The sequence below is a fragment of the Annulohypoxylon truncatum genome, assembly GCF_022578515.1.
Source record: "Annulohypoxylon truncatum strain CBS 140777 unplaced genomic scaffold F4807scaffold_48, whole genome shotgun sequence".
NCBI lineage: Eukaryota > Fungi > Ascomycota > Sordariomycetes > Xylariales > Hypoxylaceae > Annulohypoxylon > Annulohypoxylon truncatum.
The window spans coordinates 1-238,651 of NW_025953834.1; the positions used below are offsets into that span (position 1 = coordinate 1).

The following is a 238,651-nucleotide window of genomic DNA, read 5'->3' on the forward strand; positions in this document are numbered from 1 at the left end:
TTTAAATTAATAAATATTTTTTAATTATATTTATATTTTTTAATAAATTTAATTATTTATATTATTATAATTAATATTATTTTATTTTTAAATTACATTTATATAAATTATAAAATTAATTAAAACTTTTTTTAATATTATATTATTTTATTTAATTATTTTAATAATATTTATATTAAATATTATTATAATAATAATAAAAATAAATATTTATATTAATTTAATATATATTAATTTATTTAATAATAAAATAATTATTTTAATAATAATAAATTTAAATAAATATATTTAAATAACCGGCGTATTTAAAATTATTTTTATTTTATTTTTATTTTAATTAATATTTAAAAATAATATAAAAAATATTTAATAATAATATAAAAAATATTTAATAATAATAATATATTTTAAATGTTATTTTTAAAATAATTATTAATTTAAAAATTTAATTATTTATTATAATAAATAAAATCGAAAATTTTAATTATTAAAAGAGCAATGTTAGCCGCGCAGTATGATGTTGCTTATCTCCGCCGCGCAGTAGCGCTAAAAAAGTGCGTCCGAAAGAGGTATAGGTCGGGTACCTTTGCTCCCATACAAACCGTTATACAAACACTTGTACCCTTGTAACTCCTACACACAACTATTTTTCAATCAGCTTCAATCAATTATTCTTCGCTCATTTCAAGCCTAAATCTCTTATAATTACTATAGTTAAAAAGCTCTTAATTTACTTTATATACGGCCCTATTTGCAGGACCTAACACAAAGGTCTAAAGGAGATATTGCAAGGTCAAAATGGAGCAGTGGTTGAATCGCGGTCGCAAGACTTGGAATTGCTTCAATCCGACGAATCTTTTGAACCTTAGATATCTCAGCCATTTCGAAGTTGCAACCTTCAAAATTTAGAGTGTAGGTTCTCCAAATTGAGGGCTTTTAAGCTATTATAATTATAGGAAATTTGAACTTGGATTGAGTGTAGAACAATTGATTAAACGTAGGTGTAGCGTTAGAGGGCGTTCTACACACCGTTCGAACGCGCTAGCGCCGTTTTAGCGGTACTGCGCGGCGGAGATAAGTAACATCATATTGCGCGGCTAGCATTGCTTTATTAAAAATTAATTATAATTTTATAAATAATAATATTTAATATATATTAATATTTTATTTATAATTTTAATTTATAAAATATAAATAATTTATTAAATAAATAAAATAATTAATTTTTATATTTAAAACTTTTTATTAAAATATAATTTTATAATAATAATATTAAAATAATTATTAATTAATTTTAAAAATTATTTTAAAATAATTTAAATATAAAATATTTAAATTTAAATAAAATAATTTTAAATTTAATATATTATAAATAATATAAATTAAAAAACGTTATAATTTTTTATAATTTATAACGTTTTTTAATGTTATAACTTTTATAAATAATAAAATATAATATTAATAATTAAAGCTTATTATGCATTTATATAATATATATCGCAATACATAAAATAAATTAACAAGTTAACGGATTCGGTACTATCGTCCGCTGTCCCAGCTCCCCCCACCACTTATCGCTATCGCGGCAGAAAAAAAGTCTAGACACCGCTTTCACTTTTATGAGAATTCGTACCGTAGATCCTACAATTCTGCCACTTGCAAGCTGCAAATCGACTTCAGATAATAAAGGCCTAATATTGCCATTGAAGGTCCGAGAAAAGATACGTTAGTACTTGGATACATTACATTGCACGAAAGCGCAGCGAAAGAAGCGTAATCCAACCATGCCCGGCCGGCAAGCCCACGGACGGCCCGTCGGCGGCGGCGCACAGAGCGCGGGCGGCAAGGGCAAGAAGAGATCGAAGGCCAAGTCCTCGAAGAAGGCGCTGAACGCCTTTGCGATTGCATCGGAAGAGTTCGCCGACCGCCCAACTCGCACCCCGCGCAATCGCGAGTTAGACGCACCACTCGAGGGTGGTAGCCGCGGCGGCAAGCGCTCTAGGAATGCGGGGGGCGAGGATGACGACGACGACGATGATGATGAGGATGAGGATGAGGACGAGAGGAGGCCTCCGAGGAAGATGCGCCGCGGCGCTGACCGCGACGAGGATGTCGAGTATGGCAGTGATAGTAGCGGGAACGAGTGGCGCATCGGTGTCGATGATGATTCTGAGATCGATAGTGATGATGCGTTTGGCGAGAGCGACGAGGAAAGGTTTGAGGATTATGCGTTTCGTGGGAGTAAGGGGAAGCAGAAGCAGAAACAAAAACGGAGAAGACAGGTAATGAGAGGCAGCTGAAGATTGCGGTTGTTGGTTGTTGGTGGCTAATATGACTTATAGGATGACGATGATGAAGACGACGACGATGATGATATTGACGACGCTGATGGCGCCTCTCTCGGATCGGATGCCATTGATCTTGCCCAGGCTCTAGATATGTCTATGTCGGAAGACGACGAACCCGGAGCGGACCCAGAATCGGGTTCTGATGAGAGTTCTGACGACGATGCTGAAGCATCTGACGATGAGTCCCCTGACACCGAGGATGATGAAGACGACGATGTATCAGAATCCGGAATTAATGCCTGGGTATCAAAATTTTCAGGGGTAAAAGACGCGGACGAACAAGAGACTTCGCCAACCAAGAAACCTAAGCTCGGATTGAAAGATCTAGGCTTATTAGGAGTCAAGGATCCTCAATTGAAGAGGTCCCTCAAGCTTATGACGAAAGAGGAGAAATCTAGCAAGCCGCAAAAACTCGAAGTACCCCTCGCAAGACGCCAGCAAGCAAAGCTGGATCGCACTGTTGCGTACGAGAAGACGAATGAGTCCCTGGACCGGTGGACGGAGACCGTAAAGCATAACAGAAGAGCGGAGCATATAGTATTTCCCTTGCCACAAAACGAAACTGGTCTCGCTAGACACGACAATAGCGAGATTCAGGCTCTAAATCGCAAAGCGCCTGGGACTGAACTGGAACAAACTATATTTGCCATCATGGAGGAAAGCGGCCTAGGACCAAGCACCAAGAAAGAGACAAAATTGGATGATCTAGAGGATGTAGATGCTGACGGTGTCTCGCGAAATAATCTCAAGGAATTGTGGCAGCAAAAGCGCCGCGAGAGAGAACTCAAGTCCCGAGAAGACGCAAGAGCAAAGCGCATCAAGAAGATCAAGAGTAAGGCTTACCACCGTGTACACCGAAAGCAAAGGGAAAGAGAGGAGTTGAAGGAGCACGAACGCATGGCCGCAAATGGGGAAATCGACTCGGAAGAGGAGCGCGAAGCCCAGGATCGCCAGCGAGCTATGGAGAGAATGGGAGATCGGCATCGGAAGAGCAAGTGGGCTAAAATGTCTAACAAGGATGGTCGCGCTGCTTGGGACGACGACGTTCGAGTGGGAATAGCCGAAATGGCCCGCCGAGACGAAGAGTTACGCCGTCGCATCGATGGTAAACCGTCTAGAGGAAACGATAACTCGGACGACGATTCTGATTACTCGGGTGGTTCGGATGATGTTGATGAACGAAAGAGACTCCTAAAGCAACTTGACGAGGTTTCCGACGCCGAAGACGGGCAACCAAAGTCGAAGTTGATGAGCATGCAGTTCATGAAGAAGGCGGAGGCGGCGAAAAAGAAAGCCAATGATGACCTAGTAGCCCAGATCCGACAAGAACTAGCTTCCGACGACGAAGACGGCGATCGATCTGACGACGGACCTGAGGATGTTGGTCGACGAATATTTGGCCAACCATCAGGGAAGAAGTCCACTGAGAAGCTTACCAAGGCTAGCAAGACAGACAAGACAGAGAAGGAGGAACTTCAAGCTGCTAGGGATAACATTGCGGCCACCTCAGGTAGTCGATCGAAGGGCCTTTCAGCCCCTGTCTCACAGGACGCAAACGCAAACTCGACAGCGAGCGCTTGGACCCAACCGTCAACAACAGGGCCGTCTAGGAAAAAGAGAGGCAAGACGGAACCCGGAGCAGATGTCCTACAGCTTGGTGCGGACTCCGCGGCTATTGCAGCGCCAGCAGTTCCAGCCTCAGCGAAGAAACCCAAGCCTAACAACAAGCAAGCGGTCGTGAGCTTCGAGGACTCGTCTGACGACGAGGAGAGCCATCTTCCCATCAAATTCCGCGACCACGAGCTAATTGAAAAGGCCTTCGGCGCTGTGGACGTCGTGGCCGAGTTCGAGGAGGATAAAGCGGCGGCTGAAGAGGAGGACGACGATAAGATCATCGACAACACGCTTCCTGGCTGGGGTAGCTGGGTCGGTGACGGTGTTAGCAAGCGCGAGCAGAGTCGGCATCACGGCCGGTTCCTGGCTAAGCAGGAGGGGATCAAGAAGAAGGATCGCAAGGACGCGGGGCTGAAGGGCGTCATTATCAACGAGAAGAGAAATAAGAAGGTATGTCACGTCACTTGTCTATCTATATCCCAGCACTAGACTGCTATTGTCGGTGCTACGAACGTTTACGGCTAACCTGTTGCAATTTACAGAACGACAAGTTCATGGCCTCCCAGCTCCCGCACCCGTACGAGTCGAGGCTCCAGTACGAGCGCGCGCTGCGGCTCCCCGTCGGCCCCGAGTGGATGACCAAGGAGACGTTCCAGGAGGCGACGAAGCCGAGGGTCTTGGTCAAGCAGGGTATTATTGCGCCTATCACGAAGCCTACGCATTAGGGGATGTTTTGGTGTATTTGCGGTTGGTGTGTGTGGGGAAAAGGGTTGGTTTTATAAGTGTACCCGATACCCTAGGCTAGATAATCTAAGGCATATGGTAGAATACATGGCATCCTATGGCATTATCATAATGGGATCGGAAGATGGGTGACGTAGGAAAAGTTCCAAATGGAATTGCGAAATGTCCAAGGCTCTTGACTTTTCACCGGTTTCTAGACTAAGACATTAGAAGGTTGTAAGCCGTACATATAAAGGAGTCGGTCAGTTGCTTCCCACATACTACCTATGAGTATGACTTGCTATAGCGTTAAATATTGGTATTCAATAAGGGTATAACAATTGCGAGCATCCAACGATCTTTAAATATACATGCTTTATACTCCAATACTTTTATAGTCCTCGCACCTAGTCCTCGTCATCACTGCTATCACCAAATATAGCTTTTAGGACATCGTCCTCCGCTCGCTTCCCTTCCAACACCTCGTTAACTTCCGCGTTCACCACGACCGCCGTCGCTTGCGGTTGAGGCGGTACTTCCGGCGCTTTAGACGTCGTCGATGCTGATACTTCTCCGCCATCACCCGCCGCCGAACCCCCGGCTCCTTGTGCCTGCGTTTGCGTCTGCGCCGACCTCACAAGCTCATCCAGCGTCATCGCGCTCTCCGAATACACGCCCCCGGAACTAAACGTCCTAAACGGATCCGCAGCCTTGCTTTTCGCCGTATTCCCACTTACACCCGCACCCGCGCCCTCCTGCTCCTGATCCGGCTGCACGTGCGCGGGCGGCTTGACGTTGAACCTCTTGCACAGCAACCTCGTCGGGTAGAAGTCCGCCGTGCTCCGCGTCATCGAGCCGTACATGCCCAAGCGCGCGGCCTGCTCCGCGGGATCCGCCGGCTTAGGCGGCGGCCTCGAGACCAGATCCGTATTCCCATCAGCCCCGCTCCCGTTCCCGTTTCCATTCCCCTTCAAGCCAGACGCGGATGTCGACGTCGTGAACCGCGACGCCATAGCGCCGGTCATAGGCTTAAAAATCAGCGCGCACTTCCGAAACTCGTGGAGTTCGCGGAGGTAATCCTCCTCCGAGACGTCGGGCGCCTTAGCAGGAGGCTCTGCCGCGAAACCCGCCGCCCACTCGAGGTACCTCCTGTACCGTCCCCTCTTCGCTTCATCATCCGCGTACGGCGCGGACCCGCCGCCCGAAGCGCCTCGCGCGATCGCCGCCGCCGCCGTCGCCTTGTCGAGCTCCGGGACCCGGCGCAGGAGCTGCTGCCTTCTCTCCGCGTCGCTCAGCGCGAAGCCGGCTGGGATCTCGCCGAGAGCCGGGGGTAAGTTTGGCTTCCCTGTCGCGGAGGCGAGCCGCTCGCGCGCTGATGCTGAGAGGAAGTCGAAGACGGATTTCCCTTGGAGCTGGGCCTCGCCTAGCAGCGCGGCGCGGGAGCGCGGGTCTAGATTCGAGGCGCGGGCCGCGTCGGCGGTGGAGACGTAGTTCGGGTTTGATGCGGAGGAGGCGTCGTCGGGCTGGCGTTGCTTGCTAGGCTTCCAGTCCGGCGGGATCGTGGGCGGCGGGTACTTGTTGACTTCCGAGTTGATGGAGGATGCTAGGTCGTCTGTCCGCGTGCCGAAGACGAAGCCGTCGAGGGGGAGGCGGCCGTCGTGGCATTTTCGCAGGTTCTTGCCCGCTTGGGCGAGGGCGTGCTTGCGGGATATGAAGACTGGTGCGGAGCGGAGCGCCGGGTTGGCCGATGTCGTAGTGCTTGCTGCTTTCTTTTTCTTTTTGTCGCCCCCTATGACCCGGTTATACGATATGCGCGGCCCGATTTCGTACGGATCCTCGTCGTCGGATCCCGTATCGTTGAGGACGCCAATGCCTATCCCGCCTTTACCGAATTTGCTCGGTTTCTTCTTTTTCAGCGCGTTGGGGCGTATTAAAGGTCCGTTTCGCGAGTCCTCATCAGAGCTTGAACCGGCTTCCGTTCGTGTGTTGCTTCTCATTGGTGCCAATCGCGATTCTCCCCTGTGGCCTAGTCCCTTTCGATCTAATTTCTTGTTGAACGAGATCATGGATACGTTATCCGGCGCGAAGAGATACGTCTCGCCCCCGTCCTGAACCGTGCCGCCTGATTTGCCGCCGCCAACCTCAAGCCGAGCTTTCCGACGGACTTTCGGTCCAATTCCTTGGCCATCCTTCCAACCCATCTTCCTTAAAAGTTTCTTTCCCATCGTATCCCCCTTCACCCGGAACAGATCCGTAAGCCCTCCCCGCTGAGCAAGCCCATCTTCATCCGTAGACCCTAGCCCGGCGAACCCCTGCGCAGTCTGAAGTTTCCTCGCCTCTTCCGCGTCGGCGAGGTCCTCCTCGTCCATAAAGTCCTCCGGCCTCTGCTGCTTAGCCGCCGCATCGTCCTTCCGGCGGTTCACGCGCGACGAGACGAAGGTAGACGGCGTCCAGCCCTCCTTAGACCCGACGGTGTTGAAGTAGCCCGCGCTCCAGCCGCCGGTAAAGGCGCCGTGGAGGCGCTTGCGGCCGCGCTCATCCCGCACTTCCTGCTTCCATACCGGGACGTAGGAGCCGTCGTCGCGGACGTCGGGGTCGAGGGGCGGTAGGGGGGTGCCGTAGACGACGTACGACTCTTGGTCTTGGAACTCGTCTTCGAAGGATTTGCGGGATCGCTTTTGTGACATGGGCGGTTTTTCCACAATCCGCAAGTTGGAGGCAGTATCACTGGCGCGACTTCGCAGTTTTGTCCGGATTTTGGGTATTAGAATGTGTATAAACCGTTTGTCTGAAGTAGTTCGAAAGCTCTTGGATCATGAAGCTGGGAATGAATGTTCCTTATCGATAAGAATTGAATACGTTCACCTAAGCTATTAAGAACCTGGTCCAGTACCCACATAGGTACCTAGGTACCTTTTGGCTGGGTTACATAATTGCATAGGTGTATTATATTAGTGGAAGCTGCATAGCTTCAATTCTTTCTTCGATGATGCATTGCAACATTGTTGTTTTGTAATGGTTAATACCTAATTCGATGGATAGATACAAATTCCTAAATTGCTGGCAAGGTTCTGTATATCTCATTATGTTCAAAATCGGGAAACGATTATCCTGGGTAAAATGGCTCAAGCAGGTTTCGCGAACAGTGCTATGTAATGATGTCAAAGATCTATGATTCAAACCCTTAAAAGCACCGGAGTACAGATTCGTACCATACCGGCAATATGTGGATGTCACAAACGGTTATTTGATGGTCAAAAACCGTTGTTGCAAGCTGATTACCGTTCTTCCCAGCCAAAAACCATTTGCAGGGCAACAATCATTTGTATTGGTAGAAAATCGTTTTTGAAATGCTTATAAAGTGGGTACTCTGCTTAAAAAAACTGACTGATTGGATGAAATTCTTTAGCTTTATAATTAAGTTTAGAGCTAAACCTTCAGTAGTATGGCTAGACCACTTAGCTCAACCGTAAAGCTCGTAAACTTCAATATGTTAATGTTCTCGAAAAGTGACTGAGGTGTAGATGTGATATATACTAAAACAGTAAAGACTTACCTTGTAAACAAATTAAATTCTCTTAATAAAGTATCGTCTTAAAAGCTCTTACAAGAGAATGTGGGTTCGATTCCCACCGTTTTCGAATTTTTGGATTGGTCCACTTATTCTAACCAATCAGAGTGAGGCAAGTTTGCGTTGACAAATCAAAAACCGTTCTTGGGTCAAAAACCATTTGCCTCCAACTGAATCATACATATGGCGATCATCGTTTTTACGTCCGATAACCGTTTGTGAAACCCCCCCTTTGCCGGTGTGGTAGGCTGTGAGGTAATCTCATACAAATGGGGTTGTCCTGCAGGTCCGGAACCACAGTGCTGTCCTACAAGCGGCTCACCGGGGAGCAACTACCAGAAGGGAGTTTTCATATAGGGAAACCTCGGCTTATGAAGGAATAGGTAACTCACTTTTTTTCTCCTCAATTAGGGGGTGATACGGTTGCGTGTAAATCAACCCCGACCATCTAGTTATTCTAGGTCAAAACTCGTTACTAGCAGATTAGATAGAGGATATTTAGGAGTTTAGCTCCGAGTCACATTGAACGTGCTTTTTAAAGCGTACACCGGCACTATGAACAAGCTTTTCGTTAGAAGCAATATAAAACCTAAAAGGGGCAACACCATCCAGTTTTAAGGTACGTGGAGTTCAAGCAAGTTCCATATGAGGAAGCGGGCAAACTTCCATATATGCGAAGACAAGTGCACAAATTGATTGGATTTGTCGAGGCAAGTTGTAATATGCCGAAAAAGAGAAGTCTAATGTGGATATTTCAGTAACGAGAGCATGGTAAGACGCACCTGTACCGATATGGTTCAACAGATTGGTGTTTTCCATGATTGCTCCTTTAGGATCTAACTCGCTTCACGGTCCAATCAACCCGGCGAGCCGTCTCCTTATTCAATGAATGGTCAGGAACGGGAAACTCGAAAATGGTCAACCTATCATGGCCCCTGGCTGACCGAAGAAGAGTAGGAGCAATATTCGAGGATGCCCATTATTTTCCTGATCTGTTCAAGCTTTCATTCTACAATATAACCTTGTTGGTAGTGGGTGGGAGAGTGGGAGTATCCGGTTGCTGTCGTCATACCCCTCCATATTATCACATCCATCCCTTATGCACAAATCAACTGGATCATGATCAGAAAGATAGGAGGATATAACGCTTGAGACGCAGCACGTGTAGTTAAGTGACTTGTCCGTAATTAGTTCCGTGTTCTGCTGTAAGTTTGATAAGCTACCAATTCTGACAGTGTGAGCGGTTTTTGATTCCTATTTCATGTAAACTTCTAAGCTTTAATTCATTGGTGTGCTGTGCTATGCTGTGCTGTCGCTTGGTTATCGGCCACATCTCACAAAAGTTGTTGTTAAAGGTTAGGACAGTTACTGTAGGTGCATTTTTTATTTTCATATGGATGGATGCTTATCGTTTGAATCGCAAGTTTAGACTACAGAATTCATTAGTCTCGATTAGTTCCAGGGGCCGCTCTTTCAATTTCGTCATTGTGTATGAGCTGGAAACCACATCACCCACCAACCAGGCTACGTAAAGTGCAACTCTGCTGCTTGCATGACAGCGACATGCGGCTAACATAGCTCAATTCACTGGTAGGTAGCTTCTTGAACGGAAAAGCATTTATGGTAAGAGTGATCCAGTTAGCTTTGTCCAAGTTATCTCGCGGACCACAAACGTGACTAGGTTAAAGTGAATATACGGATGACATTTCTTTTCTTTTTCCATTTCCTTTTTTTTATCAAGTGCTCTTTCTGTCTTGTCTTGAAATATGCCCAGGTGCCTTGGTAGTTTCGCCTTACGAGACCTTGTGTATAGCTGCGGGGCTGGGGGAATTCGATTGTGATCTTCCCTGTATTATCAGACGTCGGCTCTCGTGTTCTGGAATCTGGTTTCTGGGCACACCAAGTGCACACACACGGTCAACCGTCTTGCGTGGGACTAAAAGCATTACTAGATAGTTGTCGGTGCTGAATTCCCCGGTGCGCAGGTGATGGTGGTGGAATGGTGGAGGTAGTCTCCTTTATTAGACCGTCCTTATTACTACACGTAGGTGGTTGCAATTCTTACGTGTAACCTATTAACGCATTTACTTAAGAAAGGTACATACATGTATGGATGGAAATGGGTGTTCCAGCTCTCCGCCGTTATCACTAGCATGGTAGGTTTTCCTAGGTACATGAACACGCCCGACTACCTAATCAGCCGTGGTAAATTTACAGTGTCCAAAGTGTTCAGCAAGTGCAAGCCGGCAGCGGTTTCTCACCAATAATAAGCTCGCAGACCCGCGAAAAGACGCTAGTGTACCCCGGTCCAATTGACGCCTCCTCTTTTTAGGGGTAAAAGGTGGTACTGCGAAAGTGGTAAATGTGGTAGGTGGTAGGTGGTAAAGGAAGGCGAGAAGGGGGGAAGCAAGAAAAAGAAGTGACGAGGCTTCCACCTGTAACTCAGGACTGGACTGGACTGCACATACAGTATTTTGTAACAGTACATCGTGCAACCTATTAGTATCAATGTAGTTACATAGTACCAACATTTCCCGACCCCAGTTTCCCAGGCTGTTCAGGCTTGTTCTTTCCAGGCCGTTCCGCCTTCGCTTTACTGCCCAAGTCAGATCCCAATCAGTTCTCCAAATCTCTGGAAACCGCCCAGCAGCATTCTGTTCCGTACCAAATTCTTTAATTTTGAATTTTATGGATCAGAAGCATCGGCCTTCATTAGGCCTTGTCGCTACAGCTACCACAGCTCATCCCCGTCCCCGTCCCCGTTCCGACTGCCCCCTTGTTGTTATTCGATAATCATTCTCATACTGTACGGTACGGTTCACAGGATTGCTGTAGCAATACCTCCAGTACCAGCTGCCGAGCAATGTCAACTTCAACAACCGAACAACAACATCATCATCATAATCATCACCATCCTCACTCTCCTCACCACAATCACCAACATTCATCCTCCTCGTCTCCCCGATCTCGCCAATCCCAGCCACCTGTGCGAAGCCACTCTACTCGTTCACGCCCGACAAGTTCCACCGCCGCTTCGCCTTCCCAACAACACTCCTCCGCTCCACACCCAACTCGTTCTGCCTCCACCTCCCACCACCATCGCCATCACAGCCGACAGACCTCTTCCTCCGGTCGTCCTATTCAAGACATTCTCCCCCAACAGGACTATGAGACGTCGAATGTAGTTGCTAGTCACCATCAAACTAAGCGGAACTCTAGCAAAGACCGTCCTCCCCCAGTTTCGCGTGGTGGGACCGATTCCAAGGGGGTACATCGCCGAAGCAGTACTCGATCTACCCATAGTAAAAGCGACATGGCAGGGCCGACCGCTGTCGCGAATAACGCAGGCCCAGCTGCAATCCCGCCCGTCATGCAGGCTGCAGCCGATGCTCGCGCCACCGGTGCTAAGCAACGAACTTCGAGAACTTCCATTCCGACCCAATCGGGGAAATGGATTCTAGGCAAGACTATCGGTGCCGGTAGCATGGGCAAGGTAAAACTCGCTCGCAAAGAAGACGGCACAGAACAGGTCAGTAGCTTCATTTATATTAAACATTCTAGATACAAGTCAATCATCCCAAGGGGCCTTGCTAACCCTGATTGTTAGGTCGCTTGCAAGATTATTCCGCGAGGCTCTACCGAAGATGGGCATCACAGTCGAGCCGACAAAGAGAGGGCCGATCAATCGAAGGAAATTCGAACGGCACGAGAAGCAGCAATCGTTACCCTCTTACAGCATCCCCACATCTGCGGTATGCGAGATGTAGTCCGTACCAACTATCATTGGTACATGCTCTTCGAATACGTAAATGGTGGTCAGATGCTTGATTACATTATCTCCCACGGGAAGTTGAAGGAGAAGCAAGCAAGGAAGTTCAGCCGACAGATCGCAAGTGCTCTCGACTATTGCCATCGCAACAGCATAGTGCACCGCGACCTGAAGATCGAAAACATCCTGATCAGTAAGACTGGAGACATCAAGATTATCGACTTTGGTCTCAGCAATCTTTTTGCTCCGCGAGGTCACCTGAAGACGTTCTGCGGTTCTCTCTATTTCGCAGCACCTGAACTCCTCCAGGCACGAGCTTATACTGGTCCTGAGGTAGACGTATGGAGCTTTGGTATCGTTCTCTACGTCCTGGTTTGCGGCAAGGTCCCCTTCGACGACCAGAGCATGCCTGCTCTGCATGCTAAGATTAAGAAAGGACTTGTGGATTATCCTAGTTGGTTATCTAACGGTAAGTGATCTCTCCCCCGGGGAGCTTGTTTAACATTGCTAACATACATTCAGAGTGCCGACACCTTCTATCCCGCATGCTTGTCACCGATCCAAGACAACGTGCTACGATGCACGAAGTCATGAATCATCCGTGGATGATTAAGGGGTATGGCGGGCCGCCCGAGAACTACCTACCCGCTCGCGAACCGTTGTCACTACCTCTAGAAACAGAGGTCATCAATGCCATGACTGGCTTCAACTTCGGTCCCCCTGAAGTAATAAGGGTCCAGCTTACCAAAGTCATTGAATCGGACGACTACAAGCGTGCTGTAGCGCTGCTGCAGAAAGAGAAAGAAATCCCACCTGTCCCCAAAGATGTGGAGAAGAAGCGAGGATTCGGGTTCGACTTCTACAAGCGACGCAATTCCGGAAGTAGTCGTGACAACCTGTCGACCCCAAGCACAGATGCTCTACAGATTGGCGTCGATCCGCTCAACGCCTTTAGCCCGCTTATCTCTATCTATTACCTTGTGAAGGAGAAGCAAGATCGAGACAAGGTTGACGCGGTGCCCAAGTCGCATACGCCAAAGAACGTTGCCGACTCCCCGATGCCAGAAATAGCACCACCTCCTGAGGCGCACACGAATACTGCAACTTATGAGATGACTGGGGAGAAGGCGACTGGAGGACGGTCACGGCCTCGTGCCAGAACCCATGGAGAAGACGATGCCCCGGAGGACGTCAAAAAGGCCCATGCAACGCCCAACATCCCCCCTCCTCCGGAGACACCCATGGATCTACCGCTTAAGAAGGAAAGCACAGCTGCAGGTATCCTTAGGCGATTCAGCACTAGACGTCGAAGAGAACCAGAGAGGCTCGATAAGGATCGTTCTCATCCTCCTGTTGTCCACGTTCACTCACCTGCCGAAAACCCGACGGCACCACGTAAGAGCTTTAGCATACGGAGGTCGAGACGTGAGCGAGATGATGATAACGTACCGACAAGATTGCGCTCAGGAAGCAGTCAACCGCAGCATCGGGACCTACTCAGTCCACCCCTATCTGCCGGTGGTAACTTGTCTGGAAGCAACAAGGGCTTAGGGCGCTCGACCAGCGTAAGTTCAGCGGAATTTCGTAGGCGGCCTTTTGGGTCTGCCAACCGAATCGCTAAAGAGCCGCCGCCAACCAGCGGCTCAGATCAGTCTGCAGCTACCGATAAAATCCCACCGGAGCCTAAGAGTGCGCTGAACCCTCGTGCTACTTCCATGAGAGCAAGGCCGCTTGGGCACGCTCGTAGAGAGAGCATCCAAGCGCGAAGATTGCGCAGAGAGGGTGCTCGTGCTGCTGATGTTCCCGAAGAGACAGACCAGGAACTTGGTGAAGGGAGTGGAAACTCGGCAGAGCGCTTGGATGATTCCGAGCTGGCCAAGCCGGTCTTCCTAAAGGGCCTGTTTAGCGTTTCCACCACCTCGACAAAGTCGGTACCTGCTATTCGTGCAGACGTTAGGAGGGTGCTGAAGGACCTTGGTGTTGACTACACGGAGATCCGTGGGGGCTTCTCCTGCCGCCATATGCCTAGCATTGATCTCAAAAAGGCTGCAGATGCGCCAGGCAGCCCCGTCCCAACTCCCGGTCATCGACGTAGGTTTAGTTTTGGCATTCGAACGGAACGCGATCGTGAGGAGATCCGAGAGATGGATCGAGCACCCCCCACACCACGGACGCCCGGAAGACACGCTGATCGAAGCGACTCGGCATCAGAACTCTCTGACCCCGAGAGCATTCAGCGAGACGCAACCAGTTCGTCCAGACGAGTACCGGGTGAGACGACCACTCATGTCCAGAGCGATTTGGGTGGCAACATGGTCCTGGAATTTGAGATATTTATCGTCAAAGTTCCTCTTCTCTCGTTGCATGGGATTCAGTTCAAGCGCATGGAGGGCAACACGTGGCAATACAAGAATATGGCGGATCACATTCTGAAAGAATTGCGACTGTGATCCAAAGCGGCATCATGGATGATTTGAGTAATTGAACAGGCAATCGAAAATAATAGAAGCAAACGGAGTTAGTTAAAGATGCCGAAGAGCGGCCGCTATCTTACATTGCGGTCTTAAGGCCTTTCACATCTGAGTTTCGGTAGTCTAAAGATGGAGCTTAGAGGTATCATTGTTGAATACTTCATTGTCGGAAACACGCTTTCTTGAAGGGCACGCTTGGTTTGTTGTCGATATGGATTGTATGGATTCTTCGAGGCCAAGGCCGCGCCTAGTGCCCTATTGTAAGGATATGGTGGAATTGGCAGGTTTGGCGAACCGGACTTGACGACCAACAATGCTTTTCCTAATAGCAGATGCAAATAGTAATGTACAAACAAGGTACATCCGGCGATGGAATAATACGTATTGTCCTAATTTACCTGGATTCTCATCTAGGTACCTAGTCTTCGCTGGCTTATGTAGATAGGGGTCAACATACGGTAGTTTATCCTACCAGTAATTCAGTTGTACCTAAACGCATTTACTCGATTTTCTCCCGAGTCACTACCTATTCTACCTACTTCACCTTTTCGTAGCTTAATGGGCGAACGAGTGCATTTGTAAGATTACTTGCTTCTCTTTGAATATCCAATTACTAGGATTCATTCCTCTTATTAGAAGCTCTACCCCCTAGCACGAATACGGTAAGCCGTGAATGATGTCGAGATAGTGGGATGTGAGACCAATAGGGGGCAATCCATAGGAGGACATGAAGCTTCATTCCACGTTGGTGGTTGATAACGATGTACCTAGGTATAGATAGCACTGATAACCAATTTTTGTGGCTCTTGCTTCACCCCGCTGCGGCGCAAGATGAACGGTGTGAATAAATCGGTGGAACCTGGTTTTACCTTGATGTTGGTGCCGACCTGAGGCACGCCGCTTTTAGCCTACCCTAAGCTGAGTCCCGCTTTTACATAAGTTCATTTGCATTATATTTTTGAACTGTTCCTGATAAGTAATATTTGAAGCTATTCACAGCTTTGCTGCCTTCAAGTCAATGTTCCGAATAACCTCACATATCAAATTCAATCAATATCTGGCCTAGACAGCAGTTTAATCAATACATAGTTCAATAAACAGTTCAACTAACTTAATACTTAACTAAAAACGGTATGTACTGTAACTACAAGAGACTTTGATTGATACGCTATATTATAACACCTGTAAGTTCTAGGTATCCTTGGATGATATATCTGTAGCGTCCTTGGCCAAGTGTATAGTCCGCCACTTGCGACCTGGCTTTGAAACGAACTTGACATTCAGACGACTTTTTGGAATAGGCAACGCTTTGCCCACTACCAAGTCCTTCTTTGGCTCTGACCATTTTCCGGAGACTGGAAGCACGTCAACCCGTAAAAGCATTCAAGCCATGAGCGATAGGATCTCAGTACTGGCAAAATGACGGCCGGGACATAGAACATGGCCACCGCCAAAGCCACGGAACGCGGTGGCAGGGTGCTTCGCAGATTCATTCCTGGCCGCTTTCAAGAACCTCCTATGGTTGAAATCGCCAACCGTCGGGCCCCAGACACTCGTCGCAGTAGACAACAGCGTTGGGCATCAGTGCAGCGCCGCCTTTTTGCAAGAGATATTGGTTATCGATGAGAGTATCCTCCTGGACAAGTCGGAAAGCTATGCTAGTTCCGTGGAACCGGAAAACTTCCTATACTATTAAAATCAAGATAGGACATTCCGCTCTGATGCGGGCGAGGTCGATGGTACTTGTGCCATCGGCATCATTTCGCACCAGTTGAGTCACCTCTTGTCTACAGTCCTCGAATACGACGGGGTCTGCCAGAGCCTGCCACACGGCCCAAAAGGCACCCGGTGCGGTATTAAAGATGGCTGCAGCTACCTGCCCGACTTCGACACGAGCTCGATCCGCGAGGGTGAAACCGAAACTCTCATTATATTTCTGGCCAAGTTGAATGAACATAGAGCCTTCGAGGTGCCGGCCCTTCTGGAAGTACTTCATTAGCGCAGACACCATAGTCTCTCTCCCCTCTACACCACGGCGAGCGAGGATATTCGGGAAAATACCCATAAAGATCGTAAGGAGGCCACTTGCGTAGTCGAACCATTCCTTTTCAACTTCGGGGTCGCGAAACGGGTTGTGAGGTCCATACAAAGCATTCGTCGAGGCGCAGAGTGTCTCGCGATTGACCCAATCGAATAAGTCAACAGCGATTCCCCCTTGGGACTCCATTCGGTCAAAGGTGTCCGTAAAGGTCTTCACCACCACTTTTCCTAACGCGTTCAGACCGGGACCAGGCATGGCGCCCGGGGCGGCGGTTCGTGGAAAGCTGCGTAAGCAGCTGTTCTCCGACGCGGAAATCCGATCCATGCCATCTTTGGTCACACAATGGCTTTCTTGCACATTTGTGCTTGGAGAGGAGCGAAGTCAACGGTGGTGATGTGGCGGTCGATACGCTGTATCAAGTGGAGTGAGTTGATAACGTAGAGCGACAATCCGGGGAGCTTCAAGGTGTAAATAGGGAGTTGCGTTTCGTTCCTACACGAGTCCGCCGAGGATATGTTAGCTGACTTACATCTACATGGAGGGAGACTTGGTTTGTACGATGAATGGCATAGGTATACCCTAGCCGGATGTAGTAGTCATCTTTGTGGACGAACATGCCGTATATAGTGCTGAGAGAGGGAATGTTTCCTGTGACAGCCTTTGGCTCTCAAGCATCTTGAGTGGCCGTCAAAGCGATCTGCAAAACGGCAAACGTAATCGCGATAGCGACTATGGACAGCGCGAACGCGGATGGCATTTTCCCGAGTCATATTCTCACGATATTGTAGAGGCTATATGGAAGCGTGTGATGGGTACTAGACGCCTACTTAGTAATAACCTGCCCCCCAAGAAGCTCCAGAGCAGGGAGGCGCGTACTTCGTACGTTGGACCTGGGTCTCATGCAGTGTATCGGGCCAACAGTCAACACACTCCCATGCATATAGAGGGATGCTAAATATATCATGCAACCAACATTTCTTCGTGCTGATTAGGTATGCGGCAACACATTACATCCCTAGATTGTACCCCTCGTTTGATAAGGCTGACACACAGACGTCTTCGTACGAAATTTCTGGACCTATGTACACATTCATAGGCTCGTTAGAATCACCTGGGGTCTTACTGAACTGCGATGTTAGTGTTGAGTCATGTAGAATGAAAGCAAGGAGACGAGTAGCGTAGCCTAAATCCAGTAACGGCTGGCCTCCAAGCCAGGCACAGGTGCAAGTCAACCTCAACGCCTCCTATATATTCGCCGACCCCATGTTACTTGAGCATGCTCTGGTGTTAGGCGAATGAGCTGTCTCTTTGCTTTGACTCGGCGCCACGTTCATGTTTGCAATGTCGCCGACTCCTTTTGTGGCCCTATGGGTCTTCGCAGTAAAAGAATTATCTCCTTCGATCGCCAACCTCAACGTCCTACAAGTTTGCATTGCTTCTCTATTCTTCCTCATACTCAGATATGTCATTTTGTTGGCACTCTACCATAATGGCCATTGTCATGAGGAACGGGTTGGCGGCAGAATTCCGCCACGGTATCCCACCTTCTTTCCGTACCTGGGATCTGTATTTCAACTCTGGCTCAATCACAAGAGCCTCGTACATCAACTCGCGTAGGTTGGATATTGTTGACCGTAACGACATGTTATTTGGCATCCTAACTCTCGGCGTGTAAACAGGCTTTATGGAAATAGATTGACGGGAAACCGAGTTACGATCATGGGTACCACATATTACTATTTCCAGGATAGGGAGACTCTAGAGAAGCTTTTCAAGCACAAGGCCCTATCCAGCGCCATAGATATGTATGGCTTCAGAAACTCTAAAATTCTTGGAGCTTCCAAGGAGTCGTCGACTGTTTACTCAGCTGACAACTCGGGCCCGTTCCCGCAGCCGCACCCGAACAGTAATGTTCTCCCCCACAATCGTGTTGATCACATCACCCACAGTCTCGCCTTTCGTGGCCTTACCGGCCCGGGATTACAGCCAGCAACACGTCGGTTTGCAAAGGAAATGCCCCGTAAGTTTGCAGAACAAGGTATTACGGAAGACTGGACGGAAATGGGCGACTTCGCTCAGTTCTTCAGACACAACCTCGGCCCTTCAGGTGTCCAATGCATCTTCGGGCCCACAATGCTTCGCCTGAATCCAACGTTTGTCCAGGATATCTTCGAATTCGACAGGCTCTTTCCAAAATTCGCCCCAGGGCTTCCTTACTTCATGATGCCGAAGAATTATGATTTCAGGGAGCGACTCGCTTGTCAGTTCAAGACCTGGTATCAGTACGCGAGGAAACACTTCGACCCTTCACTCATCGATGCTGACGGCGATGGTGACCCGATTTGGGGATGCGCCATGATGCGTAGCCGTCAAGCTCTTCTCTTGAAGGCTGACAAGCATGACGACGACGTTCTCTCTCATCTCGACGTCGGATTATCTTGGGCGTAAGTGCTGCTTTTCTGCGTTTATTGACGTAAAACAACTAACACACGAGTGCGCATATCAGTACCATAGTGAATGTGGTGGTGACCACGATGTTTGCGGTCTACCATATCTTCCAAGACAAAGACCTCCTGGCTCGGGTTCGTCATGATCTCAAGGAGTATCTCACTGGGCGATCTGTGCAAGACGTCGATCCGCAGAAGCTCGCTAGAGATGTGCCACTTCTTTCGGCCATTTATGCAGAGTCAATGCGTGTTTACATCAAAGTGTACTCGGCATACAGCTCGGCACACGAGGACATCGATCTGGGGAAATGGGTTTTGCCCAAAGGTGCCTTGGCGTTGGTGAACTCGGAGCCCTCACACATGGACAAGACATTCTGGAATACCAAGAACAACATGTACCCGGTCGAGACGTTTTGGGCCGACCGATTCATGGTGAACCCATCCGACCCGACCAGCGGGCCAGTCAATCCAGATATCTGGGACCGGTCTATGCGTTTCGAGAAGGCAGATACTGGTGGGAAACCATATTTCTCCATGGAGGGCTGTCAAGGCTCTTGGATCCCTTATGGAGGTAAGCCACTCTCACCCAACGAAAAGTCGCAACGTCCAGTTTATCAAAAGTTACAAGCATTGTTAACAAGTGTTCCCATTCCGTTCAGGTGGCTTCTCCATGTGTCCCGGTCGTTTCCTCGTGAAGTCCATCATTATTCTCACATGCGGGTTTTTGGCGATGGAGTACGATATTGAGATTCTCACCGACTCTATCGAATTTACCAACTATCGGTATGGCATGGGAGTAGAAGATATGAAGCATCCTCTTCCTTTCCGCATTAGGAAGAGGGTTGTTGAGCGAACTAAAATCGTGTAAATTCTATCTTAGCCTGTATAGACAAACCCCTTGAATAAGAACCCACCGCCGGAGCGATGTACGGAACATCTCACGACGGGATGAGTAACTAAGCCTCCTGGACCTCCGGGCTCGGTCGGCCGTCAATTTTGGCGTATGGTAGTTACCCAGGCGGTTATCCGAAATGTCAGATGATTACCTCAAATTTGAAACCATGCGTGAGGCCGTAGGGACCTCATGCCGAAGGATGTGGGCCGCTAGAGGCGATTTCGGCGGGATGCCGGCGGATTCATAGGAGATATCATTGCCAACCTAGATATGCTTGATATAACCGCGGCGGACGTGGCGTCAGCGAGACTATGTGTCAAGGTAGCGCCCTCGAAGCGTTTTACTTCGAGCATGTTTGGCTGTAGCATGTAGGACGTAGATGGATAATTGAAGTTGACAAGTTAAACCGTTTACTTAAATCCATCCGTTTTAACATTTTCTATGCACAAAACTTGCACAAATGCTACTGCTTAGTCACCTAACTGAGAACAGGCTGAGCCGAGCCTGAGCAAAAGCAGCAAGTACGCTAAACCCGATTTGTCATATGTCAAAAAAAGTGGTAAAAGTTAGGTAGAACCTTGGAAGCTAGGGCTGATATGCAGCAAAAGGGTAAAAAAGGGTACGTAACCGGCGTAACGCAATCGGGTGGGATGGGCAGGATGGGGTCAAGAAGTGGTCAGTGCTCCCCTCTTAGAGACTTAAACCCCATTCCATCGGCAAATTAAGATGCGATGCTGGCGAACCCTGCATCAACTTCACTTCTTCAACTTTTGAAGTTACCTGCCTACATTTTCAGCCTTATCTTGTTTCTCTCTATTCCCGCCTACACGTTGAACTAAGGCCGTGAGACTGTTTTTCTTCCTCAAGATTTCAATTAAACTCGAGTTATTTCCGCCGCCCGAAGCTCTCCCAAAACATCGTCACGGACAGTTTACTTGGAGCGTGTCTTCCCAGCTCAGCCCAATTTCACTACGAGTCAAACGAAAACCTCCGTCGCGATCACACAGGTATATCAACTTCCGCCCACCTTGGGATTTCCCATGTTATCGGCGTCGCCAACAATCAAAAGGAATCGCCACAACTAACCGCCACAAGGAAAAGGCGTGACTTTCCCAAGGACAACTACGTCGGAGCGGAACGGAGATACCTCATTTCTCGTCGAGAGCGCATTCCTCTTGCGCATAGCCTTGTCTCGCTCTTCCCACTCACTACCCATCTACTCAAGAAAAGCGAGGGTCATTCTATTCCACTATTTACCTAGTCACGCCTCAAACATAACCAGCGCGTATTCGTGGTTACTACACCAATACACAGTTTAGGCAAAATTCCGAATCTCTTCAAGATTTCTGGTCTCTTCTACAAGCTCTTCGGCAAAGGACGTGTTCGCCTGGTCAAGTTGCATCCTCACATCCATAATCGTTTACGATTCCGTCATCTCCACACAACATCTCTCCGTGTCAAATTTTCGGAGAAATAGAATAGGGACAACCTCTGGCGCAAAAGAATAGGCCGAGGAAACATACCAGGACAAGTGTCGAGTCAAGTAGAGGAATAGGATTCGGCGAGAGGCGAAACGAAATAAGTTGGCTATAAACTCGTTCTAGACACGACGCGCTCAGAACGACGGGCGATCCAATCTGACGATCTGCAGTTCCGCCCAATTCTTGAAATAACGACATAACCAGAGCAGAAACATATTACCGACACCATGTTACCAAATCCGAGCCTTTACGGTCATCACCAATACAACCCCCACGCCGAACAGCCATGGATGCACCAGCAGCCAAGTCACCAGCACCAGGCCCAGCAGGCTGCTGCTGTTGCTGCCGCTGCTCAGCAGCAGCACTACAATAGACTGGCAGGCCAACACAACAGTGTCACGGCAAGCATGAGTGCCTCTGTTGCCAGCCATGTACAAGAGAACGGCCTAGAGAACGTATCGGAGGACAACCGAAGAACCCTTACATTCGTTGCTGATCTGCTCAACGAGAACACACGGGAGGCTGCTCTGCTCGAGCTAAGCAAAAAGCGTGAGCAAGTGCCCGAATTGGCGCTTATCCTGTGGCATTCATTCGGTTAGTAACCTTTAACATACCCAAGCTACTGAGATGAAGATGAAGTTATGACTAATCAAGATTTAGGCGTCATGACTTCTCTCATGCAAGAGATTATCTCAGTCTACAACCTTCTTAACCCCTCTCAGCTAACAGCTGCTGCTTCTAACCGAGTTTGCAACGCTCTTGCGCTCCTACAATGTGTGGCATCGCACAATGACACAAGAACTTTGTTCTTGAATGGTACGCGCTCCGTTTCCTGATTTCCGGTAGATTCTGATACTGACCATATAATCCTAGCTCACATACCTCTCTTCCTCTACCCCTTTCTGAATACAACGTCTAAATCACGACCTTTCGAGTACCTCCGCTTAACCTCGCTTGGCGTGATCGGCGCCCTAGTTAAGAACGATTCTAGCGAGGTAATCAACTTCCTCCTTACCACGGAGATCATTCCTCTTTGTCTGCGAATCATGGAGACAGGATCCGAGCTTAGCAAGACGGTTGCCATCTTCATTGTGCAGAAGATACTATTGGATGATAATGGTCTCAACTACATCTGCGCCACTTACGAGCGCTTCTATGCTGTTGGAACAGTTCTGAGCAACATGGTTGCTCAGCTAGTTGAACAGCAGACCGCACGTCTTCTCAAGCACGTGGTGCGGTGCTTCCTTCGGTTGAGCGATAATGCGCGCGCCAGGGAAGCACTTCGCCAATGCCTCCCCGAACCACTTCGCGATGCCACTTTCAGTTCAGTACTTCGCGACGATGCGGCAACTAAGCGTTGCCTAGCCCAGCTACTGATTAATCTCTCTGATAATGTAGTAGAGAGTAACAGTGCTCACGCAGGCCTATGAAGTTCCGGAGACGTACGGACCATATAGGGTGCGGCTCATCGTATCCTACCAACCGCTTTATGTACCTCTAAGAGCTATTGAGGGACCTGTCATCCTATCCCGATAATATGAGAGCCGCACTGACACGACCCTTTTCCCTATTACAAGACGCCAAAAGAGAACAAAGCGTATTCTATCTGAATACTACCGAACTCGCCGTTACTTGCTATGTTTGGACCATTTATCTATCGTTTAGTTAACTTGAAGGGCCTCACTGAAAGAGGCTCTCCCATACTTCAGATCCCACCATCGGCCGCTGGAACATCCTCCGGCTGCTCTGTTTGATAGGCTGCGTCTGGATATTCTCCAGTTACAGCCTCGATTCCGTTTTGCGATCGACTAGGCATCCTTCATGAACTTACCCTCCAACATCAACTCATCGGATGAGACCGACCATCTCATCCGCTACTCAGTCCTACTCAATCTCTAACATATCCCGATTTTATAATATGAGTAAGGGGCCACGATAATCTTTGACTATCCTAGCGATTGTGACCAGTACACGATCCGGAAGATCCCTATATTTAATTGTACCATACCCAGGATTCATCTGAGATGTACATCCTTTCCATCAACGACACGTTTCTCCAATCATCCAGCACTTTCAGTACATACGCTCCAGCCTCGTTTAACTCGCGGAAACTAAGCCGTCATTATTATTGGTGCGACCGTAGGATGCAATGGTCGCGGAACTAAGTACACTGTCGATCGACGGTGAAAACCATATCTAAACTACGACCCGAATATTTCCCAAAGTGCGGAATGGATATGAAGACCCTAGTTTTTGTAGGGGATGGCGCAATCTACACGACGAAGACAACCTACGCATCAATGGTATGAGCCTTTAGGCTTTCACACGTCTCAGCCCGTTGACACCCATAATACCTCAAATCCCTGTATTTCATTGTGTATCGCGGTAAGAATCATGATATGGATACCCCAAGTTTCTTTGCGATCATCTCCGGTACTACAACGTACCTATCTACCTACCTACCTACACCTACAAATCATTGCACATAGGCGGCGTTCAGGGCATCGACTCATCAGCGAAACAAAAACTAGAAAGAGGGGGGTCGGCGTTTTTTTCGTCAATGAATAAAATTTAAGTTCCAGGTTCTGTTCTCATGCTCTGGGTTCACGGACGGCGATGGGGTACTCGCGTTGGAAGGTTGCGGCATTTGAGCAGGCGTCGGATATCTTTTTACCTTTTTTCGGGTTCGATTCGATTCATCTCGGGAAACCCCTCCGTTTCTACCGGACGTTGGTTGGTGTGTACTTGTGAGCATGCTTTTCTCGACCTCGCGGTCCCTTGCTTGCTTGCTCGGACTTCGTTTTCTTCTTTCAACTATGTTATGGATACCATGCCCCGCAGATATCGACGTTACGAGTTCCGAAACTCCGAGATCGAGGATCATTCAGCACACGGCCGGCGTTTCCCCTCCCTTTTCGAGGAAATAAGCTTTGCGCGTTCCGTTAGGAGAAAGGGCAGGGAAAAGGGGCTGTTGCGTTGTTACGTGTAGATTACGTGTATATAAGATAGGGATAGGAGAAAAGAAAAGAGAAGAGAGGAAAAGTAATTGACTTTTGGGAATTGAGAATTGATGTTTGGTTGAGGTGTGGTGAATGTAAAAGTGAATGTGAATGTGAATGTGGGAATACTGTGGGTTTTAAAGGGATATTGCGTCGAAATAGGGGGTCCCAATAGTCTTGTGCGGACATGTACCCCTAATCCGAGAACCCTTAGCCCGACAAAGATTTCCCGTATTTATTACAACCTCCAGCGCTAAAAGTATATTCTTTACAAGCTTCAATCCTTGATATCCAACTTTTTCCCTTTATAAGTTGAACGTGGAAACATGAAACCAAGTCGAATTTACCTGTTGCATGCTCTGTGAGGAAGGTGGAACTCTTCTACCTTAACCTGTTCCTGGAACCTCCACAAGGGGACCACCACAGTTTTCAGTCCTGTTACTGAACTCAGACCGAGGCCTTCTTCAAACCGCGGAGTCGAATCGTTGGTGCTTCACATGATCGGCCTCTGGTTTTCTTTATCAGATCGAGACTCCGCTGCCAAGGGGAATAATGCGTAAGCCTTGCGAGTGAAGGTTAAGTATCCGTCCTCATTCATGCATGGTACCATATGGTCGGTCCCAAAACCAAAGCTCTGGCGAATTTGAAGGCCCCATTTATATTTACCGAAGATAACATCGTCTAGTTCTCTCGTATTACACAGTTTACTAGAGATGCGATATCTTGCAAGACCAGACTCTTCAGTGATGGCGAAGTCGGGAAATATTGATAGCTGCGGACAGCGGGGGAATCCAGCCGGTATCACCAACCAGTCAGCATTTCCTCTCTAATCCATTATGTTGGAGGCAAAGCAATGGTGGCTCCAATGCCGTCATCATCACCGATATCATTAGGATTTAACTGGACACCCATCCGTCAGATAATACTACCTGAATACCATAACTATGAAAAAATGGATCTAGGAACTTCAAGCAATCGTCTTCACTCATCTTCAATTCAGGCGAGGCTAGTTTTTTCCAGTTGAACAATCAAATCAATTAAGCCAAGGCTAAGTTCTGTACGACTCCTCTAAGCCCTGTAAGCCCTGTAAGCCTTACCCGCGCCACGCCCTATACGGGTAAGGGTCAGCTGGCTAGCGTCGACTGGGTCTCTTTATTACTTCCCAACTACGCCATCATCCATTGTCTTTTCCAGCACTATGCGTTTCTGGGATCTTTGTCTACCAAAAATGCCGGCGCTTTCTTGGAATAACTTTAATCCCGGCATTACGTCGTCGGAGCTTTCCCAGCAATGGTCCAACCCGTCTGATGTCTTCTCCGTGCTTCTCATCCTCGGCGGCGATGTGGTGGCTCGAGCCCTTGCTCAGCTGGCTGGGTCCCGCGTGACCCCGGTCGCTTTCTCGTTCGGTGAGTGTAGGATGCTTGTTTGTACTTAAATGTTAGGTAACTGATGGTATTCCCGCCCCTAGGTTGGGTTGCCTACGCTGTTGCAGCAGTTGTCAATATCTTTGGCGAGAACAGATTGATGCCCATCGCTGATTGCGCATGCAAGGTTATCAATGGCTACAACGGCTATGCTCGCGACAACTCCAGTTGGGTAATTGGCCGCATCGTACGCGATTTCGAGTCGTGGATGGATGATGGCCAACTAGACGGTCCTATTCGCAAAAAGGTTGAAGAAATAATCGAGGACAAGCGGAAAATCACTGGGCCTCCAAAACCGCCAATGGCTGGGCTCTGCGTTTCCGTATACAAGGCCAAGGAATCTCAACCAGGCCACCCCGGCTACGACTGGGTATACTACGCCGGTTTTGCTACTGTAATCGTGCAGTTAGCATTGGCAGCTGTCCCTTGTGGCTTGTATGGTAACTGGGCTATACTGCTGGTGACCGTAGCAGGCATCATATTATCGTTCGCAACGGGTGCTCTTCCGCAATGGACAGAAGAGAAGTGGGCCTGTGGACGCAACTCGAAAAAGATCACCATCTTGACCAGAGGGAATGGCACCCAACACGCTATCCTAATTATTGGCGACGGCAAAGGGTTGGACCTGGAACATCTTGCCGCATCCAGTTCGATCTCTTTCGAATCGCGCCTGACTAAGTCCACTATACTCATGCTCGCGGTGCTCTGGATCCTGCTTTTGATCAACGCAGCCGGCATTCAGGAAAACACCTGGTACCTGCTCGCAATTGGTGGTATTGGCATGTTAGACAATATTCTGGCTGCAGGGGCAACACGCACCCCAGACGACTTTGGCATTCCTCTCGAGTATGTGGAGGTTATTGGTCACCATAAGGTCATGCAGGTGCTGTTCGAAGTCGAAAAACGATATCCACGTGTTGGTAAAAGCATGCTGGCTCTTTTCTTCCCGGGTCCTCTGCGAAAAGACGAGGTGACTAAATGGGACGAATTTGATAGGCAGGCGAACGCACCGAAAAAGGGTAAAGAAGAGGGAACAGAGGGAAATGAAAAGAGAATAGGGGGGAAAGAAGAGAAGGACGAGGGAAAAGAGGCAATAATCACGAAAAAGGGGGCGGTGGCGGGGTAGGAGATAGCTACATACCTAACTGGGTAGCTGACCTTGAGTGGTGATGGAGGAACTTTCATGTCTTTACAATGAATTTAGTCTTAAATGGTGGTTATTTAGCCTAACAGTTTGAGGTACTGGCGATAATCTTTGAGAACTCAGCAACCTATGTCCGACTTTCGTAGTACTTCTTAGGTACACAACTATTGTCAGACACCATATATGGGACACTTATATTATAGTCTACCTCCTAGGGGCCACGATGACTTATGGTGTAGTACTTCAATATAATTAGGGTTTTGCGAGCGATATGTTTCGCCCCTTCGTCACTGCTCTCGCCGTTGTCCACACCACACTTCGTCAACAACGTCAAGTTTAACCAAAATTCTAATATAACTTTTACTGTACATACCTAAGCCACCCTGCTCTCAAACTTTCCAACAACCTCACTAACAGACGTATTGTAGCTTCGGGAAGGGTATTATGGGGAGGTTAGATTGTGATGGTAGCTACACAGCCACTACTGCAGGAAGATATGTGGACGAAAAGGGATATATATATCTTACGATAAGCTTCCTAAGTAGGGGCACTGGTTATGGGAGCCGCTACCTACAACTTTAAAAGGTATGAAGACTACCAATGGGCGTGCTAGCAACAACTGTGTAGGTAAGTCGGAACGGATTGTCAAGAGGCGACAGCAAAATCCACGATAAAGGAGAGAACCCTAACAGTAGCAACATAAAATGTACTTGGATTTATATAGGAGGTTGTACTCTAAAGTATGTAGCGTTGCGACTTACCCCGATTAAGTTAGGTATAGTGGAGGTTCGTTTGTTGCTGCGTAACATCTCCGTCTTCTACCGGTCATCGTCTACAGTAACCTGTCTACAAGTTGGGTCTATCTTTCCACGAAGCCTACGAGCCTCTTCATAAATACCTATAACACGCATTCATGCGCGCATTTATCTCTGAGTAAGGTGAGTTAGCTAGTCCAGACCCTGTAGTCTTTTCTTTACTTCCACGCAACATGTGTAATAACCCTCATAGAAGTCAGGCAAAGCCGAGCATTATAATCATTCGGCCCAAGCCGTTGATCATTTATGGCAGGTAATTATTATTTTACTCAACGTATATCATTTCAAGCTTTGAAGGAGTAATACCAATTAGTAACGCAAAATCTCTACCTATAATAACATCCCTTTTCTTAATAGGAAAAAGGGGGGACCGATGTATTACCTTTTCGTTGATCTCAAGTATAGCTGAAATTCATTATACTGGGTTTTATAGGTAGGCTACAGGTGATAGTGAATGCATGCTGCAGCTAATAGGACCTACATTGAACAGCACCCGACCCAGCCACCACATCATTATCACATTCAGCTACTCACAATCATATATTAAAGATGGGTAAGCCTTTGTTGATATCTAGCTTCAACACTTTTCACCCTTGTCCTGTCATCTGCGTTTACGATGAAGACTAAGAAAACTACAGAACCCCCGTCCCCGAGGCAGCTACAGCCGTATCGCGGTTTAGATCACCTAGCACCTAAATTAGCCGCACTAGTGGTGTTATCTTCGCTCACAAAGAATGTTCATGCCTTCGAATCTGTCTCCCAGGATGATTGGTCCCATGGGACCCTCCTCTTGGAGTTCTGGACGACTCTACCAGACCTCCCAAGCATAGTCACCGAGTGGGTGGCGTTAATTCCACTTACGGTCTACCTATCGAATATGCGGACAGTCTATGATCTGGCGGGCGAGGTGTCGTTACGTGCGAAGTTATCGGTGAGCTTCGTACCAAAGCTATGGGAGCTAGGTAGCATTGCAAAGCTCTTGCGTGAGCGAGAGGTGTTTCTTGACAACTCCAGCTCCATGGGCGATCCGCTCAGGGTATACGATGTGCAGTGGGGTAGCGTCTTTCCCTGCTACAACAGCGCGGCAGCGGTCAGTGTTGCCGTCAATGCCTCGCGCACTATGGTACCAGGCTCGGAGATTACGCAGGAAGATCTGAACAACTGGATTATAGCACATGAGGAGGAACTCGTGCAGAAATTCCCCAGAGACCAGACTGTGGAGAAATCTCTGCCACCAGTGCAGAGCGAGGTATACTGTGGTGACGATGTAAAAGACCTCGTGGAGAGGAAGCGAACGCTTGGGCGCACCCAATACCTAAACATCATTTATGTGCCGCTTCGCGAGAAATCTGCTCTGCTCCCCGACTACCGACAACGACCATGGGTTCATCGCTCCAAGGTAGCCGCGCAAATTCTTTTGGCCGTAGTGACAGGGTCGGTCCTGCTGAGCCTGGGCTGTATTGGGACCGGCGTCATTCTGTTAATCGGAGCCGTTTCTCACTACTGCGCGCAACATGTGCAAATTAAGCGCTCTCCACTCTACCTCCGGAACCGGGAAGTCCACCAAGGCTGCATGCTTGTTGCAGCCCACGAGAACGCAACCATCTGGACGCTGTACCTAGGCGACCGCGGCATGATCGACTCGCTGTTAAACAAGCCCATGGTCGAGATCTGCAAAACTAACCCCATTGTGTTGAACTGGTTCCAGTTCGCGGAAATCCTCCAGGTCCTTGCGATGACCTACGTCGCAGGCCAGCGAGGCTGGGATGCGTTATGCCTCTTGATGGTCATTCTCCTCTGGAGTCTGACACGCTTCAATTCCCGTCACAAGCATGCGGAGACCTGGCTACAGGAGGAAGGGTTCTCGACTAGAACACTGCGATGTGAATTTCCTGGTCGGTCGGAGCTTCTTGGTGCGGTACAACTACTCAGCACTGAGCATCGCACACTCTGGATGGACGGCATCTTGGCGCCTGTCAAGCGCCGTGATGTCTGGCTCGAGAAAATCGGTGCCGTCGACAGCGACCCCGATAGTCTTTGCGAAGGCTACTCTTCGCTAAATGCCCACGATCGATACTGGGTGAGGGCCACGGGCATGCAGACCCTCGCTGGATACAATTCGATTAAAGACAAACTGTCAGAGATCGGGTCTCCGTACATTGGATGATGATGATGATATTGTTCATGTCCAAGTCGCATCTCCATAAGGAGGGAAAGCCAGAGTTAGCGTAGAGAGATCCGCCACTACGTTCCCGCCTGCGCAGGGTTCTAGCTAGTTGGCGCCGACGCTAATTACCCGCCTGGTGAACGCTAAACGAATAGGTACCTGAGAATACACGCCCAACTGCCCCTTCCCAGCAAGGAAACACTCTCATTTATTCATGTATTGATGAACTTCTTTTGTACTTAGCCAATTTTTATTCTTACTTACCTATACGATCATTTTCATAGTTTAGTTGTTAGATACCTAAGTTTCAACGAAATGAACTTACTTTTCACTTACATAAGTCATCTCGCATATCTGTGAAGAAGGAGCATTGAAGGATAAGATGTCATGTTGATCCAAGTATTCCAAAATTAGAATAAATTGATTTACCTAGAACCCATCTGTGGGCATCCACCCATCTAGATACCTACCTAGGTAGGCAAAGGATCATTCTTCAATGAAGTCTACTGTCACCAATTACGAACTCATTGGTCTCACTTGTATTGAAGAGTAAAGGCTTCCCCTTCTTCATGTCCACGAGACCTTGCCATTGCCAAACCTCATCCCCCCTTCTCTTCGTGATGATGATTGCCCGATCACACTCCATGACAAGATTGGTTCTGAAAAAGCCGCTCACTGGCGCTGATGAATGTTTACCATCGGGCACACTTAGCGGATCCCCCATCAAAATCGGACAAATGAGCGCGAAGCCTTCGAACTCTTCACGTTCAATCCGCTTGATCCGCTCGACGTCTTTATATTTCGTCCAATCGACGGATTGCTTCCATTTTTCACCTTCCTTTGCCCACCACGTGCCTTCCAGATCTCTTCTGCCATTCTTCTCTCCAGTTATAGTGGCCTTGATGCCGCCGTATGCCGTACGGGCCCAGACATTAACAGCGGTTTTGCCAGGCCTCCAGCTCTGCGTGGCTTCGTTACGCCTAAACCGTTCCGCGTTGGAGCTGATGAATGCAACGTCAACTCCATCCTTTGCGTAGATATAAGGATCATCATATTGGAAGTCATCAGTTTTGTCGTTCCCTTCAACGGGGCGAAGCAAGCCCCAAATTGCCTGAGAGTCCTCAGTTCGACTAGCATGACGTCCGGATAACAGTAGTCCTGCTGCATCCATCGGCAATGCGGCACCACTGTACGGCAGGAGCTCAACAAATGTTGATCGAATCCACAATGGAACATTTGATTCATTATCGAAGACAGAGCGAAGCGCCGTCTCCAGATTAAAGAGCTCATATGGCGTTTCCTCTTTACCCGTCCATCTGAGAAAGTTTATTCTACTCAGTTGGCCCCTATTGCCTTCCAGGAGAGTCCACGCTCGCCGATGCCAAGCGGAAACAACGAGCGACAATAGCATCGGTGCGTATTCCGGACCCAAGGTGGCAGATTTTTTGTCCCAGCAGAGTACAAGCCCTGCATCCCTGAACGTCTTATTGATTCGCATAATCATATTTTTCCGTGTGTCTGGCTCTTCCGGGATCGTGGCGCAGTCTATCCAATAGCTGTCACAATTGTTATCCCTGGCAATTTTTGAAAGGAGGTTATGGGCGCATGTTCTGATTCCATCGTCTCTTGTTCCCCATATACCATCCCTCCAAACATGAGAAACAACCAGCGTTCTGTGGTCGGCTTTTACCCACCACATCTCCTCCGGACCACACCCACGTGAGACATTGACCGCGGGCATGCCATTCATCGCGATACTTTCAAAGTTGTCCTTACTGTCTGCTGGAGGTTTTCTTTTCTCGCACTCTTTGCAGCCCAGAACGTGGTATTCTTTTGGAGGCTTATGCTTGACATCGGTATCATATTCGCACGAGTCCTCTGTGCAGTTCCTATGATCGAGCGTAACATTTTGATCATCAATATCTGCAGAAAATCCCAACTCCTCAATGAGATGATAGGGTTGAATGAAAGGTTCGATGTCCTCCCGCGTGAGGAGTCGCAAAGCTTTCTGGCAGATTCGTCCTCTGCCATGGAGATTGTTCCTGTCTAGTGCTAACTTGGCGGCCCTTCGATAGTGAACATCATGAACAATCGGTATATCACCGACACGGAATCCACGCTGGAAACCGCAACGGGCCTTGATAGCCCCTAGCAAGCAAACGGAGATATCCCAAACGCGATCCAGTTTCCATCGTTCACCTCTCGACAATTTCACTGGGCCTGGGAGCCGGCTGGTTTTATCGAGGGGTGTTTGTAGAAGGTACGTGAGGGAATTGACGGCGCGGACACATTTTTCATAGGTCTCGCAAATGTCTGCCTGCTTGAACTTTAGGTCGGCGAGTTTATTATAGAAGTGCGCGATGGCCAGAATGCAACCAGATGAATAGATTTCATCAAAGTCCCCGACATCGTTTTGGACAGGCCGATGATCCAAAATACCATGTTTTCGAGCGAGTGTTTGAGCTTGCTTGACCTCGTCGGGAGTTAGGTCCTTTACAGACAAGACGAAGTCCGCAATCTGTTTTGCCGTATAGATTTTCTCATCGGGCAGCTTTTTGTGACCTATGCTAGTGTGAAACGGGCTTTCCGTGGCGTGTGAAAAGCTTAAAGTATGGATTTGCGAAGCCATCCTTCGATGATCCTTGGGTCTAGGGGCTAATACATGTGAAAAAGAATGTAGAACGAATTTATAACGAGTCGGGCACAATGAGCCCAGGCGCCGGGAAAGCATGGTTGCGTTGGATACGATCTAACAGCCCTCAAGTGCATAAGCCTTCAGCTTGGACATTTTAAACCTGAAGATACTACACATTTCTTTTCAATACCTAGGTAGGTATTCAGCTATGATTTCATTGTTGATTATGTACATGATGTTCTGTGGCTGATGCAAGTCATTGAATCGGTTAACTTCTACCCTGGAAATAAACTTAAGTGAAATGTTTTGGTTACATCGAAGCAGTGCTACGTAGAAGTGCATTCACAGTTGACCAATATTATCATTAAGAACCGTACTCCATTCAGCGTCGAGGCTCTTACTACGTAAGGAGGCGTTATGCAGTCATTCCAGCGCGTAATACTACGAAATCTACATAATAAGGTGCTATGGGGTAAACACGGCACGGCTAGGTAGTACGGCTCATGGTTAAATAACTTAAATAAACGGTAAATATTTACTGGTAAGAAACGCTGAAAGTTTATTTTATTATCTTTGTGAAGTTATATTGCATCTGCGTGAACACAAGGCAGTTACACGAAGAATCGTTTTATCCCGAAAAGTCAGGTACCTATTGGTACTTGATACCCACATCCAATACCATTGCAAAAGCCAGATCTGGAGATCTCTCGCGATATAACCTACTGCTCATAAATTATTGCCCACTCTTCACTTAGTTGTTGGTCCTAAGTAGATTAACCATCCACGATGGATATCTATCTGGTACGAATCCGTGAGCAGCCTGGGGGCTCGCTCTATATTGATCGCAAAGCCCACGCAACAACCAATGATAACTACATCGCGATATCCCATGTCTGGGGAACCAAAGAAACTGTTCAAAAATATACAGTAAATGGTGTCCCATGTGAGAGCTCACCTTACACCGACATACTCCATCCCAAAAGGTTTCTGATTGAGTTTGTGGATAGGGGAAGTATCATTGAGTCCCGGAAAGAAAGACATCCTGTCTATCCTCCGGCGTGATGATATCTGCGGCGACGGCTGGTTCTGGATGGACCTCTTCTGCCTTGACCAATCCGAATCACCCTCCATCAGCATCGCCGACCAGCTCATGGCAATACCCTCCATATACAAGTGCAGCCGATGCGTCAAGATTCTAATAGAAAGCCCTGTATGTATGAAGTGGCAGGAGACCGCTAGTCAAGCCTTTGAACAAGGGCCTATCAATGAGGAAGCTTTCCAGGAAGAGGAATTAGCCCACGGAAGGTCATGTCCGTATCTTCTCTTTGCGGATCCATGGTTTGATAGACTATGGACGCGACAGGAAGGCTTGTATGCGTGTGTGTTAGATCTCATTATCCTTAAACCAGTGTCATGCAGGCGCCACAGTCGAGACCCAACTAGCGCTTGGATAGCACACGGGACTCTCTTAGCACATCGTTTCAGAGCGGAGACCTTTCTCCTAGACAAGCTCGCCTATCATGGCCTACAGCCACTGAAAGCGAAAGAATCATTGTTCTCCCTCTATTTCGACGTCATCTACAAACGTCATGTCAATATCACATTGGCTTACGACTGCGAGTCAGGGCCGGATCCTAAGTACAACCCCATCGTGGAGGCATGGAGGAGCCAGCGATGTACGGCCAAAGCACGCGACTACGTTCTTGCCGTGTTTCCAGACGTAGATGGGTACAATGTCCCGGTTGGGGCAAAGAAGATGAGCTTTCCCGAACTTCTACTCGATGCCATCCACCAGCCCGCAGTCTGTAGACAATTCAAATTTGCACCGAAGGTCCCACGAGGAATGGTGTCGCCCTCCGGGAAAGGCACAGAAAGCATCTTACCGTGGCTCATCGATACGCCATCCAACATTGGTGAGGCCTACGATACATTCACCGCGAACAATACGACTTCCGGGACAGACAGCCGTCCCGGGGGCATTCATGGTAATATCGAATTAGAAGATATCACCTTCACTAAATCCGGCTTGTGCGCACTCAAAGAAGACTGGAAACGTACCACGGACATCTATCGGCACGTAGTGCTTGCATCTCCTTCCGGTCCCTGTACCGGCTCGCCGCGACAGGATGTTAGCGACGACGGAGGACTTTTGCAACAGTACTTCGCGCAAGAGTTCATGCATATCGCTGTGTCGCAGTACCTACCCCAGGAAAAGATGAATGCATTGGAGCTTCAGACCAACGGTGTCCTCCCCTTTGATAGGATAAGAGACATCCCAGAGGAAGTTTATGCGCGTGAGCTGAAACGCTTCCTCGTCTGCCTGATATGTGGTGCATCGTTATTCACCGCCGACAAAGTGCTGGAGACAGCAGATGTTGTACGTGTATCGACGCTTTACGGGCCTCTGTTGGGCGTAATGCATAGAGAAACGAAGCGGGTAGCCAAGCAAGACCAGCTAATGCTCGCGTGTAGCCCAACGTGGGACCTTCAGGGTTTCTATATCGGTCTACGGGTTGGTGATGGAATGTCAGTCAGAGGCCGGACCATCATTCCGAATAGCAGTGTCTGGGACTCCATTGAAAACCTAGCTAAAACATTGGAGTCTTGATGTCTACGCTATATTAGCCATAGTGCCTCCCCCTCGGGCACCTACTTCCCCAAAATTCTAGGCTTTGGAAGGCCCATTGTGGCTTTTAGCTAGCTAATATATTGGTCCATAGTATCCTGCTAGGGCAAGGCTTCGTGTGTGGAAGGCCTGGGACGATGCAAGTATCGCCCGTTCCTGTTTACTAGATTGAATACCTCGCTTATGGCTATAATATGTGAACCAGATTAGTAACTACTACGTATGTAATACTTTGGCAGGTATTTTTGTCATAGGTTCTACCAGGTACCTACCTAGTTAGTATCTCAACTTGAGATCACCAATTTCAGGCTATCCCAGCAGAACAGTGACACCTTCGTCATCTGCTGAAACCTGTCCTACCTACTTACCTAGTATTATGCACCTTCTGAATATTTCTCTGTAGAATTGGCGGTTTTAAACGGTTTCCGCTCCGGTTACCAGCGCAATACGCGTCCTGGTGGGTCCACTGCACCGACGAAAATGATAACTCCGGTTGGCTACATGTCGTATTACCCCTCTGGAAAACACCGAGAAACGCCCTAAGAGCCTCAACTTATACAGGTTCAGCAATTGGGGTTACTCCACTAAGTGATTATCACTACCGATTTTGTGGGGTGGTAGTTTTTTGCCAGCTGAAACATCAATAGTAAGTATGAAAACCATCTCATTGAGGTTGTTCAGTTTGCTTCTGCGGCTGAGTCTATTGGGCTGCAATTTCGCTTCGTCAACCTATATTGGGCAGTGTAATAATGACTGCTTGCAGACTTGCATTTCTAGGACAAGAAAACTATCGGAGGAAACGGCATGAAATGGCGTTGAAATCTATGCACATGCCCCAATCTCGTAATGTGAGGCTTTATGAATTACGTCAATTCTGCATAGTTGCTGTCTCCAAGGACCTAGGCATACGCAGCCTCGGACTACCCCAAAAGATAGAGAAGATCTAGCAACGTGGGTGCTTGATAGTGGTGTGGTTCGTCATGTAGGTAATCTAGCCTTTGCTGCTGATGAGTCGTGCAGCGACAAGTACGAAGATAACCGTCATATAGTTTGGGCCAATTATGACCACAAAGCTGAAATTAATAGAGTTTCCACTCTACTAACCTCATCAAGTTAATTGTATAATTTGTTGAATCCTTTTCCCTAATGTCGACTTTGCTGCCGACCCCTGGCAGCCCTCCCTACTTTCTGTCCACGGCTATGGCCCATTCCTATTGTTACAGCGGCGAAGCACTAGGATTTAACTCCTTGAGATTACAGCTTATCCATGGGGTAGGCGGCGGACAGGTAAAAGTCTCGCTTCCCTAAGGGGCGGCAGGTCTGAGGGGTACTTAGATTTCCATAGGCGAATGTACTTTGAAGTATGTAACTTTACGACTAATCTTAACTAACCTCTACCAGTAGTAGAAGATCCGTCTGATCAACGGCCCGCGATGCACCGTCGTTGACTAAGGAAGTGTATCTATAAAGCGGGAGTCAAAGAAAGGAAATGCTAACTCATCAGCTGAAGAATCGTGAACCAATCAACAACAAAACTTAAAAAATTTACCAAATATTCAAGGCAAACCATCTAAGTAGGTAGGTAGGATTCTTCGCTCAACTAGCGCTATTGAGAGGTAGGTAGGTAGTTAGAAGATTAGAAAGTAAAGAGGAAGCCCGTAAATATGCCTTACGTATAATGGTAACTTAAGTGATTCGGCACTTTTCAAAGGCTAGAAAGGTATAGAGTACTCGTTAGGCAGTAGATGGAGTGTACATCATGGGAAGGTGCGACGAGCACTGTGCAAGTACTAGGTAAGATCTTCGAACTGAAGATCCAGGCTCTAAACTTTCCAACCAAATACAACATCTTCATCCCCTTTAATCTTTTCTGCAGTCTAGTTAGTCAAACCACCTTTAGACGCTTCCTTTTGACTGGTTCTATAAGCAGGTCTCCGTGAAGTGCGAAGTTCGTTGAGAACTCCAGTAGCTCAAGCGGTGGATTTGTTGGATTATAAACACTGTGTGGCTAGGTCCTGTATTCAAGTTGACTGGATACTGTGGCGGGATGTGGCTGTGCTTATGCAAAGGGAAGGAATTAAGCAAGAAAAGTTTCAACACCTATTACACAACATGAGCGCCGACTCTTAGATGACCGCGATAGGAAATTTCTTATAAAGATTTCGCTGGAACCCTACCAACTACATACATGAAAATACTCGCAATCTACTATGTAAGCCCTGCATGTACGTCTCCGTCTTACATGATTGATACAGTGGGCAGGCGCCCATGTATGCCGTCTTCCGCATAGGTTGTAGGTTGAACCCAAATGCCGACTACCTGATAGTCGAAGCACTCTTGCTTATCTTCTGAAGGTGCATCTCGAATCAATATCTCAAACATCACTTCCCTAGGACACATAAAACGCTGCCCACCCGGAGGATCTATGCAGACAGTGAAAGTCGAGATGTTAGTTTGGTCCTGATAATGTATACTTGATAGACCAAGTCTCGGCGGCATTCCCTCGGAACCAAAGTCAACCACCAGGCGAAGACCTTTCTGCTGGCATAAATCCATATCTAGTCCACAGACCTCGCAAATGATTTGATAGAGGATATCATGATGATCCTCTGCTCGATCCCGCGTCAATTCCTGCAGGAAGAACTCCGTGTCAAGGGAGATTGAGGGTAATTCTCCCCAACCTTTAGCCACCATTCCTATCGAGTTAGTAATATCTTCCGGTATAGTTGGCAACATACTAATTAGAGAAATGATAAACTTATAAAACCCCGGTGCCGCGTTACGGATTCCAACACCCTGTGGTAGCATCAACAACAGAAGTTGAAGTGGTCCGCTGCCCCAATGCTGGCAGACTGTTGAAGTGAACTGAATGACATCGGCCGTAGAAATATCGCCAAATGTCGTCTTGAAGTCCATTGGGTGCGAGCATGAAAGGGGATTCAGATTATTGATAGACGAGTTCATTTTCAAGGACAGTTGACGGGAGCTGTCAACCTTATACGGATCCGATGAGCAAATCAAATTAGCGTAAGCTTTCTTGGTGTTGTTGATCCTTGAGTTGTTGGTAGTTGGCATGTAGTGAGTCGGTCTCCAAAGGAAACTTGATGGAGATGAACCGTCGGAAGGTTTTGCGGGATCGCTGAAAAGCCCTGCGGGTGCAGTTGTAACCAACGAGATGCCCCATTTGTTCTCGAGTTGGCAAACGGCATCTTCCATAAGTTCATATAATCCCATTTGCTTATAATTTAACGGTAATGCGTATCTGGGGCAATCAACCCAAACAGCAACCACGAGATCACGCTCATCCGTGGTATTTCTGTTGTTGGCCATTATCGTATTGAGGAGAAGGAAGAATCTTCTTAGCTTTTGTTCCTCGGTCATGTCGGAATTGCTTTTAGAAGTATCGACCAGTTCCTCTCCACACAAGAATCTGGTAAACACCCCCCATATTTGTTCTTCGCGAATCGTATGAATGTGTAACCATGTCAGTAGACATAGGCATGATTCCTTGTATGAATCTGTTGCTTCCTGGTCGAGTCGAAACTTAGTACTGATAGGGCAGCCTCCTTTCGTGTACCCCCTTTCCGCCTTATCAGCTAGTTTCAAGCTGGAGTTATATCGAAGCTTTGCGGTTATGTTAAGGTTGGGTCGCAATGCGTCGATAATGTCGTCGTCATCAGAGGCCGCCATTCTCTTGCCTGGACAGCTAAGCGGCTTAGGGGACGTCCATCTTACTTTTATATTCCGCGCATAAAGGAGTTCCTGTCGGGTCCACACTCGCTGAAACCAGTTTGCGTATCCCATATTGTTCCAACATGACATCTTCTTCCCTCCTGACCCGATTTTATCCGGATTAAAACGTGGAGACGAATTTCCATACGTGTCATCACGTTGAAGACTTTTCCATCCTTCTTCGATGCATTCGCATAATGCACCTGGCAGGAGCACCAAGACGCTGTAAGTGCGATATATGTCGGGGATTTTAGCGAGAGACTCTCGTACGTCTTCATCGTCGTCCTGTTGAATCGACAACTGATCGATCCAGCAGAATTCATTGGCTCTGAGAGATGTATCAGGTAAGGAGACACAGCATATATCCCGCAACGTAGTGATGAGGTCATGATATCCAGTTCCTGAAACCCATTCTTCTCCCAGAGTCATCACTGTATCCGATCCATCTTCAAAGTGACCAATCTTCTGACTTGTCCTGTTAAACTCGCCCCATGTGTACGAGATTGCGGTAGCATTGCCTGGCTTTAGGTCGACGAGTTTCCTTCGCACAAGGAGGTGCAGTTGATGGCCGAACCGACAATCCCGGTCGTGGCAAAATGAGAAATTCACGACTCGAGCTTGCGGTATCGAGGAAGATATACCCTCATTCAAGTTGTTGGTTCGCTTATATTCATTCGTAGGTCTAGGCGCGGGTTCCAAAGTAGCTGCCAGTTGGCCAGGAACACATGCTGGGGTAACCCTAGGAAAAGTTCAGTATCTTGATCTCATAGGGGTACTAACGATTAACAGGGAATATTTACATTGTAGGTCCGATTGTCGGTTCCCCGCCGGTCGCCTGTTGCATGAACGAACTGGCGTCATCAAGGTCGTCCTGCGAATGGGTGCAGTCATACTTCATGCACCACATTGTAAGGCAGTCGCGGATTTGAGGATCACGCTGAGGGTGGTCTAGAGAGGTGAGACTGACCATTTCCTGGGTTCGGTTAATTGCTCCCTCGATATCGTTTATCGACCTTGTATGCAGGAATCTTCTGGTCAGTAGTACAATCTGGTCGTTGAGACGAGCCATATAATAAGGGTCGTTGGCGTCGGGCATTCGTTCTTCAGCTTCGCCATATGCCTCATTAAGGTCTTCGAGGGCGTCAGTTTTCAAATATATTGAATAACTAACATGGCCGGCTGGTCTCTTGTCTTTGATAAGGCGCAACTGCTCTACATTCATGTCGTCGAGTGAATGCGATCCTGTCTTGTCTGCACGCCCATCTAGGTCCCCGTAATATTGAAAAATGCTAAAACATGCATCGCGAATAGAGCGACGCATGTCTGTTAGTCTAGAGATCTGATGGCCCCAACTAGCAAGCGCTTCTCTCAGGAGGACATGAGAATCACTGAAGGGGATGTGGTTATCGTGGCTAGGAGTGAGACTGATCGTAGTCTCTGGGATCGACGCGATGGTGTTATTGTTCGGTGTCAAGGAGGGTTGCGATTGTGTCCCTTGATCTCCAGATAACCGGGGATTCTTCGATGTCAGTTCCGTTTCTTGCTCTCGCTTCCTCTTTCTGATTTCTACCGGTCGTTCTATGTCGCTTGGCCCCTCCATTTCGAGTTTCTCCAACTCTTTACTGGTCTCGTCTAATTCTTTCTGCAGTTGGGCTCTCTTTTCCCGAGTCCTAATGACCTGAGAACGGGCGGTTAGTGATGTTAAATAATGCACCTTGAGGTATGCTCACAATATCACTGTCATCAAGAACTCGTACGTCCGCATTATCTGGCATGGTGGTGGTCGAGGGCGTACGATGTAAGGTTATTGATGTTGCGATAAAGATTTGTATACTTGGGTTGCTTCTTCGGTATCTATCTGCAGCAGCAGCAGCAACCGCTCAAAAGCCGTTATTTATGTCTAGAATTCCAAATAACAGACTTGAGAGTACGTCTTTTTGAAATCTGCCTCGCGTGACGAATATACACAGAGAAAAAGGCCATCGGCATAGCATTTCTGTGGCCTAATGGACCGGTTGCACGACAACACTTCGCCCCCTTAGGCATACTTGGGCAGAAGGATATTGGATAAGGTTGCCATTATAGCCCCATAAGAGGATAGCTATTGCCAGGAACACGTATCAAATCAAGATATGATTCTGCATAGAGCCTTTACCTCTTAAAAGATGTATATTATTCTCCTGGAGCTGATAGTCGTACACAGTCGGTGGCTTGGGGCCTGGGCAGGCTATCGTGGCGAAGGCTGGACGGTACCGTATTGGCACAGGTCATGAAAGTGTGCGCATATATTGCACGCTTCTCTGAGGTTTGGCAGAATCTCTATAACTGATGAACTGGCAAGGTCTTCCCACCCTCTGTATTGGTATCCGTTGGTAGGTATCTGGTTTATGGATATGACTCGTCACAAAATCAAGCCTTCGGCCTGGCTGTGGTAGAAAACTAGTAAATGTTGTGACACCGGTAAACAGCTTGCTAGCGCCATTTTGTGATCCGAAGTCCACGTCGGTTTCCCATCGCATCTCACCGCATCCAAGTTGGGCAGCTCGGCAGCTCGGCAGAGCCCGATAGCTTCGCCTCTGCACTGCACATCAGGGTTGGGTGTGCGCAGGATGGCGTAGATAGGGTGATCAAAATACATGTCCCTAGATAGTAGTTTGGATCGGTGACGCCGGCGACTATGATATGGCCTACACTCATTGGTAAGTTCTGTTCTATGTATGAGGCGTCTAGTATCTATGTATAGTAGTGGTTAGAGGTAAGTGTGGTACTTCTGACGTAGTTTGGTAGACGGAGAGGAGGGCTTGGGTACCTGAGAAGGACACTTTACTTGTTGGCCACCATGTGACCGCTGAGTCTTCAACTACCGAAAGCTGCATACAGCCTTACGCGCAATGAGGAGACAAAAGTCGGTGACTTGTTTTTGCCTTGTTTTTCTCTCCAGCCGCCAACCACGTCGAAGCATGATTTGGCCTGTCATGCTAGATCCGGAGATCATATGGGCTGTAGACTTAGCATGTTTCGTTGTCAATTATCCGACTCTGATGTGATATTCGCCTTTGGCAGGTACTAGTTCTTCATGCCCTTTTCTACTCGCCGCCCCCGGTCGATTAACCTACCAGGCGCCGCGATGCCATCACTCGCAGAGAAACTTGGCGGTGACGTTGTCGCTAGGGAACTTGCGCAGCTGGTTGGATTACGCCTTACGCCGGTTGTATTCTCGTTCAGTACGAGTCTCTTCCGCTGTACCTTGCCCTCTATACTCTTATAAATAAGCCTTCCAATAAGCATGTAAGAAAAAAAGACAACTCCGGACAGCAAGTTCATCGGGACCCCTACAGATACGAATTCAAATTCCGTCGCGAGCCGTGTTGAGGATATACTCAATCGGAAAAGGGGTTAATTGAAAAAAGGGGGGCATAAGAGGGAAATGCAGTGCCGGAGCTGCGACCCAAGGCCGGGCTCTGTACTTCTACCAGTACCTATCTACAAGGCATGGAAGGTAAGTAGGGTACATCTAGGGTACCATGCTTCGTATGTTACTGGCTGCCTCGCCCGCCTAGCCTAGCTGGAAGTATCTGCCATATCGTGCAACATCTTGGGCAACTGGAGCATCCTGCTGGTGACGAATGTAACTATCATCCTAGCTTTCGCAATGGAAGCCCTCGTATAGCAGGTAAGAGAGAAGTAGGGCTATTTTGACAAATCAAAAGGTCGTTCATGATGACCACAGGAAATAAGTAGCAGCCAGCATCGGTTTAGATCTCGAGGTTCTCGCCGGCTGTCAAGGCAGGTAGGTACCTACCTATGTTTGCGTTATTATCTATCAGGGCGGCCCTCATCGCTCTCGACACCCTCTAGCTTCTCCTCCCCGCCACAGCCACGGGAATCTTAGAAACACTTGATTTTCCCCTGCAGTTAGCGGATTGAGCATTGCCTAAAACATGTACGTTACTAGGAAGAGTTGTTCGCCCGGGTTCTTTACTTGGTCCTTTAGAGTTTGCGTCAACAGTGTTGACATCGCCTACAGTCGTAACGCCTCGCTAGCAATTATAATTTCTCCCCTCCGAATATCTCTATATCCTCCGTTACCTGCTTCCACACTAGCTCCTCCTTTTTTTCGTGACCAGGAGGTCATCGCGAACCATCCACGGCCTTTTCCATAGCTCACCATACTGTTTGTACCGTTTATGCTTGAGAAATGCACGATGACGAAGCCAGGGCCCCTCTAGAATACATGCCGCATGTACTCTACAGTAGGGGAGTCGTGGAGGTGTCAGTGATGGCGGGCAGCGCGGCTACGTGAGCATCATCTCGGCTCTGCTGCAGTAGCACCAGGTGTACCGTGCACAAGTCTGATGATCGGATGGGCAAGATACCTAAATTTGAACATTCAGATTGTAAAGTTGAATGAGCTTCAAATAGAATTATTGTCGGGTAGCTAGATTATTTTCCTATGAGGGGTGCGGCGTTGGAGATATTGCTTTCGAGATTTCGGAGACTTGCATCGATCCATAGCTCCTGATTGCAAAACAATCTGAAATAGTGAACCTGTCACCTCCTTTCTATTTTAAAACCATGATCTTCGCACGAACATCGTCGCCCTGCATATCAACTAAAGTTCCCGTCCGAAGACCGCTTCGACCTTCCTCTCCTCCATTCCCTTGGCAACATCTCATCATCGTCGTACACACAATTCCCATTACCAAATACAAACGCCTCCCCAACGCCACCTACCGACTCCAGACGCTTTCACTACGAGAACTTCCCCAGCGCCTTAAACACCACCTGATACTAAACAAACGTAGAAACAAATCATATGCACAAAATAGGAAACGCGACACGTGCCCAGCTTCCCTCCTTACAAACAATTACGTACACGAGAGTTGAGCCATACACGACCCCCGGCATAAGCAAATTCTGGGCGCTGTCTCAAGCTTTGCCTGCCCAGCCTGCCCTAACCCTTACCCGCGGCTCCGCGAAAAGTCGCGTTTCAGGAGATGAGGATGCCAAGATGCCAAGATTTAAAGCTCTCTGCGGATATCTCGAGTGCCGGTTTCCCGTCGTGGGACCGGCTGAAGCTTAATCTTTCGCAGCTAGAAAGCGGAAGACGGTAAGGGGGGCGATGGTGAGGCAAAGTGTGGCGGCGATTCTCGTTCCCGTTGAATAATGCATTTTATCATTACCATTCGGTATCATTATCATTTTGTGGATAGGTGTTTTGTAAATTTTTGTAGAATTTGTTCTCGCTATATTCGCACTCATTATGTCGCCGTAGCTTTGATGTACTCAGTTCTCTCTCATTCCGAACGTGTGCGCACTATGGTACAGTATAGTAGTAGATAGGTAGTCTTCGGATTCGCTCAAGTGATATAGAATTGCTTTAGAAAACCAAATCTCCTCTTCCATCTATTCCTCCCCGTCCAACGTAATAGTTCATTAAACTCCTCAACTGGCCGACCAAGCCCGCCGCCATCGTCGTATTTTGTAGTCGCTCGTCTCCGCCAGGGGCCTCTTCTCTCAGCATTCTGATTCGGCAGAACCTCCCCCTGTCTCGACTCGACTTTTCGCTCTTTTGTATACGCGCATAAGGAGATATCTCGCTCTTAAATATGATGTGATGTGTTTGTGTGTGGAGGAAATCGCGCTTATGATGACGGAAAAGGGGGGACCGAACGTAACCCGCACCTGGAATGATGCTGATGATGCTTTGATACCGATGCTTGCGGTAAGGACTGTGGTGTTGTAAAATTACACTTCACGTACGGAAAACAACTCGCGGTATTTGACAAGGGAGCCCTTCCACGCAATATGATAGTCCAGCTGACGCCCCTGGTCCCCGCCACATACCCATTAATCCGTGCCTATGTTTCGTTCACTACCCGTCTCGTCTCGAGTAGCTGTTCATTAGAAGCAACAATCCGATGCTGCTCCTTGGGGTATCGCGGTCTATTATTTTTCGTTCTCCTTGTCTTTGAATCGACTCGCGGTTCGTAAGTGGTCGTTCCTTGGGACTGCTTTAAGCGAAAGCGCCGACGATGGACATGCCAGCAGCTGTTTCACAGTTAGCTGAGTGCGAGACGAGTATGAAAGTTAGGTGATTATTTACCTCCGAGAAGAACGTAGACGAAAGCGATCTTCTTTTGCCTCATGGTCAGAACACGTTGAGATTCATCGGAAAGGAAGTCCTCGGCGAGAAGATCAACCAAAGCCGCGTAGATAAGAAGACCAGAAGAGCTGCGAGGCATTAGCAAATATTAAGTTAAGTCGGGCTTGTAGAACATACATCGAGTTGAAGACACCGACGATAATCAGACCGAAGGCGCTGTTGGGGTCGTAGCTGTTGCGTGCAATCAGGCCGATGGCCTGTCCGAGGGGTGCGGTAGTTCCGAAAGCGAAAACCAGCAGCCAAGGTCGGATGCTGCCCTTGGGGTACGGCACGGCTGCGATACGAGAGCCTAGACCGAGACCCTCGAACATCTGGTGGAACAGGATGGCAATGAGAAGGACGACGAAACCTTCGATGGTAATGGAGACGGTCATTCCGACGAAGACGGAGTGGAACAGGATACCACCTTCTAGCAGGGTAATGTTCATTGACATTCTCTTGTAGACCAAGGGGTCGATAGGCTGGCCCTCCTCGTCAAACATGCTCGTCTCGGAAATCACGACATCTTGTTTAGGAGCCTCGACTTGCATACTGCTAGGGCTGCTGGTGGTGCTGGTCGCTTTGATCATGTTGATGAGCTCGAGACGCTGGCGAACGTATTGCTCGTAGAAGACGACGAACCATGGGGGCATTTCGGATTGAGGAAGGTCGAGCTCATTAGCCGCGGGGTCGGGATACTCGTACTGCTGCTGAGCCATCCTCTTTTCGTAAGAAACGTCATCAGCCTCGAAGCTATTCCGACCTGGGAATCGCTGGGGGCGTTGAGGGGCAACTGGCGCTGATGCGTTGGTCTCGATGCCGGTGGCACCACCGTGAGAGTGACCGCCCATTTTGTTGTTCATCCACATCTCAACGACGAATAGACAAAAGAGTGAGGCCATCATGATGACACCGGGGAGCGGGGGGTAGTCTGTGGTGAAGATGTCCGGAAGACATGGGTCCGAAAGACTGAACCAGGCTGTGGGAAGAAGCTGATAGTTGTTAGATGGGACGAACCCAAAGTGGGTGATCAACAACGTACATGAACGAAAGCAGTTGCTATTAGGACACCCGTTCCGAAATGTTTGCAAGCAAAGAACACCTTCTCCGGGACCTTGAGCCAGCTGATTTTCTTCGCGGCTACGGGAAACCCAGCTCCGCAGACTGACGCAAGCAACACAAGAACTGAGAATACAATATTAGTTGATTACAATTCGAGAAATCAGAAGAGTTTTTGTCACTTACAAAGACCGACTGTGTGCAGAGCCACGTCGTACTCTCCGACTTCCTTACCACCGCCACAAACGGGCTTCATATCTCCCATATCTTCTGACGACATGTCTGTTTGATTTGTTTTCTAAAAAAGGAGGAAGAGAAGTGAATGACAGTCGGGAGTCCGGCGACTGGTAAAAATGAAAGTGGAAAATATTACAATAGAGAACGGGCAACAATACGAAGCCGTCCGGCGACTCCTGTGCGTAGAATGGGATAACAGACGAAGAGGCTTCAATCCTCACGCCAAGAGAAGGGAAGGTTAAAAGGAAAAGAAACCGAAGAGAATGTAAAATAGAAACGATACCCCTAACACTCAGTCATGGACACGGCGCATAAGAAAAGAATATCAAGCAGAATTTCTTGGAAGATCTGGCAAACCTATGCTTTAATATTGTCTTGTCGCGTCAAATCTTGCCCGACGATCCTCGGCTATTCTTGAGACGAATACCCATGATGTTCGATGTCGAGATCTGAAGTATGTATGCAGCGTTGATCCAATCTTCAACGTATGACAGAGGGCAGCTAAGGCAACTCGACGCTTGCGAGCCGGATACCTTGTTTTAGACAAGGCCATAATCTTTGGTAAACCGCAGATCAACCCAGTCAATGCCTTCGAGCTGTTTCACAGAGACTTTTTCGATGGTAACGGAGAGCCAGCAGCATGGAATCTCTACCAAACTTAGCATCACGACGTCGACGATCATGCCCGTGCTGGTGCGAGCTTGGCTTGAGGCTCACCTTGAAGGGGTCCACCATAGCGACCGAGATCCATTTTACTTGGCCGAACTGGTCGAATAGGTTACGCTCTATTATTACTTTCCTCCGTTGTTATTGCAGTATCATTTTCCAGACTGAGAAACCATATATTTGCTTTGGAGGCTCAGCGGCAGTCGAAAACACTACAAACAATGAAGGTCGTAGGGTTGAAACAAGTTCCACCTCCCCTACAATTTACTCACGATAGTAAATTTTGATGCCACTCACAGCAGTCCCTTTTCCGATACGGCTTCAAAGTATGTCGTACGTACATATTTCGCAGGAGTAAGGCGACTAAGCGCAGGGTATCCGCGGCTGTCATACCTTAACTCAGTCTTGACTCTTCAACAGGTCGGGGATTTGTGTGATTGTCGTCGTCGCCCCGTATGGAATAAGCATTTTCGAACCGCACGGGGAAACAAGAGGCTTCTTGGCAGCTTGGCAGTATCAATATTTGTGGGCTACGATAATGCGGCTTTAGATATCTAGTGTGGCAATATTAAAGGTTAGACGATGTGGACGGTGCCCAAAACAACGCAAGGCTTGGCAAACAAAGAGTCCGGGGTATATAGACCAGTTCTGACCAATGCGGTTGCGACGTTGGGGTGGAGGTGAGCTTAACTGCCAGCCTTGTCGTGACAGATAGGACATGATAGTCACGGCATTCGTGGCCTCCGCTTGAATCGAAACAATTTTTAGCCCAATTGGACATACCGTATTTGATAAAGATCGGCTCACTGCCGATGTGAGAAATCCTTCGCCAAGAGGACTGTCGTTTGAGGCCGATGGAAAGTTGCGGTCTAAGCGGTGTTGATGGGGCCTAGAATAACCCGGACCGGCATATGACCCCCTGTCTAATAATCTTTTTAGCACGGGGTTACCTTGCTGCCCTGATTGAGAGAAATAGTGATGTCGTAGAGCTACGAGATAGGCGGACAAGGGCGGGATAAGCATTCCAAATGACCTAGATGCATAGAGAGTTGTCCTGGAAAAGACGCGGTATGCCGTCATTGACTCTGTGGAGCGTAATAGGGTTGTAACGGGGCGCATTGCTACCTTAGACAGCGGTTGGCTCCCTCACAACTGGCTTCCGAGCCACGTTTGGATATAATATGAATCTTGTGCGTGCAGAGATCGGCCTCTCCCACTTTCATTCGGAAACATTTTTTGTATTGCACCCATCACGCCTTCGCAAGCATAAACTCCAAGATGGCGAATCAGGAATCGCAAAACACCTCTAAGCCATCAGGTCAGTCGTTTTTCATCCTTCTACACTCGTCTGATCCTGTTATGAGGCTCCATGGAAACATCCACATCCGGCGCGTTCAAGTGTTTTGAATTATTTTTACCCCCCATATTAGAGGTGCGGTGAAAACGTCGAGGTACGGACCGACTAACTTCAGGTGAAGACACAACCACGCAAGCAGCTGCAGGTGCAGGTACCGTAGTATCGGCGACTGCTGCAGCACCCGGGGGAACGGCCTCACCCAAGGATGTTAACAATAATAACCAGCCACCCACGGTAGCAATTGAGGAGCCAGCCGCAGCCCAGTCACCTGGAGCGACGTCCTCCGCGTCCGAGGTCAATCCAAATGACCCGATGAACTTTGGTCGTCATCGCCGCGAGAATGTCTCTAAGCGGCAGATGAAGATTGACCATCCAAATGGAAACAAGAAGGCTCTGAAGAAGTTCTACTCTAGGCAGAATGAACTTATCGATCAATTTCTAGGTGCCGATGATGAGGAACGACTGCAGGTTGAGGAGGACGTCCGAGTGGCTCCGAAGATCAAGTTTGCCGTCAATGCCTCCTTTACGGTAAACTTCTGCCTCTTCGTAATTCAGCTCTATGCTGCTATCTCGACTGGGTCGCTATCGGTAAATGACCCTGGGTGCGAATATTCCTCTTTAGTGAACATAGTTGACCGTTCTGATAGCTGTTCGCAACCGCTGCTGATGCTTTTGTTCGTAACTTCTTGAAATGCTGATGAAGTGCTGCTTGTTGACCCCAAAGACAGATGGACCTTGTCTCGTCTTTTGTAATGATGATAACCTCGCGCATGGCAGCTAGAGCCAGCGTCTATAAGTACCCGGTTGTAAGTACCCATTGATGATATGACTATCAAGGTGTCCAGCATGCTCATAGCCACGTAGGGCCGCACCAGGATTGAGACTATCGGAATTATCCTCTTCTGCGCATTGATGACTACTGTTGCCATCCAACTGCTTGTGAGTCCACTCTCCGTGGCGTTTCAGCCTCTCGGGATCGATCGCTCTGACCCTTGGCCTATAGATCGAGTCTGCGCGCACCCTCGGTGGCGGGCCGAGCGAATCTGATGAACTCCAACTCGTCCCCATAATCTTTGTGGGCGTTGCTAGTAAGATGTCTTGTACTGCTACTGACAGATCGTGGTTAACAAGGATGCAGTCTTTGCGAAGGGAAGTCTCATGCTTTACTGCCTTGCATATCGCAGGTACCCATCGGTTCACGTCTTCTTCGTAAGCTACCCCCTAATGACCCTCGGGATGCTGCTACTGACTCCGAATAGGTCGACCACCGAAATGACATTGTTGTCAACTCATTCGGTTTGATCATGTCGATAGTTGGTGACCGATTTGTTTGGTACCTGGATCCTATCGGAGCCATATGCATCGCCCTCCTGATCCTCTTCTCGTGGATCGCCAATGCATTCGAACAAGTCTGGTTACTTGTGGGGAAATCTGCCCCAAAGGAGTTCGTCTCAAAAGTCATCTACATGAGCATGACGCACGACCCCCTAGTTCGGAAGGTGGATACAGTAAGTCGACGTCGAACCACACTTTTCAGGGAGGGGTGCTGACAGAAGTCTTAGTGCCGAGCATATCATGCCGGGCAGAACTATTACGTCGAAGTTGATATAGTCATGGACCAAGACGTTCCCCTCAAGATCTCTCACGACGTGAGCCAATCTCTTCAGAGGAAGCTCGAAGGTAAACTACCCGCTCGGGCAAGATAACTGTTAGCTAGAAACGTGCTTACTAATAACACTTTAGGCTTGAGCGATGTCGAACGAGCATTCGTCCACGTCGATTATGACGACGACCACGACATCCACCAGGAGCACAAGCCCCTGTACGAAGAGAAGAAGCAGGGCAGAACTCTCAAGGACATTTTGCTCTTCCGAAAGAAACAAGGCGAGGATATACTTCGAAATGAGGATAGATCGAGATGACGAGGGAGTGCCATTCTGTTCACCCATTGCAATTTGAACTTCGACACAAGAGGTAGGACCTAGGGGTTATAGACGGTAAGGGGTTAGTAGGTATAGAGGCGAGCTACGAGGCTGCGTTCGCTCGCAGGGATCAAAATCGAAGCTACGGATTTAACTATCGAACAAAAAAAGAGGTTGGTTGGTTGGTTGATTGATTGATTGATTGAGGTTATTCAAGAGTTGGTCTACCAACGAGGAAACGAATAATATGTGCGACGTGCGATTTTTCATTCTGTACCTATAATAGCGATGAGCGATGAGCGACCAGACTTCATTTCACCAGCGGATACGATTTTTGAGCGCGACCTTTTTGACGGAAAAAATAGAACACACATTCCCTCAAATTATAGTTGAAACAGTGAAGATGATGTTTGAATTTGATTAAAAAAAAAAAACACCGAACCAAGCCATGCAGATTCAAGGGTGATCTTGCCCTTTTTCATGATGCTCATGCTGATGTAATACACTGTAATCGTCATTGTGGCACCGTCGTGGCTTGCACTGGAACTACCTAGGTACATTGTATCTTATCGTATGATTAGAAACGAAAACCTTCCCATTCGCAGCTTCACCCGGGCACCAATTTCTCCTTCTAGAGGGAATCCTCTCCTCACCAAGCCCAAAATGTCGCTCTTAATACCCGGGCTGCGCAGGGCGGCGACTAAGCTAGCTCCCAGCCCGTTCGTCTGCCGTCAATGCCTCCGCCAGCAGCCGAGGGCAGCTCCGTCGCGGATCCTCCGGCCCTCGCAGGCGCGGCATGCCAGCACCGAGTCGCAAGCACGTTTTGCGAGGTACTTCACATCTTCGGCTATTCCTACCGGAACAACGACAACGAATGCGTCCTCTCAGGCGGGGAAGAAAGCGTTCCCCGAAACGAGCTCCAAGGGCGCGGGGTACTGGCTGATCGGCAGCGCCGCGAGCGTCTTCGGCATCGTAGTGTTCGGGGGTCTCACACGGTTGACCGAGTCAGGGTAATAATGCTCTTTTTCCTCCTCCAATCGCAACACTAATCATTCCAACCCACCCCTCGCAGCCTCAGCATAACCGAATGGAAGCCCGTGACGGGGTCCCTGCCGCCCCTCACGCAAGCCGACTGGGAATCCGAATTCGAGAAGTACCGCGCGTCGCCCGAATTCCACCTGCTGAATTCGCACATGGACCTCGAGGAGTTCAAGAAGATCTACTTCATGGAGTGGACGCACCGGCTGTGGGGGCGCTTCATCGGGCTCTCCTTCGTGCTGCCCTCCGCGTACCTGATCGCGCGGCGGCGCGTGTCCGCGCGCGTGGCGGGCCACCTCGTCGGCATATCCGCGCTGATCGGCTTCCAGGGCTTTATAGGGTGGTGGATGGTCAAGTCCGGCCTGAAGGACGACCTATTCGCGCCGGGCTCGCACCCGCGGGTGTCGCAGTACCGGCTCGCGACGCACCTAGCAACAGCGTTCGTATGCTACTCGTGGATGCTCCTCGTCGGGCTGCGCATCCTGCGCACCTCGCGCCTCCTCTCCTCGCCCGCCTCCGCGCAAACCCTCATAACCGCACTCAAGAACCCAGCGCTAACGCCGTTCCGGCGCTCGGTCTCGCTTCTCACGGCCCTCGTTTCCGTGACCGTGCTCTCGGGTGCGCTAGTCGCCGGCCTCGACGCGGGGCTAATCTACAACGAGTTTCCGAAGATGGGGCTCGGCCTCACGCCGCCCGCCTCCGAGCTCTGGTCCAAGTTCTACTCGCGCAAGGAAGACGAGTCGGACCTCTGGTGGCGCAACATGCTCGAGAACCCGAGCTTGGTGCAGCTGGACCACCGCATCCTAGCCACCACGACCTTCTGCGCGGTTCTCGCCCTCTTCGCGTACTCGCGCACGGGGCGCGTGGCCGCGGCACTGCCGCCGAAGGCGAAGAAAGGGGTGTTGGGCGTCGTGCACTTAGTCTCGCTGCAGGTCGCGCTGGGTATCAGCACCTTGATATACATGGTCCCTATCTCGCTTGCGGCGGCACATCAGGCGGGGAGCTTGGCGCTGTTGACCGGAGTGCTAGTTCTCGGACACAGACTGCGGGTACCGAAGTCGACGATTGCTATCGTGCAGAAGAGGATTGCAGCGGCGGCGAAGACGCGGTAGTTTCCGCGCACAATAAAATAGAGAGTAGGAAATAGAACGTTAAAAGGGGGGAAAAGCGGGTATATAGGATGATGACTACGACGTTCACTGGACATATACCACGTATTTTATGTAAGACTTATCACTTCTCATGATGACTTCTTATTTTTATCCCGTCCCATGTACGATGCTACTCTGATAATAGTAGAGCATGTCGTAATACTATGGCTTGGTATAGCATAGCATGCTTTTGACTATCTAGGATCCCAGAGATTATTGTACAAACGCCGTAGACCATATACAACCAAAATCACCCCGACCAAAACAGGGTTTCGTCCTAACCGAGGCCAAAGGTACCTGTGCCTATTTGTGGGCTAGAGCGAATAGTTAGCACATTAATTCAGTATTAAAATGGTATGAAATACTCACGAATTCCCTCCAAATGCACTTGTGGTTCCTCTGCGCCCTCGACAGGGACCTTGTCCTTCTTCTGTTCTGGATTCATGAAGGGGAATAGCAGCACCTCCTTGATACTGTAGTTATTCGTTAAGAACATGACTAGTCGGTCGATACCTAGACCCCATCCAGCGGTCGGAGGTAAACCGTACTCAAGAGCGTTGAGGAACGTCTCGTCGATCATTTGAGCCTCGTCATCACCCTGAGCCTTCTGGCGCGCCTGCTCCTCGAAACGGAGTCGCTGCTCGAATGGTTGGTTCAACTCAGTGTAAGCATTCGCAATCTCCTTCTTGCAAACGAAGGCCTCGAATCGCTCAGTCAGACCAGGCTTGCTACGGTGGTCCTTGGCTAGCGGAGACATGATCTTGGGATGCTCAGTGATGAAGGTGGGGTTTACGGCAGTTTCTTCGATGAACTCGCCAGTCAACCGGTCGAGCATTCGTGCAGTTGTCTGGGGCTCGGGACAGACAACGTTAACCTTCTTCATGACCCCCTTGAGCCACTCTCTCGTCTCGTCGGTGTGAAGCTGGTCACCGGGAGGGAACTTCTCTCCAGTCGCTTCCTCAAGAGCAGGAATCATTTCCACTCGTCGCCACGGCGCCTCCCAGTTCACGTTGTACGTCTCGCCGTGCTGTGTGGTAAATGTGGTCGTGTAACCGCCCGTGAGCTGCTTGACAAGACCGGAGACAAGCTCTTCAGTTCGGTGCATCAGATCGTTGAAGTCAGCATAAGCTTCGTAGAACTCGCAAGTAGTGAACTCTGGGTTGTGAGTTAAATCGGCACCTTCGTTACGGAACAGGCGACCGATCTCGTACACCTTGTCATATTCTCCAACAATCAACATCTTGAGAGGCAACTCTGGAGCAATTCGCAAAAATACGTCCATGTTGTAGTCGTTAAGATGAGACTCAAAGGGCTTGGCGGTAGCACCACCAGCAATCTTGTTGAGGATAGGGGTCTCAACCTCTTCAAAGCCGGCATCGTCGAGGTAGCGGCGGATGTACTTGATGATCTTAGTACGGGTGCGATAGGTGTTGGCGGTCTTGGGGTTCATGATGAGGTCAAGGTATCGCTTGCGGTACCGCTGTTCCTGGTCCTTGAAGCCATAGTATTCGTCGGGCAATTGGTGAAGGCAAGGCGATAGTAGGACGATCTCAGTCGCAAAGATGGAGAGTTCGCCCTCCTCGCCCTTCTCAAGCTTGGTCTTAGGAGCAGTTCGTCCCGCGTAGCCGACGACTCCAATGATGTCACCACGTCGGATGTGGTCATGCTGCTTTTCGAAAGATGGTGCACCATCGCGAACTTCCTGGGCCTGACACATAATCTGGGCCTTTACGCCATTGTTACCTCGAATATCGTAGAAGAGAAGCTTGCTACCCGACGCGCGCTTGTTGTATATTCTACCAGCCACCTGCAGAGTCTTGGTCTTGTCGTGTTCACCGGACTTGAGGTGGCCATATTCCTTGGCGAGGTTGTTGAGGTCGTAATCGCGGTTGAACTTGTGGGGGTAGGGGTAGGGATCGTGGGTCTCGATGAGCTTGGTAATAGCCCGAGATCGTATCTCGAAGTATTGCTGGATTATGTTAGTTAGTGTCTATTATTATTTGATTCGACGATAATACGGGATGGAATAACTTACATTGGGAGTCAATTCCTTCTCATCGGCTTCAGCATTCGTCTTCTTCGCAGGCTTAGGGGGTGCAGCAGCAGCCTTTTCTTGCTTCTTAGCGTCACGCTCGCGTTGCTTCTGTCGCTTCTTCAACTCTGACTTAGACACCTTCTCTCCAGTGACTTCATCCAGGTGCAGGTTTGCGACCTGTTCGGTCGGCGCCTGATCTGCCATGGTGACTGCGATTAGAAAAAGTAGTAGAAGGACGGTTGAAAGTTGGTGTTTTGGGAAGAAATTAGGTTTACTTCTGTGTCGTGTTGCTGGCGCACAAATAGACTTTGAATTGACCACCCCGCGCTGTTTGGCTTGAATTTTTATTTTTTGTGACAGCGATCGCGGGGTAATTTTTCGAATTGAGTCACTGTTCCAATTTGGCAAATTGCTCATTCGCGTCCGACGCGGGGCATTTAGATCACGTGCTTATCAGGTGACGTATCATGCTAAAATGCACGATCTAGCTTATCTAATTCTACTGCTAAACAGCAATTCATCCTGAGCCAATCACAATCTTAAGACTTGATTGTTTCTACGAAATGTACATACCTATTTGAACATTTCTTTACAAGGTATACATCACCGATGTTGCACCTTAGGATTCTACGCTTAGAGTGTCTCTCCATCAGTCTGCCCACCAATATCCGTATTCATAGCCTGAAGCAGCCACATTAAACGAATATGACCGACAAGAACTGCGTGTTTTTGGTGCGTAAGAGATCTGCAGATATGGGATGAACAGCATTTTCAGCCCCTTGTAGGCTTCAATCATCACGATGCACCGCCCCACAGAGCTGAATATCCCAGCAATCTATCATGGTTAGCCCGTGGGTGATCAGAACAGTCCTGGCGATCGAGCTGATCGACAAAAACTAGGAAATCCGAAGGCTGTTCGCTTCAAAAACACGGCTTGTAGGTATCTACAAGCGTAAGCTAACGCGACAGGAATGTGTCTACATATTCCTTGTAATAAAACGCCACGGGGGTAAGCAGCCACCATATTACTAAAGAGGATACAATGTCTTCGGGTGCCTTACGCACCTTCGCGGGTTGACTAATAGCCGAGAGCTAAGATTAACCCTGGCATCGGGATGGGGAATTCATATCCAAGAGTTTAAGAATCTAAGAATCCAAGAACATAAAGTACCTATTCGAATATCCTGGCCGATGGGTGTAACGCAACCTTAGCAGACAGAAATTACTCGGATCACACAATCGCCCCGGAACACGGCCGGAAGACTTCGCTTATAAGATCTCATCTAGTGGGCCTTAGGCTTGTATGTAAGCTCATCAACCAGGAGAATCGAAGTTCTGTCAAGTACGTGCCGAATACCGAGAAGGATCGATCGTTACCACACCCGGTGTCGCTGAATTAACCGATCCAACGAATTCTAGGTACAATTGCAAAGAAAGCTCAAAAACAGACGCAACTATCATGAAGGACCTTCATGAGTAGATATTGCATTGGATGGAGTCAGTTCTCTTAGGAGTTAGCAAACGAAGATCCTATAAATTAAGCAATGCTATCTCTTCCGATTCCAACTACTCTGTTAGCATTATGAGATATTGGTATATCGAAATGAGCATGGCGAACGAATTTGAGTCGGAGATGCGAAAGTAATAAGCGGGAAAACATTGGCCTAGATCGTTAAACTTCTCGCACCGAACCCTTACGCCACTGTCAAGGAAGAAGTTGCTCATAGGCCCTTCCAGACTCATCCGGAAGCTTTCGTGAAACGTTCGATTGTACGAATTGCTAGTGATAGCGATTCTGGCAAACTCGCCGAGTTGTTTGGTATAGAGTGTGATGTGAATGCAAGGGATCGATTGAGGGTTGTGAGCCTTGCAAAGCTATTTATGATATGCTAATATTAGTCATGCAGTTAGTCGGCTCTCAGTGTCAACATATCTGAAGGCACCTTGCCATCGTCCGCTTCCTTAAACGAGGAGTCAACTTGTGCGACAAATAGGTCAGCGGTGATACCAACAAAGATAGCTTCAGCCCGCGACCACTCCGTAATGCATAGCCATTTTATGCGATGGAGTCCAAGCTGAGCGATCGCCTGGCTCGGGAGCTAGAGACCGAGCCATCAGGAGCAAAATGTGTACTTATAATATGAAGCTGCGGCGGGAGACCGTTCATCTTCATCATGATCTAATGACGAACAGGGGGATTTATTGGATATATTGTGGCAGAATGGCGTCAGAAATGCCAACATACCTACATCATATTCTATATCTATGAGACCTCACTTTTCTGGCGCCATCTTGCATCAGCCAGTTACACTGCCAGAACTGTCTCGCATTTACTACGGTTCAGCTATTGACTTTTATGGAAGGAGTTATTTTTGAATTGGTACCTGACTCGCTCTCGTTCTCCCTTTGCTGCGGTCCCCTTTCGATCTCTATGCGGCACATGGATGTTTACGCCGTAAGCTATCCCTCCCGTCCCTGGTTCGAGGGAAGTCCGAACAAGTGGTATTGTTTTATCAACCGACCCATGGTTGAGCCCACTCCCGTCTTATTCTTGACCAATTTTTGACCAATGTGAGTAAATATTTACGTCGTGTCTCCATATATTTTCACTAGGACCCGCAAACTCGGCAATTATGCCAAGCTATTGCAGCGTAACATTTGGTCTAAGAGCCTCCGGGGATGCTCAGGAATCGTAGGGCTGTTAGCAACTTTTTAGTTATCACAATAAGCTGGGTACGATTGACGTAGTTGTATGGGGCAGAGGCTGACATGCCCACACACGCTGAGCACTTCGCCTGCGCCAACGATCCTTCAACTCATGCGCAGCCACCGTAGGTCCTTCAACCTCCTTACCTTATGAAGGAAATTCCTTGTAGCTCACAAAACCGCAGCATAGCACGGGCCCTAGGGCTCTTATGAACTGGAGTCTTATGTAGCCTGTCATGGCCGCTCAAAAGCCGACGTTGCTTTACGGCATGCTTGCCAAGGATGTGCCTGATTGTCGAAGCGGTCGAATAGAGCGAATTCCGCACATCAGGTAGCGAATGTTCAAGACGCCATAATGCCCTCGCAGCTCACACAGAATGACCTTGCCATCCCGCAGGACCCCTTCCTGCCGCAAGGAAGACCTCTAGGACCAGTCTTTCTCGATACCGAAGCATGCCTCTGTGCTCTACGAGGGACGAATCATGTACACAGCGGTGAGAGTGCATGGGAATGTATCGGGAACCAGACACAGGGCGTATACGAAGTGCAGACGGGGAAGTGGTTCAATAACATAGGAGATGGCACTTTACGGGACGGCCTCGGAATGTCAGACGCGTCGAACACTCCCGATACCAGCAAAGCTTTAATGTATAATAACGGCACGAGCTCCTTGGTCGACATCGTCCCCAGCGAGCTTAGTGTATGGGATCAAGCCTGCACCGGCAGGAATCGCTCATCGTTCTCGACCTCTTACTACAGGTCTGTAGTTGCAGCTGAGAGCAATGATACACCCACCGACGCAGCTCCGTGTTGGCGACCCGGAGCATTTCCGATACAGATCCAAGAAGTAACGGATTGGCAAACAAATGGATGTAACGAGGGTTTTCTATGTGAGCTAAAAGCCCTGGAGATATACAGATATCTGAGACTTCTAGAGAACTAATCTGTCTGAGCTAGGTGCTAATAATACGGTTAACTCGTTACCACAATTCTGTCCTCCCATTACAGATTGTCAAATAGCGAGACTAGCGGGTTTTACGTGCTCGTTGGGCGGTACAAACATCGCAATGGGGCCTTTCGAACCTGTGGTATGTCAGCAAGGGTGGTACTGTCCGAAATCTTCGGGGGGAACAGAAACGCTCCGTTGCCCAACCGGCACGTACTGCCAACCTGGTGCTCCTACACCCACACCATGTAGCGTTGGAAGTTGGTGCCCGGAGGGTTCGACGTACGAGACATTCGTGATACCCATTGTCATATTGATTCTAGTCGACCTTTTACTCGCCATCATATTCCTGTGGTATTTCCTTCGCAAACGTTTCTTCAGGAGTCGTGAACAGACAATCAATGGTGTGCGCAAGGGGAAAACCACCTTTAAGAGGCCCATGGCTGGTTATAAACCTCTAGAAGCGGACCACGAGATGCTCCCGATGCAAGCTACCTACATGCCGACTCGAGACGCGTGGACCGGATTTGAGGCCGCCCTCAACTTCCCCACGCCTCGAAGTTCTACGTTGAACATCCCCGAAACCGAGTTCTCGCCCGAGCTCAGGGCTTTCGTCGAGTCTATGAGAAGGGCAACCGACGGCGCAAAATTCGGCTTATCGTTTGCGTATTCCAACTTGAGCTTCCATCCTAAAGGGAATCCTAAACCGATCCTTCAGGCCGTCACCGGGTCTATCGAGCGTGGATCTCTAACTGCGGTTATGGGCGGTTCCGGAGCCGGCAAGAGCACATTTGTTAACGTACTAATGGGCAAAGTGACTAACACTAGCGGCACTGTCATGATTAATAACGTGCCTGGTAAGATCAAGAGGTACAAAAAGCTCATCGGTTACGTTCCTCAAGATGACATTGTGCTGCCCGAATTAACGGTCTACGAGAATATCCTTCATTCGGCAAGGATACGCTTACCCCGTGCCTGGAAAGAAGTTGACATCCAAGCACACGTTAACTCCGTCATCGACTGTTTGGAATTGTCTCATGTACGCGACTCCCTAGTCGGCAGTGTGGGAAAGCCCGTGATCAGTGGTGGTCAGCGAAAACGAGTTAGTATCGGCATGGAACTCGCCGCCGCACCCATGGCCATCTTCCTCGACGAGCCCACCAGCGGCCTCGACGCCACCTCCGCCACTTCGATCATGCGGACCCTCAAAGCCATCGCGCGCCTCGGCATCTCCGTCATCGTCATCATTCACCAGCCGCGCATGGAGATCTTCGAGATGCTCGACGACCTGATCCTGCTCGCCAACGGCCAGATCATCTACGAGGGCCCGGAGACCGGCGTCCGCGACTTCTTCGAGAACGTCGGCTTCCAGTTCCCGACGCACAGCAACTTCGGCGACGTCGTCACCGACATCGTCACCGGCAACGGCCGCGCCTACAAGCGCAGCGGCGACATCTCCAAGGACTCGCTGATCGCGTACTGGGCGCAGTCCCGCGAGAACAGCTCCATCAAAGAGAAGCACGCCTCGATGCGGTACTCGCGCACCTCCATCGCCGAGAACAACAGCAAGAACCGCGAGCTGCTCCGCACCCGCGGCGCCCCGCGCCTCAAGCAGCTCTGGCTCTGCCTCGCGCGCGCCATGCTCCAGCAGTGGCGCGCCAGGACCGCCTTCTGCTTCGAGATGGGCCTGGCCTCCGTCGCCGGGCTGCTGCTCGGCCTGGCGCAGAACTCGAAGAAGGGCGTGCTGTTCACGGGCATCTACAACGCGCCGTACGACGTGCTCTCGCTGGCCACAGACGTCAAGTCCGTGCCCCAGCTCGCGCTGCTGACCGTCATCGCCATCGGCCTCGTCGCCGCCGCCCCCGGCGTCCGCGTCTTCTCCGAGGAGATGCTGCTGTACCGCCGCGAGGCGGAGGCGGGCCACTCGCGCATCGCGTATTTCATGGCGAAGAACCTGTCGGTGCTGCTGCGCATGGTGTTCGGGTGCATGCACTTCACGACGCTGCTGCTGATCCTCTCCGTCCCCATCATCGGCTGGGGCACCGCGTTCATGGCGAACCTGGTCTACTTCTACTGCATCTACGGGCTGGCGAGCTGCGTGAGCATGGTCGTGCGCCGCGAGGACGCGCCCCTCATCGCGACCATGATCAGCCTCATCGTCGGCATCTTGTGCGGCGCGGCGCCGCCGCTCGCCAGCGTCATCGGATGGCACATGGAGTGGCTGTGGCGGGCCTCCCCCGCGACCTGGCTCGCGGAGCTGTACTTCGGACGCATGATCGAGCCGTTCCGGTACTTGTATAACGTGGACTTGGCCGCGCAGCAGGTCGGCTTTCACCTAGACAGGAATTGGACCAATATAGGCATCATTGTGGCTATTGGGACGGCGTACAGAGTGCTTGCGTGGCTTGGGTTGCTGGTAGGGAGTAGATTGCGCATATAGAGCGCGTATCATATACAAATACCTAGAAGAATTGTATTTAGACTTCTGCATTGCATGGTTAGGGGCGGCATATATATACCTATACTACCATACTATTGTATGAGTACCTAGTTGTTTAAATTTTAAAAGTAGTTCAAAGGCGTCAGATCTGAATGAAGTCGGAGTTTGTATATATACGTATATAGAGCTCTTCATTCCGGGACCTTTACATTCATACATTCGAGTTTCTCGAGGGGTAATCAATGGCATTCAAGTCCAGAACGTGCTCCAGAGCTTATGAGATACGTTAGAAGAGCAGTTAATTGGACCTCTTCAATAGAACTATAGTTGAGCAGTTGACCTGCAATTGATCTATAGACAGGAAATCAGTTATATAATGCGCTACGTTAAGTAAACCCCAAGCTTCGAATATGCATATGACCCGACATAGAAAAGCGCTCATGCGAGCTAAGATATCTAAAAGGTACACTGAAAAGAAGTGAAGTTGAAGTTGAAGGGAAAAACAAAGAAAAATCTATGTACCATGGCGTCTAGCCATTCTATCTAGTATATACGCCATAAACCCGCCCATCTATACAGAATCACAGATTCATTTCGCATCCGCAAGGATATCTTCTGCCGCCTTATAGGCGAGCTGATAAATAGCAACCGCCGGAAACGTTCCACTATATTATTCACTGTTAGCAAGTGTTGATTAATCGTTGCTTCACGTGTACACACGCCTAAGGTAGACAGTAGCAAAGTGCAGAAGAAAATGAAAAAGGGGCAAACAACTCACGGAATCTTAGGAAAAGCCGACGCATCGACGACCCTCAACCCATCCACCCCACGAACCCTCAACTGCCCGTCCAGGACGGCCATGGGGTCATTATCAGCTCCGATGGGACAAGAACACGAAGCATGGTGCCCCCACGCCTCATCCCTAACCCACTGCTCAATATCCGCATCCGAGCTCACGTTCGCCGGGGGCCAGACGCGCTCGACCTCTCCCGTGCCCTCCCCATCGCCAAAAGCCTGCACCCCGTCAAAAACGCCGATAGCCCACTTCATGCCCTCGACCGCGGCCTGCAAGTCCAGCTCCGCCAGCTGCTCCAACTCCGCATTCCCCTCGCCGAAGCTGTGGAACGTGATGTTCGGCATGTCTCGCGGGTCCGAGCTCGTCAGGTTCACGGTGCCCCCGTTGTTGCGCGAGTGCGCCTTGAGCACGAGCCAGGTGAAATAGTTCTTGGAGGAGGGCGTGATCACGGTCTCCGACATGCCCGGGAAATAGCCCTGGAACAGGCCCGGCACGCCGCCGGCCCAGAGGTCGTGCGCGGGGCCCGCGACCGTGGAACGCGTCCATAGGCCCATCGCCAGCCCGTTCGTGGCGTAGGGCCCGTGGGCGAGGACCGCGGGGTCGCTGCCGTTGCCGTCGACGGGGGCGACGGCGATGCTGGTGTTCTGCGCCCACGCGGTGTAGCACGGGTCGTCTGCCGTCGTGATGAACGTGCAGTTGCCGAAGAGCGTAAAGTTCTGCGGCGCCTCGGCCGATACACCGACCTCGTACCTGTCCTGCAGGTTGCCGCCGACGCCGGGCACGTCTTTCACCACCGTGATGTTATGGGCTTTGAGCTCGGACGCGGGCCCGACGCCGGAGAGTTTCAGGAGTTGCGGGGTGTTGAAGGTTCCGCCTGATACGATGACTTCGCGCGATGCCGTCACGGAGCCCGGTGTGCCTGAGTCGGTGTCGTTGGATCGCGGGTCCGCGCGGTAAAGCGACTCACCGTACAGGTACTCGATCCCGGTAGCTTTCGGGGTGGTGCCGTTAGTGTCGAAAACTACTTTAGTGGCGAGCGTATGCAGCGCGACGTCTAGGCGGTACTTCCTAGATCCGTCCGCGTTCTTCGCCGTAGCGACCTGGTATACTAAATCCCGAGGCGAGGATCGCTTCCAGTCAGGCGAGCTGATGGATAGGGGGATGCGACTAAGCGTATCAGTGGTATCACGGTCCGGGGAGTTGTTGTTGATGTCATAGCCCAAAAGCTGTCTTCTATGTTAGTGTCGGGGAAGCCCCGCGAGCAGGTAAGGGGGACTACACATGCGTATGCGAACGCGTATGTCAAGGGTATGAAGAAAAGGGTGGACTGTAGGTAGGTAAGATACACACATTGGAAAGGTTGGTCGTGATTGATACAGTAGAATTCGATGATAAAACCTGCTCGAAGGGATTAGTTCGTTGACCCCTTTCATCACCCCCTTTTCCTTGGCTGTGCACTCACTTTTGTGGCAACGCTACCAACAGCTTGCTGGATACTTTTCAGGAGACCACTCGTCTGAAGACCCATCGAAGATGCTGCGGATAGGAAAATAGAATCCATTTTTATATCCGGCGCAAACAGCCCCATAGGCTCTATCGTCGTCGATAACCAGCCACCAAATCCATGAGCTTTGGTTACATCTTCCTGCGTGGAAAGGTATTGGTTGTTTTCTATCATCTTAAAATATCCCCTCATGTTTTCAGCGTCCCAATTCTGATCTCCAGTTAAGTTTTTTATATATTCCCAGTCGTCATTCGCCGGCAAAACGGCTAGAAGAGCTAGATGTTGTGTACAGCCTCCTAATCCGCCTACCCGAGGATAATAGTTTCCGAGCATCTTAGAACCGTCGGGAGGGTTGACGCCACTGTAATATTCGTCATCGGGGGTGAGGTAGGTCAGCTTTCTATCTCTCTTGGTCTGGGTCTCGTTGGCATAGTGCCGTACGAAATAACCCCAATTAAGTTCGTTTCTCTCAGATGCCCCTATGTATAGAGATGGGACCTCGACCTCGCGTATCGCGCCATAGTCGCCTCCGGCATCGACAAGTAAAACTTGAACCTGAATTAGTTATTTCTGATACACGGAAAACCTTGGCAACTATTCCGAAATACTAGCTCAAGGGAGGATCTAGAAAGGAGAAAAGGGGCAAGAGTAGATGATAGAGTACACGCACCACTATGACCTGCGAGGGCCAGACGGGCTGCAAGGGGAGAACCACCAGCCCCTGAGCCAACGATGATGTATTCATAAGTTTTGTTTGCTGGAGGATTAACTGGTAGTTGAGGCCCATTTGGTGGATAGTCGTTCTGCACAGGGGTACGAGGAACGGTTACGTCTATTGCGGCACTGTAAAAGTTAGAGCTTGTCTGTTATGTGGAATGTAGTTATACAGACTCAGCTGCTACGAGAGAGATCAGTGCGTCGAGAAACGCAAGAGCTGCTGCGAGTCTCATTTTGTCTGGATGTCGGAAGTTCTTGATGGAGCTTCACACATCGTTTCAGAAGGGCCAAGTCTTTGGGCCTTATATAGTAACAGCACCAGGAGGGCATGGTGAAGGGTTGAAGATGTGTACTTTCCCTGGGGAATGACCTAGACTTGCGCATAATCATAGTCCTTAACTTGAGTTCACGAGGGCTCAGCTCGAAGGAAGAAGCCATGATTCCTGTCATCTTGAAATATCGATTCAGATAATAGGCATCGGGTTCGGACATTTGTACAGATAGGGTCTTGGATTTTGTTCCTTATTGCAGGTGGTCGTCATCACGGGACGCTGCGTCAAGCAACTGAAAGGAGGGCTCTCATAGTAGGGCTTCCCTTCGCAATGAAGTTCAGATAAGGTGTGCCTGAAGTTACATGCGACCGGTGCGACGCGCTGGGATGTTAACCACCTTCCTCGCAGAATGTTGAGTACAGCAGCTGACAGCCCTGTTGGAAGCGAGACATGCTCTAGTATATTTCTCCAATCGCCAGCGCCCGCTTGATGTAACATGGGATTGTGGGATTTATTACATTTAAGCGATCTATTTAGGACTTCGCGGATACAATTTCACTTACATTTTGCTTAACCACTTACTAGTTTTCTATCATATCATCAGTCTCGATGAAGGATCGATATCCTGTGACGTCTAGCTGAACCATCTTTTTTTTCTTCCCAGGCTGCGCAGCGACGACAAGCCACCTTAGCTAGGTTCCTGCAAATATATCCTTGAGTACAGGATGCTATTTATTAACTTGTAGCCTTAACAGTTATGAGTTCCTACCAGGCTGATATTGATATCAGTGACAAAGTAGAAGTTGAAACAAATGGTTATGAGGTGCATACTTGAGGAAAATGCGTTGACGTTGGTCGGGTCTGGCGTCCGAGGACATGTGTCTTGCTATCTCCTATAATTATGAACTATGAATTTATTCATAGGTATGGATGGTGCGCGATGAGTGAATATCACTATCTTCACTCATAGGGAGTATAATTACTTAGTAGGCATCACTGAGAATGAGGCATGACCCAGTAAAACACGTTGCCTGGTGAACGATGTCTCAGCCCGACTCGAGAAGAATGTACGATGACCGAGACATTATCGGTAGTGGTCCTCTTTAAGGAAACGATGTACTTGTGTGAGTGCTCCTGACGAAATCGAGTTACAGTAATCGCATTTCGCCTCATCTAGACGAATCTGGTCAGTATAGGCAAGGGAGGTGCTCACAAGCTTTTGCCAAGGCCGTAGGGCCAGCTCCGCTACGGGAGTGAGGTATCGGGAATGGTGGTGGCTTGGTGAGGGAAGTATCCTATTTTAGAAACCGCGTGGCATCGACTGATTTTGCCTGGGTATCTAGTAAGGGTGGGCTCGATATAGAATAAGTAAACGAAGGGAAGGATGAATGCTGACTTGGAAACCCTATAATGATTACCATCAATGACTTGAGTTACTACGTAAGGTAGGTCGTTATCATGGTAAGGCAATTTGATTCGCGCTTGGCCAATATCCCTTAGTTTCCTTGGGGAAAGACAGGGAGTTGAGTGGTGGTCCCTTTGGAGCCAAACCTCGAGAAGCATAAGCAAGTCCTGAATGATTTCGTTGGACGGGGTACTCAAAGACATATGAGAATTGTGTTTGCGTTCCACGCCGACACTGATGAGACCCCGCCTGCATGGTACTAGGTAGGTACTACATGTGGCAGTGCTTATGTCAGATTCTGTCTTGGAGTCCTCGTTCAACCTCACGATTGTGGACTAATCATCGAGCTGGATTCCGTATGTCGAATCGAAAAGATCTAAGAACGACGTGGCGGTCAACCAAGCATTAACACAACCAGGCAAATGAGGACGCTTAGTTATTCGGACGAGGCAACGTAACTCGAGACTAAAATAAGTGTGTGGCGGTATAGGAGTATATACCGCTACATCATCTAGAGATTCCTTCTGTTTCTAACGTTTGTGAATAAAGGGATAAAAAACGAGAAACAGGTACTCTACATAAGGCTGATAAAAAACAAGAAGGTGGACCAAACGACGACCAGAAGTTAAATTTAGAGTTCACACATGGCTCGTCCCGTCCGTCTCTAATCCTATCGGGCAAATGCGGTTAGAATTCAGAGTAACCCTCCCCAGTTTCTTATTCGCTAGTGGAATGGTGTTCGAATAAGCGCCGGAAACAACTTAGGACAACCCGTAGAATTTAGAGAAGGAGGGAGAAAAAAAAAAAAAAAAAAAAGATGACGACGGACTTTCCGAGACCGTGTACACTAACTGGAGGCTAGCGAGTTCAACGGCCAAAACTGGTCATATGAACACGGAATACGAAGATTTTCTTCAACCATCAAACCATTCTTCGCCATCGCAAGACGTAAGCCGCATGTTAGTCTCATTCAAAGAATCGGTGGTTTGCGATGTCCAGCGCACACAGATAAAATGAATAAAAAAATAAAAATAAAAACCCCCGAAGAAGAAAAAGACCACCAATGATTTGGTAGGCAATTCAATTCCATCAATAAGAGAGCCTGTGCCTCTTTGACTTCTCCTGACTCCTGACGGCGTTTCGAAGTCGATCCGACCGACACACCGACGCCGTTCCTGAGGGAACGCCGAGAGGAATCAAGAAACCATTGGATTGATTGACACAATTGGGATTGTTTCAACTATAATACCCGGTTGTTGTACAGCATTCCATTCTAGGTAGGACGGTTGCTGGGCGTTATGCATCATCTTTGATGCACCACTGATGATCTTTCTGCGGTGGAACGATATTAGTAGGGTCCCTGAATTTGGACCGTTCGCATTCAAACGAAATATCATTCAATTGTTCGTGTTGGTGATAATGCCAATTCTTCACCTTGTCGGCGTAGATGAGATAGTCTCAACTACCGTAGCTACTACGGCATGTAATAGCCTATGCAGCCATACGAGGACACTTATTAGTATTATTACCGTAGGAAGGCTCCAGGCTGGCCAGGGCTAGAAGGTAACCGCAAGGAAGGCGAAGGCTATCGCAGTTCGCGCCAACGCTTTTGGACTTGCAGATTTTATTCATGCGCCTAGTTGATTCTGTATTAGCCCCGCCATCCCTGCTTCTTCGGTGCATTTCACCCGTACCTGACATAAATTACCTTCAAGAGGAAGCCACCACTAAAGGAAAAAGACCCTTATGCGGGCTGAGAGTTTGGCGTCAACCGGCAGCTGCCGAACTTCCGGGAAACGGTTATTCGGTTGTATTTATTTACCTATGAGCTAGGTAAGTAGAATGAAAACATTCTAACAGCAGAAAGGAAATACCAACGACACTTGAATGCGCTTGTTTACGTGCTTACTTGCATTCAATAATATGTGTACTAAGATACTTATGGAGTTCTAAGTTGCTTGGTTTCATGCTCAATGGTTAGAGTTTATTTCAATGGGCTGATGGGTTGACTTTTACTTGGCATCTAACCCCAGGCTTCAAGTTTGGTTCCATTAAATTACCCCAAGATGACTCCTTCCAAAGATACCCATCCATTCAGTTCCTGACAACAATTCTCCCATTGACTCTTAACTCAAAAAGGCTTACGGCGCAGCATTTCGCTCGTCCCATACACGGGATAGGCTATAGAAATATTGGCATGTTAGCCAGCTCCCCCAGCTCTCCTAATTCTTTCATTTGCCGGTGGCTTCAATTTTGTATTGGTTCAGGCATGTATGTGTGTTTTTTAATGGAGGTCCATCAGGTACACAACAGCCTGCAGCACTGACCTAATATCGGTGCCCAGCAGAGTGGTACCAAAGACGCGCAATACATACCGATGTGCGTCATCTGTCATTTTCTCCTTTGATCTCTTTACCATAATCATAACAATAAAGTCCACTATTGTTCACGAGCCACATGAGCTTGAAGAAGAATAAAGTCACGATCATCGGTTAATCGTAGACATTGTTGGACGTGCAACGTCACAGTTCTTTGAGATGAGCAAGATGGAGTGGATAGGGTGATACGATCTACCTTTCTACTTTTGACGATGATGGTCGCTAGGATAACGAGCAGGGGTTATCACGATGTGAGATGATGGGGCGCAGCCCGGGTTAGCCCTTGTCAGGTTTTTAGGACTCTCAGCCCTTCGTCACAATTGATTGGCTCAGGTGATTCAGCAGAGCCACAAAATCTGGAGCCTTCCCTGCTTGGCCGTCTCGGGTCTAACTTCCTACGGCTAGAAACTCAATCGAGTCTGGACTTTCCTAGACAGGGGAATCAGGGGCCCTCCAACGCAGTACATGGGACCCGTACCTACCCAAAGGAGAAGGCTCGGCCTTTACGAGTGGAAGGACCGCAAGTAAGATCGAGTAAGGATAGTCATTGGAAAGCGCCGGTTACTTGGTGGTTGTGTTCGTAAATAAAATCACAGATGTTCCCTCTTCCCTGCAAACTTCCCCTTTCTTTTCATTACTCCCACACCTTCGTTTTCCACAAAAACACGCATTCCACCTTCGACTGCTGTTGGTCTTACGTATACAGCCGTGGTCAGGCCCTCTTTCGTTTATTGCCAACAAGCTCTGTCTCTCGTTAAAACAGGCTCATTAAATAAATACTCACCTTTAATAATCCACCTCCCGCCACCTCCCGCCCACTCTACCCTAACTCCTCTACCTTGTTCATACATAAAGACAATTATACACAAGATCTGAAAAGCATCGACAACAATGTTCTCAAAGCTCTTGTCCGCCACCACGGTGGTCTTGGCAACCACCCAGCTGGTCGCTGCTCAGACTTCCACTGCCTGCGATCCCACCAAGAAGAGTGAGTTTACCTAATAATCTAATTAAGTACAATGTTGAATCAGATTCCTAATTCTGAGCCGTAGCCTGTCCCGACGACCCTGCTCTGGGTACCACCGTCACTGTTGACTTCACCAAGGGTAAGAGCGATTTGTTCACGGCCGCTGATGGAACCACCGTCACGTACGATGGTAACGGTGCCGTCTTCACCATCAACAAGGCGGCCGATGCCCCTACTATCACTAGCAACAAGTACATTTTCTTCGGCAAGGTCGAGCTAGTTGTCGAAGCCGCACCTGGTGCTGGTATCGTTACCAGTTTCGTCTTGCAATCCGACGACCTTGACGAGATCGACTGGGAGTGGATTGGTAGCGACACGACCCAAGTGCAGAGCGACTACTTCGGAAAGGGAGACACCTCCACCTACGACCGTGGTGGATACCACTCGGTTTCCAACCCCCAGAGCAACTACTACACGTACACCCTCGACTGGACGAAGGACTATGTTCGCTGGTACATCAATGGCCAGCAAGTTCGTGAGCTGTTGTACGCCGATGCTAAGGGTGGCACTCGATTCCCTCAGACTCCCATGCAGATCAAGCTCGGAACTTGGTGCGGTGGTGGCCCCGACTCTCCCGAAGGTACCGCTGAATGGGCTGGTGGCCGAACCGACTTCAGCCAGGCTCCTTTCATCGCTCACTACAAGACCCTTACCATCACTGACTACAGCAACGGCGTTAAGAACGCTGAGAAGTACCACTGGCCTTCAGGTTCCGACGGTTCTTACTCCAGCATTGACGTCATTACTGGAGATGGCAGCAGCTCCAGCGCCAGCTCGTCTGCTTCCGCTACTAGCAGCGCTAAGTCCTCTGCTACTAGCGGATCTTCGTCTGCCACCAAGACCTCGGAGACCAAGAGCACTCTGTCGACTTCTACCGTCTCTGCTACTTCAAGCGCCTCGGCCACCTCGGGAAGCGAGTCGTCTGCTTCGTCGACTGCTACTGCCAGCGGCAACAACGACTCTGCCTCTGCTAGCTCCAGTGGCAGCGCTGCGGCTGCTAACACCAGCGCACCCGCCACCACGACAAGCGGAGCTTTGAAGACTGGCTTCAGCGTTTCCGCACTGGCTGCCGGCCTCATGGTCGCTTTCATGCTGTAAATGTATCATGTTGGACTTTGTAACTGGCGTCCTTTTACGGCATTGGCGAATCGGCGATCTGTGGTTCCCACTTCAATGAACCGGCTATATTCAGTTCTTCTTTACGATCCCTTGCACATAAACCGAATTTGGCCCCTTTTTGAGAGTCAATTCGCCCCTTTATATACTTACTATTGCTTATAATAACGGTTCATACGGGTTACCCGGTTACCAAGGGGCTTGACGTCCGACAGCCTGCTAATTTATGTGGTGCTCCGGCGAACGGGTTAGGTCAGAGAAACGATGAATTGCACGTATGGGGAGCGGAAGAGACGAGAACCTGTACAAAGGTTTGTGGATGAGTGACATATATAGGAATTGGAGGGATCTTGTACGCTTTGAGACTTTGCTGCCATGCATGATACCAACAGGTAGAGAAAATTTTACAGTTTTGCAGATGTTAGCAATTATGTTTGCGTTCTTCGTGAGATGGTGATGGGTTGAAGTTGTTTAAACTTCGTTAATTAGTGCAACGCTTGTTGTAACGGTCAAATGGGTGGCTACATAAAGTTGACCTCTGCGTATGTGCGTCAAACCTAATCTGGTGAGATCGGAAATGAGCCGAACAACTACCCCTTGCTTGGGAATGCCAAGTAATTTCTTTCCTCGCCTAGCTTAGTTCAGCTCATCTCAGCTCTAGGTCTGATAGGGCTGTAATCAGCGAGCTTCTTCGTTTAACAGTTTGATTACAGCATCCCTAAGCCGCATAGAGGGAAATCCTTACCTGGATTGCCCCGTGTTACTATTGCTAATAGAAGGCAGAAGGTACCCAAGTGAGGTTTAGTGGCCTGGCCCCGGCCTCTCGGCTCGGATTGGGATTCGGTTCGTCTGATGTTGTGATTGGGGGTGAAGGGATTTAGTGCGGAACTATGGGTGGGCTTGGGGTACGCGTCGATGTGTCGACAGTGACAGAGCGGGATTGGGTAGCTAAGTGACAAATGAATATTTACGTGTAAGGATGCCTAAAAGTCGCTGGAATTGTGGTTTGGCAAGATTTTAACAACGGGTCAAGATATGTAAAAGTTTGGTGACTGGATAACGTGGCATACGTAAGACGGGTCGGATGGAAGCGAAAAGAGCTGCTCGAGTCAGCACGTTTTTCTTTACCTGCCCATCCGCGGCTGCATATTAATGGCTCGGTCTGTGGGGTTTACGCGCGTGGTCCCTTACCTAGAAGCTAGTGGCACGGAGCTATGTCCTCAAATGCACGATAGCCTCAAGCTAGCACCGCGTTGAAGCTACGCCGTTTTGAGCTAGAGCAGAGCCGAGCTAGGTTGAATAACTACCTAAGTCGGCTCGAATTGGTGAACCTCGTCTAACCCTTGTCTGAGGCGACGTAGGGTTGTATCATAGACTACGATACTATTAATGATGAAAACTCGGAAACAATCAAATATACCTATTTGACTCTGTAGAAGTGATAGACCTGATCGACTATGGTATGATCATGTAAGCTTGTATGCCTTAGATTTTGAGAAGGGGGTTTTGTTAAATTTATTTTTAGTTGTGAAGGACACACATAAAGGGTGAAGGGGAGATATAATTGTACTACTCAAGAAACTTTACGGCCTTAACAGTCTACGCTCGAATACTGCCTAACGTCCCTACCCTAGGAATATCGTCGTTATATGTGTTTGTTAAATTGTAGGAGCCCGTCTTAGTGGATACAGAACATGAGAATCTCTATGTACCTAGGTGCCTACCCAGAGAGAGTTTGCCTCACTGGCTGTACCTATATCAGTACCTGAAACCCTTTATTCTACCTTGTCTACGATTGGTGTACCTAGGCCATATACTTAGATCTACGTATGTACCATGTTCCTTATTTCATATCCAGTTCTGCGCCAGCCTCCCGGAAAGTGGTCGGTATACGGCAAACCATTGTGAACCGTTGTTGTCTGTGATGACTATAGGAGACGGATATGAAATGTCGAACTACAATTACGTGAGCAGTTAGATTATCGTTGATTAACTGCCATGTCGGACTTACTAGGTAGAATAGGAGACAATCATAAGGTAAGGCAATGTGATAAACCCCTTTATGGTGGTCTGGGTTAGAGGTTTAAGGCTGAGCCAAACATTCTAGAACTAAGCATACGCATAAAGGTATCCTGAATACGTATATGTATCCCTCGGAAGCCCGATTACTGCCGTATCTATTTTAATTACCTCGGTACCTACCTACCGAACCAGGCTTGGAAGGTTAGCCTGAACATGAGAGGTCAAATTCGACATGTCGCTGGTATCAGCTCTTCAAAAAAAGCTATGGGCACCTGGTGAGATCCTACCGATCTTACGATTAATAGTCTATCCAACATGTGTTCTAGTTATAATATTTGGACCAAGTTTCAGTATCAGACTAGGACTAGAGACGAAGTTCTTATAAATATGACCTATGCTTCATTATTTACGATATCACTCACCATTTCCCATTGTTGGGAAGCCCTGGAGGATATAGGGGACGATACTCAAGGAGAATGGAGGAATTTATTACGTACACGGGAAAAGGTGGCAGTCACGCGTCTAATGAATTGTGACGGAACGAAGAAAGGTGTTGCAATTTTCAGCGACATAATGTAATGTATCGAGAGGTATATCTAGATAGGTACTGTATGTATTTTTCGATCTCAGCCATCAGCGTATGGAATAGTCCAATTGGGTGCACCTGGGAGACACCAGAGCTGGTTATTTCCATTTGAATTTCACCTCCCCTATCTCATCTTTTCTTCAACGTCCCTGCTGCGCTAACCCCTCAACGTTCGAATGTACTCACTAAAGCTCCCAAACTCCTCATTCTAGCAGCATTTTGCCTTGGTTTTTGTGAGATATCGAGACGCCTTGCGGCACGTAGTCTACCTAGTAGAGTGGTGAAAGTGATGAGATTATCGCTAGGTACACCTAAAAAACACCCCTAGATGGTTCAAGATGACCTTCGAACTTCGTAAGATCGCAGTACCTTGATGAAGGTATGAAATTATGGCAATATTTAGCCGAATCTCTTCCAACTCGACGTAGATGGGTTTTACCGCATGATAGGGAGGAGAGATATGTAGATCGAGTATTGAGTGACAACGTATGTGGACTGCGGTAACCCCCAATGATATGTCGCGTTCATTTCAGCAGCGGGACTTAGCAAGGAAGTGAGCTGAACTTCTAAGCTAAATGCTTTCGTGCGTGACCCTATCACTGAAAAATCGATTCGTCCTCTGGGTCGAACAACATCATTTTTCTTAACTGTCTTGCTTCAAGGCATATTCTCTTTCAAGCTGACCGCCCAAACTGCACCAAAAGATGCAGTCAATAGCATCGAGCATGCCGAGAAAACCTTGATGAAGCTCTTACTATCGCCAGCAATGGCTAGCGAAACCACAACGAAGATATTCAACGGAATCCGCAAAATGCCGTAAACTTTGGCGCGAACGTCATCCTCTACGAGCCGACCCTTTAAATAGCCAGTACAAGGCCAGTACATACCGACACAGGCTTCGAAAAGACAGAAGAGCCAGAAGGCAGCGTCCTCGGTTTTGGGGCCCGCAAGCTTAACAAAGCAAAAATTGGCAGCAAGCAGGATGCCGATAAGAAGCCGGGAATATTTGAATGGCCGTTTCTGCATGACGATGTTGAATATCAACGCAGAAGCCATCGAGGACGCCATGAAGCTAGAGAATATGGTTCCGTATGGAAGTTCCCCGGTAGATTTCTGGACAGCCTTAATCGTAGGTGTCCAGAAGACGACGAAGAGATACATAGATCCTTCAAACATAGTCGAGGCAAATCCAAGAGCTAAGATTGAGGGTCGTTTCAAAGTCGACCAGACATTGGACTTCTTGGACTTGTCCGATGACTCCGATTCTTTCGAGCCGTAATTTTCAATCTTTTCATCCATTAGCATTGGCATTTAGGCTAGTAAACGGAGAATCATATACCCAATGAGCCCAGATTAGTTGGAGGGCAGACCATAGTAGGCCGGCGCTCAGTAGAAATGGCGCCTTCTTGGTACCCGTAAATTTAACGAGCCATTCACCAACGATGCCGCTCAAAATAGCCGAGACACTGCTAACAATGCTGGTGGTAGCATAAGTCCTAGACAGGTCACATCCGTCTTCGACGAGTTTGCGCTCACGAAAGTTGGTCACCATCCAACTATCGAATACACTGAAAAGGATGCTTGTGCTCACTCCACCGAGGATCCGACCTAAGAAGAGGAGGGGAACAGCTGGTAGGATGGTAAAAAAGCAAGACATGGCATAAAGCAGGCAAAAAACCATGCAAACAGCTTTCCGGCCATGCTTGTCCGCTAAAGCGCCGATGAAATAGGCACTGACGGCACCTGACAAAAAGCCTGTGGCGAAGAGGGTAGACACTAGACGCTCAGATAGGCCATGTTCATCGCGATAAAGGGAGTACAAGTATGGCCCCTGTGATGAGCTCCATTAGTCGATCTGGTATGGTATGATATCGTGATATGTTGAACGTGTGTGACGTACTTGAATCCAGTCAGCGCCCATGACGAGGGCGTAAACCTTGTACCAATTTGCTTCGGGATGTTTGTCATCTCGTGATACCTGTTTGCGAGCTTCGGCCTGTTTCTTCAACTCATTCCGCCTCGTGGGTTGAGATGCAAGAAGACCTGCGCAAAGGGCCAGTAAAGTGTAGAAACTATTCTCGTAATAACCCATGTTGATAATACTTGGAAAGTTAACTTGCCGCCTGCAAGGCTTCTACTGATAAGCTGCTTGCAATTTGACGTCAATTCGAAAGAGTGAGATCCGGGATATGTAAACAGGTGATATTAGAAGCATCATTCTATTTAACAAGACAGCATCGAGAAATAGTAATGAAGTTGACACTTGTCGTTTGATATTACCCGGGTGAGGGTCGAGCGCAACATGCTGCGACAAGACATGTTCGAGGGAGACGAGAAGACGTTCCATATTAGGGAACATGCTGGCCAAGGATTTACAGGCAATATAGTATAACCGTGATCACATTTAAACGATTATACAGGGGAGGACGATGCGTAGTGCACAGGATCGTAGATCGTGTATAAAACGAGCTCTATTCAACCGGCTGTCGTGTGTTTGGTCTAAGAAACATCTTGGAAACAAACAATTCTCTAAACGTTGTAAAGAGAAGACCTGAAATCCAGTGACCGAAAAAGGAAACACGGGGTAGTTCCAGGATTAGCCCCACAAACTCTTTAGGTAATGTATTGTACCTGCCGTGTTGAAGTTGAGGTGCCACCATCCAAAACACCCTTGAATGTTTAATTCATGGCAACATCGCCTAGAGAGATGTTGCGATCTGTTTATACTTGCTCACCTAGTTCCTCCCTCTACTTAAATCATGTAGGACGTACTACGTAATCGAAGGTATCACATAACCCCGCCACTTGCGCTCGGAGTGACCCGGACCTCCATCTCCCGTTATCACACGTGGGCATGTGAATTTAGACTCACCGCCACTTATCGAAAACCGATTTCTGGACATCCATTTGTTTGCATACTACCTAACAGACAAAATTCACCAAATTTTTGTCATTGATACTTATATATAGCGCATGTATTACGGTATCTGTATTGCGCAGTGTTTGCTTTGTTAGACTAGGTAGGTATTTAGGTCTAGGTACTTCCAGGCGTGGATAGCTACGGGCGATACTTCCGAATCCGATGATCGGGCCGGATGGAAAATATCTTAGTCTCCAGCTAGGAACAACTCGAACCTTAAACTCTGTCGTCGCTGCGAACAGTGCGTCGCCGTTGCCGTTATTCATTATTCCCCATATCTTGTAGACATCAATCTTACCTAAGGTAACTAACCAATCTTGCCAATTCAATACTTTCTTCATTTCTTTTTCGGCGATCACCAATTCCTTCAACAACACCTCGCGCATATCAACATCATCGGTTCTCCTTTCGCGCAACGTTGTCGACAGCTACCGTAGTACTGAATCTAAAGCTAGCTGCGAGCTGCCTTATATACCCTTACACTTTAACTCCCTAACAGCTGAACAGAGCTGCATGGCATGTCCTGCAGGTTGCTCGATTCTTCATTCTACATATTAATACATACAACCATTTCGTAATAGCTACTTTCATCCAAACGAGCCGGGATCATCAGCAGTCCAGTCAGAAAGAGATCTGAGACAAATTTCAAGCCACTCATCCAGTCCCCCGCCGACACATCTTTCTTGTCATACCTGACTTGCCTGACCTACTACCTACCTAGGCACGGTACAGTACAGTACGTCTCTGCGTCGTATCGTATGTACAGCACCTCCAGGATTCTACGGTCCGATACTTAGCACACTGCGATATCCTGTCCTCTTTCTCCTCATACCCATCTTTTCCCCAAAAAGTTCCAAGAATCCTGACCTCCAAGACCTTATCCCCGGGGTCCCCTCCCCCAAGCCGTCTGGCTGTACACCGACGGACACGCCCACGCCCACGCCCGCTTGGGCAGCTGAACTGTTCTGGCTGACAGACGGACTCTTTGTCTTAGGGGTGTAAATTAGCAAAATTACAGGTATTATGGCTAAGGACAGCGATAATTCCGCCGCAAATGCCGCCCAATCAAAACGACCGGCAGTAAATCGCCATAACAGCGACTCCCAAGTTAGCGACCATGCATCCCACCAACAGCACCGGGCTAAACTTTCAAAACACGTTGTAGGCGGAGGAGCCACAGCTCGTCATCACGCCCGCGTACCATCATCTAAAGGCTTACACAAAAATCACGCCTCCTCCACTTCCAAGTTGACACGAAAACCTACCTCTCCCTCACCTGAACATCCCCCTATGACAGCCCAATCACACCGTCGCGCCACTTCAGACGTTAAGCTGCAGCGCGACCCATCACCCGCCAGTCTCAAGAAGAACTCTTCCCAGTCGAGCTTAAAGCGCAATCGTTCCCATGCCGAGATAGCAAAGCGACCCAAATCTGCCACGAATCTCAAGCGATCTTCGTCCCACAAGGAAGTCAACAAATTAAAAGGCGCAAAGGGTCAAGTCCATTTCGATCTTGGTAGCGACCAGGAAGACGAGTGGGTGGACGCAAGCGCATCCGCCTCGCCCTACCTATCAAGACGCGGATCAGCCGTTAGTAGTGAACCTTCCCCAGGAAAGACGTCGCGTAGCCGGGATAACTCGCGACCTCAGACCCCCCACGAAGAACCGCCGGCCCGTAAACAAGAGTCTCCACTAGACCGCGGAACGGCCCAACATAACCAATATTTGACGTCGCGTCTACTGCAACGTACGCCATCTTCGAGCGCGCCGCCCCAAATGTCTGCCGAAACCGTGTCAGTACGCCATAACTCGGGTTCGCCCGAGTCTCAAGCGAGCCGCGGTCCGTCAAGTCTATTCGGGACACCCAAAAATGCCGCTATAGTAGGTAGCGGAGGGGAAGAGCTCACGTCGCGCTTTGTCAACGGCGGTTCGGGTCCCGGCTCGGGTCCAACGGCCGAGAGCGGTTCATTCTATGCATCGGCACGAGCATCAAGCCAGCGTGCTGAGGGTATACGCCGGCCCCAGTCGCTCGGCAACATGAACCAGAACTACCGAGGATCGGTAAGTGACGATGAGAGTGACAGTGCTCTAGCTCCTCGAACGAGGAGATCGGTTTATAAGGCCGCGCCGGCGGAAAAGTCGCGGACGCAGCAGAAACTTAACCTTCAACGGGCCAGCTCATCCATCGAACCTACTCAACCGGTTGGCGGAGTTGGCGTTGTCGGCGTCAGTCCTTTGGTTGGTGGTAGTGGTTACGACAATAGGGATCCGCGCATAGGTAAATTGCTCGAGCGTACGGGTATGGAATATCTTGTTGTTCGGCGTTATCAGAACCCCATCGCTCGTTCCATAGCAAGGCTGTCGAAACTCCCTGGCGCAAATAAGAGCCAGCATATACCTAATCAGAACGGAGCTAATGGGACGGTAAATGGGAAGAGGACGTCGGCCCTAGGCGGCACGGGTCGCCTTGATCTCAGCCAGAACTATACTACAGACAAGGCAAAATCGAGGCCTACCACGCCACGGCAAGGGACGTCAATACGGGTGAACGGGACAAATTCTAGTTTCGATGGGGAAGAGGAAAGGCTCCACGACCGGATAAGTGGATCCAGTTATGCAGATGGGGCAGACGATGGCGTTGCAGCAATTTTACGGAATCTTTGGGACAAGAGCATGGATCTGAGCGCAAGTCAGGAATGAGTGAGTTTATTGAGAGGCGTTCTTATTAGGGCATGATCGAGTTGGTTGGGAACTCGTGGGTCCGCATACGCATATTAGTGGTATAGTCATACGATACGAAAAGTGAATAATAATTGGTAATGTTTTTGCGCCATGTTGGTTGTTCTGTTCTTGGATACCTGTATTTGATCTTATTGCATGCGATATACGATATTATGCTAATTGTTGACATCCCGTCTAAAGCAGATTGTCGTAGCTAACACGCCCAATATTCATTATCGAGTACGAAGTCTTAACAGAGAGACAGGATGTCAATAATTTTCTGGTTTCGATTATCGTAGCTGTATGATACCGGACATTTAAAATGCACCGAACGAACAGGAAACTAGTCGGACTAGCTATTAACTTAATATATTGGTTACAGGTAGTCACGAACCTATCATCAAGTCAATGGGTACTTTGAGCACTGGGGATATCAAAAGGGGTAGTATAATGAAGGAGACAACTGAATCTCTTGTGATACTTAAGCCTACGACGAAGAAAGATGGGAGTTTATTCATTATCCTCAAAAGCCAGCAACAACAACTAACTATGAAGGCAGATGACTACCGCCGGGTTGGTTCAGTGGTGCTTTTGATAGCCCACTCTAAATGAAACTATCGCGAGAGCTACCGTTGGTCAACCCGGTATACCCACTCCTATGAAGGAGCTCATCAACTTGGTTTTTAGGGGTCAAGATATCCACGTAACGCCGTAACTCCTCGCGACACCTTTATCCAGCCTTATCCATCCGAAGCCGGATACACCTAACATCATATACACCCCGACGCCTGCTCCCGCCTCGTCGCCCCTCATCACCCCACCCAACAAAAGGCGCTTCGTTTCAATTCCTAATAGTCTCCAACGAATGAAACCGTTGCTATATGCACCGCAAAGCGGCAGATGAGCGTAAGCCTCCACTCGATCACAAATCCAACCCAGTACCACGCCCATCCCGAGGCGATGGTGCCGAGCCCCGGCGGGCCCCAGTGTATCGCCACAAATAGCCCCCACAAGGCCGCCGCGACACATCCGCTCAAGATTCGGCATGTACATAAAGAACCTTCGTACATAGTGAAATACGTGAGAAAGATCCCGGTGCCGAACATGGTTATACCGTCCAATCCGAACATAACCGTGTTGTCTGTTTCGGGGTCGAGGGTAGAGAGGAAGTAGAATATGCAGACAGTGATCGCGTGTACCGTTCCCACGCAAATGATTACGATTACAGTGTCAACATCCTTCTTATAGGGGAGACGGGCCGGCGGGGATTGAGATGTTTGGGGAATGGCTGTGTAAGGGAGGCAGCGCGAGTCGTCGTTGTCGCTGGTCAGCCAGTGTACGTACCCCATGAAGGCAGCGACGGCTGCCATCACGAACACAAGGAAAAGTCCGATTTGTAATATTTCCCAGGCCATAGATAGTAATTTTGGTGTGCAACTGTACGACTTTTCGCGTGGAGACGTACAAATATGGTTGTGAGGTACCCTTTATATTAAGATGGTCTCGACTGAGGTAGATGCGTTCCTAAGCCAACGACAATGATATTCGATATGCTTCGTTAATTAGCCCTGGCTGGAAAGTGCTATCGTTAGTTATGTGCATGTATGTCCTAAGCGTTCTAAGTTTCCCCTATTGTCTGCCCATGCTCTTGAGCGTCGAGTTTACTTAGCCACTCAAGTAGTAGTAGGCGTGTATACAGAAACTTGACGCCATCGACGCATTTCCACATAAGCGCTCAGGCCTTCGTGGAACTATATCAAGTAAACAGTAGGGAAGTTCAGGGGACCCTTCAGGTCAAGCTTCGTGGCGTAACTTTGGCTTTGTTCACTTATGATAGCTTGGACACTACTAATCTCGCTGACATCTCATATACAGCCCAAGTAGTCAAAAACGCGCCCAGATGAGGTGATATAGAGACCCTTCACGAAGAGGCTATCGAGTTATTATTATTACTCGTAGCTACCTCAACCTCAGCAGTGCCACCAAATGTAGATATGAAGTCTCCTAGGTAGCTATCACCTTAAAAGATCGCTATAGCTTTCTTTCCTTGTAGGCGTGTTGTAGAGAATCTTCGGTTTACTTGTATAATACCCAGGTAGCTGTTCGTGTATAATATAACTGGCTTTATTGTTCGACGTATGAAATACACGGCCGGTAAGATTGGATATACAGAGTCTAAGACACTTACATTTACCTACCCGCATTATATCCCAATACTAATTCTATACTGAGACAAGATGGTCCTTCTATATGAAATGGCACGCCCAAGCTATCCAGAGGGCATCATCTGTATCGATTATCATAGTATGAGGATATGGGTTTCCCTCGTGCTGTTTCTGTTCCATCTACTTTCCCTGTGTACAGTATTTATCGCGGCCGGATTCAACCACCGTGAGCAGGACATGGCGTTGTCATCATGTCAAAGACCATGGTCGCCATCGGTGGCATCTAAGCTATCCGCGTAACCTAGGCGCCGATGATCTTTCTCGTCTACCTGTTAAACCCCGGAATGGGGCAGGCGACTACGGGCTTCGAATTCCTGTACGGAGCTACGTAGGTAGCTTTCTGGATTGGATGGGTGCGTGAGTGGAACAACCGGCCTTCCTAGAAAGCGGTTCGAGGCGGTCCGCCCGGGCGTTACGGGCGTTACGAAATCGAGCGTGTACTCGTCTATGAAAGCTTAGATGGCTATGAACAGGCTTGATGGAACGATTTTTGGATTTCGGGCGTTGTGGTTCGGCATAACTTGACAAGACGTCTTGGGAGAATTGTCTGGTTTACTCTGGGACCTTGGGAGACTAGAGTAGATACCAGTTAGCAATAGAGATCGGGTTCAGGGTACTCGCTAGGTTTCGTCTTGTATGCCAATGTGCAAAAAATAACTATTCTTAGCGAATTTACTTGAGCGGGTTATATCATAGATGTCCTAGCTGCACCTATATCACTTCATCCTTGCGTTGATCGTGAATAGAATGTTCAGGAGACACCGGGATAAAAGCAACCAAGCTCAACAGCATTGTTTCAACCATTATGTCAGCAATGTCAAGTCCTAGGGCTGAGTGTCATAAGGTTTAAGCACGTTGTCAATGGTTCGTAGTATGATAGAAATATTGATATCAAACAAATCATGGATACATTAATCCAAGTAGTTTTATTGCAGAAGGTAGCCCGATTTGATATATGTACGATGGGCTCCCCTGAGCTTATCTTTTCACCCAGGATCATCATCGGGGATATCGCATAAACAGCTATCTTATCATGACCTTCCTTCTTCATAGCGTGGATCTTAATTAGGTACTTACATGTGGCTTCGATAAGAGGACGCCTCCATTTAATTTGAATTTCCATTACCCTGGTTGACTTGGTAAAATGTTACCGTGGTCACTGACAACATTAGAAATTGTCGTGTTGCTATTACGAATCCCTCACGAAGTTCCATATCCATGGAACGAGCACATAGGAGCATGATGATACATTTTGTTCAAGAGGACGTGGCATAATATAATTACCTATTTCTCAAGTGTTTCATAACTTTTCTGTAGGACTTGAACTTAAGATCCATACTGACAAGGCTCTAATATGAAGAAATTAGGATGGACGATTTTTTTTGTGTGTACGTACCTAGATATGCTTGATAATAATGTTTGTGCCATTTACAAGAGGTCTTGTGTTGGCAATCAAGGAGAACCCATCTCTAGGGGTGCCAATAAGACGATATCATTCAGCCCAAGCAATCACCAATTCCATCATGTTAGAAGAACGAAGAAATCAGCCTCGCCTAAAGCCCGAGACCTGAATATTGTCAAGGCGTCTCAGCTTTACGATGCCTCACTACGCTTGGCGCCGTAGTCAATAGCTATTTTAATCCGAGATCAACCGTATTGCTCTCGCCATGTTAGAGCCTGTGTAGGTAATCGTCCCTCGAATGAAGGTTACGCAATGAGCTTGATAACGATACTCATAACTGTTCTAGAAGGTAGCTGCTAAATTAAACAAAGATGTCTGTGTTGTCATCCAATTAATGAAACTTCTTACTCATATGATTGATATAGTAAGGGAGACATTATCATGATTCATTGTTATGTTTAAAAATACTAAGCATGGTTTGGGGTTGTGGAAGTTTGTTTCTCGTGTTAATATCATGATTGCCGAGTGAGATGGAGGGAAGCCAAGAAACCTAAGAGATAGCTCAGCCATCATTTGGTACATATCTGCAGAGCACGCATCGATCGAGGATATTGGTCATGGCAAAGTCATTATGTCCGAAGATTTGGAGACAGTGCTTGTAGGTATTAGAAGCTTATAGGCTGGCCTTAACCAAGGTTAATATGCAACCCCACGAAGATGACCTCCAGGAATTCAATCGTGGTTCGATAGTGGACGCATTCTCACCTTGGATGTGAGAGAGTATGTATAACGGTATCCTTGCTGACCTTACTTATACCTCCTACTGTATGTACATGGTCATCGTTGCCAATGCGGGATCTTAGTCCGGCGACGATTCCTATAGGTGTTGCCGTTAGTACTACCCTTTTTGCACCAATTCGCGGCCTGTGCCGTCGCTGCGCGTCTGTGTTGCACATGTAGCGAGCCTCTTTATTACATACTTTTCGAGAGCTGCACAGAATGATTCCTCGCCTTCGCTTGGCCTGCTTGGCTTCTGAGACTTGAGGCTTCTCCGAGTATCCACAAGGTCACAGCATTACCGCGTCGCTGCATCGGTGCCTTAGCGCCAAGAGGCTCTTATTGTTCTTGCCGGCATGGGACCATGGGTTGAGTCCGAGGCCGTGCTTCTTATTCAACAACTCGAGTCATACATAGTGACAGCGCATCACGAGACAGCGCGAAGCTGTCTGGTATTATGGGAGAAATGTAGGAAGATGGAGCGGGGATCTCTTTTGGGCATTTATGTCGCATGTCAAAATTAACCCTGTCTCTCTCACCTGTCTGTCTGTGACAACCCTGAGACTGGGGCAGGGATAGGTTAAAAGTAATTCTGCATTGGGGACCAAGGCCATCGCAAGGACCATCGCAAGCCACGGCGGGATCGCACCGGCTCTGACTGGGTTCGACGCCGGGTTGGCACGCGGGGAGTGAGATCATAGGCGGGAGATAGATGGTGGCTGATAGCGGATCGTGGGGGACCCAGAAAATTGGTCGAATAATGTGGAATGGGTGACAGGGCTACCTGACAGATAGATCAACGAATACCTCGATACCCTTGATTTTTTTTTTCTCTTTACCAACGTTGCGGTGACGTCCCAGTCTTGTCCCTAAGAAATGCCATGCCTTATTAGGACCGAGACGGTGACATAATTCACTCTGCTTGTAAGACGCTAACACTAAGATCATTGGCTCTTCCGAGAATGCAACCGAATCCTTCGGAACGATATTAGTTGAGTTGCAGCCGATGGAAACTTGGTGATGCGGTAAAGGCAAGGAAGAGGGAAAAAAAATTAAACTGGGTGGAAGAAGAAAAAATCAGATACGACATGCATCTTGTTATACCTAGGTATGTACATAATACCTACCTAGAAATACATAATATTAGGTTTTAATCTAACCCTTTTTTTGGTTATCCAAACTTGGTCGTTGAGTCGATGTTTCCTAAGTTTACTTGTACTGTATTTACTAAATGTTCAATGATATATGTAATAATGAGTCGTTAAAAATTAGGTGCTCATTCCACAATTGAATCTCTACAACCCTGCCCCAGACGACCCAGATATGTACGTAGGTACCTTGCAAATACCTGATAAGAAATGCACGTGCTCTTACATTTAAGTACCTTCCTAGGCACAAATAAATTTTATACTGAACTGACATGACGATTTGTAATAAACATAACAATTACAAAAACCGAAAGAGAAAGCGATGCGCAACTGGGTACTCAGATCCTCAAACTCCGTATGCGGACTCGAATTTGAATTGCTGTACGTTCACAATGGATACTTGGACTCTTCTCGCCATTAGGTACCCGAGATTGACGAAACTACGAGACTACGAAACTACAAAATGGCATTTCACTATTCTAGGTGCTTAATTGATCCCATTGTCCCACTTCTATTTCGCCCTTCTCTGCCCAAAGAACACTAAGGAACCCTGCGCGATTCGGGATAGTCGAACGATTACGTTAAATATATTCGCGCTACTAGCCGTATTCCACCAAAGACATACTTTCTATTTGGTAATGGAAGCAATTCTGTGCAGGCTTTGGCTTGTCCCTGAGTCCCCTAATTTATCATTTCCAACCCAAAGTCATAGATTAGATCAGACCGCATAAGTACCCGGTACGGACACGGTACTCGCTTCTCCGATCCCGTGCTCTCTTCCCCTAAGGGATCCGGCCTACCCCATTAGCCACCGCCCCCGTCTCAGTTGAGGCTGTCTCTTCCCCGCCATGTCGTCGCGATGTACCCTCGACATTGCACGAGCTAACACGGGTAAGGTGCATACCATACTCTGATCTAACTTCATGGAAATGTTTCCCGAAACTCTCGTTATTACAATTTATTTTCTGTCATTATATCAAAAGATAAGATTATCTTTAGGTTATCAATTACTCCATTATAATTCGCTCGTTTCGATTTCAATCCCTTTTCGTTCCTAAGCCAAATGACATGTCATTTGCTTCTTCCTCGACTACCGCCTGCACAGTTTACCATGTCTAGTACTCTAAATATCGATATCATTATCATTATGACTACCGGTATTCCGTACATCTTCAATTAGTATTACCAAATCCATGTTTTAGCGGTAAAGGTCGATCATAGGCGACTCTCGATCGACCCCCTTTTGCCCCCCTTTGGGACAAGGAACAAGAGAGAGAGAGAGAAAAGAGTACAACAGAGTTAGCCGCAGAGAGCAGAGAGTCCCTGGCCTCATCCCTTGAACCAACTGGCTGTCGTCTACCTACCTAGGTTGTTGGCCTGACCCGCCTTGTCCGTATCATTATCGCTCTTCGACTTCAGTCTAAATCTCTCTCTCTATGCATCTCACTTTAAACTTACATGGGCTTTATTTACCTACCCATTACCTACGTACTTCACTTCTCCTCCTCCCTGTAGATATACATATCTAGCTTCCCCCCCAATCAGCTCTCCCTTAACTGGTACATATACATTTCAATGACGACGATAAGCCAAGCTTATCTTATACTTGCTTCTATCATTACCTAGTGTATCTCAGCCGTCGGCATACGGAGCAATTACAATATACTAACCGTGGTTTGGCCTATCGCGGCGTTATAATCGCGATTCTAGGCCTGACCCCTTGACCGGAACAATCACGAGCGCATGCGCCATTTGGGTCTGCATGCGGCCTTGTATCTGACGGTGGTTATTTACCAGAAACGATAGGACAGCAGAGATACAGGACCCGGGTTCAAGGTATATTTGATTTCCCCGGCTTCAAATTCGATAAGACAGATCCCACCAGACTGGTCTGGGTTGGTGTTGAAACACGCGGCACAACTCGCGTGGTCATTTTACCTGCGTCTTCCGTTCCTTGACGCCTCCCGTGCCACTTAACAGCCTTATCATCCCAACCTTCCTTATCAAGCATTCCACGAGGTCCCATAGGGAGTTCCTCGAAGCAGTGGAGAGTGCAGAGATCTGCGGTTCTCTGCTACGATTCGACGTTGTATTGCGCCAGCGGGCCCTGTTCCTTCAAGAGGCATTTCCAGACTCCCTATTCGGTAACCCATCATACCCCCTCTGTCTGGATATAGGCCCATTACATCACCTTGTCACCTTGTAGCCCGGCCCTACCAGGCGACCCGTCATTTGGCGTCTACCTAAGCGGACCCGACAGTGATACGGCGAAGCCGACCTCAGCGAGCACACAGCTAGCGGTGCTGGGCGCAATCCGCTTAATAATTTTAGCCATGACCAGTCTTAGCACTCTTCCTCGGACGGCTCCTATTGCTATTGCTCCTAAACCCTTGCAGCTATTTCCTAGTCGCCCGCATAACCAGGACGCATCTTTGAATAGTATGAACAGTAATGATTCGACAGACTCAGACTCAGCTGTAAGTGGAGGCGGATCCCCTTGTGAATCTTGTCTGAGAAGGCGATTTAAGTGCGTCATCGGGGACGACGAGGAGAGCTGCATCTCTTGCCAAGTCCACGGAGTCCCATGCTCTCTAAATCAGAGCCCTCAGCCTCGTAAAAGAAAGTTAGCGCGTGACTCTACCGAAGAAAGTAACGGGAAGAGAGGGTGAGTGCTCACCGATTCTTTCATTCGTTGACCCCCATCCTTACGTTATCACTTGCAGCCCATGGTCGACAAACTCTTGGACAGAAAAAAATCGCTGACATACTATTGGCCAATGCAGCTCACCCGGCAGGTCTGATAACAGGAGAAGGCGGCAACGTCAGGCCAGCTTGTCAAGTACAACTGCTAGCACTTCTTTAATCGAGGAGATGGCTAATTTTGGTGGCCCGACTTTACTAAAGCGCTCTCTTGGTCTCCAAGAAGATCGCTATAGCCAATACATCGGTCCTACTACCGATTTTGAGCCCTCTTTGATCAACCTATCTCCGTTCGACCCTCAAGATGAGAGCTTACTTGCCCGGGGAACTCTCAGGAAAGTGAGCGATAATGATACGTTCTTAATGTTACCTGACAATGCCACGCCTGGCCACGAGCATCAGTATGACGACACCGACGAGATTCAACGGCTGGTGGCGCCCTACGGCCGCAAGTTAATCGACCTCTATTTCGAAGTCGTACATCCGGCTTTTCCCATTATTCAAAAATCCATCTTCTACGAAAAATACGATCGAAACTACCGGGAGTTTTCGCCGGCGTTGTTGGCCGCTGTTTACATCCTCGCTATCAATTGGTGGGACCACTCGGAGGAGCTTTCGAAAAACCAGCGACCCAATGTGCGGGAACTTGAGAGATTAATACGGTCTTCTCTGGCCGATGCCATGTGGCGCCCGAAACTTTCCACCGTCCAGGCCGGGCTCTTGCTCTCACAGCGACCCGAGGGGGACCAATGGGCCCCGACCGCCCAGATCGTGGCGATCGCCCAAGAGCTCGGCCTCCACCTAGATTGCACGCATTGGAAAATTCCGCCTTGGGAGAAGGGTCTGAGGAAGAGACTTGCATGGGCTCTGTACATGCAAGATAAGTGGGGAGCCCTTGTTCACGGACGGCCATCACATATCTTTAGCTCCAACTGGGTCGTGCAACCTCTAGCACCGAACGACTTCTCTGAAGCCGAATTAGACGACCAGGATCCAGAGAAGAAGCTTGACATTGAAAGAGGCCGGACGCTATTCGTTCAGATGATCTACCTCACGCAAATCCTGGCCGAGATACTCGAAACATTCTACACGCTCGAAGCCATGCAGAACGTTAGCAATGCCGGTCCACAAGGTACCCATCTTGTTTTGGGTATGGCAAAGCCTATCCAGCTGAAGCTTAAAGAATGGTACGCTGCGCTTCCGACCGCGATCCGCATGGACTCTTCTTTCCAGTCCGGCAGCGTCACGTCCACTCGTTTATCAAGCATCGGGTATCTCCACCTGGCTTACTTCGCAACGGAAATAACGCTGCATCGTCGAATTATCCGGTCTCTCGAGACAGAATCGCAGGCTGTCGACCCCTATGTCCAGCACATCTGCCGTAGTGCTGCGAAGGCCCGTCTGATATCCGCTATGGATTTTGTCAATCGCCTGACACCTCAACATCTCCGGTCCTTCTGGTTCTTTGCCTCAAAAACCAACTTCGCTTTGATCGGTACCTTCGGGTCGCTTTTGTGGGCAACCTCGCCAGGTCGCGAAGAGGCCGACTGGTATCGGCGCAGGCTCGGAGAGTACCGTTGGACATTAAGTGTCAGTAGCAAGCCTGGCGAATCCAAGGGCTTGACCGAATTTGCCATGGGTATGCTTGACATATCGACCGGGCTGTTGAAGAAACTCCCTGAAAAACCGGAACTGAGCCGCAGCGGAAATGCTATTGAATTTGATCCTAGAAGACGACAGAGCGTTCTATCCATGGGTATGGGTACTTCTGTCGGAGAGCTTTATGGCGGGATGGGCGGTGCAGACATCAACAATATCCAAAGCCCTGAGAGCCCGATAGATAGTAGCGACGAAGACTATGACACATTCGCCCCAATGGCTGGAATGGCCTCTATGGGCGACTGACCGAGTTGTATGAAGGGTTCTTTTCTTTCCCCTTTTTGGGGGTTTTCTTTTGGTGCATAGTTAGAATGGGGATTGGCGAATGAAGTAGGAATAGAAAAGCGATGGGATGAGGCAAGGTCACGCCATAGGCACGAAATCTGACGACTAATCGGGTGCATGAAAACATCCAATATATATCCTTGGGTATGGACAGTATTGCGAAGGGGTTGGCATTTATTTCACCGTTTCACTTATTCCTCATTCATATGTTGTCATCTCGAATACCCCATCTAGAGGTCATCTGCTTTGCGCTTGTCGGCTATCTAATGTTGTCGATACTGGGTTGCATGCATCGCGAATAGTATTTGTTGGCTGGTTGAGGATACGTTCGTCAGGAAGGGCAAAAAAAGGCTTTTTTTTTTCGAGTCGCATGGTTGAACGGATGCATAGCGCTTTAAGATGAATGTTGTGTAGCTACGAGCAATCAATTGAACACGTTGAGTTTATGTATCGTGCTTCAATGAGTGCTTCATGTGGTGAGTCCAATTATCTTAGAAACCTCTGGTCTGTTACTAACTTTTATTTTCGAGATGATCAGGTCTGGAATACAGGGCAATTCTAATGATAATATTGTGGTCATTAACATCTATCCTGCTCTTTATGGCCGTTGATTGAAGTTTCACGTACCATCAAGGTATCCTACCCGACAAGATGTCACACATAGATATCTTCGTATGAGCACGCCCTTTTGATCAACCTGGTATTTTGAACTATATACAAAAAGGTAAAAGATTTTCAAATATGCTACCCGTAGCATGACGCACGCTTACTACACTTCTATATACCATAGACCGTTCCGACATCAATAGTCATACACACATACCATATTCCATCCAGCTTTCATACCGAGATAACCACCCAAGAGATTCTTTGAGCTCAATAGTAGAGCGACAAGGAGACTAACAGGGCGAGGAGCAGATTCAAGATCCACCCCTCTACCGGGATTCAATGAGCCGAACTCAGCGCCGGGACGCCGGCCGCGGTGCCTAGGTCGAAGCTGCAGATGTTGGCGGCCGCGCACTGCTTGTAGCTCGAGGGCTCGGCCGTGTTGTTGTAGATCAGCTCGATCCACTGGATCTGCAGGTTCGCGCTCTGGCCGCTCGCCATCGTGCCGCTCCAGCTGCCGCCGTCGGACCACGCGTTGAAGAGGAGCGTGGTCGGGTCCACCGGCGCCTGGTACGTGATCTGCGCGACGTGCGCGCCGTCGACGTACCAGTCGCTCTTGCCCGGCGTCCAGTCGTACCGGTGCACGCGCCAGTTCGACCATGAGCCGGAGATCTTGACCTCCTTCGTCGCGTTCGGCCGCGACACCCCGCTCACCGTCGCCGGCTGGTTCGTGTAGTGCACCTGCGTGGTGGCGTCGGACGTCAGGAACTCGGTGTCGGCCTCCTGCACGTTCGCCTCCGAGGCCGCGTCCCGGTACGTGAACATGGCGGTCACGGCGCCGGGGGCGCCCTTCGTGCGCGCATACATGCGCATCGAGACGTACTGGTACGAGGAGCTGATGCTCTGCAGCTCGGCCGAGGACTGGAAGTTGCCGTTGCTGGCCGGGTGGCGGTAGGTGCGGAGGGAGAGCCAGGTCTTGGAGTTGGGGACGGAGTCGGTGTTGGCCTCGATGTAGACGTCGTTCTTGGAGTACTCGTTGAAGACGGCGCCGCTGTCGGTCCAGGCCTGGATCGACCAGGTGCTGGTGAAGTTGGTCGTGTTGAAGTAGGCGTGCGTCACCGGCGCCGCGAGCGCCTGCGCGCGGTTGTTGATGGCCGCCGGCACGCGCGGGTTCGCGATGTTCCGGAAGTCGAAGAACTTGTAGTGCGCGAAGTACGCCGGCGACGTCCCGTTCGTCAGGTAGCACTGGCACCGCGAGGGGTCGACCGCCGTGGCGGCCTGCGCGGTTTGGGCGCCGAGGAGAGCGGCGGCGGCGGCCAGGAGAGAAGTCGCGGAGACCATGGTTAGGAGGTACCTAGGTAGGTAAGACACTGCTGGTCTTGGCCGTGGGATTCCTCAGGAGTGGGGTGGGGAGGGTATTTGAGAGTTGAGAGTGGATGAGATGGGGGGAATGTGTGATCTGGGTTGATGATCTTCTTTTCTGGTGTAGGAATAGCTACCCTGAGACACCTTTATATAATGGTCCTGCTAAGCATGCGATCCGTCGTCTCTGGTGACGTTTGTTCGGGACTGAGCCGCTTGCTGGCCACCTCCAGGAATTAGACCGAGACCTCAGGCGAAACAGATGCCACCCTAATCCCGATTGGAACTGCCTACGCTGGTAGGCGTGCAAGACAATATTTTTCCTTCACCATAGCCTCCTCCCAGCGAAGTTCGGTGCGCTCCCATGACATATGGACTCCATATGTGGATATGGATGATGCAGTATCGCGAGTCAGTCGCCGGCAGCTGATCCAAAACCCTCATGGCTAACTTCGGTGCACTAGGCCTATTAGCTTGGAGAACGGCTGCAATTCACAGATTTGAGTTCATCGCACCCCTAGGCCGATGAGAGGGACAGGGAATCGATCTCACTAATTCTCATAGATCATAGGGATAGGATCCTGATCGTTCATCTTCTCTTTGGGTAAGTAGGTAGTCTTTGCCATTAAGGGGTTATGTTGGTAGTACGTAAAGGGCATTGAACGTCCAGAAAGGGGAGGTAAGTTGAAGTTTAATATCCATGGGCGTTGGAAAGTAAGGGCATCTCTCTCTCGACTTTGGCGACACGTTGGTGGCACGCGTAGGCGAAGTTTCAAAACGCGGTAATCAAATCCTCCTTCACTTCCCCAGCTTACATGCTAGAGACGAGCCATCCCCTACCCCTGCGCCGCTCAAGGTCCGATTACTCCGCCCCCGGTCCCAGACTTCTGGTTACTTACAACTTTATTATAATTATGACCATATGCATAAGGCTTAACAACGTTACGTCAGGCACACGGTTATCACAACGTTGAGTTGTGACCTGCCGTACCGGGCTATGCAACTGGTTGCATCTGCTTTATAAAGACTTGATCCCCAACTACTACATACGAATGACGTTATGGCCTGACTGGTCACTTAATTTGAGGTTCTCAACTTACGTTGGTAATCCTTCGTCACGGAGTTATTGTGTTGCACTAGATTTTACATTTGATTTGAACTAATGTGTTCATGTCTGGCCCAAGTTAATTAGGTCTCAAGCTTGTTCCTGACGATCGTAGGCTTCTTGCGCTATCGCGGTCCAGGGTCCTGTCGTACGCCAGTCGACCCTCGGCACAGCTAATAAGACTAAAGTTGACAATCTTGTGAGCAGGACTCAAGCGTTAAAGGGTTTTCAGATCGCCTGAAGATGCCTAGTTACTGGATACTCGGCCGAGGCCGGAAAATTCATAACGACTTGACACTAACACTGGATTGCGCGTCTAAAAAGATGGCTTTGGTGGAAGGAATATTGTAGGATTTCCTTACAACTATCCACTCTTCAGCTCTTCTTAGACTGCGGAGGCTATAAAAGCCACCGAGGTTTAATATGCTAGCTCTCTTCGTGGCCATTACCTACATGTACTACCTACTCACCTACATAGCTTCAATGTTTGAATGGAATATACAGCCTTGATTGGTAAGCTCTATCCTAACGATGTAGACTAACGTTAAGATCTATGCCTAGTCATCTACTTAGAGAGATCACGCTTATTTAGTGTTCGGGCTCTATACTATCCACGATACTAATCGGGGATAACGTGGAGAGGGAAAATTTATGCTTGGACCTCCATAACCCCGGAAAATGGTTATATATATCTATGGATATAGGATACGTAATCGCTACTATCCCAAGAGCCTCATAGAACTGTCCGTCAGTTAAAGGTGTCTATTCTCTATAAAGTCCTACTCCATGATGCATTTCCACTCAAACCTATAACGTACCCCGGCATTTCGAAAAGTCCAATTGCAAATCTGTGGATATCTTATTCTTGGCGAACCTTGTATTGACTGCCGTCCTTGGAAACTGGGATTTGGGAAACTTGACTTGAGTGATTGTGTCGTCAACAGTGTCTAGCGTACATGGATATAGCCTTGAACTCGTAGTACATAGAACCCTGTTAGTACCACACTACATAGACTACCTAGGCAATTACTCAGCGCTTAGTACTACTGCACTTTTGGCGGTTATGTTCTCTAGAACACATAGGGACTCTATATATCCTCTCAAATGTAGGTACCTACTAACTCCTTCCATTGAGACCAAAAAAGTCTTTCACATCTTCTAATCTAGTTCGCAAGAATCGAGACTACTTACCTACCTAGGTATGTAGGTACCCGTCTATGCCATATGTGAGATCTGACTTCTAGTTCAACCCTAGCGTTGTGAACATATTGGGACTCTTGTATCATCGCCCTAAAAGAAGAAATATGCGGAGATAAACTTAGCAATGCTTAGGTAGTTTCTCATTTCATCTTTCTTAAATAGCATTTTTCATATCTACTATTAGGTTACATAAACATCACCCCCTTTTATACAACACCATAGGTGGTAGACCCTAGGTAGACCCTAGGTACTTCAAATGGCACATGGAAGCGTTGTTAGTCAAGATTTATTTTGATGTATTATACACGTGTGTTAACTCATCCAGGGACTCCAGTTAGAGACCATCCTAACTTTGAAGATTGCTACTTAAGGGGCTCTTTTCTACCTACTAGGTAGGTAAGTAATCAATTTCTTCCTCGGTCGAACCCGAGATCACGATCTATATTCCGACCATCCAACGCTAGTTTTTCCTCTATGTGAGCAAGATATTTGTTAGCTAATATTAATCATCTTTACGGTGAAGGAAACGCTACCTACCGCCCATGACTTAGGACTTAGGCATTTACATACCTAGTAGCTTACATATACGCTAAACTTCATGACTCAGGTAGGGGAGAATCTACTAGAACTAGCCTCGCTAAGTAGGTCTACTTCCAAATGTTTAGTTGAAGGCGCGATAAATGGCCCAGAATTCAGGCACAGAGCCGCTTAGTCGATGGTCTAGACCCCGTCAGATTATAATATAAGAAAGCACTTAACCTCCATGAAGCCTGTGAAGTTGTAATCTCATATGATGTGTTTTTGGATTGATTTTGGTGTATTCGGTGTTGAAAATCTAGGTAAGCTATGATGATAGATGATAATAACAATGCCATTCTACTTAGCACTCAATACCATGAAACCTAGGTAAGTATTCTCTTACATGAAAAACAAACAAATTTCTAGGATGTTCAATATAGTCAGCAGCTATTATTTAATGGCGCCCAGAAGTCTTAGCCTTCCACGTATGTGTTGAAAATAGTATTGTATATAATTCAAAATGAAAGCTTAGGACCTCGTCCTAGGAAATTATTCTGTCAGATACTTCATAAGATCTTATGAATGTAAAGGATTGCGAATCTTTCATGACAAAATAGGGACTATACATTTGCAGGAGATATTCTAAGGATTATTTATACTTAGTTACACTACCCATCTACTTTAGGCAGGTTTGCTTTTACCTGAAAGCTGAGAGATGCCTGTTTGACGAGAACATAGCAATCTTTGTAACATTGGAGTACATTATCAGAACTATTCATACAACCTATATTTGAGTAACATATATATGTTTATCTTGAAACCGCGGCGAGTTAGAATTAACGAGAGAAGTAGTCGGATTACACCCCTGAAAGCTAGTTGCGCTAGGATAACTGGCCCCCCTTAATAGTATCTATATCTTCAGTAAGAGTCAGCAGAACGACTTAACAAAGTTGTAAATGCCGATTTTATGAAATGTAGGTGGTGTAAAATAACGTAGGAAGAATCTTATGTGCTCATTATGAAGAAATATTCGAAGGATGCCGGTTTTGTCCTAGATCATTACATGAAACGACGTCTTCGTGTATGATTACTCGAAATACGCGCGTTTGACCAAATTTATCAAGTAAGCCATACGATTATAAATCAAAAACCTGACGATGGAAAGTCGACTATACCCGTTATATATATTGTCGGGGTCGAGATGAGGAGTGTTACGGGCCGGCACCGGCCCAGTTGGTATTGCGTGATTGTCCCGCAACTGTCGCCATCGATATCAATATACGATTCGCTATATCATATACCTTTATAAATAACCACATCGAAGGTCATAAAACCGACCCAGGTTCTAGATAAACCACTTACGTATTATCTCCGGGAGTGATCATCAAGATGCCTACAGAATTCATTAGCTTGACCTTCCCGAACCCGTCTACGGACATTAACCCAATCCCTAATGCCTCCATTGATCCGGATTTCCTAGAAAGGTACGCCCGGAATCTGGATGACTATGCCTTCAACTACACCTTAGTACCGTACGACTCGTCGTACTATGACCCCTGGACCATCGGCGCCACCATCGCCGCAAAGACAAAGAATCTCAAGATCATCATCGCGCTCCGCCCCAATACGCTCTACCCCACCGTAGCAGCCAAGGCCCTCGCGACCCTAGACCAGCTCAGCCGCGGCCGCGCCGTGGTGCACTTCATCGCGGGCGGCAGCGACGTGGAGCAGGCGCGGGAGGGCGACTTCCTGAACAAGGAGGAGCGGTACGGGCGTCTCGAGGACTACATCAAGATCCTGCGGCGCGCGTGGGCGTCGGACGAGCCCTTCGACTGGGACTCCAAGTACTACCAGTTCAAGCAGTTTTCGAACAAAGTTCGCCCCGTCAACGCCGCGAAGGGGATCCCCGTGTCCGTCGGCGGGTCGTCGGACGAGGCCTACCGCATCGGCGGCAGCCTGGCCGACATCTTCGGGCTGTGGGGCGAGCCGCTGAAGGAGACCAAACAGCAAATCGACCGCATCTACGCGGAAGCCGCGAAGGCGGGCCGTCCCGACGGCGACCGCCCCCGCATCTGGGTCACCTTCCGCCCCATCGTTGCCGAGACCGAGGAGCTCGCGTGGGCGAAGGCGCACCGCACGCTGGACCTGCTCAAGGCCGCGCGCGCCGATAGTAAAGGGCGCGCCAAGCCCGACGCGCCGCCCGCGCCCCAGAACGTGGGCTCCCAGCGGCTGCTGGAGATCGCGAAGAAGGGCGAGGTCCAGGACAGGGCGCTGTGGTACCCGACGGTGACGGCGACGAACGCGCGGGGCGCGTCGACGGCGCTGGTGGGTTCCGTGCAGACGATTGTCGATTCGCTGCTGGATTACGTGGATTTGGGGGCCGAATTGATTTCGATTCGTGGGTACGATAACTTGAATGATGCGATCGATTACGGACGCTACGTCCTGCCGAAGGTGCGGGAGGCGTTGAAGGAGAGGGAGGGTAAGGCTAATGGAACTAATGGAACTAACGGGACTCATTAGTAGGATATGGTGCCTTGTATGTAGGGGATTCATAGGTTTTCCTTAAGAATATACGTTAAATAAGATATTCCTACTTGTTTACTATGAGATGTGTCTGTGTGGAGAAGAATAGGGGTTAGGGGTTGTGTAGGTATTTTGTCGGCACGAACACATAACATTTATTCCACAACTCACTTTTAGGTGAGCGATTGTGCATGCCAGGAATTCATGAATAAGGAGTGGAAATTCCGACTATAGCGGTCGGATACTGTCAAGAAATCACATGTTGATTGAACGCCTTTCCAACCATCCTAGTCCCATCCATACGATCAGGTATTCATAACCTTTACTCTATCGGAGCAACCTTCACCACAGTTCGCTCTGGATGTTGACTATCAAGATCTTTGATAGCTGCTGGTGCTTTATCAGTGAGACTCGCATTCTCATCTTTTATTGGAAACCTTTTGCCAGCCAGTTGTCCCTTTGCGAGGTCATAGAATTCATTTCTCTTAGAGTCCTCAGACACCAAGTTAGAGATGTAATGGGTAGCTTTCGTTGCCATGAGGTCCCAGAGGTCTTTGCAGTCTTGCAGATCTCGTTCGAGGAGGAGGAGGACGATGACTGTGTAAGTAAGGAGGCCTGCCGCCACAGAAGCACCAACAGTACCGCTTTTCATCACATGGTTTTCTATTTCCTCGGCAGTTTTAGCCAACGACGGACCTAGAAGAGACTTCGTGTCGGTATTAAAACTCCCGTTGAAGTTTTGGTACGAGAGAAGTTTCGCCACAAATTCCCTGTGGAGACCCGCCGTCTTGTTGTTGACTTTGCTCGCGTCTAAGTTGGACTCTGGAACTACTGGCGTCGCTGGATCCGTAGGAATCTCCGCATTTTTGATGCTTGTCAACCTGGCCTGGAGTGTACCCTTGGCGTTAGAAGCCACTTTCCTCGCCTTCGCCGGCAGGCTATCTATCAACAGTATCAGCGACTTCCAACCGAATACTGGCGCCATCGCCATTCTCGCTTTTTTTGCCTGCTTTCTAGCATGCATGGGCTCACCGAAAATTTCGTGGTTTTCTGCTGCTTCGACTCTCGAAGATAATCGATAAGCGGCGGGACGGGACCTCCCACTCTTTATTCGTGCGCGTGGAGAGCTGTCCTCGGTCAAAGGATCGTATATTGATGCTGAGCTGAACTCAGCATCGAAATTCGCAGTGTTCGAAGCCCTGGTACTAACGTGTGCCGGGTATCGTTTAATTTGACCAACAGACTCCGATATTGTATCTCGTATGGTGCCCCGAGGTTGAAGTAGATCATCTAGGCCGTTGAAATCATCATGTACTATGATGCCTTTGCCGTTACCTTCGGGTTTGGGGGTTTCCTGTTCAAGGAAGAAGCTCGTCCACTTAGACGCAAGCGAGAACCGGCAAGCAAGTTCGGTTGCTTGAGTTGATGAGAGGACCTGTTTTCCGGGATGTCCTACCTCGTCCACGATAGCTTGTACACCAAGATTATGAATTATCGTATCGGGTTGCGTCAGTGTCGTCACTGGGATGGTAGTAGATTCTCGGTCGCCGTTAGACTTGATTGTTTCAATGACAACGCTTCTCAACTTGTCTAATGGCGAGTCCGGTTTAGAGAGTAAATATACCCTGTTTCCTTGGAAGGGATTGAGATCCCCAAACATAGCTGGCGATGCTAAAAATTGGTCATAACTGTCCTTTCCGTTGAGCTTGACTCCTAGAGTGTTAACATGGGTTGTGAGGGCCGCTTTTAGCATAGCAACAACGCGGTCTTCCCAACCACCTGTACTCGCTTTAGGGATAACTTCAGAATAACCCCCGCCCCGAGATGCGATTCCTTGTACCAGCGCATGTGAGACATGGGCACCGATTCCTAGTGAAAAGAATCGCACCGCTCCCCGCGAATCGGTTCTGGTATCCTGGATAAGCCTCAAGGTTTGGTCGAGTCTCCATACTTCTCCATCTGTTAATACGATCATGTCGCAAGGGCAAGATTTATCTCTGCTGGCAATCATTGCAGTGAGAGCAGGTAGTAACTCGGTACCTCCCATATCTGACTTTAGCTCTTTCACATAATCAAGCGCTAGCTGCAGAGACTCCGAACTGTAAGTTCGTGATTTATCCCAGAGCTTTTTGTAGGTTGATCCAAAGGACCAGATATTGAATTTCCGGCCAACGGGGATCCCCTTGAGGAAAAACTGGAGGGAAGATTTCACCGCCTCAATTTTGTCTTCCATGGAACCGGATCTATCAACTAAGAAGATGACCTCTCCTGTCTTAGGCGTTTCCTTGCTCTCCAACATGAGCGAAGAGGGGATGGTGATCATCATAGCCTTTTGATTTTCAAGGGATGGGTGCGACTCAAGCCAGGCGTGAGCATGATCCACCGTGCTAGGGCAATTTGTTTCGATGGTAAGAATGAAGTCTTCGTGTAAAAATCCCAGATTAGAGTCTAACTTAACCACGGCGGCATCTATGCGGGACCCCTGATTCTTCCTCGAGAGATCTACCCAATTCGAGGCTTTGCATTTGTCGAGGCCGTGATCTAGTAGAACTTTATGGGTGTCGCTTTTGATTTGGATGATTTTCTTGGACTCCATGATCTCAAGTTGGAGGGTGAATGAGCTTGGTGCTTCTCCGGAGAGATTTCCACGGATATCTGAAGGAGCACTTCCATATCTACTCGCAATAGCTGTTGGTATGGAGAACTCTGTAACGTTCTTCTCCTGTGAGAATTGTCGTTTCAATAGAGTAACGTATGTGAGCTCAGCTTCGAGTCTCGTGTCCACAGGAATATTTCCTAAAGAGGCTGTGAAAAGTTCAGGGGTATTCTGCTCTAGCAAAGCAGCAGTTCGCTGCGCCGCAACCGCTTTCCGGAAGGCCTCTCGAGCTTCAGCCTTGGGTTTAACCTTGGCTCTTATGGTTTTATCCCGGCCAATTCGACAGCTGAAGCTTGTGACTGTACATCCATTGGGCAAGGGGAATACATAGGACGCTCTGGGTATAGGGATATCAGCATTGTTCCAGAAAACCTGCGATACTGTTACTCGGGCCGCGTCATCCACAATACGGCCGTTGATCGAAACAGACAGGGGCGATAATAGATTTCTTGTGGGCTCTTTGAGAATATTATCCGGGAGTTCCTTGACAGTTTGTTTCTCGGACAGCGTGTAACTATGATACGATCCGTCCACATGGGATTGCCTCTCTATGTCGGCTGGGAGGGGCTCCCGTGGATCCCAAACGATACCTGCAGAGAAGACGGTCATGATCAACGGATTGAATTGCAAATAATTGTGCCTGGGTACTAGAATCGTTAATAAGGGCGACAATTAGATGAATGTAAAGGAAGACATTGAAGTGTCAGTCAGTTATGTATTTAATCTTCGAGGGGTTAATGAGAGACAACATGACGCCTAGATTAACTGAATCCTCCAGGCTGCAGTGCAACCCTGCCACGAATGCAAATAAGCCATCAAGAACGCCTTAAACACTGCCTCGGAGTCAACCTTGTTGGAGGATCTACCACTTTTTCATGATAGATAGGACTCCTAATTTATTCTCTTATTAGATAGATACTTTGCTCTTTGACTCAAGTCTCGTACGATCGTATGTGTCAAATGCGCATTTGAATCAGCCTTAACGATGCCATTTACACCATCTATCGGAGACGTGGTCATGATGGCCCAGATTGCTTGGAAGCTCGCTCAGGCATTCACCAAAGGTCGCAAATCCGCCCCTGCCGAGTTTTGCGAAGTCGAAAATCAGCTATATTCGCTTAGCGCTACCTTAGAAGCTATTAAGAGGGCGCAAGAAAAGGGTGACTTCGAAATTGGACATATGAATCCTAAAGCAATAGCATCGGGAAGCCGAGAAGAATCATACGGCTAAAGCACGGTGAAAAATATCCTTGGAAATTGCCTGCAAACATTAACGCACCTCGAAAATATTGTGAAGAAGTATAGAGTGATTCATCAGCCGACCTCATCTCCTCATAGAATTGGTTGTTGGAGCCAGTATGTGGTTAAAAATTGGAGGAAGATCGAGTGGACGACTGAGAAAGGCGACCTAAGTGCCCTCAGGAATCAAATCATTATCCATACCAACAGTCTTAACCTCTTGCTCGGGGTTGCCACGAGGTATGATGCTTTATGAGATTGTTAACCTTCTAGATAAATGCTAATATCCATTAGTTCTCAAGCGGCTAGGATTCGGAAGACTGTTGAGACATCCTCAGCCATGATCAAAGAGTTGTACGAATGGTACGGGGACAACATCAAGGGCTTTAACACGACCGGGAATGATAAGTTAGCTCAGAGTCCAAGCCCGCCAGCCTATGCATCGACCTCCACGCTGGCCACGGCACCCTTATATACATTCGAACTTTCCATTCGAACAAGTCGTGAAAAAGAGACAATCTGCCCTCGAGCCCATTTTAATCGTGATGGGGATCAGACCTCATACTTCAACTCATCATCCTCGGAAGCGGAGCCTATGCTAGCTTGCGCGTGTCAAAATGCTGGTGGCGCTGAGTTGCATAAGTCTGTAGTGCAGCGATATAAGCGTAGGTAAAATGGGAAACCTACATGGTGAAGCCGTCTCTAAGGATTCACAGTGTCTCATATAACTTTCCCTGCTCGTCTTGCGGATGACAAGCGCTCCTGGATTCTCTTCAAGACTACTGACAAAGCTACGAATCAGCTTGTCAGCCTTTACATCACCGCAATTCACCCTAGTTGTTCGTGAACTATACCACCCCTAGATCTTGGTGCTACTTACTAAAAGTAAAGAAGACATGCGAACATTAGAAGAAGCCATTCTCCAGGATCTCGCTATTCGACGAGCAGATGCGATTCTAGAAAAAGGCATCGGTAACAGCCTTTGCTACCTATCAGTTGATACTGGGGAAGAGCGTCTTCTCGCTTCAATCGGGTAACTTACCCCCTATCTCGAACCCAACAATATCAAGTATCAGCTAAAATGAGGTTCTTATCGCGTAGAGAACTTAGAACTGCGCATGAATCAATCGAATCAATTACTTTCAACCATGGTGGACGCACTTACCGTCGTAACTACGTGGAGAATATCCAGATCTTGCAGTACCAGACCCTGAGCCTAGACTCGTTAACAAAAGGGTGCCAGTCAGAACCATTACGACCCCTAGACTATGCGGAGGTCCTTATTACTTACGGCCAAGACGACGAGGCGCGGAGTGATGTGGTCAGCAGCACGCTTCACTGTAATTCCAACTAGGCAAAATGCTAGGTGCATAAACCCGCTAATTTGAATAAATAGTGAAGCGAAACACCGAATTAAAGCTCGACGATGGTCATGCTCTTGTACAGATAGAGTCGGTTGAGACAATGGGAACATTCATGGACGAGCGCACAGCGTGCCTTGGCGACGTGGGCATAACGATTCAGCTTACAAGTAGACAAGCAGCGAGAGAGCTTCATGGGAAGTTGGAAGATATGCGTATGGAACTGTTTATTAGAGGTCTTCGATATCCACGGTCGGACGAATCGGTGGCCCTTCGCTTGTAAGCATCCAAACACTTTTTATTCGGGGAAATTAGACCAGGATTCTGATTCTTTCTAGACAGTTTGCCAATATCGAGTGCGAATACATGTGTGTTCCTGATGCCGATGTAACGGTGACTGTCGACACTCAGAGAAGGCACAGGCTCATTATTGAGAGTCGGAATAAATGCACCATCATGAGTCAAGTTCTTGTGGACGACTTCTTCAACTCGGTATCGGGAAAGCCGAATTATACTCAGCCGACATACGTTGTTCAATACGACGAGAAAGGAACTCGGAACGTCTATAAATATGAACGTGGGTTCAGGTGCTTGAATTTGGGCGGCCAACAAGGTATATCAACGTCCGTCTCGTTCGTTTTCGCTCATAGCTTACGTGCTCTGTATAGCCGACCGAATGTTCAAACTCGCCTGGGATACCATGTCGATGGAGTTGCAAGCCGCTGGAGTCCATCTGGATCCATAAATTTGAGAAGACAAGGTATGCGAATATCTACGATAACAGAAATTTCATGATATCAACATTCGCCGTGCTGACTTCGTCAAGAGGGGAAGGTACCTTCGTTGCATAGGTATCTTGGGATGGTCATCGCAGTGATTCATTTGCCGAAAGCCGAAGGAGATTCCGCGGACCGGCAAAAGATCTTGTAAATTCTTTTAGTCGATGACCTCTCCTGGAGGAACATTGTATCCTCACAAGCCTGGCTGGTAGAGATGAAATAAGTGGGGATAGGTAACCCAACCTCGTTACTGTGTTCTAGCATTCCACTACTAGCGACAGCTTCCCGGCATTTTGGGGGAAATGTATGCTCCTAGGAAAGAAATGCTCCTATGAACATTCCAAAACATATCAGGTGTATTACTAGATGTAAGTGAGGGCCGCCCAAAGCAAGGCTCTTCTCGGCTGCTGTTAAATGGTGGTGAATCCGAACATAGGCTCGATAGCACGGCCATACATGGTAAGTTCCCAACGCCAGTGCCAATTGTCGAGCCAAGTCAGAAAATCCTGGTTCGGTGACGATAAAAAGGCATATTACATTGGTCGACAGGAGCAATCCTCCGTATTGGCGTAGAATGAGCTTTGCGGCCAGATTGCAGCCAGGAAGTTGTAGATCTGGGGCAAAAATAAACGACACAGCTGCCGCTGTTTCAACGAGAAAATGGATGACGAAGGGTAATTTTGCCAATATCATCGCTTCGAATTGTTGATAAGGATGACACTACCTCAATAGATGAATCTTTCGTTATGAAGGGCTATTAGGACATTTAATTACCAAAGAGAAGCTTTCAACTTACGATGTTATCAAGTTGGGAGAGCTGATTAGAGTGCCTTTGCCTTGAATGGTGAAATAATGCACGTTGGAATGCATGTGAAGAGGGGCTCTAGCGAGCCTATGCCCCTTGCATAAACCCATAAGCGAATGGATACTAGTCGACACCGCATGGGCTCTTCAGGGCTAGAACACAGCCTATTTAATACGTTGATAGCGAATTTCGAACTCCGCTGACGCCACTGTAGATCTAGGTTCACGTAACCTTGTCTAGGAATCAAACCGAATTCAGGTAGTAGGAACTCGGCATCTCAGGTGCCGAGTCGGTTGGGGCCTCACTGAGTTACCAGATGATTCATGATTTCGTCGATGACGGAGTTGGGACCACTAAGACAGACCGTATCATTGATGGCAGTAGGTACTCGAAAATAGAATCCACCCTTATACAGACCGGACAGGGGATAGCAATCTTGTACAATTGTCCATGTACCATGGATCCATACATACCTCATACCTAGATAAAGTAGGTAGGCTGGTAGGGGTAAAAAAGATGATGCTTCGAAGTTTGGAGCGCTCTACATGAAATAGTACCTGAACTGCCTGAGTATCTGGAAATTCAAGTACATTTAATCTAGTGGCGGGACAGGCCTTGATTGGAGGGTCACGGTCCTCTAACTGATAGGAAACGGCTGCCCTGGTGCCTGAGCTTAATTACGCTAACAGCCGCTAATTTTCAACGTGGGTATGTGCGGCTGGAAGTACAGTACTGTTCACATTAAGTAGGTAGGTACCTAGGTACCTCCTTGTGTCATGATTGTTTCAACTCTCGGTCGTCATACCCTGATCAACGACTGCGGTCGTGATTGCAACCTCGACTTTGGCAATTTTTATCATAGAGTACTTACCCGAAACACCAAGTGCTTTGGACTTTCCTATCAGCTTTCTTACCAAGTGGTTGGTTCCCTCTTTCCCCTTTCCTTTCAACCTCTAGATCTAGTTAAGAGTCTTGGCATTTCGCCATCTCGCCTTCAACTTACTTCCTATCAACTCTGTTCAACCAGAGATAATATTGGAACTTGATAGGTATTGCTCTTGTATACAACCACGCGTATCGCGCAGTGCTGTTGCCTCGGTATCACAAGCACGGCACCTAGCCTGTATCAGTCTTTACCTAGATATTTCACATAGCCGTCAAGTTTCTATATCATATTCCCACCGGGCGTTCGAGGCGGGGAATATCCTCACTCATTTCAAAGATTTCCTATGAGCCTTCAGCTCATTCACCGAGTCTGAATTCTCATATAATCACTTCAAAGTCAAATACTGCCAAGAATAATGGCGTCATCAGACGCGTTCGGGGAGCTGGGCCTCTCCATCATCGGCTTAGGATCACAGTATCCTCCATACTTACTCAAACCAAGCGAAGTGAACAAACTCGCTACCAAGTACTACCCAGATTCGCCGGCGTACGTAAACCTCTATTGTCATTGGCCTCATATACTAACAAGTGGTTGCTCTAGTATGCAAAAAGTACTCGATATAAACAAGTATACAGGTATTGACACGCGCTCATCTATTGGAACTTCAGAGCATCCTTTAGTGAATAAGGAAGATGCGCCATCGATAGCTGAACTACATAAAACCTTCACATCAGATGGCGTACCGCTTGCCATTGTGGCCTCAAAGAAAGCTATCATAGAAGCCGGGATAGATGTATCTGAGATTACTCACATAGTTTCTACAACTTGTACCGATAGCGCCAATCCCGGATTTGATCATTTTGTTGCGAAAGGACTAGGAGTCTCTAATAAAGTGGAAAAGGCCTTGCTACATGGCGTCGGTTGCGCGGGAGGATTGACGACACTTCGAACCGCCGCCAATTTAGCTTTGGGCCATTCCATGAGGCGGAAACCTGCCAGGATCTTGTGTGTGGCCCTCGAGGTGAGCACCACCATGGTTCGTAGTGAACTTAGTAGTGTCAACGAATTGCAAGAAACGCGCATTGGACCTTGTCTATTTTCCGATTGCGCCTCTGCCCTAATCCTCAGTAATGGAATTGGGCAGCCGACAGCCGAACCGATTTACGAGTTGCTCGGGTGGGAACATCAAATTCTACCAGAGACCGAAGGCGATCTTGGCTTTGATGTCGACCCTGTTGGCTGGAAAGTTGTGCTTACGCCTCGAGTTCCAAAGTTAACAACCGACGCGCTCAAACCGAGTTTCCTTGATTTGCTGGAGAGTGTTCCGGGCCTTCCTTCCACATATCGGGAAGCGCCTGATTTTGACTGGGCAATGCATCCGGGTGGTTTGACTATCTTAACTGGTACCGAGAGAGCGATGGGTATCTCGCCGGAGCATATGCGCGCCAGCTATGATACATATATGAACCATGGAAACTCGAGTTCGGCGACCATTTTCAGTGTGATGAACCGGTTGAGGAGTAAAGAGATGGACGCAGTAGCCCCCGAAGGCCGGGCTCGAGATTACGTGGTCGGATGCGCGTTCGGGCCAGGAATCTCCGTCGAGATGTGCTTGCTTAAACGCAACATGGGGCGTTTGGGACTTCATACTCCTCCCGAGACCGATAGCGAAGCCAGTAGAAGTGAAGCCGGCGAAGACATCGACTGGGCGAGCATAGATCCAAAGGAATCGATTCCAGGCACCCCTAGGTCCGACGTCCGAGGCGACCGGAAACTATCGCTCGGCGATGATATATTTATTAGCGAAGCAATTGCTAATGTTGAATTGGATTAAGTGGCCGGCATTAGACCAGCATTAGACCAGCGTATGAGATCGAAATATACCCATATCGCATTTTTGTTTACGTTGAATATATCAAATTATTTACTGCTGGAAATTGATGTTTCTAAGAAGTCTGCGAAGACTTGGATTTTGTACTGGAACACTGGAGGTGATTGGAGTTCTTTTTCTCAGCTGCCTTAGCGGGTTAGCACGGGTAACATTACCTACAGCACAATCCCTATCACCGCTGAATGATAAGGAATTGGAGAAACTTGGCTATTGAAACGTTGATGTCCGTTCCAAGGTAAACACAAAACACCCAAACTAACATGCTTCAATGCTCATGGCATTGTTCTCTACTGGAGCCGCTTCGCTTCTGAGGCTTCGGTATATCCTTCCGTTAGCTTTATTTGTCATTATCACAATGGAGTATCTTCGTCGGTTCGGACTTAGTTATCTCATACTCTGGCTGTCGGTAGGTGTTAGAAGCACGAGTGCCACAGAGAATTCGCCCGGCTTACCGATAGTTATTAATACATGGGGCGGGTCGTTCACCGCAGCCACAGATGCAGCGTACCTGTCTCTTCTGAAGCCTGAAACATCGGCTCTTGACGCTGTCGAGATCGGCTGTTCTACATGCGAGGCCAATCAGTGTGATGGGAGTGTAGGCTATGGTGGCTCTCCAGACGAGAACTGCGAGGTGAGATGGGACACTTACTCCTTAGTCCCATGGGTAAGGGACGAGGTAATTAATCAGCACAGACAACCCTCGACGCAATGATAATGGATGGCACAACTATGAAATCCGGCGCTGTCGCTGCGTTACGGCGAATCAAGGACGCGATATCCATTGCTCGTGCCGTCCTTGAGCACACAACGCACACGCTTCTAGCCGGGGACTTCGCAACCGACTTCGCCCTGCAAAACGGGTTCATAGCCCAGAACCTCACCACTGGAGCCTCGGCATTGTCGTGTGCACAGTGGCACGCCGCCAACTGCCAGCCTAACTACCGCATCAACGTTTCGCCTGACCCGGGATGCTCCTGCGGTCCGTACAAGCCCGTAGCTCTGAATTCCAGTGATGAATCATCCTATGCGCAAGAGTTGAGGCCGAGAGATAGAGGGCCGCCAGAGGGCCATGATACCATCTCCATGATTGCGTTACACGCCTCGGGCACCATGGCTGCGGGTACATCGACAAATGGGGCTAGCCGAAAGATACCTGGACGTGTCGGTGACGGCCCGATCACGGGTAGCGGATCGTATGTTGATGGGGAGGTGGGCGGGTGCGGGGCGACGGGAGACGGAGATATCATGATGCGCTTTCTGCCGTGTTACCAAGCGGTCGAGAACTTGCGGCAGGGAATGACCCCCGAGGAGGCTGCGGAGGATGCGGTGAGAAGGATGCTTAGGAAGTATCCGGAGGTACAGAGCGGGATAGTGGTTGTGAATAATAAGGGTGAGCATGGCGGGGCTGGGTCCGGCTGGACTTTTACGTACTCGTATCGCGGAGGCGCGATGAATGAAACTGCTGTGGTAAGTGTGCCGCCTATTGATAACGGAGCAGTACGGCCGCGGGAGAGATTGAGTCCTAAAAGCGTTGGTTTCTGAGAGCGAAAATATGAAGAAAATCGGTCAACGTGGAGATTTTATTTGAATATCCTACATCTCAAATGCATTCACGCTACTTCAGCACACCGAAATCCCATTTCTCGCCCCCTTTTTGAAAATTTCCTAAGCTTGCTTCCGCCATTCCCTATGCACGCTAGAAACCAAGCTGATTTTTCCTATCCCTTAATGCTATGCTGTAACACTAACACCCTTCCTCATCACCATTCAAATACAGTCTCCTCAGCTCCCTCTTCCACTCTTCCAGCGCAATCCACTTCTTACCCTTCTCGCCATCAGGTAAAGGAACAGACCCCCTCGGCATACCTTCATACTCTTTCTCATCCCACTTAGGCAGCTCGATGAAAGTGTGCTCTTTCTTGCAGATTAACCCCTTCTTCTTCAGCTCCCCCTTGAGAAGCAAAGCATGGCAACCTGCGTCTAGCTGCGTCGCGCCCAGGCAATCCACACACGTGTACAACGGCTCGTCCGTCACCATCCACTGCTTATAGCATCCATCGCATGACACGAGCCAGCTTGGCTCGATTGGGTCATCGTTAACCTCGACAGGTTCCGGGACCCTTGGCTCAGGCGTCGGATCCCTTGTAGCCTCATTTGAATGAGACTTATGCTCGGCCTTTCCGCCAGCCTTCGGACTCTGACTCCGGCTCCTGTGTCCATCTCGTACGTTCTGCACACTCTTGTTCGCAAATCCGTTGCTATAAGGGGCAACCTGCTGCTCCTTCTCCTTCGGCCCGCCGTTGACCGCGGCAGCGGTAATTGTGCCGCCGGAAGATTTGGCAACCCAGTTCTCCCACGCGATCAATGCGTCGCGCTGGGCCGCATTACGCATCGTCCACGCGATCCGCGTGTTTTTCGTGTCCTCGATACTCGTGAGTAGTCGCGCCAGCAACCAATACGCAGTCTCGTCGTTCTCTTCGTCTTCATCGGACAAGAGCTCAATGATCTCCCTAACAATTCTCTCGATCCAGCCGCGCGCTAGATGCGAATCGGTCTTACGGCGGTGGTGATACCGAATCAAACAGCACACAGCAACCGTGCCAGTCCAAAGATCGAAGCTATCACTCGCGTCCGGCTCCGGGAGCAGGTTCGCGATAAGCGAGCCGTAAGAATCGACTTTCTCAATCGCTAAGTTTGGCTGGAACGCCTTGTCCAAATACGTACGTGCCAGGACGTTCGTCATGTCGTCGATTGAGTGTCGCAACAAGCTGTCGTTGCGGTGCAGCCGTATGTCCTCGAGCGCCGCCTCTTGGATCGCGACGATCTTTTCCTGATGCGCGCCATTGGCGGCCGCGGCCAGCGTCTTGGCGAAGCCGTCGCGCAGGATGAAGAGCAGGTCGTGTGTCCCCTTCTCGACGCCCACATCGATGGCCAGCGTGAAGAATTCCTCGATTACGTCCCACCGCTTCGTCGCATCCGCGGCCTGCGCCAGGATGTTGGTCTCGTTATCGGGGTCGTCGATCTGCACGACGAACTGGTTGACCAGCTCGTCAAAGTACGCGGCCCAGGTCGCGCTCGTGCTGTTCAGCGTCTCGACAAAAGCGATCAGCTCGTTCCACGCCCCGCTGCTCTGGTACCGCGCCATGACCTTCGTGTAGTCCCGGAAGTGCACGTAGTCGTACCGCAAGCTCTCCCTGTGCGTGGCCGCCGCGAGCCCGAGGTCCTGGCCCAGGTCCCACAGGCGATCGCCGAGGTCGAGCGTGATGCGCGCGAGCAGCGAGGAGTTGGCGCTGTCGCGGATCCAGAACTCGTTGCGGGCGCGCAGCTCGTCGATGTCCTTCTTGGCCTGCGCGAGCAGGCGCACGGCCTCCTCATTGCCGGTGTCGGGCTGCTTGGTCAGGAAGTGGCAGGCGTGCCAGTTCTTCGGGTTGAGCTCCACGGCCTTGCGCACGCGCGCCTGGTAGATCCCCGTCGCCTCAGCCTCGGTGTGGCACAGCTGGAAGATGATGAGCGCGCCGTGGATCTCCCAGCTCGACTGCTGCTCCGGCGTGTCGTTCGTCTTCTCGAGCTCCTCGGCCGCCCAGTCCTCGATCTGCTTCAGCGTTGCGAGGGTAAATTCCCGGTTTTCGAATTCTTGGAAGGCTGGGTCGCCTACGTTCCTGTACGGGTCTGGGTCGCTGGGCATCTGGGAGGACTTTTCGGGGTTGAGCTAGACGAGGTTGTTAGGAAAACGGTGTGCTAGGAATGTAGATGAGGAGGATTGAAGAAACTTACTCGATATAGATATCCGCGGATGAACCAACATGCGCACCAGAATTGGCGAGGGGTGAATTCCACACGACGGAACAGGTGAGTTGCCATATGTCTGGCTGCGTAAGAAAGAATCGCTCTATGTAGATTGGCTGAAGATGCCTTCACGGCCGCAACGAACGAGATGCCCGGCTCGTGAGTTATGTACTTCGTCACGGAGGAGTCGCGTAACCAGCGGGATATCTCCTGGACACCAGACATGGAGTATAGCCATTCGGCTCGAGTTTCTCGGAGATCGATGTACTCGTCCCAGTCCCAGGTATTCAAGCTTACGTTAAGGTTGAAGGGCCAGAACATAGAGTCGATTCCGCATTCCTCGGTAAAGAGCTTGACGAGAAGTGGGCCGATCTGGGCCTTCAACTCTCGGTCGGCAGCTGAGAGGTCGACTTCTTGCAAGTGGTCTAGAAGCCAATACATGGCGTACTGGCGAAGTCTCGTGTTATTCCTCAGCTGTTCCTCGGTGAGTATGATCAGGCAGGTCAGCGCAATCTTGATGTTGGCATTATCAAGGTCAAGGCTGATGTAATCCTTGTACTTTGCACCGAGCTTCATGTCGAAGAACTGTTCGAACTCCAGCCGTTGGTAGAGATCAGACGGGCACACGTTGTTGAGGAAATGTCGGACGATGGCGATCTCTGATTCTTGGATAATTTTTGGGCCGGACGTAACTATACTAAGCCCAGCATCTGTCTCGAAACCTTTTAATGGGATCCGGTCCTTGATTTCGGAAGAACGCCAATCGACGAAGCCGGAATCTGTGACAGTGAAGATGGGGTACTTCTCTGCGAGTTTCTGGGCGAAGGGAAGAAGAGATATGGTTAAAGTCACGGGTGCTGCCTCTTGGGTGATACTCTCGATATCCGAGAAGCCCGTCTTTCTCCTCGTCAGCGAAGGAGTAGGAGGTGGTACCACGGCGCTGTTCCGATGTTTTACAGATAGGAGTGCTTCCATCATGTCGACTGGTAGCCATCGTCGACCAGCCTCAATCCATTGAATAATCTCGTTGATCTCCTGAATCTCCTTGACGGTGCGAATATTGTTGAGCCGTCGAATTTCAGCGTCGATTTGGTCAGCTCGTGTCTTGTCGGCATCTGCGAGCACCTCTTCTATGTCGTCGATAAGGTCGACCTTCGCAAGGGAATTAAGACTCGTGTTCAGTTTGAAGTAATCGCCTGCACACTTGTAGCGCAGCGTCTCGAGGATCTTGCCTCTCCACTCAGATATTCCAGGGCGGCCGTCGTTTTTAAGGATCGGCATGTTATCCATTCGAGAGTTGATATACTTATCAATATCATCTGCGTTATGTTCGGCTATCGGAATGGTGTTAAACTTGATTCCTTCGAGCTCCAAGATCATCTGTGGTGGAGCAGTCAAGAAGATGCGGACTATCTTGTTGTCGGTTATCGAAGTCAGCCTCTGAAGCAGCGGAAGAAGTTCCTTGTTGATTCCATCGATAAACAGGAAGAAAGTGGTGTCTGGGTTCATGCGCTCCCTGTTATTGATGAATATTTGCTGCCAGAGATCGACTGAGCCGTCAAAGTCGGGGTTCTTCTCGAGAATTTGGAAGACGGCTTTGGTCATTGCTTCGTAAGCGGTGCAAATCTGCCAGAGTAACGTCCGCGAAACTACCTCTAGCCTACTACTTCCGACCTCTTCATCATCGGATTTCTTCTTTTCGCCATCCATGAAGAAGTAAGCAGTGACGGCTCGAGACGTCGGGCCAGCTCGGTTCATCTTCCTAAGATATCTCAGTGTATTGGCCATCACGGACGTCTTTCCTGAGCCGTTTCTGCCACCTAACACTAAAACGGGCTTGGTTGGGATGGACGATTTTGACCACTGTACGAAATCCTCGTGATCTAGGATCCACTTGCCAGTCTCGGCGACCAGCGTATTCTTACGAGTGTCGAAAGCTCTTTGCCAGTTTGGAACTGGTTCACCATCGTTATCCAAAGTATTTGGAGGAAATCCTAGTGCCTTAGCGATGGTCGTGCGCCACTTCTTTGCTTCCTGTTCTTTCTTCTGTTCCTTCTGGCCGTCGAGCATTAACTTGATATCGCCAGCACTGTCACTCACTAGCTTGTATGTCTGTGCGTTGACTAGGAGGGATTCCTTGGTATTAAGCCTCTCCATCATGCCAAGCAGGTCACTGATGCCGTTGTCGTTGAGGAATAATTGCTTCGTGAAAGCGAGGAACTTGTTGTGTTTCCTACGCAACTTGATGGTGCGATCGCAAATCTCGACGAATAGTCTAAGGTTCTGAACTGCGACTCGTTTGAGTCTCACGTCCATCCGTCCCTGATACGACTCGAGGCGCTCAAGGAACTCGGTGCATTTCTCGAGAAGCTCAGCGAGATTTTCGAATATGCCCTCGTATCCTTGCCATGCTTGTATGACGAAGGTGAGTGCATTGTAGCACATCCCCGCTGGGGCGAAGACCTGTACCGGCTTTTAGCAAATCGTGGATGAGGATACTCGACCCACGAGTCCACTTACGGTCGAGGCGCCTTCGGCGACTATCCCCCCTACAGTGTTTATACATTGTAATGTCTTGTTGACGACGCTCTTGAACGCGCCAAATTTCTCGGATTTCTTCTTGTCAGAGGCTTGGACATTGTCGATATATTGGAGCACGGAGTTGATGTCAAGCGTCTGAACCTTTTTCGGGTCTCCGCCAGCCAATTCGATGACTCTGTTTTGGACTTCTTTCCACGTTGCGTCGATTTCTTTTTGCTCGGCTATCTCCACAGCTTTTTCGTTGGTGGAGCTTGCACTCAAGACGCTATTAGACGTTGGTAACGTCGGCGGCGCCATTCTGGCCTGTGTTATCTTCGTTTTGGTCTGGTCAATAAGCGTGTCTCATTCAATTGCGACTAGAACAATTTTTATAATCATAACATCCTTCCAAGTTCACCATCCGTGACTTGCTATAGCCGGTCCGAAACCCTTTAAAGGGATTGGGTCTCATGCACATCTCGGGTAGCCACATCATACCGCTGTCATACAGTCAGCTCAGCTCATCCAGCCGCTTCCAATTTAGCGATTTTTATCGGAGCTTCACGACAATGATTGGAACGATAATGCTTCTTGCGTACTGCCCCGGTTCCGCTTGACGAAGGATTCTACCCCACCAGACCATATCTATGGGTCGATCCGAGCGTCTAACAGACCGCAGGGCTTAGCTTCTCCATAAGACCCTTTTCTAGTGCAGCATATGAACTCCTGAACCAATCCCTTCAAACAGATTGTGAGGAGAATCAAGTGGTTATTTGCCATCTCTCAGCCCTTCCTACCAATATCGTCTAGGGTTATGTGAATCCTCCTCAAGGATCGTATCCCGCAGATGTGGAAACGTTCGAAGTCTGAAAAGAGCAGTCGATGAAACGCAACCGTTATTCCCACCCCTGAACGCGGGTAACGGCAAGGGCGGAGTTAAGGCCCAAGCATAGGGCAAAAGGTACCCATGCGCGACCATTCCGGGGTGTCCTAGCTCGAGGTAACGCCACCACGCACGAGTGATACATTTTTAGCCTGCCACCTTGCTAACAATAGCTCTCAGGGAGCACAATAGCCATCACGCGAACCCTTGTGAGTCCTACTACACTACGTAAATTGAGCCGAATAAGTCATTCATCGAGTCGCGTTATGATTTGCATACGTTAACTTGTACAATAATAGGAACTTTAATATCCCATGTACCCCAGATCAAGTATCGAAGAAGAGAGCGGATATGTACAAGAATTGCATGTGGTCAAATATGCGACCATGCTGTGATGACATCTAATATGTCGTGTAACCACCCATGGAGATCGATATATTCACTTTTAGGACCAATAGGATTACTCTTTGACGTTGCAAACAGCCCGATCTGGCAGCCCTTTCGGCCACTTAATAGGGCTTCAGCTAGTAAGCTAACGAACCAGTTTAGAAGGCTTTCCCCTTTCGTCCACTATCTCTACCTAAAGTTGAGAGGTAGACACAGCTCTGTCGAGAGTGGTATCTGGTTTGAACTACAAGCGAATCGTTGAATGAGTTAAATTCACCTTTTTTCAAGTTATCGATCCAATTCACTCCCTGTTTTCCACTAGTTCGTATCAAGAAACACATTTGGACGATCAAAAGGCGCGTTGGAATTAGCTATGAACCTGCGAGGATAGGCGCCGCGGGAACCAACATGATTTCCAACAGCCACCAAATACCTAGCCAACTAACAGCCAGCCACCCCCTCATGATCAACAAACACTGGCGAATCGTGATCAGAGGCGACTTCCATCCCTTTCCCAACTCAATCATCTAGCATTGGATAACAGGGACATTACCAGGAGCGTTGTAAGCCTTGCCGCCGTTGTCGGGCTGGCCAGTCAAACCGTAGATGTTGACCACGATGCTAGCGTCGTTCTTCTCGTAGGCGCCGGGGAAGCTGACGGTCGAGCTGGGCTCGAAGGTGCCGCTGCCGCCGACCCTGATCTGGGCGCAGGACATGTAGAACTGGGCGCCGTTGGCCATGCGGGCGGAGTGCAGGGCGAGGATCTCGACGCGCATGAGGTAGTCGCCGGGGGCGACGCACTGCGGCAGCGCGAACTTGACCCAGCCCTGGTTCGCGATCATGTTGTCGACGCCCCACTTCTTGCTCGCCGTGTCGAACGTGTCCTCCCAGATCTTGAACCACTTCAGCCCCGTCTTGCTCGCCGTCGCCGCGTCGTCCACCTTGGCGAGCCACGCCGTGATCGGGCCCTTGTGCGACGGCGCTATCGGGTTGTCCGGGTCGTTCGGGATCTGCGCCCCGCCGATGACGTGCCCGAAGTACGCGCCGAGGTCGTCGCCCGGCGAGACGCTGATGACCTTGTCGGAGGTCGTGCCTTGCTTTTGGCAGATGATGTCTGGGGTTTAGAGGTTAGTAGTTTTTTTTTTTCCTTTCGGGACTTTCGATCGGTCTTGATATGTAGGTACCTTGCGAGGTCACATCGTAGACGGGGTTGTTGTCACTGGGCGCACGGAGACCGACGAGCGAGCCTTGCTTCTGGCCGTTGACTGACACTTCCTACATAGGTACGTTATGATCCATTAGCCGTGGTTCTGCTTAGGTACCTGGATAAGTTATATCCTAGGAAAGGTTACCTGGAAGATGCAGTGGGCCTCAGCTGACAAGGCGAATGCCGCCGTTGCGATCAAAGAGAACTTCATCTTGTCTGTAATAGCCGCAAGCCGTGTACGGTGTGATGTGTTAATGACCTGGTTTGGTTGGTGTCTTGGGTTCACCCTCGACGTCCAAGGTTCCATCGCACATATATATACATGGTAGACGATTACCCGTACACCATTACATGTCACTGCATATCACGACTTGCCGAACACAATATAATAAGGGTACATAGCATGAGCCCTAAACTCTCAGTTTGATTAACAGGCCGCAATCAAGAGTTCTCCGAGAAATATTAGACCAAGGTCTATGCCTCTTTTCAGATATTAGATGAGCTGCCTATGTGTCTCAGGGCGCCCGGTGGATTCTGGGGTAATATAGCCTGTAAAGGCAGAATTCACATCCGGGTTACAGACGATTGGCTACAGGCCTATTGGAGTCTAAACGCGAAGCTTCCGAAGCAGGAATCCTAGAAAAGACGGGAACCGATTGGAAAATGGGTATGGGGAAGCTTCATTTATATCTGCACAGAAAATCCGGGGCGCATGGTGAGAGTACGGGACGATAGCCCTATGTTCCGGGCGCCAAGCGAGTGCACTAGACCATATGACAAGATTAAAGTGAGAGATGACGGTTTCGTGCACCTACGGACAGACGGTATTGGCTCGGGAAGGACGTTAAGTACCTAGGTAGGTATATGAGTAAGTTGGGTTGTCATACTAGTGTAGCTGAACACCATAACGTGTCCCCCTAATATACACCTATTGAGGAAAGGACCGATTCTATTTGGAATGGTATCTATTGAGGCTTTCCAAAATTGATATGACCATGCCATCGTCAAGGTCAACCTACTATGGGCCTGAGCCGACTTCCGAATCTTTTACTAAACCCCTACTAATCAATTTTAGTACCTACTTTTAAAATGATACCAAACATTAGTAAGGTAGCTAGAATGAAATCTTCTGTCAACGACGTTCATCTCCTTATATATTATCATGGGTATGTAGATTGGGAGATTTTTTCACCTCTTTAGGTACGCATAAGCTAACACTCAAGGCCATTGGTAGCATAAAGCATCCCGCAACATTCTATTGGGTTTGATATTTGCTAACGTCTGTAGAGCCCGTCTTTAAATAAATTGATACACACTACCTGCCTAGATATCATATCGCCGCGCGGAACCAGTGGGAAGATACTGGCATCGACAATTTGCAGATTCTCCGTCTCGTACACGACCAACCTCAGATCCACCACTCCTCCCTTCTCCTTACCCAAGGAGCATAGCTGCTAAGCTACAGCTATGGTACGCAGTTACCGCCGTATAGGGAGTGTGCGTATTAGCCCCGTCCGGGACTCTATCCAGGTGATTTTGCTTCCCGTCGGGCTCGAAGAAGGCCGCTCAAGGCTCCGAGGGATGTAGCTGAGTGTTGAGCGCCTGAGTATGGCGCGCCATGATTTCCCAAGTCGGCGGCGTGTGAGAAATTGATGAATGGACCGGCTTTGTGTGCTCGACATAGAGCTTCTGAGCTAAGGCGAGTGCTTCGGGTTCCTGGTACAAGAGTGGATCGCTGCCGCAACGATAAACGCGACCGATCATCTTGTCACCGCCCTTATAAACGGGCAAGCCCAGGTACCTCTTTAAAGGTTTCATGAAGACGCGCACGATGCACGCATGTCTTTCCTCTTGGCTGTAGGAAATCGCCAAATCTCCATCGTAAAGGCCGGCCCGTCCACTAAGTAACGACGGAATCTTTGATTCGTTTTAAGCATGATCATCAATTTAATTATTGCTATTTCTCATGTCTGAGTTGCCTGTAATCCAGACACTATTCGGTACCGCATCGGCTCTGATTGAGTCTTGGCTTATACGGAGCCTTTACCGTTGGACTTAGGTGTTCTGTGAGATTTGCCCTTTCCCACAGACCAACCGCTGCGGTGGCTTGGTGAGAGAGGAAATGATGTGTTTAAGCCTAAGCTTACCTACCTTAGTACCTAGGTAAGTAGATGTTCCAAATGGGTGTAGGCATATAATTGTTAGTGGCTTAGCTAACCCTTTGATTGCTTACCTACATTATAATTATGTTTATGCAATAATGCTTGTATAACTCGACGTCCATGTTTCTTTCTAGGTATTTAAAGGGGGGTATGTTTAGATGATATGCAACTATGCATTACCTACAGCCCCTCCCATGACGGCGCTAATTCATGGTGGGCTAAGTATTATCTACCTGAAATGAAGCTGGCAGTTGGATTTCTCTTCTTTACAACGTCAATATCAGCCTATTGTCTTTGTAGGGAAGTCTCATTAAAGCTAACGTGGAACGTTGCCCAGATATATAACTCATTGGAAAATCTCCTTAGACTGAATTGCCAAAGAGCCATGGTGAACAGGTCCACAACTGAGGTCTCCGACTTGACCGAAAACGGAATTCATACAAATGAATCCGAAAAGAATTATAGGAGGATAAGAGCATGCATCGCATGCCGGAACATGAAGATCAAATGCGTCTCCGTCCCGGGTTCTAAAGATTGCGAAGGTTGTTTGAGATTCTCCCGGCCTTGTCAGGATCCTGGGCCCCCGAAAGCCCGCGTGAAGACCTCCCAGAAATTTTCCGAGCTAGAGAAGAGAATCGACGCCCTTACCATTGCATTGGATGCTGAAAGAAGGCTAAACCAGCAATCCCTTAAACAGGTAAGGACAGAAGCACTATGGTCTAAGACACCAGATACCGATGCCAATGATGCATGGTCGTCTGCTGGGCGACAAGATCAGATTCAGAGAACCGCCTCCAACAATGATGGAATCAGCGCTACTCTAAGCGACGATATCATCGATACAGGCTTGATAGATATGGATACTGCTTCTCAGTTATACGACCACTGGCATATCTACATGCGTCCGTTAATGCCTGTGGTCCAATTTTCGGCTGAGGATGACGCACACACCATCAGAGTGAAGAAGCCCACGTTATTCTTAACTATTATGACGATAGCTAGCACTTTGATAAGGCCTTCCCTTGTGCCTCATCTCCTGACACGGCTGAATAACATCTTGGCTCAAGAAGTGTTTATTAAAGGCACAAAATCTCTCGACTTGTTACAGTCTCTCACCCTCTTTTCACAATATTACATACAGCCACCAAACATCAAAACTTTTGCACTCCCACAGCATATGTACAGCGCGGTAACCATGTCTCACGATCTTGGCTTGAATACAGTCTCCAAACCAAACGGGGGCAAGGATAAAGAGATTTCTAGGACTTTATTGGCCATCTACTTTGGTTCATCGTGGTCAGTACTTATTTCATCCCAGACATAATTGCAGGTATATATTGACTGGTATCGCAATTCTATAGTACTGCAACACTTTTGCGTCGACATCAACCCCTCGTTTTCACCTCTTCACATAGAGCTTATATAGAAGCTCTCACACGAGATGATGATAGGCGGGATGGTGATCAATGGCTATGTAGCTTGGTGGCTCTTCAAGAGATATTCGACGACGCCTCGAAGACGTTACATGCCTCACATAGCAGTACGAATGAACCATTCGATGACTTTGGAACGCAACATTTGCTTGGGATATTTCAACAGAGGTTAGCAGACTGGAAGTTATCCCCATCAGGGGACATCGACCCACGTAAGTGCTGTATTCATGATAGGTTATTCGGTACTCTACTGATATCGGTCTGTTCCAAGGGTTGAAAAACCACGCAGCATCGATAACGGATCTCTACATTCATCAGGTGGCTATCCGAGCCTACGTTCACCAAATGCATGCTTGGGTCAAGAGCAAAGAGACGAATTGCTCAAGCCAGCCACTGCCGCCACCGTTCTTTACAGCGACCCATACAAAGGCACTGTGCCACTGTCTCAAGGTCGGCGCTGACGTTATAAATATTTATCTATCGCTAGATGATGCAACTACCTGCTCTCTTCCCAATATCTTCCTCGTCTGGAATTTGTGTGCTGCGATTTGCCTTATCAAGCTAGGCCACTTCTCCGAGGGGCTGCCTCAGATGAGCGACAGCGTTGATAACGGGCTGCCTTCTCCGTCAGGACTCCTTGAGGCGATGATCCAAAGACTCACGAAACTTTCTCAGCATGGATACTTCCCCCAATCACGACCATTTATTGTCGCAATCGAGAAGCTCACAAGATGGTTTCAGCAGAAGAAGATCGTATGCTTGAACAATAATGGGAGTTGTAGTGAGGCGGGTAGCGGACCTGTTCATGGCGTCCTAGGAACGCAAACGCCCCCGGCTTCTCCACCCCTTCAAGCTCGAGTTGGTGATCAAAACCACCTAGAAAGTCTTTTCGAGCTTGAGTCTAAATGGAGTTCAATTACACTAGCTGGAACTCAGTACATTGATGAACAAAGTATTGATTGGAATTCAAATCTGCAGGAGTTAGACCATCTCAAGGATACATCGACTAATAGCACAACCGCTACGGACGCTTTTGGCACTGCTGAGTACCCCAGTTACTTCAATATCGATTTTGGTAATCTTGGGTTTGGTTTCGATGATATGACAGATATCGATAATTTCATATAGGGAATTACTCATCAGCACGGTTGTGAGATTATTCCAATTTTCATGCGAAATCGAAATGATGAGTCAGGGCCCGGGTGAAGGTGATCCCGTGACATCCTTTAGATTCACCACATAACGCCTTAAATTTTCAATCGTAGCCCGTTGCAACAACATTTGTTTTATGTTACTCGACATAACATACTTCGGCTTTCTTTAACTGTGATATCATTACAATTATTATCCGAGATACAAATGTACAAGTCAGTGGTTGTTATCACGTGAGTACCTAATCCATTACGATACCTAACTTCGGTTTAACAGCCTGGTCTAACATTTCAAAATGAAGGAGTAAAATACTACGGTACGACAGAATACATACCACCTGGATACTCTCAGAGAATATGGGAGACTAGCGCTGAATGAATCCCGTAGATGGAGTGTACCTGCTGGGAAAGTGCGATACACACTGCAGGGGTATATTAGATCCCCGCTCTTAGATTCAGCTTCCAGCTGTTTTAAAGCAATACAACATTCTTATCCCCCTAATACTGATCTCCCGTAGGGTCTAGATTCGGAATTCTCCAGCGATACGCACGGATACATATTTTGCATGATACGCGGCTTCTGAACCTGCATATGTGCCTTGTCATCACATATGTAGGTAGGTACATGGAGCATATGCTCTGAATTACAAGATCCACTCACTAGAAGGTGGGTAGCACGGCAATAAGGCGAACGAACTAGAGGATATCCCGCACTTAGCCTCGTACCTAATTGTGATTGCTGGATAATAGGTACGCTTTGGATAGGGCACCAAGGGTCTCCAAATAAACACAAAGAGTGATGTTACATTCGATGATCTGCAGTATGTAAGCTGATGGCCGGCCATAGGACAGATGCTAGATTAAACCTCGTCTCTTGGCTTAAAAGTTACTTGCGCCTATACCCTGAACGGCTAGCCCTCTGGCAGGTCAACTCTCCACATCTCCTCACCGTTAAGATATAAATACCTTAAACTTCTAATACTTGCCTTACATATACACTCTTCGTATGGTGTCTAGATCTTGTTGATACATATTGATAGAATATCATCGAAAACCTGAGCTACGAAGCTATCATGGCATCACTGGCTTCTACTTTTGTGGCCGACGTCTTCCTCTCTACCCTCTTGATCTTAGTAGCGGTGGTGAGTGCTGTCTTGCGTACCCGTGTCAAGGTCGAATTGAGTGACTTGCTGACCTTACGAAGTCAGCAATCTACTTGCTAGGCATCCTAGTGTATAATATATACTTCCATCCGTTGTCTGCCTACCCTGGGCCGCTGCTAGCACGATGTTCACGCATATGGTATATCAATTCCCTGCTTCGTGGGCGGCTGCCTTTCGACGTCCACACGTTGCACCTGTGTTACGGGGAAACTGTGAGGATCGCCCCTGATGAGCTTTCTTGCATCAACCCCGGGGCATGGAAAGACATATACGGTCATCGAGTTGGCAAAGGCGAGGTCCCAAAAGACCCGATGTTCTACACTTCAGCCGGGGTAGACAGTGTTTTTTACGCTCCTGGTGAGCGTCATGGTCGATTGAGACGGCTCCTGTCACACGGGTTCTCCGAAAAAGCGATGAGAGAGCAGGAAGCCACCATTCAGCAATACATTTCCATCTTCATTCAACGTCTGCGTGAGCTGTGCCAGCAAGGGGATGAGCCCGTTGACATGGTTAAGTGGTATAATGTAAGCATCATGTTTTCCCACACTGTGCCTTCTTTGACACCATCTTCGAATAGTTCTTCACCTTTGATGTAATCGGGGATCTCGCGTTTGGAGATTCATTTGGCTGCCTCGCAACCTCCACTTACCACCCGTGGGTATCGTTCATCTTCAACATCAACAAAGTTAGTTCGTTTTTCCGAGCAGCCCAGTATTACAAACCATTAGCGAGCCTATTGTCGCTGTTGATACCGAAGCGTTTCAGCGAAATCCGTAAGAATCATTGGCAGATGACTCGGCAAAGGGCGTTGCGTCGATGGGAAATGCATACTAAGAGAACGGATCTTGTGACACGAATGACTGATCCAGACAGTGGTATAACAATACACGAGTTCATTGCTAACTCGTCGACGTTGGCTATTGCTGGAAGTGATACGACAGCGACGGTTCTCTCCGGTACAACTTACTATCTCGCCAAGAATCCGGACAAGTTGCAAAAGCTTGTGCGAGAAATTCGGTCAGCCTTTTCCTGCGATGAGGAGATAAACATGGGATCAGTCAATCAGCTGCCATATCTACTTGCATGCCTCGATGAAGGGATGCGCATTTACCCTCCGGTGGCGGGTAATCTACCGCGTCGGACGAAGGTCCCTGAGGAACTTGACTGTGGCTTTGTCCCTGCAAATGTAAGTGAATTTACGCTGACGGGGTCCTACGACGGGCTAATTAAGTTCTGGTAGACGACAATCTCGGTCTTCAACTACGCAATGTGTCACTCGCCCCAACACTTCGCCCGACCTGACGACTTTATACCTGAACGTTGGCTGGATGACCATGATCTCGAGCCAAACAATAAATCAGTCGTGCAGCCGTTTTCTGTTGGGATGCGTAATTGCCTTGGTCGAAAGTGAGTAGTAACCTGTCTAGGCTGTTCTTAAACTTGCTATGAACCATCCTTAAGCTGACTTGATTCATAAGTCTCGCTTATTTCGAGATGCGACTGCTGTTAGCTCGCCTTCTTTTTCATTTCGACCTGGAATGGATCCCCGAGTGCGAGGACTGGGAAAAGCAACGAGCATTCAATTTATGGATAAGAAAAGCCTTGCAAGTGAGGTTGAAATTGGCGCGCCCGTCGGATAAGGTATAAAGGAAACGCTTATTACGTTGAATTCTAAGAAGCACAATGATGACATGGTGGTACTGAAGGAAAGCTGATAGTATGATCTATTTGTCCATAGTAGAAAATGTTGAAAACAGTATTAAAAAACTCGAGACGCGTTGATTTGTTGAAAGGATGAATAGGCGAGGAAATCGAGAACACGAGATGATATGGGCGCCAGCGAATCCATAATGATTTTGGAAGCCCCACCTTCCGCATCTGGGTATCTCGAATGCCGAGTCTAGCGCGACAAGGGTTGTAGGGCACTTATGCAAGGAAGATCAAACTGGCGACAAGGTACAAAGGTGGAAGGTGCTACTCGCACCGTGAGGGGTACACAAGAACATTTCTCGACTTGCTTGAATTCTAGAAACTTGGAATAATACATCATCTTATCCTCTCCTGCCATTTACGAGATAGCAAAATCGAACTTACCTACCTAGCTACCTACCTAGGTGCTCATTCCATGACTTTCATACACTGCGAAACCAGGACTTTCACGGTTTGACGATATTGACTAGCAACATCGCCAAGAGCTCAATCAAAAATAGCACAGCCTCAAGGTACAAAGCGCATATATAACAAATAAAATAGTTTCAAATTTAACTACCTAGGTAATTATGCGAGTGGGCAGCTTTGGGGCAGCTGCGGAGCCGTTGGCGGGTGGGCCAAAAAGTAATCTACATGGAAAGAAAAAACACCAATCTACACCTAGCATCGGGCCGGAAGTGCTCTATAATCTATATCGGGTTGGCTCGACGACTATCCACTACATGCTCCTTACAGAGGCGTCTGTAAGGCAAAATAACTTTCCAGGAATTTCACCTGCTCGCCATTCGCAATCGGCACCATCCCCCACCCGTTACCGACATGCATGGTGATAGTCTCATTCGCCGGCGACGGGTAATAAGGAGTCAGGGTTCCATTCCCTGTGTAACTCGACCCCTTGTTCGGGTCCCCTGTCTTAGCAAAGTTGGCCCAGTACGAGCTCAGGCGTTCGGCGATATCATAGTCCTCCGCCTGCCACGGAAGGTCTGTGCCGTATAAGTTGTTGAGCGCGTAGTTGATCTCGGACTCGTGGTGTGCGCCCATGTCCTGTCCTGGCGGGGCATGATCCCAGTAATAGGTGTATATCTCAGACTTGGCGGATGATCGCCAGCCTTTGGCGAAACCCCAGGACGACACGAGAGAGGTATCGCGCCACATAGCATTGTACGACATGGAAGCCTGAGTGTCGTTGGAATAGGGGTACAGCTTGAGTGCCTGAGATGTTAGATTTCCGTATTGGTCTTGCATCTTCTCAAGATAGTCCGCAACGGTGATGTTGAGGCCATAAGCTGCGCCAGATTCATCCTTAGTGTTGCCAGTCATGAATGGAACATCATTGCCGGGCCCCGTGTGCAGCTGGTCGATGTACTTGCGCGGCATAGCCCAGTAATCAAGGGTCGGTCGGAAGTTGTACGAAATAGAGGTGGGGCCGACAGAAGAAGAATTTCCGTCTAAGAGATCGGCAAGCGGAACTTGACGAAGTTCGTCGATGGTGGTGAGATTGTTAGCGGCTAGGTAGGCGATACCCGTAGACAGGGTGTAGCTCAAATTGTTGTAACCTTCCGCCAGCGAGGTGGCTAAAGGATCCCGAGGATCACGCACGCCAGACTCGGCAATTGCAGCGAATATCTGACCCTTGGTCAAGTCGCTGTTGACAGTGTGGTAAACAGCAGCAGATCCGGCAGATTGGCCGACGACGGTGATACGTTTTGGGTCGCCGCCGAAAGAGGCGATGTTGTGATATGTCCAGTTGAGGGCTGCGAATTCGTCAAGCAAACCCCAATTGCCTGAGGAGTTGGTGCCGAACGTTGCCATCATCTCCTCGTTCAATTGAGGGTGGCCTAGCCAGCCCAATGGGCCGTCACGACGGTTGCAGTTAACGAACACGACACCCTTAGATGCCATGCCGGCGCCGTCAAATAGAGGATCGGGGCCAGACCCACCGGCCGGGTGGTGCCATAGAATAACGGGAAGGCCATCGGAGGTCGACTTTGCCGCAGTCCAGATGTTGACACTCAGACAGTCCTCGCCATAGGCATACCCTGAGCCCGATTCACCGGGGCAGGTAAGACCAAACTCCTTCGCATCGCGCGTAGTGTTCCATGGTGTCACCGGCTGTGGTGCTTTCCATCGATTCTTGCCGGACGTATCTGCTCCATACGGGATGTTCTTGAATACGGCGACATCAGCCCAGTTAGTGACAGTATTTCCCGCCGGAGAGCTGTTGAACGCGGGATACCCTTGCACCGGTCCGTAGTTTGTGTTGAGAACTGATTTATACAGGGCCGCGGCCACGCTGTCGACCCCCATCAACGACACAGCCGCGAGCAACGGCTGCATTGAAGATGTCCGCATGATTTCGAATAGTAACGAGTGTGTATCTTGATGGAAAAATGACTTGGTTGTCTTCCAACCATCAAAATGAGTAATCCTACATACCTACTGTCGCCAAGAGAGATTATTTATACAAACACTTGTTCGATGCCGCATAGCCTAGCAATTTCCAAAGGACCGATTTAGAACGCGACGTGGGTGGAGAATCGGGCAACTACCGATCAAATCAACAAACTAGTATAGTAGAAATCGGTATATACCTACCTAGGTACCTTGCAAAGCCACGTAACAAGTTACGTAGAGTAGCACTGAATTGCTAGACTCTAAAAGTGATCTGTTGATCTGTTCTCCTAATATGGAAAAGGTTAGCAAAGGGTTGTGAACACTAGAACGCGACGTTAATTTAAATTACGCGTTCGAATGAGCCCCATACTCCGCAATAACGAGCGTATGGCACGACGGCGCCTGCTAACCTGCCGGAATAGCGTCAAAATAAATGGAGCATGTGCGAATTAGTATTAATATTACTGTAATGCACTGTAATTTCAACTGCACCCTCATTACTTAATTAGCTTTTTCTAGCAGGTCAAATCCATGTAAGCTACCTACCTACCTACCTAAGGAGGTAGTCAAGGGGATCGATTCTTCATAGCGCGAGGCAATACTAGTCGTAATACGCACACATATACTCCATTTACTTTGACGCTATTCTCCGGTCCGTGAAATCAGACGGACCTTGTAATATCAGACGGGCCTCCACTCCACTAACTTGATCAAGCTAAGTACATACGTAAGAACATAGTCCCCCATATAAATCTAAGTACCTATTGAACCTTTGAACTTGAAACACTTTCCTTATTACATATTAACCTTGTCTTAACAATAAGGTTCTTCCCGAATTACATAATACCTTTATCTAAATCCTTTCACAGCCTCCCTCTCAAGGCTGTGATAGGGCTGCCAATAAAGTTGTCGGGAGGCTTATACCGAAGCTACCTATGTACCATGCGCGTTACACGTATATCGGAATCATGGCTGTGTAAACCCGACGCCGCCGTCGTCGTCATCATCGTCAATAAAAACTGGTAACTCATCCATGATATGGGCGCGGCTTCGCAAGGGCGATGGCGAACAGGTGAAACTTTTTCCCTTCAACAGCAATAGGTATATGAGGGATTATACTTTAAAAATGCCTATTCCCCTAATGCTAGCTTGGTTAGGCTTAGTGGAGTGGAGGCCCGTCTGATGGGGTTTCTGTTCGGACCGCTACTAACTCAACATGGCAGCATAAGACCCGAGGAAACGGCAACCCCGCAGTCTAAATCCCAGCCCGGGGCCCCATTCACTCGCCTATTGCCAGCTAGGAAAATGACGTAGAAACAAGGCAGTATGCCCTATGTTTTCTATACTAAATCCCTTGGATAACCCTTACACTTAAAAAAAATCTCTTCTAAAAGTTTCATATATTATCCGATTCCTTGTTGACTTGCGCAGCTTTGCTTGCGTCACGAGGGGCTATGTCAGCTTCAGACAACCCTCCTGTAAAATGCTTCATATCTGGGATTATTTCTTGATTAGTCTGATCGAATACCTAGATTAGTGCGTTCCTCGGTCTTGCGATTAGCCACTCAGCATTGCCTCCCTCTTGTCTACTTTTCTTTTTTCCTGCATTCGTCAAGGAAAAGACGGTGGCTCTTAGCGGCCTACTAGGTTAGGTAGTAGTTCCTGAGCGTACCCCCTGACTAAGGGTATTACCCGACCTAGATCTAGAAGGTGCCTCAAAACAAGGAAAACACCAAGTACTAGGTACTAGGTAACGATACTATCAGACTGGTCACTGGATTCTTCGTAATGGATTTAATTTATTCAGTCTCTGAAATTTATGTGTCTACAGACGACAAATTCTTCTATCAAAACAATCTTGTCTCAAAGGAAATCACGTGAAGAACCAAACATACGGACTACCTGACCTTAAGATAGGACCTATACTGAAGCACGTGATGATAGAGTATCTATCCATAACCGTGTTTGTCAACACCACAATCAAGGCTATAGGTGTATGGGCCTTATACGAAGGTAAAATCGAAACATCCACTCCAAAAAAGGAAGATCATACTCGCGGCCGATATATTTAATATGCCTAAGCTACTTCTCTAGAATCGGGGACAGGAAGCCATTAGAACTTTACGAAGTCCTAGTCCACATCAATCTTCTAGTGGTTAGAGAAAGTCTTCAGGATCACCTGATGACACAGGAGTGGGCTACGAAGTAGTCGACAATGCCGCCACGGCGGTAGCAAAAGGAAGTCGAGTCCGGTCTTTTCCATGGTGAGGGACGGCTAAGAAGACAGAATCCTGGTGCTTTAGTCGTTGCTGAGGAATTCCCCGCAAAGCTCCATGAATCGGTCTCGCTCCTCAAAGTGAGTCATATGTGATGAGTTCTCTAACGTCACCCACCTAATTCGAGGAATGGTGTTAAACCAGGGTTTGACGCAAGAATCTGTAACTTCGTCATATTTTCCATTTATGAGCAAAGTCGGGACGTTGATGTTGTGGGCCTCTTTCCAGCCCTCCCAGTCCTTGAAGTTGCCGATGATGGTAAATTCGGACGGCCCTTGTCTTTGTACAGAAATTAGTTTCCTGCGCATGCCTGGAACATTCAAAAGACTTACATTGTCAGATACGCGGTGGGGTCTTCGTGAAGGTGCTGAAATGCCATCATGACTGGCTCGGGGAAGGGATCAAGTCTGCAAACATGCTGACCGTAGAATACGGCACTCGCCTTTTCGTACTCCGGACTTTCAAAATCTCCCTTTCTCTCGCATTCCTCAATTGTCTCACGAACGTCCTTTGGAAGCTGAGATAAGAGATCTCTGCAACCTTTTGCGTAGAGTGGGATACTTGCAGGCGCGCCCGCTAGCACAAGTTTTCTTAGTCCCTCCGGGCGACTGGAAGCGTAGGCGCCGCCAAAAACTTGAGACGTATCTATTAGTATTTTTGAAATATGGATAGGCAAGAAGGAGCCAGGAATAAATGAGCAGATAGAGTAAGCGGGGGGCGAAGGTGGAATAATCCGGTGGCAATATATACATCAGCCCAACTAAGGAGCAGGATAGAGTCAAAGAGATGATCGTGACACCTACTGCCGCCCCAGCTCTGACCGAGGATATAAAACCCCAACTGGTGTAGATTGAAGTGCCTGACGAGGTTCTCCAGCTCCTGGATGAATAGATTGAACGTCCAGAATAAATCGTCTCCTGTCTTCTCTGGGAAACGAGTAGAGCGGCCACATCCGATTTGGTCATAATAGATTATCGGGATTTTATACTTTTCGTGCAAATCGGTAAGGCTGGTAAGGTATTCATGGCCAGCACCTGGACCGCCGTGGAGCGCGACGAGAGGCGGAGTCGTCAAGTCTCCAACGACCTTATACCATGTCTTGCATGGCTTCGACGTACCAGGAGCGTCAAAGGGGATTTCACCTTCTATAAAACTCGGAGGTGGCATATTCTAGTTTGATTCACAAGTTTGGTAAAGATCACCTGAGAATATGATATGGTTAGGGAGATGGGGAGGTGACAACGAGGAAGGCGGATCCGTGGAGGTTGAGTATCTGGCTGAAGGGGTTTAAAAATGGTATATAGACGAGCTCTCTACCCTCCGTACCCCCTCTTCTATTGCGACCTGTTGGTCCTTATGGATGACTTGGTCAGTTTGGTGTTAGCTCAGACAAGTATCACAGTTACATTGGGGGCTGCGTTAGGCATGATCAGACCGTTCCAACAAACATTAGTACTCAACGGTTAAAGCTATAATTAATTATAAGGGGATTTAGTACAGGAGACCTACGAGTTATAATGTGTCTTAACAGTCTGCACCAGGCTTAATCTAGTACATACCTATGGCGTGGATCCTTGCTTTTCGTATAGAGACTACCCTGCTAATTTGGTGGCCACCATCGGCTAATAGGCTTAAGGTATATCTTGAGTCGCCACGAGTGAACATGGAGGCAGTTAAACAGCACTGTTAGGCAAAATATGTTGTATGATAAAGGGGTTTTTGACAGTTAAGTGAGCTTAGTTATGATACGTACCTACCTAGTATGTGTAAAAAGCGGTGATTATAATAAAATATGTTTTAACTAGGTAAATTACCAGAGACGAGATATATCCAGGTACGTAACTAATGGAAAAAGTTATTCGTATATAGGTACGGTGCAATAATCAAGATATTTTCCCGCCGCAACAGTCTGTCGATCTTAGTATAAAAACCAAGTACAATCGAGGTGATAGCAATAAGAAGCTACGTCGTTACCTAATTGAAGAATCGGATTTTGACCCATATCCGATACCGAAGCGGCGGCATCGTTAAGAATTCGTGGGTGGCAAGGCGGCATACTGAGAAGTGATGAGTTATGTTGATAATTGCGGTTACTTGGTGGTGGTCTTCAAAAGTAACTTGGTCGCTAAACTACCTACGGATAATGCATATAATATGTTCAGTGAGGCGTCACAAGCCAGCGCTAGTGAGATGCAATGCTGCGTCTGTGTGCTAAGGCTTGCTACCTAGGTACATGATGACCTTAGCCAGGACATAAATAGGTACGTCACGGCAAGCTTCTATGTTGGTACAGGTTGGACGCCAATCAAACCAACTCATATTACCCACTGCGGCTCTCTTATCATTGTTGGCTTGAGGTTACATACCGATATTCGTATCCGCTGGGCAAAACTAACTGGCTGCCCAGGTGCTTATACCAACACGACACTAACATTCTTAGGATATGTGTCATCCCACCATTCAACCAGCTATGCACAACCAACCAACCCCCTTGCACCCCTTTTAGCTCCAACTACCCAACAATATCATCATTGAGACATGTGAGCAGCTTGACACTTTGGTGCTATGATACCTAGATACCTAGGTATCGAGCTATATCCCAAGATCCTTAACGATAGCGTCGCTTCTACCAGTGATTTGCGCCTTTTTTCATTTTTATTCTGGTTCACAAGGTTCCCAAGTTGACCTTTTCCTCCTAGACCTAAGTTTCTCTCATCTCGCCCTCATAAATTAGCTCCGAATATATTCCATTCTTATTTATATCTACCTACGGATGAAATTGAGCTCTAGTTTGTTGGGCCCACTTATTATATCGGTGTATTTGAAGCTGTTTTCCCACCTACTTAGACATAGAATTAAAAAGAGGTAGGAATGTTGTACTAGTTAGGTCCTTTAGAATTTGACGAAGCCGAAGAAAGTTACGAAGTGCCCCTCATGGTGCAAATAGCACTTTCCCTCATTGTACCCTCCATTTCTTGATTACTAAGATCAAGTTAAGGGTCAATCAACGGTTAAAAGGGACTACATACACTTATCAATGGGACAATTTGCGATTGGCTGACTGTAACTGAATTGAACGTTGTGGGATCCAAAAAGCTGCAAAACTGCTAGATCGAGAAGTCTTACTCTAGGACTTGCGGTTATTATGTCACGAAGGGCGGCCTCCAGTCTTGTCTGATTACCGAGAAATCACACTCGACACCTAATTAAGTCATGAAGAACGAAAATGTAGTAGTCTTAAGCATTGATGAAACAGGGTGTTCCAGCGTACGCTACTACTGTCTTCTGCCTAGCGACCTGGTACCAAAAAAAGTAAAGGAAACTCATAAGTTATCTATATGTAGGCACTCTCCCTTTTCAAGACTCCCACATGGCGCAGTGGTTAAAGCGTCTGGCCGCGCATTAGCGTACGACTACGCATTGCGAGTGGGTTCGAATCCCGCTGTGGGCAACTTAACCAACGGTCCGATTTTATTCAGGTTTTTTCACCCCGCTTTAGGGTTCGCTGGGCGTTGGAGGGTGGTTCTGAAAGACGTTAGAAGAAGGTGGATCCGGAGTAGGGTTTTTCCTGAATATATCGGCTAGCTAACGCCGTCGCCAATTAGCTAGAGTAATGCACTGGAGGCAGGAGTGGAGGATAAAAATTTCTTATGTCAAGCGAAACTCTAGCTCTGTCTCTCTACCTAGAGAGGTACTCTAGACGTCCTATGCGCTAGTAGTGCGCGTTGATGTATATACCATACTTGCCCGTATGTAGTATATACGTCCTTCGGACGTAAACACGCTCATCATCATCCCTTTTCAAGACGCCATTCTTCGGAAATGTACTGGTAATTATATAGGTCCTACGCTTCGAACTAATTCAAACTACCTATCGTATCAACTCTTGATTAATACCGAAAACGTCCTATGAACAATTAGTATAACCGTGTCTAGAAAAAGTATTTGTTTTAGTTATCTTACTTGTAGTGCTTGAAGTCTTTCAGGTTGCATGTCTTTTCTTTTATTAAATCCACCGCCGGCTAGTTCGAGCTTTCTCTGTTGCCGAGATAGAATGTTGCTCTACAATTTTTAGTGGCCTAGGACTAAGATGATGGGATGCTGAGCTCATACTTCTTCAATAGTTCCAATCATGATGTATCGAGTGATGACGACTTCAGCAGTTTGGCCAAGTCGAAGTGCTCGTCCAATTGCTTGAGACTCGATGGAGGGGTTCCATTGCGGCTCCAAGAGATAAATGTGCGATGCAATGGCAAGGTTCAATCTGAATATTACTAACGATTAATAGAAAGAAAATCGCGCGATGGGCATATGGAGAAAGTACTTGCCCTACTGCGCCTGTCCCTAGTGTCATGAGTAAAATGTTCGCTCCACTTAAAGACCGAAAGTCCTTCAGCACTTTGACACGCTGAGCTAACGGAAGCGAGCCATCAATCATGACGCATCGTATGCCGTGGCTGTGGAGGAGTTTTTCCACAAGACATAGTGTCTTCTTCCAACAAGAGAAAACAATGCTAAAGATTTCAAATGGTCAGCGAATTTGATCTAGTACTAAGGGTGCCTAGACATGTGTAGCTACCTCTTGTGTGCGGAATTTTTCTGGATGTCAGACAAGAGAGCCAGTAACTTCGACGGATACTGGTCAGTCCGGCGTACTTTGTTGTTTTCGTCGCATATGACTGGACCGGTATGCACACTACTCAATGGCAAGATGGTCTGAGATATCGATTCGTTGTTGGTAGTACAAGTTGGGCAATGCTGCTTCATTGCACGATGGTGAGGGATGCAATTATGACAGATCAAATGGTGACAGGATGATATAAATATTCCCCCATCAGTTTCAGCTTCTTCATTGATGAAGTATATCGTTCCAGAGCAGTAAGCGCAAATATCCTGATCATGCTGTTGGAGATAGATTAGTGCCTCGTCTGGGTTTACCGGTAAGCCTGTAGGCCCAGCTCGCAGAACGGCGTCTGTGCGGCCATTATTACAGAATAGCCGTAGTTTGAGGATTGATTCGAGGAATACAGAGTTGATGTTGCTCTTTCCACGCCTACTCACTGCCATGTCAATCTCCGTTCTTCCCTGTGCAAGCAAATCTTGGTATTCCATTTGTTCCGAGTATGTGAAGGGCAATTTTCGGAGCTTTGGTATAGGCTTCGGTAGATCCAAGAGGTTACGCGTTCTTCTGAGGCAGACAGTCCGGAGTAAAGTTTGAAGATTTTGAAAGCGAGATCTAGATCTTGAGCTTATGGGCTTCGTGATGAATTTCCGAAATGTTGGAGGGTTTTCTAATATCGGTACCTTGAGAAAAGAGACCAGTGCCCCGAGGTCTTCGAGGCTGTTTTGAATAGGAGTGCCAGTAAGACACCAGCGATGTAAAGCTGAGATACTAGCGATGGCCTGAAACTGTTTCGTGGACCGGTTGCGAATTTCATGGGCTGAACGCGGAATTAAAACGCCAAATCAAACACCATATGATCATCTTGATTTGATGGACTTACCTTCATCTAAAACAATCCTGAACCACTTAAATTTTGCTAAAGCACTATCGCCGCGATGAAATTCGGCCGCCATAGTAGCGTAGGTAGTGAATACTATGGGTTGCTCGCGAAGCTGATTGATTTCTCTGTGTCTTTCTGGTCCGAGATATTTATAAAATGGAAGAGTTCCAGGATGGGTATGTCTTGTTCGGCCGTTAGTCAAGTGCTAGAAGGGATCATAGGCCAAGTTGGCCGTACTTGCGGATTTCGTCAACCCAATTGTCAATCAAAACTAAAGGTCCGTTAACATAAGAAAGTCCTATAATAATAGGCGAGCACCTACGCGAGGATGGTGCTAGAATGAGCGTCGCTCTAGAAGCTCTTTTTTCAAGCGGTTGAGATGGTCGCTGCTGATCCTCGGTAGCAACAAAGTCTTCTGCACGACCAGTAGAGCCAGCGATTGTAGATAAGATGACGAGCGACTTCCCTAACCCCATTTCATCTGCAATAATGCCACCTTTGGCCTCAGTTGGCTGTGGTTGTTTTGCTCCAGTAAAGACGTGCTGATAACTGTGAATTGATTATAAGAGTTAGTAGAGAATCTATTCAAAAACGAGACAGATATCAATGGATTCGCACAATGGTTCGTCAGCATCTATGTCATTGTATTCCCACAGACTTAGTTCAGAGGATATTTGTTCCATCTCTCGCCGGAAGACGAAATCAATCGCTTGCTTCTGATGGCTGTAACAAGATACGTCAATTTGAGTACCCTACATGGACTTTTGACATATCTTACGGTAGAAGTGTGCTTTTTATACCCGGAACGATCGTTATTTCCTGCAGGATATTGTGATGTGATAGTGACCAATCAAGAATCGAATCAACTCCAGCAGTGTCGTTGGTTCGCGTTTCTTCGGTTCTGTTTGGGCTTTCCGGGGACCCAAAACCAACCTTAGAGGATGACGGAAGTGGTTCAATCGAGGCTGGTGCTAGATAACCTTCAATCCTCAGAATGTGTGGGTTATAGTACTCGACACCTTCTAGTCTGTGCCGAGGCATTTGAAGAAAGATGTTGGATTTTGACAAGAGATCGCCAATATCCTTGGCGTCTGTTCTTGCGCCATAGATGCTGATGTCTACAAGAAGATGGGTTGGGGATTGGCAGCTCGGAGAGCTCGTTTCTGCATTATAGCCGTTGTCTAATTCGCATGCTTGAATGCAAACTGATTTCATGCTGACGAGTTCATGGAGATGTCTGCATAGACCTTTGTTTAATCGCCCAAATTTGTCCCCATCGTGTTCTAGGGTGAAGTAGTCGCCTTCTTGCACAACTGCGAAGAATCCGACCGAGTCATTCATCCGGGATCTTGACTGACTGGGTCTGCGCATATTATATAATTGCACTTTGACATCTATAATCTAGTACGTGAGAATTAGCTTGATTAATGAAGGCGTTGAGGAAGTCAGGATTTACACTGCCAAAACATGTATTTTTTTCAGACACGGAATTAATACAAGTTTCGTTGGCATGCTGAGCAGCTGACGGTGTGGACGAGGCCGAAGTATGTGGATCGTTCTGTTCCTCTGTTCCGAATGGGTATGCTCGTTTTAATGAGAGAACGCTTGATCTTGTTGCCGCAAAGGCGTCCGCACCACAGAGATCCATTTTGATGACAACTGAGAATATTACCAAGCTGTGTTGAGAGAATTGATGCTGTCGAAAGTGGCCTTGTAAATATGGAAAGTAGAGCAGTGGTAAGAATAGAGGTGTAGGTAGTAGGTAGATGCAATTGACCATTCTTAATGGAAGCTTCACGTTAAATCCGAACCAAAAAGAAAGCAGATTCGCTATCTTTCCCTACTACATCACGTCGCTTACAACAGGATGCAGGCGGGTTTTGCTCACGCGTGAGCCTGACCTCTAGGTACTCTTATCAGTACCTACCTAGGTATGTTTCGTTGTATGCCTTACGTATGGGAGCTGCGGTAAGGTACCTATGTGTTTATGGTAGCAGTGATAAATACCTAGGTACCTAGTAGCTTTAGTGGCTGTGTAGCTGTACGCTGACTTCATAGGTATCTGCCTAACGAGGCTGTGCTGCAGAGGAAAGGTACCTACATATCCTTCTATGAGAAATGGGGTTTCGGTTCCTGAAAGCGACAGATTTAGCAGCTTCCTTCCTTCATGATCTAAGACATACTGGGGTTCATGCCTTATTATCTCTTCTGATTTTAACATCAAGTCCGAAGCAAGACTAAAAGATCAAAAGTCAATTCATGGATCGCCACTCTCGCCAATCTCCATTTGAACGGGCGCTCAAGGAATTCCAGAAGGGTCTGGGAGGACGCAACATAAAAGATTTCCAAACGACAACACTTAGAAACTTGCAGGACAGTATCGTGGAATTGCAAGCAGAACAGCATTCACAACGGAAACTACAAAACCTAAACCGGTTACAACCATTTCTAAAGGCGATTGAGCAATATGGAGAAGTGATTAGGACATTCTGTAACAACAGTGACATTGTTGCATTCATCTGGGTGGGTTGTTTTCAGTTGAGATATTTGGACGCAAAGGCTCACCTTTTCACAGGGACCTCTCAAGTTCTTGCTTCAGGTAATTATAGCCTTTCGTAGTTTCAGAAAGTTTCAACGACTAAAGCTGTGAACAGAGAACGAGTGTAGTTACCGAGGCCTTTTGTGAGCTCCTGGGGGCTTATGAGGGCATAGGGGAGAGTCTCCCCCTTCTTATGCAATATCGGGATACCTTCCGTATCAAGCCGCACATGATCAGAATCTTGTCAGACATATATGTGGATATCCTCGAGTTTCAGAGAATCATTTTGCGTTACTTTCAACAGCCAGGTCAGTCTTGCGTTTTATATTCTTAAATGCTCTTCATCGTTCCTATTAACTAGGTATCATTACACAGAATGGCAGCGAATATTCGTCGAATCGTGGGGCACATGCAAATCTCGTTTCCCTGGCATCATCCTCCACATAGCCCAGCGTCGAAGCTTAATTGAGGATCAAGCTTCCCCTTACCAAATTGAAAAGGTTCAAGAAGAAATCCAGCGGTCCCGGAGATCCGAAGATGCGAAGTTGGATGAGCAAAATTTACAGCGAATACGACAAGTTAACAATTGGCTCAAACCAGCTTATGTTCATATCGACCAAAACGATTTCTCCAAACTTCGGGCGGAATATCCTGGAACTGGACGCTGGCTCCTGGAAAACACTTTCTTCAAAGAGTGGTTTGACCCACGATTTCCTACAATCCCTCCCTTACTCTGGCTCAGTGGTATACCTGGAGCAGGTAAATGCTCCTTAATACTTCAACTTCCCGTCTAACTGCTCTGACATCAAGACAGGAAAAACAATCCTCGCTTCTCTGGTCGTAGAAGAAGCGCAGAGGCTGGACCCGGCGCCAACGGTACTGTACTTCTATTGCAAGCATGATAACTCGGAACGAGATAATTTCGTTGCCCTTGGTCGGACTCTCCTTGCACAATTCCTCAAGCAAGATATTGGCTTATTGCCTACGCTTTACCAGAAATCTTGCCGCAGTGGTGAGACGATGCTTACTTCACCAACTTTGGTGGAAGAGCTCTTGACTATTGCTTTTGGAAACTGCAAAAGCGCATACATCATCCTTGATGGTTTGGATGAGTGCCCACGAGAACAACGAAAATCCATTACTCAATGGTTTAGGAAGCTGGTCGAAGATCTTCCCAATAGTGAGCCTGAGAGGTTACGTTGCCTCTTTGTAAGTCAAGATGACGGTCCTGCTCGAAAGGACTTCACTGGAATTACCAGCATCAAAATCGGATCCAAAGAAAACAGATACGACATCGAAGAATATTGCCAAATGAAGGCTCGTGAACTTAAAGAAATCTTTCTATTCCCTGATGACAAAGCGAGTGTCATTGCTAGCAATGTAGCTAGTTCTGTGCAAGGCTTGTTCCCTATCTCTTGTGTAAATTACTGATCGATCTGTTCACTTACTAATGTACAATAAGGCCTGTTCCTGCTAGCAAAGTTGATATGGGACAATATTCTAGGCCAATCATCCATTGCAGCATTAGAGAAAGAACTTGAACCAACCGCCTTCCCAAAGACTATCAACGATGCGTAAGTTTTGAAGTCCACTGCAAAATTCATTCACTGATCCCACGGTAGATACAGCAGAATCATGGATAGGATAGTTGAACAAACTCCGCAAGCAGCAATGGATGACACCTTGCACCTATTAGGATGGCTTGTTTGTGCAAGAAGGCCGCTTAAATGGCATGAGATACAAGGAATGAAATCCGTGAACCTGGACGAACAATGTGTTGATTATAGTCGCCAAAGTTTTGTGAAATCCCCTAAGGATCTTTGTGCATCCTTTTTAGAAACTCGGTCAGATGGAACCATTGAATTGATTCATCTAACAGCCAAGTTGTGAGTCCCTGGACATTATCGACCCAGAAAGTCATAACTTAAGGAGGCTAATCAGGGGCTGTTCAGTTTCTTGATTGATAAAAGCAGCGATAGAAGTCCTCCAGTTATCGATCCATCAGCTGAGGAGCTCAAAATAGCTTGCTTTTGTATTGACTATTTGAACCTTCCTGCGTTCGTAAGCCAGCCTACCAAGGAACGGGTGTTGAATGGGGATTACGGGTTCATGAACTACGCTGTTCTATACTGGCTTCAACATCTGGAAACAGGACTCTCTCTACAGATTGGTAATCATGAACAGCTAATGAACCAGCTTGCGGAATCTTTGGAAATCTTTATCGAGAAGCATTGGAACTCACCAACTACCACCTTTACGTTGGCAAGGCGTCAGAGTGATAAGCTGCAATTCTTCAAAGCCTTATCTTTTTATGACAGACTTGAACAAGTGGTTGCCTCAACTAGGAGGCAATTGAAGGATTTTGGGAAAATGAAGAAAGAAGAGTTTGCTTTAAACCTCGTCGACGTTGTTGGAAACGTTCGTGAGGTACTAGAGCACACGACATCTGGTGCAGACTGGGCAAAAATCAACAAAATATATGGTGATGATCTCTTCAGATGTCCTAGATTCAGCTGCAGGTTTTTCACGATAGGGTTCTCTTCGGCTACCGAGCGTGACAGTCATATTGGGAAACATGAGCGGCCATTTCGATGTTCTGAGGAAAACTGTTTGGGGTCCACCTTTGGGTTTTCTTCGGCGTCTGAACAGGAGAAGCATATGGCAAAACACCATTTCACAGTTGCACTCGAAGATGAAGAGTTTCCGACTGACCACGATATCAACCGCAGCAAATCGAATAGACTAACAGCTGCAAGTCAAAACCAGGATGAGAGTACTGAAGATACCACGACGACAGTGATAGAGAAATCAAGGTCTGAGTCAGAGTCGGAATCTGAACCACAGTATTTGGCTCAACACAAACGAAAACGACAAACAGAGTTCAAGTGCTCACAGTGCCCCAAAGTGTTCACAAAGAAATACAATCTTCAGTCGCATCTCAACAGTCATGGTAATGAGCGGCCTTATAAATGCATGCGCTGTGGCCAACAATTTGTGCGCCAAGGTGATCTCAACCGTCACCTTAACAAGCACACAGAAAAGAATAAACGAGTCTGCCAAGGATGTGGAAAACCATTTGCTCGTGCAGATACTTTGGCAAAGCACTACGAATCCAGGGTTGGTCGGGCGTGTTTTCAACGTCTGCAGGGGCAGGATCTGTCAGAATAACGTGATGCTTGATAATTCAATTATTCTTAGAAGGAAAAAATCTATCTTCTAAATCTAAGAGCTTCTAGCCAAGACTAACTGCAAAATCTTCAAAAGTCTCCATATCGTGTCTCAGAAGAGATCACGTGAAATCCAGAGATTTGAAGGCATCAAGGCATCAAAACACACAGACCACCTGATAACACTAAAATTATGAAAATGTATCTGACAGGATCTTGTTTGAAGACATATACACCAAAAAAAAAACCCCCAATCAGGGAGTGAATTAAGTACCTATGTCGAAATCCGTCCTCAAATCGACGTGGTCGTCAGTGTGTGCAGCAGTAAAGTCCCGCTATTCCAGGCAGCACAGCCACTGAAAGAAAAAAGTCACACGGTGCGAAAGGAGCCCAATTCACGATCACAGCCCAATTTGAAATTATTGGCCCACAACCTTCGTACGGCTTAGCTTTTCTCTCCTCATAGATGCACATAAAACTCAAATAATTGCGAAGGTGCGGGCTATCTTTGCTCTCATTGGTTGCAAACATAGATTTACGACTTTTTATTATGGGGTAGGTTGCCTCGCTTGGGAGGCGGGCGGCAAGAGTGCCTTAACTGGCGCTTTGAATTGCAGAAGTGTCGCTTTCTTAGGCTCGTCTATCATAGGTATCATAAACATTTCCTCCTAGTCCTCCCAAAGTGCTCTAAACTTCCCACAAGCAGTTAGCCAATTCCATCAAACATGCGGCTCCTGAGAACAAAACAGTACAGACTCATCGAAGCAGATGAAGTCCCCGACCCTTTCCCACAGTACGCCATTCTTTCTCACACATGGATATCACCAAGGGACGAAATCACCTATCAGGATTTCAAGCACAGAAAAGGAGATATAGATGACGGTATCTTCAAGCAGAGGGGTTGGGAGAAGCTCAAAAGATACTGCGACCGCGCCTCAAAGGACGGTTGGGAATGGGCTTGGATGGACACCTGCTGCATCGACAAGACCAATCCTGCTGACACCCAAGAAGCCATCAACGCAATGTTTCGCTGGTATCAGAACGCCGGCATATGCTACGCCTATCTCAACGATATTGAGGTGAATAGGGTCATTGCTCGTCCGAATCTTACAGATGTGAATTTTCCGCTGGATTCGGACCTTGACGACATTGCTAGTAAGGACAATGTTGCCGACCCCGACAGCTCCCTCCGGCAGGCTCTCCGCCCCCTTTTAATTCAAGCCAAGTGGTTTACCCGAGGTTGGACATTGCAGGAGCTTCTCGCGCCCCCTTATTTGGTCTTTGTGGATAAAGCGTGGCGTCGTATGGGCACCCGAGAGAGTTGGGCCGTTGAGATCAAGGAAGCCAGCAGAATCGAGGCACGGTACTTGACAACTTTCAGCCCGACGGATTTCACATCGTGTTCTATCGCCATGAGACTTTCTTGGGCCTCTCGTCGTGAAACAACTCTAGAAGAAGACGAGACGTATTCATTGCTCGGTCTGTTCGGTATTAGCTTGCCCCTGATATATGGCGAAGGGAGGTGGCGGGCCTTCAATAGGCTTCAACGTGAACTGATAACAGTCTACAACGATGACTCTATATTCGCCTGGAAAGCTGAACAGTCATCGAGTCAATGTTTTCATGGGCCACAGCGGAAAGGTAACAGACCATACAGAGAACCACTTAAATACCAAAGGGTTGACTTTTGCTTAGACTCCAACCTAGGATGGGGGATCCTGGCACCATCAATTAGAGAATTTTGGGACGCATCCAACGTCAATGCTTTTGGCTTTTATGGATACAGTTTCTCCATGACAAACCGAGGATTAGAAATAAATGCCAAGCGCTGGAGACGTAAAGACGACCCAACGATATGCCTCATCCGTCTGAACTGCGGTCTTGAACCTTCCAATCATATTAGCATTCCTCTAAACCATGATTATGATTCTTACAACAGGATACACATTGAAGAGCTCTACTATACAAAAACAATTAATTATGACGACTGGGAAGAGGAACGTGGAACCGAGCCTACTCTAATTCGAGTTAGCAATTATTCAAACCCCCTCGTTTCCTCGATATTTGCTCTAGAATATCCAGGACGGATCAAAGTTGGCCAAAAGTATTTTGTCGATTTCGGGACTACCCCTAACCCAGAGCTGCAGCCATTGGATAAGAGCTTTTTAATTCAAGGTCTCAAGAAGGATGAGCTCATAATAGAGCCCAACCGACTAGTATTCGTCAACATTGAACTACAAGGCGAGAGTTATAAGTCACAATTCGACGCCGTAATCAATCTTGCTGGGAACGGTTTCCCTTCTGTTGGTATACTGCCAAGAGCTGAGGAGCCGTGGGAACGTGTGGGAAATCCACTAAAGGAGGGGATTTCTGGCAAGTACGAGCATTTGGCGGATCACCTTCACTACAGCGTGCCAACTGAGCCAGCATATCCCGTGGTTGCCTTTGAAGAGAGCGAGAATCTTGTCGTGGGTGTATGTCTTCTTCCTAGACCCCTGATGGCAAGTAGATTCGACCAACTCTCCCAGAATGTAAATGATATCACGCTAAGAGAGTATGTGCTTAAAATTACTGTTAATGGGGATCAATCAGTAGGACAGGATATGTCGAGATATCCTAATAAAAAACGGAAATTGAATTAATCTGTTTACAATGAACTAGCAACTGTTCTGCTTGCCTATCAGTTTGGTTATAGTATAGTACGAGACCAGGGTAGACCATATATAGGATGCGCAGCACCCTCGAAGGTGCTTCGAAGGGCAAGCGTTAATAGTTCATTAAACTACACTACTACCTAGCATTCACTCTATGTATGTCATCCATCAAAGGAGCACTACTTTTCCAGACAGCAACAGTCTAACGTAAAGTTCCTCGACTTGAGTAGCCATCGGAATGCGAATTACTACGGCTTGTCACGAGGCGGAACCAAGAAGCTAGGGAAGAACGACGTTGTTGCGCGAAGAGCTCTAACTAACCCCTTCCAGGGAACGCGGTATACATACATGAACCTTCCTTTGTCTACAGCTAAAGGCCAGCTGCCAACAGGGCGGCCTCGTACAGGCCGACTCCCGATACCTCTGACTACCAGCTCTCGTGGAGGAAGCTTCTGACACGGCTCGGAGCGGGTAAGGAGCGTTATGGCTTTATGTGGGCTACAGAATGGCGCCATCGAGGAACAAAAACGCCGGGAATCTAGAAAACATATCATAGTCTCAGTTTCAGAGATGAAGGGATCATTTAAAGCATAGGTAGTAATACGATCGCCGTTTTACCTCATGCCTAAAGGGTCTAGATAAGCTGTTCGTTGCTGACGTTCGGAAAATTGTGGTGAGTCATAAGTAAACTAGCTAAAGCCTCACAGTTATTTTTATAATACTGACCAGATTGATACATGGAGCATGTGCAGAGGGCTATCCGTAACGACTACACCAACCTAATCTCAACAGCGCTTTGAACGAGCATTCCCATCATAGCGCCATACAAATAGCAATCTCCAATCATGTGATACCTCATAGATCCGCCTGCGCTTTTCAACGGCCTGAAAGTGAACGGCACCTTAGACCCATACACACCCCATATCTCATCTCCCGCCGTTGCCTGTGGCACACAGAGACCCATTCGTCCATTATCCGTCAAGTAAAGAGCTCGGTGGAATAAAGAAGCCACTACAGCGTTACGATAGGCTTCATGGGTTAGGCGGTACAAATCTCCGCTCTCAAAGAAGCCATCTAACTCGTCCTGCTTTGGGCAATCTTCCTCTAGTCGGAACGGTCGCCAATGTTCCATCCAGGCCATTTGCTGAAACGCAAGCTCGATCAACAACCTGACTATGTTTGTCTTACCCATCTCGGATAGGATAAACCTGCGCTTCAAGAGTGTCTGTTGTTTATCCGTTACATACTCACCACATACCTCTCCACAGATTGTTGCGGTTAGTTGTCTGTAGCAAGTTTGGGCATCTAGCTTCTGAGTAGCGCCCCATTTCTGTATCATAACCTTCCACTGTGACAACGTCGTCTTTGCGGATGTAGAGTCATAAGGGTCTATCATTACTGGACCAACTATTTGAATCCGATCTGCTAGGAAACCTTTTAAGCGAAGTTCATTCCCTTTTATTTTGGCTCGGCCCCTTGACCAGCCCGATGCTCGATACATTCTTGAAATAGCAAGTCTATCCAAGTTTGCTTCCACAGTCCGTTCGCTCCAGCTTTGAGAAAAGTCGGGAACCCAGGTAGGCTTTTGGTTGGCTCCTTTTGCGCTAGGGCCAAAATTCAACCCCTGAAACACGCGAAAATCCATCCCAGAGCTGAAGATAATATTAAGATGGCTCCGCGACTCACGCAACATGCCTTTGAAAACTGAGCTGAAGACTTCCTCTTCGGGAATCTTATAATTGGGTATGTGACTCTTGTAAAACTTTCCGGCTGCGCTCCAAAGTGAGTAGATACGGTCCCTGCCTTGTTGGCATTGACGTGCGGCGAACGTAGAAACAACGATATAAAAGTAATCTCTTCCATCTGCAGAACGTGTTTTCAAGTAAAGATCACGACGATGTGACAACTTTCGAATATGGTGAAAGAAATCCCATACGGCTTTATACTTTTCCTGTGGGAAGATATCAAGAGCTTCTGCGCAGCAGGGCGGCCGAGTATCGCTAAAATAACTCGTCCGCCCTATCGCATGATGGATGAGTGGCAGATCGCAAGGGTCTGCAGCATTATGAAGAAATCGAACCGTCGGCGGTAAAAAGGCTTCTTGCACAGTCCACCCTCTGGTCCACCAAGGGCTCTCTGCCAGCAAAAGAAAATCATCCCAGAGAGCACAGAAATCCTCCGTTTCCTCAAAGGTTTGTTTTCCGGTAGTTTGGTTTACTCTGAACCCTGGAATGTCATGGAAATGCTCGCCGATAAGTAAAGACAGCAGACCTCCCAAGTTAGCCGTATTCCTATCGCGAGGCCTTGTTGTTTCCGTTGGGCGCGGCAGCCAAACATTAACAAGGCTGCATGACTGGTAGATATCGGCCATAAGTGCGACCTGGTCTGATTTTTCGTCGTAATCATTCTGATTGATGCAAATTCTATCTACCCAGACGCGCACGTACTCGTCAACCAGCCGAAGGTGGTGGAGGAAAGCGGCCAAGTGTGTGGTGATTTCAAATGGGATGTCATCAATCAAAATGGTGGTCGTAGGCAAGTCTGGACTGCCCCAGACATACGACAATGCTTCAAAGTTGTTCCTCTCATGTTCAAGAGTTGACACAAGGAGAGTTCCTCGAAGGTTGGTGTCAGGAGGATTCGCTGTGATAGGGTGGAGGATTAGAACGCGAAATTGGCCAACGCCTGGGGTGAGAGGACGGCGTCGATAAATGGCATGTTGCATCAAAAACGGTGAATCCATTATGAGTTCTACACAGCTATCGTCAACTCAGAAATTATCAAACACGTAACTTTTGGGATAGGGGGGATATCCCCGCTTCAAACAGAGCAAAAGCGGCTACAGGAGGCAGGTGACATAAAAACCGTTACCCCCTTGGCACCGCTTCAATAAGCTAGCAGAGACCATATTCCGAAAGCAATTATCAGGTTGCGGGGTCAATCGCGCCAAGGTTCAATCTCGGGAGGCTGGAGAGGGATTCCCCTAGAACATTAAGTACCAAATTAGCTAGGGTTTCGAGATTTTCAATGGATTATCAACTGGAAACGCTGTTTGAATTAGCAGTGGCCAGGGAATTGCGGTTCAACGAATTGATATGGTCTGTGTAACTTCGATTGCAACGCCCCATCGAGATAGAGCGTCTTGGCGCTGCTGAGCCTTGTAATCATCTATTACTTCACTTTAATTTCAAGTCCTAGTGCCAACCACGCCTTCTTCAAATCTTTCTACCTATTATAACTATAATGAATTTAATCGTTGTATACATTTATTAGATCCGTTCGAAAGGTCTTTTAAAGCTTTATAACTATGCTGGGTTAAATTACGGGTTTAAAATTAATAGTTAAAAAAATACACAATTTAAAAGAATTAAAATACTTGCCATCAATGTTAGTATCACTTAGGAATTGCGCGTTATGTAGAATAGGTTGGGGTGTTTAATTGATTGGTTGTAATGTACTTATTACCTAGTTAAGATTAAAGCTATGGATACGGTGGGGTGGATTAAGGTAATCTACCCCAAGTGGCACAAGCCACACAAGTTGTGGCTTTGTCCGTTAGGACTACGTGGCGTAGTCCCAACAATCGAAATAACCAATAAAACTGAATATAGTTTGCACCTTCGCAATTATTTCATTTTTATTAAGGCGTAATAAACAAAGGCTCTGAGCCGTAATTTTTAAGGCTAAGTGGTTCTAGCCAAAAATTTAGACCATGGGCCACATCCCTTTACTTAATGCGAAATGAAATAAATAATATATTAACACTATATTAATTTCAAGCTAAGCTCAGACCTAATAGTGATCTAATCATTATATTTTAGGGGACAGCCACTACAGTTTAAGCAGTGGTTTTAAGTAGTAAAGCCACTAAAAAAGGACGCCACACAGTGTAAAACTCTTCGATTTACACGGTTTTAGCCCATTTGGCCCATCAGCACATAGTCCAAATTTTTGGCCGGAACCTTCGTACCTAGGTACCCATGCTAGATATTTCACGAAGACCCGTCGTCAAACCAGCCGATACCCAACACATTATTACAAAGTAGTAGCGAAATCGATCTTTGTAGCTAGCATATTTGGCGCTACAACTCCCGTCAGAAATAGCCATCCTTCTCTTTTGCCGTCATTGGTTGCCGGATCAATAGCGACGATCACTGCCGTCGTCACGCCTCTCAAGGAGCTACCATCATCTGAGAAGACGAGTCGCGCCTGCTTATCGCCGCCCTCTCCCTCTTTCCTACCCGCATTTACTGGCACGTACCAGACAATGCTTGGAATAGGGGCTTGTCCCGTAGGGTCCTTGTAGTTTGTCCCGAAATCGATCGGACGCCCAATGCCGGGTAGAAGATACCCGCTATAGTCCTTGCCGTCAAACTGGCTGTACGGATCCGAGAAGAAGCTGGGGTTATCGACGACGCTGTCTACCGGTACATGATGGGAAATCGACACGGTCTTATTTTCCGCCTCCAATCCTGCGAAATAAAGATTTCCGCCGGTAGCGTCCCCGATGAGAATCTGCCCGTTCGGACCCCAGCCCAAGCCGTTGTTAGTTCCGATCGAGTTGAGGCTGACTGTGGCAGTGACGTCGTGATCATCGATGCTCACGTGCACGAGATCAGTCCACGGTATGTGGCTTATATCCTCCACCAAGCGCATCAACCCATCGCGGTAGTGGTGGCAGTTAGTCACGAGGAACTCCTTTTCGGATAACGCGAGCAGGTCATTAGGTGTCCTAATCAGAGGGTGCGAGATAGAGCGTAGGTGCGTTGCTGTATCGCTTCCAACAGCATGCGTGAACAACTCAATGCGCGAGGCTGCCTTGGGCTGCTCCGGCGAAGCTGAGGTCTGGAGTGGGTTTGGATGATGATTTACGGCGAATATGAAAACAGTATTGTGGTCCGAAGGATGGCTGTATATGCTAATTCCGTGGGTCACGAACGCCGTTGCTGGAAAATTCTCTAGGGAAAGCTTCTTCGTCTTCATAGTCTAGAGAACGTAAGTAAACCGCCTGGCATGGTGGGAAATGCTTGCTCATGAAGGATAACGAGCATCTTAAGGACTTACCTTTGGGTCAATTACCACCAGCGTCCCCAAACTAGGGTTTTCGGGATGATCTAACGTGCCAGATCTGTATTTGGGTTACATTAATAATCGGTTCCAATCGAATATTTAATTGGGCTGGCATACCCCGGAAACCAACCGGCTGCTTTTTCCATATCACCCATGCATGCCGAGTATAGCATATCAGACGGTTCATGGTAATGTAGGTCCTCACAAGCTACAGTGTCCCTGATCACGCGGTTCTCGATACCGTGGATATTCTCCCATGAGTTCAGTGGTCGCAGAAGTCCTATAATTGTGGCCTGACGCTTGAGAGGGGTGTATAGAAGTGCGGAAAGGATGCCAACCACAATAGTGGTTAGATATAGGAAGACAGCCATTCTTGGAGCAACACGACTTGGACTATCACGAGGCTGCACGTATGATATTTGACAAACTTCAGTCTGGTGATATTCTACCTATAATAAAGAATGTTGTCATGGAGATTAGGAAACTCGCAAGATCGGGGCACTGCGAATTGAGGGGAAATCCAGGGAGCCCTGGGGGAGCCCTGGGGGAGCCCTGGGGGAGCCCACGGCATCAGCTACATCATCAACGTCGATCATTTTCATATTTGCGGGGGATAGTCCGGGGTTGAACTAGCCAAGTCGTAAGAAGGGGGGGAGGACGGCGTAAGTGTACCATGTAAGTGTACCTAAAGGGTAGGCACAGAATTGGGGTAACTCGAAATCCCATCATAAGACTGCATAAGATGAGCTATCACGTTTCACATACAACTGCATCAATGCACCCAGAACTGGTGATAATAGGCCAGGCCTTCAAATTATTCAGTCAACAACCCCTCAAATCAATAGTAATCGTAATACCATACATGTATCACCCATCACTCATCAATCACGCAGCATTAAAGCAAGAGTTGAACGGCGCGCTGAATCAATGATCAATATCTGACTCCGTGACTCTCACCAGCAGTCCTTTATCGATATAAAGACCATAGCTGGCAGTAGTCATCGGTTTCTGAGGGTTTACGAGTTGAAAGTCGAAGTTTCGTAGCAACTACATCGCAAGTAAGCCATACTCTAAATAGAATAGGGGCTGGGACTAAACGAATGGGGTTAAACACGCACCTCGAAGAAAATCTTATTCAGCTCCATAAGCGCAATAGGCTTCCCGGCGCACATCCATCGGCCATAGCCGAAACTGAGCTCAACGTTCCGCTCCATTTCGGCGCAGGCTTTCTGGTCGAGTTCTAGGTATCGCTCCGGTCGGAAGACATCGGCGTCTTCGCCGAACAAGGCCTTCGAGCGCAGGAGCGACTGGAAATTCGAACCGACTATCATGCCTCCCGGGATGAACTTACCGTTGATCGTGTCGCCCTCGCGAGGTACCTCCTTGGCTATCATACTAGTCGTTACCGGACGTATTCGTAAGCCTTCGTAGATGACACCCTGTTAATTCACCTCGTTAGCTTATGGGGCGTGACGCTGTGTCTACACTTAGGTAGACTAGAGGCTGGGCGAGCTGGAGAAGGTCTCACTTACTTGGAGGTACGGCAACTCTCTAGCCTCCGCCTGCGTGATGGGGCGCGACACCCTTCCCTCCTCAACAGCTGATTTTATCTCATCCTTTAAACACTGGTATACCCGTGGTGTCGATAAAATGTGTAGTAGCGTGGCCCGGATCGCGGAAGCGGTTGTGTCAGAGCCGGCTACGAACATGAAGATGGACTCTACTTCACATTGAGCCTGTGTGAGACCATGTCTAATAAACGAGGCCTTCCGTGGGGGCAAATGTCAGCCATGTACCTATGTACTTCAATCATATAGGAAAGAGAGATTATCGCATTGCTATTGATGACTTACCAGCACAGCTTTCTCATCCTTATCCGCATCCGGTTCGAACCTCTTTCGCACGGCTTCATTTGCTATGCTGCAAGTACGGTTCAACACAAATACGTAGAAAGCTGCGGATCATATAATCTGGAAGATTCAGCCGACTTACTGCATGATTTTTCCTAGTCCTTTTTGATCTGTTTCCTTAGGTCCCCAAATTTTCAGACCAAGTGTAGAGTACGCGATATCCCGGATCAAGGGCACCTCTTGCGCGATGGCTATCAATAGCAGCTGTTTATGCGTGGCTTGTATGAATCCATGTCGATCCGATTCGGTTTCTAAGCATCCAAACTCTTGCCCTGTTGACAACTTGGAAATAACATCTATGGTGAAATACGAGACAGCTTGAGCCAGGTCAAAGGGGCGATATCCCCCTGCGCCGGTTGTTGTGATGTATCGCTTCCGAATGATGTCGATGAAATTGGTAATTTGAGAATCAATGTCAGACTCGTAATTGGGATTGTCGCGACCGCTATACCCAGGCCAGACCTGGGACTTGGTCTTGTCGTGGGCTACCGGATCCAGCGTTATGAACATAGTCGGATGATATGGGTTGAAGCGACTCCCAAGGTACCATGTCGACTTCTTGTACTTGCTCTTCGCGCTTGACAGGGACTTTATGACCTCTGGGTCATCCGATAAGAGCACGTTGGGGCCGAGCCGGATGAGCGAACCGTATTTCTTACCGATATAGTCGATAATCTCAAGTTGCTTGCCGCTCAAAGCATAAACAGCTAGCCACAGATACGAGAATGAGGCCAGGAACGGACCGGGCACATGTCGAAGGCGGTACCACGAGTAGACCGCCGAAGTTACATACCAGGCAAGGACAAGAAGAAAGAAGATCTTCAGGGGTCCAATCGAATCTATAAGATCTGTTAGGAGTGACATGGCTTCCACCTGAACGAAGTAGTGGTATCAACTGTAGTAGCGATAGTACAGCAAAGATAAAAAGGAGACGATATATACGCCGGCCAACCACCACTCCTCGTACAGCCCAGCATCCTTTATAGTCGGATATTGAACTTGAATTGATGCTACAGCCATAGCCTAGGTAGTAATGGCATGCGGTGTCTTACTTGAGTCTTTACTGTAACTCCAGCATGGTTCCACGACGTCAATATTTAAACGAGCGTTGATTTGATAGGCGTACAACCGCCTAATGAACGTATAGTTGCTCACCAATCGCTCAAAAGCCGGACGTTACCCGCTGGGCTTACTTCTACTATTTCAATCAGCCTGCATGATTCTGTACCATTAGCAACCAAACCGCAGCATACCGATAGACCTGCGTAGCCATGCGACGCCTTCGATTCGATCTATGATCCATGTATAGGCACTTACTAATGCTACACAACACTATTTCCGCGTTGATTCCTGCCATCGTAAAACAACAGAAGGTATATCTAGATTTGCTCAGATGAACCAGCTTAGTCATCAGCCCCTGAATCGGACCCCTCCGAGGTCATATCACTTCCGCGATAGGTCTCGACTATTGATAAAAATGCCTATCATAAAACAGGCGGGTGAATTTCCGTTCGTAAGCTGAAGTCGCTGTAAGCCGATACATTCCAGGTACCTATTCATAGGGTAAGTACCCGATTTCCACTGGAGATGTTTTACCCATTGAAGCCCCTGTAGCTCGTCCCCGCAGTAGGCCGGTGCGGTCCGTCGACGTGCCGCCTCCCCGCCTGGAGCCGCGACCCTGGATTGTCGCTTTATTTCGACATAACCTTGACACGAGTGCGCTCCTTTTGTTGCAATGTTAATGTATTTTATCCCGGAAATCTTATTCTGGTTGGATTCTGCTGAAAGTAACCTTACAAAGTGACATATGTCAGTAATAGAGTCCAAGTGCATATGAGTATCTGACCGAGTACCTACCTAACCACTACGCTGAGTATCGCTTGCATCATAAGCCCATCCTATCCGATAGATTCCATATGAAAATGCAAGGTAATCCATTGACAATTGGCATGGCTGTGATGCTGTGCTACACTCTGCCTTCCACTCCGCCTCGTTAGGCTGAATACTTTTTCCTTGCGTTTTATTCAACCCATTTCCTACCTAAAATTTCCAATCCATTTAGATATTCAATAATTACCGTGCCTCGGCCGGAGCTCGACTAGCAACAAAACTCCCGAGTTCCTTAGGTCTTATTCGATACGATGAACGAGCCGGAGGAGCAATATTGGCGCGGGGCTGTTCCTGAGACTGGACTAACAGTCCTCTTTGAACCTACCCAACCGTCCCTCGAGTGAGTTCCTTCTTGTTCCTTTTAGTAACCCCATACGATTTACTGACTAAAAAAGCATCGTGTTTATCCATGGATTTACTGGCCACCCTGAGCGCACATGGACCTCCAAGAAAGGGAATGCCAAACCCCGCGACGACGGCACAGCTGACGAGTATGTCGAGCCTCCTCCAAAAATTCGAAAACTCAATCCCTTCTCGAGCTCCCGCCACGCTAAGAGGAACACCCTCCCTGCTGTCTATTGGCCACGAGACTTGGTTCCAAAGACAATCCCGAATGCGCGTGTCTTGACATACGGCTACGATACCCACATCAGACACCGTACTGGACCTCCTGTGAGCAGAAACACGGTCTACGATATCGCGGGGGATCTTCTAGTTGCCCTAGAGTCTAAACGTCGAGTAGAGCCGCAGAGACCAGTGTTATTTGTAGTGCATAGCCTCGGAGGGATCGTCGTTAAGGAGATGCTTCGGCGATCGAAAGGTTACCATATGTTTCAGACTCACCTTCGCAACATATTCAAGTCCACAATCGGTGTCATGTTTTTCGGCACTCCACACGCCGGCGCTGACCCCCGCGGATTTCTCCAGCATATTGCCGAGAATATATTCAAAGCCGTCGGGTTTTCTGTAAACCAGCAAATTGTCGACACCCTCTTGCCGTCTGCGGAACGGCTTAAGGAACTCAGAGACGAATTTGGAACCATGGCTCAAGAGCGAAATTGGATCATACACTCCTTTCAAGAACAGTTTGGCGTCCAGAGTCTCGGTGGCCGGAAGGTATGTTTAATAGCATATATTTTCATTCGATATCTTGCTGACCATTACTTAGGTTGTAGAGGATATGTCATCTTACCTTAATGTTCCAGCCATTGAGATAACCGAGCATATTGGGCAAAACCATATGGAAATGTGTCGTTTCAGGGGATTGGACGACATTGAGTACGAGAAGGTTTCCGCCGCACTCCAGAGGATGACAGATACAGTACCCAAGAAGCCTACAAGAGATATGAGGCTGTCGCTAAGTGAAGCGCAGAAACAGGTGCTACTGGACTCATTGAGATTTGACCAAATCGATGCTCGCCAAATGACTATCAAGAGTGCACACGCCAAGACATGCAAATGGTTGCTGAAAAAGTCCGAATATATCGATTGGCTTGATCTTAGCAAGCTCGGTGAACATCACGGCTTTTTGTGGATCAAAGGGAAACCTGGTGCCGGAAAGTCAACGTTGATGAAGTTCATATTTGCTAACGCCCGGAGAAAAATGAAAGACAAAATCATCATCTCTTTCTTCTTTAACGCGCGAGGAGATTGTCTGGAAAAGTCTACAACTGGGATGTATCGGTCACTGTTATTGCAGCTTCTTGAACCGTTTCCAGGACTTCGGGACGTCTTTGATTCTCTTGGGTTAGCAACGTGGAACGGCGGACGCCACGAATGGAGTGTCGAGGCACTAAAAACACTCTTCGAACAAGCCGTGCAGGGTCTCGCAGAGTCCTCTCTGGTGTGTTTCATCGATGCACTAGACGAATGTGACGAACATCAGATCCGGGACATGGTCACCTTCTTCGAGCACGTGGGCGAACTGGCCATGTCAACTGGTATTAGACTCCAAGTGTGCTTTTCAAGCAGGCACTATCCTTATATCACAATCAGAAAAGGACTCAGCCTAGTTCTCGAAGGACAAGAAGGGCATAGCCAGGATATAGCCAACTATCTAGACAGTGAGCTGAAGATTGGACACAGTAAGCTTGCTGAACAGATTCGCACGGATCTCAAAGAAAAGGCAGCAGGGGTCTTCATGTGGGTTGTCCTAGTGGTCCAGATCCTGAACAAGGAACATGACAGTGGCCGTATCCATGGGCTTCGAAGAAGACTCCAGGACATCCCTGGGGACCTGCACGAGCTGTTTCGTGATATTTTGACACGCGATCGCCACAACAAAGGCGAATTACTACTGTGCATTCAGTGGGTCCTCTTCGCAAAGCAACCGTTAAAGCCGGAGCAGTTATACTATGCTATCCTTTCTGGTATCGAATCTGAAGCTTTGTCTGCGTGGGATCACGACGAGATTACAGCAGATGATATCCAGAGGTTTGTACTCAATTCCTCTAAAGGGCTGGCCGAAACCACCAAGTCCGAGACTCCGACGGTTCAATTCATTCACGAGTCAGTGAGGGATTTTCTATTTAAAGAAAATGAGTTGAAGGAAATTTGGTCTGACCTCGGAGGACAGTTCCGAGGAAGAAGCCACGAGCGATTAAAGCAGTGTTGTCTCAATTACATGAGCATCGACATCTCTAGCTATGTGGACATCAACGATTCACTTCCGAAAGCATCATCCCAACAAGCTGCGCGTCTCCGTCAATCAGTGGATAAAGCATTTCCGTTCTTAGAGTATGCCACACGAAACGTTCTCCATCACGCAGATGCAGCAGAAGGGAGCGGGGTCAGCCAGACTGATTTTCTTCAGACATTCCATGTTGCTGACTGGGTTAAGCTCGACAACCTATTTGAAAGAAATCAAATACGCCGACACACTCCAACTGCGAGTCTTTTATATATACTGGCGGAGCATAATATGGAAAATCTCCTCAGAAGTCACCCTTCCAAACTAGCCTGCTTTAAAATAGAAGATGAACGTTACGGAACACCAATTTTTGCAGCGCTGGCTACCAACAGTAGTGAAGCCGTCCAGGTGTTTTTACAAGCCCAGGCGGACACTTTGCCCCCAACGTCCCCATTTCACGACTTGTGTGAGCGGTATGACCAGGAGGGGCACGAACGAATCGGCTTTGGACGCGACTTCATTTTTTCACGACGAAAAAGTATCCTTGCTCATCTCATAGAGCATTACGATGAGGCACTACCCCTTGCTTTCCTCCTCAGTTCAATCGAGCTCGACACCAAGTTGAGGAATAGCTACGACCAAACGCTATCATGGGCTGCCGCGAACGGGCACGAGGCAGTAGTCAAGCTATTACTCGAAAAAGGCGCCGACATCGAGTTTAAAGATTGCCTTGGCCAAACACCGTTATCATGGGCTGCCGAGAAAGGGCGGGAGGCAGTAGTCAAGCTATTACTCGAAAAAGGCGCCGACATCGAGTCTAAAGATAACAGTGGCAAAACACCGCTATCATGGGCTGCCAAATTCGATAACGAAGCAGTAGTTAAGCTTTTACTCGAAAAAGGTGCTGATTTCGAGTCTAAAGATCACAATGGCCAAACACCGCTATCGTTAGCTGCCGCGAACAGGCGCAAGGCAATTATCAAGCTATTGCTCGAAAAAGGCGCCGGCTTCGGGTCTAAAGACCACAGCGGCTAGACACCGTTGTCACGGGCTGTGAAAGAGTTGAAAACTGTACCTTACTGGAAAAGAAGTGAGTACGAGATGGTGGTAGAGTTACTTAAATCTACCTCTGCCAAATCAAATTAAAATATCGGCATTGTCGGGTATATGTAAAGTGCTTGAATGCACATTAAATAATTCAATGTGCGTTCGAACCAGAAGACAGCCAGTTCGGCCGAGGGCATATAAGTGATTGATTATGAGGAATTAATGTACTGCCGTCTTGAGGGGACGAACTTAGCGATATGCAGAATGAACCCGTAATGGGAATATATCAGCTCATAATGGATACCCAGTGCTGGTGATGGTTTACTTGGGAGGCTCTAGTTGTAATGGCTAGGTATAAGGAGGTTCTTAACCCTGAGTATTTTAATAATGAGTCCGTGGCACTCATATTTCTCGGCGGTTTGTGTTTAGATGCGGACCTACGGCCGTATTGTCATCGGAGCATCGGGCTGAGACGGTATTGAATTAGCCCGATCGACAACTGAAGAAGTAATACATGGGCTCTGGAATATGAGTAATAATGTAGAGTTCGAAATAGAACAGCTTAATGGAACAGGAGGTTTTACCACGACAATTCCAAATTGAATAATATTCTAATAACACCGAAACCACGTGCAGAATTCGCCATGCAGAATCGTCATACTAGACGCAACTGACCCCTAGTTAACTCATCCAGGATGACGGATCTGGATCTAGGTATAACCCGTTGACCATCAGATCTTGGTTATAAATACACTGACGATTCCTTTTCGGGTTATATCTTGTTAGCGGATCATCTTAGAAGATCAGTAGATTTATAAGCTGGAGATAGAGCTTTTATGTCCGTCTACACCATCATCTGAGACTGACCCGCCGCGTATTCTTTGTCCCCACCGACGATACAAACTGCATAACAGGGCTGTTTTCATAAAGAGCCAGGACGGACTGTTCCCGATCCGGTAGGTGTTATCAGAAAAGAAAATTAAAATAAAATAAAAAAAAAACCTCGTCCGCTACACAAGCCTAACGCAAAACGACTTCGACGCTATTATACAGCTATGGGGTATTTGGAATGCTCTACTCGACACAACCGACCATCCGAGCTGTATCCGCTTACACTATGTAGGTACTTAGCTAGTAATCTTCACCATGTATTCGCGTTCATCCGACTTGGATCGCGGTCCCATTCCATCATAATTACTCAAGTTTGAGCCGCATAATGTTTATGCTCTCAATATAGTCCAATCCTACTGACTCATAAATGAAATACCTGCTCTGCCCAGACATCATAAAAATTGCTTTCTTTCGCACCTAAGCTTTCATTCCAACGGTTGCTAGACAGCTTCCGCCTAGGTATACGATCAACAAAGCGGCCATATCCGACAACTTTTTAGTTTTTGGTCTTAGTTGTTGTTTTTTGGGATCGCCAAAAAAAATTAATACCGATCTGGATAGTGAGAGAGGGGAAAAGATGAGCGTGACCTTGCCTCGCTGGCGCTTGGTCGTCGACCAGGCCGGCATCACCCCCGAGGTAAAAAACTACAAGTACGACGGTTCCGGAACAGAGAGCGACCCGTATCTGGTGAAATGGATCCCCGACGACCCTCGTAACCCGATGAACTTCAGCGCGTTCACGCGCTGGTCCATCACCATCGTCGTCGCCGTCGCCACCCTCGCCGTCGCCCTCGTCTCCTCCGCCTACTCGGGCGGCGTCGCCGAGATCATCGCCGCCTTCCGCATCAGCAGCGAGGTCGCCATCCTGGGCGTCTCGCTCTTCGTCGTCGGCTTCGCCGTCGGCCCGCTCCTCTGGGCGCCGCTGTCGGAGCTCTTCGGCCGCCAGGTCCTCTTCTTCGTCACCTACGGCGCGCTCACCGCGTTCAACGCCGGCTGCGCCGGCGCCCGCAACGTCGAGACCCTGCTCGTCCTGCGCTTCTTCGCCGGCGCCTTCGGCTCCTCCCCCCTGACCAACGCCGGCGGCGTCATCGCCGACATGTTCCCCGCCTCCGAGCGCGGCCAGGCCATGGCCGTCTTCGCCGCCGCCCCCTTCCTGGGCCCCGTCCTCGGGCCCATCATCGGCGGCTTCCTGGGTATCGGCGCCGGGTGGCGCTGGGTCATGGGCTTCCTGGCCGCCTTCTCGGGCGCCCTGTGGATTGCGGGCGCTTTCCTCGTGCCTGAGACGTACGCGCCGGTGCTGCTGCGCCGACGCGCCGCCAAGCTGTCGCAGATGACGGGGAAGCATTACCTGAGCATCATCGACCGCGATCAGGGACGTGTGTCTTTAAGCGATTCGTTTAAGGTGGCTCTTTCGAGGCCTTGGATCCTGCTCTTTAGAGAGCCTATCGTTTTCCTTATGTCGCTCTACATGGTAAGTAGCGGGATACATACCATGAGATTGGCCTTCAGACATTCTAATTAACAATTCCTAGGCGATTATATACGGAACCTTGTACATGCTGTTCGCCGCCTTCCCTATCGTATACCAACAAAACCGAGGATGGAGTGCTGGAATAGGTGGCCTTGCTTTCTTAGGAATCTTGGTCGGCATGATATTCGCGATCGCGTACACGTTTCCCGACAACAAGAGGTATATCAGGGTCCAGGAAGCGCACGGCGGTTTTGCCCCTCCGGAAGCTCGACTTGTGCCGACATTGGTCGCGTCCGCGTTCCTGCCTATCGGGCTTTTCTGGTTCGCGTGGACCAACTCTCCGTCGATACATTGGATGGCTAGTATCGCGGCCGGCGTTCCGTTCGGTTTCGGAATGGTTCTCGTCTTCCTAAGCGTCATGAATTACCTTATCGACTCCTACACCATTTTCGCCGCCTCCGTCCTCGCCGCCAACTCCGTCCTCCGTTCGCTATTCGGTGCCGCTTTCCCCTTGTTCACGAGTTACATGTACGCCAACCTCGGCATCCACTGGGCGTCGTCGATACCCGCGTTCCTAGCGCTCGCCTGCGTTCCGTTCCCCTTCCTCTTCTACAAGTTCGGCCCGGCCATCCGCAAGAACTGCAAATACGCGGCCAAGTCGGCCGCCTTCATGGAGAAGCTGCAAGACGCGCAGGCCAGCTCCGGGCGCGAAGATTCCGAAGAACAAGAAGAGAAGACGGAAGAAAGAACGGCAAGTACCGGGGAGTCTGAGGCCGGGATACAGACGGAATCCATCAGGGTACGCAGACGCACGAATTCGTGGGCCACCAGCGGCCATCACAGTCTCGCCCAGACGAGAAGTAATACTTACGAGGGCAACCCGTACGATATCGACAGAGTTAACACAAGGGAATCTTTCGCTTGAAGCACCTAGGATGTCGGCAAAATGCTCGTACATATTTTTATACATATAGCTCATGGCCATAATCTTTTTAAAACTATTCGAAGATCGAGATCTCACGACAGCGGATGAATACCTACAGATGATACCTCGAAAATGGGGCATAGACGATGCATAGGATTGATTATTGGAGTAATCATGGTCATAGTTATTGATGAATTGCATGTAGATATGAACTTGGTATTTATAATGCTATATCTCATCTTGGATGAATTTGCTACTTGGAGATCTTTGACAGTTTACTTGGAGTGAAGTCTTTTATGTGCTGTCAGTTATAATAGTAGTCGAGCGTATCATAATTGCTTTTGCCAATGTTGGTGGTTTATTGGGTTGGTGGTCATGCAAGGGATGGATCAAATGCACAGTGATGAAGTGGCGCACGGAAATGTGACAATGCAGTGAGCGCATAACAATATTGAAGCTATTTTCATTCCAGTCTCATAATTTCACGAGATTCTCCTCGAGTTACCAAAGCAGTTTCAAACTCTTTAGCTACCTTAGTATCCCGCTAAGACATGTGCCTCGACCTAGCCGGCATTGTGTCTAGATCCGTTGAGCTCGGCAACCAAGATCGTCCATGCCCACGATGATTTCAGCCATACGGATATTGTGAAAAGGTATGTAAGACAAATGAGTACGTCACATTGGTCGCAGAGGCCTTCAACAATTGCGGCTAGAGAGTTGGGGAAGTTCGCTCTAATCTAGTTGGAAAAATCGGAGAAAAGTCTGGGGCGGGTTGGCATGTGAATGAGGGATGCTATCGAAAATACAACGCTAAAAAGGAAAGCAAGAGCTTCCGACATGTGCCTCGGCCGGTTTATAGTGGGCCCTACTGACATCAGTGTGAATGGTTAGCGCATTTGGAACGTTCGACTGGTACCGGATATCTACAAGCGCAGCAAGACCCATGCATCCGAGGTAACTCAGCTTAAGCATGCCCGATGTAGCATATCGGATTACATACCTATTCCTTCTTATTGTAATCATAAACTCTACGAACCTTCCAACTTCTCTTCCTATAATACTACAATAAAATAACATATATCAACTCGCCATATTACCATCATCTTAATACCATTATCACCGAATTAGGAGCTGAAAAGGAGAGAAACAGCCACAATGGGTGGTGAGTACTTGTCTCAGCACCAACAGATTCGGTGGCGGGAATAAGAGCTGACAGAACGAAACAACAACAGCAATCGACCGATTAACACAAATCTCCGGCCAGATCTCTGGCTCCAAATCCGCGCGGGAGAAGATTCTTCAGAAGAGCCCAGACGACGTGAGTTCCAATCCAGACGTTCCAACACGGCCAAAATACCACATAAACAGGAGCTAATAATACCGGGCGAATATAGATTGTGGTAACAGCATGTCTCCGAACGGCCTTCACGAAGGGTGGCAAGGGCGGGTTCAAGGACACGCAGGCGGCTGACCTAATGGCGGGTGCGCTAAAGGGTCTCTTAGAGCGCTCCAAGATCGACCCGGCGCTCGTTGAAGATGTCTGCGTCGGCGAGGTCCTAGCTCCCGGTGGCGGCGCCACCGAGATGCGTGCTGCCGCTCTTGTCGCCGGTTTCCCCGAGAGCACCGCTGTCCGCACACTCAACCGCCAGTGCTCTTCGGGCTTACAAGCCTGCGTCGACGTTGCCAACCAGATCCGCGCTGGTATGATCGAGGTTGGTATCGGTGCTGGTGTTGAGAGCATGAGCTTACAATACGGGTGAGTCGCTTTTCCTACTCCGCCCCCCTTTCCTCTCTATTCCCGTACCGCTCTCCTGATTCGCCGAATCCCTTCCGCTAACAAGAAACGGAAATAGCCCTAACGCCGTAACCGAGTTTTCCGAGCTTCTCGAGTCGCACCCCGAAGCCGCCAACTGCAAGGTCCCTATGGGCGTCCTATCCGAGGACATGGCCCGCGACCGCAACATCAAGCGTACCGACCAGGATGCCTTCGCTGCCTCCTCATACCAGAAGGCGCTCAAGGCCCAGCAGGCGGGCCTCTTCGACGAGGAGATCCACCCCCTAACGGTGCAATTTACCGATCCCAAGAGTGGCGAGACCAAGACCATCACAGTGTCCAAGGACGACGGCGTGCGCCCCGGCATCACCGCGGAGTCGCTCGCCAAGATCCGACCCGCGTTCGCGGAGAACGGGTCGATCCACGCGGGCAACGCGTCGCAGATCTCCGACGGCGCCGCCGCCGTGCTGCTCATGAAGCGATCGACGGCGGAGCGCCTGGGCCAGACCATCCTGGGCAAGTACGTGGCAGCCAGCATCGTGGGCGTCAAGCCGCTGCTCATGGGCATCGGGCCCTGGAAGGCGATCCCCAAGGCGTTCGAGCTGGCGGGCGGCCTGACCAAGGACGACGTCGACATCTTCGAGATCAACGAGGCCTTCGCCTCCCAGTGCCTGTGGTGCGCCAACGAGCTCGGCATCCCCAAGGAGAAGATCAACCCCAAGGGCGGCGCCATCGCCTTCGGCCACCCGCTCGGCTGCACCGGCGCCCGCCAGGTGAGCACCCTGCTGTACGAGCTCAGGCGCCGCGGCCAGAAGGTGGGGGTGACGAGTATGTGTATCGGCACCGGTATGGGTATGGCTGCTGTCTGGGTTGCCGAGTAAGGCGCCAGCTTTGCTCGGAGTGGGAGATGGGATATTTGAAAAGTACTACTGTGCAATATCGATATGTACTACTTACTACCAATTTGGATATGGGAAGATTCGTCTAAAACCTTGATATGTATACCATCACGTATATAAAATCATGGACATGGATATGGACAGGGTCATGATTGGGGAGGATAGCTCAAAGGGCGGTTTAAATAGCATTCGTGTACATTATATCCGCACGGCGTTTAGTATATCGTATCATGCCAAATACATATATGCCAACACGGTCCTGTCTTGTTTGTCTTCCATCTCTAGAATACATGCCATTTATCTTGGTAAGTGCTTGCCTACGTACCTATGCAGTCTAGGTACCAAATGCGCTCTCCAGAACTTGTTCCCAAGTTTCGTGGTTAATCGAAATCAATGTGTCATTCGCCGATGGCGCTGACTCTTGCCCTTGCTGCAGCGACATACCTCGGGCAACTCCAGATCACTCATCATATGCGCCATCAGGGGCCGAGCGTCCTCTCCGCACTACGAAGAGAAACCCTCGACGTGGCTGCCCAGACCCTTCTCCTGCGCCAGCCGCACGATTTCGAACCCCACTACGAGGTCCATGAGCCCTAGCCCCACGCTCTTGTATATGACGTTGCCGACCGAGAGCCAGCGCGACAGATGGTTGTCGCGGCCGTGCGGCTGTTGCGGTTGTTGCGATTGCTTATGTTGTCCCAGGTCGTCGGGGGCCAGTTGGCTCGAACTGCGTCGGCGGAAGGGGAGCGAGAGACCGCTGCTGCTGCCGCGCCGGCTCGGGCTCCGCGACGAGGAGCCGGAGACGGTGGACATGGCCGTGCTGGACGACGCGATGTCGAGTTTGTCGAGGGAGTCGCTTATAGACGACGTTTCCGTGGAGCTTTGTGAAGCCAGTGGTTCCTCTTCCTCTTCCCTAGCTAGTCGGTGGATCATGACTAACTCACCTAGTCTAACTTTCTAGTTAGTTTTTTTTCTTCACTACATTTGGGGGATGATTGGGAGGTAGTATTGAGGGGGAGGGGGCTTGCTTACTCGACGAGCTGCTTAGGCTCTAGGCCGGCGTCGACGATTTCGCCCGCCTCTTTCAGTGCGCCGTCTAGTGTGTCTACGACGATGACTCCTCCTTCCGTCGCATGCTTGTGATAGTGAAGATGACCGGGCATGTGGCTTTTGGTGGCCTGGAGGAGCAATTCTCGAGGCAGCTCATGCATCTGCGGCGTGTAACTCCCGACCGCCACGATCAATCTGCCCTTCCTACGTCCCTCGTGGTTTGTCAGGATGCTCGCGTCAAACAAGTCGTCGGTGCTTGGCGTACAGCAGTAGATAACGTCCGCCGCCCTCAAATGGTCTCTCTGCAGTCTATCAAATTCGCCATAGCCGGGAGTTAGGAGGCTGAACTGTGCCTGGTCCCATCCTTCACGCTGCTTAATCTCCGTAGGAATACCGTAGATTTTCTTGAACATGTCCCTTGCCGTCTCGCTGAATCGACGGTTGATGATGTATATCTGGCGAATGGTGTCACCGCGCAGCATCAGTGCCAAGCGGATATGCCAGTATGCTTGCAGGCCCGAACCAAAGACAGTCAAGGTACGGACTGAAGTCCGTTTCATGAGGAGACAAGAGGAGGCCAAGGCCGTACGAAAAGCAGTCAAGGTCTTGGCATTGAGGAAGCCAAGAGGTGGTCCCAGAGGAGAGTAAAGAGTCACCGACCCCGTAGGCGTGATAGCAGGCAGTGTGGGATCAGATGATGGTGACGATAGCGTTACAACTATGGATTCGTTAGTTAGATTGGTCAAACGCAAGGCTCGCGATGTTGGGTTTCTATGTTTGTTTCCGATTTTGATAGACATACCCTTCACTGCATGGCCAAGAGCACTATACGATGGCATGAACAGTGTGGTGGCACCGGTGGTATTAGAATGCACTGACGTCCGCTCGGGTTGGTGGACAACGCCATCTGCAATCGACTGCGTGCCGGTTGAGTACTCATGGAGAGCATTTCTTAAGGTATAAATAAAGCCTTCTGCTTCTTCACGGCTTAGATTCTCCAGTAAACATCGAATCTGTTCGTCGGAGAGGACGGTCAGAGACATGTTTCACACTTTATCGGTGAAGATTCTATATTTATAGATCAAGTTGTGAGATGGAGGCTAGATAACTGGGTCCAGAAGTAGGTACGTAGGTAGTAGATGTTGTAAAATAAAGATACTGGTATTAGTCATTGATAGCCTCGTCCTTGTCTTTTGGTTGAGAAGGTAAGTATATGTCAAACAGGCAAACCCTCAGGGAAATCTCGAGATAGGTTACCTAGTGTCGAAGTAAGAGAGAAGATCGGACCCTCGATAGGCGAGACGAATGCTTAGCCGAACGCACGCTCTTCCACTACGTAAACCCTCCATCTTTAGGCAGGATATACGGTAAAAACCACGCAATTCTATCGAGACGCCACGCACCTTGGCGTTTGCACGACATTCCTATTCCTTTTCTTTGATCTCCCCCAAATCCGAGAAATGGAGATGGCGTGGTAAGGAATAGCCAGGATGGCCAGGATGGTCAGGATGGTGTGGTGTGACAAAGAAATACCAAGACAATGGATAGCAGTAGAATAGCACATCGTACCTACCTCGCTATAGACTACCAGCACTGCCAGCCTACCAGCAGTAGCCAGTAGCTACCCCACTGTCGTTAGCACCTTTGGCGGCTGGGCTGCGTAATTGGACCCTCTTGACGAACTCTAACGAACTGGAAGTGACGTAGGAATGTAGAGGGGTAACCTTGGCATCTTACGAGGATTGACTCTAGATTTGATAGAAACGGCGATATACTGATGACAGATTAGCAGATTAGCCGTTAAACTTAAGCCAACCAGCAGGTGCGCTTCGAATCTAAATTCGGAAGAAAGCGGCATGCTTTAATTAGAATTACTGTAACAAAAACATTGAAACATCCACTGGATCTTGACATCTCCAACTGCTAAATGCAAATGCAAATGCAAGATATATGAATTCCTCAGAATACCGAGTACCTAGGCCTAGGTATACCAATAAACACTAATTCCCCATCGCCAGAAAAACGGATGCGCACGCAATGCAGCACACATACATACATCCCATACATCCCATCGCCATCGCCATCGCCATGCTTGCCATGTAGACACTTTGCTCGAAACGCCGCCACTGAAAGGACCTCCGTGAGGTCAAGGTATCGTATCGTAAGGACCAACTAGACCGATTTCACCGTATTCACCAATGTCACCAAATTCACTAAAAATCACTCGCCCGCCGATATGCTCTTCTACCGTCGCAGTCGCCGCCGCTGTGCCGAGATCCATGGGTGACCATTTTCATTTCGAAGCCTGGAAGACACCAACTTTTTTAATAACGCCCTAATCCGACGAGTATCACCGCCCTTACAAATCCTTTAGCGAGCTTGCATACTTCCTGCTCCGTCTGACCGGAACACGAGCATGGCATGCTTTCCCCTTACCACATCTCCGGCATCGCCGTTCAATCCCGGAATTCCGTGATGTTCCCCCTTCGTTCCGAGGCCCAGGTCTCGGATCCGACCTAAGCCGATGTCGAAGAACGTTCCATGAACCTGGAGGCCCCTCTCGGCGATAGCATCCTGGATCGCCGCATTGGCCATGAGCACGTTGATGCCGGCCTCGACGTTAAGCTCCGCAATTCGCACGCCGCGCGTCTTGTCGTCCGTGATAGACTCTAGCTCTTCCTTGTTCGCATTGCGAATCGCCTTGAGCGGCACCAGCCACGTGTCCAGCACGCCGCCAACCCGTTGGTTGCTCAGCGCCGCCGCTGCACCTCCGCACGACGAGTGACCGCATAGCACCACATGCTTGACTTTAAGGTGCGTAACCGCGTACTCGATCACGGCAGACGTGTTGATGTCCGTCGGCGAAATGATGTTGGCGATGTTGCGGTGCACAAACACGTCGCCCGGCTGCAAGCCTAGGATCGTGGTCTCCGGGCAGCGAGAGTCGGAGCATCCTAGCCACACTGTTGTCACACGCGCCGTTAGCCGTCTTATCCGTCTCCTCATTCTTGATTTGCATAGTACATCGCATGTAAGTACCGTCATCTCCACCTCACATGGAAGCTGACAAGTCACCTATCTTGCTATCCTGGCAAGGACCAAGGGTACACAGTTCCGAGACCGAGCTAATGCTCTGTTGGGTGGGTCTTCGCTTGACAGGCCTCGCCTCGCATCTCAACAAAGGAAATGAATAATACGTATTCGAGATTATGTTATGACCAAGGAAAGAGGGGATGATTATACGTACGAATTGCTGGTGATTGTCCCGAAGCTAACTTAGGGAAGAAGTCGGGGTTCTGGTGACCCTTATAGCCGGCCCAGGCTTGATTCGAGCTCAGCGCGTAGGCGAAGGCATCTTCTGCGGCCATGGTAAGCGAAACGGTATTTCCAAAAAGACGAAGTTACCCTCGCCAATCTCGGGGATCTCAAAAATAAGTTTAAGCGTATTATTTTTGTACGAGATGCCAATATCCACCCCTGCAGATCCAGATCCAGGAGTACCGTACCTCCTTTTTCTTGGCGGGGTAAACTACCGGATTTGGGATTAGGGAAGGATGAAGGGAAGAGTAAACGTACGCGGAGGAGCAGGCATTTCTCGACAGATGTGAGCGCCCGGGTTGCGCCCTTTTATATGTAAATGCGACTGGGAGGTATAGGACGTGGTATGTATGTATAATGACCACGAGCGGCACGCAAGATCCCACCCAAAGGGGACTGAGACTGGATGCGGGATGTAGGATATGAGCGAATTAGGAAGTCCCAAGCCCAATCAGATATGGTGTTCGCCCACTCGTCCACACACCACTAGGAAGCCCTGGGAGGGTATTTTCGGTTTATCTTCAAGTTGTTTGCTGAATAACAACTTTGACCGAGAGATCCTAGCGTTCTTTCTGACCTCAAAATCGCGCTCTCGGCTGGGTCGGTGATCACTCGGAGGAGGCGGTGATCGAAATCGTACGGTGATGGTGAACGGGACGACGGAGCCCGTGAGGAATAACCTAGGTAAACAAATAAAGCGGCTCACAGACGAGGTCTTCGATAGGTTAAGTACGTAGGCAAGGTCGGCCCAAACGGATTAGCGGAGATACGGATCTGCTAATGTATGTAGGGAATGAAACAAGATTCATGGGATCATGAAATAGGACACGTAGGTAACGCGGAGAGCGGAGATATGAGTAGGAAGAGGCTCAGTAAGAGGTATTAAAAAGATGACGAACTTGGCGTCAGCAGCAAGACAAGACACAGCATAAAGGCAACAACAGCGCAAGCTCAAAGCTCCTATGGTTTCCGGAGATTTTCAATCTTATGTACACGACGACTCGAAACTATCCATCCTTCTTTATTACATTCCAAGAATCCAACATGGCACACACCTAACATATAAAGACAGGATCGGCCTGTCCGGAGTCCGGGGTAAAAGAGGTAACAGGCCTCAAACCGCAAAGCCGTGCATCATTTCTTAACCTTATCTTACATAGATATTACCGTCTTGTTTGCCCAGAGTTTGCCCAGATTTCACAGATTTCGATAGCTTAGGCTTCGCCCCCTCCATCTCTCGGCGCCAATACTTTCCATTACCCGTGTCACTTTACCATACCTGACCTGGCCGAACGTGGGATGAACCGTATCTGCGTTTGATATGAAACCTCCATGTCACAGGGTCCGGCGGAAGCGCATAGATTTGAGATTGGGACGAAGCAAGCAATCAGGCATAAGAGGCTTCGCTTGGAAATGCGGAACATTTGGTAAGCTAACCTTCTAGGTACATATCGAACCTCCTATCAAACCTTGTTATACACTCATTACTTACGTAGCTAGACTGCTAGATGCCTACCTAGCAGGCTGGGTAGCATAGCTAAGCAATACCGCGCAGCAAGAACGGAGCATCTAATGTGCCTAGGAACCAATACCCGGACCTCGACCCCCCAGGGCTTATGCGGTACCGTTAGCCAGTTGAGCCAATGAGCCAATCACAAATACAACGTGCCCATGTGCTGAAGGTCACCTACCCCCTGTCAGGTACTGGACAGGGCAGGGCTCGCGGCATTGCGTTAGAAAGCGGTGAGGAGCTAAAAGGATTGCCTCTAATGGAGGTACATAGATACGAAGTATCTCAAACACAGATACGATTGAAATACCTCCTGATCGCCCTGCATAATCATTGATATATAATTATTAATGGTAGACTGCATTGTTATCAGATTGACTGACTGGTCTAGGCCTTGCATTGTTTCTTCTTCTTCTTCTTCTTGTTGGAATTGTTGCATACGTAAGCTTGGATGTTGAGATGTGATGTGATAGATGCCAAGTTACAGACCCAACACTCAGGAACGCTTTTTGTTTGAATGCCCGTTTTGGCCTGAGAAATGCGATGCTGCAACGAGGCTTGCTTGGCTACTTGGGCTTGGCTCGGCTCGGCTTGACTATCCTCATACGGCATTTAGTAATCAGCCAATAAAATAGTTTAAATCAACCTACGGACCCCGTCTAGATCCCGCACTGCTTACTGAATACCGAGAGATCCATCTTCTTTAAATAACTACCAGACTACCAAGGGATATCGTAAGACTTGGCACTATTAATTGGTATTGGCATACGGCGCAAAGAACAGACGTCACCAGGCTGAGCCGTTGTTTGTTAATCATTGTCACATTGGTCCTTGGGTCAAATTCTGGAGATGGAGTAGGCTTTCATCATGCAAATCCACGCGAATCCACGTGTTTGGTATTCCATTTTACCACCTCCAACGCCTGAACCGTGCTTATCTAGAAATCATGACCCGTGACCGACTCCGATGCTTAGTTCCAAGCTTTAGACCTTGATAGCCTGCTCGAGAGCCTTCTTCTTCTTCTCGATGCGCTTGTTGGCTTTAGCACCCATGATACCACCACCCCACTGTCGTCGGGCGTTCTCAGAGTTGGCCAGGTAACCATCCTTGACAGCGCTGACGAGCTTGGAGAGCTCGGACTTGTCCTCAGATCGAACCTCAGTAATGGCAAGAACAGCAGCAGTCTAGGCTTTGTTAGTTTCATCGCATCAAATATAAGACTAATTTCACGCATACCTTCTTGTGGACAACGGTTCCGAGACGGGCCTTGCCCTTGATGATGGCGTAGGGGACACCCATCTTTCGGCAGAGAGCGGGCAAGAAGATGACCAACTCGATGGGGTCAACATCGTTGGGAATCAGGACGAGAGAAGCCTTCTTGTTCTCGATAAGGCCGACGACGTGGTTCAGACCGTACTTGACAGCGTAAGGCTTCTTGCTGACATCTTCCTTCTTCTTACCCTCCTTGATGGCGGTAGCCTCCTTCACCAATCGCTCCTTCTTCTCGGCCTTGGACTCGGGTCGGTACTTGTTGAGGAGCTTGAATGCCTGAGCGGCGGTGTTGCGGTCAAGGACGTGCTGGAATTGGGAAATGGCAGGCGGGACCTTCAAGCGCATGTTGATGATCTTGCGCTGACGTTGAAGGCGGACATACTCGGGCCACTTCACCATGCGCGAGAGGTTTCGCTTGGGCTGGATGTCTTGGCCGACACCGAAGTTGCGGGGTCGCTTCTCGATGAGGGGGTTCTACATAGCATGTCAATATCGCCTGGGGCCTGGCTGTAGGGATTGGGGAAAAGGGAAATCGAAGTATTGGTACTCACCTTAGGGGCCTTCTTGGAACCCGCCTTGGAGGCGAAGGGGGCCGGGGCGGCCTTCTTACCGGACTTAGGAGGCTATCATTGAGAAGAAAGACATCAGCAAATGTATTCCATTGACTGTAGTCATTCTTGAACTCTAGAGAGATGATCGCGAGTAGCATTTCTGCACACCACGCGAAGATCTCAAGCCAGTTCTTCACCTGCGTCCGAAGACGACAGGCGGAAATCAAGCAACTCGGCAAGCGAGCGCCGTCAAATAATTTAATTGAATGCGCAAGCGCATATCAATGTCGGATATCAGAAGCTTACCATGTTGATTAATTTGTCGAGTGGTCGTGTTGGGTGAAAGAAGATCGACCAAGTTTGAGAGGTGTGAGGAGAAAAAAAGATGTTGAAAGTCGCGAGCTTGAAAAACTAATGTAAAAAAAGTTGTGCGTAGGGTTTCGTAGCGTAACGGGTAAAAAGTCGGCAAAGTGTAGGCGGGTTAGACCATGATTAGACTAGTGCAAATTGCCCCTCCAGTGCGACTGATGTACCTTTGTATCTATCTTTAACCCCACCATGCGATTCTTCATTGAATAATTGAATTTGAAGTCTTCAAGCAATCATGAATAAGTTTGAGATGGATGAGTTAACACCAACGAAACTTTAATTTATCGCTATCTACTATTTTATAATACTACCATATACCTATCTTATATTCACTCCTTCACATTTCAAGTTTACTCACCATTAACCCCAGACACATAATATAAAGATGCCACCAGCACTCTGCGCCCTCTGCAAAACAGAGCGAGCACTAATCAAGCGGCCCAAGAACTACCAAAAACTGTGCAAGGGTTGTTTCATTCAAATATTTGAAGATGAGGTGCATCACACAATGATCTCATCACAATTATTCTTTCCGGGCGAAAAAGTGGCGATCGGGGCATCAGGCGGCAAAGATTCTACCGTTCTAGCCTCAGTTCTCAAAACTCTTAATGAAAGACATAACTACGGGGTCGACTTAGTACTCTTAAGTATCGATGAGGGTATCAAGGGTTACAGAGATGATTCACTCGAAACAGTCAAACGCAACGCAGTCCAGTATGACATGCCCCTAAAAATAGTAGGATATGACGAGCTCTATGGTTGGACAATGGATCAAGTCGTTGAAACTATTGGCAAGAAAGGAAATTGCACCTATTGTGGTGTCTTCCGGCGCCAGGCTCTTGACCGGGGTGCAAAGATGTTAGGGATTAAACATGTCGTCACCGGTCATAATGCTGATGATGTCGCCGAGACTGTTCTCATGAATCTACTTCGAGGAGACTTGCCGCGCCTGTCAAGAAGTACAAGCATCGTTACCGGAAGCGATGCCAGTGAGGTCAAGAGGAGCAAGCCGCTCAAGTATTCATATGAGAAAGAAATCGTATTATACGCACATCACAAGAAGCTCGACTATTTTAGCACCGAATGCATTTATAGTCCAGAGGCCTTTAGGGGGAGTGCCAGAAGTTTAATCAAGAATTTGGAGAGGGTCCGTCCCAGTGCTATCTTAGATGTTGTTCGGAGTGGCGAAGATATGGCGAGACTGGTTCCTGGAGCTACACCAAATTCTTGTAATTGTGATGGGAAGACAACATCCCATCGAGCTCCAACTGATGAAGACAACATAGGGGGTTGTGGCTCAGCAAACGGACGAACGAATGGCGGCGAGATGGCAGCTATGGAGAAACAACTCCGAGAAACTGAAGCTGCTGAGGCTGCGGGACTTGAAACAGAAATCACAGTTGCAAAGGTCGAAAGTCAACATCGTGAGAAGTCGAATCAATCAAATGGCCAGCTCAAGACGGCAGGAACCACTGTTCCCATTAGACTGAAACAAAAATTAGGTACATGCGAGAAGTGTGGCTATATGTCGAGCCAGAAGTTATGCCAGGCTTGCATGCTTCTTGAGAGCCTGAATAAAAATCGGCCGGAGATCACGATATAGAATTGGAATGGACAAGGCGTTCCGGCATTCTAGATGTGTTACATTGATATTGGGAAGATACCCGAGTAAAATCATGGTTAATAGATATGATTGCGACGAAAGGTTGCAGTATCAGATGTTGTATTCTGTGGGCTATGTACAAGTGATTTCCCATGGCATAGCATCTTTCGATACCCTGAACACGTATTCTTCATCTAAATCAACCAATACGGTTCTCAACCTAGATATACTGTCAGTATCGCGAACGTATTCATAGCTTCGTAAATAGAGAAACCTACCTTCCAAGGGTTGTTCAGCTCAAAGCCTGGAGGGGCGATGGGACCGTCGGTCTGTCCGCGTAGATGACCTGTTAATCGGCGATCTCGGTCCATCACTGCAAAAACACCAAGTCAGCTTTCCTGGAATCAAACATATCCCATCCTATATTCGTCGTACTTTGCCTATCCCACATATCTATCGATCGTCGTGGTCTCTTGTTACCGTTGTACCAGTGTTTGAACTTCGAAAGACCCGCGCCAGTGGCGCCAAACATCTAGTATGTCTTAGTATCCGAGACTTTAAAGGAGGAACTCGTCGTTGTTGTCGATTGAGAGGTGGAGGGATCTTACGGCAAGAATGATTCCATAGGGAATCAATGCTTCGAAGGGAACGGCCATTTTGAAGCTATAGGCCTACTCTTCAATTGAATAATTAGTATTGCGCTACGCAGCTGATTATTAAGATTTGAAAGACTCACTATTCTTGTGTACCAGACGTTTTGATTTCAACTGTCCTGAGAACGTCAATCGGCAAATAGCTCTCAGTAAGTATGGACTGGTGGGTGAGGTCGGAGTTTGGCGACCAATGATGTCGACTCAATTATTATGGCCCAAGGCTGAGAATATGGAGGTGACAAGAAGTACCTACGTACCTAAAGAGCTCCGTCGGTTTAGTTTAGGCGAGTGAATTCAAGGTCAGTGCATACCTGTTGGTCTTAGCGTGGACCCGCAATGGTTCGAGTGACTACGGAGATTACATAAACAAATGAACATTGGAGTTCAAAGTTCAAAGTGCAGCTGAAGCAGGTGCTGGCTGATCTGACTAATTTGTGGGGCTCGGCAACAATTGCACCACCAACAATGTTAACTTCGCCCATCCAAAGTACGTCGCGAGGGGAGCTACATCTTGTCGCAAACCCTACTTTTTCCCCTTCTTAACACTTATTTCATGTCTCTATTTTTCCAGCAATACGCGTCGATTGCCTCACCAATCCTTTCTCTCTTTCGTTAATTCAATAATAAATCACCTTCGATAGAATCCGGCGCGTCTAACAGCTTTTGAAGTTCGCTTAGTAAACTTCCAACAATAGACTCAAATGTCTCGCGCATCGTCCATTCTGAAGCCCATAACCGTCTCGACTTTATCTACCGTACAGTCTCGACTTTTCTAGCCCTGACTAATATTTTGCGACGGGCATGCGACAAGACCATTCATGACGCGAAGTGGTGCGACCTGGAGGTTACGGAACACGCCTTCGCCACCGTACGTATCCTAAGCGCAAGGCACCCGATACGATACCTTTAACCATACACGATTACTCGATTACTCCACACCCACGATCTCCTTCCGACCCATCCAAGATCTTCGACCCACGCCTTCATACCCATGAAGGCGATGGCCAATGCTCAGCTCATGCAGGAGGAGCTACAACAAAGTGTAGTACTGTCTGAAGAGGATGCTGAATTTGAAGAGGACTTGCCAAACCAAGTAACCATGGCCGGTGGTAGTATCCCCCAAGTTATTGGCAATTCAGGCCCTTCCCGTCCTCCTCATTCGAATCTCGTGCATTCGCTCGGAGATGACGAACCATTTTCTAAATATAAACCTGAGGAAGTGGATGGCTATGAGATACAGGACGACAATGAGGTCGTTCAAGTAGCCGAAGAGGATCTGGTGCCAGAAGAGGACGAAGAGGACGAGTTGGGAGACGAACCAGCCGAAGAGGATGATGCAGATCAGGACGAGAATGAGTCTAGCGCTGACGATGACGTCCATGATGACGACGATGCGTTCGATGTCGACGCCGAGGGCGAAGATGATGATGATCTTGGTCTGCGTCAAATTGATCCGAATCTAGCTTCTAGTGATGAAGGTGAAGCCGAGCAAGAAGATGACGAGAATGAGGGCGTCGGCGCTGTGAAAATCAAACCTGGTGATACCGATGACGAGGAGAGTGATAGTGACGACGAGGTCAGTTTGGCGTCGGGTTCCAGTGACCGGGAATCCGCAGCAGAATGGGAAGATGCCGTCGATAATGATGAGGAGGAAGAAGACGAAGAATCTGACGTAGCTGACCCTAATACGTGCATTTTCTGCAAGAAAGATGAGGAGCACGATCCGGGCGAAGAGTTTGAGTCTTATCTCACCTGCAAAGGTTGTGGTGAACACGGTACGTCATATGGAACCTAGCCAACACGTCAGTCAACCGTCTAACAAATGTTGCTTTAGCTCACCAACAGTGCGCCCGAGATGAAGGAGCTCTTGACGAGAAAAAAAGTAAGTTTGGCGCAACACTCGTCAGTCTATCGTCTAGTCACTCACCTGACCATTTAGATGCCTCGAATTGGAGGTGCCCAGATTGCGCTCGCGACGAAATGGGCTCCGATTCAGAAGCAGAGTTTGACCGTGAGAACGCAGAAGGTGATCACGACATGGAGCTAGACGGTGGCGTGGATAGCGATTTATCTCCTACGTCTACCAACCGATCAACCGCTCCTAAACTTGCTCGAGACCTTCTCCCTTCTCAGCGCGGCATGAGCAAGCCAGATTCACACTCCGTCTTTAATCAACTAGTTCTAGATGAAGATCCTATGGACGGCTCGCGAGTCTTACGTAAGAGGAAGACGTCGTCAGCCGAGGCAGAGGAAGAAGAAGAAGTGCTATCGTTGCGAAAACGAAGAAAGAATACTTCCGAGGGGTCTGTCCAAGATGAGGCCGGCCAAGATAACTCGAATGCGGCGGAGTCATCAAGTAGACAACGGTCAGGGCGCTCTTTGCGACATAAGGCGTCAAACTCAGAAGCCCTATGCACGATTGTCAAGAAATCGCGTTCCAGTCTAGTAGTAAAGATGCGAGTGGGTGCAACGGAGTTAAATAAGATTTTACAGACCCCACGATCGAGGAGGAGAAAACGAACTGGCCGGGCAGTTGCATCCCGCTCGTCGCGATCTGCCAGAAACGTCGCATCAACACGGGCTGCTGCTGTTGCGGAGCCGCCTCCGATGGCTCCCTTCTTCCCGTCCAGCTACTCACAGCCCTTCTACTCATTCTATGACAAAGAGCCGGACGAGCTTAAAGGCAAACCGTATGGTGGAATCTTGACCGAGGAACAGGCGGATACGACCAAGACATTGCCTACGAAAGACGACCGACGCCGTTTCGATGAGGCCAAACAGAAAGCCGAGGAGGAATGGAGGAATCGGTTACTCGCTATGCAAGCGGAAGCCGAGGTGCCGGTCAAGAAGTCGAGGAAGGCTTCCGGCCCCGCAAGCCAGATTGAGTGCATCGAATTTGGGGGCTGGGAAATAGACACGTGGTATGCAGCTCCGTACCCTGAAGAGTACAGCCGCAACCGGGTTCTATACATCTGCGAGTTCTGCTTGAAGTACATGAACTCGGATTACGTCGCGTGGCGCCACAAGCTCAAGTGCCCTGCAAAACATCCGCCAGGTGACGAAATATACAGACATGGCTCCATTTCCTTCTTCGAGGTTGACGGTCGGAAAAACCCAGTCTACTGCCAAAACCTCTGTCTCTTGGCCAAGCTGTTTCTCGGTTCCAAGACTCTTTACTACGATGTCGAGCCGTTCTTGTTTTATGTTCTTTGTGAGTATGACGATATGGGCTACCATTTTGTCGGTTATTTCTCCAAGGAAAAGCGTGCGAGCAGTCAGAACAACGTCAGCTGCATTCTAACGCTACCTATCCATCAGCGAAAGGGATACGGCCATCTGCTTATTGATTTCTCTTATCTCTTAACGAAGGTAGAAGAGAAGACTGGATCTCCCGAGAAACCGTTGTCTGATATGGGCCTTGTTTCATACCGGAATTACTGGAGACTGATAATCTGCAAATACCTCATAGACCATATGCCTGAGGAGAAGACACAGAAGAAGGGTCTGAGCATCAGGCAGATATCCGACGATACAGGGATGACTCCTGACGATGTCATATCAGCCCTCGAAGCGCTACGTTTTCTTGTTCGTGACCCCGTCACTCAAGTGTACGCTTTCCGGGTCGATTTAGCATACTGCCACAAAGAGGTTGCGAAATGGGAAGCAAAAAATTATGTGAAGTTAAATCCTAAAAACCTCACCTGGATGCCCTATGTCATGGGTCGTAGCAATGCTACGAATTTCGAATTAGGGCCAGCCTTAAATACGATTGCACCTCGCGAGGAAGACGAAGACATCAAAGCCGTCCAAAACCTCGCAGAGAGTGGCATTGCGACTGGAGATTTTGCCATCACCCAGCCAGTAAACCAAAAACCGCCTCCTGGAGCTGAATCGTCGGTTCTCGAATCCACGGAACCAAACGACAACGCTATTGTGGAGAACAAGGAAGACGCGAAGCTTAATGGAATTGGCAAAGAGAACGCGGAAGCATCTGGGGGCCATTCGGAAGACCCGAGAGCGTCAACTAGTGCCGCCGCGAGCGCTCCTGATGACGAGAATGCCTGGATTAAGGCCTACGACACGATTCCAGTCAGTAGATTCCAAGTTTTCCCTGCTATCAATAATAGACGTACAGCTATATCACGCCTCAATTCTACTATATCTAGACCGGCACCATTGCCACGCATCCCGCCTCCCAGCGCACGACGAATCGCGCGGCCCAAAGCTCGTCGCTCGACCGGTAGTGCCTCGGTACGGAAGTCAGCTCCGAAGGCAAGTAATGGCAAACGTAAGCCTGGCGGCACCGGTCGCGGTCCGGGTCGTTGGCCGAAGGGGACCAAGAAGAGCGATTACGGCAATGCAGACAGCGGGCCAGGCCTACCTCCAGCATGGCTCGAACGACAGCGTCAGCAGCAGGCGGTGGCGACTACCTCCACGGCCGATGAAAATACCCAGGATACTGTCCAGGTGCAAACAGAGGCTAGCAAAGGCCAGAAGGGCAAACAAGTGGCTGTCTTATCATTCAAATCCGAGGTCGTTGCCGAGGACGGTACCGTTTTGACGAACGACGCTAACGGCGATATCGTTATGGGCGGGACCAGCAATCAGGAAAACGCGACTGAAGAGGCGTAACCGGCGCAGAATTGCTCATCGAAGAATCGCTAGGGGCTGGCGCTTGCAAGCATTGTGTAGAATTTGTGTATAGCTTACTCACGGTGCTTTTCTGAAGGGGCCCCGCGTAAAGGGATCGAGGGACCCTTGGGGAAGAGCACGGGATTTCGGAGGGTCGGCGTCAAGGCGAATAGCAAGCAGGCAGTTATGGGATTCTGCTAGATACCTAATTGAGAGCTTGATTTGTGTCATTAATGAGTGTTTTTGGTTTTCTATACTTAAGAATTCCGCGGGGAGGGTATGAGTGGCTGAGTTTTATGATTAGAGAAGTTATTGTCTCATTGAAGTCGGGTAGGTAAGTCTTTATATCTTGAGAGATATGGATGTTTAGATAATTAAACGAGATGTTGAGGAATGTCTTCTGGCTTTGAAAATCTAATAAAGGTTTGTTAGGTAGGAATACATAGGAGGCTAGATGGTGTTGGTCCTTACCCCGACTAACAAGTCCTTTTTAAGGAATGGTCAGGTTATTCTTGTATATCCCCAAGGCATGGATTCGTACTCGGTCTCTTTCTCTCAATTATTCTGATATGGTTTACATGGTGTAAAAGTGTTGAGTAAACTTTCCACTCAGGTTTTAACTACTAAGAAAGAGATATCCCAGTTATTAAATGAGCTACTTATACTCGAACTTGTTAGTGCTTGTATGAGGTCAGCGAACTCTCTGTGTAGCAACATACCTATTAGGTGCCACATTTAAAAGGGTGTGGTTTGTTATTATTGATGGCATTGTATTGTTGTGTATATTGGTATTTATTGAGTTTGAGTGGCAATGCTATGTTATATCGAACGAATAAGATGGTTTCTTAGGATTCATCACTATTGCTGGAAATATACACAATAACCGGTACTCGGGAGCATTAAGATATGACAGAATGATTGTCATTCAGAGATAATTATATACTAGTACAAGACAAGCTTTATATACATATGTTCACTTAGTCTTAAGATTGATGCGACTGTTCTGACAACTTGAGAACTATTTTTAAAGGAGTTTAGGTTCAAAAACTGGGTACCCAGCTATGGTCCTTTATAATGGTTCAATGTCTAACCAGTTCTTCGCGCAATTACCTCTTTACTTTCCTAGCCATAAATAAGGGGAATACTATTCGGCAAATTTCTCAAGTACAATGATGAGAGTTGATATGACAATTCATAATAACCACATTAGCTGTAGAAGCACTTTATGAGTTATGTTATTGCTCAAATATTTTAATAAGAAGTTATTTTCGTAATATGTTAGGTGTTTGGACGTAGAAGTGTCCTTCAAATGCTTAACAAATTATATATTCATAAAAAGGGGTATGTTTTAACCAAGATATATCTGGTTATGCAGAAGTATATGACGTATAGATGCATAGAATTAAAACGGCTAAGGACACATCTTGGCCTTTATTGTTTCAGCCTTGCAGGTAAGGGGGCCAATTATTATAAACACGGCTAAAGTTGAACTTATCAAACTGTCCATTTCCTCAGTTTCAACAATTTCCAACGCCTTAGCTGGCGTCAACCTTTCCGCTTAAACAAGTCAGGTGTATGATGGCCTCGCTGGTCCGAGGTAGCCAGCGAATTGGGCAGATATGAAGTGCCATAACTCAAACTTACTAATGTCGGGCCACGTAATCCCAATGCTGCTCGTCTTGGCCCTGCACCATCTTCTCATCTCACCCGTCATCGCCTACACGGCCTTGTCGGATCATTTCCTCAAGCTAGTACCGTCCGGAGGCACAGACTTCGATATTGACAATGGGAAGCTCTTAGCGCCCATCTTAATACCGCGAGTTGCCGGCACGCCCGGCCAGACTGCCGCTCAGCAGCATTTCGTGAACTTCTTCGCGAATGAACTGCCGAAATGGAGTATCGAGTGGTTCAACTCGACATCTACAACTCCCGTCACCGGCGATAAACAGGTGCCATTTGCAAACTTGTTATTTAAGAGGGAGCCACCCTGGGTTCAGCAAGGACAGTCCAATTTACTCACCCTGGTGGCTCATTATGATAGCAAGATCTCCCCTAGCGGATTCATCGGCGCTACGGACAGCGCCGTACCTTGCGCTATCTTGATGCATGTCGCGAGGACCTTGGATAAGTTCCTTACTCAGATGCACGATGAGATGGCTGCACTTGGTGAAGGCGGAACTGTCCCGATGGATATGGGCGTGCAGATTCTCTTGCTCGATGGCGAGGAGGCATTTAAGCAATGGACAGAGACGGATTCGCTATACGGAGCTAGGTAAATTTATGATCTGAATATTGTTGTGAAATCATATAACTAACAACCATTTAGAGCGTTGGCAGATCTTTGGGAGAACTCGGTTCATCCCGCAATGTCATTCTATCGCAACCCGTTGGATCAGATAAGCATGTTTGTGCTGCTGGACCTTCTTGGTTCTGCTAACCCGACGGTGCCGTCCTTCTTCCAGACAACCCACTGGGCGTATAAAGCTATGGCCACTATCGAGGGTAGAATGCGCAAGTTGGGGCTCCTGGAGTCAATTCCGCAGCGTCCCTTTCTGCCGGATTTGGAGAAGGCGGCGACTACCTTCCATCGCGGCGCCATTGAAGATGACCACAAACCCTTCATGGCCCGTGGAGTTCCGATTCTACACGTCATCGCATCTCCTTTCCCTCAAGTGTGGCATACGATGGACGACGATGGCGCACATCTGGATATGCCGACTGTGCGCGACTGGGCCAAGATCGTTACGGCTTTTGCGCTCGAGTGGTTGGACATGATGGAGGTCGAGCCGAAGGAGGATGCCGAGACGCCAGTGACTGGCTGATGTCTTGGTATAGTCTGGCTAGCAAGACTTGTGTACCTTATTGGAATAGTGTTATATACATACATAGCGTTTAACTCGGAGTCATGGCCTTGGGATACTTAATCTACTTCAGATATTCATGTTTGACAAATGGATTATTTAATAAGTTTATTTCAACTTGCTTGTTTACAGCCAATGCGTTGAGGCCTCTTACTTTAAAGGCTCCAAATTAGTTTTGTGTTTGAGGACTTGGCTAGCTTGCCATATGCGTACATAGTATGCATATCAAGAAACATCACGGCGATACCTTGTTTTTTGTTTGGTGAATTTCTCGATGATTTTCGTGAACCCCTGATTCATGTCCATGTCCTTGATAGTGCATCTGTGCATTAATGGAGCTTGTCACAAATAAACCACAGACCTCAGACGGTCATTACACAGGCCTGGGTATGTAACGTTTATGAGATCAATGGGATCAATGGGATATATGCACTCCATCTCTCCTGACTGTGGCTAACCGTCACTTTATTAAGTGCGGAACCCATGCTGCCGTGGAAAGCACAGAAACCAGTAAGCAGGCAGTATGTATGAAGATTTTGTGCATATGAACTGCATAGGATGAACATCTGGAGGGTTTAATTGAGATTTGATGACTCCACCTGTTACGTCATTTCAGACTCAATGAATGGGGTGACAACCGCATGCTAAGGTACCTCGGTATTTTCTTACAGTTACAACCCGGGCAATGTACCTACATACGGTAGTAATGCAGAAGAATGTACAAAATATACTTATGGCTTGTACCGGGCGTCTAACGGGCGACGGGCGGTCGGGAAAACCGCAAGCTACCAGCCCAAAAAAGCCCCATAGACGTGTCCAGTCCTGCTGTTGGTCAGTGCTCAACACGCTGAACGCTCCTGCCGCGTCACAATGGCCACCCAAATGGCAAAATGGAAAGGAGCAGGTGGACGGACAAGCCAGGCACTAAGTTTACTAACAGGCAGGGTTCACTGGGATCCCTAGGTTCACTGCGGTACACTAAGGGTATCTCGCCTAGATAGCCCATTGAAGAAGTCTCTTTTCGTGTCTCTCATCATATCAACTCTTTTTCCCCTTTTCGCTAATCGTTCCAGAAACAATTCCAGACCAACGATAAATGATAATAATTTCTTACGAGTGACTTTTTGTTGTCGTTATTATCAATATCGCCCATACTAATTTTGCATTCTATATTTCATCATTAATTAATAACTTTTTTAGACGTTAACAAAGAAAAAGAATATAAAAAATAAGAGAAAAATAAAAGCTGACTACCTGCCTAGGGTCGTCATCCTTTTTAATAAGTTGCCCAGCCAAGGTCCATTCAGTAGACCAAAAGAGAGGAGGCGCTCAAGTTTGTTGCATGCTTGCGTCTCGGTGCCAAGGCCACCATTACGCCTGTCTCGATTCCTGGGTCCATACAACGTGTACTGGCAGCTTCTTGGGCTCCCCTCCCCAACTTCATCGATCCATCAATTAAAGTTACCATAATCAACCAACCTCTTTCTCCCTCCCTCATCCAAAGTCCTCCTTTAATCGCAGTCGAGTGTCGGAGGCCTTGTGCTCGTCACTGCCTGATTTTCGGTCGAGGGTAAAGTTTGCATAGGGACAGTTCATTCGGACCATTATTTGACATTTCGTTGTTCACGAGTTCAAGTTTGCGCCATCGCTGGCCCTGCAAATACCGTACTGAGAGATAATCCACCGGCTGGATTGCGCTTTCATTGCGCCGACCATTGATCACTGTGATCGTATCATCTTCGCTCCAGCACACAACCACATACCTCTCCTCTTTTCTCTTCCTCGATTAATTGTTGCCGACCTACAACCCAGATCTCTCCTCCGCCAAACCCGAAAATACCGCCAAGATGTCTAAGGTTATGAGAAGTGTGAAAAATGTTACCAAGGGCTACTCAAGCGTCCAGGTCAAAGTGCGCGAAGGTCCGTACATAGCAATCCATCGTCGATTTACCGCGAATCATCTTGCGCCCGGCGTAACTTGAATACCCGAATATACTGACCCCTTTTCTACAGCAACGAGCAATGACCCATGGGGCCCGACCGGAACTCAGATGAGCGAGATCGCTCAATTAACTTACAACTCGTATGCTGCCGTCGAATCGCCTAACTTCTTGTATTGAAATGGACTATCTAACTGATCCCCAGATCAACCGAGTTCTATGACATTGTCGATATGCTCGACAAACGTCTAAACGACAAAGGAAAGAACTGGAGACACGTCTTGAAGGCTTTGAAGGTGTTAGATTACTGCCTACACGAAGGCTCCGAATTAGTTGTTACTTGGGCACGCAAGAACATCTACATCATCAAGACCTTGCGCGAATTCGTCTACATTGATGAGGATGGGCGGGACGTGGGCCAAAATGGTGCGTAGCCGTAGTAAGATTCGAGGCTGTGTTGATGCTTACGAATGACCAGTCCGAGTTGCCGCGAAAGAGTTAACAGCTCTGATTCTGGACGAAGAAAGATTGCGCGCCGAACGTAGCGACCGGAAGACCTGGAAGTCTCGCGTTACCGGCATCGAAGAATTCGGCTCAGATGGACCAACGGTCCCACAACAGCGACGCCCGCGTCCCAGACGGCACAGCGACGATGAAGAAGATGCCGAATACAGGTTAGCTATAGAGGCCAGCAAACAACAAGAGGAAGAGGACCGACGGAAACGTGAAAGTCGTCAGGGGAACGAGACCGATGACGATCTAGCTAAGGCTATCAAGCTCAGTAAAGAGGAAGAAGAGCGAAGGAGGCGAGAGTTGGAAGAGACTAATGCCAGTTCACTCTTCGACGACGACCCTGTGCCGAGCACCGCGCCTCAGCCGACAGGCATGAATATGGGATATCAGCAGGGGAGCAATGTCGACTGGCTTGGAAACCCAATCGATCAAAACCAAATGATGCAGCCGCAGCCGACTGGGTATATGAACAACGCCTACACCGGGTACCCGCAAAATGGCTATTCGAACGGTTTTAACAGTGGCTTCAACCCTCAGCCGACGGGCATGTATGACCCCTACGCGCAACAGCAGCAAAATACTCTCCAGCCTCCCCAACAGCAGCAATTTCAAATGCAGCCTCAACCTACCGGCTATAACCCCTACGGCCAACAACCTCAATTTCAACAGTTCCAACCTCAGCCGACAGCCTCTCCAGAGCCACCTGTCCAGCCTGGCAGCAACAACCCCTGGGCCTCTAATAACAACCAATCCCAGTCGGCGCTCAAGCCGATGCCGACCGGCTCGAACAACCCCTTTGCCACTGGCTTTGGGCGACCCCAGACGGCCAAGGCTCCGCCAATGCCTACGCTTGGTAGCTTATCAAGCCTTCCCGAACAGAAGTCGCTTCAGACGTTTACACCTTCACCTCAACCTCAATCTCAACTACAGCCCCAGCCTTCCTTTAACCAACCCCAGCAGCCTCAAAAGCAACTTAGCGAGCACGAACAGAGACTCAATGCTCTTCTTGCTAGTGGTGACGGCATGGACACGTTCGGAAACACTGGCGAGCTCCGTATCCCTGCTCAACATACAGCACCCGGTACATTTGTGAACTCTGCTGGTGCTAACGCAAACAAGCTCACCGCTGAAGCTACGGGAAGCAACCCGTTCCTGCGACAGCAGTATACCGGTATGCCTACGATATCATATGGTCAGCAGCAGATGCCCGCGGCCACCGGACCTGTCGGCATGAATGGATATGGCGGAGCGGCCAACCCGTTCGCCGCACGACCGCAGCAACAAAACAACAACCAGGGACAAGACCTCATCCAATTCTAGACTTTTCTTTTGTGAAGGCACTTACGATGCGGACCGCGCGCTCTTCATCTGCATTTCGCACTGCCTGCATTCTTCTCAGAGTTGGGTGATACCCCATCCTGGTCCAAATTTACCCGTTAGCGTTCTCTAGGCTCCTCCGCTCGACGCTATGATGGTGGATAGTGGACGTAGAGTCGGCTGTTAGAGGGGTCCGTATTTGATCAGCAAGCAAAATCTTAAGTATTCCGATTTTGTATGGTAATTCCCTGTGCTGACTCGTGTACTGTTCTTTTTTTCGGTGGAGGGAGGCTGGGTTGGGATGGGATTTCTTCGATTGATGGGCCATAAGTCCATAGCAGGGAAACGATCAATATAGAAGGCGATGATTTGAGCCTCCCTTATATATAGTGTCACAGTACATATTCGTAGAAATTCTGCGGATGATTATCGTAATGCTTTTGAATGTCAAGCCTAAGACGCCCTTTGCTTTAGCATATATACATGCATATTCCACCTGCTTTTTCCTTTGCCCGAACGCCGATCTCCCAAAATACTCCCATGCGGAATAGACAAACGCATACCAGGTAAACTCCGCGCGTGATTAGAGCCAACCCAACCCATGATAACGTAGCATGCCCCGTATACGCAAGACGGATATAGGGTATATACAATTAAAACCCCTTCCTACCGCTCCGCCTAAGGCGTTTCTCGGTATGTCCGAAGAGAGATATGGCGTAAATTATTGCAAACTGAAGGTAATTCTGTGTAGGGTATCCCGCAGGCACGCTTTCTTCACGACCCCTTTTGCTTTTGATTCTGTTGCCCTGCCGCCCGCGTCGGCGGCGCCGTACGTCGACTGTTCGCCGCTTAATCCAGCGGATTGTCGTGCTTCTTCCCCTCGTCTCATCTCGTCTCGTCTCGCCTCTGTATTATCCATGTTCCCGGCCCCGCGGCCTGGGACTCTTCTCGGCTTGCTGCTTGCTTGTGTCCCCTTGTATTAAAGCATAAGGGTGAACATGATCGAGACGGCGGGATTTTTGGCTCAGGTAGGACATTCGGGGGCTGGGCTCTGCTCTGCTCCGTCTGGCTTCGATCTGGTCCGGTCCCCACCGCCTTTTTTTCATCCCCACCCTCACCGACGCCGTCGTCCTCCTTCCTCCCCAAGGCCAGCGGAGCAGACGGCGCCGTCGAACATCTCAGCAACCCTCATCTCGTTGCACACACGGCACTTCACGTCTCATCTCGCGAGACGGGAGGGGTGTTTCACCTGTCGAGGAAGATGCCGAGGAACTCCTCGCGGCTGACGCCGCCCTTGCCCTCGACGTCGAACTGCTCGACCATGCTGTGGAGCTCGTTGTCGGGGACGTCCTCGCCGAGCTCCTTGACGACGCCGCGCAGGTCGTCGACGGTGATGACGCCCTTGCCGCCGCGGTCGAAGAGCGCGAACGTCTTGAGCAGCTCCTCGCGCGGGTCGCGCGCCGCCACGTACCGCGCCGCCACCGCCTGGAAGCCTTCGCGTGATAGTCGTAGGTCGACGACGCCCGGGGCGGTCGCGGGAGGAGGTTGGTTGGGTAGGGACGGGAGAGGCGTCCAGCCTGCGCGCGGCCGCGCCGCGGATTTGAAGGCTGCGATTAGGTCTGGTCGCGATAGGTTTGAAAAGCCGAGCGCTTGCAGCGCGTATCGGAATTCGGAGAAGTCGAGTTGCTCGTCTTTGTTCATGTCGAAGAGGTGGAACTAAGGGCTTGTTAGTCTGTCTGTCGGGACCCTTTCTCCGGCGGTAGATCTCTGGTGCTCGTTTCGTTGCACGTGTTGTGGAAAGAAAGGGTACTCACGCAATCATTTATTTCGTTCCGGTGCTCGTCGCTTATTTGCTCCCACGGATCCGTCAGTTCGGGATTCCGTATCGGAGGAGCCCATCGCGTGCCTGGCCGCGCCGAACCCGGACGCGCTGACGCGTTGTACTCGTTCATGGTGCTGCTCGCGTAGTTGTTCATGCTCTCTCTTGTACGTGGTGCTCTGAGCGCGCGGCCCTGTGAGCTTTTGCCTTCTTTTTCTTACGCGCGGGAGTTCAGAGGTGTGTTGAAGAGGTCCACCTCGTTGTTGGACTTGTGATTATGATTGTGATGGTGTTGGCGCTTCGAGGTGGACTCGGCTAAGGGAGAGCGGTAAGTGTGCGGATTGCCCGTCGGTGTGCAGTGGTTTGCGATGGCCGCTTGCGTCGGACAAGAAATACGATATCCAAATCGGCAATTAGAGCACTGATAGACCTCTTCGACGCGAATTTGCAGTTCGTGGCGCGTATATCGAGCAAAGCCAGCCGAGTGAGACAAGAAAAGTCCAGCGATCGCGAAGCTTGAGAGCTTTCGAAGCCGTTAGCCCGGTGACGAAGAAGCGGAATGGTAGAATGTGATTCGCGCACGGATTGAATTGAATGCGCAACGAATGTAGAAATTTCGAATGCAAAAAATAAAAATTTGCCGAGCCAATGGATTATACTGACTGTTTAGTGACTTGAAGGGGGGTATTACTAGGGCGAATTATTATTTATTATTTTTTCTCTCCTTTGTATACTTGCAACTCAAACTTCGCGATGTTTTTTTTTCCTCTTCCTTGCTGCATATCGAGAAGTCAGGGGGTTGGGCGCGGTTCACGAAAATCGGTACACGTAGACGCGCTTGATAGGTACATATATGTACCTACAGGCTTTTAGCTGCTTACCCGGGCAGGTACGAGACTCTTCTATATTGGTGCTAGCCTTTGTCCCACCAACAACAAACTTAGCGGTCTTGAGCCGCGCACCTTCGGTTTTCAGCATTACGATCCTTACAATATTTGGACTTACCCTTCTCTATGATTATGACATTTGATTCCATACAACCCTCTCTTAGCACTTCGAAAATTTAGGTCACAAAATATTTTTGGATAAATAACTTTGCACTTATTACTACTAGTGTACGCTTTTAGTACCGAATATCTCTGATTCATGAGGTGATGGCCAACAGTTTTGTAAGGTTTACGTTCAACACGAATGGTGGCTATGATGATTTCTGAATTGTGTCTCCTAATTGGCTTGAGAAGGATATTCGAAAGTCGGGTGACTAGCACCGAAAGCTTTCCATTAGGAGTACCTACGTACCTACCTGGTATGGCCCAAGCTCCTTTTAGTCGGCATCATCCCGGTCCATTCCGATTACATAATTCAACTTCTTGGCAACCTTTTGGTCCAGTTCGCGCGTTTGCCTGCATTTTCCAGTACCTACAATAAATTGTACAAAAATCAATTTCTTTAATGAAGAATAAAAAACTAGGCAACTACAATATCATACTATGCACGTGACCGAGTATGTGTCATATGCTGTGACTTTATTCTCTGCTTCTAGATTGTTACAGTCGCACCGAGGCGAAGTACGAATACCGCGTGACTACTATCAATTTAGGCAGCATAGCAAGTATAAGTACATATAATTGGATAGGTTACCCGTGGTTGGCCTGAGGCAGGTACAGGCCCCGTGCAGCAAACCTATTGTTCCACTTTTATTTTTCTTACCACCAGTTGAAATTCTTTAGTGGGAAAGAGGTGGTCCGGCCTTCTCCCTCCTTGACCTGGTTCAACCCAACCGTGTCAATTCTCTACCTTACTACATTTTCCCTTAAGCTACTGTAACAACTACGCACTTCACATCTTTCTACATCCACGCTTTTTTCTTATTCCCTTTTTCTTAATCAGGCATCGTACCTGCGCACGTAGGTATTTCCGCCATTGATCATTTTCCCATTCTAATACAGTCATTCCACACCCTTTCCCGCATCCATATTCCTCGATTCTCTACCGGAATCGAGGCATCTTTGTACGTCTAAACCCTACCGTCAGTTCGCCTCTTGGCCCCAGCAGCGCGGATCGCAGAAAAAAAAAAGTTGAACCACGGTTCGCGAATAACTTTTACCTGCGCATCATAGCCCTTCCAACGCTTGTCACTCTTCCTCTTACCATCTCGACCGACATTTACAACGGCGACCGACCCGTCCACTTTCCATGCCTTCCTTTACTTAATCTCGTCGCACTCCTTTTAAACTTTCACCTACGCGTCAGACGCGGTCTTTTCGTCATCATATCACCGGTCGCGAACATCGACTTAACCTAGAACCCGCATACCATCTAAAGCGCCGCCCATCATGTCGGCCTTTGGCGGGTTCGGTAGCGGTGGAAGCGGCTTCGGCAGCACTAATAACAACAATACCACCACCGGTTTTGGTGGTTTTGGTAGCAATAATACGAGCAACACAGGTACGGTTTCCCCCTTTCCTCGCTTCTCGAACATCTCAAGTTATTCGATATTCAAGTCCTATTATCATTTTGCGTAACACCCAACAACTGACCCGGTCTGGTAACAAAAAGGCTTCGGCACAGGCAATAACGCCGGAGGCTTTGGCGCCTCCAACACAGGAGGTGGCCTATTCGGCTCCGGGAATACATCATCCGGCTTCGGTGGAAACACCGGTATGTGCCGTCGCCACCCAACCTTCCCGCGCATTGCACGATTGTTTTTGTATTGTTTTCAAACGGATACTAACATATTATGGCTATAGGTGGATTCGGAGCATCAAGCAACACCGGTGGGTTCGGTCAAAAGCCAGCCTTCGGAGGCACATCCACGAGCGGTGGTTTGTTCGGTGGTTCTACCACTACGACTTCTGGCGGTGGATTTGGAGGATTCGGATCCAATAACAACGCCTCAACGTCGAGCCCTTTCGGTGGCGGTGGAGGCACCGGCGGGTCTATCTTCGGAAGCAATGCGAACAAGCCAACCTTCGGTGCAACGAACACAGGCTCGACTGGCGGCGGTGGACTTTTTGGGAGTGGGAACACGACCAGTAACACCGCTACTTCGACTGGGTTTGGTGGATTCGGCAACACGTCGAACGCCCCAGCCAGCACAGCGTTGGGTCCGGTAGGTGATCCTCCCGGAACTGCCAACGTTACCAACTTCGCACCTCTGGTCGAGAAGGAGAATACCACTAGTAGTGCCCAGAACTCCTACCAGAATATTCTTTTCCAAGACCCGTACAAGAAGTGGTCTGCCGAAGAGCTAAGACTTGCCGACTACGCTGCTGGTCGTCGTTTTGGAGGCACTTCTGGTACCGGCACTTTCGGCGTCGGATCCGGATTTGGTAGTGGATTCGGCTCAAACACCCAAACCTCCGGCTCTTTCGGTAACACGAACACGACCACAAATACCGGTGGTGGCCTATTTGGCAATACTTCGTCGTCTGGCGGCGTCTTTGGACAGAACAACAATACCGCTACGACCGGGTTTGGCAGCAACACTTCTGGAACCGGTGGTATGTTCGGAAACAAGCCGGCGGCAACCGGCGGTCTATTTGGCAGTTCCGCAACAACTCAGCCAGCACAGTCGGGTGGTTTATTTGGTTCCGGAAGCACTGGTTTTGGCAACACGGGAAACACCGGTACCGGATTTGGATCCACAAATACCAATACTGGAAGTTCTCTGTTCGGAGCCGCCAACAACACTAACCAGCCAAAGCCTGCTGGCTTTAGTTTCAACAACACGAACAATAATGCTGGCAGCAGTGGCTTTGGCACGAACGCTGGAGGATTTGGTAGTGGTACTGCTAACACGGGCGGCGGCGGTCTTTTTGGTAGCAACACGAATACCAATCAAAGTTCTGGTGGTGGTCTGTTTGGCAACGCGACGCCGCAGAATACGGGTAGCGTGTTCGGCGGAGGCTCTGGCGGCTTCGGAAATCAGAACCAGCAGCAAACCGGGTCATCTCTGTTCAATAACAATCAACAGAAGCCGGCTGGCACAGGCATATTCGGAAGCAGTACCAACACCAGCGGAACTGGAGGCGGCCTCTTTGGCGGTTCAACTAACACCTCTAATACCTTTGGTCAGCCAGCTAACAATCAGACTGGGGGCGGCCTCTTCGGCAACAAGCCTGCCACCGGCACCGGCGGCGGATTATTTGGTAACACCGGTGCAACTCAGAATACCAACACTGGTGGAAGTGGTTTGTTTGGCGGCCTAGGACAAAACAACCAGCAGCAGCAACAGCCCCAACAAGGCTCTAGCTTATTTGGGTCCCTTGGCCAAAACCAGCAGAAACCATCTATGTTCGGAAGCACTACGCAGTCGACCGGTGGTGGTCTTTTCGGAAATCAGAACAATCAGCAACAGGGCTCATCACTCTTTGGGACGTCAAGCGCGCAGCAGCAACCGCAGAATAACAACATGGGTGGCTCTATGTTCGGAAGTCCGCAAGCCAACCAATCAACAGCATCGTTCACTGCAAGCATCAATGACCCTTCAGCATATGGGTCTCTATTTGCTAGTATCGGCAACAACGAGGTCTCTGACCCCGGTCCTCTAGCAACGCCGACGAACAAGAAGCAGTCAAGACGGCCTTCTATCTTGCCCTACTACAAACTAAACCCTGCGTCAGCCTCTCGATTCGTGACGCCGCAGAAGCGTGGGTTTGGCTTCTCTTACAGTACTTACGGCACCCCGAATAGTCCCTCAAGCGTAGCTAGTACTCCGGGTACCATGTCGCAGAGTTTGCTAGGCGGCAGTTTGACTCGAAGTGTTGGTAACTCTCTTGCTAAGAGTGTGTCAACAAGCAACCTCAGACGCAGTTTCAATGTCGAAGATAGTCTCTTGGCCCCTGGCGCGTTTTCCGCTGGCTCTGGCTCAAGACTCTACGGGGGCGGCAGTGTCAAGAAACTCGTCATCAATAAGGACTTGCGCAGCGATTTGTTCTCGACCCCCACAAAGGACAAGTCTGTGCCTGAGACGCCAAATAGCTCTCGGAAATTAACGAAGCGTGTTAGTTTCGATACCAGCAACGTAGATGCTGTCGAAGACGGTGCGACTACTAACGGCTCTACTAACTCTACACCAAGTGCCGAGCAATTGGGTTACGTTCGACCGAAAGCTACGAACGGGGTCAACGGTTCTAAGTCGACTTCCATCCCCGAAATGGAGCAGGTGAAGGGTAATGAGTTAGCAGTCGTGCATGAAGAGGAGGCTCCCTCTCCCCAAGGGCGCAGTTCAACGACTGCCCTATCTGATGGAGAACCCGGCGAGTATTGGATGTCCCCGACTAAGGAAGAGATTCAAGGACTGAATAGAGTCCAGCGCCAGAAGGTTTCTGACTTCACCGTTGGGCGTGAGAATGTCGGCTACGTCAAGTTCAAGGTACCCGTTGACTTGACCTCGGTTGATGTCGATAACATATTCCATAACATCGTCATCCTGGAGCCGCGAAGCGCGACGGTTTACCCCAACGCTGCTAAGAAGCCACCTGTTGGCAAAGGCTTAAACGTACCAGCAATTATCAACTTGGAGAATTCTTGGCCCCGAGCATCCAAAAAGGGCAAGCCGATCTCGATCTTAAAGCACGTTGAGCGTCTGAAGAGAATCCCAGATACCAAGCTTGAGAATTACAACGAGCAAACTGGGGAATGGACATTTTCCGTTGAGCATTTCACAACATACGGCCTCGATGAGTCGGATGATGACGAAGACACTGAGACTAGACCCTCCGAGGCCCCATCAGCTTATGCGCTAGAAAAGAGAGTGTCTCCATCTCCATCTTCTGCCTCAGAAGATGTTGCTTCTGATGTTGGTGATACCCTGGATGGTAAACGAAGTTACCCAATACTTCCAGGTGCTTTTGATCCTAGGGATGATTCTTGTGACGAGGAAGCAGAGATGACGGAGGTTGCTGGATCTCGACCGTCTTTTTTAGCTAATCGCTCCGCGGGTTCAAAATCCAACGCGCTCGTCCCCATAGAGCAGGATGAGTCGGATGATGAATATGCGATGTCCGAGGTACACGAAGATACGAGTACTTCCCTCGGACAGCATCTCGCCGCGGAGCAGGAGGATAACTCGTTTGATGGCTCCCAGTTTGATACCGTGCCCGAGACACCTGCCGGTATCATGAGAGCCCGAATGCGCGCAATCAAGGGCTCGGCAACACCAATGAAAGTTCAGGTTTCATCGGGAGATGACTGGATGGACATGCTTAGCAAGACAATCAGCCCGCAGAAACGTGATCGAGCACTTCTAAGGACCATCAATGAAGCCGATCAACAACGTGCGGCAAATGGAAATTCTCGGGAAGCGTCCCCGACGAAAAAACGAATCGTGCCGGACGGTCGTGGCTTTGCAACGAGCATCGATTTAATGAATTCATTATTCGAGAAAGCTCGGACGCCAACAGAAAATCTTCAAGCTTCGGTACGGCCTAAAGGTGTTAAGTGGCCTTATAAACGACAGACTAAGCACCTTGACGAAAGTGATATGGACGAACAAGACCGAATCTGGCATGATACTATGCGGCCTCGTTGGGGTCCAAATGGCACTCTCGTCTTTTCTGCGACACCGAGCGGCTCGGCATTTGGGAGATCGAGTCGTATAACTGACAAGAATGCACTTATGACTGTACTAAAAGGTGGTATTGTGTCGGAGACTCAGGACATCAGGATAGCCAAGTTCACCAATGAGGTATGTCCACTAATCCAAATGCGTCAAATAGATACTAACAGACTTAATAGATGTCAGCCAGAGCAGTTCATGTGCACTCCAAACTAGCACAAATCGAATTGATCAACGGCGTACCATCCGTCAGACTGAGCCCGAGGGCAACCCTCAAAGACTTCTCTGTCGGAACCAATGGTAAAAATGTCGCCGAAGAGCATGAGAGGCTTGTATGGGAACTTGCCAGCGTATTATTCGACAGCATTAAAATTCCCGTGGATCTGCAGAACGATGCAGAGGCCGTAGAAAAGCTTCGGCGGGAGAACCTGTCTCGATTCTGGGAGCGCATGGTAGAAGAACAAACCAGCAAGACGGCCGCAATGGCCGGTTCGAGTGAGGAAAAGGCTTTAGCTTCTTTGTCCGGCCACCGAATAGCTGAAGCTTGCAAACATCTGTTAGATGGCAAGAATTTCCGTCTGGCTACTTTGGTTTCTCTCATCGGTACCAACGACGCCGTCAAGAAGGACGTACGAGAACAGATGAAGGAGTGGCACGAGGCGCATGTACTTTCCGAGTTCTCTCAGTCGATTCGCGCACTTTACGAAATGCTCAGTGGCAACGTTTGTGCTTGCGAGGGTACCAAGGGTGCATTAGAAAACCGGACTGAGTCGTTCCTCATCTCTAAGAGGTTCGGTCTCAATTGGCAACAAGCCTTCGGACTAAGACTCTGGTACGCGATATCCTCGGAGGACCGCATCGCGGATGCGGTGGAGAAGTATAGAGAAGATGTGGAACAGGATCGAGAGCTAGCGCCTGTCACCTGGTTTACGGAGCACGGCATCAAGAGCATCTGGAATGATCCGAATCAGGATCAGCGGGAAGATCTACTTTGGGGATTACTACAATTATACTCCAACAGCCAGGTCGACCTGGAAGCGATATTGCGACCAGAAAATTCTCAGCTCTCCCCTCTTGACTTCCGACTTTCCTGGCAACTAGGGCAAGCCTTGACATCCACCGGGCGCGCCTCGTTTGGAAAGAACGCCGCAGAGAAGGCTGATGCTGCTACCGTCTCGTTCGCTGCACAATTAACTAATGAAGGCAGCTGGTTAGAAGCAACCTTCGTACTCCTACATCTCGCGGATCCAGATGCACGATCCAAAGCCATACAAGATCACCTCTGTAGGCATGCTGGTTTCATTGGGAATGAGGACTCGAGCAATTTCAAGAGGCTTACGGCAGAATTCAAGATTCCGAGAAGGTGGATTTGGCATGCAAAGGCCTTATACATGCGAAGCGTCAAGAAAGATCCAGCTGCTGAAGTTCAGTGCTTACTTCGCGCAGAGTCGTGGGCTGATGCCCATCGTACTTTCATCAAAGAAGTCGCCCCAGTCACCATAATTGAGCGTGACTACGACGCCTTGGCCGACCTTCTCCACCAGTTCGAAGGCCACCATTCACAAGTTCCTGATTGGAACGTTGGTGGTGAGATCTATAAGGCATTCCTCCAACTAATGGGTTGTCAACGACGAGCCGAATTCCCACCCCCTATCTTAGTGAATGCCCTGCTGGAAGGATTACCAGCGATGCATGGCAATACACCGGAAGCTGGCATTACAGAGTATGCTGCATTGACGGACATGGCCGCAGAGGTGGCAAAGGTGGTAGCCAATATGGCAAAGGCAGGAGAGGTAAGTTATTTGCTCATTCCCTCGTCACTTACCGAAATACTAACAGCATCTATCAGATGGAACATGAGCGCGTCTTACATCTTCCCTTGACGGAAGATGTCCTCCTAAAACATTCCCGTGATTTCGCTTGGTCACATTACTCAACGGTGATGGCCGGGTTTTAAGCCCCTTGCGTCCTGATTCTATTACGAAGTTTGAGGTGGAGATGGATTGTGAAGATATTGCAGAGGATTAGTAACATGCGTTTCCGCGAAAATGACACTTATAGTAGATAGTTCGTTCCCCCTTAAGGTTAATCGCCTTCCATGCTCAGTCTAGGATGAAAGTTGGGAAGCAAAAGGAGTCAGTCAACGGTGGGGTAGGTGATATCTGGCACATTGTGTGTCGTTGCGACGACACAGCAAAAGAATTGCCTTCATGTAGCATAATAAAGTAGTTAGCATAAATTGCTGATACCCGTGCCTCGTTATGTGCCGTGAATTGTATGGATCATTTTGACATAGACCAATATCTGGAAAGGTTTTAACGTATTACCTAACCAATACTGGTTTTGTCGTCTCGACCTGAGTATTCATGCCATATATTAAGTCCATCTTTTCGAATAGAGTTAGAATAATATCGTTCCTCTATTTTTTCTATTAATACATATGCGACGTAGTCTCTAGATGGTATAAGCCATCGATCTTCCCATATAGTAAACTTGGCATAGCTTTACATATGGTGTCTCATAGTTACCTTTTTACTCGTTTTCAAGTTGTGTTTCCTAATGTGCTCCGAACAACCCCAAAAATATTTCGTAACAACATATACTTTTCTCATTAGATATATAACATGGCTACCTACTGCATAAGTAATGCTTATAACTATAATGCTCCGGTCAAATCACATCACTATATACAATCAAATGGTAAATGCGTTCGTTAGTCCTCCACAACCCTCTCGAAGCGGAGATACAGTGAGTTACTCTTCGGGTGCCCCGTATACGCGTCGGTAGGTTCTATGCCCTCGTCGTCGACGATGTGAGTGGTGTAATTAGAGTATATGGCCGCAATTATAAGTTTCATGTCTACATTATCACAAAATTAGCAGAAGCGTTGGAGCAAGATACACATGGCTTCAGGGTGCAAAATGTAAAGGGGAAGGGATCACAGACCATGCATGGCAAAGTTCGACCCCAGACACATTCGTCCACCGCTTGAGAAGCCCCAGAAATGTCGGTTTAAATCGCTCTTCCCCTCGTCCCCGCTAGAGTCAGCATCTTGGTGGCGCAGCCATCGTGTGTGATCCCATTTTTCGGGGTCCGGGAATACGGTTTCGTTGCGGTGTACGTTATACACCGAGGCGGAGACTCGTACGCCGCCGGGGACTTCGTAGGGTCCTATACGACAGGACGAGGAGTACGGCGTCACACGCGGCTCCGGCCCGCCTGCTGGCGCGTATCGCCGGACCGTCTCCGTGATCATAGCGTGCAGTACGGGCAAGCTGTCCAGCTGTCTCGAGTCCGGCATTTCGATCCTAACACCCGTGTCCCCATATCCATCTCCATCCATGTACCGCATGCTAGGCTTCAGCGTCAGCAGTTCCCGCCGCAACTCGCGCTGCAGGTCGAGCGACTGCGAAAGGTGGTACGAGAGGTACGTCAGCGCGACGCCCGTGGTCTCCTGCCCGGCGAGCACGTGGTCGAAGATCTCGGACGCGACGCTGAGTTCGCGCTGCCGGATCGTCGTACCGTAGAGCAGGGACTCCGCGCCATGGGTCTCAGCTTCCTTCTCGATGCCCGCGAGGAGCGCGCGCACGACGACAGGATCGTCTTCCGTGTCCAACACCACCGCGCTTTCATCGCCCGCGCCTTGCTTTTCGCGGTCCACGACCCGGATCGCGGCGTCGCTGCGCTCCTTGCACCAGGCCTCGAGCTCGCGGTTCGCGGCGCGGACCCAAGACGGCGTGGGGTCGAGGCCGAGGCTAGCGAGGGCGCGCGAGAGCTTAGGCAGTTCCTGCGCGAAGAAGCCGTGGCCCTTGCGCACGGCGTACAGAGCGAGCCAGTGCTCGCGCTCGGGGCGCCGCCGCACGAAGTCCGCGCTGCGCGCGAGCCCGAAGCAGTACGCGGACACGAAGTCCATGGCCGCGGCGCAGAAGAGCGAGTGCACGTCTACGCCGTGCGGGGTTTGGGAAGCGCGGGTTGAGGAGCGGAGGAGCGGGAGCAAGCGTGTGTTTAGGATGGCGCGGGCTTGCGAGCGTAGGGCTGAAGAGGTGTGGATGTGGGATTTGGAGTACACGTGCGAGACCATGCGTTTGCGCAGGGAGTGGGTTTTGGAGGGGAGGGAGGAGAATGTGCAGGGGACACTGGGGAGGTTTGTTAGTATGTGGATGTTTGCTATCGGGTTATGGGCGGCGTGTAGGATAGGGGGGATAGATATACCCGTAGTTGTTGAAGACTGAGTACCACTGGTGCTTGTCGAAACCGCCCTGGTAGATGGTCTTCACATCCTCGATGCTGTTAACGCTGAGCTCGTTGGGACCGACTCGCACGACGGGCCCGTGCTGTTTGTGGGCGGCGTGGAGAGTTCGGTTTTCACGGCTCTTGAAGCGAGCCCATAGAATCCACGCTGGTGAGATAGAGCAGGACCAGTGAGCGGTTGGGATTTTTGAGAGAGGTGATATTATGGTCGGATATACCACATATTGGAAGAATAACGCTGTTAGTAAAGTAACTATAGCTGATGTATAGAAGTCGGAGATGGTAAGTGAAGCCATGATAGGGGCCATGATAGGGGTGAGTGTGGAGTGTGAGTAGAGTACCCCCTAGATCAGATACTGGCTTTCTCGAAGGGAAAGTCCAAATATTAATATATATGAATGAGAATTATATCATATCTGTTATTATATCGTCCAGATCGAACCCTACCAGGTAGATATTGACTCTGTTCCTATTTATGTACAATCTATTTCATCTCATGTTAAGTCCAAGAGCGTCGTTATCTGAGCTGCCCCTCCACAATCGACCCGGCAATGCTTAATGCAATATGCGAGGGTTTTATCTGCTTATCTGTTATGATAACATCTTAAGTATAAGCCTAAGAACATTGGAATCTAGGTAGATAATCCATTCGATTCTTTAAGTTGAAGAGAGGATCTGTAAGTGAATTTGTCGAATGCCTGCTGATTGTATGACCAAATGAGATGAGTGAGGACTGTCACGATGCGGATATTAGATAGCTGCCTAGTCCCAGATACGTATTAGGTAATTAAGCCTTATGACGATAGTGGACAAACACAAAGCCATGATTGGCTACTAGTGAAAAGTACTATGACTCAGTAAATGCATGTAGCCGTACATGGATATACTGTCTAATTTTCTACTCAACAAACTTCCCAAGTTATAAAGGCATCCATCTACATACCAAGTAACAAACCTGTTACTTCAACTCATATGATTTACCTTTGGCACTATTCTCAACATTCGCATTGCCATTCCGTCAGACCTGTAATAGGTATTATAGGAGAAATACAATCCTACCTAGAGAGGCGAGAGTTGCCACGGACGTACGTCATAACCACCAAGCTCAATTCCATAAGCATACCTAGGTCCTAGGTATTAAAACAACCTACAACATCACATTACTTAGCGAAATATGATAATTCCTTCTCAAGTGTCATATATGAACTATGGAATCCATAAAGTCTCTCAGAATCTCTGACGAGGCTCCAAGCCTCTTAGATTTGCCTGCCGATATTCTTTACATCATATTAGCCTACCTAGATACGGCAAGGAGTGTTGCTCATCTGGCAGCAACTTGCAAAGGGCTATACCATCTCGTCTCTGAAAGAGGATGGCAAATATTTGTTACCAACCGCTTCGATACCTTTACGCTTTCCCAAATCTCGTCTGCTGATGAGTGGAGGGCGCGGGCTCAATCACTAACTTCGCAATCGAGGGATTGGGATAGACACGGCTTTATCGTCGACTCTTTTACCCCTGTGGTCCAGCAACAAAGGAGGAGTGGCACTGCCACCCAGTCTATTCCTAGTAATATCATAGTCGACGCCCACTACCGGCGCGAAGGGAATGATGTTCAGGACCTCATATTCTGGGGCGCCGGAGAAGATGTATTTGGCTTTATACGGCATCAGAAAGGACCCAAAGCCCATACCAACGAATCTTTCGCTAGGTTGGGTGAGCTGTCTGGGTATCATCCTGGAAAAGACGACGTCACTTGTGTGTCCATACTCAAAGACAGCAAATATAATTACGGCCAAAAGGATGGGCCCCAAGTCCTAGTAGGCAGGGCTGATGGCCGGCTCCAACTCTTGTCCATGGATTCTAAGGATTTTGGCAAAGCGCTCCTGAGTTTTGAGGATCTCAATCCAATACGCAAAGCTAAAGTTAAGACCGAAATCCAGTCCCTTGACGTCAACTATAAACAAGGCCTTCTCGCGGCCGCAACAAAAAACTGTATCTTAAATTACTCCCTCGACAAAGACCGACAGACAATCCACAATGCGACCAACCAAAGCCTTGACTCTTCGAATTCCGTCTATGCCGACGATGACACCGGATTAAAGGGTAATAAAACTGTGGGCACTTTCGACTTCATCCGATCCGTCAAGTTCGTAAATGACAACACCCTAGCGGTTGGCTTAAATAAAGGGCCCAAGCCGCTTCAGTTTCTGGAATATACGCCAACGGGAGCTGTCATATCTCACCCAACTAAGACGAAAGTGCAAGATAGAATATATCGTAATCAGCTCAAAACAGTCCGGGCGATTTTGCCTGTAGATATCAGTTCGCTGACCAGCGGGGGCGGAAACGCCGTGCTCAGCTCATGGGATGATGGCACAGTTCGTCTCCAAGACCTCCGTACACCCTCCTCGACCGACACGATCTTCCAGGATAATTTCGAAGTCACGACCCCGATCAATGCCCTGCTAACCCGCGGTCTGGAGAAATTCATTGCTGGCAGTGCCCACAGCTCCACGTTGAAGGTGTTTGACTACCGCTGGCCAAAGGGCTACTACCATACTGAAAGTTTGCCCTGTGGCAATGACGCTCCCTACCCGATGCCTCGTTCACCGTCTATCGTAGAAGAGCCGTCTTTTCCTAACGACAGAGCTACATGTGATCATGTGGCTGGTCTACGGTGTCGTTGGCACGCGCTTTCGCGACATGACTTTTACCGTCCCAACTTTAATATGTGGCTCCCTCCATTCAGGCGTAGAGATAACTCGCCAGTATACTCGCTCGCGTCGCCATCAGACGATTCGCCAACGGTGCTCGCAGGACTTTCAGGTATCCTAGTCGAGATCACTCCCAAAAGTAGCCCCGGGTCGTCGGCGTGGCCCTACATCTGGTCTACCAAGGACGGCGTGCACAAACGACATAGAGAGCGGGTAGCCCTTATTGAGACAGGGTCTGGGTTCAAGGTAAATGACGTGGCAGACATACAACGCATGCCCGTAATCCACCAACAGAACTGCGAGAGTGCGAGGCACCTTCCTGGGAATGCAGCCTGGCGAAAGCGGCATCGGCTAGATGTGTGGTTACAATAGCTTAGCGGTGAGATACAAAGCAACGGGTTCTTTTTCTCCTCTTTAGAAGAGATGACTATGTTACGGAGATGTATAATATTCCTATACGTTAACGCTGTTGCTAGGAGGTGCTAGAGGGCCGTATTTGTTCTTACGGTGGATTTAGCAGTTCAGGCTACGGAAGAAACCACCCATCTCCTACATTGTAGAGTTAATAATACACCTATAAAAATTAGTCCCATGGAGGGATCGACTATAAACATGCCTTGCCCGTTAGGTATTCTGATAACCCGAACCTGCTTCCGATATAACCATTCCCTTTCAGCATAACCCATTTATACCTACCCATCGTCATCATATGAACAGCTTAAGACTCTTATAAGATAGAATACCATCCACGTCAATAGTCATCTACATGACAAACTCGGCATTCCGTGCCTTCCAAGCGAAAGAATCTTCACGCCTTGATATCAACACCTCAACTGGGCATATCGGTTCTAGGATATGAACCGGCAAGACGCCGTCGTTCTTCCGAGGAACCTCGATCTTGTCCCCGCGCGCGGGTTTCACATCAAATTGTAGCACTACTAGCGCGACGAAAGCCAGTATCTCGTTCATGGCGAAGTGCCGCCCGGGGCACAGCGTCTTCCCCCCACCGAAGGCCCGAAAGGCTGCGGGGTGGAATGAATTGTTCTGTTTTGCTTTCGCCGCCACACCATTTCCCCCCTTTGCTTCTCCCACGTCCCCTGCTTGGGCGGCTAAGAAGCGCTTAGGGTTAAACGAATCAACGTCTTCACCCCAGATCCGGCTATCGGCGTGGATGACGCCGCCTGCGATCTGAACTACCGAGTTTTTGGCTAGGAAATACTGGTTCGCGAGCATGTGGTCCTGCTTCACTAGGCGTGTGGAATAGGTGTCGGAGCCGAGGCGCAAGCACTCGCGGTACACGGCCACGAGAATGGGGCAGGCGTCTCGGAGGTCCGTGAGGTGTAGCCTAGACTGCCCTGAAGACGAATCGAGTCCGGGGTTCTCGAGAAGAGCTTGGACTTCCTCTCGGACGCTGGCTAGCAGCGAGGGGTCGGCGTATAGTTGCACTAGGATCCAGAACGTGGATGTAGTGGCGTTGACAATGCCCGCGAATAGGAAGGAGAGCTCCTCGCGCGCGACGGCTGGCAACGTCCACCCGTGCCCGAGCGCGATCTCCACGCGCTGCTGCACGATCGCTGATCCCGTCTTATGCAGGCCCGCTTCTAGGTACGCAAGCAACGCTGTTGATAACTTCTCGCGGCCCAAGTACGCCTTGCGAGCCGTGATCGAGGGGAGAATGTTCATCAGCAGGGCGCCCAGCCCGTGGTCGAAGTCCCAGAACGAGGTTTCCAGAGACGGGTCCACGGCGATGGGGTTCTGCGGCCCGTAGAGGTACTTCGCCGTCGAGACGGTGACGAGGTGGCGCACCCAGGAGAGCAGGTCCGTGGGCTCGGCGGGGTTTAGGGGCACGGAGGAGATCTCGTCGCGCATCTCGCGGGCCGCGGCGAGGCTGAGCTCCTCGAGGTAGGAGCCCGGCCCGAGCCAGGCGTACACCATGTCCTGGATGTCGGCGAGGAAGCCCCGCTCGTCGCCGGGGGCCGGATCGAGGTTGCGGCGCGTGATCTCCATGGTGGCGTGGTCGAGCCCCAGCACGCGCTCGGTCACGTCGGGCACGATGGGCGTGAAGGAGAGGACCTTGGACGCGCGCTGCACGGCGGCGGCGAGGGACGGGTCCGCGACGACGTAGATGCGCGACCCCGGGACGGGAAGCGTGAAGATGGGCAGTTCCCGGTGCCGGATCCCCAGGTTCTTGATGTACCGCCCGCCGAGCAGCGCCATGCCGAGAAGGTGCCCGATCACGGGGACGGGCGGCGCGAGGACGCGGGGTTCCCGCGGGTCGAGCTTGCGCTGGGAGAGGTGCTGTAGGGTGAGGACGAGGGTTAGGATGGTGATGAGGATGGTGGCGGTGGGGGAGAGGTTAAAGGATTCTAGGAAGAAGCTAAGAGCCATTGTGATTTAAACTTGAGGTTGAATTAGGCTCCGATAATCTTGTCTAGGTTTATAAAAATCATAGCGATTTTCTTTTGAGAGTGGTGGGCCTATCGATTGCGTGTTAGCCAAGTTTCTGATGTTGAAGGTTTAGTAGGAAGTAAGGGGCGAGCAGTACCGAGCTCCTTATGAGCTCATAGTGTCCCTTCCAGACATATTTTCTATTAGTACTAAAGCTGCTTCCTCATATTCAAATTATCTCACGAGTAAAGCACGCCTCGTCATATTCCAACTTTTTCTTTCTCTCATTCTAAAATCTTATCTGCGTAGGTTACACATCTATGATAAAAGAAAGAGGGAAACGACTTACCAATCTGATACCACCCTGCTATTACCTATTGGCAACTAAACCAGGGGGAGATGCTATAGTCTACGCTCCACTTAGTCTCGTTTCTTGTTAGAATATAGGTAAAAATCAAGACTATAGAAAATACTAAACAATTCAACGTTACCAGGTATAATTTATTCAATAAATATTTTTTCGAACTCGCCATCATAACGTGACATTGACAAGGATCCCCCGCAATTGGATTGGTGAAGCTTTAATGAGCAACTGCCACTTGAACCAACGATTCTTCTGGAAATACCCCCATTTGAAAATATTCCCTCATAGGTGAATGTGTTAGCATACTCCTTGAGGATATGCAGAAAAGGGGTTACCCCTATTTATCACCAATTTGAGTTTATGAAGCCTATTCTTGGTTTTAAACGACTTTTGGGTCTTGACGAGATTACTTTTCTGTTTGTATTCCTAACGATTAAATGGTATCGAGTATCTGGTGATATAACAGGTCAACATGGGATGTTGACGGTGGTATGAATAATATCTAAATGTGGTGGATGGTTAGTACTAGCGAGGTAAAAAAGACGATAGAGCTCAATAGTAACTACAAAACTGGATATCTTCGAATATAAACCAACCGTTCATTCATTGGAAGCATCTCATACTAGATTTGCTCGTAAGGATTGATACATAGGTACCTGGATCAGGGAGACAGCTATAGAAACGACAGTAGCATTCTTGTATGAGGAAGTATGGTTTAATCTTCCTCACTGCAAACCGGACTGACTCTTTCACTACATGTGAAGTTACGGCTTACCTGTGGCGTCGGATATTATAGGAAAGCGGATTTTATCTTCTTAATCCCAGGATTAACCGTTGCCATATTACCTCTACGAGTAGTTTAACTTGGTGGCCTATAGCTAGACTAGAATTGGCAATTAGGTACTGTCTGCCTAGGGGGGTTATGATGAGTGGAAACTTATATGTTCACGTATATCTATGTATGTCAAGTAGCTAGTCTACAATGTATTTCCTACTATTCTCCTTTTAACTCTTAAAAATATAGCTAGCTACTTAGGCACCTACCTAGGCAGTGACATCCACTTATGCGTGCATGTATAAAGTTGCACCATACAATACAAGCACACTGAAGTCTCAGAGATTAATAACAGGTTCCCCTTTCTCCTTTCTTCTTTACTTGTTCCCAGTTCATCTGTCGCATGTCAGCTTCGGGCTGCTATCTTTAGACAAGTAGTTGTGAACGGATTCGGTTTAAGACGTGTTAGAAGGATTTAGAACAACTAAGTTATAATGTTGATACCAATCAATCGCCCAATTTGTGACAAAAAAGAAGTTGCCTAATGATCTGACTTACAAGTTGTGGTGTGAAAGGAGTAAAGAAGTGATGCCTACCTAGGTAGATTGTATTCATGTAAGTACTTGACTAAGCCTCTTATTGGCCTAAACGGGTGACGTTGCTATTGTGGCTTGTAGCGTAGACCCACGTTGGGGAGGTTACGTAAGACTGGTAAGAGCGGTTTGCGCCTCAGCACCTGGGCAACCGCTGGCGGCGCTGGGTAGTGGCCAGGCTTCCAATTTTGCGCTGGAAGCTGCTACTAACAGACTAACCGGGGAGTTACCCAGATCCACCGGAGCTCCTAATTGGACAGGTAATTGGATGTTGTACATCTGTACAATACGAAGTTCGTCACACAGACTGCACAGACTGCACAGACTGGCCCAGACTGGAGTCAGCCATCATCAAGTTCAACCTCTCTAAAACATTTCATGTCAACACTAACATAACACATCTTTGTTCACGCCAATCTCGCTTATTACTCTGCGCCATACAATTCCCTTGCAAACCTTACCATCTTAGCCATCCGACCTCGGTGCGATATAACTATCACGGGTGAACGAACGATAAACATAACCGATTTACCAATATTTCGCTGGGCCTCAAACCATCGAATCGCATATCGTCTCTGTGCCGTCAGTCCCGATTTATTTAGTCGTCGTCAGCACATTAGTCTCTGCTCGGGCATTCAACCGTACTACTCAATACCAACACTTTATCGACAGAAATCGTCAAGATGTCGCTAAAGGACGAGTTTGCGACGAGAAACTTCAGTAAGTCATCCATTCCTTTCTCCCCCCATCCATCTATCTATCAGGCTAGTGTAGCCGCAGCCGCAAGATACTTTGTCAAGATCAAACAGTGGCTGACTATTGTGCAACTAGGTATTTACGGACAATGGTAAGCGTCTGGACGACATCTATGTGATGCCCCTTGCGACATGGCCAACTTCTTCAACTCATTTGAGGGTGGATAGCCATGTTGAATTGCGAAGTATTGCCCTTTCGAGCTACGATCATGATAGCTAACAGCATTTCCCCAAAAGGCTCGGCATTCTGTCCATGATCCTTTGCTTTGCGCTGGGTATTGCGAACCTCTTTAACCTCTTCGGCCACTTCCTCCTCATCATCTTCTCCATCCTCGCTCTGTAAGTCCCTGTCCCCCCTAAAAAAAAATACGCGAAGGAGAACAAACTGGAAACTAATCTACATTGTCGACAGGATCTCCTGTTTCATCATCCTCTTCGTCGAAGTGCCCCTCCTGCTCCGAATCTGCCCTACTTCGGCCTCTTTCGATGCTGCCATCCGCCGAGTCTCGACTAACTACATGCGTGCGGCCGCTTACGGCGTGATGGCTGCCGTGCAATGGATCAGCATCGCAGTCGCTGTCAGCAGCCTGATCGCCGCCGCGGTTGTTTTGACCTTCACGGCTCTCTGCTACGCTCTCGCCGGTGTCAAAGGCCAGGCCTTCGTCGGAAGCAAGACCTTGGGTGGCGCCGGTGTTGCGCAGATGATCGTATGATCAAGTCACGATGCGAACGAGTCAACGACCGAGAACGCTCGAGAACGGTACGCGCGTCTCTCGCTTGGGCAGGAATAGTTGATGGGAGGTTTTCGTTCTCGATGTGATTGACGAGTATCAATGGCCTAAAAGGAGTTGTACCCCGTATGCGAAAGGATGTGTGGTTTCCGGTCTTGTTATCCTATTCGGAGGAGAAAAGGGATGGTTTGCATGGTTTTTTGATCGTTAGGAACGGCGTAACGGAATATGACAAACAAGACGGCTGCGGAAGTTCTGGTTTTTTCCTGACTTGTTACCGCATCCAGAATGGATGAGATACCCCAGTCTGAACCTGGTGTTTTGAATCTGACATCTTTCTAAGTTCCTACTATTACCGCAATACCTTAAGACCTCAGTTCTAAGGATATTGATTGGACCAGGCTCTATACTGTGAATTGTTTATGGTCTAACTGATGATATTCACCCCGGTTACGTACCTGCTACGCAGTAGATACGGTTCCTCTGGCACCATTATGCTAGCAATAAGGTAACCGTCAGAGGAGCAGCTAAGTGACAGACAGTATCGTAGGAGTAGGGCGCATGATAGACGCTTTCGAAGAGACCAAGGCCATATTCATGACTTCTATCGATCTGAATCACCCCACATAACCCCCACCATTTAATTGTCTATAGACCCTGAATATCCGGAACATTTCTTGCCACCTGTTGGGCTTGATTGAAGAAGTTTTTCAACTGACAAACACGCAGCCACATGGGCTAGGTTACGTACGTATCCACATGTATGCAAGTATAGGGATATCTAAATCGGGGAATAGCTTGACTGACTTGTCTGAAACTCAATCGAGAAGTTCCGTGCTCTCGCCTGAGTTTTAGGACCACTTCGGGAAGTCTGGAAGGAGAGGAACTTTCAACGATTCATTTCGAGCTTAGGTAGATGAAAAAATGAGTAGGGAAAAAACGAAGCCTTTCCCAACGAATACTACATTAGAAGTAGGTACATGCTCTGGTTTGTATGTAATGTACATAAGTAAGGGCCAAGACCGTGGGGAAATATGCTGCATGCCGTCATTGCTACTACTGCGGACTAGGGGGCTAGGTGATGGATTTTCACGATAGCTTCTCTCGCCTTTCTTATGAGGGATTCATTTCCACTACTTTCTTACGTGGTATTTGAGGTTGTCTGTGATGTTTAGATAAGATGAAAAAGACTGTAGAATTTGCTGAAGGTGAATTGATATTACTGACTTACTATGTATAATTAAAACGCCACCGCACCTAGAATATCATCGGCATGGCACAACGGGAACGACTACCGTTCATCGAGCTCTACATGGTGCATGCAGTTGAGCCCCCCGAAGCGGGGGCATGGAGCGTGACCACGATGATGCGTCCGTTTGGCGTACCAAGCTTGGGGAACGGGGTTATACTGCGCTTTTTTCTCATCGTTGTCATGTCCATTAAAGCGGCCTCCGGTGTCACACTACACATCACATTTTTATCAATTGCTTTGCGTGATGGTCTAGATGTACACGAGTTCCTCGCCAGACCGAGCTGTTACCGAAAAAGAGGGCCTTATAAGTCTATACTAGTAGCGTTACCGAATTAGCTAAACGGACTATACGGTGCTATATAGAGCGGAGAGCTAACAAGCTCTAGAGTCATACCTGGGTACACCCATATTACCGATGTACATTTGTCCTGGCGGGCATTTTCGGTGATCGTTCTGTAGGTAAGTACTAGCTTTGCTTCACCGTAAAAACTCTGATGTATCATGTAGCGTTAGATGTATCCCACCTCACGATCAGCTGACTGTCCGTTTTGAAGGCTAATACGGATTTCGGAATAGCTGTGGATATTGATGTAGCTTCTAGCGAGAACCCAATGATGAGGCTCATGATGGCTTATTGGAGTATGTATATACTTGTACTCTGCCCCTTTTACCCTGGCTATTTACGGTAAGACATTGGAGATATTGGTCCCCCACGATCTCCCTTTGTGTTTGAATGTCCAGCCCGATATAATATGCTTCAATTAAGGAGGCACCCTTATTTTCCTCTTTCCCGGGTCCTCATCAAAACTTTAAGAACGATAACCAACTTGTATGTATGTATTAAACCGAACCGTTATGTAAGTTCCCGTTTCTTTTACTGGCAATACTCTATCACCTGCATTAATCGAACTCCATGTGGATGCTTGCGTCGAAACATAATAGCGCTAAAGGAGCATTATGCGTTGGAGGGGCGGCACTTCCTCCACTGAAAAGAGCTCCAGCGCTACTAGCATTATGTATTGGACCATCGCGATTGGCCAATATGATCTTTCGACCGCCTGCATAAGTTGAAGAAATGGATCAATAGGGCATTCGCGATGCGTGTACCCTGAACGTAGCCTGAACGTACCCCTCACTAGAGGATCGTGGTTGCCAGCCAGGAGCTTGTGACCCGGAAGAGAATGTACATATAGTTGTGTAGCACCGGCGGGGTACCTTAAACGGTAGCTCATCGAGGTCCGATTATTCGACTATTCGACCTTTTCAACAACCTTCCATCCCTGTCATCGAATAGTTATTGGTAGCTAATAGGAACCAAGATTGTTCCATGACATCGCCAATAGCTTCAGGTACACTGTGCTTTGCATTGACGAACTTGAGTATTTAAGTCATCCGAGTCCCTCTTCAAGTTTCATCATCGTGATTTTAGTTACAGAATCAAGACCCAATCATCTTGAAATACTTATTCAACAAGAACCCCAATACGAGACCCAGGTCACTTGCTTACGTACCTGGTCTAGAAGGCCTAGAAGACCTAGAAGAACTGGAAACTCCTTTGTCCACGAAAAAACTCGTAACTGGACTGCTTGGTTGCGCAATTGTAACCGTTTGTTACAATTTCTCATCGAATTCTTATTACGGCTAAAGCCGTCCGACGTTTACATCATCGTTTATCGACCAGACGTTTTAATCCCCGGAAAGCTATTTTCGTACATTTTCTTTCCTTTTCTTTAAAACTTCCACGGCTCTCATATTTGAATCGAACCGAAGCGAAGCGAACAAAAGATCGACTGCTAGGAATACAACCAACGCCAATACTACCGACACTGCAACACTGTCACCAATCGAGATCCGGCTAACGCTGCTGACCTGGCCGAGTCTGACATACATTGCCCACTTCGTCCCTCTGACCAATCAATCATCAAACGTGTAAGTGGCCGACGCACAGCTTTGGAGAACCCCTCCGTCGCTGAACCTTCCCTACGTTCTTTGTCTAGCCCTGCTGGCCATCTTAGCTTTTGCTTCCTTTTCCTCTTCTGTCTTGGATCGAGCAAACATCCGTCTCGTTCCCATTGCCCTTAAGAAAGGAGTGGTGTAAATAACAACCTACAACCCATCTATACTCATTACCCAGGTTTTCTCGTCAGGAGAGACGGGAAATATTAGACCTACATTCCAATGGCACTTTGATAGGAGGAACGTGGCATCTCGCCGGGTCCGTTTCTATTCCCACAACCGCATCACATTTCCTATCAAGACAAGACAAGACATTGCAAACGCCCACAGTGCCCACGCCCTATCCTAGACTATCCCGCTACTCTCTTCCTAACTTAGCTTATCGACCTAACCGCATATCTTCAAAATAAATCCTTTATTTTTTCTCTTTCCTTTTTATTATTTCTTCACCGCATGATCGTGACAGGGGACTGGATCTAACGGATGGACAGCTAGACAAGCTTAAAACTTGGTCTGGCCTTGGCCTAGTGTATCTGATAAACCCACGATCCACTACATAGGCCATTACCGACACACACGAGATTCCTCAGACCAGCCCTATTTCAACCCATAGGAGTCTTGCGCTATTAACTCTTTCGACCTATACAATTATCTTTGAAGCTCATTGGTATATATGTGGTACGTATAACCATCACCCTACAGCACATGCTTAATCCCATCCCTACAGTAAACTACCTACCCAGCTATTTACGCCGGTGCTCGAGCGTATAATAGCTGAGCCCCCATCCGAGCAGTGCCAATATTCTAGATATACTAGGAAATCGAGTCATTACTCGGCTCTTTTTGATTCAATTTATTTTCTACTCGTCACACATCACAATTATTCTTGCTAATATTTAATTGATTTGTCTAGGTCATTTTGTTATCGACCGCATATTAATTATAGCTGTTTCGTACATTTGAGCTAACAGCAACTGAGTTTTTGTTTCTGCTTTGTTCAAGATGTCTACCGCCACCGTGCAATCTAATCCGGCGGCCCCTCCTCGCCCTACGAGGGGTCAGGAGAAGGAGAATGGCTCGTCCGCTCCTGTGATCCCCCCGCGTCCTGCCCGCCGTTTGAATCGTTCGCTCTCTCCAAATCCGGCTCGATTTGCTCCTTCTCCCTTAAACGAGAGTCCTTTCGGTGCTAAAAGTCCTGGTGCTGCGAGACACAGCCAGACCCATCTTGGCGAGGAGCTAGAACGTCCCACCAGTGTTGAGATGCCTAACGTGGGTGAAGAAGGCCGGGAATATGCTGTGGCCATCGAGGGATTGAGCACATCCCCAGACGATCAAAGTCGTCGGTCGTCTACTTCGCCTGAGCAGACTCGTACCGTTGGCGAGGACATCAAACTTTATGCGCCAAAGCCGACGATGCCCGCCCAAAGCGCCAAGCAGCGGGTTGCTCAAGTCACCCGTACCGATTCCGAGAGAGCTGCTACTTTTGGCATTGGGCGCTCCTCTTTCGAGGACCAGGCGTACTCGGGCCGTAGCCTGAAAAAGAAGGGAAGCACCACGAGCCAGCTTTCCCACCAGAGTGAACCCTTTGCTGAGGATGAGCATGGCATCCCCGAAATTGGACAACGCGTTCCCATGTTGATCAATGCCGGTGATGTCCAGGCGCCTTCACCCGCCCCCCCTAGAGCTGCGAGCGTCGACGGGACAAAGTCCGCTCGAAACCATACGAGGAAGACCAGCTCCCGAGGTGGTTTTGGCGATCTTCCATCGGATGTCTATGGTCTCCATGGCCACGGCGTTGCGAGCACCGACAAACTAGAGAAGGCATACTACGAGAAGCATCCGGATGCTCTGCAGAAGGAGCGGTACAACCATCTTCACGACCGTGTCAACGATTACTCAATGAGTAGTGAAAATCTTAACAAGATCGTCCGGGATACGGCCAGCCGTGGCGCTGGTTTTGGTAACGCAAGATGCCAGCAAGCTTTGGAGTGTTTCTAACCAATCATTATAGGTACTTCCGCGGAACATATCGGAACTCCTAGTGAACAAGTCGGCTACCGAGCCGCCGATGAATATACTTCGCGTATCTCGTCGAGGCCGCCTTCCACTACCCCTAACCATGACGCGAACCTCGCATCCCCCTTAAAGTCGGGCTTCACTGGCGCCGAGGCGACTACTGACCACGCTGATACCGCCAACAATGACGAGGTGATCCATGTAGACGAGCCACGACGTAAGGAGTATGCCAAATTCGGCGACGAGGAATCCGCCGAGGGCGAAGGCGCGGATGAACCCGAGTATCCAATTCTCGCACCCGACGAAGTGGCTAAAGATCCATCCCCTTACCAGAAGCATCCGGCGGTGGAGCCTCCTTCGGAACGACAAGGAGAGTCCAAGAGTCGTCCCACAAGTAGACCTGCAAGTATATATAGCCCCCCACCTGCTGAGCTGCATTCCACTCCGTTGGACGACGTCGCAGAGTACGAGCCCTTGTTCCCCGAAGATGAAAAGAGTGGTAAGAAGCCTACAACCCAAGCTGAGAAGCTGAAGGAGCACCGCCAGAGGTTCCCTAGTCAGGACATCTGGGAGGATGCCCCTAACAGCGTGCATTCTACCGCGGAAGTCTCGACCCCGGAGCTATTAGAAGCTCGTCGTAAAGAGCGAGCTGCCTTGGACGTACCAGCGCGAGAGGGCGAAACCCCCGCCCAAGCCTTTGCACGGAGACAAGAGGAGCTGGCCGAAAAGGAGGCCGTCACCCCCGATAGCTTCCTATATCGACAGCAAAGGCCCCCGTCATGGGTTGGAAGCCAACCGCATTTAGCTAAGGAAATCAATGCCCGACCTAATCCGACTCAAAGATTTCCGAGTCGTGATGTATGGGAGGACACTCCTGATTCTCTGCAATTTACTGCCACTGTTTCGACTCCGGAAACTCCTGATGAGCCACAAACAGATGATGTGGTAAAGCCGGCCGCCGAACACGCGCCTCAAAAGCCCGCCATACCGGCGCGTCCCAAGAAGCAAGGATCGGGTGATGATTCAAAACCCAGTATCCCCGATCGTCCGAAACCTCAAATTCCTATCCGCCCTTCGAAACCAGCCATCGAGTCTAAGGGGCCCGAACCTGTAGTGAAGACGAAGCCAGCGGTACCCGCAAGGCCCGCCGGAGGGAAGATCGCTGCGTTGCAGGCAGGTTTCATGTCGGATCTGAATAATCGTCTACGATTAGGCCCCCAGGTCCCTAAGAAGGAAGAACCTCCCACCGAAAATCCTGTCGAGGAAAAGGACAAGACTCCATTGTCTGACGCAAGGAAAGGCCGTGCTCGTGGTCCTCAGAGACGTGCTCCTACCAAGGTAGCAGCCTCGAGCGGGACGGAATCGGGACCTCCTCCCGTGACTAACGGCAAACCTACCCTAAGTTTCTCTATGACTCGTACGCTGTGGAGTATAGACGAGGAGGGTACTATGACAGTAGACGGCTTAGGGCCAGCTGTGCCAGAACCAGAGACGAAACCCAGCGAGACAACGAATGAAGAACCTAAGGAGGCAAAGGAGGTTCCGTCTCCTGTGTCGGCAGAACAAGAGAACTCTGAGGTTAAAGCAGAAATTGAACCTACGGAAATGCCGTCAAATAAATCAGAAGAAACTCCAGTCGATTCTAAGCCGACAGAAACGCAAAATGAGCCTCAAGCAATCGAGGAAACCAAAACACTTGCTACTAACACGGCTGGCGAGTCTATATTAGAAGAGACCATCGAGAAGCAGCCATCCGGAGACCAAGTCCAAAAAGTTGAAGAGGCCAAGGATGAGGTGACAGAATGATTGTAAAGCGACCTTTTCTACTGTTAGGGAGTGCAAATCCGTCTTGTTTCGTTTCCAATCCATTCCACATTTCCTTTGTTGAGAAGGGTGGTACGGAATGGATTGAAGACGAGGGATATTACACATTTGCAAAACAGTGCAAAAAGGTATCAAGGAAGAGAAAAGAAACAGAAAACAAGCAAACCGTAGATCGCGGCACATCTCGGATGTAGCCTACATAGTCATTTTGTCCTTCGTTCGCTCTTCTTGATTGTACTCCTTTTCCGATACTTGAAAGGCCTCTCTCTTAGGCTCCGAATCATGTAGTTCCGATTCGTCATAGAATTCTTATATAAAGACTTTGGATTGTCTGGTTTCTCCCAGACTATGACCAGTATACGCATTTTACCTATGCTAGGTCGTATATATACACTCGAACAAGCTCTTACATCTAGACTAAACTGTCTGGGGTTTTGATTTCACGAGGCAGTGGGTTCAACGCGAGGATATCAGGACATCCTACCTATCTACCTTCTACCGTTAATTTATCGACCCAGGTGAGGTATAGCATGCGAGATGCAATCCAAAGGCAATGTGCTTAACAGGGACACTGCGTTTCTTCCTGTTCCAAGGTTCTCTAACCATTTGGACCAACATCATGGGTGGTTATAATCACGAAAGACTAATAGGTACAACGAATATAATCGGATTCCATTCAGACCAGTCAAGCAGGCCAGACCTAAGGTCCCAAAAAGTCCTATGTGAATTAACCCAGCCCGTACAAAATAACAGTGGTAGCTAGCAGATAGCTTAGATATTCGGCCCTGCCCTGCCCTACCCCTACCCCCTTTCCTACCTATCCCATCCCATCCATCCCTTTCGTTTCGCCCGTACGCGCGCCCACACACACGCCCCTTCCCTTTGCAGAGTCCGATCTACTATTTTTTAGGTTTCCCTCGTTCTCTCTTTACTCCGATTTTTCGCCTTAGTCTGGGTCTTGTCTTCGATACCGATGCTCGTACCATGCCGTATGCACAGGATACAAAAGGAATTTGGGATTAACGTTAAAACGGTTGGGGGTTATGTATGTATGTTAGGGGGTATATAAACACCTCATCTTCACTTCTTAGCTCCCTCTCTCGCCCTCGCTACCGAAGGATCTCCAACTCGTCATCATCGTCATCGTCGTCTAGAACGACCACCCTCCTCTGCCTGCTAGGCTGGCTACCCGCGGATTTGGCATCCATTTTGGCGAGGGCATCGCCTTCAGCCGAACCCAGCTCGCCGCCCAGGCTCTCGCGCCCGGCCTCGCGAATGCCCTTCTCGGTGACGAACCGCGTCTTTTTGCGGGCGGGGGAGCGCATGGAACCGCTACGGCCGCGGCCACCACCACCCGCGTCATCGGTGCCGCTCGCGTCCCTGTCGCCCCCTGCCACGCTACTAGAGTTCGGGTTCGAGAAGGAGAAAGAAGAAGCCGAGGTCGCGGGCCGCAGCCTCTCGCCATCTTTCATGCGCGACAGCTTATCCCTTAACCCGCCGCCCCAGCCGAGCGCCGGTTTGCTGCCGGTGCCGGAACCTGTGCCGGACCCGGACACGGATACGGACCCGAACGAGCTGTTGTCGCTGCGCTTGCGCTTAACGGGGCTGAGATGCATCTTCGGCTCGCTGCCCTTGGGACGGACTAAGCCGAGGGCCCTAGCATCGGCGTCCTGTCTCGGCTGGTCTTCCGTCGTCGACCCGGGGAACGACGAGCCTAGGGTACCTTGGGTGCTGATGACACCGTTCCTACTGGCAGTAGCGCCCGTGCCCCCTTTCTGCATGTACTCCTTGCCGGCGCCGGACCCGATCTTGCCTAAGGTCTTCATGAGCTCGCGCTCCTTCTCCTCGGTCGCGAGCCGGCGTCGGAGCGCCTCGCCGCGCTCCATCGTGTCCGCGACGCGGCCGCCTATGATCTCGTTGTCGAGCATGCTGGCCGCGCTCTGCTTGTTCATGAACAGCTGGCTCCCCGTCGCGCGGTCGAAGTTGCCCCGCCCCCCCTTCTTCTTCGGGTCGTTGGCGTGGCCCTCCCAGTCGTGCAGGCGGTACGAGTTCTTATGGCCCCTCCCGCCGCCGTTACCATCTCCGTGCCTGCGGGGGCCGAGCCCGGTGTTGAAGGCGTTGACGTCCTGGCGCGCCTGCCGGTGCTTGGCGAGCCCGAGGTTCATGTGGAACTCGCAGAACTCGGTGCGCTTGCGGTTGACCCAGCCGTTGCACGGCTCGCCGTCCTTCTTGATGGACTTGCAGAAGCCGAGGTCGCGCGCGGTCCCGATCTCGAGGATGGTGTCCTGGCCGCTGTTGATGACGAGGCTGAAGCGGCCCGTGTCGGTGCGGCCCGGCGGCGGCGGCATGATGTTCGGGTTGAGCACGGCGAGGAGCGTGCCCGGCGTCAGCTTCCAGTACCGGTCGAAGCCCGAGTTGAAGAGGAAGAGCTCGAGCTCCCATTGCAGGTCGACGAGCTGCAGGACCATGTACTTCCCCTTGGCCGGATCGGTCTGCGTCTTCTCCTTGAGATTGTTGTTGGATGTCTTGTGCGAGCGTGGGTCCGATTTGGAGGCTAGGATCCCGAAGACGACTATGTCTTGCTCGATTTCCGGGAGCTGAAATTCGGGTGCTTTGACGTGCTTGAGGAGGTCCTTGATAACGTATGTCTTTTTTCCTGCTAGATTGCGCGTGAGGACCGGGTGCGGTATCACCCGTTTGGAGAGGTGGACGGCTGAGTAGGGTTCGAACGCGGATGCTTCCTCTTCCGGCACCTCGGAGGGAGATACTTTCTTACTCTGACTTGCTTGCGAATCGCTTCCTCCTCCCAGGCTGCTCCCTGAGCGATTCTCATCTAACGTAGGTCGTCTCAGACTTGGCATCGTATTACTGCGTCTGAGTTGACTACCGGCCATGACCTCTTCGTGGCTGAATTGCTCCGGCTGTACTGGTAGATCGGGAATCTCCTGGGCGTTGCTTTTGAACTGCTCCATCTCCTGTCGTCCCAGTTCGAAAGCATTGGTTCTTACTTGTTTTATCCTCTCCCGCCTCTCCTGTCGGCTTTGCTCCTCTGACCTGGCTGCGGCTAACCGCTCGCTGAAAGTCATTGGGCGTTCCTGCTTTGTAGGTTGCTCGGCATTGACAAGAGAGGGCGTGTGTGCTCTTCGAAGATAGCCTCCCTGTGATCCATTGCTGTTCTCCGTAGTCTTTCTCAGACTTGGTGCCCTCTTCAACGATACATCCTTCGCTTTGATTCCTTTATCGATACCTAGACGTACTCTGCTAGGTGAGTTGTCGGGTTGCGGTATCGGCGCTCTCCTTACTGGTGATACTGGGACTTGTATTTCTGCCTGCGACTGTGACCGTGGCGCCGGTGCCGGCCGTGACAATTCTATTTGCGATTGGGCTCGTCTGCGTACTGATATATCTGGTATAGGGTTCGACTCGGTCCGTGTCGAGTTCGCATCTCCTCCAGACGCCTTCTTTGCCTTGGCGCTTTGTAGTTTCTTTAGTTTTAGTTTTGCCTGGATAGCCTCCAGTTTCAATTGTAGCATCTCTTCGTCTTCCTCGTCATCTTCTTCATCTCCGTCCATATCTATATCCATATCGTCCGCATTGTTGCGCCGCGGATTTATAGACCGAGAGGCGAAGGATGGCGTTATTCGACCTCGCTTACTGGGGGACGGTGAGGGTGATGCCCGCTCGGCCATGCGTCGCAATCGTTCGCGTCCCTTGGGCGTGCTGAGGAGGACATCGTGGGGCGATCGCGGCGGCCATTGGGCTTCCGGGTCGGCGCCCGACCCTGTCATATTTGGTAAGTGATTCGACATGAAAATTGATAGTGGTTAGATGTCGCCAACATATTCCGTGGTAAATGTGTAGGTTTGATATTAGAACCGGAACATACTAGCAGGCATCATAACTGTTGTTGCCGTTTCCCATCCGTCGTGTTGATTCGGCAGTGCCTCCGTCCCCTCCACTCAAAATCTGCAGGGGTCCGGCGCCTTGTTGGATATTATATCATGCAGCGGATATATGTAGAACCTGGGAACAGACGTGGTAGAGATCGTCCGGGGTGAGAACAGATGGGCAGCTAGTGGTTGATGTCGTGGTTGAAGCGCCAATGATATATGGATTCCAACGCTGTGGCCTGCACACCGTACACCATACACCGTCTATTCGTTTCCCGACAATTGAAATGCCGTACGAATTGTGAGTTAGTTAAACGTCGTACTGATCACGAGGCTCGAAAAAGATGTTGTACATGGTAGAAAGTACCTGGATATCGATAAGTGATGATCGCATAACCAAATGGAAATGGCGGCTTGCGATTGGTTTAGTGGAGACGCGTATCCCCTTTAGCAGGACGCGACTTACACTGTACCTGGACGCGTTGACAGGGGTCCTGGATATTGATACTTAGGTACTTTGGATACCTTTGATTGTTAACACAGCTCCCTTAAGTTGCACTAAAACAATAATTGTTCACGATCTAAATTATCGACCTCGACGTTGCTGTGGAATATCAATTGACGTAAAATAGCTTGGATATCCCACGGTTTGATGGAAATATAGCAACTTCGGAACATGGCGAGGACAACCAGATCGAAAGCGAGCGCATCCGCCGCAAAATCAGATTCCAAGACAACGAGCACCCCTAACACCAAATCGAAATACACATTACCTGCAGAGTCCCTAAACCCACCAAAGCTCTTCATTCTACCTACAAAAGCTACCAAAGACGCCAGAATAGTCTCCCTCCCAAACCCAAGATACGGAAAGCCGACGAGGTATCTCGTATGTCCAGAGACAGGAATATATGAATTCACGAGGATAGCCGCGCCCAAATCAACCCCTAAAAGCTGGTTAATAGAGTGCGAGAATACGGACAAAGTCGAAGAAAAGACATCTGAAGATGGCGCAGAGCTTCGCGCTTATATCACGAAAGGAGCCGATCTATACGTCGCGACGCCAGTCGACCCTATATTTGTCCTCCTGCCCGCTTTTGCAGACCAATCGGCCAGTACCAAGGATGGGAAGCGAATGTTTGTGACTAGCGACGACCACCTCGACTCTATAAAAAGCGATTCGTCGCATCTGTCGGAGATATTACGATGGGGTAAGGTACGGACGTTACTAGAGTCGCGAATGGCCGCGATATGCGACACAGCAGAGGCAGGTGACGAGACCATGTTCCGCTTCAGCGAAGACAAGCTTCTAGCCGAAGTCCTAGGCAAGGCGCAGAAGATGAGCGAACAGCCATTACCGAAGAGTATGGAGGATAAATTCGTGACGAAGACACTGGAAGCGCCAGTCGTGGGCGTGAAAAGGGAGGTCACAACTACATCGACTACCGAGCAAACAAAAGCAGAAACACAAACAGAAACATCCGCACCAGCCTCAGGGGCGTCAACCCCCAAGCTTGAATCTAGCGATACCCAGTCCTCCGCCTCCTCCACCGAAACCAGCACAACAACCGCCTCCGACGCGTCCACGGCCGCAACCTCCGTCGCCGCCGCCGCGGAAGAAATCCCCACAGTCCAAGCCTCGGCCGAAGTCGTGAAACTGCAAAGACTGCGCACGGCCTTCGCCTTCATCTGCTCGGCGTACATCGCGCCGGCGCAAGCCGCGCCGCTGCAAGAACGGCTCGCGACGAAGGTGGACTTCGCGCCGCTGAACGCGTACCTAGCGCAGATCAACCAGCTACGGCAGGAGGCGGCGGCCGCGCGCGGGATGGGCGATTACTCGCGCAAGCGGGTGCTGGACGAGGAGGAGGTGGCGGAGCGCCGCGAGAGCAAGAAGAGGAAGGAGGAGGAGGAGAAGAGGAAGAAGGCCGGCGAGAGCAGGGGCGTGAGGGATCTGAAGAAGGTGAATACGGCGGGGATGAAGAAGATGAGCGACTTCTTCAAGAAGAAATAGGTCATAGAAATAGAAAAAGAAATAGATTTGGACCGAGGGTTGGAAGTAGTAGGAATAGGCGTTAAGTCACAAGGCGGGATCGTCATCTGTAAAGTATTTGTGCTACGTAACTCGTAGGCTACATAGACGGGCTAAGTGAGCCCGGGATATCCATCATCATTCGTAAAAATCGGCAATGGCAGGATGCAACTTTTAAGCTTATCAAGGCCTTCAGCCATAATCACATTTTACCCTCGCAGTTGCGCCCCTAATATCCTCGAGGCCCTCGCGATCGTCCCCTCAGGAACCCCCGTCCGATCCCCGACGCGCCTCGCGCCGTACTGGTCGAGCTCGTATCCGCCGCAGACGTAGGCCTACTCGTCGTCGCACCACCACTAGAAACGCTCCTCGTCGTCGTTCCCGTGCCTCCCGTCCCGCGACCTCGCACGCTCCGGCTCCTAGCCAGGCCGGCGCCGGCCCGTCCGCGCGTGCCGCGTCCGGCCGCGCTCGCACTACGCGCGCTGGGACCGGAACCGGCTTCTCGCTGGCGCGCTTCTTCTTCTTGCCTACGTCGGGCCTCGGCGCGGCGGCGCTCCTCGGCGGCGGCGCGCTGCTCGGCCTCGCGCTGCTTCTGCAGGGCCTCGGCCTCGATGTCGGCGAGGTCGGCGGTGGCGCCGCGCCAGGTCGGGTTCAGGATCAGGCGCTGGTTGTGCTCGGTCTGCGAGAGGATGCGCGTCCAGGTGTTGAGGAGGGTGGAGGCTGTGTTCACCGTGTTGGATACGGTCTGAGGAGGTGAGGTGGGTTAGCTCAGTATGGAGATGGTTTGGGTCGCGTTGCGTTGTAGATGTAGAGATTTGTGTGAGGAGGTGTGAAGAGGGATGGAGAGGAGGGATATAATTGTGTAGGTTACTGAATATGTGACTGACTAGGAAACTAGGGGGTGAGGAAGGGAAGGAAGAGGAAGGAGTAATGACGTACATGCATATTGCCCTTTGCTCGTTCGAGAGTGCCGATGACACCTTCGATTAGCTCATTGATGTTCCGGACGCCTTCAAGCTCCCGCCGCAAATTGGCGTCGCGATTTTCTTCAGTGTCATGGTAGCGGGCATTGGGAGGAGCCAACGGTGTCGTGGATCGCGGCGGTTGTTCTTTAGGAGTAGTAGACTTCTTGGACGGCGAGGCGAAGAGATCCTCGTTGTATGAATCGTCGTTGTCAGACATGGCTGCGCTGGAGATATCGAGATATCGTGAGGATGAATACTGAAGATTGATTGGCGGGGTAGCTATCCAGGGCACGTCAAGGTCTAGAATCCAATGATCTTTAGAGTACCGTCCCGGCTCCGGATGATATTTTCCGATTAGCGAAGATTAGTGATGTAGAGTAAGCTAGAAGGGAACCTTGCAGCTGCCTTGGAACTTTCTACCCTCTCACTTCTGTTGACATGCGTTGTCGTACATACAGCACTGGGAAGTGTGTTTTCTATTGTGGGGTTGACGATGTGCTGGCTGTTGAAAATTGGCCAATGAAGCCGAATGTTTCCTTTATCGATATGGCTTCTCCCATTCAATTCATGGTGGGTCTGAGTGGAGTCTTGACGTGCGACGCGTACAGGGATCTCTTTACGCGTTTTAATAAAGGTGCATTGTTAATATTGGAAGTCACGTTTGTTATACCGTGCGCTACTGTGCGGGGTACATCTCGTAGTGCACAAATTAGTCACTAACGTGAGTACTCCGTAGTAATTAAAATACGGTAATCAAGGCTGATTGGTCGGAATGTCATAATTTACTTAGCGACCGCCTGCACGTTCCACTTGTGCTCTTGGGATAGGAAAGGAGCCCCCAAATGTTTAGGTCGTAGCAACTCTCAGCATCTCCCAGCTCCAGCTTCCCCGATACCCAGCCACTTTCAAACTTTCCCACTTCCCACTTCCGCTTTCCACATTCAATATCCAGTCCGTCCGCAATTCCTACCCTCCCGCAGAACCACCCTTATCCCTAACAATAACCTAATCAAATTTCAATTACCGCTTTATACCTGCTCAGCGGCGCTTGACCCTTAAACTTACATACTTACAACTTCTTCGTCTTCGTTTCATCGCCGACAGTCATTCGTACTTTTCTCTACGCTCCTTGTCGTCGGATTTGTTCGTTTTGGCTCGTCGCGTGAAACGCTAAGGGTTATTATCACTTGGAATAGGAATATTCATTTTCTGGATCGTTTTCTTTTTCTTTTTCTCTATTCAATTCAATTTCGATATTCAAGTAGATTACGAATCGACGGCGACATCGACGAGGGCTTCAAGGAAACGACTAACCACCCGTTTTTTTTAATCCCCACAGATGCTCTTTACGCTTCCCACTTTTTCCAGGTCTTAATCCGCGTTCACCTGCCTTACAATTCTTCCCTCCTTCAACATTCAACCTTGACTCATCCCGAATCTCAATTCCCGGGCAATAGTCAATTGAGATCAAAGCGCGACAAGGACATCCAAGGATTGATAAGATCGGGTGCTACTCATTTTTAAGGACTCAATTGTCTGCCAGAATTTTAAGATCAAAATTCTACCTGGGCAAACAAGATGAGTTCCATCCTGTCAGCCCCTTCAACCCCTTCGCCTCCTTCGCGAGTGCATACACCCACCACTCCGCGATTCGGTTATGGTGATTCTTGGGAGCCTTATTCTCCCAGAAAATCTTCGCGTATCGCGCAACGCCTATCTCAACGCACACCTTCGCCTCGTGCATCTTCCCGCAACCGCAATTCGACACGAATTTCCTCTTCATCTTCGGACATCGTCACGCCAGCAGTGTCTCCACAGAAGAGACGTCAACCAGCGATGGATTCAGTTCGACGCGCATCTAACAGCTTGATCGCCGACGGCGCAGCCCACGCTGCCGATTCTCTTGGAATTGATTTATCGCACCAGAAGCCGAAATCAATGAGCAGCAGCACAACCAGCGGCGCCGCGATGCTTCCTACCCCGGCAAAGACTCCCGCGAAGCAGCCGAATGAGAAGTCAAAAGCCAACGTCCGCGCGATCGCGCGAAACTTATTCTCTGAACCTGAGGTTATGTCTTCTCCCAAGAAGAGAAAGGCAAAGAAGTACACCGGCCTTACCCTAGACAGCTTTACTGCTGAAAACATTGAGGAGCCTATTGAGATCTTCACCGACACGCGCGACCGCATTCCTGAGGCAGACAAGACTTCGCAGAATCCTTTCTATGAGCAAGCCGTACCCAGTACGGATCACGACCAGTCGACCAGACAGACTCGCAGCAAGCAGGTGTATGTGCAAGGCGAGGGTAAGATCTCGATCGAAGAGGCGCTCCGACGCGAGGACGGAATTGTTTACGTATTGTAAGTTATCATCCCATCTTCATATCCTCATCTTGCATCAACCGTTAACTAACCATTCTCCCTATATAGCCGAGGAAAGAGAATTTTCCGCAAGTTCTCTCAGGGCGAGGACGGACGCGTTGACGAGCACATCGATGGTACCCCGATTCATGCTAACACCCGTTCGTCTCTCAAGCCGCGCCTCTTATTCCCGTCGAAGAACAAGGAAGCAACCAAGGCGTCTACCGATGATGAAGAGGCTGTTACGGACATCGAAGATCACGTGCTCCATGGTGCTCAAGACGACTCTGCTGAGGTTCCCGGAACCCCTACGGCGATGGTAGTAGAGAAGGCAGTGACTCCCGTGGCACCGAAGTTCACCACGCCTGCATCCCCTCCTTCGACGGTCCGAGCTACACGTGCTAGCACTAGAATGCAGACTGTGGGATCGTCGACGAAGCAAACGAAGCCGCGCAACCCCTTCGACGGTTGGCGTCGATCTAAGAGTCGAGCCAGCACACAAGGCCAGAAACGAGAGGGTGAGCCCCTAGCCGGACAGGACGAGGCCTCTAAGCGTCAGCGTGTCTAGTCAGCAGGCCAGGAGACGCTTTGAGGACACAATTCTAACATCAGGAAGTTGTAATGGAGTGAGGACTTGAGTTTTAGCCTGCCTCGAGTTCGTCACTTTCCCTTTGTGGATTTTTATTGAGGCAGGAATTGCAGCAGGCCATGGAATCACAGCAGACTACGGGTCATTCGGATGAAAAACATGGTTCCACCAAAAGGTATTTGGCGTTGTCAACGAAGGGCAAGGTCCTTCATCGACATAAGCCAAAATGTGATGGGTAGTTACCTGGTCGGACTGGATGTCCCTCACTGGGTTAATCCATAGTTGCAGGGACTTTAGCTTAGCACCCTTAGTCTAGCATGCCGCAAAACGAATTGATTTTTATAAAATATGAAAATATAGTTTTCTTGTATTGTGTGAATCGTAGAGGTTTTCTATTTTCGTAACAACTCAATGGACTATGACGTCTAGGAATAAGATGTCTTGAGTTAACGGATTATACTGTTCCGTGACTAGCTACTATAGGCACCCGTAACCCAGATAAATCGACTCCAAGACCATGGCACTTACTATATAGGATGATGAGGGATCAAGGTAGTAAGCAGCGGATGGTTTTCCCTTTAAGACAGATCACCATCCAATTTACAGATACACTTACGTATACGTATAAATTCCGACATATGAGTATTGAGCAATAGCCTGAAACTATTGATTCTACAGATTCTAGTGCTAATCAAGGGGTTACACAGACTGGATCATGACATCTACGGATATTTCTTTAAAGCATTACTTAGATATTCAATAAAAAAACAATTAGAATTCGTATAATAGGTACTTACTTCCATATCCATCGTCGCGAGTGTTGGTGAAATCATTATAAAGAAACTTCAACGGTCTTCTCTCAGTGTTTGTGGCGGCTTCCCTCGCACAATCATCCATGGGATCGTTAGCAGGAGACTATCACGTCATGCTATATTTCACTACTCGCTACCTATAAACAGAAGAAGGTGCAATCCTTGGAACCAATTGCCCGAGCTGCCCCGCCCCCGCCTAAATTTACTTAGCCAAACTCGATATCCGCAATTCGGAAGCCACTTGGAAAGCATTTGTACTTGTACTTTAACTCTTGATCTCGACTCCCTTCACCTCCTTGATACATCCATCTATCGCACCATATATTCTCCAGTCCTTATAACACCCCGTTCACTCCAACAACCACCTACAAACTTCCCTAACTCCAATTGACCTCGGAGTCTCTTCTAGATCCGCTGTAAGACCCTCTTCAGCATGCACATACTAGTAACGAACGATGACGGCCCACCATCCGCTACATCTTCTCCCTACGTCCATAGTCTAGTCCGTGAACTTCAGAAGAGGGGACATGATGTCTCAGTCTGTCTACCTCACACCCAGCGTTCCTGGATTGGGAAGGCCCATATGATTGGCCAGACTGTCAAGCCACTATATTACCGGCCGTCCGAGACATTCGATCCGTCCCCTACTACCGCCTCCCAAGCACAAGGTACCACAAACGCACGGCCGAGCAAGAATGGCAAAGACGAAGAGTGGATTCTTGTAGACGGAACACCCGCAAGCTGTGCTCAGATCGGCCTACATCACTTCTTCCACGAGAAGGGTCCGGTCGACCTTGTAGTTTCGGGTCCCAACTACGGTCGAAATACAACAGCCGTATTCGCGCTGAGCTCTGGTACGCTTGGTGGCGCCATTGAGGCTGCGGTGTGCAGAAAGAAGGCTATTGCATTAAGCTACGCCTTCTTCAGCCGCAATCACGACCCTCTCGTCATCAATGCCGCCAGTCGCCACAGTGTGAAGGTTATCGAGAAATTGTATGCCGAGTGGCCAGAAGACAGAAGTGTCGACTTGTATTCGGTCAATGTACCTCTCATTGAAGGTGTTGAGGGACAGAAAACACTCTGGACGGAAGTACTGCAGAATTATTGGGGCGAGAATGGGGCTTGTTTCGAGGAGGTTGAGGGGAGCATCGGTGATGAGGGCGAAGAGGAAGAGAGAATACGCGAAGGTGAGGAATCTAAATCATCAGGGCCCCCTGATTCGAAAGCGAACGGCGACACAAACGGAGAGGGCCAGACACGATACGCACATAGGCATTTTAAGTGGGCGCCGAGGTTTACGGATGTTTATAAGAGTGTTGACGAATCGACACCGGGTAACGATGGATGGGCCGTTAAGGAGGGCTTCACCAGGCAAGTCTGACCTTAATCCTCTTATACCCGCGGACTGTCGTGCCTACATCCCAAGACTGACTTATCATGCAGTGTAACACCATTAAAAGCGAATTTCTGTCATGCTGCAACGCATTTGCATGGGGAGGAGTTGAAATTGTGAGTTGAGTCTATTGCATTGCATTTGGTGTTTAGATGGGGATGGCAGCATTATAGACAGCTGGGGTATGCATGACCGCAAAGACGATCTGTCAGATAGAGAAGACATTGTCGTTTCCTAGATCATACGAGAGGTTTGCTAGGATGAAAGGATTGTCAATTACTCTACGTACATCGAATGCTTAAGACTTGTATTGTATCCTAAGCCGCGGTTTCTCATCTTTATTCTTCCCAGGAGTACTTCGGACCCCCAAACTATGACATTGTCCACGTCGACCCTAATCTACCGACCTAAGCAACATTTCTACGCTTTGATCGCCTACGAGGACCCCTATGTCCAGCCCCTCATCCTGTCTGCTTTGAAGAAGTTATTCTCACCAGAAGCGTATACCCTGCTCTCAATACCCGAGACCGCGGCCTCGGAAGAGCCAGTTTCGTTAAGCGATTTATTGCCAAACAATACCAGTAGCCAGATCCTACAGATCACGCCGTATGAGGCCATCGACTGGGACTACGTAGATGCGCATCCGCGCACGTGCCTCGTGAACAGCTACATGCTGCGCAAGGCGCTGATTCGTAAACACTACCTCTCGGCAACGGTAGAGCAGTGGGTGGCCAAGAGGCCGGAGAGCGTGCTGGCGAAGCATGTCAAGAGGAGCGAGCACTTCGAGCTCGACTACGCGGAGTTCCTGGACGATGCGCTGGTCGAGGCGTTTGATCTCAGGGCGAGTCTAGAGGCGAACGAGGGCAGGGAGGAGAAGGAGAAAGAGTGGTGGATTTTGAAGCCCGGGATGAGCGATAGGGGACAGGGAATTAGGTTGTTTTCGACGATGGGAGAGTTACAAGACATTTTTGATGGGTGGGAGGTTGATAGTGAGGATGAAGATGAGGATGGCGGTGAGGACGGAGATAGGGGTGAACGAGATGGCGGTGATAGGGAGAATGGTAGTGCTGACGCGGTCTCGCACCGCAGCGCGAGCGAGAAAGACAACATTACAACCTCGCATCTTCGTCACTTCGTGGCTCAGCCGTACATTCACCCACCGCTCCTGCTGCCCAACGACGGCCGCAAGTTTCACATCCGCACCTACGTCGCGTGCGTTGGAAGCCTGGACGTCTACGTGTACAGGCATATGCTCGCGCTGTTCGCGGGGAGGGAATACGCCGCTCCAGGGGCTACTCATACATCTACGTTCACGTCTACTACAGCTACGGCTACGGCTACGGATGGACCCGGGTCTTCGAATACGAAGGAAGCGGGCGATATAGATCTAGAAGCACACCTTACCAACACGTGTCTCCAGCGCTCCGTGAGCGACGGCACAGTCCAGCGGTTCTGGGACCTGGAGCTGGGGGAGGAGAGGAAGAGGGACGTGTTCGGGCAGATCTGCGAGGTCACCGGCGAGGTCTTTGAGGCGGCGGCCCGCGCGATGCTGATGCACTTCCGCCCGCTGCCGAACGCGTTCGAGGTGTACGGACTGGATTTCCTGGTCGATGCCCGCGGCACGGCTTGGCTGCTGGAGGTCAACGCGTTCCCGGACTTCAAGCAGACGGGCGAGGAGCTGAGGGGCTTGGTCGCCGGGCTGTGGGAGGATGTCCTGAGGGTTGCGGTTACGGGATTCTTTGGGGCTGGCGGGAGAGATGGGGAGGGGAGAGGGAGGAGCTATGGAGAGGGTGGTGAGGGTGAGGGTGAGGGTGAGGAGGAGAGGCTGGTGCATGTGAGACGTGTGGATTTGGGACGGTAGTCTAGATGTTGAAAAGGACATAGAGCCTATGGTAGAGTCTGTGCTAAGACATCTCGTTACGATTATTTTTAGGTGATGTAGAGGAGTGTCTCGTCACCTCACGGATACGACGAGGAGGTTCTTCTCCTTGACTCAAGTGAGGATTTGAAAAGGAGGGATATCAGATGCTTGGTGTTATGTTATGTACGACCGATATCCGCATCCGGGTATAGGGAGGTGCAAAGCTTCGGCACTGGGGCTGTTGCTCTGCATATGCGAGAACGAAAAAATTCATACACAGATAGCTTAGACATCGGATATCTAGGAAAGTAGCACTTTGTTTTACATTACATAGGCAGTCTACGGTGAGCGAGAACGCAAGTGGTACGGCAATTCGAGACGCGGTGGAACTTATGGATCGGCATGGTTCACGCTGTCGAACGCGATCGAGACAGTACGAGCGGCGAATATAAGTTCACGAATCAAATAACCTGCTTACATCACGATGACGGAACTCTCCTGCCCAGGTGTGAGAGAGCCGGGAAATTCGACGAGATTATATTGTGTGGCTATGTCGTCGATCCGTGAGTTATATATGGTCTTTTGATTTATGGGCTCTTACGACCTATGTGGAGTTATATCGTATCGTGGGCGCTTTGCCCAGAGGGATGCTCACACGTATGTATCTGCACGCACGCGTCTTCGTGTCTTTTCATTTTCTCTTGGCTAGTAGAACCCGGAGTCTGATGAGACTGGCTTCCTTTCTGTATTGCGCCGAGCATGACGGAGTCTAAAAATCAAGGTTGGATACCTCTTTCAACCTTACGCTCTCCACTAAGGAGAGTGGGCTTGATAGCACTGACTAATATGAATGGGTGTTATCGAGAAACAATTTTTTATGAGGTTATGAAGCCAAGGGCCGAGCCGTATCGAAAGGGCTGTTGGCGTGTTTCCCGACGGAGCTTGGCTATCTTGGTTCGCACGAGTGTGAGCCGATGCTTGTCCTAATCTGGTCCTTTGGATTGCCGAGATACTATCCCTACTTGGGTAACTGACAAGAGTTTGATTTGGACGCTCGTCTGGGCGGCAGGGCAGAAACCGGAGTGTTTTCAATATTCTCCTTGTATCTACATGCATATGTGTGTGTGGTATGTAGTAGGTATGATAGGTATGATAGATGACGACGGACGGTGAATCTAGTTAAATGAGCTGACGAGAGACTATCGAGCACTGCCACGCGGATGTCACTAGCGCTAGGTATTTGGCAGACTCTTCCTGTCCCAATTGGGCGGTTGGATGCGTACCACGTACATGATGCTCGAACCCGATACTATGGTGAGAATGGACTGCAGAAGTTGAGGATGGATTGTGCGATGGTGGACGGCGCACGACATACATAATATAATGCACAGCCACACGGATGTGTTTTGTGTAAGTTTCTCTCGACCTGCCCACCTACCATCTATTAGATACTAGCTCGATGGTTGTTTCAAACGTGCCCTCATTGTTTTGTTTTCCTTCGAGCTACCTTTTTGGTATGGTGTTGAAGGGGAGGATGGGGCGAGATTTGTGATGCGCGATGTGACGATGATAGGCGAGGAACCCCAGGCTTGGCAGTCTTTATACTTGCATAATCGGCTCCAAACCTTTGAACATAGGTTAACTGCTGTGCCTCCGATTTGCGTATGGATTGTGTAGCAATAGTATAGGATATCTGCCATGCCTCTATGAAAAGTGTAAATTCCCTATACACCTAAGTATATACTGACCTACTTGACATATGCAGAGTGTCACTTATCGAAGAAGTATGGCAATATAGTGTAAGGATAAACTAGTAGAGCCTTTTATTAAGCTCGGTAACTTGTTGACAGCTCTTACTGCGTGTTTTTGTAAATCTGAAACTACCTACCTAGAGAGATTTATGTTACGAGCATATGGGTTGTGAGAGATCTGACGGGTTTGGTTGTAGCTCAGTCGCAACTACGCGTTTGGGAGGTCTTATCGAGGGTGAGCTATACCCCAGAAGAATGTTCAGTAGAAAACTTCTACGAGAAGTACCGATAGTTTGTAATTCGTTGATGAATCCGTTAATAATCTGATGTAAAGTGCTTACTACAGTAGGGTACTATTTTGCTACCCATGCGACAAATTCCCCTTGTCTGAAGGTGGCATAAGGATCGTTAGGATGTTTAGCTCGTTGAGATGATTTCATCCGAAGACAGGTACTGTTCCTAAGAAATCTGCCTTGACAAGATCGTATATGTGATGAGGTTGATATCGGAGATGTCATGCTCTTTCCGGTAAGGTTCGGGGATCATCAATTCCCAGGGGAGCTCGGACAGCTTTAACATGAAGCATCTTGCTATTAGCATTGATAGTTATGATAACGTGTAATTATTGAAAAAAGACCAAGGCGCGGACCTGCGGACCGCGTCCCTTATTCTCCATATTTTCACATGCGAAATCCAAGCGCCGAACTGGCTAATATGGAAACATATGTAAACCGCTATCATACCGTTGTTAATATCTCTCTAGGGCTTAACCTTTTTCCCTCTTTTCCCCAACGGAGATATTTATGGCTTGGTATTGACGTGAGGCTTTTAAATCGAGAAGCAGGAGCGTAAGATGGAAGAATGCATCAAGAAAAAGAAAAGGGGGCGCTGTTACTAAGGGCCCTCCTGCATCCGGTTGACTACACACCGGCCTCCTTCTTCACCTATCAACCAACGAGACACTGAAACAGCGTAGTATTTGAAGCGCTCTACCACGCGTGTAAGAAAAGTTGATGAATCACCGCACCAATGAGAATTATTCCTGGCATCCCACGTGGATGGAACGTAAGACTTGCACAGTCGATATATGGCTCTCCTCACATATGTAGTAGCCTTATTAGTGGTTGAACCTTGACTCTTATCTGGGATAGCAAGGCTGACGGGAGTGGTTGGGCTGACTTGACTTGACTTGACTGACACTTACCCCAATATCAATAGACATTGAAGGGAGTTCGCTTTTTAGTCTAGTCCGACGGTTTAGAGGTCGATGACAATGGCGATCATACCGGCAATGAGGATCGGATCATGAGACCGGCCAGGAGCACATAAGTAGTTCCCGACAAGAGCTGCTTCTCGACTTCTGCAGCATCTTGGCCGAAGACATGAGGCATCGAGGCATACAGACAGCTAAGTGTGGATGACGCTAGATGTAAGTTGGGTATCGAAGAAGCCTAACCAAGCAGCCGTGAAGGTCAGACACTGGTACACACGTACAGACCGCAACTTACTGATTACCTAGTAACTAGGCACATATGTATGTATGCCCTTAAGGAAAAAGGAAAGAGAAAATATGATAGAAGAACAACCTTGGAAGTGGGCGAGGAAAAGCAGGGAATTGCTTACCCAAATCTATGGCAGTTGAACGTGGCTGGCGTTTAATAGTAATTTAATATTCTTAAGATATTGTCGAGAAGTGTTCAACTTAATTCGATGGTATGGTGCCTCCTTACATAGACTTAATACACTAACTACCTAGTCTCTGAGTCTGAGAGACTACGGGTTTTGTCACACATTTGTATACACACATGTGTAATTTGAGATTCGAGTTAGCAACTGGGCTTAATCACCACATTCTCCTGAACTGAGGCAAATACTCGAGAGCGCAAAAATTGTAGATATTCAGCTGAGAGGATCAATAGTGACGATCTCGATGGGTATGTACTATGTACATCATCGGCCGCGATGTGCGAAGACATGGAGTCTCTTTTGCACAGCCTCTCTTGGCACTCTCAACCTTGCTTCTAATTCGCCGAATATGGGCTAACCTTTCCCTGGAAAGTAATAACCGACGGCCACGGTACCTTCGGTATACGTATGTGTACTATTGTAAGCGTTTGTACACACGATTCCAAGGTGACTGCCAGGACTGCGGGATGCGAAGTGGGAAAGACTGGAAAAGACTGGGAATGACACGACGATCAGGTATTTATCTAGGGGCTCCATAGCCTGAATTTTGTAATTTACCAAGACCGACCACGCGGTCCAGGTTCTGTAGTGCCATGTTGTGCCAAGTTGACGATTGACGATGCTAAGCGCTCTAACAATGAATGATACTCTGTGAATATGAAAAGAGGACTTTGGTGATACATTGATACATCCAAATAGACTGTGCACGGAGTTATTGATGTAAGAGGTGGCATGCCTCCCACCAATGTGTGTCTGTTGCGACTGCTTGCAACAAACAGCCAAACTTTCTTTGTCAACAATGGGCTAAGAATTACTTGGATATTTAAACCATGGAGTATTCTTCTTAGTAGTACATTTGTTAAACCTCAGGGTCAGTGGCAAAACTATAAACTTCTACTAAAACAAACGATTACGGCGTAGTACAGGGACTATGTCGCTTGTGTAGCACGAACATTGAACTGACAATACCCAGGTACGCCTAGGTGACTTTTCTATTCATGCGTTTCGGCTGCTCAATCAAAGTATCTTAGTCGTACCATGCATACCCCTGACCATGTATCTTAGCATATCTTAGCTCCCCTAGTGAGCATTGAGCGTAACCAATCCAGCAAATTTCAAGACCACGATTGGATCAATTGCACTTGTATTTGCACTTATCAATAGTATCGCCCAGTGTTTCTCTTTTCCTCTTCATCATCCAACTTTCGCACACTCCTTCTTGTCGCCATGTCGGGTCGTTGATATCCTGATTCCCTCTGCCTTCTGGTGGTTGTTTTACGTGTTTGTTTTTTTATATTGTCAAAATTGAGCTGTGTACTTCACTGAGGTGGCCTGGAAACTGGAAACCGTGACAAACAACAAGTACCTCCTCGCCTCTTCCCCGTCAACCCACGCCTGCTTTGTTCATCCCCAAGCGACGGATTGGCGGACGTGACTCGATAACACAACACTTTGACCTCGCGGTGGCATTTGCCTGCGTCTCTTTTGCCATTCGAATCGATAACTCTATAAGTGGCCAGTCCTGCACAGCCCCGAACTCAAAGTACCAGGAACGCGACGCTCATACCTATGCGTATTTATCCTAAGGTGACTACCGAATAGAGATATCTGTGCCTCGATTACTCGTTACAGAACACCTTCCCGAAACAACATACCATAACATCTCCTCATACCATCGTCGTATTGTCAACAACTTTCCTATTATTCTCGAGAGATATCTATATTCCCGGATTTTAGGTCGAGACCCTCTTGGCCTTTAAGACCTTGTTGACCTCGCGGCCGCCGATTGTTGACCACCACCCTCCCAGATCCCGGATTCCGAGGGTGACCCTGAAAACACGAATTGGTCCGAATACATTCCCGGGTATACAATTACCGAATCTCTAGTTTTAGGAAGTATTGTCTTATGGTTGAGCATCGAACTTTGGACGCGCTGAAGGAACGGACCACGGACAGAAAAAGAATAAATTTATCGCCGGACTTCGCTGCGCCTCATTCAGAGCGGAGACATTTGGCGAGCTCCCATTAACAATTCAAATTCCAAATATTCGGGTTCGTCCATTGTTGGAAATCAATTGTGTCTGCAGTTTGTCCGGTCCCTTTCTGCCTCGCCGATATTGCCTTCCGTCGATGGCCGATTTCTACGCGCGCGAACCAATCCGCCTACATCTAGCCTCCCGCCACGAGGCTGTGCCTAAGCATTAACGACCCTCCCCGCGCCTTGGACCTTGTGATCGGTTTCTAGCTTCCTTTATCTCAAGTCCTCCTCCGTACGCAACATGTCTGACCCTAGTAAGGGTGAGCCCGAGGGCACGCCACGGAGAGCAAGAGCGTAAGTCGACTTCATCCACTAAATTACACACACTCGTCTTCCCATACTTGTTCGTTGTTCTAACTTGGCATCTAGCCCTACTATTACAATCGATACGACGAATGACACCGAGCCCGCAGCCGCTGTTCCTCAACATTCGCCTGTATCCCCTCACGACGAACCCATAAGTCCAACTGCATTAGCTGCGAGTTGGACATCTGAAAAGACTACTGCTCCATTAGGATCTCAGTCCTCTAACTTGAGTATCAAAGGAGAGGCACGGCCAAGCCATTCTTTTGATAGCACCAGGGATAGTCGGCCAACGAGCCCGCACAACGTTTCTAGTCCAGTAACCTCGAGGGGAACTGAAAAGGGCCAGGCTTTTCTTTCTGTACCGGACCACCACCGTTCGAGACAGAATTCGGTCGATAGCGAAGATGGATCAAGGTCGATTAGTTCCTCGCAAGGTGATACTGTGACGGCGTCATGGCCAGGCGAGAAGAGCAGCACGACGAAACAATCTTTCGACAACGAGAAGATTATGAAGGACGAGAATGCCTTGAAACCAGACCAAGGCAAAGAGGCCGATTTCCAGGTGGAGAACAACCCTTTTGCGTATAGTCCCGGCCAACTTACAAAGATGTTTAACCCAAAGAGTCTATCTGCTTTTTACCAGCTAGGAGGGCTTGTCGGAATGGAAAAGGGGCTCCGTACTAATCGCGATACCGGTCTAAGCCCAGACGAGAAGCAGTTGGATGGAAAAGTCTCATTCGAACAAGCGACAAACCGTACACCACCCAAACTGGCTAATGAAGGGTTAGAAAGCCCACAAACGCCAGTCACTCGGTCAGATACCGCGCGTGGGCATGGATCTGATGAGCAGTTTTCTGACAGAAAACGTGTTTACGGAGATAATCGAATTCCCGAGAAGAAAGGCAAGAGCTTTTTACAGTTGGTCTGGATTACTTACAATGACAAGGTCTTAATCCTGCTTTCCGTTGCCGCCATTGTATCACTTGCCGTGGGTTTGTACCAAACATTTGGTGCGGAACAAAAGAATGGGGAGCCATCTGTCGAGTGGATCGAAGGTGTAGCTATCATCGCGGCCATTGTCATTGTGGTGCTGGTTGGATCTCTCAACGATTGGCAAAAGGAGAGACAGTTCGCCAAGCTCAACAGGAAGAAACAGGACCGACTCGTTAAAGTGATCCGCGCGGGAACTACCGTCGAGATATCGATTTATGACCTTCTAGCTGGCGACGTAGTTCACCTAGAGCCTGGTGATTTAATCCCCGTTGATGGTATCCTCATCCAGGGCTTCAATGTCAAGTGTGACGAATCTCAAGCGACAGGTGAATCGGATATAATCCGCAAGAGACCTGGCGATGATGTATTTTCCGCGATTGAAAATGGCGAGGATACGAAGAAGCTAGATCCTTTCATTCAATCTGGAGGCAGAGTGATGGAAGGCGTAGGAACCTTCCTCGCAACGTCGACAGGTATTCATTCCAGTTACGGCAAGACCATGATGTCTCTGAGCGAGGACCCGGAGATCACGCCGCTTCAGTCTAAGCTCAACGTTATCGCCGAATATATCGCAAAATTGGGAGGCGCTGCCGGTTTACTTCTATTTATCGTCCTCTTCATCATGTTTCTGGTCCGCCTGCCTTCGAACTATTACCTGTCGCCTTCCGAGAAAGGTCAGCAATTTATCAATATTTTCATCGTCGTGGTCACTATTATCGTCGTCGCGGTGCCCGAGGGCTTGCCTCTTGCGGTTACGCTAGCGCTAGCTTTCGCCACCAATCGTATGATTAAGGACAATAACCTGGTGCGGCACTTGAAAGCTTGCGAGGTCATGGGAAATGCGACAACTATCTGCTCTGACAAGACTGGTACCTTAACACAAAACAAGATGACGGTTGTTGCGGGAACGATCGGCACCTCTCATCGGTTTGGAAGCGGAATTTCGAAGGAGGGAGAAGGAAGTGGTCCTGATGAACGATCAGAGAAGGAATTTGCTAGTACTCTAAGCAAGCCAACTCAGGAAATCCTACTCAAGTCTATCTCTCTCAACTCCACGGCCTTCGAAGGCGAGGTTGACGGTGTCAAAACATTCATTGGATCGAAAACAGAGACCGCCATGCTGGAATATGCAAAGGCCTATCTTGGCATGGGACCAGTGAGCGAGGAACGATCAAACGCCAAAACATTACAGCTTATTCCATTCGATTCCGGCCGAAAGTGCATGGGTATTGTGGTTCAACTTGAAAACGGTACAGCCCGCTTGTACGTCAAGGGAGCGTCAGAGATCGTCCTCGGAAAATGTTCAGCGATTCTACGTGACCCTACTCGAGACACATCAAGCACCGGCATGAGCATCGACGACACAGAACAGATCAAAGGTCTCATCGAAAATTACGCATCTCGGTCTTTACGAACCATTGGAATTGCCTACCGCGATTTTGAGAGATGGCCGCCACGGAATGCCAGACGTGCTGAAGGAAGCCAAAACGAAGTCATTTTCGAGGACATTTTTAAGCAGATGGTATTCGTCGGAATGGTTGGCATTCAGGATCCTCTTCGCGATGGTGTCCCCGAGGCGGTTAAACAATGCCAGAGAGCTGGCGTGGTTGTTCGCATGGTTACCGGCGATAACAAGCTCACCGCTGAGGCTATCGCGAAAGAGTGTGGCATTTTGACAGATGGGCTTGTTATGGAAGGTCCAGAGTTCCGCAATCTTAGTAAGCACCGACAGAACGAAATCATTCCGCAACTTCGCGTACTCGCGCGTTCTAGTCCCGAAGATAAACGAATCCTTGTGCGTCGCCTCAAGGACATGGGCGAGACTGTTGCTGTCACAGGCGACGGGACGAACGACGCGCCCGCTTTGAAATTGGCAGACGTCGGATTTTCCATGGGTATTTCCGGCACTGAGGTGGCAAAAGAGGCATCTGCTATCATCCTCATGGATGACAATTTTACCAGTATTGTAAAGGCTCTGAAATGGGGTCGAGCCGTCAACGACGCTGTGAAGCGATTCTTGCAATTCCAGCTTACAGTCAACGTGACTGCCGTCGTATTAACTTTTGTCACGGCCGTCTCCAGTAGTGATGAAGGCTCCGTGCTTACGGCAGTCCAGCTTCTCTGGGTTAACTTGATCATGGATACTCTCGCAGCGCTTGCCCTCGCCACCGACCCTCCTCAGGATAGTTGCTTGGACCGAAAACCAGAGCCGAGAGGTTCTAGCATCATCTCGATCACGATGTGGAAGATGATCCTCGGACAGGCCATTTACCAATTGGCGATTACCTTCATACTGTACTATGCTGCAGAAACTATCGGTATAGTTGATGAAGACACGCGGCGCAACACTCTAGTTTTCAACACCTTCGTATGGATGCAGATTTTCAACCAATGGAAGTGAGTAATGAGCGTTTTATTATCTTGGAGCTACACGTACTAATACTATAACAGCAACCGTCGACTAGACAACCAGTTCAACATTTTTGAAGGCTTGTTCCAGAATTGGTACTTCATTGCCATCAACCTCGCAGTGTCGGGTGCTCAAGTCCTCATCATCTTCGTTGGTGGAACTCCTTTCAGCATTTCCGGGCAAGATCCGCCACAGACGTCTGGCCAGTGGGGTTGTGCAATCGTTCTCGGGTTTATTTCCATACCCGTGGGTATCATCATCCGTTTGATCCCAGATGAGCTGATTAGGAAGTGTATTCCTGCATCACTGAGGAAGAAGCGTGGCATTCCCGGATTGACAATCTCAGACGAGGAACGCTTCAATGATTATCCCGAGGTCCTTGCGGATGTTAGAGATGAGCTTGCATTCCTTAAGAAACTCAAGGGTGGTCGTCTTAACAATTTGAAATTCGCCGTAAAACATCCTCGCGAGACCTTTATTTCGAAGACGAGGAGCCCGTCTCACTCGCGTTCGAACTCGATAAGGGTGCCACAGACCCCGACACGCGAAGATAGTTTCAGCTCTCCCTCGCCAGCCCCGACGCCGGATTCTAGGAAACGTTCTCGGTCTATGAGATCGAGGTCGAACTCAGCATTAGGCGCCCCTACGGTTATGGCAGGGATTATTGCTGGCAGCGTGGCCGCAGGATGGTCTCCGATCGAGAGGACTGGGGATCGCGATTTCACGCAGCCTCCTCGTCCATCGCCATCGCCATTATCAACCCGAGACAACAGTGAGCTAGAACCGGCACCGATCTTAACAGAGGAGCCCGCACAGATTCAAGACCTTGGCTCATCTACCGTACCCCGGCTCAGCGTCCCCCAGCCACCCCAGAAGCAGAAGTCTATTTCTTAGGCGGTATGAAGGAACTTTTTGTCTGGATCGACCAAGCTCGACTGCACCTGATATTAAGACATGCGGAGGCAGCGAGAATATACGCACGAAGAGCGAGCGAAGTATCCGAAGACAACCTATATTCTAATTGTAATCTACGTCTTCTCACAGCCTGACCGTTGGCAACTATAGTTGCTCGTCTGGCAATACTTCTTCTCTAATACGCTCACCAACCCCGGCAGGGCTTATGGGAAAGACTACGTCCCCGGAGTCCTATCGTGGAGCATGGCCGCCGTGGCCGAAAGGCAGGTCGTCTTGGCGTCCATCGTGGGGATGAGTAATGCGTAACTTCGCAGCTCCGGATTCGTGGGTCGCCGGGGTTGAGAATGTGGGCTACCTAGTTATTAAGGCGAACTAGGCTCGGGGGTTCCTGTCAGGGTAAAGGGATTTTTAGGAAATAAGGAGTTCTCTGTTGGGGGGCTCCTTCGTGTTTGATCAAATCGCGCGCGTGGTTTATAGGCTTCTAGGTCTGAGGATACACAATATTACATGCTATAGATAAAAACATGGACGGCACGCGGCTAATAGAAGGTCGCTCGTTCTTTCTTCTTTGTGCGTAGGGAGTTGGGTTTGGTTAAAGGGGTCAGGATCGAAGGCCATAGATAAGACAATGTGCTAAAACAGAGAAAAAGTACTAAAACCAGTTGCGACGTCGACCTTGGTGACTTGCTAGGTTTCCATCTGCCTCGTGGTATGATGTATCTGCTCTGTGTAGAATTAGCTGATGTTGGTCAAGGTGCCAGCCCTCGTCCCGTTGGTAGTTGACATGCAAATAATATACCTAGGTCGTACGACATATGTACGTGCATGCGTATGGGCAATACGCTACGTGACATCGGCTTTCTAACAAATGATACACTACGACCCCTACTGCGAGCCCGCTGAAGAATGCTAGGGAAAGGCAACAGGCCAAGGCTAACGAGATGCAGGGAATATTGGGGGATATATTTTCAGTCTTGCTCGGGGCTTATGTAGGTATATGTATGAGGTTGGTTTGTAGGCTCCATCGCACAGCATGAATCACCATGCATATATAGCCACTGTGACTTAGGTGGATTGCCGGCTTAATGCTGTTAGCTTTTGGTTTGTGATTTTAATTGTTGCTGGAATCGTCTTGTAAGTACCTAGGTGGTGCTATTATTAGAGGGGAGAGATGTAACGCGATATTTACAAGTTCACTCAAGTAAGGCGTCGTTATACGTGTTAGGGGCCGCACAGCTGCCATGTGGTGTAACAGTTGTGAGCAGGCTCGCTATATTGCGAAAGTGTAATTCTTACTACGTGGATGGATTTATATATGATTGTCCTAGGGTCTTAAGGCTGACAAGCAATATTGCATCAAGGAGGGCTATGGCTAAATGAGAAGTACACGGGTACATTAAGAAAAGGGGCGTTGACCCACCCCACTAAACCTTCATCCCGCATAAGTGAATATCCTTCATGATAAATGCATCATGAGGAAATTCAGGCCTCTTGTTAGATTATCTCGGCCAATACAAGTACGAAAATTAATTCCTAAATTGTTTCTTGAAGAGGACTGTATAATTAGCATGACAATGAAGTGTTTTTAATTTTAGTTCCCTGGTTTGAGCGGCGAATCTTAATTGGAAAGGTGTCGGTTAGAACGATGACTACACCGGTCAACATGATCCGGGGCAATGCTTCGTAGATGACTTGAGTCCAACAACAATTAGTCATAGATCATGGATACAGGACTGGTTCGCCATCTTAAATATCAAGAAAATGAAGAGCATGGAACTGTCACTATGTCAGAGACTCTTGTCTTAGACATCAAACTCTACCCCTCTTTAAGGGGAGTGGTAGGTTGGAATGCCTAGATGATCCCGACGATTGACATTTTACCTCCTAAGCTCGTGCTCAGATGCTATAGCATTCAGGAATAGTGCCAAGGAAGTTACCGTTGTCTGGTGAAACTGACTGCGGCGATATGGACGTAGGGTATGGCCAACTTGTTGAGGTAATGAAGATTGTGGGGTAACATATATCCGTTGATTTCTCAACCACGTGGCGTCTGTTCGTCTCTGTCATGATATGACTCTTGTGTCTCTTGGGTTTTACGGGTGCCTAGCGTTGCTAGTTTGAATAATCACTAAACAGGCAACTCGTATGTAGAAACTTCGAGCCATTCGTAAGCGGCGGGAAGGTGATTACTCATACCTGCCGCATACATATAATCGGATCTTGAGAGGGATGATCCCCCGTTTTAGATCGGGAGGCAAAAATTAGGTGCGAGAAAGAAATAGTAGGAGGGACGTTAGGAGGGATGCTAGGGGGGGGAACTAGATCTACTCATGTCTAGCTTCACGCGGGGTTTCCCGGGCATAATCGAATTCTAGGACTTGGACTGCTATCGTACCGTATAGTAAGGACGTGAGCGCAATCTGAATTATATAATAGGCGGGAGTCGATATTAATATGTTGAGCGATACATGAGAATAATTCGGAGTTGCGGAGACTTGAAAGTCTTGGCGTAGCTCGGGTTCGTCCAAGGACGACTGGAGTTATGGATTCCGCAGATGGGTTGGATGGCTGGATGGATGGCAAAAAACAATGTCCTATTTCACTTTAGAAGGGAAAACTCGGGGGAACCTCGCGCATGGGTTGTGCCTACTAATTAACAACTCAACGAAGACGACAAGTGGTCAAAATACCAAATGGTCAAAATAGAAGCGAAAGGTTTGTTACTTGGATAACCAAGGAGCGGGCAAACATTGGCAAGAAATGAGATATATGTGTGGTAAATACAATATAAACTGAGAGAGGAAACCTTGAATAAAATAAGAATGATTAATACTATGTACCCCAATGTTCTACAGTTTGGCTGTAACCTATCAGGGTATCGCTTAGTCTGGAACTTATCAACATCCATTTGAAGTTTCAAAAATCCAAAAGTGCTCCCGTTCTTTCTCTCGGATTTCCCTTTCATTACCTACTCACACCTAAACTTAACTTCCTTCCTTCCTTCATCGATTTTTACTTCTACCGTGCCCAGATACCCAGTAGGTACCTACTTCATTTCCAATTTCGATTCCCAACTCCCAATTCCCAATTCTCAATTCCTAATAAATCCCCAGACCACCCACCCATACTTTCTCTTCTACATCCTACAACTTTACTGCATAATAGTTACGATTATTACGTGCATTTTACAAGTAGGTGACCATACGTATACTTCCTACTTACCTTTTCCTATTCCTAACCCATACCTGTTCCTATTCCCATTTCCACCTCATCCCATTCCCAATCCTCCCCGACTCAAAATCACCTTCATCAGCACCAGCACCAGCACCGGCTTGAGCACGACGCAGCACAATAACACAAACGCGTTGACCATCCTGACCATATCATCCCGGCACAACTTTAAACTAGCCAGTTGCGCCAGTTCCCAATTGCTTGATTCAATATTTCCCGCACCTTTCTTTACTTCTTTATTTTTTTTTCCTCTTCTCACTAATAATTCCACTCTAGATTTCCATCAAATCAACCATCAAACAATTGCTACCTTCAACTGCGCACCAATTCCAGTTGATATATTACCAAGGCAATTAGTAAATCGAATAGCTTGCCTATTTCGGCTCATTCATCTACTTCTACACTTTCCTTGTACACATTTGAACCTCAATCCATCCTCTTACTCAACTTTCCCACTTACCATCCTTTTTCCAACTTTACTTCTCTTTTCCAACTTGTCACTTTCCACACCATCAACGACACAATGGGAGGCCGACGACCTGTCGGTAGACCCCGCAAGAGCAATCCTTCTGAGAAGGATGCTCAGAAGAGAGATGTCCAAAAGGATACCCAAAAGAAGGATGGCCAGAAGAAGCCTAAGCGTGTTAAAGCCCAAGTCGAAGTCGCCGACGACCAGCAAGTCGGCCATCTCAATGTAAGACCCCATGGTCAGGCCCGCAACGAGCTGGAGGAGCGTATCAGCGATCTGGGTGATTCGTGGGAGACGGAGTCGTTGTTTGAGGATGTCATTGAGGATATCACCGAAGTTAGCTTCTTCGATGATGGTAAGTTCACTTTCTCTTTCACTTTCACTTTTAATCTTAGTCGGTTTGGTCTCCTATTTTAACACTACTTCACAGTCGATGCCGTGACGCCTGAAGAAGCACTCGCGTATCGTGAGCAGCTGCTCACTATTGGCCCTCAGGAATTTTGCCGACAGACTGTTGATTGCGGCGCCATTTCGGCGAAGAAGCTTTTGACAGCCTTTGGAATAAGACCCCCGGCTTTCCTTGAAGGTCTAGCAGATGACGCCTATTATGGGCTGCTCACCTTGGCCATGTCGCGCGAACTAGGCAAACGCGCCAAGCTCCCCAAGTACAACACGGTCGATGATGCCGTCGACTTACTGATGAAATCGCACAACATCATCGTCTTGACCGGTGCTGGAATATCTACCTCGCTGGGCATCCCCGACTTCCGATCCAAGGAAACGGGCCTTTACACGCAACTCGAGAATCTTGGACTGGGCATCAACGACCCACAAGAGGTCTTCAACATTGACATCTTCCGTGAAGACCCCACCATCTTCTACTCGGTTGCTAAGGATATCCTGCCCGATACCAAGGGCCTCTTCTCTCCCACGCACGCTTTTATTGCGAAGCTACAGAACATGGGCAAACTCTTGACCAACTACTCGCAGAACATCGATAACATCGAGGCGAATGCAGGTATCAGCCCCGATAAGCTTGTTCAATGCCATGGCTCCTTCGCAACTGCCACTTGTCAGAAGTGTGGCTACAAGGTCAAGGGTGACACCATCTTTGCCGACGTCAAGGCTGGTAAGATTCCTCGATGTGACAAGTGCATTGCTGCCCTTCGCACCAACGGCGCGATGAAGCGTAAGCGATCCTCCAAGAAGTCTGCGGGAAAGCGAACCCGACGCAGAAGTTCGGAGGATGACGATGACGATGATGATGACGGCCGCTACGATATTCCTGCAGCTGGCGTCATGAAGCCCGATATCACCTTCTTTGGTGAGGAGCTTCCCGACGAGTTTAGTCAGCGACTCGTGAAGCACGACCGCGACCTTGTCGACCTGGTCGTCGTCATCGGAACATCGCTCAAGGTTGCACCGGTATCCGAAGTCGTGCCTTACCTTCCTCCCCATATACCGCAAATCTACATCTCGCGAACACCAGTTAATCATATTAACTTTGACATCGACCTGCTTGGTGATTGCGATGTGGTCGTCGCCGAGCTGTGTCGTCGCGCTGGATGGGACCTTGACCATAAGATGGTGTCCCCCGACCAAGTTGTCGACATTAGACTGGAGGATGGCTATAAAAGCCGACACGTTTTCACGGTCAGTGAACCGTCGACGCCAGAGGAGAAGTGATTAACTCTGGTAACATTGGATGAGTCATTTCTCGACTCTATAATTACGACATACAACCAATAATACAACGGTTGTTCCTACTATTTGCATTATCTCGGCTGGAGCAGGGCGCGGCAACGTGGCGTTCATTTTGACAGCAAGGTGTTTGGGGTCTCTACGTTTCCGACAAAATTTCTTTCGTACTTGGAGGCGGATGTGTAGCCTCAATTTGTAATACGGGTTTCAGTTTAGTCCTGGAAGTTGGCAGCCTCTTTTCACCCTCTTTTTCTATTAGGATGACGATAATCTTTGAAGTGGACACGACAGATGAAGATTGGATGCAGTAGGAAAACCCAGATCTGGACTCTCGCCCCGAAGCTTACCATATCCACACCCTTTATGTACACTGCCTGTCCACAAGATCTTCGTGGAGGTCGTGGAATTTTCTGTACCATACATTTGCATCACTTGTGGCGTTTGGCCTTATGCCGGTTGGGAGTTGGGCGAAATCGGCGAGGAAAACGAATTCTTGCTTACGGCAGCTGAGGCGGGCCAGTCGGTCTGCCATGCTTACAATAGCTGCGACGACTACTAATAAATTGCAATGAACGACGTATTGTGAAGCAGTTGGAATGTGTTTACCCCGTAATGACCCACGATTCACGTAGCGACTTATCATGATCACAGTATGACTTAACTATTACAATTCAACCAGCCAATCGTGAACTTCGAGCTAGGGCCTAGTTTCTCTTCCCTTTTAAAACATGGCGCTGCGACGGCGGACAATAGTACCGAATCTGCTAACCTGTTAATTCATTTTATATATTACGATATATATAATATAAATGTATAGTAAGTTTTAATTATTAATATTATATTTTATTATTTATAAAGGTTATTATATTAAAGGATATTATAAATTATAAAAAATTATAATATTTTTTAATTTATATTATTTATAACGTGTTAAATTTAAATAATAAATAATTTAAATTTAATATTATATATTAAAAATAATTTTTTATTTATTTTATTTAAAAATATATATTTATTTATTTTTA

At 48.7% G+C, this 238,651-nt stretch overlaps 67 protein-coding genes and 1 pseudogene across 68 annotated transcripts; 39 read left to right on the forward strand and 29 right to left on the reverse strand.

Annotated features, from left to right (window-relative positions):
* The first annotated feature begins 1,621 nt into the window (after positions 1-1,621).
* On the forward strand, positions 1,622-4,890 carry F4807DRAFT_296213 (small-subunit processome). Its single transcript, XM_047994886.1, has 3 exons — positions 1,622-2,282; positions 2,343-4,412; positions 4,505-4,890. Exons 1-3 carry the CDS (start codon positions 1,785-1,787, stop codon positions 4,685-4,687), a joined length of 2,751 nt encoding a protein of 916 aa, XP_047849490.1. The 5' UTR covers positions 1,622-1,784; the 3' UTR covers positions 4,688-4,890.
* F4807DRAFT_296232 (DUF1604-domain-containing protein) lies at positions 4,889-7,614 on the reverse strand. Its single transcript, XM_047994887.1, has one exon. It carries the CDS (start codon positions 7,370-7,372, stop codon positions 5,093-5,095), a length of 2,280 nt encoding a protein of 759 aa, XP_047849491.1. The 5' UTR covers positions 7,373-7,614; the 3' UTR covers positions 4,889-5,092.
* A 3,955-nt stretch (positions 7,615-11,569) lies between these two features.
* F4807DRAFT_454236 (Pkinase-domain-containing protein) lies at positions 11,570-14,475 on the forward strand (the record flags this gene model as incomplete). The annotated part of the gene is made up of 3 exons (XM_048000551.1): positions 11,570-11,785; positions 11,864-12,494; positions 12,548-14,475. 3 exons carry the CDS (start codon positions 11,570-11,572, stop codon positions 14,473-14,475), a joined length of 2,775 nt encoding a protein of 924 aa, XP_047849492.1.
* Positions 14,476-15,687: 1,212 nt separating this feature from the next.
* F4807DRAFT_454237 (cytochrome P450) lies at positions 15,688-17,294 on the reverse strand (the record flags this gene model as incomplete). The annotated part of the gene is made up of 7 exons (XM_048000552.1): positions 15,688-15,851; positions 15,909-15,998; positions 16,048-16,176; positions 16,207-16,837; positions 16,879-17,029; positions 17,116-17,201; positions 17,244-17,294. The coding sequence occupies 7 exons, from the start codon at positions 17,292-17,294 to the stop codon at positions 15,688-15,690; spliced, it is 1,302 nt and encodes a 433-aa protein (XP_047849493.1).
* An 837-nt stretch (positions 17,295-18,131) lies between these two features.
* F4807DRAFT_296344 (Pfs, NACHT and ankyrin domain protein) lies at positions 18,132-19,970 on the forward strand. Its single transcript, XM_047994888.1, has 3 exons — positions 18,132-18,981; positions 19,044-19,555; positions 19,644-19,970. The coding sequence occupies exons 1-3, from the start codon at positions 18,257-18,259 to the stop codon at positions 19,850-19,852; spliced, it is 1,446 nt and encodes a 481-aa protein (XP_047849494.1). The 5' UTR covers positions 18,132-18,256; the 3' UTR covers positions 19,853-19,970.
* A 1,187-nt stretch (positions 19,971-21,157) lies between these two features.
* Positions 21,158-23,372, forward strand: F4807DRAFT_296403 (cell differentiation protein rcd1). Its single transcript, XM_047994889.1, has 3 exons — positions 21,158-21,954; positions 22,021-22,176; positions 22,234-23,372. The coding sequence occupies exons 1-3, from the start codon at positions 21,588-21,590 to the stop codon at positions 22,788-22,790; spliced, it is 1,080 nt and encodes a 359-aa protein (XP_047849495.1). The 5' UTR covers positions 21,158-21,587; the 3' UTR covers positions 22,791-23,372.
* Positions 23,373-25,587: 2,215 nt separating this feature from the next.
* F4807DRAFT_465082 (uncharacterized protein) lies at positions 25,588-26,909 on the forward strand (the record flags this gene model as incomplete). Its single annotated transcript, XM_048002234.1, has 2 exons — positions 25,588-25,765; positions 25,828-26,909. 2 exons carry the CDS (start codon positions 25,588-25,590, stop codon positions 26,907-26,909), a joined length of 1,260 nt encoding a protein of 419 aa, XP_047849496.1.
* A 985-nt stretch (positions 26,910-27,894) lies between these two features.
* Positions 27,895-30,270, forward strand: F4807DRAFT_444586 (uncharacterized protein). The gene is made up of 4 exons (XM_047999672.1): positions 27,895-27,995; positions 28,056-28,175; positions 28,233-28,295; positions 28,381-30,270. The coding sequence occupies exons 3-4, from the start codon at positions 28,292-28,294 to the stop codon at positions 29,907-29,909; spliced, it is 1,533 nt and encodes a 510-aa protein (XP_047849497.1). The 5' UTR covers positions 27,895-27,995; positions 28,056-28,175; positions 28,233-28,291; the 3' UTR covers positions 29,910-30,270.
* Positions 30,271-32,790, reverse strand: F4807DRAFT_444589 (uncharacterized protein). Its single transcript, XM_047999673.1, has one exon. It carries the CDS (start codon positions 32,638-32,640, stop codon positions 30,403-30,405), a length of 2,238 nt encoding a protein of 745 aa, XP_047849498.1. The 5' UTR covers positions 32,641-32,790; the 3' UTR covers positions 30,271-30,402.
* A 321-nt stretch (positions 32,791-33,111) lies between these two features.
* F4807DRAFT_444592 (uncharacterized protein) lies at positions 33,112-35,531 on the forward strand. The gene is made up of 2 exons (XM_047999674.1): positions 33,112-33,487; positions 33,552-35,531. Exons 1-2 carry the CDS (start codon positions 33,331-33,333, stop codon positions 35,150-35,152), a joined length of 1,758 nt encoding a protein of 585 aa, XP_047849499.1. The 5' UTR covers positions 33,112-33,330; the 3' UTR covers positions 35,153-35,531.
* A 1,728-nt stretch (positions 35,532-37,259) lies between these two features.
* F4807DRAFT_296579 (uncharacterized protein) lies at positions 37,260-40,990 on the reverse strand. Its single transcript, XM_047994890.1, has 3 exons — positions 40,633-40,990; positions 39,703-40,580; positions 37,260-39,641 (listed from the first exon to the last, which is right to left on the reverse strand). Exons 1-3 carry the CDS (start codon positions 40,675-40,677, stop codon positions 37,409-37,411), a joined length of 3,156 nt encoding a protein of 1,051 aa, XP_047849500.1. The 5' UTR covers positions 40,678-40,990; the 3' UTR covers positions 37,260-37,408.
* Positions 40,991-44,907: 3,917 nt separating this feature from the next.
* F4807DRAFT_296663 (Zinc/iron permease) lies at positions 44,908-46,546 on the reverse strand. The gene is made up of 5 exons (XM_047994891.1): positions 46,293-46,546; positions 46,090-46,232; positions 45,186-46,039; positions 45,009-45,136; positions 44,908-44,953 (listed from the first exon to the last, which is right to left on the reverse strand). The coding sequence occupies exons 1-5, from the start codon at positions 46,384-46,386 to the stop codon at positions 44,919-44,921; spliced, it is 1,254 nt and encodes a 417-aa protein (XP_047849501.1). The 5' UTR covers positions 46,387-46,546; the 3' UTR covers positions 44,908-44,918.
* A 1,658-nt stretch (positions 46,547-48,204) lies between these two features.
* On the forward strand, positions 48,205-50,725 carry F4807DRAFT_444607 (uncharacterized protein). Its single transcript, XM_047999675.1, has 10 exons — positions 48,205-48,327; positions 48,488-48,954; positions 49,014-49,040; positions 49,095-49,172; positions 49,231-49,305; positions 49,370-49,454; positions 49,505-49,575; positions 49,626-49,874; positions 49,929-50,046; positions 50,110-50,725. Exons 1-10 carry the CDS (start codon positions 48,288-48,290, stop codon positions 50,286-50,288), a joined length of 1,389 nt encoding a protein of 462 aa, XP_047849502.1. The 5' UTR covers positions 48,205-48,287; the 3' UTR covers positions 50,289-50,725.
* A 142-nt stretch (positions 50,726-50,867) lies between these two features.
* On the forward strand, positions 50,868-52,562 carry F4807DRAFT_444615 (COX15-CtaA-domain-containing protein). Its single transcript, XM_047999676.1, has 2 exons — positions 50,868-51,298; positions 51,361-52,562. Exons 1-2 carry the CDS (start codon positions 50,952-50,954, stop codon positions 52,436-52,438), a joined length of 1,425 nt encoding a protein of 474 aa, XP_047849503.1. The 5' UTR covers positions 50,868-50,951; the 3' UTR covers positions 52,439-52,562.
* Positions 52,563-52,609: 47 nt separating this feature from the next.
* Positions 52,610-54,874, reverse strand: F4807DRAFT_296778 (lysyl-tRNA synthetase). The gene is made up of 3 exons (XM_047994892.1): positions 54,513-54,874; positions 52,847-54,446; positions 52,610-52,791 (listed from the first exon to the last, which is right to left on the reverse strand). Exons 1-3 carry the CDS (start codon positions 54,714-54,716, stop codon positions 52,781-52,783), a joined length of 1,815 nt encoding a protein of 604 aa, XP_047849504.1. The 5' UTR covers positions 54,717-54,874; the 3' UTR covers positions 52,610-52,780.
* Positions 54,875-57,296: 2,422 nt separating this feature from the next.
* F4807DRAFT_296809 (uncharacterized protein) lies at positions 57,297-60,901 on the forward strand. Its single transcript, XM_047994893.1, has 3 exons — positions 57,297-57,343; positions 57,404-58,108; positions 58,176-60,901. The coding sequence occupies exons 2-3, from the start codon at positions 57,574-57,576 to the stop codon at positions 60,602-60,604; spliced, it is 2,964 nt and encodes a 987-aa protein (XP_047849505.1). The 5' UTR covers positions 57,297-57,343; positions 57,404-57,573; the 3' UTR covers positions 60,605-60,901.
* Position 60,902: 1 nt separating this feature from the next.
* Positions 60,903-63,969, reverse strand: F4807DRAFT_296839 (choline dehydrogenase). The gene is made up of 6 exons (XM_047994894.1): positions 63,796-63,969; positions 63,575-63,747; positions 62,863-63,452; positions 62,751-62,798; positions 61,383-62,626; positions 60,903-61,269 (listed from the first exon to the last, which is right to left on the reverse strand). The coding sequence occupies exons 1-6, from the start codon at positions 63,852-63,854 to the stop codon at positions 61,194-61,196; spliced, it is 2,190 nt and encodes a 729-aa protein (XP_047849506.1). The 5' UTR covers positions 63,855-63,969; the 3' UTR covers positions 60,903-61,193.
* A 3,931-nt stretch (positions 63,970-67,900) lies between these two features.
* Positions 67,901-69,949, forward strand: F4807DRAFT_296931 (glycoside hydrolase family 16 protein). The gene is made up of 2 exons (XM_047994895.1): positions 67,901-68,664; positions 68,729-69,949. Exons 1-2 carry the CDS (start codon positions 68,568-68,570, stop codon positions 69,799-69,801), a joined length of 1,170 nt encoding a protein of 389 aa, XP_047849507.1. The 5' UTR covers positions 67,901-68,567; the 3' UTR covers positions 69,802-69,949.
* A 3,135-nt stretch (positions 69,950-73,084) lies between these two features.
* F4807DRAFT_465094 (DUF791-domain-containing protein) lies at positions 73,085-74,519 on the reverse strand (the record flags this gene model as incomplete). Its single annotated transcript, XM_048002235.1, has 3 exons — positions 73,085-73,714; positions 73,767-74,258; positions 74,328-74,519. The coding sequence occupies 3 exons, from the start codon at positions 74,517-74,519 to the stop codon at positions 73,085-73,087; spliced, it is 1,314 nt and encodes a 437-aa protein (XP_047849508.1).
* Positions 74,520-76,521: 2,002 nt separating this feature from the next.
* On the forward strand, positions 76,522-78,276 carry F4807DRAFT_296999 (uncharacterized protein). The gene is made up of 3 exons (XM_047994896.1): positions 76,522-76,937; positions 77,011-78,163; positions 78,273-78,276. The coding sequence occupies exon 2, from the start codon at positions 77,124-77,126 to the stop codon at positions 78,045-78,047; it is 924 nt and encodes a 307-aa protein (XP_047849509.1). The 5' UTR covers positions 76,522-76,937; positions 77,011-77,123; the 3' UTR covers positions 78,048-78,163; positions 78,273-78,276.
* Positions 78,277-78,916: 640 nt separating this feature from the next.
* Positions 78,917-79,438, reverse strand: F4807DRAFT_465096 (uncharacterized protein; the record flags this gene model as incomplete). Its single annotated transcript, XM_048002236.1, has 1 exon — positions 78,917-79,438. The coding sequence occupies one exon, from the start codon at positions 79,436-79,438 to the stop codon at positions 78,917-78,919; it is 522 nt and encodes a 173-aa protein (XP_047849510.1).
* Positions 79,439-85,953: 6,515 nt separating this feature from the next.
* On the forward strand, positions 85,954-88,225 carry F4807DRAFT_454250 (fungal-specific transcription factor domain-containing protein; the record flags this gene model as incomplete). Its single annotated transcript, XM_048000553.1, has 2 exons — positions 85,954-86,285; positions 86,428-88,225. 2 exons carry the CDS (start codon positions 85,954-85,956, stop codon positions 88,223-88,225), a joined length of 2,130 nt encoding a protein of 709 aa, XP_047849511.1.
* Positions 88,226-89,017: 792 nt separating this feature from the next.
* On the reverse strand, positions 89,018-90,303 carry F4807DRAFT_297100 (glycoside hydrolase family 16 protein). The gene has a single exon (XM_047994897.1). The coding sequence runs from the start codon at positions 90,209-90,211 to the stop codon at positions 89,210-89,212; it is 1,002 nt and encodes a 333-aa protein (XP_047849512.1). The 5' UTR covers positions 90,212-90,303; the 3' UTR covers positions 89,018-89,209.
* A 3,886-nt stretch (positions 90,304-94,189) lies between these two features.
* Positions 94,190-95,646, forward strand: F4807DRAFT_444651 (bacterial luciferase-like protein). The gene has a single exon (XM_047999677.1). The coding sequence runs from the start codon at positions 94,446-94,448 to the stop codon at positions 95,577-95,579; it is 1,134 nt and encodes a 377-aa protein (XP_047849513.1). The 5' UTR covers positions 94,190-94,445; the 3' UTR covers positions 95,580-95,646.
* Positions 95,647-95,741: 95 nt separating this feature from the next.
* Positions 95,742-99,594, reverse strand: F4807DRAFT_297128 (VIT-domain-containing protein). The gene is made up of 2 exons (XM_047994898.1): positions 99,518-99,594; positions 95,742-99,317 (listed from the first exon to the last, which is right to left on the reverse strand). The coding sequence occupies exon 2, from the start codon at positions 98,845-98,847 to the stop codon at positions 95,905-95,907; it is 2,943 nt and encodes a 980-aa protein (XP_047849514.1). The 5' UTR covers positions 98,848-99,317; positions 99,518-99,594; the 3' UTR covers positions 95,742-95,904.
* On the forward strand, positions 99,224-101,768 carry F4807DRAFT_454253 (uncharacterized protein; the record flags this gene model as incomplete). Its single annotated transcript, XM_048000554.1, has 9 exons — positions 99,224-99,398; positions 99,546-99,717; positions 99,772-100,142; positions 100,194-100,316; positions 100,372-100,510; positions 100,579-100,817; positions 100,874-101,117; positions 101,177-101,500; positions 101,690-101,768. 9 exons carry the CDS (start codon positions 99,224-99,226, stop codon positions 101,766-101,768), a joined length of 1,866 nt encoding a protein of 621 aa, XP_047849515.1.
* A 123-nt stretch (positions 101,769-101,891) lies between these two features.
* Positions 101,892-102,554, reverse strand: F4807DRAFT_297315 (uncharacterized protein). Its single transcript, XM_047994899.1, has 2 exons — positions 102,414-102,554; positions 101,892-102,337 (listed from the first exon to the last, which is right to left on the reverse strand). The coding sequence occupies exon 2, from the start codon at positions 102,308-102,310 to the stop codon at positions 101,930-101,932; it is 381 nt and encodes a 126-aa protein (XP_047849516.1). The 5' UTR covers positions 102,311-102,337; positions 102,414-102,554; the 3' UTR covers positions 101,892-101,929.
* A 628-nt stretch (positions 102,555-103,182) lies between these two features.
* On the forward strand, positions 103,183-105,251 carry F4807DRAFT_444695 (thiolase-like protein). Its single transcript, XM_047999678.1, has 2 exons — positions 103,183-103,854; positions 103,909-105,251. The coding sequence occupies exons 1-2, from the start codon at positions 103,724-103,726 to the stop codon at positions 105,140-105,142; spliced, it is 1,365 nt and encodes a 454-aa protein (XP_047849517.1). The 5' UTR covers positions 103,183-103,723; the 3' UTR covers positions 105,143-105,251.
* Positions 105,252-106,834, forward strand: F4807DRAFT_444700 (asparaginase-domain-containing protein). Its single transcript, XM_047999679.1, has 2 exons — positions 105,252-105,830; positions 105,893-106,834. The coding sequence occupies exons 1-2, from the start codon at positions 105,468-105,470 to the stop codon at positions 106,739-106,741; spliced, it is 1,212 nt and encodes a 403-aa protein (XP_047849518.1). The 5' UTR covers positions 105,252-105,467; the 3' UTR covers positions 106,742-106,834.
* An 8-nt stretch (positions 106,835-106,842) lies between these two features.
* Positions 106,843-111,562, reverse strand: F4807DRAFT_297417 (uncharacterized protein). The gene is made up of 2 exons (XM_047994900.1): positions 108,974-111,562; positions 106,843-108,908 (listed from the first exon to the last, which is right to left on the reverse strand). The coding sequence occupies exons 1-2, from the start codon at positions 111,428-111,430 to the stop codon at positions 106,944-106,946; spliced, it is 4,422 nt and encodes a 1,473-aa protein (XP_047849519.1). The 5' UTR covers positions 111,431-111,562; the 3' UTR covers positions 106,843-106,943.
* A 1,529-nt stretch (positions 111,563-113,091) lies between these two features.
* Positions 113,092-114,193, reverse strand: F4807DRAFT_471356 (glycoside hydrolase family 61 protein; the record flags this gene model as incomplete). The annotated part of the gene is made up of 3 exons (XM_048002916.1): positions 113,092-113,889; positions 113,960-114,050; positions 114,128-114,193. 3 exons carry the CDS (start codon positions 114,191-114,193, stop codon positions 113,303-113,305), a joined length of 744 nt encoding a protein of 247 aa, XP_047849520.1. The 3' UTR covers positions 113,092-113,302.
* Positions 114,194-116,529: 2,336 nt separating this feature from the next.
* On the forward strand, positions 116,530-118,705 carry F4807DRAFT_465106 (uncharacterized protein; the record flags this gene model as incomplete). The annotated part of the gene is made up of 3 exons (XM_048002237.1): positions 116,530-117,440; positions 117,506-117,789; positions 117,849-118,705. 3 exons carry the CDS (start codon positions 116,530-116,532, stop codon positions 118,703-118,705), a joined length of 2,052 nt encoding a protein of 683 aa, XP_047849521.1.
* A 552-nt stretch (positions 118,706-119,257) lies between these two features.
* On the forward strand, positions 119,258-121,550 carry F4807DRAFT_297536 (cytochrome P450). The gene is made up of 5 exons (XM_047994901.1): positions 119,258-119,870; positions 119,933-120,415; positions 120,469-121,077; positions 121,132-121,298; positions 121,370-121,550. The coding sequence occupies exons 1-5, from the start codon at positions 119,802-119,804 to the stop codon at positions 121,536-121,538; spliced, it is 1,497 nt and encodes a 498-aa protein (XP_047849522.1). The 5' UTR covers positions 119,258-119,801; the 3' UTR covers positions 121,539-121,550.
* A 123-nt stretch (positions 121,551-121,673) lies between these two features.
* Positions 121,674-124,370, reverse strand: F4807DRAFT_444722 (prolyl oligopeptidase-like protein). The gene has a single exon (XM_047999680.1). The coding sequence runs from the start codon at positions 123,951-123,953 to the stop codon at positions 122,331-122,333; it is 1,623 nt and encodes a 540-aa protein (XP_047849523.1). The 5' UTR covers positions 123,954-124,370; the 3' UTR covers positions 121,674-122,330.
* A 1,585-nt stretch (positions 124,371-125,955) lies between these two features.
* Positions 125,956-127,549, reverse strand: F4807DRAFT_444725 (proline iminopeptidase). Its single transcript, XM_047999681.1, has 3 exons — positions 127,075-127,549; positions 126,604-126,904; positions 125,956-126,550 (listed from the first exon to the last, which is right to left on the reverse strand). Exons 1-3 carry the CDS (start codon positions 127,436-127,438, stop codon positions 126,295-126,297), a joined length of 921 nt encoding a protein of 306 aa, XP_047849524.1. The 5' UTR covers positions 127,439-127,549; the 3' UTR covers positions 125,956-126,294.
* Positions 127,550-129,635: 2,086 nt separating this feature from the next.
* F4807DRAFT_t147 lies at positions 129,636-129,722 on the forward strand (annotated as a pseudogene). The gene has a single exon. The product of its transcript is annotated as a tRNA-OTHER (tRNA).
* A 103-nt stretch (positions 129,723-129,825) lies between these two features.
* On the reverse strand, positions 129,826-133,619 carry F4807DRAFT_444727 (SNF2 family N-terminal domain-containing protein). The gene is made up of 11 exons (XM_047999682.1): positions 133,232-133,619; positions 132,554-133,176; positions 132,394-132,498; positions 132,098-132,324; positions 132,013-132,046; positions 131,776-131,957; positions 130,851-131,712; positions 130,600-130,785; positions 130,385-130,535; positions 130,235-130,333; positions 129,826-130,178 (listed from the first exon to the last, which is right to left on the reverse strand). Exons 1-11 carry the CDS (start codon positions 133,553-133,555, stop codon positions 130,143-130,145), a joined length of 2,829 nt encoding a protein of 942 aa, XP_047849525.1. The 5' UTR covers positions 133,556-133,619; the 3' UTR covers positions 129,826-130,142.
* Positions 133,620-133,891: 272 nt separating this feature from the next.
* F4807DRAFT_444731 (putative zinc finger protein) lies at positions 133,892-137,584 on the forward strand. Its single transcript, XM_047999683.1, has 8 exons — positions 133,892-134,298; positions 134,351-134,374; positions 134,430-134,622; positions 134,690-135,073; positions 135,129-135,713; positions 135,777-135,888; positions 135,937-136,200; positions 136,267-137,584. The coding sequence occupies exons 1-8, from the start codon at positions 134,035-134,037 to the stop codon at positions 137,480-137,482; spliced, it is 3,042 nt and encodes a 1,013-aa protein (XP_047849526.1). The 5' UTR covers positions 133,892-134,034; the 3' UTR covers positions 137,483-137,584.
* On the forward strand, positions 137,550-140,315 carry F4807DRAFT_444734 (heterokaryon incompatibility protein-domain-containing protein). Its single transcript, XM_047999684.1, has 2 exons — positions 137,550-139,122; positions 139,177-140,315. Exons 1-2 carry the CDS (start codon positions 138,207-138,209, stop codon positions 140,121-140,123), a joined length of 1,863 nt encoding a protein of 620 aa, XP_047849527.1. The 5' UTR covers positions 137,550-138,206; the 3' UTR covers positions 140,124-140,315.
* A 428-nt stretch (positions 140,316-140,743) lies between these two features.
* F4807DRAFT_444735 (heterokaryon incompatibility protein-domain-containing protein) lies at positions 140,744-143,175 on the reverse strand. The gene has a single exon (XM_047999685.1). The coding sequence runs from the start codon at positions 142,876-142,878 to the stop codon at positions 140,905-140,907; it is 1,974 nt and encodes a 657-aa protein (XP_047849528.1). The 5' UTR covers positions 142,879-143,175; the 3' UTR covers positions 140,744-140,904.
* Positions 143,176-143,882: 707 nt separating this feature from the next.
* On the reverse strand, positions 143,883-145,769 carry F4807DRAFT_444736 (calcium-dependent phosphotriesterase). Its single transcript, XM_047999686.1, has 3 exons — positions 145,323-145,769; positions 145,200-145,263; positions 143,883-145,121 (listed from the first exon to the last, which is right to left on the reverse strand). Exons 1-3 carry the CDS (start codon positions 145,574-145,576, stop codon positions 144,171-144,173), a joined length of 1,269 nt encoding a protein of 422 aa, XP_047849529.1. The 5' UTR covers positions 145,577-145,769; the 3' UTR covers positions 143,883-144,170.
* A 139-nt stretch (positions 145,770-145,908) lies between these two features.
* F4807DRAFT_444740 (cytochrome P450) lies at positions 145,909-148,150 on the reverse strand. The gene is made up of 6 exons (XM_047999687.1): positions 147,198-148,150; positions 147,059-147,125; positions 146,738-146,971; positions 146,324-146,644; positions 146,068-146,252; positions 145,909-146,012 (listed from the first exon to the last, which is right to left on the reverse strand). The coding sequence occupies exons 1-5, from the start codon at positions 147,977-147,979 to the stop codon at positions 146,130-146,132; spliced, it is 1,527 nt and encodes a 508-aa protein (XP_047849530.1). The 5' UTR covers positions 147,980-148,150; the 3' UTR covers positions 145,909-146,012; positions 146,068-146,129.
* A 679-nt stretch (positions 148,151-148,829) lies between these two features.
* On the forward strand, positions 148,830-153,259 carry F4807DRAFT_444749 (uncharacterized protein). The gene is made up of 4 exons (XM_047999688.1): positions 148,830-149,345; positions 149,401-150,121; positions 150,174-152,564; positions 152,664-153,259. The coding sequence occupies exons 1-4, from the start codon at positions 149,257-149,259 to the stop codon at positions 152,667-152,669; spliced, it is 3,207 nt and encodes a 1,068-aa protein (XP_047849531.1). The 5' UTR covers positions 148,830-149,256; the 3' UTR covers positions 152,670-153,259.
* An 890-nt stretch (positions 153,260-154,149) lies between these two features.
* On the forward strand, positions 154,150-155,968 carry F4807DRAFT_454267 (MFS general substrate transporter; the record flags this gene model as incomplete). Its single annotated transcript, XM_048000555.1, has 2 exons — positions 154,150-155,043; positions 155,105-155,968. 2 exons carry the CDS (start codon positions 154,150-154,152, stop codon positions 155,966-155,968), a joined length of 1,758 nt encoding a protein of 585 aa, XP_047849532.1.
* Positions 155,969-156,373: 405 nt separating this feature from the next.
* On the forward strand, positions 156,374-158,925 carry F4807DRAFT_297849 (peroxisomal 3-keto-acyl-CoA thiolase). Its single transcript, XM_047994902.1, has 4 exons — positions 156,374-157,130; positions 157,201-157,286; positions 157,363-157,724; positions 157,822-158,925. Exons 1-4 carry the CDS (start codon positions 157,124-157,126, stop codon positions 158,621-158,623), a joined length of 1,257 nt encoding a protein of 418 aa, XP_047849533.1. The 5' UTR covers positions 156,374-157,123; the 3' UTR covers positions 158,624-158,925.
* Positions 158,926-159,102: 177 nt separating this feature from the next.
* On the reverse strand, positions 159,103-160,904 carry F4807DRAFT_298041 (ornithine cyclodeaminase). The gene is made up of 3 exons (XM_047994905.1): positions 160,494-160,904; positions 159,674-160,409; positions 159,103-159,590 (listed from the first exon to the last, which is right to left on the reverse strand). Exons 1-3 carry the CDS (start codon positions 160,732-160,734, stop codon positions 159,146-159,148), a joined length of 1,422 nt encoding a protein of 473 aa, XP_047849534.1. The 5' UTR covers positions 160,735-160,904; the 3' UTR covers positions 159,103-159,145.
* Positions 160,905-161,629: 725 nt separating this feature from the next.
* On the reverse strand, positions 161,630-163,666 carry F4807DRAFT_297953 (carbonic anhydrase). Its single transcript, XM_047994903.1, has 3 exons — positions 162,939-163,666; positions 162,055-162,654; positions 161,630-161,996 (listed from the first exon to the last, which is right to left on the reverse strand). Exons 1-2 carry the CDS (start codon positions 163,057-163,059, stop codon positions 162,062-162,064), a joined length of 714 nt encoding a protein of 237 aa, XP_047849535.1. The 5' UTR covers positions 163,060-163,666; the 3' UTR covers positions 161,630-161,996; positions 162,055-162,061.
* Positions 163,667-165,162: 1,496 nt separating this feature from the next.
* On the reverse strand, positions 165,163-166,905 carry F4807DRAFT_444790 (60S ribosomal protein L8-B). Its single transcript, XM_047999689.1, has 4 exons — positions 166,649-166,905; positions 166,343-166,414; positions 165,756-166,265; positions 165,163-165,703 (listed from the first exon to the last, which is right to left on the reverse strand). Exons 1-4 carry the CDS (start codon positions 166,649-166,651, stop codon positions 165,503-165,505), a joined length of 786 nt encoding a protein of 261 aa, XP_047849536.1. The 5' UTR covers positions 166,652-166,905; the 3' UTR covers positions 165,163-165,502.
* A 43-nt stretch (positions 166,906-166,948) lies between these two features.
* F4807DRAFT_444793 (adenine nucleotide alpha hydrolases-like protein) lies at positions 166,949-168,391 on the forward strand. The gene has a single exon (XM_047999690.1). It carries the CDS (start codon positions 167,097-167,099, stop codon positions 168,312-168,314), a length of 1,218 nt encoding a protein of 405 aa, XP_047849537.1. The 5' UTR covers positions 166,949-167,096; the 3' UTR covers positions 168,315-168,391.
* Positions 168,392-169,350, reverse strand: F4807DRAFT_444795 (uncharacterized protein). The gene is made up of 5 exons (XM_047999691.1): positions 169,051-169,350; positions 168,923-168,990; positions 168,750-168,846; positions 168,593-168,687; positions 168,392-168,534 (listed from the first exon to the last, which is right to left on the reverse strand). Exons 2-5 carry the CDS (start codon positions 168,968-168,970, stop codon positions 168,514-168,516), a joined length of 261 nt encoding a protein of 86 aa, XP_047849538.1. The 5' UTR covers positions 168,971-168,990; positions 169,051-169,350; the 3' UTR covers positions 168,392-168,513.
* A 33-nt stretch (positions 169,351-169,383) lies between these two features.
* Positions 169,384-174,330, forward strand: F4807DRAFT_444800 (uncharacterized protein). Its single transcript, XM_047999692.1, has 3 exons — positions 169,384-170,742; positions 170,802-170,849; positions 170,907-174,330. The coding sequence occupies exons 1-3, from the start codon at positions 169,959-169,961 to the stop codon at positions 173,597-173,599; spliced, it is 3,525 nt and encodes a 1,174-aa protein (XP_047849539.1). The 5' UTR covers positions 169,384-169,958; the 3' UTR covers positions 173,600-174,330.
* Positions 174,331-175,245: 915 nt separating this feature from the next.
* Positions 175,246-176,421, forward strand: F4807DRAFT_465125 (peptidase family M28-domain-containing protein; the record flags this gene model as incomplete). Its single annotated transcript, XM_048002238.1, has 2 exons — positions 175,246-175,871; positions 175,926-176,421. 2 exons carry the CDS (start codon positions 175,246-175,248, stop codon positions 176,419-176,421), a joined length of 1,122 nt encoding a protein of 373 aa, XP_047849540.1.
* A 1,712-nt stretch (positions 176,422-178,133) lies between these two features.
* On the forward strand, positions 178,134-180,539 carry F4807DRAFT_298521 (ENTH-domain-containing protein). The gene is made up of 4 exons (XM_047994906.1): positions 178,134-178,380; positions 178,474-178,543; positions 178,606-178,826; positions 178,879-180,539. Exons 1-4 carry the CDS (start codon positions 178,308-178,310, stop codon positions 180,231-180,233), a joined length of 1,719 nt encoding a protein of 572 aa, XP_047849541.1. The 5' UTR covers positions 178,134-178,307; the 3' UTR covers positions 180,234-180,539.
* An 805-nt stretch (positions 180,540-181,344) lies between these two features.
* F4807DRAFT_298527 (uncharacterized protein) lies at positions 181,345-182,479 on the reverse strand. Its single transcript, XM_047994907.1, has 2 exons — positions 182,045-182,479; positions 181,345-181,946 (listed from the first exon to the last, which is right to left on the reverse strand). The coding sequence occupies exons 1-2, from the start codon at positions 182,204-182,206 to the stop codon at positions 181,476-181,478; spliced, it is 633 nt and encodes a 210-aa protein (XP_047849542.1). The 5' UTR covers positions 182,207-182,479; the 3' UTR covers positions 181,345-181,475.
* A 1,357-nt stretch (positions 182,480-183,836) lies between these two features.
* Positions 183,837-190,865, forward strand: F4807DRAFT_444809 (nuclear protein 96-domain-containing protein). Its single transcript, XM_047999693.1, has 5 exons — positions 183,837-184,497; positions 184,609-184,710; positions 184,800-188,740; positions 188,791-190,404; positions 190,461-190,865. The coding sequence occupies exons 1-5, from the start codon at positions 184,386-184,388 to the stop codon at positions 190,566-190,568; spliced, it is 5,877 nt and encodes a 1,958-aa protein (XP_047849543.1). The 5' UTR covers positions 183,837-184,385; the 3' UTR covers positions 190,569-190,865.
* A 304-nt stretch (positions 190,866-191,169) lies between these two features.
* F4807DRAFT_444814 (cytochrome P450) lies at positions 191,170-193,351 on the reverse strand. The gene is made up of 3 exons (XM_047999694.1): positions 192,824-193,351; positions 191,558-192,747; positions 191,170-191,470 (listed from the first exon to the last, which is right to left on the reverse strand). Exons 1-3 carry the CDS (start codon positions 193,168-193,170, stop codon positions 191,325-191,327), a joined length of 1,683 nt encoding a protein of 560 aa, XP_047849544.1. The 5' UTR covers positions 193,171-193,351; the 3' UTR covers positions 191,170-191,324.
* A 427-nt stretch (positions 193,352-193,778) lies between these two features.
* F4807DRAFT_298598 (uncharacterized protein) lies at positions 193,779-196,146 on the forward strand. Its single transcript, XM_047994909.1, has one exon. The coding sequence runs from the start codon at positions 194,071-194,073 to the stop codon at positions 195,949-195,951; it is 1,881 nt and encodes a 626-aa protein (XP_047849545.1). The 5' UTR covers positions 193,779-194,070; the 3' UTR covers positions 195,952-196,146.
* On the reverse strand, positions 196,113-198,154 carry F4807DRAFT_298595 (cytochrome P450). Its single transcript, XM_047994908.1, has 2 exons — positions 196,196-198,154; positions 196,113-196,128 (listed from the first exon to the last, which is right to left on the reverse strand). The coding sequence occupies exon 1, from the start codon at positions 197,965-197,967 to the stop codon at positions 196,342-196,344; it is 1,626 nt and encodes a 541-aa protein (XP_047849546.1). The 5' UTR covers positions 197,968-198,154; the 3' UTR covers positions 196,113-196,128; positions 196,196-196,341.
* A 2,027-nt stretch (positions 198,155-200,181) lies between these two features.
* F4807DRAFT_298624 (Golgi apparatus membrane protein TVP18) lies at positions 200,182-201,638 on the forward strand. Its single transcript, XM_047994910.1, has 5 exons — positions 200,182-200,281; positions 200,372-200,419; positions 200,531-200,546; positions 200,692-200,793; positions 200,867-201,638. The coding sequence occupies exons 2-5, from the start codon at positions 200,383-200,385 to the stop codon at positions 201,165-201,167; spliced, it is 456 nt and encodes a 151-aa protein (XP_047849547.1). The 5' UTR covers positions 200,182-200,281; positions 200,372-200,382; the 3' UTR covers positions 201,168-201,638.
* A 3,367-nt stretch (positions 201,639-205,005) lies between these two features.
* Positions 205,006-208,326, forward strand: F4807DRAFT_298746 (altered inheritance of mitochondria protein 21). Its single transcript, XM_047994911.1, has 3 exons — positions 205,006-205,071; positions 205,307-206,353; positions 206,405-208,326. Exons 2-3 carry the CDS (start codon positions 205,396-205,398, stop codon positions 208,213-208,215), a joined length of 2,769 nt encoding a protein of 922 aa, XP_047849548.1. The 5' UTR covers positions 205,006-205,071; positions 205,307-205,395; the 3' UTR covers positions 208,216-208,326.
* An 843-nt stretch (positions 208,327-209,169) lies between these two features.
* On the reverse strand, positions 209,170-212,282 carry F4807DRAFT_298762 (uncharacterized protein). Its single transcript, XM_047994912.1, has 2 exons — positions 212,120-212,282; positions 209,170-212,014 (listed from the first exon to the last, which is right to left on the reverse strand). The coding sequence occupies exons 1-2, from the start codon at positions 212,130-212,132 to the stop codon at positions 209,343-209,345; spliced, it is 2,685 nt and encodes an 894-aa protein (XP_047849549.1). The 5' UTR covers positions 212,133-212,282; the 3' UTR covers positions 209,170-209,342.
* A 297-nt stretch (positions 212,283-212,579) lies between these two features.
* Positions 212,580-214,254, forward strand: F4807DRAFT_298794 (uncharacterized protein). The gene has a single exon (XM_047994913.1). The coding sequence runs from the start codon at positions 212,800-212,802 to the stop codon at positions 214,129-214,131; it is 1,332 nt and encodes a 443-aa protein (XP_047849550.1). The 5' UTR covers positions 212,580-212,799; the 3' UTR covers positions 214,132-214,254.
* Positions 214,255-214,378: 124 nt separating this feature from the next.
* On the reverse strand, positions 214,379-215,331 carry F4807DRAFT_465136 (uncharacterized protein; the record flags this gene model as incomplete). The annotated part of the gene is made up of 2 exons (XM_048002239.1): positions 214,379-214,894; positions 215,089-215,331. The coding sequence occupies 2 exons, from the start codon at positions 215,329-215,331 to the stop codon at positions 214,379-214,381; spliced, it is 759 nt and encodes a 252-aa protein (XP_047849551.1).
* A 1,102-nt stretch (positions 215,332-216,433) lies between these two features.
* On the forward strand, positions 216,434-218,419 carry F4807DRAFT_298798 (uncharacterized protein). Its single transcript, XM_047994914.1, has 2 exons — positions 216,434-217,471; positions 217,541-218,419. Exons 1-2 carry the CDS (start codon positions 216,693-216,695, stop codon positions 218,037-218,039), a joined length of 1,278 nt encoding a protein of 425 aa, XP_047849552.1. The 5' UTR covers positions 216,434-216,692; the 3' UTR covers positions 218,040-218,419.
* An 886-nt stretch (positions 218,420-219,305) lies between these two features.
* Positions 219,306-222,126, forward strand: F4807DRAFT_454282 (sure-like protein; the record flags this gene model as incomplete). Its single annotated transcript, XM_048000556.1, has 3 exons — positions 219,306-220,243; positions 220,316-220,381; positions 220,617-222,126. 3 exons carry the CDS (start codon positions 219,306-219,308, stop codon positions 222,124-222,126), a joined length of 2,514 nt encoding a protein of 837 aa, XP_047849553.1.
* A 3,625-nt stretch (positions 222,127-225,751) lies between these two features.
* F4807DRAFT_298931 (uncharacterized protein) lies at positions 225,752-226,199 on the forward strand. The gene has a single exon (XM_047994915.1). It carries the CDS (start codon positions 225,821-225,823, stop codon positions 226,100-226,102), a length of 282 nt encoding a protein of 93 aa, XP_047849554.1. The 5' UTR covers positions 225,752-225,820; the 3' UTR covers positions 226,103-226,199.
* Positions 226,200-227,662: 1,463 nt separating this feature from the next.
* F4807DRAFT_298934 (calcium-translocating P-type ATPase) lies at positions 227,663-232,921 on the forward strand. The gene is made up of 3 exons (XM_047994916.1): positions 227,663-227,895; positions 227,971-231,297; positions 231,352-232,921. The coding sequence occupies exons 1-3, from the start codon at positions 227,843-227,845 to the stop codon at positions 232,202-232,204; spliced, it is 4,233 nt and encodes a 1,410-aa protein (XP_047849555.1). The 5' UTR covers positions 227,663-227,842; the 3' UTR covers positions 232,205-232,921.
* Positions 232,922-235,585: 2,664 nt separating this feature from the next.
* F4807DRAFT_298981 (SIR2-domain-containing protein) lies at positions 235,586-237,799 on the forward strand. The gene is made up of 2 exons (XM_047994917.1): positions 235,586-236,280; positions 236,356-237,799. Exons 1-2 carry the CDS (start codon positions 235,980-235,982, stop codon positions 237,609-237,611), a joined length of 1,557 nt encoding a protein of 518 aa, XP_047849556.1. The 5' UTR covers positions 235,586-235,979; the 3' UTR covers positions 237,612-237,799.
* The last annotated feature ends 852 nt before the right edge of the window (positions 237,800-238,651 follow it).

Coding starts and splice junctions, on each gene's coding strand:
- F4807DRAFT_297315 (XM_047994899.1), bottom strand. CDS start 102,310: ATGATATTGGCAAAATTACCCTTCGTCATCCATTTTCTCGTTGAAACA.
- F4807DRAFT_444700 (XM_047999679.1), top strand. CDS start 105,468: ATGCTCATGGCATTGTTCTCTACTGGAGCCGCTTCGCTTCTGAGGCTT. Junction 105,831..105,892: donor CTCCAGACGAGAACTGCGAG/GTGAGATGGGAC, acceptor TAATCAGCACAG/ACAACCCTCGACGCAATGAT.
- F4807DRAFT_444795 (XM_047999691.1), bottom strand. CDS start 168,970: ATGGCCGTTCCCTTCGAAGCATTGATTCCCTATGGAATCATTCTTGCC. Junction 168,847..168,922: donor CCTATGGAATCATTCTTGCC/GTAAGATCCCTC, acceptor AAGACATACTAG/ATGTTTGGCGCCACTGGCGC. Junction 168,535..168,592: donor AGCTGAACAACCCTTGGAAG/GTAGGTTTCTCT, acceptor CAGTATATCTAG/GTTGAGAACCGTATTGGTTG.
- F4807DRAFT_298794 (XM_047994913.1), top strand. CDS start 212,800: ATGGCGAGGACAACCAGATCGAAAGCGAGCGCATCCGCCGCAAAATCA.
- F4807DRAFT_296232 (XM_047994887.1), bottom strand. CDS start 7,372: ATGTCACAAAAGCGATCCCGCAAATCCTTCGAAGACGAGTTCCAAGAC.
- F4807DRAFT_444589 (XM_047999673.1), bottom strand. CDS start 32,640: ATGCTTTCCCGGCGCCTGGGCTCATTGTGCCCGACTCGTTATAAATTC.
- F4807DRAFT_444725 (XM_047999681.1), bottom strand. CDS start 127,438: ATGCCACCTCCGAGTTTTATAGAAGGTGAAATCCCCTTTGACGCTCCT. Junction 126,905..127,074: donor CGGTCAGAGCTGGGGCGGCA/GTAGGTGTCACG, acceptor ATACGTCTCAAG/TTTTTGGCGGCGCCTACGCT. Junction 126,551..126,603: donor CCCACCGCGTATCTGACAAT/GTAAGTCTTTTG, acceptor TTCTGTACAAAG/ACAAGGGCCGTCCGAATTTA.
- F4807DRAFT_298595 (XM_047994908.1), bottom strand. CDS start 197,967: ATGGCTCTTAGCTTCTTCCTAGAATCCTTTAACCTCTCCCCCACCGCC.
- F4807DRAFT_444607 (XM_047999675.1), top strand. CDS start 48,288: ATGGCGAATCAGGAATCGCAAAACACCTCTAAGCCATCAG. Junction 48,955..49,013: donor TCTCGACTGGGTCGCTATCG/GTAAATGACCCT, acceptor CCGTTCTGATAG/CTGTTCGCAACCGCTGCTGA. Junction 50,047..50,109: donor TCTTCAGAGGAAGCTCGAAG/GTAAACTACCCG, acceptor ATAACACTTTAG/GCTTGAGCGATGTCGAACGA.
- F4807DRAFT_444615 (XM_047999676.1), top strand. CDS start 50,952: ATGTCGCTCTTAATACCCGGGCTGCGCAGGGCGGCGACTAAGCTAGCT. Junction 51,299..51,360: donor ACACGGTTGACCGAGTCAGG/GTAATAATGCTC, acceptor CACCCCTCGCAG/CCTCAGCATAACCGAATGGA.
- F4807DRAFT_296344 (XM_047994888.1), top strand. CDS start 18,257: ATGGGTACCACATATTACTATTTCCAGGATAGGGAGACTCTAGAGAAG. Junction 18,982..19,043: donor GACGTCGGATTATCTTGGGC/GTAAGTGCTGCT, acceptor TGCGCATATCAG/TACCATAGTGAATGTGGTGG. Junction 19,556..19,643: donor CTCTTGGATCCCTTATGGAG/GTAAGCCACTCT, acceptor CATTCCGTTCAG/GTGGCTTCTCCATGTGTCCC.
- F4807DRAFT_444695 (XM_047999678.1), top strand. CDS start 103,724: ATGGCGTCATCAGACGCGTTCGGGGAGCTGGGCCTCTCCATCATCGGC. Junction 103,855..103,908: donor TACTACCCAGATTCGCCGGC/GTACGTAAACCT, acceptor TGGTTGCTCTAG/TATGCAAAAAGTACTCGATA.
- F4807DRAFT_297100 (XM_047994897.1), bottom strand. CDS start 90,211: ATGGTCTCCGCGACTTCTCTCCTGGCCGCCGCCGCCGCTCTCCTCGGC.
- F4807DRAFT_298981 (XM_047994917.1), top strand. CDS start 235,980: ATGGGAGGCCGACGACCTGTCGGTAGACCCCGCAAGAGCAATCCTTCT. Junction 236,281..236,355: donor AGTTAGCTTCTTCGATGATG/GTAAGTTCACTT, acceptor ACTACTTCACAG/TCGATGCCGTGACGCCTGAA.
- F4807DRAFT_297849 (XM_047994902.1), top strand. Junction 157,287..157,362: donor TTCAGAAGAGCCCAGACGAC/GTGAGTTCCAAT, acceptor GGGCGAATATAG/ATTGTGGTAACAGCATGTCT. Junction 157,725..157,821: donor AGCATGAGCTTACAATACGG/GTGAGTCGCTTT, acceptor AAACGGAAATAG/CCCTAACGCCGTAACCGAGT.
- F4807DRAFT_298598 (XM_047994909.1), top strand. CDS start 194,071: ATGGAATCCATAAAGTCTCTCAGAATCTCTGACGAGGCTCCAAGCCTC.
- F4807DRAFT_444790 (XM_047999689.1), bottom strand. Junction 166,266..166,342: donor GTTCCAAGAAGGCCCCTAAG/GTGAGTACCAAT, acceptor CATGCTATGTAG/AACCCCCTCATCGAGAAGCG. Junction 165,704..165,755: donor GAACCGTTGTCCACAAGAAG/GTATGCGTGAAA, acceptor AACAAAGCCTAG/ACTGCTGCTGTTCTTGCCAT.
- F4807DRAFT_298041 (XM_047994905.1), bottom strand. CDS start 160,734: ATGTCTCTGACCGTCCTCTCCGACGAACAGATTCGATGTTTACTGGAG. Junction 160,410..160,493: donor TCTTGGCCATGCAGTGAAGG/GTATGTCTATCA, acceptor ACGAATCCATAG/TTGTAACGCTATCGTCACCA. Junction 159,591..159,673: donor GAGCCTAAGCAGCTCGTCGA/GTAAGCAAGCCC, acceptor CTAGAAAGTTAG/ACTAGGTGAGTTAGTCATGA.
- F4807DRAFT_297128 (XM_047994898.1), bottom strand. CDS start 98,847: ATGACCGTCTTCTCTGCAGGTATCGTTTGGGATCCACGGGAGCCCCTC.
- F4807DRAFT_296579 (XM_047994890.1), bottom strand. CDS start 40,677: ATGCCAGATAATGCGGACGTACGAGTTCTTGATGACAGTGATATT. Junction 40,581..40,632: donor TTCTTGATGACAGTGATATT/GTGAGCATACCT, acceptor GCCCGTTCTCAG/GTCATTAGGACTCGGGAAAA. Junction 39,642..39,702: donor CCGACAATCGGACCTACAAT/GTAAATATTCCC, acceptor AACTTTTCCTAG/GGTTACCCCAGCATGTGTTC.
- F4807DRAFT_297536 (XM_047994901.1), top strand. CDS start 119,802: ATGGCATCACTGGCTTCTACTTTTGTGGCCGACGTCTTCCTCTCTACC. Junction 121,078..121,131: donor GTGGCTTTGTCCCTGCAAAT/GTAAGTGAATTT, acceptor AAGTTCTGGTAG/ACGACAATCTCGGTCTTCAA. Junction 121,299..121,369: donor CGTAATTGCCTTGGTCGAAA/GTGAGTAGTAAC, acceptor TTGATTCATAAG/TCTCGCTTATTTCGAGATGC.
- F4807DRAFT_444809 (XM_047999693.1), top strand. CDS start 184,386: ATGTCGGCCTTTGGCGGGTTCGGTAGCGGTGGAAGCGGCTTCGGCAGC. Junction 184,498..184,608: donor CAATAATACGAGCAACACAG/GTACGGTTTCCC, acceptor GGTAACAAAAAG/GCTTCGGCACAGGCAATAAC. Junction 190,405..190,460: donor ATATGGCAAAGGCAGGAGAG/GTAAGTTATTTG, acceptor AGCATCTATCAG/ATGGAACATGAGCGCGTCTT.
- F4807DRAFT_296663 (XM_047994891.1), bottom strand. CDS start 46,386: ATGTCGTCAGAAGATATGGGAGATATGAAGCCCGTTTGTGGCGGTGGT. Junction 46,233..46,292: donor TCTGCACACAGTCGGTCTTT/GTAAGTGACAAA, acceptor TTGTATTCTCAG/TTCTTGTGTTGCTTGCGTCA. Junction 44,954..45,008: donor CGTCTACGTTCTTCTCGGAG/GTAAATAATCAC, acceptor ACTGTGAAACAG/CTGCTGGCATGTCCATCGTC.
- F4807DRAFT_296839 (XM_047994894.1), bottom strand. CDS start 63,854: ATGAGACTCGCAGCAGCTCTTGCGTTTCTCGACGCACTGATCTCTCTC. Junction 62,799..62,862: donor TTGGTAGCGTTGCCACAAAA/GTGAGTGCACAG, acceptor CCCTTCGAGCAG/GTTTTATCATCGAATTCTAC. Junction 62,627..62,750: donor TCACGACCAACCTTTCCAAT/GTGTGTATCTTA, acceptor CATAGAAGACAG/CTTTTGGGCTATGACATCAA.
- F4807DRAFT_444793 (XM_047999690.1), top strand. CDS start 167,097: ATGCCACCAGCACTCTGCGCCCTCTGCAAAACAGAGCGAGCACTAATC.
- F4807DRAFT_298798 (XM_047994914.1), top strand. CDS start 216,693: ATGAGTTCCATCCTGTCAGCCCCTTCAACCCCTTCGCCTCCTTCGCGA. Junction 217,472..217,540: donor GACGGAATTGTTTACGTATT/GTAAGTTATCAT, acceptor CTCCCTATATAG/CCGAGGAAAGAGAATTTTCC.
- F4807DRAFT_444749 (XM_047999688.1), top strand. CDS start 149,257: ATGAACGAGCCGGAGGAGCAATATTGGCGCGGGGCTGTTCCTGAGACT. Junction 149,346..149,400: donor CCTACCCAACCGTCCCTCGA/GTGAGTTCCTTC, acceptor TGACTAAAAAAG/CATCGTGTTTATCCATGGAT. Junction 150,122..150,173: donor AGAGTCTCGGTGGCCGGAAG/GTATGTTTAATA, acceptor ACCATTACTTAG/GTTGTAGAGGATATGTCATC.
- F4807DRAFT_296999 (XM_047994896.1), top strand. CDS start 77,124: ATGTCTGCCGAAACCGTGTCAGTACGCCATAACTCGGGTTCGCCCGAG.
- F4807DRAFT_296778 (XM_047994892.1), bottom strand. CDS start 54,716: ATGGCAGATCAGGCGCCGACCGAACAGGTCGCAAACCTGCACCTGGAT. Junction 54,447..54,512: donor AGAAGGAATTGACTCCCAAT/GTAAGTTATTCC, acceptor AACATAATCCAG/CAATACTTCGAGATACGATC.
- F4807DRAFT_444735 (XM_047999685.1), bottom strand. CDS start 142,878: ATGGATTCACCGTTTTTGATGCAACATGCCATTTATCGACGCCGTCCT.
- F4807DRAFT_298521 (XM_047994906.1), top strand. CDS start 178,308: ATGTCTAAGGTTATGAGAAGTGTGAAAAATGTTACCAAGGGCTACTCA. Junction 178,544..178,605: donor GCTCAATTAACTTACAACTC/GTATGCTGCCGT, acceptor ACTGATCCCCAG/ATCAACCGAGTTCTATGACA. Junction 178,827..178,878: donor GCGGGACGTGGGCCAAAATG/GTGCGTAGCCGT, acceptor ACGAATGACCAG/TCCGAGTTGCCGCGAAAGAG.
- F4807DRAFT_444736 (XM_047999686.1), bottom strand. CDS start 145,576: ATGGCTGTCTTCCTATATCTAACCACTATTGTGGTTGGCATCCTTTCC. Junction 145,264..145,322: donor GCAGCCGGTTGGTTTCCGGG/GTATGCCAGCCC, acceptor ACCCAAATACAG/ATCTGGCACGTTAGATCATC. Junction 145,122..145,199: donor TGGTGGTAATTGACCCAAAG/GTAAGTCCTTAA, acceptor TACGTTCTCTAG/ACTATGAAGACGAAGAAGCT.
- F4807DRAFT_444734 (XM_047999684.1), top strand. CDS start 138,207: ATGCGGCTCCTGAGAACAAAACAGTACAGACTCATCGAAGCAGATGAA. Junction 139,123..139,176: donor TCATGGGCCACAGCGGAAAG/GTAACAGACCAT, acceptor ACTTTTGCTTAG/ACTCCAACCTAGGATGGGGG.
- F4807DRAFT_444814 (XM_047999694.1), bottom strand. CDS start 193,170: ATGGCCCCTATCATGGCTTCACTTACCATCTCCGACTTCTATACATCA. Junction 192,748..192,823: donor TCAGTCTTCAACAACTACGG/GTATATCTATCC, acceptor AAACCTCCCCAG/TGTCCCCTGCACATTCTCCT. Junction 191,471..191,557: donor GTCGAACTTTGCCATGCATG/GTCTGTGATCCC, acceptor GTGATAATGTAG/ACATGAAACTTATAATTGCG.
- F4807DRAFT_444651 (XM_047999677.1), top strand. CDS start 94,446: ATGCCTACAGAATTCATTAGCTTGACCTTCCCGAACCCGTCTACGGAC.
- F4807DRAFT_296931 (XM_047994895.1), top strand. CDS start 68,568: ATGTTCTCAAAGCTCTTGTCCGCCACCACGGTGGTCTTGGCAACCACC. Junction 68,665..68,728: donor CTGCGATCCCACCAAGAAGA/GTGAGTTTACCT, acceptor TCTGAGCCGTAG/CCTGTCCCGACGACCCTGCT.
- F4807DRAFT_297417 (XM_047994900.1), bottom strand. CDS start 111,430: ATGTGCTACAATGCACTCACCTTCGTCATACAAGCATGGCAAGGATAC. Junction 108,909..108,973: donor TCCGCGGATATCTATATCGA/GTAAGTTTCTTC, acceptor AACCTCGTCTAG/CTCAACCCCGAAAAGTCCTC.
- F4807DRAFT_444727 (XM_047999682.1), bottom strand. CDS start 133,555: ATGGTCAATTGCATCTACCTACTACCTACACCTCTATTCTTACCACTG. Junction 130,786..130,850: donor AAAAATTCCGCACACAAGAG/GTAGCTACACAT, acceptor TGAAATCTTTAG/CATTGTTTTCTCTTGTTGGA. Junction 130,536..130,599: donor CTAGGGACAGGCGCAGTAGG/GCAAGTACTTTC, acceptor AGTAATATTCAG/ATTGAACCTTGCCATTGCAT.
- F4807DRAFT_298527 (XM_047994907.1), bottom strand. CDS start 182,206: ATGAACAACTACGCGAGCAGCACCATGAACGAGTACAACGCGTCAGCG. Junction 181,947..182,044: donor GGAACGAAATAAATGATTGC/GTGAGTACCCTT, acceptor ACAAGCCCTTAG/TTCCACCTCTTCGACATGAA.
- F4807DRAFT_444740 (XM_047999687.1), bottom strand. CDS start 147,979: ATGTCACTCCTAACAGATCTTATAGATTCGATTGGACCCCTGAAGATC. Junction 146,972..147,058: donor AGGATGAGAAAGCTGTGCTG/GTAAGTCATCAA, acceptor CCCCCACGGAAG/GCCTCGTTTATTAGACATGG. Junction 146,253..146,323: donor TGAATAAGATTTTCTTCGAG/GTGCGTGTTTAA, acceptor CTTGCGATGTAG/TTGCTACGAAACTTCGACTT.
- F4807DRAFT_298746 (XM_047994911.1), top strand. CDS start 205,396: ATGTCTACCGCCACCGTGCAATCTAATCCGGCGGCCCCTCCTCGCCCT. Junction 206,354..206,404: donor CAGCCGTGGCGCTGGTTTTG/GTAACGCAAGAT, acceptor CAATCATTATAG/GTACTTCCGCGGAACATATC.
- F4807DRAFT_444722 (XM_047999680.1), bottom strand. CDS start 123,953: ATGCGGACATCTTCAATGCAGCCGTTGCTCGCGGCTGTGTCGTTGATG.
- F4807DRAFT_444731 (XM_047999683.1), top strand. CDS start 134,035: ATGGATCGCCACTCTCGCCAATCTCCATTTGAACGGGCGCTCAAGGAA. Junction 135,074..135,128: donor CAGTGGTATACCTGGAGCAG/GTAAATGCTCCT, acceptor ACATCAAGACAG/GAAAAACAATCCTCGCTTCT. Junction 136,201..136,266: donor ATTCATCTAACAGCCAAGTT/GTGAGTCCCTGG, acceptor GGGGCTGTTCAG/TTTCTTGATTGATAAAAGCA.
- F4807DRAFT_444800 (XM_047999692.1), top strand. CDS start 169,959: ATGAAGGCGATGGCCAATGCTCAGCTCATGCAGGAGGAGCTACAACAA. Junction 170,743..170,801: donor CAAAGGTTGTGGTGAACACG/GTACGTCATATG, acceptor ATGTTGCTTTAG/CTCACCAACAGTGCGCCCGA. Junction 170,850..170,906: donor AGCTCTTGACGAGAAAAAAA/GTAAGTTTGGCG, acceptor CTGACCATTTAG/ATGCCTCGAATTGGAGGTGC.
- F4807DRAFT_297953 (XM_047994903.1), bottom strand. CDS start 163,059: ATGGCCGCAGAAGATGCCTTCGCCTACGCGCTGAGCTCGAATCAAGCC. Junction 162,655..162,938: donor GGGACAATCACCAGCAATTC/GTACGTATAATC, acceptor GTGTGACAACAG/TGTGGCTAGGATGCTCCGAC.
- F4807DRAFT_296809 (XM_047994893.1), top strand. CDS start 57,574: ATGCCCTCGCAGCTCACACAGAATGACCTTGCCATCCCGCAGGACCCC. Junction 58,109..58,175: donor ATGTAACGAGGGTTTTCTAT/GTGAGCTAAAAG, acceptor TGTCTGAGCTAG/GTGCTAATAATACGGTTAAC.
- F4807DRAFT_298934 (XM_047994916.1), top strand. CDS start 227,843: ATGTCTGACCCTAGTAAGGGTGAGCCCGAGGGCACGCCACGGAGAGCA. Junction 227,896..227,970: donor ACGCCACGGAGAGCAAGAGC/GTAAGTCGACTT, acceptor CTTGGCATCTAG/CCCTACTATTACAATCGATA. Junction 231,298..231,351: donor CAGATTTTCAACCAATGGAA/GTGAGTAATGAG, acceptor ATACTATAACAG/CAACCGTCGACTAGACAACC.
- F4807DRAFT_296403 (XM_047994889.1), top strand. CDS start 21,588: ATGTTACCAAATCCGAGCCTTTACGGTCATCACCAATACAACCCCCAC. Junction 21,955..22,020: donor TATCCTGTGGCATTCATTCG/GTTAGTAACCTT, acceptor ATCAAGATTTAG/GCGTCATGACTTCTCTCATG. Junction 22,177..22,233: donor AAGAACTTTGTTCTTGAATG/GTACGCGCTCCG, acceptor ATATAATCCTAG/CTCACATACCTCTCTTCCTC.
- F4807DRAFT_298931 (XM_047994915.1), top strand. CDS start 225,821: ATGTACATCATCGGCCGCGATGTGCGAAGACATGGAGTCTCTTTTGCA.
- F4807DRAFT_296213 (XM_047994886.1), top strand. CDS start 1,785: ATGCCCGGCCGGCAAGCCCACGGACGGCCCGTCGGCGGCGGCGCACAG. Junction 2,283..2,342: donor AACAAAAACGGAGAAGACAG/GTAATGAGAGGC, acceptor TATGACTTATAG/GATGACGATGATGAAGACGA. Junction 4,413..4,504: donor ACGAGAAGAGAAATAAGAAG/GTATGTCACGTC, acceptor TGCAATTTACAG/AACGACAAGTTCATGGCCTC.
- F4807DRAFT_444592 (XM_047999674.1), top strand. CDS start 33,331: ATGGATATCTATCTGGTACGAATCCGTGAGCAGCCTGGGGGCTCGCTC. Junction 33,488..33,551: donor TACAGTAAATGGTGTCCCAT/GTGAGAGCTCAC, acceptor GTTTGTGGATAG/GGGAAGTATCATTGAGTCCC.
- F4807DRAFT_298624 (XM_047994910.1), top strand. CDS start 200,383: ATGTCGCTAAAGGACGAGTTTGCGACGAGAAACTTCA. Junction 200,794..200,866: donor ATCTTCTCCATCCTCGCTCT/GTAAGTCCCTGT, acceptor CATTGTCGACAG/GATCTCCTGTTTCATCATCC.